Source organism: Vulpes lagopus, chromosome 3 (genome assembly GCF_018345385.1).
Source record: "Vulpes lagopus strain Blue_001 chromosome 3, ASM1834538v1, whole genome shotgun sequence".
Taxonomy (NCBI): Eukaryota; Metazoa; Chordata; class Mammalia; order Carnivora; family Canidae; genus Vulpes; species Vulpes lagopus.
The window spans coordinates 130,505,657-130,789,101 of NC_054826.1; the positions used below are offsets into that span (position 1 = coordinate 130,505,657).

Consider the following 283,445-nt stretch of genomic DNA (forward strand, 5'->3'; position numbering starts at 1 on the left):
CAGGTGTGTTGAGGAACAGGTGTCCAACAGCAAGTCCCAGAGCCACACCACAGAACTGCCTAACAAGGCCGTGTGCCTCCCAAAGCCGAGTCTGCGGCGACCTCCGGGCCCCACGTGCAGCGTCTTTCTTCGAGATGCTTCATTCCGGAGTTGACTGCAGAGCCGGGGCCTTGCCTTGCGCCTCCCGTGAGCACATGGACAGCGGAGTGGCGACTCCTCACTGAAGACACAGAAAGCGTTTAAAGCTCTCAGGCAGCTGTAAGCACGGCCTCCGGCGCCCCGTGTCTCCTCCTGTCTCCTGCTCAGCCAACGGCACCACAGCAGTCAGGGGCCGGGCCCCGGTTTCCTGAAATTCTCTGCTTTTGTTAGTCATTGCATCCTCTCACTTGTGCCACCCTGGAACTCGCACACACACCCCCTTCCATCTCCACCACCACTGTCCTTTCACGTCTTCCAGGGCTGGGCCCCTCCAGGCTGACCCCTCTCCATCTCAGGTTCCCTACAGCCCCGACATCTGCACTGCACCTCTGGGAGATCTTAAGTTCCCCAGGACACTTCACTGACCTCCAGATCAAGCCCAGGGTGGAATGACCCTCCCTGCTCTCACCTTCAGCCTCGCCCCGCCATCCCCACATGCACACACTCACCTTTCCAGCAAAGCAGCTAACTCCTCGGGGCTCTGTGTCATCCCACCACATCTTCCATGTGCCAGTCCCCCGGCCTGGGTGGTGAAGCCCCAGGTCTCCATCATAGTCCAGCCACTTCTTGATGGTGTGAATCCAGAAAGCTACCACACATCTCTGAACCTCAGTGTTCTCTCTTGAAAAATGAGAATTATATCCTCCTGCCAGGCACTTTGTGAAAAGGCACAACATAACTCTGCAGTGTTTAAACATTGCAGTGGGTTCAGAGGTGGCCCCCCAAAAGATTTGCCCCCGTCCCATTCCAACCTGTGAATGTTACCTTTGCAGATATAACTAACTGAAGGATCTGGAGCTCAGCCTGGATTAGCAATGGGAGCTAAACCCAATGGCCAACATCCTTATAAAGAAGAGACCAGAGGGAGGCTGTGGAAGACTGAGAGAGATGGGAGCGATGCCACCACAAGCCCAGGAGTGCCAGCAGCTGCTGGAAGCCGGAGAGGTAAGGAAAGCGTCTCCTCCGAGCCTTTGGGGGAGCACAGCCCTGCCAACACCCTGATTTCTGACTTCCAGCCTCCAGAACTGTGAGAGAATACATTTCCATTGTTTCAAGTCACCAAGTTTGTGGCAGCTTGCCAGAGAGCCACGGGAGTCAGCACAGACACACGAAGGCCATCTCTCCTCCTCCCACTCCGTCCTCATCCATTCCAGCTGGGGCCCCGGGGCCAAGGACGCCAGGCCCTGGCCAGTCAACAGCACGCCAAAACCCCTTTAAAAATGAGCACCATGGGGGCGCCTGGGTGGCACAGTCAGTTAAGTGTCCGACCCTTGATTTTGGCTCAGGTCATGATCTCAGGTCATGGGATCAGGCCCCTGTTGGGCTCCATGCTCAGCAGAGAGTCTGCTTGGGACTCTCTCTCTCCCTCTCCCTCTGCCCTCCCCCCACTAGCACATGAGCACGAGCTCTCTTGTGCCCTCTCTTTCTTTATCAAAAATGAATAAAATCTTTAAAAACAATCACCACAAAGAACACCTCTCAGGAGAGTGAGGCTGGAATAGAGACACTGCACCACCCTCACCCTTGGAGGAGAACAGGTTTCCCCGGTGGTGCAGAGCTAGTAAACCTAGGGGCACCAGCTTCACCACCAAGGGCAGGGCAGGGGGTAGGGACTAGCTCCCACTTATCTTAGCTTCTCGAAAACTCCTCAGAAATTTACAGCTTGGGGGCAGCCCCAGTGGCGCAGCGGTTTGGCGCCGCCTGCAGCCAGGCGTGTGATCCTGGAGACCCAGGATCCAGTCCCACGTCGGGCTCCCTGCGTGGAGCCTGCTTCTCCCTCTGCCTGTGTCTCTCTCTCCTTCTTTCTCTCTCTCTGTCTCTATGAATAAATAAATAAAATCTTAAAAAATAAAAGAAAGAAAGAAAGAGAGAAAGAAAGAAAGAAAGAAAGAAAGAAAGAAAGAAAGAAAGAAAGAAAGAAAGAAAGAAAGAAAGAAATTTACAGCTCAGGACACCTGGTGGCTCAGTGGTTGAGCGTCTGCCTTTGGCTCAGGGCGTGACCCCGGGGTCCCGGGATTGAGTCTGACGTTGGGCTCCCTGTGAGGAGCCTGCTTCTCCCTCTGCCTGCGTCTCTGCCTCTCTCTGTGTGTCTCTCATGAATAAATAAATACAATCTGAAGAAGAAGAAGAAGAAGAAGAAGAAGAAGAAGAAGAAGTTGTTGCTGAGCCCAGAAGGTTATGGAACTGCCTGAAGTCGCACAGCCATATGGGGGGAGCCCCAAGTCTGCCCCGCTGTAGTGGAGGAGGCAGGGAAGGAAGAGGGCTGCTTTTGGATCCCAGCTGCGCCACCTAACTCCATTGGCTTCCCTTACTGCTCCCGTCCCTTGTTTTGGGGAAGACCCAAGGAGAGGTGCTGTGCTGACACCCCTTGTGAGCTGGGATGTCTTTCACAGAAGTGGGACGCAGGTCCTCAGCCCCGCGGGAGCCCTCATGATTTAGCTCTAGAGTTGAAAAAACAAGTAACAGAATCATCTGAGGTCCTGGGAGTGGGACTCTTGCTAAAGGTAATTGTGATGAGCTAGCAGAGCATGGAAAGGAGACATAGCCAGGCAAGACCTCAACAAGAGCCGTGCTTGCAGCACCTCAGCGTCTGGCCCACCCCAGGCCCAGGTTGGGGCTCACTCAGAACCATAGGCAATAAGGATTGGAGGTGGGGCCAAGGGGATGGTAGTAAACTCGTTCCTGCCCCACCATCATCCTCGCCCCACACACCGGGCCAGCTCCCAGCCAGCCCCAAAGCCAGACTAATAATGCTCTCCATCCAGCCCCCGCCCCTGCCCCTGAGTGGGCATCTCCAGAGAGAGAACCTGGGGTACAGGAGGGAAAGGGCGGTCAGGGCCCTGGAGCCCAGAGCCCCACTCCACGGCTTGGACAGGGTGGAGCTTTTCGAAACCGCCCAGTGCAGGAGGAGGCCTGGGCTCCCTTCCCTCTGGGTCTGTGTTCCCGACATGTTGGGGTCAAGCTTGAGTTTGGGGGTTAGTTTGGAAGATTGACAGACCAAGGTCCTGCCCACCTAGCTCACTAGCCCTCAGGCTCTACCCCAAGGGCCAGCCTGCTTATCTACCTTCTTCCCCAGACAGTCCCCAACTGTCCTCTCTCCCATCGGGCTGTCACCCATCAGCTTCAGACCCGCCAGCCTCCTGTGGCAGAGCCCCAAAGCCCCCCCCTCCCATTCCCCTGCCTCACCACAGGCCTGTTTTCAGCAGAGCGCAGGGCAGGGCAGGTCTTGAAAGCTCGGGAAGGAGAGCTGGAGGGGCTCAGCCCGGAGAAGCAGGCATGACGGCAACCTTCCGTTGTGATGATCATCACTCAGCAGTCCCCTGCGTCCCCTGGCTTCATTCTTACAACAGTCCCAGGGGATAGCATCACCCCATTGTGAGGAAAGGGAGGCTCCGTAAGTAACCAGGGCCAAAGATGGGAAGTACGGGGCTAGAATCCGACCCCAAATCTGACTTTAGCGCCTGCTCCCAACCACCACTCTACACCGCCTCTTACACATGAGAAAGGCCGCTGGAAGGAAGGTGGGACACGTTTGTTCCAGGCTGCTTCAGAGACAAAAGCAGGATTAAAGTGTGGGAGGTACAGGGAACGAGATGTTAGCTCAGGCCAAGGAAGACTAACACAGCAGAGGAGGGAAGGGGCTGCCAGGGAGGCAGTGAGCCGCCTGTTGCTCCATGTTTCATGGCTTACCATCTGGCAGCAAGGCCACGGAGGAAATTCTTGTCTTTGGTGGCTTTTAAGATCCTAAGACCCCAAGCATACAAAAGGACAATGACCAGGCCGCATTAAAAATAGAATTATGACCCACAGTCTGCAGTACACAGACCAGGAAACCAGCCCCTTATCTTAGGTCATCGGCTCAGGAAGCCTGGCTGCTAGAATCAGACCTGTAGGAAGTCAGCTTGCTACCTCCAGAAACAATCCAGTAAGCCGAACAATAACCCCTACAAACAATCAGCCCAGATAGCCAGGACTTGCTTAATACCTAACAGTTCCCCTAATGTTTTATCCCTACTTACAACTAGGCTCAACCAGAGAAAGTTAAGGAGGACGCACCCCTCACCAGTCACACAGGATGCCCCACTTCTAGTTAGGCCACCCACAGCTTCCCTACGCAGCAGCCTCTAGCCAGGGCACACAGAAGCCTCCCTTCTTCCCACTAGAGAGCTTGCCCATCTGCCTGTCTTCCAGTCTTTGCCAAAACTGATGGTGGCTGACTCTCCTGCTAGAGCAAACTCTGAAAATAGCCTTTGCTTTTTCTCATTTGGTCTTTATTTCCACAATCCTTTAAAATGCTGAGTAAGGGGATCCCTGGGTGACTCAGTGGTTGAGCGCCACCTTCAGCCCAGGGCGTGACCCCGGGGTCCTAGGATCAAGTCCTGGAGCCTGCCTCTCTGCCTGTGTCTCTGCCTCTCTCTCTCTCTCTCTCTCTCTCTCTCTCTGTGCGTCTCTCATGAATAAATAAATAAAATATTTTTTAAAAAATAAAATGATGAGTAAAATGAAGGGGTGGGTGTATGTGTGTGTGTGTGAGAGAGAGAGAGAATGTGTCTGGGATTTTATGCCTATATTCGGATCATGCACATCCACACAAATGTGTATAACCTCCTCTGTTATTTTTTTTTAAGATTTTATTCATTTATTTATTTGAGACAAAGAGAGCACAGGCACATGTGCACAAACAGGGGAGAGGGGTAGAAGGGGAGGGAGAGAGAGAGAATCTCAAGCAGTACCTTTGCTGAGCTCAGAGCCTGATGGCATGGGACTCAATCCCACGATCCTGAGATCATGACCTGAGCCAAACCAAGAGTTGGACACCCAACCAACTGAGCCACTCAGGTGCCCCTGCTCCTCCTATTTATTCTTGCTTGTAGAGCCCTGGTCTCCTAGGCCCCAGCCCATTATCTTCCTGGACCTCGGATAAGTCCCTTGTAGAAGGCACCACTGGGGCCCCATGATGACATATCCCCTAGACCCATCACAGATTTCAGGAGCAGGTGACATAGAAAGTTCCACATGGGCTCAGGTTTCCCTGTGCTGACAAGGTCTACCTACAGACAACCACTTCTTCCCGCCTGAGGCCCCAGAGTCTTCTCTGCAGAGCAGAAGCTCATCCTGCAAGTACAGAAAGTTGACCCCCACCCCAGCCTGGGAGACCTGTCAACCAGGGGGACCAGAAGCCAGTGGGAAAATGCTCCAACCTGGAAGACCCTAGAAAAATCTAGCCCCCAACCTCAAAAACACACTTTTTATTGGCATTCCCTGTCTCTAGCCTTTCTCTCCCCATCCCTCCCTCTTATTTCCTGATCACCACCCAAATAAAACACTAGCAACCAAGCCTTTGTCTCAGGCTCTGCTTCCTGGGGATCCCAAGCCAAGGTATCACTCGTCATCTTAGGACTGATTTCACTTCCTTTCTCTACAAAATAAGAAGCTTTTAGAAGATGCTGAGCCTTGGGGACTGTCCTGGGAGGAAGGGGACCTCCCACTGCCGGTGAGGTCCATCAAAGAGCCCCCTACTCTAACAGAACAGCTCCATCTCCAGCTGTCTTTTCTATTGGAGCTCCACGTGAGTTCGCGTTTGTTTGTTTGTTTTTTTAAGATTTTATTTATTTTGGCAGCCCAGGTGACTCAGCGGTTTAGCGCCACCTTCAGCCCAGGGCCTGATCTTGGAGACCCGGGGTCGAGTCCCAGATCCAGTCCCGTGTCGGGCTCCCTGCATGGAGCCTGCTTCTCCCTCTAACTGTGTCTCTGCCACTCTCTCTCTCTCTCTCTCTCTCTCTCTCTCTCTCATTAATAAAATCTTAAACAAACAAACAAAAAAAGATCTTATTTATTTATTCATGAGAGACACACAGCGAGAGAGTCAGAAACACAGGCAGAGGGAGAAGCAGGCCCCCTGTGGGGAGCCCCATGTGGGACTCCATCCAGGCTCCAGGATCACGCCTGGAGCCAAAGGCAGACACTTAACACTGGGCCACCCGGGCTTTTTCATAGGCTTGTGCCTGGGCTTGTTAGAAGACACGGGTCTGTCCCCTCCTGGCCCTGGAGGCAGTTCCAGAAAGAGAATTCCCGGCCCTCAGCCCCTCCTGCTGAGGCAGCATTACTCAGGCATCTTCTCCCAGGACAGACACAGAGCCTGTGGCCCGGTCGCACCCTATGAAGCAGGGGGTTAGTATGTGCCCTCAACTGGACATTTCCAATAAATTTCTGGACACTCATATCTGGGATGGATTTCTTCTTTTGGTAAGAAGATCCCTCTGGCACCAGAAAGCTCTCTGGCTCATTAGCTCATTGGTTCCCCTGAAATGTCAGAGCCGCCCTGTCTATGGGAGCACAGCGATGTCTTTGAAGTGGCCGTGGCCCTAACGAGCCCTGGTGCTGCCTCGCTCATGGCAGGGCTGGGAGGCTCAGAGACAGTTGGACAACGTCAGCCTCCCTGCCCACTAATTACTCTTGGCTCAGCAGGAAGATGCCCTGCAGCTGCAGAGCAAAGAGGGCAATTGCTAAAAGACAGAGGTCCAGAAACTGGGAAGCTTGTGGTGGGCAGGACCTTCTTTCCTTTTAGCAGTTGAGGGAGATTTGTACGTCTCTTTGCACGTCAGAGCAGGGTTCTCAAGAAAGGAAAATCCACGGGTCAGTATCCCGGCTAGTTCCCATCGGGTCCAGTCTATACAAGCTTCTTTCTAGGTGTAGTTGGGCCTTGAGCCAAAGAACATTGTATAATGTCATCTCATGCAACTGCCCCAACAGCCATACCAGGCACCCCTTTTATGGATGAGCAAACCGAAGCTCAGAGTTTTAGCCCAAGAACACAAAATTAGGGAGTGGGAGTCAGGGATTCAAACCCAGGTCTGGGTGACTCCAAAGCTCTTGGTCTTCACTGTCACTCAAGATGCTGTTGGAATGTGCCTCCCAACTCAAAAGAAGGGCTTGGCTCGGGCCAATGTCTCCAGAATGACTATTCCAGCCTGACTCCATCAACATCCTGAGATAATGCAAGTGGGAAGATTCTGGAACTTATAAACCTGCCATAAAAATGCAATCTCTGTCATGATGGCCAAAATAATGTTGCTCTAATTTAGACAAATGGGGTGTTAACTCATTACATTGTAAGGGCATCTCCGCAGAAAGCTGAGGCTATGCAACAGCCACGGGGCCATCTGTAGCTCGTACTTCAGATCCATTAGCTCATGGAGTTTTCACAGCAACCTAGTAAGTGAGCAGGATGCATGAGGCCCAATTTATTTATTTGTTTGCTTGTTTATTTTTAGGGTGATCTCCCTATAATCTCTACACTCAGCATGAGCTCGAATTCATGACCTTGATATCAAAAGTCACATGCTCCACTGACCGAGCCAGCCAGGAGCCCCCATGAGGCTCATTTTAGAGATGAGTTAACTGAGGCCTGGGGGTTAACACTATTTGCCTAAGATCAACCAGGCCAAGCTTAAATCCCAAGGCCAGTCTTGATGGCCAGGAGATCGTCAATGCAATATGAATTCTTAGCCAACATTTAAAAATCAAGAGATTTTACAGTAAAATCCTGTTTCTGGCTTCTATGAAAAGTCAGCCAGTCTGGCTTCACTGGGCCTATGTCCCACATGGCCACAGCTGGCTGGAGCTGAATGGTGGCTGTCTCTTCAGGAGAACGTGTGAGCACTGGGGGTAACTTGCTACCAACTTGCATCACACATATGTGGTTCTGTCCTGGCCCCTGCAAGGCTCATGTTTTCCTTCCAGCTCTGTCCCCATCTCTCTGCATGACCTGCAGTAAGTTACTTCTCTTCCCCAGCCCTCTGCTGGCCCTTCCATAAAATGAGGGAGTGGGATCCATGGTTTTGGAGGCCCTTCCAGGGGCCAGACTCCAGGCAGACTCCAGGCGGAGGGGGGAAGCTATGAAAGCACACAGCTCTGCTCCTGGAAAGTGCCTCAGTTGTCTTTTGCTGTATAACCAATCATCCAGGTACGATTTCCAAATAGGAAATAGGTAGGAGTGCAACCAGTACAGCCAGATGAGGCCAGTAGCTAAGTAAGACTGCTGGGGGGACAAGGTCCGTCTTCCTGCCCCTGATGAACAGCAAGCACTTCCTCGGCATGCGGATGCTCTCTCTCTCTCTCTCTCTCTCTCTCTCTCTTTCTCTCCCTCTCTCTCAGCAGAAATGCTGCCCATAACTAGCATTTTAATTTTCCAACCTGACCTGCCAAGCTTCCCGACAGCCCAGCATCCAATCTTTGTTGATGGAGCTTCAACTCTAACTGGATACTCAACAATTTAAACCTCCAGAAATAGGGGATCCCTGGGTGGCTCAGGGGTTTGGCGCCTGCCTTTGGCCCAGGGCGCGATCCTGGAGTCCCGGGATCAAGTCCCGCATCAGGCTTCCTGCATGGAGCCTGCTTCTCCCTCTGCCCGTGTCTCTGCCTCTTTCTCCCTCTATGTATATCATGAATAAATAAATAAAGTCTTAAAATAAATAAATAAATAAATAAATAAATAAATAAATAAGCCTCCAGAAACATACTCTAGAAGAGGGAGACAGAGCATCAGAAAGACTATAAGAGACACAGAAAACAGGAAATGAGGTGGGAGGACTTGCAGCCTGGTTGCTCACCCATAACAGTATTTATTGAGCACCTACTGCATGTCGGGCGCTCTCCTCAATAACTCCGTGAAATTGATGTTCCTTTGGAGAGAAGAGTACAAGGAAGTAGAAGGTCAAAAGCTTAGAAATCAGCTCTTCCATTCGACCCCTGCTCTGCCACATGTCAGCTGGGGAGGAGGGCCCGAGTCCACTGATGAATACTTACGGGGGTCACCATGCGGTGGGCATCGTGCTCAAGACAAGAGGCGCAGTCTCTGTGCTGGGAGTCAGCCACGGGATGAGTGTAACAGCTCCCACCCTACAGCTGTCCACATGGCCTCCGTGAGCACAGTACCATGCCAGTGGGTTGGAGGGTTAGGTAGGCTGAGAGACCAGGGAATTTGAAAAGCATCCTGGAAACAAGCAAAGCCTGATTTTCTTTGGAAGAGGATGTGCAGAGATGAAGCCGGCTCTAGCTTTAGAGCAAACATTTAATGCAAAATGGAGTGAGCAGGTCAGTAAGCAGGCAGGAGCTCGTGGAGGACTTGAGTGCCTAGATTTGGACTTCTAACCAAGACCCAGGTAATGGGGACCACTGAAGCGTTTTTCTTTTTCTCCACGATTTTATTTCTTTATTCATGAGAGACACAGAGAGAGAGGCAGAGACCCAGGCAGAGGGAGAAGCAGGCTCCACGCAGGGAGCCCAACGTGGGACTCGATCCCAGGATACCAGGATCACGCCCTGGGCCAAAGGCAGATGCTCAACCACTGAGCCACCCAGGGGCCCCGGCTGAAGGGTTTAGAGCAGAAGAAGAGCATAGACAGGTGTGCTTTGGACTGGTCTACTACTGAGGAGTGTTAGCGTGCAGTATCAGGATGGGCATTAGGGTAATAATTATCATTACCATTAGGATTGTTAGAATAATTTTGATTATTCTGTGAAAAGCTTCTTTGAGTACAGCTCTTGTAACTTCCAAATGGGAGTAAGGTCCCAGCCCCCCAAGCTATGGGACACAGCCCAGGTCCCTGGTGAGGGGGGTCGCCGTGTGTGCTGATGTCTGAAAAACAGTCCAGCCCCCTTCAGCTCTGGGAAATGCGTGCCCATTGCTCTTCTCTTACTAGGATCTCATCGCCTGGAAAGCTCATGTGAGTGCCCTCCTGCTCCCTGTGTCCTGCTACTACAAACCCCAGGTTAAAAGGGGACCACGGCCGGCCTGCCGTGCTGGGAGAAAGCAACAAAACCACCGAGCTCCGCAATCCCTTAAGGGGGTGAGTGTTGTAAACGCTGGGGGGGATGTACCCCAGGATGGTCTCAGCAGAGCCTTGATGCAGCAGCACAGCAGGGAGCTGTGGGGGCCACCCGCCCCCGTGGACCAGGACCCAAAGCCGGGGGCTCCCCAACGGTGAGGGTGTTATTCCTCACCAGGGTTGATTGAACAGGGCAATAAACAGAAGCTCAAGGGAACAGACAGCCAAGCTTCATCCTGGGGGATAAATCAGAGCCGACCAGTTGCCCATGAGAGGAAGGGCATCCTCCGGGGAGCTGGGAGCCCCTGGCCCAGCGGCGGCCCACAGCACTCTCTTCTCTTTAAGAGGTCATCTGTCAGTTCCTGAAGCTTCAGAGAGAGTATGTGGCTGATTGTTTTAATACCATTCTCAACCTATGTTCCTTTAGGCATTTGAAATATTTCATTAAAATAAATAAAAACAATTAAATTCAAAACAATTCTCTTGGTGGCAGATTGGGGACCTTTGTCAGCAAAGGGACATTTGCTACTTCCTTCTTTTTCTTCCCTACATTAAGATCTAGCAACTTGCGGCAGCCCAGGGGGCTCAGCCACTTAGCCCTGCCTTCAGCCCAGGTCGTGATCCGGGGGATCCAGGATTGAGTCCCACGTCGGCCTCCTGCATGGAGCCTGCTTCTCCCTCGGCCTGGGCCTCTGCCTCTCTCTGTGTGTCTCTCATGAATAAATAAATATAATCTTTTTTAAAAAAATAAGATCTAGCAACTGAACATGCCATTTCTGGAGGAGCAAGAAGAACAGGGTATGGAGAGGCCCAGCTGGTTCTCGGGGAGCCAGGCTCTCAGGAAGCGCGGCCAGCCGGGCCCTGCGCACAGTGGGCCGTGGGCTAGCCCCCACTTCACACTGCCTGCCCCGAGGTGGGAAGAGTCCCAAGAATGGATTAGGAAGAGGCAGGGGCGGGGCTACTTTGTGGACCGTGAGGAGAGGCGCACCTACTCTTACATCAGAAAATGGTAAGGCAGGGACAGCGGTCTCCTCCCCGACCTCCACCCGCTCCCCCGCAGCCAACTCCGCTCCACCCTCGAAGCCACCTCCCACCCTCACTCTTACAGAGAAAACAGAGGAACCTGAGGCTCTTCTGAGTGTTCTGTCCGGTGGGAGCTGGGCACACAGCTCCTGCCTGGGGTAAGGAACTGATTCAAGAACTAACTCTCTGAAAAAAAAAAAAAAAAAAAGAACTAACTCTCTGGCTGCCGAGAGCATCGTCCTGAGGCTGAGCCTGAGCCTGAGGCCATCTCAGGGCTCCACGGGAGAGGGTGCCAGCATTGACTGGTGATGTCTGCCATGGGGACTGGTTGGGAAATACTGGCACTAGTGCCAGGGGACCCTACTCAGAAAGAATCCTTTTATGTCAGAAAATATCCAGAAGGTAACAACCACAGGTTCAGGGGGTTCCAACTCCTGGTTATGCTCTTGCCTCTGATTACAGAAATTAACTCCGGCAATGCTTCAGCCTCTGGCTCAAGTCATCCAGTTGGAATCAGAGTTCTTCCGTTGAGAGCTATGGGTTGTTGGTGCGTTCCCCTTTTCTAGCGGTTCAGGGAGTAAACTAAACTGCTTTATCTTTTTTCTTACCCTTTTAGTAAGGAGACCAGGGCTCACCTCTAGAAACTCTGTCTCCTGGGGTAACAGTCCTTTCTAGGGAGGCCACCCACCCTGGCCATCCTGGGCAGAAACTATGTGAGCCAAACACATGGGCTAAGATGATTTCTAGAGGCTCAGATTTCCCCCAAACAATGAGATACTCTTCATTTTTTCCTCAGTTAATGTTTACCCTCTCAAAATAGTTCTTTTCAGCTCTGAGCATAATAATAAGACCTAGTACCTCCAGGCCTCAAGGTCTCAAGGTCAGTGGTTCAGGTCTCAAGGTCAGGGGCTCCTGCCATGCCCATGCAAGTTCACTTTGAGAATTGTTTTCCAGAGGTTAGTAACTGATTTCCACTGGGAAACAGGGACTGCAGTGGCTGCAAAGGGTTAGCCGTCCTAACAGGGATGTGGCTTATCTTCCACATACAGCCCTCTGGCTCTAAATCAACTGTTGAGGAGGAAGGGGTCACACTGCCTTTGGGAGTGTCCTGGAAGGGCACTATATCATGGATGAGCGGCATCTCTCTCTCCCTCCCTCCCTCTTTCTCTCTCTCTCTCTCTCTCTCTCTCTCAGATGGGCTTTGAGCAAGTTAACAAGCCCACCCTGAGTAGAGTTTGCTAGATTCACAATGCAGGTATGTGCCACTTGCAAAGCAAGTCCCTTGGATACAAACCAGCTCAATATGCTGGAAAGAAGTTTGGTGTCCCCCCACCCCGGCCCCGGGGTACAGCCCGGAAAGGAGAAGTGAGACTGGACACAGAAAACAGAGTTGGGCAGGATATGCCTTGGATAGAAGTTAATGAGCCCAGGGCTGGAGCTCATGATTGATGTGGGGAAATGTTCATATTACATTGCTAAGTGAAAAAAGCTGCAAACAAAAAAGAATGTTCAATGTAATTCCATTTTGCGAGTGTGTGTGTGGGGGGGGTGGCCGTGTGTGCATACACATACACACAAAGAAAAAGAAGGTTGGAAAGAAAGGAGCTAAAATGGGAGCACTTCAACCTGGCAGGAAAGAACTGCTAATGACGTTGAACTTGGTTTTATTTGTTGGTCTTGATGGTTCTTCTGTCTTCATACATTTCCATGCTTTCTAACTTTATGGTTGGAGCATGTACTTTTTGTAATAGAAAATAAAGTAAATGTCTCTTTCAAATAATTATAAAGGGTAGAAAGGGGAAAATATAAAAGAACAGGAGTATTGGGACAATTGAGAATTCCACCCAAATCCTCATTCGGCCCTTATTTACCTGATGGCCTTGGAGAAATTCTTTCTTTTCCCAGGGCCCCTGTTTCCTCTTAACTCACCCACAAGGTACATGCTTGGAGAAGACAGGGCTGTTTTCATGGTGCTTGGTCATGGTTTGCAGAGAAAGGGTGCTTAGCAGCCAGTGGTTATGGTGCTAAGGGACTTTTGGTTTCCTCTACGGAGACCAAGGTCTAGAGAGGGCAGACAAAAGGCAGCCTGGGGGAACCCAGAAAGTGGTCCTGCAGGGAGGTGCCCACACTTGCCATCAAGTGCCCAGCAGCACCTCCAACCCAGACACTGGGAGCACAGAACAGCAGAGACCTTGGGGCCCCAGGGAGTGAGACTCCAACCCCATCTATGGCCATGACTAATGTGAACTGATGGGGAAGAGGCCAGGATGTAGTCTCCAAACAGAACGTTCTTTCTGAAACGGTGTGTGTGTGTGTTTGCAGGTGAAGGGCCAAACTGGATTGGGAGGGGCAGATGGATGAATCCACCCGCAACTTGGTGAGACCCACAGCCAAGAGAAGTGGCTGAGCCACCACGGCAGTGGCATATGGGACACAGAGAGAATGCCAGGAAAGGGCTGAGCATGGCCCCAAAGGCCTGTGGGGACATTGCATACCATGGGAAAAATCGTGGCAACGCCCACTATTTTTCCCACCGTGTGGCCCAGCAGCACCCGCCAAAAGGAGTAATCCCGGCCCCATTCTCCCAAGTAAATGTAACTCCAAAGCACTCAAGTTAACTTCAGCAAGAGGAACCCAGAGCTCCCACCTGGGCACAGCATTTCACCCTCTTAATGGATCACCCAGCATCTTCCTCCTGTCGTAAGAAAAACAAGAAGAGGAACAACCAGAATTTCCCAAGAAATTAATTGAAAACAGCATTAAGCGTCTCATGAATACATAATAAAACAGTAATTTGCTCCTTTCTCAAAAGCAGACGTGGAGGCTGGGTCCTCTCCCCCTAGGGGGCCTGCTTGGCCTGGGGCCCCAGGCTTCTGGGAGGAGGCATTCCTGCCACTAGTGAACAGCAGCTGCTCTCTGTCTAGCGAAACTACAGGACAGCACCTCCTCATCTGCCTCCCAGACGAGGGGCCTGGGCCACAGACCTCACGTGCATCATGGGTGGCTCTTGCAAGAAAAACTAGAAGATGCCTGTGCGTATCACACGCACCCGAAGGAGGCCCTTTCATCTATTCACTATATGTTTCGTCTGCATGTTTGCATCAGTAACTCCTTTCTTGGGTGGATGACAGACCAAGCAAGAATCCAAGCATCTGAGAGGTGGGAGGGAAGCCAGAGAGTAGATGGCATCCCCAGTGCCCAGCACAGCACCCAGTACTTCAGTGCAATCATTTGGTGGGTGAGAACATCAAGACCCCAGGGAAATCACAGGAGCAGTCATAGTCACAGGCACAATGAAAACACAGGTCCTCTGCTCCCAACTCGTCCTACCACGTTGCTTTCCTCAGTTCTGTTCAATAAACCAGAGCAGAGTGAGGAGGCAACAATGAGTAAGACAGAGTCCCTGCCCTCAGGGAGGAGTGGGAAAGACAGGATATAAAAAACTGTGATGTTAAAAAATAATAATAAAAACTATAAATAAGGCCACGAGAGGACACCATGTCCTCCGAACATCATTTGGTCATTGTTACACAAGCCCACCCAAGGATTACTTAATTACCTAGGACGGAGTTCTGTTGGACTTGACTATTTACCATTAAGGGCTCAGATTCTGAAGTTGCATATGAACTTGTAGATGGTGTCTAGTGAAGATGTAAATAATTTCAGGGCTCCTGGCTGGCTCAGTTGGGAGAGCATGCAATGCTTGGTCTCGGGGTAATAAGTTTGAGCCCCATGCTAAGGGTAGAGATTACTAAAAAAATAAATAAATAAACTTTAAAAAATATATATACATGAATAATTTCTATGGAATAGAAAATATAGCACCAAAGATTGATTTTATAATTGTCATCAGTTTTGTTTTATTTTTTAATTGTGGTAAAATATACCTAACAGAATATGTTACCATCTTAACCACGCTAAAGTGTACAGTTCTATGGCATTAAGTACATTTGTATTCTTGTGCAACCATCACCACCATCCATCTCCAGAACTTTCCTTTTTTTAAAAAAAAGGTTTTATTTATTTATTCATGAGAGACGGAGAGAGAGGCAGAGACACAGGCAGAGACAGAAGCAGGCTCCCGTGGGGAGCCTGATGTGAGACTCGATCCCAGGACCCCAGGATCATGCGCTGAGCCAAAGGCAGATGTTCAACCACTGAGCCACCCAGGCGTCCCATCTCCAGAACTTTTCATCCTGCAAAACTCAATGCCCATTAAACAATACTTCCCCAATCCTCCCTCCTCCAGGACCTGGCAATGGCATTCCACCTTGTGTCTCCATGAATTTGACTGCTCTCGCCCTTCATGTGCATGGAATCATATGGATTTGTCTTCTTGTGACTGGTTTATTTTGTCTTCAAGTTTCATCCATATAGTAGCTGTATTGGAACGTCTTTCTTTTTTAAAGCTGAATAATATTCCATTGTGTGTATAGCCCACATTTTGCTTATCTGTCCACCTGTCGACATCTGGGTTGCTTCCACACTTTGGTTACTGTAAATAATGCTATGAACATGAGTGTGCAAATATCTCTTCAAGATCCTGCTTTCAGGGGATCTCTGGGTGGCTAAGCGGTTTAGCGCCTACCTTTGGCCCAGGGCACGATCCTGGAGACCCGGGATCGAATCCCACGTCAGGCTCCCAGCATGGAGCCTGCTTCTCCCTCCTCCTCCTCCTGTGTCTCTGCCTCTCTCTCTCTTTCTCTCTATCACGAATAAATAAATAAATAAATCTTAAAAAAAAAAAAAAAAGATCCTGCTTTCAACGCTTGTAGATATATACCCAGAAGTGGAATTGCTAGATCATGTAATAATTCTATGTTTAATCTTTGAGGAACCACCATACTGTTTTCCACAATGGCTGTACCATATTACAATCCTACCAACAGTGCACGAGGTTCCAATTTCTCCATATCCTTGCCAATAGTTGTTATTTTTCAGTTTTGTATTTTTTAGGCTTTTTTGGTCCTAATCGATATGAGATGGTATCTCATCATGGTTTTGATCTGCATTTCCCTAATGATTAGTGACGTTAAGCATCTTTTTCATGTGCTTGTTGGCCATCGGTACATCCTCTTTGGAGAAATGTCTATTCAAGTTCTTAGCCCATTTTAAAAATCAGGTTATTTGGTTTGCTGTCATTGACTTGTAGGACTTCTTTATGTATTCTGAACATTAACCTTTTATCAGATATATAACTGACAAGTGTTTTCTCCCATCCCATGAGCTGTCTTTTCACTCTGTTGATAGTGTCCTTTAATGCACAAAAGTTTTTGTTTTTGTTTTTGTTTTTTAAGATTGATTCATTTATTTTAGAGAAAGAGAGTGCAAGCCAGGGGAGGAGCAGAGGGAGAGGAAGAGAAAGAATCCTCAAGCAGACTCCCCACTGATCATGGAGCCTGATTTGGAGCTCCAGCCCAAGACCCTGAGATCACGACCTGAGCCAAAATCAAGAGTAGGATGCTCAACCTACTGAGCCACCCACACACCCCACAAAAGTTTTTAATTTTCCTATAATGCAATTTATGTATTTTTCATTTGTTTCCTGTGCTTTTGATGTCATATCCAAGAAATCATTGCCAAATGAAATGTCATGAAGCTTTTCCCATATGTTTCCCTCTAAGAGTTTTTAGTTTTAGCTTTTACATTCAGTTCTTTGACCCATTTGAGTTAATTTTTGTATACTGTGTTAAGTGAGAATACAACTCCATTCTTTTGCACGTGGATATTCAGTTTTCCCAACACCATTTGTTCAAAAGACTGTGGAATGGTTTTGGCCCTCTTGTCAAAAATCATTTGGCAAAATATATATATATATAATTTGGCCACATTATGTGAGGGCAAACCAGCTTTGTTTTTATTTTTTTATTTTTTATTTTTTTTAAGATTTTATTTATTTATTCATGACAGACGCACAGAGAGAGAGACAGAGACAGAGACACAGGCAGAGGGAGAAGCAGGCTCCAGGCAGGGAGCCTGATGTGGGACTCGATCCCAGGTCTCCAGGATCACCCCCTGGGCCGAATGCAGGCGCTAAACCACTGAGCCACCCGGGGATCCCCAGTTTTGTTTTTAACCTGGAAATTTTACTCAAACATTTCCTTTTAAAAAGTGTTTATAAATACCCAGTTCCTCAAAATGCTCTTCAAACCAGCTTTGCCACCTTACTGGTTCCCTCACTCACAAGTTACTAAATGTTTGAAATGTGCTTATTCCGTATTTAATGAGAGCCAGGTTTTTAAACGTTTGAACATTATGCTTTGATGGTAACGTACAAAGTGCTATGCGTGTCTGGGCGAAGATCACTTCTGGTTGGGGGGATTCAAAAACCTTTCCACTTTTGAGATCAGCATTCTGATTAATGGGTGGCTTCTGGTAGGTAGAAATGGAGATCTGTGGCGGACACTTAAGACCCCAGGAACAGCAGGAACGGTGATTTCCTTCCCGTTGGCTTCCTTTCTTGTGTGTCTTAGCCAGCAAAATCTAACAGCCAACACAGATGTGATACTTTCACACAAGAAAACCTAGGAAAAACCCTTGCCTCTCATGTTGTTTCTCCTCACAGCCCTTTCTGGGGGGGTCCCTGTTACAGCTCCAGGATCCAAAAGCACTTCCCAAACCCCCACCTCCACTTCTCCCCCTTTCCCTACTCCACAAGAGGCTAGAAAGGTCCTGGGCCTTTCCATCCACACTTCAGACCATCTTTGATGCTGTCTTAACTGTGGAATCACATTTCCTGGCTGTCTCAATCCAACCACATAGGGCATCTGTGAAATATCTTCCTGACAGACTCTAAATGTTACCAGCATCAATCACGGGGATAAACAGCAAACAAGCCTGAGACAGAGCAGCCATCTCTGTCGGACCCAAAGTGGTATTAATTAGAAAACTTACTTCTGGCCACAGAGCATGAGACCCGCAGCCCTCGAATAACCTTGGCTTTGGCAGCAAGCGTCTCCAGGGAGGGCTGGTGGTGAAGCCCCTCTCTTGGGGCTCCTCACTCTGGAGAGTGCTTCTGCCCCTGGTTGAAGTGAGGGGTCAAAATCTAATGCTGAGACGTGGGTTTTCTGAAGATCTAGGGTATATGTGTTCCTTCTTGGGTTTTTGAAATCACATTGGTGTTGTTCCCAGACCTTCCCTAGCCCCTTGGTCATTGTGTTCTCCTGGGCTCTTGGTGGCCACAGCAGCCCACACTGGCTGGCCATTCTGGACGTTTCAGCTTCTGACTAGCCCAGAGACCATCACTGACCTCACCCCTCCTCTCCTCCGTGGAAATTCATGCACGGCAATAACCAGGAGGAGCTTTAGCAGAGTCTGGGGCCTGGCCTGCCCACCCCTCTACCTATCCCTGGGCCTCAGTTCTCCAGATGCCCAGCCTGAGCCTCCAGATGGTCCAGCCCCTCAGCCCTGGCTCAGCCACTACAACCAGCAAAGGCCATCTCCCCCTCAGGGTGAGCAGGGCTACCAAATGTGCTGACCGAGGAAGGAGTGAGTGGAATGGACTGAAGCACAGCAGTCTCGAAGCCAGCCAGGGCCATCTGGACTACTTTTCAGGATCAGTAACCTGCACACACTGTGTGGGGTTGAGGGCAGGCACAGGGGCAGCCAGGCTGCACCTGATTCACCTTCACTAGCTAAGTAACCTTGAGTGAGTCACTCCACCTTCTGAGCCTCAGTTTCCAAATCTGTAAGATGGTGCTGACGATAACATCTCATACAGCTGCTGGAGAGGAAGAATAAAACATTTAGTACAGCCCCCGGCAATAATCAGTCCCCAGCAAATGTTAACTACTTCTTGGGGGTTAAGGGAGGATCTTGTCCTGTTTGTGCAGTTGTGTGGATACAAGAAACATAAAGTCTTAGGGAAAGGACAAGGAAAAAGGCCAGAGAACTTGCTGCTTGTTTCCCTAGACATCCTCCTTGCTGATGGATGTTTCCACGGACTCTGAAAGGAGGTTAGTCCTAATTTCATATTCGCTTGTCCAGAGAGTGATAAACTGTTATCTCCTTAAAGTAATCCACACTGCTTTCAGATGGGCCCTTCTCCGCCTTGACAGATGGGATTATATTCATCTCTCTTCCCCTTTAGCAATTGGAAAGATCAATGAGACATTAGTCTCCTTGCTTCTAACTTTCTCCTGGGGGAAAATGCTGATGGTCCAGAATTAATGTGGCGATTGATTTCCTGTGTGGTGTCTAAAGGCAAGCGGACAAGCTCTCCCACCAGTGGGAGGGGAGGTGGGGGAAGGCAGCCTTTGGCCACTTTATGGGACTGGCTCAGGGGCCTGTGTTGTCTAAAGTGGTGGAGAAGATAGTTTGTGGAGCGACTGACTGATCCGGGACCTACACCCTGGCGACTGGCTGCCCCTAGACTTGGAGTCTCCAAGGCCATGGACACTTTCAAGTTTCTATATCCTTAGACAGTTTACTGACTGCTCCAGGCCTCAGTTCCTTCATCCACAGAATGGGGATTACAGATCCCCCATCACAGGATGACTGTGGGATCAAAAGGAGGTAATGTTTATGAACAGATGGGCTTTATAAATGTCAGTTTTTCATTTTTCGGAGCAAGAGTAAAGGGAATGCCCTTGAATGAGAAACTGACCAAGTTTTCAGATGTTAAAACCGAGGCCTAGAAAGAGGAAATCTGGGATCCCTGGGTGGCTCAGGAGTTGAGTGTCTGCCTTGGCTTGGGTTGTGACCCTGGGGTCCCAGGATCGAGTCCCACATCAGGCTCCCTGCATGGAGCCTGCTTCTCCTGTCTCTGCCTCTCCCTGTGTCTCTCATGAATAAATAAACAAAATCTTAAAAAAAAAAAAAAAAAAAAAAAAAAGAAAGAAAAGAAAAGAGAGAGAGGAAATCTGTAACAGTAAGTTAGGGAGACCATCCACCATCTTCCCTGCTATTGAGAGCTAAGATCGCCACCGTTTGTACTGGCTCCTTGGGAGCTGGAATACTGCACAGATGAAGGCGTGGAGAGGGTCAGCTTGCTCTGGGGTCTCCCACAGGGTTCCTTCTTTACTATAACAGACTTTACTGAACACCTGGTGTGGGCCAGATGCTTTTCTAGGGACCATGGGGAGTGAGGACCACACACTCCAGTTCTGAAAAGGCCTTAGCTGTGAGAGTTCGGAGTTTCTCTCTTCGTCCTCCTGCTCCCCTCTCTCTCATCTTCTCCTTCCCAGAAGCAGCTCTGTCTGTCCCTGACAGGCCTGGGGAGGGACCGATGCCGCCCCAATGAGTCCTGAGAACCTGGGGTCTGGAAATGGCAGTGCTGGTCTCGGGCTCCAGGCAGGGCCAGACATGCAGGCCATCATGGGCAATGATCATTGGTCTGAAAGCTTTCTCCTACTCAGAATAAAAACCTGGGGCTTTATTTTTCATTATCTGCCCTATTTGCTACATAGAACCCAGGATCCTTTCCTAGGGAAGCTCTGCCTGACTTACCACTCGTGCTCCCCGCTGGGAATCTGGTGAACCAGGACCACAAAATCCCCGAGGAAATGAAGTGTAAACTGACAGTGCAGCCTGGGCGAGCTGGTGCACAGCCTAGCCCAGGCGGCCCTTATGTCTAAGAGCACAAAGCCCAATCACCAATGTTCTGGAATTCCCAGCGATGGGCCTCAGGCAGAAGAAAGGGGGAGAGTGCTCTCCTCCCCCCTGCAGGGAGCAGGAGGTTGCAAAGCAAGAAGCCCTCTGCGGGGGACACTTGAAAGGTCCTGCTGCCCTAGGAATGCCTTTTGGAGGACACCGGGCAGTGTCACCTTGGTGGAGAGCGCAGCGCCTCCACTGCCCTAAAGCCTGGCGTGTGACCACTCCGGGAACACTGCACTTGCTGGCAAGGGAGGCCGTGGAGGGGTGGCCCCAGGACGTCCTGGCCTTGGGCTAGGTCCCCCGCAGAGGTGGCACGGGGCCGTGGGCAGCGGGGCAGGCTGGAGGCGGCCGGTGCAGCCCCTCAGGGACACCAGGCCGACCCCCTGCGGGGACACCCGGGCCAGGTCGGCGCCCCAGTTCCCAGCGGCCGCCACAGCCCCGCAGCCCGGCCGGCTGCTCCACTCGCCTCCGCGGGCTGGCGGGCACCAGGGCGCCCAGAGACTGGGGCAAGGCCTTCCAAGAGGCGAACCAAAGGCCATGACAGCAGCACGGCGCGCCTGAAGTCCATGTGGCAAAATAAAGGTAGAGCGACCCCGCGGGGCTTCTCCACCGGGTTAGGGTCACGGGGCGGACTGTGAGCCCACAGGCCTCCCGAAGGCACCCGGGGAGGCGGTCGGTACCCGCCTGGCGGCCCAGGAAGCCAGAGGCCAAGCGGCATTCAAACCCCAGTACACAAGCCTGCACAGCAAGTACATTTTAACACAGGTCATTTCTTTTCCGTTCGTTGTCAGTATTTATTTCATTTACACAATTCCAAGGCCGATAAATGTTGACATTAAGGCTGATTTGATGTGGGATACAGACAGTCAAGTTAAGGGCAAGATATTGTATCAGTTCCTCTAAATTTTCTTTTCTCTGGTCGACAATTTTTTATACTGGGTTGATGAATTTTTATTCATAAGGGCTTCATTCCCATTTGTCATGGCTGCATTGACTGGGCATCTAATGAAGGCTTGGATATGGAAGTCTGCATCTCATTTATCCTCAATAGCAAAATTACTAAAGCATCAGGAAAACAGCTTCCTAAGCTGGAACTTCTTTAGCCTACCCTGAGTCATCTAAAATATGTTTTGCTTGTGTCCTCCAGGATTGGGACTCAACTGTACACTTTGGGAGACAGTACCCAATTCCGACTTTTTTTTCTAGCTTTTATTTATTTATTTGAGAGACAGAGAGTGAGAGAGACAGAGAGAGAGCAAAAGCTGGGGAAGAGGGGCAGCCCTGGTGGCTCAGCGGTTTAGCACCGCCTTCTGCCCAGGGCCTGATCCTGGGGTCCTGGGATTGAGTCCCATGTCAGCCTCCCTCCATGGGGCCTGCTTCTCCCTCTGTCTGTATCTCTGCTTCTCTCTCTGTGGTGTCTCATGAATAAATAAATAAAATCTTAAAAAAAAAAATATTGTCTCACCGTTCTGGTGGCCAGCTGTCCAAAGCCAAAGTGTCAGTGGGGTTGGTTTCTTTTGATGTCTGTGAGGAAAGAATCTGTTCCAGACCCCTCTTTAGCTTGCAGATGGCAGTCTTCTTCTTGCATCTCCCTGTATCGCTGTCCCCTCCAGGAACGTCTCTGTGTCCAAATTTTCCCTTTGTACAAGAACACCTGTCATATGGAATTAGGGTCCATTGTAATGCCCTGATTTCAAGGATTATCACTGAAAGCCCTATTTCCAAAAAGGTCCCATTCTGAAGTACTGGGAGCTAGGACTTCAACACACGAATGTTAGGGAGACACAATTCAACTTGTAACAATGGAGGTCTCTGACATTGGTTTAACTACAGCTCTAAAACAGCCTCCGGGGACACCTGGGTGGCTCAGTGGTTGGGTGCTTGCCTTCAGTTCAGGTCATGATACCAGGATCCAGGATCGAGTCCCACATCAGGCTCCCTGGGAGGAGCCTGCTTCTCCCTCTGCCTGTGTCTCTGCCTCTCTCTCTGTCTCTCTCATGAATAAATCAATAAATCTTAAAAAAAAAAAAAAAAAAAACAGCCTCAAGTAGCACAATATAGTTAGAGTCCTGGGTAAAAGGTGAAGAGTATGAAGTTCAAGTTCTAAATCAGCCATTTTTCCCTCTCTGAGCCTCGGGTTTCTTCCCCAGAGAGCAGGAGATCTAGATGGGGCCTCCAAAGCCCTCTTACCTTTCCAGGATTGTGTCACCAAAGAAGTGAGAGAAGTTGAGGCCACATAGTAGGGGAGTCCACAGTGAGGCTCCATCATTTAAAAGCAGAGTGATCTTGAGCAAGGACTGACCTTCTGAGCCTTAGGGGGTTTTAAACTGTAAAATGGGGAGAAGTGATAGGAGCTACTTCAAAAAGTTGTGAGCACTGGGCACCTGGGTGGTTCAGTGGTTGAGCGTCTGCCTTCAGCTCAGGTTGTGATCCTAGGGTCCTGGGGTTGGGTCCCACATGGGGTTCCCTGCATGGAGCCTGCTTCTCCCTCTGCCTGTGTCGCTGCCTCTCTCTCTCTCTGCTTCTCCCTCTGCCTGTGTCTCTGCCTCTCTCTCAGTGTCTCTCATGAATAAAGAAATAAAATCTTTAAAAAAAAAAGTTGTGAGGATTATATGATAGAATATTACTCAGCCACAAAAAGAACAAAATCTTGCCATTTGCAAGGACATGGATAGAACCAAAGAGTACTATGCTAAGCAAAATAAGTCAGGGAAGGACAAATACCATATGATCTCACTAATGGAATGAATTTAATAAATATAACAGACAAGCAAAAGGAACAAATAAGAGAGAGAGAGAAACAAACCAAGAAACAGACTCTTGGGCAGCCTGGGTGGCTCAGCAGTTCAGTGCTGCCTTCGGCCCAGGGTGTGCTCCTGGAGTCCCAGGATCAAGTACCACATCAGGCTCCCGGCATGGAGCCTGCTTCTCCCTGTGTCTCTGTCTCTGTCTCTCTGTGTGTGTGTGTGTGTGTGTGTGTGTCTCATGAATAAATAAATAAAAATCTTAAAAAAAAAAAAAAAAGAAACAGACTCTTAACTCTAGAGAACACACTCATGGTTCCTTGAGGGGAGCTGGGTGGGGGGATGGGTGAAACAGGTGACAGGGTTTAAGGAGGGCACTTGTGATGAGCACCAGGTGATGTATAGAAGTTTGGAATCACCGTACTTACACCTGAAACTAATATCACACTTAACAGTTAACTATACTGAATCTTTAAAAGAAACTTTTAGTAAAACATAAATATTCTACTAAAAACAAAACAAAACAAAACAAAAAAGACTGTGAAGACCAGTAAGGCCTATGACATGAGCAGAACCCTGCTGTCCTCACGTACGTGAGCTGTGAATGGTATTACTGCTCTTAGTCAGGCTTTGGGTCTAGGACTCAGGCCTCTGGTGGTGCCCCTGTCAGAAGGCAGGGACCAGCGTCCCACCTGGTGGCTCCCATGGAGTGAGATGTTTTAGCAGCAACACTCTGGCGACCCTTGTGACCCGCCCTTCCCCGGCTCCGCCCTACCCAAATCCTACCCCATTCTGTCACATTCATGTCAGTGGGGTTAAGGCTAGGAATTCAGGGGATTTTTTCCTCTCCCTGTATTTTCTAATTCCTATACCACACAGAAGTGTAATGACGCATATTGAGTTATGGCATTTAGCACAGCTCTGCAGAGCAGCTGTGTGAATCTGGCCCTGTGACCTCGCTGCCCCATGAACTCAGCTGCTCAGGGTATACCTCAGCATTTGGCTCGTACCTTTAGCCAAAGGTACTCTTTGGAACTCTCCCTAGCATCTCATGAGTGTCCTCACCTGGACTGTAAACAATCTGAGGAAACAACAGAGCTTCTTACTCAGATTTAGCAGAGCTCACTTACTGACTCCCACAGTGTGCCAGCTCCTCCTCTGTAAAGTACCTCATAGAATCCTCCCCACCACCGCATGAGGCGCACACTGGTGCTGTCAACCTACAGATGAGCCCCTGAAGCTCAGAGGTCACACAGGGAAGCAGTGGCCAAGCCAGGATGCAGTTCTACCTCTGTCCCTCTGAAGCACAAGGCTCTCCTCATCCAGCGGATACGCTTCCCTTCACCTGGGATCCTCCAGCCTGAGCCGTTTTCCATGGCCGTGGTGCCCCCTAGTGGCACACCAGGGCCCATTCCCCAGCCAGGTTTCCGGCTCATTCCACCGATTCCACCGCAGGCCTGCGATATTAAGCACTGCCAGAGTAACCAAGGGTTAGCCTGGGATAGCAGACCTATAGGACCAAGGGAGAACCAGACCCTCTACCAGAGCTGTGCATCCTCAGTGGAGCCCCCAGGAGGGCTCTGCTCCTGAGAGGTGAAGGAAGAGGGGCCAGGGTCTCTGAGGCCAACAGCAGCAAGAGGACCTAGAAGGTCTGGTTGCCCCAACTGTGCTTCTCACCTCCAACTCGCCAGTCAGGATATGTGGGCATGGCCATTCTCTGCTGGGCCCTCCTGGGACTTTGATTTTAAGAGCTTGTTTTATGGAGGAGAGGAGGAAGATGAGGATAAGTGTGGCAAAAGTTCAAGATTTAAAGGTTTTGCTTTTTTCTTTGTTTTTTTTTTTTTTTAAGTAATCTCTACACCCAACATGGGGCTCGAACTGACAAGTCCTAGATCAAGAGTTGCACACTCCTTCAACTGAGCCAGCCAGGTGCCTCACCACTTACAGTTCCTTTCCCAAAAGACCCATCAGGGGCAGCCTGGGTGGCTCAGCTGTTTAGCACCACCTTCAGCCCAGGGCCTGATCCCGGGGTCCCGGGATTGAGTCCCACAACCGGCTCCCCGCAGAGAGCCTGCTTCTCCCTCTGCCTGTGTCTCTGCCTCTCTCTGTGTGTGTCTCTCATGAATAAAGAAATAAAAATATTTTTTTAAAAAAGGGTGGGGGGGATCCCTGGGTGGCTCAGCGGTTTAGCGCCTGCCTTCAGCCCAGGGTGTGATCCTGGAGACCGGGGATCGAGTCCCATGTCAGGCTCCCTGCATGGAGCCTGCTTCTCCCTCTGCCTGTGTCTCTGCCTCTCTCTCTGTCTCTATGAATAAATAAAATGTTTAAAAATTTAGAAAAAAAATTACAAATATGGCTCAAGTTAGAATTACACAGGAGGTATAATTTGTAACCTCTGCCGGGGAGGTCACAAACCAGGGCGAAGTCCTAGTACCGTAAGCTTTACAGCGCGTTGGGCCATAGGGGGCGCTGTCGCAGAGCCAAGCTTCCGGCCCGCGGGACTTCGGAGGGCAGAGGACAAAGTTTTTTTCTTTTTTTAAAGATTTTATTTATTCATGACACAGAGAGAGAGAGAGAGAGAGAGAGGCAGAGACACAGGCAGAGGGAGAAGCAGGCTCCATGCAGGGAGCCCCATGTGGGACTCGATCCTGGGACTCCAAGATTACACCCTGGGTCGAAGGCAGGCGCTAAACCGCTGAGCCACCCAGGGATCCCCGAGGACAAAGTTTTTAATGCTCTTTCAAAGGTAGTTTTAAGCTGCTTTTCCTAAACTTTAACTTTTTAAAAATTTAAATGGCCCAAACTATGTTAACATAAATAATTTTTCTAGGCAAAAGTCTGAAACTCCTGAATTACAACATTGAAGACTAGAGTTTTAAGGAAGCTGCGAGTCTCACTATCAGCTGGGGATGTAGCCTTCGACCCAGGAATCCCATCCTAGTAATTTATCATAAGGAAAATTTTAACGTGCACAAATATTCAGCTACAAGGATACTTAACGCGGTATGTAGTACCCAGCCCTCCCCCCAAAACTGACAGACTAACTGGACACTAATAAGGGTTCACTTAAATCATTTATGGCACAACTATACTATGGAGTATTTTGTAATTACTACAACAGATGTAAATGGATACTTACTGACATGTAAAGACATTTATGCTAAATTCTGTGAAAAAGGCCAGCTACATAACTGCATGTATTGTGTCAATTTTGCCTAAAAAAAGAAAAAAAAATGAGTAAGAGCATACATTTGCAGGCAATGGGCTGAAAGAATATTCTCCAAGAGGTTTTTTTTTTTTTTTAAGATTGTATTAATCCGGGGCGCCCTGGGGGGCCAAGAGGACTAGGCTCCTGCCCCTGCTCAGGTGCTCAGGTCGGGGCTCAGGTCGCGGCCTGGGCCCGGGGCGGCGCCCGGCAGTGCGTGGCCGCTCCTCTGCCGCTCCCTCTGCTCTGCTCGGGCGCGAGAGGGGGACGGGCGGGGACGGCCCGCGCCTGGGCACCGCGGGCGGAGGGGCGGCGAAGTTTGTCCCTCTGGCGGCGCCGTCCCCGGGGCGCCGGTCGCGTCACGTGGCCCGACGCTCCCGGCCGGGGCTGAGGCGGCGGCGGCGGCGGCATGGAGGCCACCCTGGAGCAGCACCTGGAGGACACGTGAGTCGTGCGGCCCGCGGCCCGTGCCGAGGTCGCGGCGGGGACACCCGGAAGTCCCGCGCGGCCCGCCCCACCCCGAGCGGCCGACCCGCTCCTCTCCGCGGGCGGCGGCCGACAGGCGCCCCTCAGGGCTTCCGGCCGCAGCCCCGCGCCCAGCCCGAGCCCGGGGCACAGCGCCCCCGCCCCCCAGACACGTTGGCTCGGGCGCCGGGCTGACCCCGGGTCACCGCGACGCCCCTGCTCCGGAGGGCGCCGACGCAGACGCACTGGCCGCGCCCGTAGAGCGCGAGCCTGGTCCGCAGGGCCCCCGCAGGCGCGGCGCGGAGCACTTAACCCCGCCTCTGACCCGCTGTGCTTCCCTCCCCCGCGGCCCCCGGAAGCAGCATGAAGAACCCCTCCATCGTGGGCGTCCTGTGCACGGACTCGCAAGGACTGAACCTGGGCTGTAAGTCCCCGCCGTGCGCCCCCCGGGGGAGGGCCGGGAGCCTAGCCCCTCTCCCCTCCCCGCGCACCTCCCGCCGGCCTGCCACCTGAGGGGCACCTCTGTCAGAGGGACTCTGTCTCCAAACGGGATTAGAAAGGGGAGACCTTCCCGGGGCGCCTGGGCGGCTCAGTCAGGCGGCACCTGCCTTCTGCTCTGGTGCTGAGCCGGGGCCCAGGTCCTGGGATTGACCCCAGGTCGGTCTCCCTACTGAGCAGGAACCTCCTCCTCCTCTCTCTGCCCCTCTCCCCTTCTGGTGCTGTCTCTCTAAAAGAATTAAAATCTTTAAAAAAAAAAAAAAAAGAAAAGAAAATTAAAATTTTTCAATTGGGGTATCCCTGAATGGCGCAGCGGTTTGGCGCCTGCCTTTGGCCGGGGGCGCAATCCTGGAGACCCAGTATCGAATCCCACGTCGGGCTCTTGGTGCATGGAGCCTGCTTCTCCCTCTGCCTGTGTCTCTGCCTCTCTCTCTCTCTCTCTCTCTGTGACTATCATAAAATAAAATAATGGGTCTCCAGAATCGCGGCCTGGACCAAAGGCGCCAAACCGCTGCGCCACCCAGGGATCCCCTTGTGCCACCTTCCTATGTGGAAATAATAAACTTAGTCATTACTTTTGGTATCTGGCACCCAAGATTTAGTTATCTACAGGCTAAAACAAACATGAACAAAAAACAGTTATGTTGATATTTGAAAACAGCCAGCTTACTCTAGTAGAAATAATAGAATATTCTCATACACTGTCAAGGTGATCTTAGGGCTGAACTCCTTTGAGGTTGAGCTCACTAAAAGGAAATGAGATGTCACATGAGGAATTAGTTTCAAGAGTCTCTTGCCCTTTCTGACTGCTTTTTGTCAAATTCACCTCTGAGTGTCTTGGTTTCAGAAAGGTTCCTGTAAAATGAGTTTATGGCTTTCAGATGGATTTCAATTACAGCTTCCTTATATGCATGAGGACGTGTTTAGAGATGGTGATGAGAATGATTGAAAATTGAGTGTCTAAAAAAAAAAAAAAAAAGAAAGAAAATTGAGTGTCTCCTGATGCTTTATTGATTTAAGAACTGTCTCTGGCTTCCTTACTTATGTAACCAGCTTAGTATCAAGACAAAATCATTTCATTTCAGTACCTAACCTAAAAGACCGTGAACTGAGCCTTCTTTTTGTGAGTAAGTCAATGAGAGGTACTATTATAGCTCTAGACTCCTTTTTGGACAATTAGTGACCTGGTGACATCTCTGTCTTCCAGGCCGTGGGACCCTGTCCGATGAGCATGCTGGGGTGATATCTGTTCTAGCCCAGCAAGCAGCTAAGCTGACCTCAGACCCCACTGATATTCCTGTGGTGTGTCTAGAGTCAGATAATGGGTAAGTAGTTGTTGGCAGATCCTTTCCTTTTTATAAATGGTGAAAGAGGAATACGGAACTGTGCAGAGTATGATCACAGCTTTGTAGAAAGAGAAAAAAAGTGTGCATGATATACATGTAGGGTAAATGTGTGTATGATATACATGTAGGTAACAACATAGTAGTGGTTGTCTCTGAGCAGTAGGATTATAGATTCGTTTAATTGTTCATATTTTATATTTTTCTCTATTTCACAAATGTTTGTGTTGATATATTGCTTTTGTATATAAAAAAAGATAAATATTTTTTTTAGTTGTGTCCTAAACCAAACAGCATGTTTAATCTTCAACAGTCTCCCACTTACAACATTTTACTGAATATCTTTCGCTTTGTCTTTCAGGAATATTATGATCCAGAAACATGACGGCATCACGGTGGCAGTGCACAAAATGGCCTCTTGACGTCTCATCAGTTCTCCAGCAGCCTGTCGTAGAGGCTCCATCCTACCTACGTTGATTATCTTGTAGAACGACTAAAGTTCCAATAGTTAGGCCATTTATTTAGTGTGCATTAGTATCAAGACAAAATCCATTGGCCATTTTAGAGTAATTTTAGAGTAAACTGCTTTTGGACACCCAATGGACTGACTTATCAGAACATTAGTAAGAAAGGATCATGTTTTGAAGCAGCATGTCCAGGTCACTTTGTACGTAGAGTTTTCTTATGTTCAATAAATCTGGTCAGAGGAAAGCTTGGATCTTTTCTGGATTCTTTAAATTCTTATCAAATGTTCTTTGTTCTTTTTTTTTTTTTTTTTTCAATTTACTCTCTTCTTTTTTTATTCATTTATTCATGAGAGACACAGAGACATAGGCAGAGGGAGAAGCAGGCTCCATGCAAGGAGCCCGATGTGGGACTCGATCCCCAGACTGCAGGATCACGCCCTGGGCTGAAGGCAGGCACCAAACTGCTGAGCCACACAGGGATCCCCTACTCTCTTCTTTTTCAGAAGCTTCGTGAACTACACACATCCTCACACAGTGTCCATAGATATTTAAAACAAATTAAGCCTATAATTAACAAGCCCACCCCATAACAACAATATAGCTAATATCACTAAGTACTTGTACCAGGAACTCATTCTCACTGATGACCCTACGTGGTATGTACTCTTAGCTGTCCCATTTTGCATTTGTGTAACTAAGGGATTTGCAGAAAAACCTTTTGGATTTAAGACTCCCAACTCAGGGGTGCCTGTCTAACTCAGTCAGTCGGTGGAGCTTGTGACTCTTGATCTCAGGGTTGTGTGTTTGAAACTCATGTTGGGTGTAGAGGTTACTTAAAATCTTTAGGGCCTCTGGGTGGCTCAGTCAATTAAGCATCTGACTTCAGCTCAGGTTATGATCTCAGGGTCCTGGAATGAGCCCTACATCAGGCTTCACGCTCAGCAGGGAGTCTGCTTCCCTGATCCCCCCCCCCCCCCCCCGTTTGTGCTCTCTCTGTCAAATAAATAAAATCTTTTTTTTTTTTTTTTTAAGAATCTGTTAAATGAGAAGTCACCATAGGCTTTGACTCCCTTTTAATAAAATTATAAAAATAGGACACCTGGGTGGCTCAGCGGTTGAGTGTCTGCCTTCTGCTCAGGGTGTGATCCCAGGGTCTGGGATCCAGTCCCACATTGGGCTCCCTACATGGAGCCTGCTTCTCCCTCTCCTGTTATGTCCTGCTTTTCTCTGTGACTCATGAATAAATAAATAAATTCTTAAAAAAAAATAAAAAAAGATTCCTGGGCCTTATCTTGTTAGCAGAATGGAATTTGGGATATGTAAGTCAAATAAATTTGAGCCTAAGGATTAATCTGATGAGGTAGACCAAACTATTTTTCAAGCAGAAAAATTTCCTCAGTATGTATTTCCAATTTTTTTTTTTTTAAAGATTGTATTCATTTATTCATGAGAGACAGAGGAAGAGACACAGACTCCATCCCAGATCTGCAGGATCAGGCCCCGGGCTGAAGGCGGCACTAAACCGCTGAGCCACCGTGGCTGCTCTGTATTTCCAATTCTAATCCTGAGTGATAAGAACCAATCTTTTAAGTTTTTGCTACATACTAGACACATGCTAAACAATTTACATGCATTTAGCTCATTTAATCTTACAAGCTATTATCCCCATTTCAGAGAGGAATAGGCTCAGCAAAATAAAGTCTAGCACAGGATCAAATAAAAATACAAAAAATTGGCAGAAAGGGAACAAAAGAATGCAGGGCTAGAGATTACTGGATAATCTAGAGCTAGGAAGAACTGGGTTCTTTGGAAAGAAGCAGTCAACTCAGGAGAATAACAGCAAAAATGGCTGGGTTTGACTTTAGGGATGTTGAATTTCTAACAAGATACGCTGGTGGTCACGCCTCCTAACAGTGTATTAGGGCCTCACTGTAGCAGGCACGGTGCTAAACTTCCCGTTGCTCCTAGAACAAGACCTGAAGTCTGTGTGTCTCCCACAGGGAGATCCAGCCCCTGCCCACGCCTTATGCCGCATCCTCAGCCACCCTGCCTACACCTAGCTGCTCGGTCTGCACAGAGCCTGGCCTTTATTGAATGAAATTCATAAACGAATATACCTTCTCATTCTCCGTGACAACCTTCGAGGTCGGGCACGGTGCGCCCACATTCATGGATGGAAGAAGGGCTGCAGAGAGCTGAGGGTTGGAGATGGCTGATTTCCTAGTCCGTTCAGAGCTGCAACTCAAGTAGGATTGTGTGTGATTATATGCTGCTGGAGTAGGATGGTGTGTGTGTGTGTATGTGCACGCGTATCCAGGTGGATCTATTGGTTCTGTTTCTTCTATCTATATCAGTCCTCACAGAAAACTTGCAAAGTAGTATTAGCTACATTTTACAGGTTTGAAAACAGACTCAAGAGTCTTCATGCTTAAAAAACCACGAAGTTGGGATCCCTTGGCTCAATGGTTCACGGCGTGATCCCGGTCCTGGGATCGAGTCCCACATCCACTCCCTGCAGGGAGCCTGCTTCTCCCTCTGCCTGTGTCTCTGCCTCTCTCTCTCTCTCTCTCTCTCTGTTTTTCATGAATAAATAAAATCTTAAAATAAATAAATGAATAAAATCTTAGGGAAAAAAAAGAATGGTATAATCCTATAAAGAAAAATTTAAGGGATCCCTGGGTGGCGCAGCGGTTTGGCGCCTGCCTTTGGCTCAGGGCGCGATCCTGGAGACCCGGGATCGAATCCCACGTCAGGCTCCCGGTGCATGGAGCCTGCTTCTCCCTCTGCCTGTGTCTCTACCTCTCTCTCTCTCTCTCTGTATGACTACATAAATAAAAAAAAATTTTTTTTTTTTAAAAAAAGAAGAGTTTGAGCAAAGACCGATTTGAATTGGGCAGCACTGAACCAGAAGTAGGAACACTGTGCCAATAGAAATTTGGGGAGAGGCTTTCATAGAGAAAATCCAGAAGCAAGGAAATTATTGATTGGATATATAGCTTAAAGCCCAGTTTGCTGTGTTTGGTTGTCCTTAAGTAACAATCTTGTAACCTTCAGGCATTTATGGGCTTAGAGTGGGGTTTGCTTCTGCAGGCTCCCTGAGCATTTGCACCCCCTTCAGTCTAATGGTGTCCTATTGCTTTAGCGAAGAGGTTCAAAAAATGAACATTTTTTGTATTTGTTACGATACCAGGTGCGTTGATCCAGGTGTTGGGGAACAGACGGCCCACTGAGGACCAAAGCACAAGCTGATATCCCACAAATGACACCCCCCTCAGGTGTCACCCCCCCCCCCAAGTTTCCCAGGGTGGGATATGTGTGACATTCCTCTGGAAGCTTCCCATTGTGTTAATATTAATGCCTTGCTAGAGGGATGAACAGATCTTTAACTTTGCAATGGCGAGACCTCCAGTATCCTGTAGATGCTCCTTAGCATATGAAAATCCTTTTGAAATCTCCCTTTCCTCTTCTGCCCAAATTCTGCAGGTCCTGTCCCGGGGCTTTAATAAAACCACCATTTTGCACCAAAGACTTCTCAAGCATGCTTTCTTGGTCCTCGGCTCCCGGCCTCACGTATATTCCAAAACTTATCACAGGTACAGCAGGAGATACTTGCTAGGTAGAGACTCCTCCTTGTTCAGCCAACAGGTAATCTAAAGCAATTCTATTATCTAAAACCACTCTGGGAAGAAAGCCTAGGGCCTCTGTTACACAGCAATGGCAGTACATTCAGCAATAGTTGCCAGAATTACTGAGTATTGTCTCCCTGTGCATTAACACAGAAAAAAAGGCAGTTGAGGAAAGGCAAGAAGAATAAAGGTTTCATACTGAAGATGAATTTCTTGATCCATGATCTCAGGAGAGCTGTCCACCTAAAGATGCTATCTGCTTCTGGAAGGAACCTCCTTAGCCTATTTTAATTGTAGATCTCCAGCTGGTGTGCAATTCCAAGAGACTGAAGGAGCCCTTTCAAACTGGAGATCTGGACCCACGGTTTTGGTCCTTGAAATTTGGCTGCCATCTGGGTGGTAAGATGGACCTGGTGTCCATGGAAGTTCAAAGTCCTTACTTGTTCTTAGTGATTTAAAATCAAAAGGATGGGGAAAAGGTTGGAAATGTTAATTTGGAGAATTGTAACCAGATCTGTGAGGTAACTAGAATTCAGAATCCAGTCTGGTTTACAAGTAGATAGCAAAACTTCAAAAACTGAACAGCACTAGAATCTGACCTCTGTTGGGGAGGAAGAATTTCCTATGTCCTTCAAGGTCCTTCTAGCTGGACTAAAGATCAACTGATGTAAGATTAACAGAAAAACTTAGTTTCATAAATAATAGAGAATCTACAGACATAAAATTGTAAAGACCGTGAGACAACCTGATGCTCACGCCCTGAGGGATAGGGCTCTGAGGATACAAAGGAAGAAAAGCCATTAGCAATGTGACAGGTGTTTGGAAAACAAAGGTTATACAGATAAGTTTCTTAGGTAAATAGGAACCTGTTAATATCTCTCTTCCTGATACAGGCAGGCAGTTGTAGGGGATGTAAGGAGCCTTTCCTGAATCTTAAGGGTTTTGATTGCTTTTAACTCAAAATAATATCCATGCTCACGTGGCCCATCTTGGGCAGCCTGGGTGGCTCAGCGGTTTAGCGCCGCCTTCAGTCCAGGGCGTGATCCTGGACACCGGGATCGAGTCCCACGTCGGCCTCCCTGCATGGAGCCTGCTTCTCCCTCGGCCTGTGTCTCTGTCTCTCTGTGTCTCTCATGAATAAATAAATAAAACTTTTATTTTATTTTATTTTTTAAATAAAACTTCTAAAAAATAAATAAAGTGGCCTATCTTGTAGTAGCCTGCCCTTGGCCCCTACATGTTCATGGGTCAACTGTAATCTGTTGCAAGTAAGTCTAGTCTCATTAGACTTGCCCTAATTACTTACACAGGTGCAATAATAATAATAATGATTGATCATATAGGCTCTTTTTAAATCTGCTTTGCTGGAAGTTATAATGAGAAATCTTAGATTTGACTTTTAAAGTCTCTCCAGGTCAAAGAAAAGAATCCGCCAAGTCAAGGCCTCATCATCACACTTCACCTAGAAAACCTACAGATTTGGGTTAATGTCTCTGTCTTTGAGGTCCCAAATGATGGGGAGCAGAAGGCTAGCTGAGGACACAGCACAGGCTCACACCCTGCAAACCGCACCCTCCCCTCCAAATCCTGGGTGAGATATTTGTGACATAGCTCCAGGAAGCTCCCAACTATCTTAAAGCCTTGCTAGAGGGAAAAACAACCTCACTTTGACAATGGCAAGGCTTCCAGGATCTTGTAGGTCCTCTTTAGCATATGTAAATCCTTTTATTTTTTTAAGACTTTATTTATTTATTCTTGACAGACAAAGAGAGGCAGATACCTAGGGCGAGGGAGAAGCAGGCTCCCTGCAGGGAGCCCGATGTGGGACTTGATCCCAAAACAGGATCATGACCTGAGCCAAAGGCAGACTCTCTACCACGGAACCACCAGGTGCCCCTATGTAAATCCTCCCTTTTCCTCACCTCCTCCAACTCCCAGGTATATAATCAGCCACCCCTCATTACCCCAGGGCAGCGGCTCTTCCTGCCCTTGGGTCCTGTCCCCGGGCTTTAATAAAACCACCATTTTGCACCAAGATGTCTCAAGAATTCTTTCTTGGTCCTCAGCTCCAGACCTCACCCCACCAAACCTCACCTTGATTCCAAAACTACATCACTAAGATAGCCTGACCTTCCTGGGCCTGCCACAAAGTAACCTTCCTCACTCAGGCTGCTAGGAATGCTGTAAAGAAGGTACTAGGCCAGTTTTTCCAAAGGGCTTTAGTGGCTCCATAAAATCAACTTTAGTTCCTTAAAACTGCCTGGTCAAATGCATATTTTATGCATATTTTACTTACACGTTTTATGCATATTCTCAAATAATGACATTCCAGTCAAAACTTTGATCACTTAACCAATGTCTTTTTTTTTTAAGATTTTATTTATTTATTCATGAGAGACACGCAGAGAGAGAGGCAGAGACACAGGCAGAAGGAGAAGCAGGCACCACGCAGGGAGCCCGACGTGGGACTCAATCCCAGGACCCCGGGATCACATCCTGAGCCAAAGGCAGACGCTCAACCACTGAGCCACCCAGCAGTCCCCATAACCAATGTTTTCTATTATATCCTGTTATAAGGACAGATTGTTACTGAGCTTATGCAAATAACTATATTGTCATGAAATAAGATGATTCAACAAATTTCTGAATTTGGGATGGATCAGATAGGGAGAAAAACTGTTTCAATTCTGTTTACAAAGTTATACTTTACCAAATTGCCTTAAATCATAACTAAAGAGAAAAAGATTTCCTTAAATCTGGAAAACAAAACTCTAAGGAACCAGCAATGTTTCAAAGAAACAGCTGTAAAAAAATTATAATCATCCTTGTAAATTCATTTAATCTCATGTTGTTAATTCTTGTTTTATTTACTTATTTATTTTGTTTTATTTATTTTTTTAAAAAGAGTTTACTTGTTTATTCATGAGAGACACAAAGAGAGAGGCAGAGACCCAGGCACAGGGAGAAGCAGTCTCCATGCAGGGAGCCCGACGGGGGACTCGATCCCAGGACTTAGGATCATGCTCTGAGCGGAAGGCAGACTCTCAACCCCTGAGCCACCCAGGTGTCCCAATTCTTGTTCTGTTTTAATCCAGTTTTTCCATTAGTTTTGGAAATTCTTACCCAGCTCAATGTTATGATCTTCAAGTTACCAGAAACCTATATTCTAGGGAAACCTGGGTGGCTCAGCGGTTTAGCCCCGGCCTTCAGCCCAGGGCGTGATCCTGGAGTCCCAGGATCGAGTCCCACTTCGGGCTCCCTGCATGAGGCCTGCTTCTCCCTCTGCCTGTGTCTCTGCCTCTCTCTGTGTCTCTCATGAATAAACAAGTAAAATCTTAAAAAAAAAGAAAAGAAAAGAAACCTATATTCTAGAGTACTTGTCAGAGTCCTTTCCATGAATCTCCCTAGAAATGAAGCACTTTTGCAAAGGAATCAGAGTAAAACAATAACTGGCAAGAAGACATCGTGGGAAAAAAATGTCCTTTGTGCCTTTTTTTTTTTTTTTTAAGATTTTATTTATTTATTCATGAGAGACAGAGAGAGGCAGAGACACAGGCAGAGGGAGAAGCAGGCTCCCTGCAGGGAGCCCGACGTGGGACTGGATCCTGGAACCCCGGGATCACGCCCTGAACCAAAGGCAGGCGCTCAACCGCTGGGCCTCCCAGGCATCCCAGTTTTGTGACTTTCTTTATCTAAAAAACACATTCTAGGGGTTCCTGGATGGCCCAGTCAGAAAAGCATGCAACTCTCGATCATGGGGTCATAAGTTCGAGCCTCAAGTTGGGTGTAGAGATTATTCAAATAAATCAACTTTACAAAAAACTTAAACATAAATAAAAATAAAAAATACACTCTAGGGGCAGCCCTCCCGGGTGGCCCGCCTGCAGCCCAGGGCGTGATCCTGGAGACCTGGGATCGGAGTCCCAAGTCAGGCTCCCTGCATGCAGCCTGCTTCTCCCTCCTGTGTCTCTGCCTCTCTTTCTGTGTCTTTCATGAATAAATGAATAAAAATCTTAAAAAAAAATACACTCTACTCTCCCCCCCTCCTTTTCATACACAGTTGTTTCCTTTCACCCATACTAAGTTTTAATTATACATTAATTAGAATCCTTAACTCAGAATCCTTAATTTCTTTCTTTCTTTTTTTCTTTTTTTTTTTTTTTTTTTAGAATCCTTAATTTCTTATGAAAATAGAGAAGTAAGCAATTGTGGACTGCTAAACTAGCATTCCATGGACTGGAGAATTTATAAATACGTTTGATAATTTCTAGTAGTGTAGCCTTCCTCATAAATTTTTCAATGTCACATAAAACATACCAATAGACTCACATCTTCAGTTCCTCTGCATAAGGAGCCAAAAGTAAATAAATTTATGTTCAATAATTAATATTCTAGTATTCTATCTTACTTGATAATGTAGATATTCAGTGAATACCATCATTTAACCTAACCTCATATAACTTTCTCCTACTTTCCAAGCAGGGCCCCCCACCGGCAACTCCCATTTTTCTTTTGTCTTTTCTGGTAAGAATTACCTCCCTGAAGTCTGCACTTCCAGGAAATGGCTCTGGGTACCTGGAGAACCGAAGTAGGACATTTACATCTCAAAGGCACAGGGAAAAGATATAAATTCCAGGAAAAAGGACTTTTATTCCCCAAATCCAGTTGTTGTTGTTGTTTTTTCAGTATCTACAAGCTTTTTGAGAGGAACAAGAGAGGTTTGGGGGTGGTAAAATGGATGGCAGACTTTGAACTGTTTCTAGAGCCACATTTTTGTTCTTGTAAAGATGAGATTTGTCAAGACAGTACAGTTGCTTTTGATTCTTCAAAGAACTAGGTTGCACCCTGAACGTCATCAAGAGGCCAGCTGACCCTCCCATCCACTTACATGATCTTCAATTTGCTGCTTTACTTATTATTTATCAGGGGTATTTCAACTAAGATGGAAATTAAAAGATTCTCATATTCTAGGGTAAAGCTGTGTGCCTTTATGATTTAGTAAATCCTCTCACAGTAGCTTGGGAATATTTTTTTTTCCCTTCTGGGTACATACTTTCACTTTAGTTTAGGGAAAACAGCCTTTTTGTTTATTTTTAATTTTTTAAAAAGCTTTTTTTTTATTTGAGAGAGCTAGAGCACAAGAGAGGTAGAGCCAGCGTGAAGTAGGGGGTGCAGGGGGAGAAGGAGCCTGACAGAGGGCTCAGTCCCAGGACTCTGCGATCATGACCTGAGCTTAATAACTGACTGAGCCTCCCAGGCGCCCCAGGAAAAGGGCCTTTTAAAAAGTTCCTCACAGGTTCTGAATATCAGCTTCCAATCTGGCCAACTTCTGACCACAGAACTCACTAAAAACCTTTCAAAAAAAAAAAAAAAAACCTTTCAAATAAAAAAAAAAAACCTTTCAAATATTATATTAACACTTTTTAGCTAGACAAACAGTAAATATTTTTCTTTTTCTTTTAAACCAAAGGTATCCGTATCAGGTGAATTCAAAACCCAAACTAACAAACCTCTTCTGACTTAACTATGGACAGAAGAGGTGCCCCCAAGAAGGTGCAAGAGATATTGCCCCCCAAGACCCAGACTTATTCCCAAAAGGAATTGTACAGAAGACTTCTGGGAATCCCTCTGACAGCCAGCCATGGCCAATAGGACACTAGTGCGTTCGGGGTGCAGCCCTATTGGTGCCCCACCATGATTTTAAGGCCTCCAGCCCTGCAGTTGAGCTCCCTGCTCTCCCAAGGGTCCCAAGGGGCAGAAGAGCCAAACAAGCTCTCAGGACAGAGATGAGACAAAGGGGGGAAAGGTAGCTGTCTCCAGGAAAAGACTGCCAACCACCGCTGTCCAAGTAGAAATTCATGAGCCACAATTCAAAGATGTAAGTCTTACACAAATGTTTTTCTCCGGCAGCCCGGGGGGGGGGGGGGGGGGGGGGGGTGGGGCTCAGCGGTTTAGCACCGCCTTCAGCCCAGGGTGTGACCCTGGAGACCAGGGATCGAGTCCCGAGTCCCGTGTCGAGCTCCCTGCGTGTAGTCTGCTTATCCCTCTGCCTGCGTCTCTGCCTGCCCTTCTCTCTCTCTCTCTCTCTCTCATGAATGAATGAATGAATGAATGAATAAATAAATAAATAAATAAATAAATAAATAAATAAATAAAACTAAAACAAAAATGTTTTTCTTCTGTCAGTCTGACCTCGGAAAGAAGGGACAGCATGAAGTTTACCTTCCTCTCGACCAGGCACCACAGACAGAGGTCCAGGACAGCTCACTTTGGTAGGAATTCTCACCCTTTGCTGGCTTCTAGCAGTTTTTCCAGGATCCCCTCTGCAGGCTCTGGAGTGAGTGGGGTGTCCCAGGAGGTCTCATTCTGGTCACCAGAAATCGTAGAAGAGGAAAAATTGTTTTCCACCTACCTTTTATAGTGAGTGTTTGGCTAAGACTCTTTTATCTCTAGGGAACCACATAAGTGGATACATTCACCTAAATTAAAAGTTCTCCGCTGTGGCCACCATCATCCAAGGTTGATCACCTTTGGTAAGGCCAAGCTGCCTGTTCAGCTTTAACACCATATTTTATTCACCTCAGGCCTCACACAGGACCCAGCCCAGTTTAAGTTGGACCTTGTCTGTCCCCAGAGCCAGGCCAGTTTTTAAGTCGAACCCAGTCCCTAAAAAGAAATGCTTGAATAAAGGCTGACAGTTTGGAATCTGACAGCAGTGGAGCTAGGATCCAAGAGGGCCTTGCCCTTGACCTGAAGAGGCAGCGAGAAAGCCTCAAGCTCTGGGCTTGTGGGGTACCTGCATCCCTTGCTCCTTGTTCCTGGGGTGCACAGGTGTCTCCTTCTTTTGTTCCCTCTTCTGATACTAGAACTGTTTTTTTTTTTGATACTAGAACTGTTAAAAGGTAAACTGAGGCATATTAAGTAAATATGGTTAAGAGTTTATTTGAGCAAAAATCAGTTCAAATCAGGCATTGTTAAATCAGAAGTATTTAGCAGCACTCTATCAACAGGAGCTCAGGGACAGGCTTTTATAAAGAAAAGGTGGATGCAAAGCAAGGAAGTTGTGAGTGTTTTTTTTTTTATGATTTTATTTATTTATTCATGACAGACACACACAGAGAGGCAGAGACACAGGCAGAGGGAGAAGCAGGCTCCACCGCAGGGAGCCCAACGTGGGACTCGATCCGGGGTCTCCAGGGTCACGCCCCGGGCTGAAGGTGGCGCCAAACCACTGAGCTACCCAGCGATGATCCCCTGTCCTTCCCATTTTAATTTGGTGACTTCAAGGCATTTACAGGCTTAGATTTTGGTTTGCCTACATGAACCACCTCGGCATTAGAGCCCCCGCTGTGTAATGGCTTCCTTGTGTGATTAATTTAACACTAGTTACCAAAAAGGATTTTCTACTTGGTTTACTCTGATACTTGCTTCTGAGCCTAGGGTGAAATTCTACTTTCTGAGTCTAGATGGGTGGAGGGAGGGCCTGGAATGATGTCAAATGGCAGTTTCCTCCTCCCCTCGGGAAGTAAAGTCCACTGGCAGGAGTGACCGCATTGGCTCCAGCCTCACAGACTTAGAATGCGCACACGTGTTCACAGCGGAAAGAAAGGCCTTTAAAAAAGAGTAACTTTGTAGGAAATTGTATATTTTTCTTCCCAGATTGCCTCATCGGTGGATTCCTTTGCTGAATACCACATCAAAGGTAAAATAAAAACGGGGCTGTGTGTTGGGGTTGGGTTTCTAGGTATTGAACAACGGGCCTCTGCCCCCAGCCCCCACCCCCTCCCCAGCTTGCTTACCTGCGGCCAGGCACAGGCGCTGCGGCCGCACCTGCCCCATCCCGGAGCTGTTTTTCTTTCTTTCTTTCTATATATACTGAACCACTTGTGAGAAAATAGCAGATTCTATGATACTTCAGTCCTGAGACCAAGAACATGCTCTTAGCAGGAACCACAAGACCACCACCACCCTCAGGAGATTTAACACGGTCTATTAGAAAGTCCACAATTCAGAATTCGCCAACTGACCTCCCAAAGTCCTTTATGACTCGTTTTCTGGTACAGGATTCATTCGAGGACTAGTCATTGCATCTTGTTGTCTCCATGTAGTTAGTCCCTTAGAATATTTTCATTTTAGCCTCTGCTTAGTAAAGGGAATTCCTAAACCCGAGGCTCCTCCTCTCTTCCTTATTTCTCTTAAGTCAGGAGCTCACACAGAGGATCGGAGGATGATGGACAACTTCCCCTAGGATGTGGCTTGTAGACCTAGGGGGAGGACATGGAGGACAGTGCTCAGAGCGGCCACGCCACAGTGGGGTCAGGCTTTGTAACCTCCTTTGCAATTCCTGCCTGAAATTAAACGAGTGGTCCTCTTTCAGATGCCATTCAGATCTCTGTGGTAGCTTTGATGTCCCTCAAATCATGGCCTTTCACTAGCTTTTTCTCATCTGTCCTATGGTTCTGTCTGGATGGTGATTATAGAATAAACAGAGATAGGGAGACATTGTAGTCAGGCAGATTTTACTTGTAACTAAGGACATGCCTCAAGATAACTGTCAGAGTCATCTGGATTGCCAGGTGAAGCTAGGCAGCAGGCCTCCAGAAAACCCCCAAAGATGCCCTGCTTGCATTTTTGAGGTTGAGATCAGAGTCTGTAAACAATTTAGAAATCAGGAAATCATCTATTTTTAAAGGGGTAAGGCTAAAAATAATACACGTGGTTTTATATCACAGACGAAGTTTAAAGGTTTACATCAGTTTCTTGTCAACTGAATCATCTTTCTTGGTCTTGTCACAGGGACCAACCATCATGGTGCAGAGGGCAAGGAAGGCCCGACCTTACACTAAAGCCCTGGATGGAGGTTGGGGATGGATGATTGTATTTCATTTCTTCCTGGTAAGAATTTCCTTTCCCCTTTCCTACTGCCCACAAGAGGATTCCTCTGGAGAAGGGCTCAGAGCAAAGCCAGAACTGCTGAGAGCTGCCAAAGTCCGTGGCCTACACTGAACTTCAGAGAAGGTTGAAAACGTCCTCCTTGAGCGAAAGCCAGTTCCCCTCTGGTCCCCTCCTTGCTACCACCCCGACACCTAGAGGATGCTCTGCCTCCAGCAGCGCCTCTACCCTGGCTGCATGGCGTTAGGATGTGCAGGCGATCATACATGGAAGCACTGGGAGGTGCTGAACGTTGATGTTGGGTGGGTTCCCAGCTCTGCCCGCGCGGCAACCTCCCTCTCTCCTGGGGGATGGAGATGTTTGCAGAGGGAGAAGCAGGCTCCCTGCGGGGAGCTGGATGTGGGACTCGATCCCCAAACCCGGGATCATGCCCTGAGCTGAAGGCAGATGGTCAACCACTGAGCCACCCAGGCATCCCGGGCATACCATTTTCTAATTAATTTCTTTCCCTCCTCCTCCTCCTCTTCCTTCTCCTCCTCCTCCAGAGGCTCTTAAGGTTGTTGTGAGATAGTAGTGATCTGAGTTGTTAACATGGCCATTCTAGAATATTGAGTCCCATTCCAGCTATGTCCCAAACAAGACTGTAACAGTGGCACCAGCTCCACATTCTGTGTTTCCAAATAAGCTCACTTTGAGATGTACCCACAAAGATACCCTATCTGTCCTGTCCTCCTCCTCCCCTGCTCTGCCTTACAGTAAGAACCTCACAAAGACGGGACTGTGGGTCACGGTGACTACTAATTAACGATCCTGCAGTCCACAATGTGATCACTAAGAGCTGATAGGATGATGGGAAATCATGCCTCGCCCTAGTGACAGAGGAGAAAGCAGGGTCACAGGTCCTCAGGCAGGATTTATGTAATACAAATCTCCTAACCAGAGGACTATTTGTTAAACATTAGCTTCATTACCAAAGAATGTGGATTTTTTTTTTTCTCTGAGAAGTGTCACTAATAAGGAAACTAAGGATGCCCTGTCTGAGAGCCTTCCTAGGGGCTCCCACCTCCCCAAATCACAGGCTTTGCAGAACCAGCACTACTGGTGAGGATCTCCAGATCTCCCACCTTTCTTCCCAATAACGAGTCTTACTTTTCCTAATTATCCTCTAGGGATAGAAGTTATTTGACCAGTGTAGTTGGTGATAAGAAAGACTACCTAATAAGCAGATTTTTATTTTTATTTTTATTTTTTTAAATTTTTATTTATTTATGATAGTCACAGAGAGACAGAGAGAGAGGCAGAGACATAGGCAGAGGGAGAAACAGGCTCCATGCACCGGGAGCCTGACGTGGGATTCGATCCCGGGTCTCCAGGATCGCGCCCTGGGCCAAAGGCAAGCGCCAAACCACTGCGCCACCCAGGGATCCCATAAGCAGATTTTTAAAAAGAAAAGATTTTATTTATTTATTCATGAGAGACCCAGAGAGAGAGGCAGAGACACAGGCAGTGGGAGAAGTGGGAGAAGCAGGCTCCATGCAGGGAGCCTGACGTGGGACTCGATCCCAGGACCCCAGCATCATGCCCAGGTGTCTCCTAATAACCAGACCATTAAACAGTAACAATGAGGATGGAGAAAACAGGTCAGTGCAATATGGAGGAGACAGGCCTATAAGATTTGGACAGTTAACAGAGTATACCAGGGAGAAAGGGAATCAAGGAGTCCTGGGTTGTTGGCTTGAGTAACTTAGAGGATGATGCATCATTCACTGAGTTAGAGGACACATGAAGAAGGGAAGAATATTTGAAAATGCTTGGATGGTTTAATCCTGGGCAGGGTCTATGGGACCTGTAATGTCACCAACAATGTGTTCAGCAGCTCACATGCAGGTGGAGCACGGGATCTGCATACTGAAATCTGAGTCATCAGCATACATCAGTCGGCTTGAACCAATAGGCAGGATGGGTAAAATCACCAGGGATGGGGAGAAGAGCAACTCAGCAGAAGCCTGGAGAAAACTGATGTTGTGATGTTCGGGGTTGGTGGAGAGTAGCCCACGGAGGAAACTAAGACGCAGTGGGAGAAGCTACGATGCAGCACCAGAGAAGTAAAGGCAGAAATATCCAGGAGCTAAGATGAATAGATGCCGCTTTGAGGTTGGATGCCACAGAACTGATGACGGGTTTGTTAGTTCAGCAACAAGGAAGCCTCTGGTAGCCTCCCTGTCAGTGGTGGGAGGTGAGGAAGCAGAGATAACCTAAGACTGCTCTCTAGTTTGTGTAGTCCAGGAAGGAAGAGCTGGGGTGATAACAGAAAGGGACCCAGAGTAGAAGGAAGTTGTTAAACAATAATTACCCAATCCTTTCTGACAAAGCCTGATGCTCTCTATTCAAAAGGGGCCACTGTGGCTGATCCAGCCCCCCTTTCTCAAGATAATATTGTCCTGAGAGTTGATCTGAGGGAGCTCTGTGTGTGTATGTGTGTGTGGGGGGATTGCTCTTGAAGATACAATTAAAATGAGGTAGCTGAGTCAGCCATGGGAGAACTTCTAGGGGCTTTTATTTGGGGGTGAGCCCATTTACAATGTCTGAGGTGGACTCCGGAACAGGACTCAAACCCACCTACCTTGGTCGAAAGCCAGGATGAAGTAATGAAGTCCTAGAATATAGACTTACCTAGTCTACTTGGATAACTAAGGGAAAATCCAGATCTTGGGAAAAAAATTTTTGATATCTGAGCCAAGATACAAACAAAGTTGGAAAGTTACAAGTTAAGGGAGGGAGGCAGAGCTGATGCAAAGGCTGTGTCCTTGGCTTTCTTGACACACAGTGGAAGACACAGATCCACTCATCAAAGGCAAGTCCTATCCACTGACTGTTGCTACACCCACCCACCAAGGACAGACCAGAGAGGAAACTGAACTGGGGGGAATAGAACCTAGCCAAATTCAGGTGGCTAAGAAAGGAAAGGTCAGCAATCATCTAGACACCAGCCCAGAACCCATGTCCACAGAAAAAGAGGAAGGGTATTTTACAGAATGATGCTTCACTGTGGCATCCCTAGCTCAGGAAAGGATGCAATAGCCACTGTGCATTCTGAACTGAGTAAACAAGTGGGGGCCGCCTGAGGTTTGCTATGCTCTCTAGCCTCATTTCCAGATAGAAGCAACTTTGAGAAATATGAGGATTACACATTGCCTGAACAAGGACCTGATAAAATGTCTTTTTCACTTGTGAATGTATATTGGCCAGGTGTCCATGGCACTGTTCACTCTGAATAAGGACAATTTTGTTGCTACTATCAAATAAAAATGGGGAAAACATTAAAGGATCCTCTTCTCACCATACCCAACTTTATCATAGTTAATAGCTTGAGTATCATCAAGTGCTATAACTTACCTGAATTTCTCTCAATCTTCAGTTCTATGAGCGTAACATTTTATCTTCACGTTACAAAAGAGAAAGCTTGACTTCTGTGAAGTAGTTTGCCCAAGATCACACCCCTTATAGGAAGTGGAGCCCAGATTCAGGCCAAGGCAGGCTGACTGCAGAACACTACTTGGAACTATGATCTTATGAATATGCTGGTGGGAACTTAAATCTGTACCTGTCTATGGAACAGGTACAGAGTGAGATGAGTGAACGACAGCGGGTAATGCATACTAGGCAGAGAAAATGTAATTAGTGAAAAGGAAGCCCAGGGTCTGTGGCTCATAAGCGATGCAAAGCCATGCTGGAAGCATAGAAAGTGGCCTTGGAAAGCTAAGGCCACTGAAAAAAAGAAAGGGAGGGGGGGACGCCTGGGTGGCTCAGTGGTTGAGCGTCTGCCTTTGGCTCAGGGTGTGATCCCAGAGTCCTGGGATCGAGTCCCACATCGGGCTCCCTGCCTGGAGCCTGCTTCTCCCTCTGCCTGTGTCTCTGCCTCTCTCTCTCTCTCTCTGTTTCTCATGAATAAATAAAATCTTAAAAAAAAAAAAAAAAAGAAAAAAAAAGAAAAAAAAAAAAGGGGAAGTTTGGAAGTCCCTGGAGTACGCGTGGCTCCTGTGCTGAGTGCCTCAAACCCTGGCTGGGTGGCTTCCTGTCCAGTTTCCCCCTCCTGACCTCTGCTCTTCACTGCCCTCAGGATAAGTAGAATTCTAAGAAACAAATGTTAAAAGGCAACAGAAAGAAAACTTGACCTCAAAAGGGATATTCCTCCTCCTGGAAGGGAGAAGGCGGTGCTGGCCAGGGGGATTAGTTGAGACAAAAGAAAAGGAAGGGGTGCATGACCCACCATAAGGTGAGCCTCCAACCTGTTTACTTTTGCTGTTCTGGCATAAAATAATAGTGCTCCTTTCCACTCTCTAAGATTGTATTTATATATTCCTGAGAGACACACAGAGAGAGGCAGAGACACAGGCAGAGGGACAAGCAGGCTCCATGCAGGGAACCCGACGCGGTACTCGATTCTGGACCCAGAATCCCGCCTTGAGCCGAAGGCAGACGCTCAACTGCTGTAAGCACCCCTCATGAGTTTCCATTTGGATGAGACATTATATGGCCATCCTATTGGAGTTAGTCTATCTGGGTTCAAACTCACCCCCATCTTGAGCGAATTTTAATCTCCCTAAACCACACTTTGCAAAAAAAAAAAAAAAAAAAAGACTGACTCCATAACTTTGTAATGAGGATTAAATGAGATGCTTTTGTGTAAAGTACCCAAGAGGCTCCAAGGGCATGGCCGCCTCACAAAATACAAAATGTATAATGTGAAACCAACAAACTGGTTAATACTGATGACCGGGGGTGCCTGGGTGGCTCAGTTTATTAAGCATCTGCCTTGGGCTTAGGTCTTGATCCTGGGGTCCTAGGACTGAGCCCAGCATGGGCTCCCTGATCAGCAGGGAGTCTCTGCTCCTTCCTCTCTCTCTGCCTTTTACCCCTGCTCATGTGCTCTCTCTTTCCCACAAATAAAGTCTTAAAAAAATACTGGCGACCTGGGGCTGGTGGCAGAGTGGTGGAGAGGCGCTGAGAGAGGCAATCTAAGCGCAAGCTGCTGTAACCTCTGTAATGGCTTGCCTCACCACCTGACTTGGACTCTTTGGTCTGCTTTGATTTAGGTAAATGTGTTTGTGATGGGGATGACCAAGACATTTGCAATTTTCTTTGTGGTTTTCCAAGAAGAATTTGAAAGCACCTCAGAGCAAACTGGTTGGATTGGATCCATCATGTCATCCCTTCGTTTTTCTGCAGGTATAAAGCTGGCATTAAGCTTGCTGTCCAAGGAAAAGCACCACAAAGGGCAATCCTGAGAAGATTCATCTGTCAGTCATTTAAGACTGAAGTATTGCTAAAACTCAGATTCATTAATAGATAAAGCTAAGAAAAGTTAGACTTGCAGTGTTTAGACTTTGACAAAATCAGAAGAAATAGGGTTCAATGCTTAAGAATCCAACTATTTAAGTCCATGATTCAATTTTTCATACCTTGTTTCTTTTCAGTGCCTGAATACAGGTTCAGTGAGCCAGTCTATCTCGGAAATCAGACCATGAAGTTCTTCAGCCATCATCTAAGCATATTCAAAACAACATATAGAACCAATTCCTCTTCCTTTGCTTTTATTTGGGGCTTAAACATGGTAGAGTAATGATTCAACCTTGTTCTACTCATAGGTCACTAGGTGCAATCTCATTTGTAGATCTTTTTTGTAGTTTTTTTTTTTTAAGGTTTTACTTATTTAAGTAATCACAACACCCAACATGAGGCTCAAACTCACAACCCTGAGATCAAGAGTCACATGCTCTTCCAAACTAAGCCAGCTAGGTGCCCCTCATTTTGTGGTCTTATAATGCATTTTCAAATCTGCTTATTTATAATCCTCTTTAAAACAGACAGCTCTTTTTCCAAAAAACAAAGTAGTGTGGGACTGGGAATATTATGAAACCTAACACAGACACCTTTCTAAAGGATACACAACTCCGAACACAAGTCCTCTTGTTTTCCTTCAGTTGCTCATTTAAATTGCACATCAAACGCTAAGAAATGCCAGAGCATGTTTAACTTAGTACTTGCCTCTCCCTTTTTCCGAGGTCCCCTGGTTGCCATTATGTGTGACATAACTGGAGAGAAAATTGCCTCCATTCTTGGGGCTTTCCTTGTTACTGGTGGATATCTGATCAGCAGCTGGGCTACTAACATCCCCTTTCTTTGTGTGACTATGGGACTTTTACCTGGTGAGTCCACTATAAAAATAAGACTGTAGAAGATGGAACTAGGAACCTTCTTTTTTACTGTCTCATCCATGGGCCCAAAAGGCCTACTTAAATTATCTCAGGTCCAGGAGAATATCTCATCTGATACCAAGCCACTCTGCGTGATTCCAAGCTATTGTTTTTCTCTTTAGGTTTGGGTTCTGCTTTCCTGTACTACACAGCTGCTATGGTGACTATCAAATACTTCAAAAAACGATTAGCTCTTTCTGCAGCTATTGCCCGTTCTGGGATGGGACTGACATTTCTGTTAGCACCTTTTACAAAAGTCCTGATAGATGTGTATGACTGGACAGGTAAGTCATTCTGTGTCTGAACTACCTATTCCACAAGATAATGTTCTTTTTTTCCTCTTGCACAAATAACACTCCCTCCTTCCAGGCCATCTCCTGGTTGCAGCTTTCTGGTTTTCTATTTTCAAAAGACGCCTTGTCTTCACAAGGATATAGTGGTGTGTAGGGCTAAAAATGAAGTCAACAGATTTAGATACTTCAGTTAAATTTAGGGGACAAAGTAGGGTTTTCAGGAATTACTGCACTATGACTGAATATATTTAGTGGTGGAGCCCCTTCTGTGCCTAAGAACACAGAGTACTGTGAGAGGGGTGGGTGGGTATGTATGTATGTATGTATGTATGTATGTATGTATGTATGTATGAGACAGAGAGGCAGAGACACAGGCAGAGGGAGAAGCAGGTTCAATGCAGGGAGCCCGATGTGGGACTCGATCCCGGAACTCCAGGATCATGCCCTGGGCCAAAGGGAGGCACTAAACTGCTGAGCCACCAAGGGATCCCCCGAGAGGGGTAATTTTTAACCTAACTTCTCACTTTCTCTCCCCCATTTAGGTGCCCTTACATTACTTGGAGGGATCACATTGAATTTGGTGCCTTCTAGTATGCTCCTAAGACCCATTCATATCAAAAGCGAGAACAATTCTGATATTAAAAATAAAGGCAGCAGCTTGTCTCCAAGTAGTCTGGGGGCAGTGTGCACAACAGAAACGTCATCCTGCGATGAAACACAAGAGGCCACCATCAGGGACAGTGCTCTGCAGAAGGCTGGACAACCTGGTACAAGTTTAAGAGTCTCACAAAATAAAAACAAAGAGCTCAACCATGAGCCTAATGGGGACAGTTATGAGAAAGAGGCTACTTCATGGAGCTGTAAACAAAAAGTCTTTGACATGTACCTTTTAAAAAACCCTTTCTTCTACATATTTACCTGGTCTTTCCTCCTCAGTCAGTTGGCATATTTCATCCCTACTTTTCACCTGGTGGCCAGAGCCAGAACATTGGGGATTGACACCATGGATGCCTCCTACCTCGTTTCTGTAGCCGGTAAGCAAGCATACTTTGATCTCAAACTCAAAAGGAAAAATGAACTTAACTTTACCAAAATTTATTTCATTTTATAAAAAACTAAAGAAAAACAGTTTTTTAGAAAGGAATTATGGGAGGGCCAGGAAAGAAATCAGACTGGTGGGAGCACCAGGCATGTCCTCCACAGATCTGTCACTACACCATGCACACAGGTACTCTATATCGGACAGTGGCCCCCTAAGCAAGTCTTGTTTATTTTCATGTCAGTGTCTGTCTGACAAAGTATACATTAAGTATTTGCTGGATAAATATTTGATTTTTAAAAACTGGCAACAGACACTCCAGGAAGCAGGAAAATCACAGATAGCTTAATAAGGCAGAGGTTGAAAGGACTGGTTCTAGAGCTAGACTCCCTGGGTTCAGGTTTTGCTCTGTATTTCCTAGCTGTATTAACGTGGGCAAGTTAGTCACATTCTCTGTGCCTCAATTTCCTCATCTGTATTATAGGGATAATAGTACCTATCCTCATAAGGTTATCAGGATTGAATGAGCAATGCAGGAAGTTTATTTTTATTTTTTTTTCTAGGCATCTTTTATTATTTTTTTAAATTAATTTTTATTGGTGTTCAATTTACCAACATACAGAAAAACACCCAGTGCTCATCCCGTCAAGTGTCCGCCTCAGTGCCCGTCACCCATTCCCCTCCACCCCCCTCCCTCCTCCCCTTCCACCACCCCTAGTTCGTTTCCCAGAGTTAGGAGTCTTTATGTTCTGTCTCCCTTCCTGATATTTCCCAACATTTCTTTTCCCTTCCTTTATATTCCCTTTCACTATTTTTTATATTCCCCAAATGAATGAGAACATACACTGTTTGTCCTTCTCCGATTGACTTATTTCACTCAGCATAATACCCTCCAGTTCCATCCATGTTGAAGCAAATGGTGGGTATTTGTCGTTTCTAATTGCTGAGTAATATCCCATTGTATACATAAACCACATCTTCTTTATCCATTCATCTTTCGATGGACACCGAGGCTCCTTCCACAGTTTGGCTATTGTGGACGCAGGAAGAGTTTAGAATAGTACCTGGCCCATCGTAAGCTTTCAATAATGTTCTATAAGTATGTGTAGCTAAGAACTTTCCCCCTTGCACTCATAGTAAGACAGATAAGTACACCTGTTAAGGCCATTCATTGATGACCGGGCTGATATTTAAAGCAAATTACAATGTTAAGAATGAAAATCATTTTAGTGGAGTATAAAAATGTAAGGAAGTAAAATGCTTAATTTTTTTAAAAAGGGAAGTGGGTTTCTCTCAATACACACAATAGGAATCTTTAAAAAATGAAAAGGGATGACATGGAAGTGAACTGTTCTAAACATCTGAAAATTCTAAGTAGCCTGATGTTAACTTTTCTTTCCCGGATTTCTTCAAGATTGCTTACTCAGTCCTTACAAAACTGACTATACCCCATTCCTGCAACTGCAAAGATACCCCACACTTCAGCTAACTGAGCCTTGTGTACACAAGAAAATGATACGGGGGGGCGGGGCAGGAAAAAAAATTTTTAAAAAATGATACATAGCTAAACTGCTTTTTTCACTAAAATGTCTGGTAGTCATCAATTTAGATCAGATTAGGTGGTCCAACAGGACCACAGAACATAAAGAATATATGAATGTAACAAAGTTTCCATACGTATCCTAGGAAATAACCAAAAATGGAAGTAGACTAGTATGCATTTTCTGTCCCCCAACTCCACCGACCAACTTTTTTTTTGTGGAGCAATTTAGGAAGAATTTAAAGTACAAAGCAACTGTAGCACATGCTACTCCTGGTAAAATGTTTATTTAAATGCTACATTAGTTAATAATCAATAAAAAATAAGAATGTTCTGTTACCATGAAACTGAGTTATGTGATTCTTAAATTTTGTTTACACCATAGCTCCACTGTTCAAAATGATCATGCATTTCCAGATTTCCAAAAAAGCAAAACAAAACAAACAACATATTTTCTGCCTATTTCCAAGTTAAGCATCATACCCTTAAAAGGAGCACTTAATTACCAAAACCTTATGTACAATCATAAGAACGAGTCCCAAATCTATTTTTCTTCAGCATAAGGCTTTATTATTTATGTTTTCCACCATAGTCAGCAACACTGACTACAAGATCTACCAGTCTTTCAGAACTCTCCCTCACCTGAGAGAGGTGGGAGGCTTTTTTTTTTTTTAAATATTTTTAATTTATTTATTCATAGAGACAGAGAGACAGAGAGAGAGAGAGGCAGAGACACAGGCAGGGGGAGAAGCAGGCTCCATGCAGAGTCTGACATGGAACTGGATCCAGGGTCTCCAGGATCACGCCCTAGGCCGCAGGTGGCGCTAAACCGCTGCACCACCGGGGCTGCCCCCCCCCCTTTTTAATGATTTTACTTATCTATTCATGAGAGAGAGAGAGAGAGAGAGAGAGAGAGAGAGAGAGGCAGAGACACAGGCAGAGGGAGAAGCAGGCTCCATGCAGGGAGCCCGGTGTGGGACTCGATCCCGGGTCTCCAGGATCAGGCCCTGGGCTGAAGGTGGTGCTACACTGCTGAGCCACCCGAGATGCCTGAGGAAGACCCTGGGTCCTCTGTAACTAGAGATTCCTAGTTAGGTGGTACAAGCTTTCCAAACATGATGAGAAAAAAAACAAAAAAACCCGAGGGGTCCTCTACCCAACTCTGGAGGAGCCTTTTTGGCATTGTATTTGATGTATTTGGAACAAGTAAATAAATGATAGAATCTACTGAGAGATAAATGAGACCATTTTTCTATGTCCTTGCCTCAGGATAAAAGTCCTATTACTTAGGGAAAAAAGGTCTTATGCAGTTAACACTTTCGAAAGGGGCTAGGGAAAAAGGAATAAGGATTTCATAGGGCCGTTTCAATCTTGTTCCAGGTATCACTGAGACGGTCAGTCAGATAATCGCTGGATGGGTTGCTGATCAAAACTGGATCAAGAAGTATCATTACCACAAGTCTTACCTCATCCTCTGTGGCATCACTAACCTGCTTGCTCCTCTGGCCACTACATTTCCACTACTTATGACCTATACCATCTTCTTTGCCGTTTTCGCTGGTGGTTACCTGGCAATGATACTTCCTGTACTGGTGAGTAGACATACTCATTAACAGTGTTAATTCATTTAGTAAAACCAAGTATTAATAATAACCTCCCCAAAGATAATACATATTTTGTATTAATTTTGTAATTAAAAAAAATCATATGCAAGGCCTCACAAACCTGGTAGCTATATCCTATCCAGTTTTTCGTCTTACCTCTGAGGGGACAAATGATGGGACGACTATCTACATGGGACAAAAAGAAAAAAAAGCAAAAAAGGGATCAGCAGGATTCCACTTTGCTTCAGTCTCCCAAAAGGTTAGGTTTCTGCTTACTTCTTTCAGCTCCAGAAATTTGACTCCTTCTAAGACACCACCTTGAGGGGTTCCTGACCAGTGTGGCTCCTCTCTTGCTGAAGGAAGTTCTATGTACTTTAATAGGGATATTGTTTAATTTCTCTGTTTTGACCCCAAATTGACTTAAGGTCCTGTACCCAAAAGCAATGGAAATACTTAATCAAATACTTCATGGAGTCTTCTTAGAACTTAGGTGCTGAATGTACTGGAACAGAATCCCAGGGAAACTTCTGGCCTGATATTAATATTTGTGTAAGGGCTGTAGTATATGTATATGTATATGTGTATATGTATATGTATATGAGGTATATGTATATGAGGCTTTCGCAAAAACCAAACTTTCTAAAGCTGAAATCAACCTGGGAAGACGGACTTCTTACAGACCAGTGGCTGGTATTTAGCCCTAAGTGGATTTGGGAATACCACTGTTGGCTCAGAATATAAATACCACTTCCTAATAGAGAAAAGCAGTGAGGGTGAGGGGAGAAAAAGTACCCTTGAGACACCTCAAAGATTTAAAATAAACCCCATGTTCCTTACTAATATAATGAAAACACTGCCTGCCTGGCACAATTACTCTTCCCTGTTTGCCTCAGCTCTTTTATAGTATCAAGGCAAAGGGCCATCCAAATCACCTAAGAAGTCAACTGCTCATAGTATTTATCCCTTTGCAAGCATAGGTCTCTACAGAACTTCGCCCTCAATATAGCTAACACTGGATTCTAAATCCCTTTAGGTTGATCTGTCTGGGAATTCTAGAGCACATCAGTTCTTGGGACTTGCCAGTTTCTTTGCTGGGATGGCTGTCCTTTCTGGACCACCGATAGCAGGTAATAGCCTAGCTGTATTCTGAACAAACTTCAACAGGTATGAAAGAAAATGATCCATTATGAATGGTAACATACAGTATCAGGGTAAAAAACTGATGAGATTTCCGCTGTTCCTACATTGACTTTCAACACTCCATCACCAACCCAGGAGAATCTGAGGATTTACACAATAGATAGTAAGAGGTTAACTAAGCACCTTCTTACATTATCTTGGGAGTCTTAGAACTGTGTGTGTCTACTTGCCAGGGGAGACAACCCAGAGTTTTATATGATTCTTAAAGACCTATGATGTCTTCAACCAACCAACCAACCAACCAACCACTAGCATCTTTTATCTGAGCAGGAATCATTAAAGAACATTAAAGCTGCCTGACCCCTTTGCTCTTCAGATGAGCTATACACATAGCTGCCCAGGGCTTCCCAGGATCTTTTATTTTCCAAGAGGGATGATGGAGGCCCTCCATATTCTATCTGTACTGAAGGTGGGAGGACACTTTGCCTACAGGCCAGAATCTCTATGGAAAGGATGTATGGGGCTAGCCACTGGTAAATATTAAATACAAGTACAGGAAAAATATTATATACAAGTGCAGGAGTTCTGATTATTTAAGCTACCATTAAGACTGAAACATTATTTTCTATGCACTTTTAACCTAAATGGACATTTTGTGCATGCTGAACATTTAATCCAAGACTCTTAAGACTACTCACACAGAAATATTTCTAGAGAAGACTTAAACTTTAGTGTTTTACACACTACAGGTTCTCAATGTTTACATGTACAAATTACTACAGAATTTTCAATCATATACAAGAAGGAATTCAGCTTAAAATTTCCTTTTACTACCTTCAATCCTGAAGTGAAACAGAAAAGATACGATTTTGTCTATCATTTTTTTTTTGTTTTTTTTTGTCTATCATTTTTTTAAAACTAAGTTTTATGATGATCCTATTTAGGTGTGCACCTAAATGTAAGGCCTAGAAAAAGGCAAATATCAAAAGGGAAAGTATAAGATTAATAACAAAAATTATTGGAAAGCAAACACCATTAACTCAAGTTCAATCTAGGAAAATTTTTCTAAGCTAAAAGTGTATACAAATATACAACCAACCCCTATTCGTGTTTACAAGCACACCTCAGCTCAAGTGGTCTAGCTTAGCCTATACCTCACACCTGGAAAGCAGGCTTGAAATTTTAAATTCAGATTCAGAACTGTGATTTAGGGACTGGTAACAGGAGACCACACACCAGAGGTGCCTAGCCGAGCAGTGCTATAGCTAGTGCCAGCGAGCTAGAAAAAACAGAGCTCAAATATAGCTTGCCCATGCATTTTCTTGATCTTTTTTTTTTTTTAATCCTTCTTCACTGGCCATCCCAGTGATGCCTTCAAACTTTCCAAGCCTATTAGGTCCAAAGCAGAGGGAGGTAATAAATACCAGGGCACAGAGTATCTTATTCAAATGATAAAGGCAGGTAACATGTTTAGAGATTTCAAGTTTTGTATGTTTTTATACACATCTTAAAATGTTTCAAGAGTTCAATACATGAGAAGTTTGTTTGTTTTTTTTTTAAGATTTTATTTATTTATTCATGAGAGACAGAGAGTGGCAGAGACATAGGAAGGAGAAGCAGGCTCCATGCTGGAAGCCCAATGTGGAATGTGGAACTTGATCCCGGGACTCCAGGATCACGCCAGACGTGTGTTGGGTCTTAAAACCAATTTGTTGGGTCATGATCTTTAAAATTTTTTTAATGAAGAAGAATAGACTAGGGGCACCTGGGTGGTACAGTCAGTTGAGCACCCAACTCTTGGTTTCAGCTCAGGTCATGATCTCAGGGTCCTGGGATGGAGCCCTACGTTAGGCAACATGCTCTGCAGGGACTCTGCTTTTCTCTTTCCCTCTGTCCCTTGCCCCTGCTCTCTCGTTCTCTTATTTAAAAAAAAAGAAAAAGAATAGACTACAACAGAACAGCTTAAATAACAACGCATCACTTTATTTTAAATTTTTAGTTCATACACACACACACACACACACACACACACACCCCTGTGTAATATAAAGTATATGTGATATCAAACACACATTTCTTACAATGAGTCAAAAAAAAATTTACAATCCTTTTATTACCCAATGTCCACAATACCCTAGGCACTGTATAAGGAGAGCTCATGAAAAGAATTTTTAACCACTAATTCTGAGAATATTATCTAGGCATCATAAATTGTATAAGTTCTACAAAATAGTCAAAGGAAATGATAAGGCTGATGCTGATAGCTTATATAAAGATTTTTAGTCTGGGAGTTGCTCACAGTATCTTAAGATTATAATAATTAAATATAAAATTCAGTTAAATTTCCTTCTTTATACCATGATCTCTCACCGACAGCAAGGCTAAGCATCTTGTTAAAGGGAGAAACTTCAGTAAAGTCCTTACTCATGTAAGTCATTCCTCAGTGAAACGACAAAGAGAATTTTACAAAGGCCATTAGACTTGTTCCTAACTTCTGACTCCAGCAGCAAGGACCAAAGAAACATCAGAGATGTTGATTTACAGATTGATTCAGCTCTCGACAGGTATGGGCAGTCACTTTATCGCCTTCAGCTTTAACTAAATCCAAAGTCTTACTGGTTATAAAGTATTAAATTCTCAACCAAATTTAGATTTTCAGAACTGCAGGAGATGCTCATTTTGTACTTACCTAGATCTGTTATTATCAAATTGCAAAACCTGAAATTCCTAGAAAAGATTACAGGCATATTTAAATTAGGAATCTAGCAAACAGTAAGACTTTTCACAATAACCCTCAGTTAAAACACCAGTTAAAAACTGTAAAATCAATTACATGAACAGTATTTTCTCCTTCCTGTATGGAAATGAAAAAAGAAAAACAAGTTAGTCCTACACAGCATATTTTAATAATTCAAGGAAAGAAAAAAAAAAGCATAAGAAACCCATAGGAATCATATGACTGAGTTTTTAAAAAATACTTTTCTTTTAAAAATGTAAATAGAGCATACAGGCAAGACCTTCACAAACCTTGATTAAATACAGTAAGAAACATAGGGGCAACAAAATGTATCAGATCTCAAATGAAAATAACAGACCTGGACTGAAATGGAAAGAAGTAAAAAATTACGCCCCACACCCAGTCTGCTTCTTCTACCCCATAGCCCCTCCTATTCCTAACCCTGTGACAAATTCAGTGTTAGTTTCCTGACCTAGAGTAGTCAACAGACCTAAGTGTAGGTCAAATGTCACTGCTCATCCAACCCCAACTGCTATTTTTTGCTGGTAGATGACATCTAGAGCTACAAGTTGGCCCAGACGGAAGCCCTGGAAGACTGTAGAAAAATAAAAAGTACTAATGTTTTAAAACTTTACTATATTTCTAGTTAATCCCTGTTAACAAAAATGAACCTGCAAAAAGCACTATAAATACAAAAATCATGTCCTGGGCAAACCAAGCATATAATCATATTCCCTGACATATAAGCAGGAATGTGAAAATTCTAGTCTTATATCCAACACATTTGACATGTGAGCTCAAAAACGCTAAAGGCTCAGTTTCACTTAAAAACACCACCATCGGGGATCCCTGGGTGGCTCAGTGGTTTGGCGCCTGCCTCTGGCCCAGGGCACGGTCCTGTAGCCCCGGGATCGAGTCCTGCGTCGGGCTCCCGGCATGAAGCCTGCTTCTCCCTCTGCCTGTGTTTCTGCCTTTCCCTCTATCATGAATAAATAAATAAATTTAAAAAAAAATAAAACAAAACAAAAAAAACCACCACCACCACCACCAAGGGCCCATATTAGCTGCCTATAAAACAAAACTGAATGCAGTTCCCCTCTCTTCCACTGCCAATGGATGAATGCCTATATCATGCTAATATATACATTTTAGATATATTTAAAATCAATCATAAATATAACCTGAAAACACAAACTACCACCAGTTAATTATTTGATTATAATTCAGTATTCATTCAATAATCATCAAGCAATTAGCACAGCACTCTCCTAGCTGCTATAGGGAACACAGAAGACAGAAGTCATTCTGTTAATATTCTTCTACAGTGCCTAGGGTCATGGTGCAGCACTGTCACATAAACTGCCAGAAATTAATACTAAGGACAATGGTTTAGAGCCTCTAAAACTAAGAATTATTAGAATATATATTCTTTCTCGACTTCATTAATTGAAAATCTGGTTAAGTCACTATAATTTAGTTAATATGAAAATGAGTTAACTCTGTTTTACCTTTATTTTTTATTTTTTTGAGATTTTATTTATTCATGAGAGACACAGAGAGGGAGAAGCAGGTTCCCTGGAAAGCCATTTCTTAACACTGAACTATAAGTTGATTCTATTCCAATTAAGTTAAATAGTTCCTAAAGGAGAAGTGCATCTCCCTCGTGCTGTTAACTGTTAACCTCACACCACATCAACAATACCATGAGGGAAACTGGTAATCTTACACTAACTCTTCATCTGTGTTTTACAATGGCTAAAATGGAAGTTCACCCATCTAAGCTGGTTTCTTGTTCCATTAACCCAGATAAGGTCATCTCCTCATGAAATGGTCACTCCTCTCTATTCTATCCTCATTTCAGATACAACATGAAACATATATTCCACCTGTTGCTCAGTCTACCTTCTATCAACCATGTCCACTATAGTTTTATTATTGTGGCCTATCAGCTGAAAATTTCTCTATGACTTGAAATTTTATTTGGAAAAATATAAAACAGCTCAACCTTTTGATCTGCTATAAATCTACTTTGGAGGCTGGGGTAGGTAGAGGTAAGAAGGCAGAGCAGACTTCTCTGTCCTCTAAATCCTGGGGAATATATTATATCCTAAAGAAGCAAAAGAAAATCATACAGATTAGTTATTCTGTGATTATTTTCTCCATAAACAATAATGCCCCCCAAAATTGTAGTTTCAGTATTCCTCAGATTGATGAATTCCTACAGAAACATCAAAAAAAAATTCTAAATAGTGCTCTACTGTGGTTAAAAAGAGGGCAGGGTGGAGTAGCCTTTCCTTCACAAAGCCAAAAAAAATCAAGCTTCAAAATCCCAACACACAGCACGATCCTTTTAATGAAATTCATAGCATAGAGCAAATATTTACAGCACTCTTGGTAAATCTTACTTATGTGTGGACTTTAGAGAGCTACTGTCTTAAAAGGCAGTAAGGTTTGGGACACCTGGGTGGCTCACTTGAGCAGCTGACCCTTGGTTTTGGCTCGGGTCACAGTCTGGGGTCCTGAGATCAAGCACTGCATGGGGCTCTGCACTCAGCACAGACTGCTTGTCCGTCTCCCTTCCTCTCCCCCTGCTCTCTCTCTAATAATTAAAAAAACAAAAAACAAAAAAACCTTCGAAAAAGGCAGTGAGGTTTAAATATGCTAAAACCATGTTTCCCAAGATTTTTCCCATGATGGCCATATAGAAAATGTTTATATAGTATACCCTAAAATGAAAAGGCTGCTAATAGCCAGCCAACAGGTCCAGTGACTCTAGGGATGACTAAAGATCATTTGTATTTGTACACCTTGGAAGTCTGCCACTATGCCCCAGCCCAATGGCTGGAAGTTCTAGTTCAACACTGGCTAGTCACTTATGGAATTCTCAACCACTAAATGGAACTACATTCAAGGAACTTGGGAATTAAAGGGCCTGCTAGGTATATTTCAAGTTTTAACAAGATGACCAATAATAAACTTAAGAGTAGTAATCCTAATAAAAAGGATTCATGGGGCGCCTGGGTGGCTCAGTCAGTTAAGTGTCCAACTCTTGATTTCAGCTCAGGTCATTATTGTGGGGTTATGGGATCAAACCCTGCTTCAGGCTTCATGCTCAGCAGGCAGTCGGCTTGAGTTTCTCTCCCTCTGCCCCTCCCCCTGCTTGAATGTTCTCTCTTTAAAATAAAGTACATCTTTTTTTAAAAGATTTTATTTATTTATTCACGAGAGAGACACACACACGCACACAGAGAGGCAGAGACACAGGCAGAAGGAGAAGAGGCTCCATGCAGGGAGCCCAATGTGGGACTTGATCCCAGATCCCAGGATCAAGGACTTGAGCCACTGCTGAGCCATCCAGACGTCCCAAATAAAGTAAATCTTAAAAAAAAAAAAAAAGCTCAACAATCTAGTTCTGAGATCAGAGGTATTTATTTCTTTCTTAGGATGTTACACTCATTTTTAAATACCCATGGCTTTGCCCATAGAATGACAGAATAATTTAAAAGTGTTGGCTTTAAAAAAAAATAAATTTAGAATCCTATGTTAAATATCGAGTTTGATAGACTATTAAAAAACTCACTTACAAAACTGTTTTAATAGCTGACCCCTATCTTTTTAGCTGTTTTATATTATCACAAGACATATTATTAGACATTTCTGCTTAAAATAGGGTTGTAGCCATAGACATAAAAAAATAATTTGGACTGCAATTTTACTGTACATAAGAACTGACTGGGTCACCCATGAATTATGCTTAAGGGAAGCCAATGAATCTGCTCGATTAACATGCATCTCAGATGAATCTGAGGCAAGTAGTTTGTAAACACTGAGGAAATGCTTACAAGGGCACTTTAGCTTAGGCAGTCTGCACCAGCTGCCAGTGTCCTATTCCTCAGACTGCTGGCTACAGACAGTAATACTCAGCATGCACTGAACACTTAGATGGATGCACACTCTTCTGGATTATGGCTAATTACATTATCTTGGCTTTATCATTCACAGTGCTTTTGCTAGGACCACAAAGAAACCCCGTCCTTTGAATGCCAACTTACGTGTTTACATTTAAAGCAGTTAGAATATGATAGGTTCTCTACCAAACAACGATTTCCTTTAAAAACATACACTCAAGAGCCTTAAACTGTTTAGGGCTGAAAGTGCATTTGTACACAGCTTTTCTATATTGTTACCAAAAAAGCACAGAGATCTAATAAAATCAGACCAATTAGGGTCTCTTTTACTTTCAGTGGTAGAAAAAGGCTGATTATTAACCAAATACAGTAGATGTTTCAATACAAATGAAGCCCTGAACTTAACTTACTTAGTAGTCATGTAAATCTAAGCTTGATTATGACAGCTAATAGTTCATAAAACAATAATATGACATAGCCCTAGATGCTATACTTCATTCATATTTGCTAATTTTATAAATATAAATATAAACTAAATACTCAACTGTATGATTAATCTACTGAATGGCAACTGGATCTTAGAATTCTAAAAATATGCTAATATCTCAGTTATCAAGTATGAATAAGAAAAAGATTTACATTTTTTTTTTTTTAAATTTGAGAGAGAGAGCATGGCAGGGAGCGGCAGAGGGAGAAGTAGACTCCCCCTTGAGTAGGGAGGCCCGACATGAGGTTCAATCCCAGGACCTGGATATCATGACGTGAGTCCAAGGCAGACATCCAACCAACTGAGCCATTCAGGCACTCCAAGAGAAACAGATTTAAAACTAATCATTTCATTAAATTTTGCATGGAAATACGTGGAGAGTTCTAAAATACGCTAAATAATTCCCTGTCCTGGTAAGAAAATATATTAAATATGTTTTTACCAATTTTCTGGGATTTTTAAAGACAACCACTACAACCCATTTCTCCTCCTTTCTAGAAATCTGAGACTGTCATCTTGCCCGTCTCTTTGATATTTGAAGGGCAATACAATCAACATAATACAAAGACTTCTCCTAGCTGATTTCACTCTTTCGCTCAACTCCAAGAAACATTTCACTGAGGTCACTGATCCAACAAGGAGTCAACACATAAAAAGCAAGTTAAATTACCTGAATTTAAGAGGCTAATAAAACATTCCATTCATTCATTACATTAAGAACAGGAAATAAAGCTAATGAAGCGAACAAAAAAATTAAATGTCTATATCAGAACCAAATAAAAAAAAAAAACAAAGGATAGGAGATAAAGACATACACAGTCAGACCAAAAAGAGAAGAGGGTATACTATACACATTCAGTGAGAAATCATGTTCCAAAATATAAATGAAAATGAAAAGATATAGCATAAGCTCCATGAGGGCAGATATTTCTATGTGTTTCATTCACAGATATGCTCCCAGTAGCTAAAACTGTGCTGGCATACAGCACCAAAACTTCTTTGAATAAATGATCAGAGTAACAGCCTTAACTTTAAAAATTTTTTTTAGGATCAAAAGCCAATTTGCGGGCAGCCCCAGTGGCCCAGCGGTTTAGCACCGCCTTCAGCCCAGGGTGTGATGATCCTGGAGACCTGGGATCAGTACTGAGTCCCGCGTTGGGCTCCCTGCATGGAGCCTGCTTCTCCCTCTTCCTGTGTCTCTGCCTCTCTCTCTCTCTCTCTCTCTCTCTGTGTCTCTCATGAATAAATAAATAAAATCTTAAAAAAAAAAAAACAACGCCATTTTGCATCTACAAACATAATAAGCATGCAATACTTTAGAAAAGAGGTTTCTCAGAGTATGGTCAGTGGACATCTGGAGGTCCTGAGAACTTTTTAGGAAGCCTAAAAAGGCAAAACTATCATAATAATACTAGGCTGTTATTTGCCATTTCACAGGGCTGACTTTTACAACAATGTTTAAAGACCAGTGCCTTGCACAAATATTCTTTGCCACCACATACTCATAGTTTTTTAAAGTGTTTCATTTAAAAAAGTTCCGTTAAATACTAAATTAAAAAACAAAAAAAAAGGAAAAATGCTTTCTACACAAGGAAAAAAAAAAAATTTCGTATGTGCCATTAGCCAAATGATTTTGTGGACCGACCCATTCTTGCTTTAAAAGAACATTCTGGGGCAGCCTGGATGGCTCAGCGGTTTAGCGCCGCCTTCAGCCCAGGGTGTGATCCTGGAGACTGGGACCACGTCGGGCTCCCTGCATGGAGCCTGCGTCTCCGCCTCTCTCTGTGTGTGTCTCTCATGAATGAATGGATGAATGAATGAATGAATGAATGAATACATACATACATACATACATACATAAATCTTTAAAAAAATAAAAGAACATTCTGATTTCAGGAGACTTACACTCATCATTTAACACATTTGACTAGTCACTTCCTTTTCACATGTTCTCACAACCTCCTGAACCTACCCTTCTTAGCCCTCGTGATATGTGTAAGTCACGTGTTAGTACCTAACTCCTCACAGAACTGTACAGTCTGTGAGGGCAGGGAGCACATCTGTTTTGGCTCACTACCATTCTCTTCTCCAACAACTAGCACACTATTGGGAACATAATATAAATACTGAAATGTTTGTTCAGTGAGGTAAAAAAGATAACCAATTCTCTCACTTTTTTCTTTGGAAAATAGTAGTAATTCACAATTATTCTCTTTTTAAAAATTTTTTATTTCTTCATGAGAGACAGAGAGAAAGGTTGAGACAGAGGGATTCCAAGATTCCTTGGGAGGCATTCCCCACAATTATTTTCTTTGTAAGAACAGTAGCCTTCTAATAAGATTCATCATAAAATTAGGGGCCTTGGGTGGCTCAGTCAGTTAAGCATCTGCCTTTGGCCCAGGTCATGATCCTGGGGTTCTGGAATTGAGCCCCACATCCAGGCTCCCTGCTCAGTGGGGAGTCTGCTTCTCCCTCTGTGAGCATGCTCTCTCAAATAAAATCTCTTAAAAAAGAAGATTCATAGTAAAATCAGATTGTATGTGTCCCTAACTTTCCCCAACTTCCACTGTAAGACAGGAGATGAGTTCTGGGTCTATGAGGACTTTTTTCCACACAGGGTTAAGTCCCTAACTCAGGTGGAACAGATTTAACTTTATCAATAGAAAATAAGGCAGGCAGCCTAACTCCCTAATATATCACAATACATCCTAGGAATTATAGGAGGCTCCTTCCCTTGACACAGTGGATGGCTAAGAATTACTACCTGAAAGGTCTGCTTCACTAACAGACACCACTCCTTCCTTCCAGGCTGGTTATATGATTACACCCAGACATACACTGGCTCCTTCTACTTCTCTGGTACATGCTATCTCCTCTCTTCAGTTTCCCTGTTCTTTGTACCGTTGGCTGAGAGATGGAAAAACAGTGCCTGACCAGAAAGGAAAAGGACTGCAATCAAGCGAGAGCTTAACAAAACACAATCTAAACTAAGAAGTCACTGGAAACAAAAGCTTGGAAGAAACCAATTTCCTCATTTGTAAAATGAAAAGGCAAACCAGATAGTTTTTAAGGTTTCTTTTTTTTACATTCTGAGGAATGCCTAATTGATAGAAAAGAGCCACTTAAACTAAGCTGTTTGTTAGTATTTAATCAAACAGGCTAAAGTCTTCATCAGTGAAAACAACTACCTTAGGTATTAAAATATAATTCCTAATGTGCTATAATAATAAATTGACAAAACTCTCAACTGTGCCTTGGTAATCCAGCCATTAAAATACATGGAGATGGGGGATCCCCGGGTGGCTCCGCGGTTTAGCATGCCTGCCTTCGGCCCAGGGCATGATCCTGGAGTCCTAGGATTGTGTCCCACATCGGGCTCCCTCCATGGAGCCTGCTTCTCCCTCTGCCTGTATCTCTGCCTGCCTCTCTGTGTCTCTCATGAATAAATAAATAAAATCTTTGGGAAAAAAAAAATACGGAGATGAAAAACTATTCTTGTTAGTGTAAACAATTATTAAATGTAGCCACTGGTTGACTAGGACTCTGAAATCTGAATGAGTATTAAAACCTTGTTGAGTGACAAGAATGGTATACACCCTCCAGAGAGTTTATCTTTCCTTATTAGAAGTAATCTTTGTTTCCATTATTTTGTTTCCTAAATTTTCTATGATAAATGTGTATTGCTGTGTAATAAAAACTAACAAAGCCGAAAAAGAGAGCACTTGGGTTGCACTCGGTTAAGCACCCAACTCTTGGTTTCAGCTCTGGTCATGACCTCAAGGTTATGACATCAAGCCCCGAGTTGGGCTCCATGCTTCCTGCAGAGTCTGCTTGAGTTTCTCTCTACCTTTCCCTCTGCCACTCCTACTCATGCTCTATCTCTAAAATAAATAAATCTTTTAAAACACTTTTTTTTTTAATTACCAAAGGAAACCCCTCCTTTATTTCAAGATCATTTGAATACTATTCCTCCCATTTAAACAATATTACTTTTCACTAAATCTACTTATCTAAAATATTCAAACTAAACGATCTAGATGTGTCTTTAGAACCACAGATTTTAGGGGCACCTGGATGACGCAGTTAGTTGGGCATCTGACTTTTGGTTTCGACTCAGGTTGTGATCTTCGAGTCATGGATTCCAGGCCCATGTCAGACTCCATGCTCAGTAGGGAAACTGCTTAGAGTTCTCTTCCTCTCCATCTGTCCCTCCCCTACAAGTGTGTGAGCCTGCACTCGCACTCTCTCTAATAAAGATATCTTTAAAAAAAATACAAGTTTTATAAGAAGATTGAGTAAGTAGCTTTTAATGGAAGAAATATTTAAACTACTCTTCTTAAATATGGAATAATTATATTAACTAATAATATCATTCAGACTAAGAAATTACATGTAAATAGAGAGCTCTTCATTTCATTATTTGGGTGATTTTAAGAGGAAAGAAAATACCTAGGGTTCTCTGTAATGCCAAGATCCCTTAAAATCTCTTTCAGAAGACTCTTTCAAACTATTGTTATTAAAAATAACAATTAAAATGAAATAATTTAAAAAATTAAATAATTAAAAAATCATTAAAAATTAAGCTAATAATATTATTACTCTATCTTCCCATTCCTTTTTTTTTTTTTTTTTTTAAAGATTTTATTTATTCATGAGAGACAGAGAGAAGCAGGCTCCATGCAGGGAGCCTGATGTGGGACTCGATCCCGGGAGTCCAGGACCATGCCCTGGGCCAAAGGCAGGCACTAAACCGCTGAGCCATCCAGGAATCCCCATCCTCTCTGCTTTAAAATATCTATTGATTCCCTATAGAGAAAAAAGACTAAACTGAAAGCCTGGCTTTAGCTCCAAAATACCGTACCCGCTCACTCCCTGTTTATGCCTCTGTGCAAGCTTTGCTACCACCTACAGTCCCAAAGCTTGCCTTTCTCATTCCTCACAAGCTGACTCACTCAAAGGCCACCTTTTCTGGAAACTTCGCTTAACAGGAAGTCAATCTCTGGTCATGATTTCTGTCCACTTTTCTACATGAGTTTACATTATAATTTTTCCATTAGTTTGCAAGATCAACAAGTTGGATGGTCTTCTACTGATTTTTTTCCCCCAGCATAAACTTTGGAACCTAATTAATCTGGGTTCAACTCTCAATTATCTTAAAAACAGAAGTTGATCCTATTTAAAACAGGTTTTACGTTTAGATATAAATGTCTAACATTTTTATATTTTAGACTTAAGACAATATGAAAGCAAAGCAAAACAAACACCATCCTCTTGGGATCCCTGGGTGGCGCAGCGGTTTGGCGCCTGCCTTTGGCCCAGGGCGCGATCCTGGAGACCCGGGATCGAATCCCACGTCGGGCTCCCGGTGCATGGAGCCTGCTTCTCCCTCTGCCTATGTCTCTGCTCCCCCCCCCCTCTGTGTGACTATCATAAATAAATAAAAATTAAAAAAAAAAAAACATCCTCTTACACAGACAGCAAAAACAGTTAATAATAAATTCAAAAAAAAAAATAAATTCCACTCTGCTGCTTACCATATGACCTCATCAATGTCATTCAACCTGAGCCCCACTTTTCTCCTCTGTACATGCGGATAACAGCACCAGCTCACCTCACAGATACACTGTGAGGATTGAATGAAAATACTCCTGTACTAAGCAAAATAACCCTCAGATACAGCAGCTGCTAATTTCCTTTCTTCTGCTTTCTAAATCCTTTCTATGTCAAAACAGAAGACAAAAGCAATCAACGAAACCACTCTCATCTATCCTCCCTTCTCTTGGAATACTTTTCTTAAAAAAGACTTTACCTAGAACAAAGAGATTCTTTCCTCCTAAGAAAGCAGACTGTACATTTTAAGTAGGACCAACTAAAGAACTCCAAGTTGAATTCTGATTTGGGAAAAGTTTTCAATTAGCAATAATCGCGCCTTGGATAAACCTCATTGGCTATGATACTGCCACTGCGCAAAGCTTCCTATTTGAACAGGCTTTATGAATCTTATGCAACAGAGCAACTCTTCATCTGCTCAATGACAGTAGCCCCTGAACCTGGGTGGTGTGGATTAAGAAAGTCTGATTCCCTAAGCTACAAGATGTTGAAGACAGTTATAACTAATGTATTCCTTGTATTAACAACTTATGATGTTCCTATTCATTTTATTACTTTTATTTGGACAATATTATAAGATGCCATACATTTTTAAGAATCCATAATCCAGAAATACTATCCCAGCTATATATGGAGTTTCAAGAAAATCAAAATAGTTCACTGATTTTCTTTCCCCTTTGCCCTTAATAGATCCCTAGGAGACAAAGAGGAAACAAATATTAGACTCAGGATACACAACCATACGTGTTTGGAGTGGTAGGGTGGTAAACAACTTTTTTTCCACATCCAATATGTACCAGTCACTAAGGGAGGCACATTTTATGTATTACCTTATTTAATCTTCACAACCTTTATTCTTTTTTAAAAGATTTTATTTATTTATTCATGAGAGAGAGAGAGAGGCAGGGACACGGGCAGAGGGGAAAAGCAGGCTCCATGCAGGAAGCCCGACAGACTCCATCCCGGGACTCCAGGATCACACCCTGGGCCAAAGGCAGGCGCCAAACCGCTGAGCCACCCAGGGATCCCTCTTCACAACCTTTAAAAGTAGGTACTATGATACTCAGCTTATAATGAATAAGCTTAAAGTCAAAGAAATTAAACACTCAGTAAATAGTGAAATCACAATTCATACAGATTGGTAAGAAACCCTACACTGTCCCCTCTAGATCACCCTGACTTCTTGGCAGTACCACAAGGTTATGGAGCTGATTTAACTGAAAACAGTTATGATTTGTTCTAACTCAAATTGGCATAAAATTTTGTAATATCTACTCTAAAATGAAATGGAGAATGCAAAGTACCTAAGACAAAGCCACAAAAGACATCTGCTACAGCGCAGTAAAAATGTAGTTGTTACAATAATTAATTTTAGGTCTTTCAATATTCACCAAATCTTACCAAAGAAGGTAGTGCTTGAGTATAGGCCATTTGTAATTAATTCCTCAATACTAAAATATTATTGGAATGTTTATAAATTTTAAGTCTTGAAATATATGTTTATTTAGTAGAGCTATGATAATTTGAACATAAAATTCAGCATACTTTCTTCTCAGCTACTTATTGGCTTCTATTTAAAATTAAGATACCATTTCTTGCAGTTATTACTCTAAGTGCCATACTACCATTGCAGAAGAAATGTTCTATATATGTTGATCATTTAGCACTATTTCTGATAATAAAGCTCTACCTTTACGATACCTTTTTCTTTTTATTTTAAGATTTTATTTGAGGGCAGCCCTGGTGGCTCAGCGGTTTAGCATCACCTTCGGCCCAGGGCGTAATCCTGGAGCCCCGGGATCGAGTCCCACGTTGGGCTCCCTGCATGGAGTCTGCTTCTCCCTCTGCCTGTGTCTCTGCCCCTCTCTCCGTGTGTCTCATGCATAAATAAATTTAAAAAAAAAAAAGATTTTATTTATTTATTTATTTGTTTGTTTTTTAAAGATTTTATTTATTTATGATAGAGAGAGAGAGAGAGAGGCAGAGACACAGGCAGAGGGAGAGGCAGGCTCCATGCTGGGGGCCCAACGTGGAACTTGATCCCTGGGCTCCAGGATCGTGCCCTGGGCCAAAGGCAGGTGCTAAACCGCTGAGCCACCCAGGGATCCCCAAAAAAGATTTTATTTGACAGAGAAAGAGCTGGAGAGAGGGAGGTGGATGGACAGAGGGAGAGACAGGGGGCTGCCTCCTCACTGAGCAGGCAGTCTGACATGGGGGTCGATCCTAGGACCCCGAGATCATGACCTGAGCCAAAGGCAGATGCTCTGCTGACTGAGCCATCCAGGTGCCCCGCCTGTAACTTTTGAAAGCTCTTTCAAAAAGAGCTTTCACCCATTATATCTCATTGTCATCATGTCAAGCCTGTAAAGAAATTGATAGGTATTATTACTCCTATTTTATACTTAAGGAACAAAAGCAAATTAGGACCAAGTTATCTGCCTAAAGTTACAAAGCTAGTCCTTAACACAGCCTAAGTATCAGTGCTGATTAGATCACCACCCCTGGCTTTCCCCTTTTTTTTTGGCTTTCCCCTTTTTAATGATTGTCTAGGAAGTTAAAGTTTAATGAAAGCAAGAACTGCACTTAAACAGAGTAATAATTTTGTGATATTTTCCAAATAATCTAGTTATATTAATATATGTGATGCTATGTTTGTCTGTAAAAAATTAGCTTAGTTTAATAAACTTATCCAACTGCAAAATCAGGCTTTCCCATGAGGAAAAAACTCATCATGTTCTTAGTATTTGATTTTAGTTATTTTTAAGCAAGACAATACAAAACATGAGCAGCGGTTTCTCTGAACACTTCAATACAAAAAAAGCCCAATACTCTTTTTTTAAAAGATTTTATTTATTTGAGAGCGAGCTGAAGCATGAGTTGTGGGGGAGGGGCAAAGGAAGAGGGAGAAGCAGACTCTCTGTTGCTCAAAGAGCCCCACACAGGCTGATTCCAGCACCCTGGGATCATGACCTGAGCCAAAGGCAGATGCTTTACGGACTCAGCCACCCAGGCACCTCAGCCTAATACTTTTTTAAAAACCTTAAGTGTTTCTCCTAACCCAAAACCAACTTGTAGGAGGCTTTATGTCCACATATTTGCCTCATTTGCCTACTCATTTCCCACAAATATCTATCCAGTTGTCTCAGATTTATACACAAGGCATTAACATATACACAAATGAAAAATAACAAAAGTAGCCTGAATCAACTTTTAAAGAAATCAGTTAAAATTCTTGTTTTATTTCTGAGAAGTCAGCTGGTATTATTACCCATGGTCACTGAGCCAAATGATAATCATTTCTAAAAAAAAAAAGAGGTGGGGGCAGCCCCGGTGGTGCAGCGATTTGGCGCCGCCTGCAGCCTGGGGTGTGATCCTGGAGACCTGGGATTGAGTCCCACATCGGGCTCCCTGCATGGAGCCTGCTTCTGCTTCTCCCTCTGCCTGTGTCTCTGCCTCTCTCTCTCTCTGTGTCTATGAATAAATAAATACAAAAAAAAAAAAAAAAAAAAGAGAGAGAGAGAGAGAGAGAGAAAGAGAGGTACCTGGGTGGCTCAGTCTTGGTTAAGTGTCTGCCTTAGGCTTGCTCAGGTCATGATCCCAGTGGCCTGGGATCAAGCCTTGCATGAGGTTCCCTGCTCAGTGGGGAGTCTGCTTCTCCTTCTCCCTCTGCCCCTTCCACTGCTCATGCTGCTGCTCCCTCTTCTCAAATTAACAAAATATTTTAAAAAAAACTAAAAAATTAAAATAAGAAAGGAAAGGAAAGGAATGGGAAAAAGAAAACCTAATCCCTGTTAACATTCCAACAGAAGCTACTATATTGTTAAATCTTCTATACAAAAAATGATCAACGGTAAGCTAGTGAGGCTTTTTTAGGCATACAGAGAATCAACTAAGATAGGGGTAACCAACTGTCTTCGTTTGGCTGGAAACAAAGGAGTTCCTGGGACACAGGACTTTCAGTTTTAGAACCAAGATGAGTCGGCCACCCATACTAACAAGTAAAGAACACATCTGGATGTCTGGATACTTGATAGCACATAGTTAAAAACCTAAAGTTTTCTTCTAGCAATCTTCCCCCCTCCCCAAAAAGAGAAAATCACAAATTCTATTTTTAGCCCATTCAAGCCCCAGTGAGCAAACAGAAATAGGATACACATTAGTAGTTAAGGAAGGGAGGCATACATTTTTAATGAGAATCCACTTTCAGGCATTAACTGACCAGGGACTTGGAAGTAATGGAAGACTTCCAGCTTTCACTTCTACTATTTTTTACAGAAGTGACAATCTGAGCTGAAATAAAGCCAAGATGTCCTACTCTTGGTTCACGTCAACCAACGTTAACATTTTAGCAGGGAAGAGAAGTTTGTCAGGACCAAGGAAATGAGAAAGATAAGTGTGAAAGAGCAAGAGCCAATATTGTCTTCCTTCCAATTTCTCAAAGCTAGTCAGAGTTTAGCATAAATTATTTGTATACACCAACCTGCAGATCGAAGTTTATCACACTTGATTAAACAATTTCAAGCCTAAATGCCCCAGCTGTGTAGCACAGCCCTCTAAAGCCATAGCAGTAAGATGACTCACCAACTGGCAGGTGTCTTAGAGTCTACGAATAATGGATGTCTGCCTGGATGAAAACAAATGTATGTGCCCAACAGACGACCTCATCCTGCTTGGCAAAGAGGAGAGAAACTAAAAAACTGATCAGTAGTACAGTACTTGTTTTATAATGGAAAGAATCGGACTTAGCTCAAAAGAAGAGACTTGTAATTCATGCAGACTTTTAAAATGTCCTCTGTACATATTTTATATTTCAATTTTCACTTACCAGAAAGGTTCAATAGAATAAGATCAAAGAGGATAAAAATAAATTTTATAACCCCCAAATTAGAAATAACTGAAAGTGAGAAGTGTCATACTGAGTTCGTTTCAAGAAATGTGAAGTCAGAGTCACAAGAAAAATAAATCCATATTTAAACCCTCCTATTATATTTAATGACCTGATGTCAGTTTCCACTCAAGTGAAAATTAGTAGCTCATGTTTGAGTATGTATTTTCCTTATTGAAAACTGACACCATGCCACAGTTAATAAGATATGGGTTTATAAATATGGAGTTTTAAAAGAAACTTACCCTTTCCCTTTGTGCAGCTCTGACTTCCAACCCAGTTTCTATAGAAACAGGAGGACAAGTGCCAGTGCCAGAAGTCTGCCAATTAGAACTCATCTTTTAGTTGCTGAATAATAAAGCCATATCCCAAAGTCCGCTATAGGTTTTTGATTGTCAGTAGTTCCTAAAAAGAAACCCAGGAGGAAAAAAAGATGTTTAACCAATTATTGTACTTAGATATGCTCCCTCCTTTAAACTTGGCTATTAAAAAAAGTGGAGGAGGTTTGATCCACTACCATACATATTAAAAACATTTTTTTAGAGCTTCAGTATCTCTAAACTTAAAGGGCAGCAAATTGAAGGAAAAGGTGTCTCTGAAGGTTCAAAATACCTTTACACCCACACATGGAAGGAAGAAAACACTCAGGTATTACAGAAATAAAGTACTGTCAACCACCAAACCTTAAAAGTTCAACAAATTCATTCTTTTTTGTGAAATGTATTTTCAGTAAGTTTCTAACACTGCAGAGAGTAAACTTCACAAATGGAATTTGTCAGGAAAGATAAATGATAATATGGGTAAGTCTCCACTAAAAAAAATCTCTCTGGTCTCAGGAGAAATCTATAAATCAGAAATGAACCCCAGAAAGATTTTCTGGAGAAGTAGACATGTGTACTTGATGAAAAATGCCTCTAAAGCATAAATGCCAATTTAAAAATTAAAACATTGTGCAACGTGAATAATCTTGTTGCAATTCTTCATTTGGTATCATTAAGATTGCTTGGTGACTTTTTAGAATCATTTATCATAAAAATTTACACATTAAAAATCATTCCTGTATCTAAATTGATACACTTCAGTTTAGAGTATTCCCTTTAATACATTATATGAATCTCAATATTTGTCACTACGATTAATATGAATTCAATTTTTGTTGCTATGCAAGGAAAATCAGCTTATTTATGAAGTTACTATAATACAATTAAAAACCAAAGCGATTTGAATCTCTCCTCAATCCTGTCTATATCCATCCCCTTAGAGAGATCTAAACCTACCTCTACCAAATTTTCTAAAGTATGCGGCAGCTATCAGCAAACAGTGTCTCAACTATCCTCACCCTTATCTGTAAAAAACAAGATGTTCTATCTCACAATGAAAAGAGTGGACTAGAACAGAATAGGAAGGAGAGGAAAAAGAAGCATAACAAAATAAGCAAGAACCACCAAGACAGGCAACAGCAACCCCTCTTGAAAGTTTTTGGTTTTGATTTTCAAATAGTGCTTAAGAGGCTAATTGTGTGTTTTATATGTTTAAGGTCGATCTCTCTAGAGCAGTGGTTCTCAATCCTGGCTACACATTAGAATCATCTGGGCACTTAAATAATACTGGGGCCTTGGCAGAGTCCCACTCTGCCTAGATCAATTTAAATGAATCTGAGAGAGTAACTTCCAGGTACTGGTATTAAAAGGTCCTCAAGTGATGCTAATATAGAGCCAGGTTTCAGACCACCACTATAGAATGCAGAAAAATTCCAATTAAGGAGTCTTGTTTACTGAAATATTTCTGTATATAAAGAATATACACAAGCTAGATGCTTATCCTGGAAGCAAGGTAAAACTGCTAATGATGAATTTCTATATGCTAAGATACAATGGAAAACCAATTTTCTTGATATGCTATGCATATTTTAATTAAAATATGTAATTAAAAATATGTATGTATACAGCACTTCAGAGTCTTAATTTTTCCTGTAATGATAGGTCTATTCTGTACATGTATGTAATAATATGCTTATGCATTAAAGTTCTTCATGAAGTCCTTTATTTGGGTAAAAGGAAATCTGCTGGTCATCTGAGAAAGGTCATATACCAAAACAGCACTTAAAAGCTGTATACACACATGTACCTGGTTTGGACAGGGGGACAGCCATTCTACAAAAAGACCCTCTAAATAGATATTTAGTATGGAAGTTTCGTTTGATACCACTAGAAAACTGGCAAGTTATGAAATGTAGAAAGCATGATCAGTGTGTTATAGCAGAAACTATCTATAACTACAGTGGAAGCTTTTCTTGACAGTGGGCTGAAAGCAGAAAGAGTAAGAAACAACATGTTGAGGAAATAATGATTTACTAGGAAGAAGACTGCTTTGAAATCTCAGGATGGCCAGCAATTTTGAGCCTGAAGAAGAAATACAATCTCTGCTATGGTTATTTAAATAAAAGAATACCCCTGATTTCTGAACAAGAACATCTGCAGTCTTACAGTGAATCTGAAATGCTAATATATCTTTGGAGGAAATACTATCTTTGACTTGTCAAGAGCTGAAAGATTTCCTTTTTTTTTTTTTAAGATTTCCTATTTTGAATTACATATTGCATCTGTCTTCAATTAGTGTAGCTAATTAATCCTTCAAATATTTGGGTACCTATTATATACTAGACTTTATTCTAGATTTTAAAATAGTTGAAGTTTGTGTTACTTTCCTGAGACAGGTAGCCAAATCTTTTTTTTTTTTTTTTTAAGATTTTATTTATTCATGAGAGACACGGAGAGAGAGAGGGAGAGAGACAGGCAGAAGGAGAAGCAGGCTCCATGCAGGGAGCCCGACGTGGGGTCTCCAGGATCACCCCAGGCTGAAGGCGGTGCTAAACCGCTGAGCCACCCAGGCTGCCCACAGGTAGCCAAATCTTGATCAAATCACATCACTCCACCTCCTTAAAACTTTCAACAGCTTTCTACTGAGTACAGCATTTGTCCTTGGCAACTGGCCCTTACAGTTCACTATCTCCCTTCTTCCATCAGAATGTCAGCTCCACGAGAAAAGAGAAACTTGTCTGTTTTCTTCACCAATAACACTCCCAAGATCTCAAGTAATTCCCGGCACATAGCAGATACCTAAGTATTTGAAGAATTAACTAATTCCACACTAACTGAAAACAAACCCAGTTTAGATAATCCAAAACAGGAAACCCTTCAACCATTCAGAAGTCAAAGATACACTCAACTTTATAATTCCAATCTGTCTCAATCTTATCAGTAACCTGCTTAGGAGGTAGTAGATATAGGTGCTGGTTCATTCATGGAAAGCAACTTGCACATGTACATACACATATACATAATCCTAGAATCATTTTCAATTTTAACTTAAAATAGACTACAGTCATACTACTTTTAGATTAACATCTGAAACCTCAGGGATATCCCAGTTTCTGGCTGTGTATCACTCAGCCAACTTACAAAACTTTTCTGGTGTCCCTTTAGCATTTTATAAACTGAAGCGTGGCTTACAGACTGTTATAAGGCAAAATTACACACTAAATTAGATGGAATTCCTTGGAGAAATAATTACATGACTATTAAGTGATAGGTTCCATGATATTTGCAGTTTCATTTTGCTTGTCTCTGTAACAGCTCTGAATTTATCTTCTGGAAATTCCTCCTCTCAGCCTCAGAGACAGAACACCACTCTGCCTCTTCTACTTGGGATTCTTTTCCATACCATCTCCCCTTCCCAGGCCTTATATATGATATTACTCCGAGTTTATACTTCAGCACTCTACTCTCTGTGGGCCAGTGATGCTCCACATGTGGCCAATGACCACAGACTACATTAGAATTACTGAGGAAGCTTGTAGAAGAACAAAGACTCCTGAGCCACCTCAGTCCAACAAATCCCAGAATGCCTGGGGATGGAGCCAAAGGCCTGCATGCTTCCCAAGAACCACAAATTTGATACACTCTACAGTTTGAAACCCACTGCCTGGACATTTTCTCAAGTTTGCTACTTTATCCCATCCCAACCTCCAGAAAAAAGTAGTGAGGTATGGCAATACAGCAACCAAGAACCCTAACTGGGAGAAAGACCTGGTTAGAACCCGGATCTATCAATTCCAGCTGTCAGATCATGGTCTCTGGTGAGACTTATCTGATACAATGTGTGCAGAGGCCCCGCAGAATGCTCCTCCTCGCCTAAATGGATATTTAACAAATGATTGCTATTATTAGTACTGTCACTTTCTACCAACCTGCCTCCACTTTCTATCAATTGATTATATACACCCTCACTTCCCACCTCTCTCAAACTACCTTTCAGGATTCCCTATTTTTATTGACCGGACCATTTTACAAGTTTTCCAGGTTTCAGCCTGGTCAGCTTTTCCACTGATCCATAAAGCTGTTATATAATTCATGCCTGCTTGCCTGATATCTCAACCATAATCTCCCTCTTCATTCCACATCTTTCTCCAACTTTACAAATTATTTTGTAAAGTCTTTCTTGACTATCCCAGCTTAAAGTAACAAGTTCATATAGACTCATATCACCTGTAAAAAATTCATTAGCAATTAATCAACAACTGGCCTATGACATCTCTCTTACAATTGTCTTAAACTGTGAACATCCCCCCTGGTATTTAACCATCTACTTGTTTATAACTAGTTTCCCCACCAAACAATGTAAGTTACTGATGTGGGTAGAGACTATTCCATACTTTGATCTACATGCTCTACATCTTATTTAATATACAATCAGCATTCAAATGATTATACAGAAACTCTACCTGAAAGCTTAATATTATAGCATTTTAGTAGAAGCATGTTAAGCAATTTGACCTCAAGGTCAAAATCTCTTCTTGGCTGCTAAGGACAATCTTGTCTGAAGCTTGAAGGAATTTTGTCATTCAATAAATTGCTTAAGGAGAGTAAATTGGAACCGGAGGGAGATGGAAGTGGTGGTCAGATAAGCCATAATCAGATAACACACTGTTAAACAAAAAATAGATGCAGCAACCAGCCATAAGCACTAAATTTACTGCCTCAGATAAAGTTTGTAAACAATAATGTGACTTAAACTACAGAAGTGGCAATTTATAAAATTTAAGTTGTGTTACTAAAGTCAGGGTACTCCCTATTTTCAATTTTAATACCCACAACCAGGCTTTACAAAATGAGCACAAGTCAATTCAGAGGTGTTCAATAATTTCCCCTATAGTAGAATCCTAAATCTAGACCATACGAAAGATACTGAGAAACCACACAAGGGATTCAAAAAGGCAGGTCCCAACTTATAAAACCAGAACTCTAGATCTAACACTCAACCCCATTAATAGTTTTTCCTTCATGGTGTAGCTGGAAATAAAATGATTTCACGAGCTGTTTCAAAAGATTGTCATGCTGTGTACCTTTCCATTTTGCATGATATGGTTTCACATACAAATAAACAACTGTTCTATTCACAACCTTTGCTTCTTGTTGAGATGAAACCTGAGATCTTAGAAAGATACCAAACATGTAGAAATATGCGTAGTGTCCCATAATCTTCCTTAAATCATTATGATTTAAAAAACTTGCTTACTAGTTGGAAAAACTACTTAATGGGCTTTCAGCGGGGACTACCAGAGAAAGAAAATATTATTGGAAATTAACATTTCCAACAGGTATAAAACTTTTGAAGAAATGTTGTGAAATCACCTAGCAAAGTTTTAGAGGACAGCCAACTCGTAAGCAGAGGTTTTAAAAACTTGTAAATGACATACTGAGAAACTGAAAAAAAACAAAACAAAACAAAACAAAAACCAAACACACCAACCACCACTGGACTTCACTTTTCCCCCTCTGGAAAGAGATGAAAAACTAGAATTTTGTGAAGAGAAAAAATTCTATTCAACATTTCAACCTGGTTTAAATAAAGGAAACCTAGTTGTATTATATGCTAAAAAAGTTGTGCTTGTATTTAAGTTGCCAAAGCCTCACACTTGATTAATGGTGGGGGTGGGGGAGTGGACAGAGGGACTGGAAGGGCTCAGAAGCCTAGTAGGATTAAATGGACAATGAAAATGGTAAGAGCAGACAAAAACTAATTTCTCACAACATTGCCTTAAAACTACAGTTGCCTACTTTTACAATTCAATCTCTTTGTAAGCCAAGAAAACTAACCATTTTGGCTAAATTATCATTCCCAGTCTTTCTTTTTTTGCTATATATATATACTAACCCAGAGGTTTAGAATCAATGTTTGTAATGGCAACATTATATATAGCAATAAATCCTTCCAGCACCATTAAATCCCCACAAAGGGTGAAGGCCAAGGCTAATGGAACATGTCAAAACTTTAAAGGACATCTATTGTAAATCCCAAATCCATAACCAGGATTTTAATACTTTTGGCTCCCACAGTAAAAAAAATTTTTTTTTCGCATATTAAAGTTAAACTTAAAAAACACATATAGACACCAAATAGAACAGAAGTTCCGGTCTGGAATTTTAAGAACACAACACTGTAGTGAGGGGTGGAAGCTAGTAATGACAGCAGAGTGCCTCGAAGCTTCCAATCCAAGAAAACAATACCCCAACCAGTAAAAGCCCTCACCCTATTAACCAAATGTATTTTTGACCTCTAAAAACCCTCTTACCTGTTTACAAGGATTTATACAGCTGTTTGCCACTGGAACACCACCTTGCAGCATATAACCGTGGCATCCTTTGTTGATAATCACCTGTTGCCTAAGTAAGCATCATCCCGCCTGGAGACAAACAGCACTAGGGCTCTTCCATCCGAGGTTAAAATTCAAAACAAGCCCAACAAGCCTGCATTTCAAGGTGGTCTTCGTCTGCAACTAGGTAAGTTTAAAACTGGCAAACAACAATGGTGTCTGAAGCCAATGGTGCAGCACTGCTGGCTTCCTCTTGAACTCCAGCGTTGTCACTTGCACCGAAGTCTCCTGCTGCAAACAGGGGGGTTGTTCTCCTGTACTGGGAACAGCTTCCAAAGCTCAGGAGCCCCTGTACAGGATAACGCAGGAACTAAAGGCAAACACTTTTTCCTCCTTAAGGATGCCTCCATTTTTTTTTCCTCACAATCTGTACTACCAACCGAAGTGACTGGGCCTGAGTGTGCGTTCGTACCTATGAAACCGTCACGGTGCATGCACATCCAAGGCATGTGGAACCACAGGTCAAATAAGGCACAGATACCAAGTAACGGTTCTAATTACAAACGCTAGCTCTCAGGAACTCTTCATCCATTCAGAACTAAACCCATCACTGCATAACTCGGGTAAGAAGCCCCTGGAGATGGAGGAGCTCCTCAAATGTGTCAGGAAAGGCTTTATTAACATCATCATTAACATTTAAAAAGCAAACGGAGCATTTCTCCTTCTTTTGGCAATTTGGTGCAAATGTTAAGTGCAAGATAAAGCAATTTCAAACTTTTCTTCAAATTAAAAATGAAACTAAGGCCAAACGTGATGGGTGAACAAAATAAATCAAAACTTAAATTTCAGCAACTCCGGCTCTTCAAACCAGCAAAGCCCCCGACTCGTGCACTGTGGTGAGGCTTAGGGTGCTCGCCCCGGCTTCTTGCGTGCCCGCAAACAGCACCATTTCCTCATCAAGTTGAGGACTGAGAAGCAAATGATCCCCTTCACTGCAAACAAAGGGGGTCACAGTAACACTAGTGATCCTTCAGAATTGACACACCGTGATAGTCAAAATGATGGTCTCCCTGCTTCTTGCTCAAGACATACAAGATCTGAGCAGCAGCAAGTACCCCCTCGGCTGCAAACAAAGGGGTCAAAGGTTTGCCGTCAATTCACTTCCAGGCAGAAAAACATTTTCCTCAAAAGAAACAATTTATTTAGAATAAAACAAAAGCAGCTCAACTGTGAGCGCACGTTTGAGTGACAGCTACTTTTAAGCTGTGTGAGCCATAAAAAGGGTTTTTCTTTACTTTTCCAGAAATCTTGTGTACACAGCACAAAGCAAGAGGTCATTTTTTTTCCACTTAAAACACCGGCATTGGCATCACAATAGCAGATACACAACTTTAAGCTGCCATTTTAGTAAAATGCACAAATACTAAACAGATTAGCTTTCTTCCATCAAGAGGCCCATGTAAACTCCACATAAGCCACAACTTCTCTTCAAAAAGGTCCATTAGAGCTTTGAATTCCATATCTTCAATCCGCAGTTCACCAGTTTTGCTTGCGAGGGGGGGGGAAAAAAAGGTTATTCAGTACAAATGTTTACAATATTAAAAATATATATATTTCCCCTATGCCATTATAGATGAACAGGTTAACAAGACCTTCCTGGATAATCCAGCTTGACTTCAAAAAGCACCAATAATACCCACTGGCACATACCTTGAATGAATTTACTGTATGAACAGACAACAAGTAAAACAACAGGGGTGGATTTTTTTAAGGACTGCAATTAAGCAAAGATTATAGGACTGAAAATACCCTTTATACTCATGTAACTGAGTAAAACATGTCAAAAAATTCAGAAAAAAAGGAAGTTTATAATCAATTTACAATCAATATATTCTAAAAATAACTTAAAATGAAACTAAGAAAGTTGGAGTTTAGTCAAACTTTTACCCCCCCCTTCCTATTTTCATTCCGTAATTTATATGGAACAATCCAGAACTACTCAGTTGCGGAAAGGGGTCAAGATACAAAGCCATTTAAAAATCCACCTTCATCTGTGTTACCAAAGACAGCAGCTGTTCTTCTAAGAAAACTCATACGAACAATTGCTAAACAGCCAAGAACACTTTAGGACTTTTTAACTGTTTAAATCAAACATAGAAACCTTTTTATTTAGCTAGACAGTTCACTGTGGTTACCTGAAATCATTTTCTCCCTTTAGGGATATCATTATAACCAGAATGTTAACAAGGTCAGCTCCACTTCTCTTCTTGTTCTCACACCTAACTGCCATCTCAAAACCACACACTGTGGCAGAGACAGAAAAAAAGAGTCCCAAAATTCTCTCCAAAACTTTTCACATACAAAGGTCATTAAGGCCCTCTTCTCAAGAGGATTTCTGAATTCTGTTACCACAGTTTTTGGTGAATGGTTCCTATATGGACCCAAAACTGCAGTTCAAGCTGTACCTGCATAATGAGCAATTTCATGGTCTAAAGAAAGTGGATTTCAAATTTAAAGAAAAACAAAACAAAACAAAACAAAACAAATATTGTCAGTGAAAACGGGCTCATAAAACTTTTAAATAAACCTAAACAGTGTTTGACTCTGAAAGCAACACACACAGCCCTTACTTTTCCTACTGTATCTCAAATGATAGGGCCAGAGTATGTTACTTTCAAAATGTGACAAAAAGCTTCTATCAGCCGAAGGATGGACATTTTAAGATGTAATCCTTAAAGAGAAAACTCTATCTACAGAGTCCAAGTATACATGTTAAACCAGGAATTTAAATTTCTGTGTGGAAAACCGTTTATAGGAATCCCAGTTACAACCAACAAAATAGTATTAAAAAATTGGCTAGGAGCTGAATGATTGCTTAGTTTTCCATAAACTTTGAAGTTGTGATCTAAAAGTCTTAATTAGCTTGATGTTTTTCACCAGTAATACTTAATAGGTCATTAAATGATATACTTGGAAGAAATTTTCTTTGCATTCATTTGAACCGAGGTCCAGAAAAATCAACTAAACGAGCTTTTAAGTAAAAGAAACAAGTGGTTGTTACAAAGAACATCCAATATTGAGATTATGAAATTCTGGCTAATGAGAATTAGAACCAGAGAGCTTTAGACTCTTACTTTCATTCCGTCCTGAAGGTTTAAAAAGATAAACAGTAATATGAACCTGCACAACAGAATGGGCAACACAAATGAGAGATTCATCTGAATGATGGCACTCTGTAGGTAAGCACCAAACTCAACATAATTAGTTATTTCTAATACATACATTTATAAATGGTATCAAGCCATTGTTTCAAAAACACAGAAGCACAAATTGCCCAGATCTAACAAAAGCCGCCATGTCAGATAGATTCAAATAAACAAACATGGAGCAAAAACCACAGTACTCTTCGGTAAGTTGTCACATCAACTTGAAAGAAAAAAAAAGAAAAGAAAAAAGAAAAAGGGAAACACCACACTTTGGATTAGAGCAAAATTAAATGTTGTGGACTTCACTCTCTAGAAGAGCAAAATCATTTGTCCAGCCTTCTTATCAAAAGATATTCAAAAGTTAATGGTTAGTGAGATTATTTAAACTGGAAAAATGTATCTAGCCAAACTGTACTTTGACCCCAAGTATGCACAGACTGCAAACTCACATTAGTTTCTGAACAGTCTCCTCCATATTAGCGTGCCAAGCACAGCTTTTTAAAAGCAAAAAGCACCAAGTCCTACTTGTAGGATTTCAGGCAGACGGACTTTTGTGCTCATAGCCTAGTACCTTCCTTCTGTCAAAATAGCTAGTTTTTCCAGTTTAAAAACAAAACAAAACGAAACCCCCACAAAAACCTCCCAACTTAAAATTTATAAATGCATAGTGAAAACCAAAAAGGATGATACAGCAGTGATGAAGATTTCATGCTGACATGCATTAGACACCTGTCATAACGGAAAATAAAAAAATTACATGACACTTCCCTGGGTTATTATTGGTGCTATTTCAAAACTACCAGCTTTGATAACAGAAAGAAAACAGTTGAGTTCTGCCAGGCTTTCTATAAGTCACTTTCACAGAATAGAAACATGACCATGATCCAAAAGGTCCTAGAGTTTCTAATCATAATTAAATATCAAGGGCCTTAAAGTCCTCAGCATTTAAATCAAAGGGGGAACTATACTTACTAATGACCTGAGAAACTAGAGGTGAGGACAGAGGGACAGATCAAAGAAATAAGACCAAAAAAAAAAAATAATAAAATAAAATAAAATAAAATAAATAAAAAAAAAATCATCCATTACTGTTCTGCAGCAAAAACCCTTGTTAAGAACCAGAAATCGATATAACCTTTAGCTTTGAAAAAAATTGTGAGGGTGGGCTAAATTATTTTGTATTAACTTCAGGTGTCTGGGAAATAAAACAATAAAAGGGGGTTTTCCTATACTGACATTTCAGTTTGGACATCAGTGAAAATATTAAACACAGAACTTGAGAGATACTCAACATTTTCAATAATGTAATGTCACCGCTGTTTATAAATGAAAATAAAAATACAGGCAAAATTTAAGAAGCATGTCAAAGGCATTTCACGATGACTTTAAAAATTTCTGCAATCCAGATATGGCTGATTAATGCCCACTAAAACAAAAAGCTGACTTATGAGCCTGCAGACAACTCTTCTTTCTATTATTGAAATCAGAAATTTGCATGGATACAAAAAAATTCATCTTTGATGAAAAACACTAAAGTTTTGAAATATGCACAATTAAATTAGAACTGTACCTGCTATACCTCTCTGAAAGTCAGTAAAAACACCACCACACACCAATAACCAAAGAATTCTGATTTTAAAAACACCTACTCACTTCTTGCATACTAGCATAAGACATACATGGTTTGTAACCTACTCCTCGATTTTTACTGAACAGTTACAGCTACAAACCAAAAGTGCATATACGGGATACAGAACTTAAGAACTAATGATAAAAAAGTTTATGTTAAAGCAAACTCTCCGGGAATAAACCATGTATATCAAGAGAAATACTCAAATACCTGATTAAAATAATTAACATTGCTATACAATTTACCAGCTTGTACTTTTAAGATTCCTGATCAAATTTCAGCCACACAAATAATATTTCTGGTACAAGAATTATTTACCTACATACCAATTAAGCCCTTTTTAGATGTATATTATCTTCTTTATATAGTCAGTGGGCTTTTCTCCGAATCCTGACTTTTCGAAATTTTGGGTTTGTAACTCTGAGGATTTTTTTTAAGCTCAAGGTTAAGGGGGGAAAAAAAAAAACAAGAAAAAGAGGGGGAAAAGTTACTAAGAGTAGGAACTCCTAATTAAAATAAATCCATCTGCCTGCTACTTTCAGGGCATCCCTTTCACTTAAAATAATAGCTAAACTGTCCTGTCTTCTATTTCAAAGATTTATAAAAATATAAAAAAAAGAAAAAAGCTACAACTAAACAAACTCAAAAGAAAATTTCATCTGATGCTGTATCCCATTACACATCACAAAACAGGAACCATGTCAAAGTAGTAAATACAAGTTATACATGGACTTTAGGACGCACCACGGACAATGATCATGACCAGGTAATCTTCTTCAGATTTGGCCAGTGCCTTGGCAGGGGAATCCAGGAACTGCTGGGAGAACTCACAGGGTGGGAAAGCATGTAGGACCCCGGTGTTTTCCTTGTCTTTGTTGCCCCCCACGGGAAGGCTTATCACCCCAGCGGCCTGCTTTTGCTTTAAATAGGACACAAGGTTCCTAAGTGGCCTCTGAGTAGAGGTGGCAGTGTCTGATGTGGCTGAGGAAGAGGAGGACCTGCTGTCAGAACTTCCAGGCACAGCCAGGAGAATGGCATAACCATTGGGACCTGCCACTTTGATGCGTCGAGTTACTTCATCCAACTTGGGCTGGTCCAAACGAAGACGCTGGGTGATCTTGAGCTGGGCTACTTTGCCTCCAGTTGAGCCCTCCACAAGAAGACTACTAGCCACTTGGAGGTCACCCTGCAACAGATGCATGTTGGAAGGAAAGTTGCTGTTCTTCAATAGAAGCATGCCCTGCCAGGCCAAACAGAGCTTGGGAGAGGCTGCAGTGGTGGGGGCTGTCCCACCATCCTGTTTCTGGGAAGGGGACTTCAGCTTTGAGGAAGCAGTGCTGGTGCTAGGCGCACTCCCATCAGACCGGTCTTCTTTTTTCAGAGGGCTTTTTCCCTCAGTGGGAGCAGTTGTCCGGTGCTTCCTATCCCGTTCAGCTGATGCAGAGTTTTTACGGTCTCGCTTGTCACCCTGGCTCTTCTCCAAACTTCCTCGCCTGTCTCTGACTGGAGAGGGCCTTTCCAAGATAAGAAGACGAGAAGATCGATCATTGTCACTGTTGTAGCGATCCCGGCTACTGCTCAATTCCGGGCTGCGGTCGGGAGAAGGAGCACAGTGACGTTTTCGGGGACGGTCACTCTCAGGGGACCTATCCAGGTGCCGGCCCCCACTCTCCTCCGGCGGCCTTCGCTTCCTAGGCTGGTCTCTGCTGCTGGGCAGATCTCGCTCACCTCTGTCCCGGTCCAAGGACCAGCCATCTCGCCTGCGATCCAGGCTATCCAGGGGCTCGTAAGCAGGCACAGCAGCAGCTGCAGTCCTAGTGCTGCGTTCACGAACTGGGGGCGGGGGTGGCACCCAGTCAGAGTCAGGATAAAGGTCTCTGTCACGATCTCTGTAGAGTAAGGGTGGTGTCCTATCCCGAGCACCCCTCAAAGGGTCAGGTGCCCGATGTCCAAAAGCATCTGTCACCAACTCGTAATGAGTTAAGGGCAAAGGCTGCAGATACTGCTGCTGGTAACGATGTTCTGTATCTGCAAAGTCTACTCTAAGGCGACGATCTGGGCCACCAAGTGGGAAGCCACGCATATGGGTCCAGGCAGCATGAGCTGCATCCAGGCTTTCATACTGAATATATGCCCAACTATCACCTTTGCGGTAGTCTATAGTGCGGATGGTGCCAAATCGGTCAAACTCTCGTGCCAGGGCAGCAAGAGGCACCCAAGGTCCCAGACCACCTACCCAGAGGCGAGTGGTGGGTGTAGCTTTACCGTAACCAATTTTGATAGGATTCCGAATAATGATCTTGCCAGACATTGCTAGTTTGGCCCGGTGAGACATGTCTAGGTTCTCAAATTTAAGGAAGCCATAGGTACTGGTCTGGCCCCGAGAGGGCCTCTTGATATCTACCTCTGTGATGACTCCAAAGCGGTCAAAAGCCCTTCTTAGGTCACTCTCTGTCACAGTGATGTCTAGGTTGCCCAAGAAAAGCGTCCGGTTAGCTCGCTGATCGTCCTCGGGTGAGATCTCATCCACTTCTCGAAAAGGAGCAGCTCCTGCTCCAGCTCCCACCCTGGGCTCCAGGCTGTACGCCGGGCGCACTCTCTCATAGAACGGATAGTCTCGCTCTCTCTCCAGCTCACGGGGCAACGGTGGCGGAGGCGGGGGGGGCAGGCGGCCAAGAGCCAGCTGCTGCAACCGGTAGTCTCGGTACCCCAAGGCCGCGCCACCAGGGGAAAGCGATCTCTGGCCGCCGCCTCCAGGGGGGTGCCGGTGTCCGCCCACGGAGGCGCCCACCACGCTGGCCGACGGCGGGTAGGGATCCTTGTCTAAGGGGGAGCGGCTGCGGCGGCGGCTCACGTACACCGCCTCGATCTTCAGCGGCCGGTCATAGAGCACCAGGCGGCCTCTGGCATGCTTGGCCGCCCGCGCGTCCTCTGGCCGCCGGAAGTTCACAAAGGCTACTCGCTCATCCCCGCTGCCAGAACCCGAGAGATGACTGATTTTGACACTTACATCACCGAAGCGCTTGAACTCGTGAAACAGTCCGTCCTCCACCGCCTCGTCACTCAGCTGGGACCCCAACTCGCTGATCTTCAGCGTCTTGTATTCCGCGCCGTCCCCGCCGCCGGGAGCTGAGGAGGCGGCCCCCGAGGAACGTGACTCCCCGCCTCCACCCCGGGAGCTGCTGCGCGACTCGCCCCCGCCCGAGGAATTTTTGGTGCTCGGGGAGCTGTAACTGTGCAGGCGGCCACTGGAGCTGCCCCCGCCGGTGTCATACTCGCGGCTGCCGCCTCGGCTGCTGGACTTGTCCAGGTGAAGGCTGCGCCGCGACCCGCCGCCGCTGTCGGTCTTTCCGCTGCTACTCCCATTGCTGCCACCAGAGCCCCCTAACTTCTTGCTCCGCTCCCCGCGGGAAGTCGAGTCCTCACCACCGCGGGAGCGTTTGGGCTTCACCGGAGAGCGCTCCTTCCCCTTCATTGTTGCGGGTCGCCGGAGGTCGTCTCCGCGGAGATGCTGAGCCCGCCGCCCCGCGCTCGTTTCACACAGCGGAACCGCACGCCGCCATCTTGGACTCCGCCGCGGCAGAGGCTCCCGCCCCGCGGTCCTCATTGGTCAGCTGGCTCCTCTCTGCTACAGGCTCATTGGGAAAACGTGCCGTCTGTCTTCACATCTCCCCGCGCTCCGGAAAGGCGCCCGCCCGCCCGCTGTTATTGGGCTCCCAACGCCCGGGTCCGAGTACCTCATTGGTCGTATTTGTTGTCCATCTTAACGGCTCCTCGCGCCAGGCCGCAGCTCCGCCCCTCGCACTCTAGGGTCACCTGACCCAAACTCGGGAGGCGCTGATTGGGCGAAAAGTCTGCCCTGTAACGGTACTTCTAGCGCGGTAAAAGCGGTGATCCCACCTCCTCATTCCTTTCATTGGTTTCCGACCCCGTCCTTTAACTCACTATTTGGGAAGTCGGGCCATCTGTTCTGGCGTTTTTCCTGAGAGGCCCGCTTACAACGTTCTCGCGAGAGACAGAAAGCGCTCCCTTTCTCGACCTCTTCTTCCAACTTCTCGGGCGGCTGTAAGAAGTTTAAATCTGATTGGATGCTGACGAGGAAGTTGATAGGCTGAAATAGCTGTCCGTCATCCGCTTAAAGGGGCAGGCCGTACACGGAGGAGGCTGACTGAAGGTGAAAGAGCGGACCGCGCGCTCGCCGTGCGACGTCACCGGGACGTCGCGAGATGCTGACACGGCGCTGGCTCCGCCCCCGGGCGCTCGCGGCGTTCCGTCCACCGGCATTTACTGGGCACTTACGGGGTCCCGCGGCGTCCGTGGGTGTGCCTGGGCCGCCCGCTCGGGGCCTGTGCGGGGCCCGAGCCCTCGGGGCGCGGTCCCCAGGAGGCCGGCCGCGGCAGCCGGAGAACGCCGCAGGCCGTGGGGCTCGCCCGGGCCGGCCTCCTGGGTGCTCCCCGCCGCCCGGCGACGTCGGTCGGTTCGCTCTTCCTACGTCGCGCCCCGTCACCGGGCGAGGGCCGACCTCCGCGTGCAGCCGTGGGCGTGCCCCCCGCGGCTCCTCGCGCCGCCTCGCCGACCCCCCGGGGCCCGCCCGTTGTGAGGTGAGTCCGGCAGCCAGAGCAGGTGCTCGGGCGTCGGGGGAGGGGGGGAGGGGGGCCAGGAAGCCCGGGCCGGCCCTCCCCGCCGCCTACCCGCCTACCCCGAGGCCCGTGCGCGGGCGACAACGCGGCGGTGGCGGTGACGCGACCCTTCTCGGGGCGACACGGCTGTTGCTCGAACCCGAGCTTGGGAGCCGCGTCAGGGCCGGGGCTGCAGAGTCCGGCTCTGCCTTCGCCCCCCTTCCCCGCATGACGTCGAGGGAAGCGATAGGGATTTCGCTTCTTGCTCGGATGGAGGAAACCTGGTGTGAGGACGTCGCGGCAGCGGGCGCACGCTCCCCCGCGTGCCAGGACCAGCTGCCAAAGCCCGCGAGTGGGCCAGGGTGTGGGACGTACTGCTGCGGGGGCTTCTCCTCGGGACATGGCGGCGGCGCTGCTTGTGTTTTTGTTGATTTTTCCATAGAAACTTCACGGCGGTACTTAGAGAGTGGCCACTAAGATCGCCCTGAGACGGGGCTGGACGGTCTGGCGGGAGACTCAGCTTGTCATTGCATGTCATTCTAGCATTTCTTCTATTAAAAGGAAACTTGTTTTACCACGTGTATGTTATTGCCATCTCGTTTTCTTAAAATAGCAATTATTTTTAGATTCCTTTAAACTATTTTTATAGAAAAAAATACAAAAGTAGAATACTGGGGGATCCCTGGGTAGCGCAGCGGTTTAGCGCCTGCCTTTGGCTCAGGGCGCGATCCTGGAGACTCGGGATCGAATCCCACGTCGGGCCCCGGGTGCGTGGAGCCTGCTTCTCCCTCTGCCTGTGTCTTTGCCTCTCTCACTCTGTGTGTGTGTGTGTGTGACCATCATAAATAAATAAAAATTAAAAAAAAAATAGAATACTGGGCAGCCTGGGGGGGGCTCAGTGGTTGAGCAACTAACTACCCTTCGGCCCAGGGCGTGACCGGGCCCGGGATCGAGTCCCCGTGGGGCTTCCGGCGTGGAGCCTGCTTCTCCCTCTGCCTGGGTCTCTGCCTCCCTCTCTGTGTCTCTCATGAATAAATAACTTTTTAAAAATCTTAAAAAAAAAAAAAAAAGTTGAATACTATAAAGGTCTCCCATGTACCCAACACCCAATTTCAACAATTAGCAACCCCTGTCAATCTTGTTTAGTATACATTCTCTTCCCACTCTTCCCCCTCCTTATTTTGTTCCAGGCTTATCTGGTACATTTCCTGCCCCAGACATGAAATTAGCCATTTCTCCAAGGAGATCTGATTCCTTTTAGGGAGAAATGATATTTAAAGATAAAAATTTATGTGTTAGGGAGTAAAGACAACAACAACCAACATATTATTTGTAAAAGCACAAGACAAAAAGCTTTACATGGTTAGGGGATTTTAATCTCTTTCAAGGTTATATTAAATACAACACAAAATTGAAGTTAAGTCGTTATCTGATTATTTAATATAATAGCCAATCCAAATAAACCAGGCTCCATAGTGACTATTTTTGGCTTAAATTGACCTGCATAGGTGACTGAATGATCAAAGATGCCCAAATCAGTATAGTTTGTCCAACATAACAAGGATTGAAGGAGCATACGAGTTGAGGGAGAGAACTCAAGGAGTTTGTACCAGTATGTGTGGCAGTGCCCGAGGCTCTGCTAGGCTTAGTGGCCTGGCGTTTGCAATACCAGGGAGCTGGATGGAAGCTACAGCAGCTGGCAGCCTCCAGAAAGCTTGCCTAAGGGGGACTGCTGGCCTGTCTGCTGTCCAAAGGACTGGTAAGTTGAATTGGTAGACGAAAAGGCCTGGATTCTGGAACCAAAATATAACTTTGCTGTGTGTATATATGTGTATATGTCCACAACAGAATTAGATAATTAGACATAATATGGCCATGCTGTAGTCAAAATAAGTGTTTTCATTTCCTTTATGTTCTTTAAAGTATGAAGGTGATTAGTGAAGTCCTATCAGCCTATGTTTGTACTTGTGCTTTAGAGCTGAAAGAGGTTAAAAGTGACCCATGTTTAGAGGGCCAGGACCTTAAACCCTTTTTCTGGCGTTAGTGATAGAGTTGTTAAGGTCGGGTTCAAGCTTCCATCTGGCCTCCTTGTGAGTACCTTGTCAAAAACCAAGACATAAAAAAAAAAAAACCAAGACATAGAGCTGAAGAAAAGCCACCATAGCCCATTCTGGCATCAACATCGGTCCCTTGAAGCTGTGCTTGGAAGGCTCTCAGGCACACAGCCCAGCAGGAGAGCTGCCACAACTAGCTTTCTATATGATGAAGTGCCTTTTCCATATCCTTTAAAACCAGTTTTAAATTTAAAAGGAAACAGCAAAATAAAAGTTATGCATATGGAAGAAAACTGCACAATAAAACTATCAGTGTGTTTTCAATCAAATGTCTTCTTTCCACCCTCTTCGTAGGTTTTATTGTCTGTGTACCCTCAGTACACAGACAATTATGATTGCAATATGAAATTTATCTTGGGAGCTGAGAGCTGTTTGATTTCCTGGCAGATGGAAAAAGGCCTGAAGCTGGGAATTGAAATTATTTTCCTACCCACAATAGTGGATTAAAATTTTCGATTTCATCTTCCTTCATAAAAGTGAATGGTCTCCTGATAGGTTTATTTTGTTGGTCTGCAGAAAAAGCATGTATTTTACCTATAGGCATATGTTAAATCCTAAAATAGCAAACAGTCATTTAGGACCCAGATTGCATTATTAAAGTCACTTAGTTATTTGTGGTTTGTGGCCTTTATTTTTAACAGCTTTATTAAAATATTTACATACCATAAATTTCACCCATTCAAAGTGTGGAAGTCAGTGGTTTTCAGTGTATTTACAGAGCTCTATGTGTGGTTCATCCTTTTAACATTGCTACAGAAAGCACTCTGCTATAACTTCTGCTTGACTAAGCCCTAATATAATTATCTCTTTCATTTATTTAGATATCTTATAGGGCATTGACTAAGAGCATGGTTGCTGGAACCAGCCAGTGTGGATTAAATCCCAGCTGTGCTGTGGGCAGAAGAATTACTGTTAATCTCTCTGGGCCTCAATTTTCTCATTGATAAAATGGGAATAATTATAGAATTTCTTCACTGGGAAGACTAAATTTGTTAAAACATATGAAGATCTTAGAATAGTGCCAGGTACATGGTAAGTACTATATACATGTTTGCTATTACGAATATGTTTTCTCTTTGAACTTGGGTACATAGAATTGGATTAATCATATAATCCTTAGTTCATGGCACATAATCATCAATGGCCCAGCCATGGGCCATTAAACTTTTCATTTCCTTATCAACAATATAGTAATACCCATGAAACTACCACTTGATCCAAGAAATAGAATGTAACTGATAATTTACATCTACCTAAATACCTTATCCTTATTCCTTATCCACTGCCCACTCACAGGTAACTACTATCCTGAATCTGGTGTGTGTTTTTTTTTTTTTTTTTTTTAATTTATTTATGATAGTCACACAGAGAGAGAGAGAGAGGCAGAGACATAGGCAGAGGGAGAAGCAGGCTCCATGCACCGGGAGCCCGACGTGGGATTCGATCCCGGGTCTCCAGGATCACGCCGTGGGCCAAAGGCAGGCGCTAAACCGCTGCGCCACCCAGGGATCCCCTGAATCTGGTGTTTAATAATTTCTTGTTTTGGGGCACCTGGGTTGCTCAGCAGTTGCTCATCTGCCTTTTGGCTCAGGGTGTGATCTTGGGGTCCTGGGATCGAGTCCCGAATTGGGCTCCTCACAGAGAGCTTGCTTCTCCCTCTGCCTATGTCTCTGCTTCTTTCTGTGTGTCTCTAATGAATAAATCTTAAATTGTTTTGGTTGGTTTTAAGAACTTTAAAGAATTTTTTATTTTTATTTTTTTAAAGATTTATGAGAGGGAGAGGGCCCACAAGCAGGAGAGGCAGGGGGAGAGAGAATCTCAAGCAGATTCCCTGCCAAGTACAGAGTCTGACATGGAGCTCAATCTCATGACCCTGAGATCAGGATCTTAGCCAAAACCAAGGGTCAGACACTCAGCTGACTGCCACCCAGGTGCCCCAAGAACTTTAAAGAATTTTTTAAAGGAATTTTTAAAAATGTGTGTATGTGTATATGCTGGCATACATGGGTGTGCATGTTCGTGCACCTTAAGAGTATTTTATTTTTCCTTGTGTTTTAACTGTATACAAATTTATATTTGAATAATAATAATTGAATAATACAATATTTGTAATCTTCTGAGACTTGCATTTTTTCATTCCTAATGTTACTAGGATTCTTTCATGTTATCACATATAGCTGTAGTATATTTCCATTACTGTAAAATACTCTTGTATTGAATATACCACCACTTATATATCCATTCTTCCTCTGATGGGCATATGGTCCATTTTCTGTTTCTGTGCTATTATGAGCAGTGCTGCTATGAAGGTTCCTATTCATGTTGTCCCATGAGGCACACAGTGCAAAAATTTCTCTGGGATAGGATTGGGAGGTGATGGGTAGGGAATATCTAGGAAGAGAACTAACAGGTTAAAGGGGGATATTTAAGGTTAGTTTTACAAGAGGATGCCAAATTGTTTCCTAAAGTGTTTTGTTTTTTTTTTTAAATCAATTTATAGACTTGGCAGCAACTTATAAGAGGTCTTATTAATCCATGTCATTGGCATTTTATAACTTTTTTTCCAGACAAATGACTGTCAAATAGTATCCCTCTGTGGTTTTGATGTTTTATTTCTCCAGGTACTAGTGAGTTTGTATATACCATTTTAAGTTTCCATGAAATATCTGTTCGTATCTTTTTGCTCATTTACTGAGTTAGATCTTTCTTACATGTGTAGGAGTTTTTCATATATTCTTGGTTCTAGTAGATATATGGCAAACATCTTTTTCTAGTTTGCAGCTTTTCCTTAATTTGTTAGTACTTTTTGTAACTTGCCTAAGAAATCCTCTTTACTTCCTCCAACCCTGCTGCCAGTGTTTTCACCTGTATTAAAATTTTGTTCAGTCTTACACATTTTAGAGTCAGTTCATCAAGATCATGAACATCTGTCCATGATTGGGTTTTATTAAGTCTAGGATTAAGTTAGGAAAAGGTAACATTGTTATGAAATTAAGTCTTCCTTTCAGTAAACAGGGATATTTTTTCATTTAATCAGATTTATTTTATTTCCATCAGCAAAATTTTTATAGTTTTATAAGTACTCTTACATTTTTTTTATTATGGTTGCTATTGTTAGGATTGTCTTTTTATTTTTTTATTATTTTTAAAAAATTTTTAAAAGATTTTATTTATTTATTCATGAGAGACACACAGAGAGAGAGGCAGAGATACAGGCAGAGGGAGACGGAGGCTCCATGCAGGGAGCCCTACGTGGGACTCAGGCCCTGGGCTGAAGGTGGCGCTAAACCTCTGGGCCACCTGAGCTGCCCAGGCCTGTCTTTTTTTAAAGTTACATTTTCTGTTTGTCGTCCATGACTGGAAATGTAGTCACTTGCTAAGCTGTCCTATTTATACTAATTTTGGGTATAGATCACTTTAAGCTTTCTATGTAGACAATCATATTGTCTGCAGATAATAAGAGTATTTCTTCCTTTCTTTTTTTTTTTTTTTTAATTTTTTTTTTTAAATTTTTATTTATTTATGGTAGTCACAGAGAGAGAGAGAGAGAGAGAGAGAGGCAGAGACACAGGCAGAGGGAGAAGCAGGCTCCATGCACCGGGAGCCCGATGTGGGATTCGATCCCGGGTCTCCAGGATCGCGCCCTGGGCCAAAGGCAGGCGCCAAACCGCTGCGCCACCCAGGGATCCCTATTTCTTCCTTTCTAATGCATTTTTTTTTTTTTTTTTTTTTTTTTTTAAGATTTCATTTATTCACTGGAGAGAAAGAGACAAGGAGAGCACAAGTAGGAGGAGGGGCAGAGGGAGAGGCAGAAGCAGAAGCAGGCTCCCCAGTGAGCAGGGAGCCCTATGCAGGGATGCAAGGCTCAGTCCCAGGACACTGGGATCATGACCTGAGCCAAAGGCAACTGACTGAGCCACCCAGGTGCTCCTCCTTTCTACTCCTCATAATTTTAAGTTGTTCTGGTCTTACTGTGCTAACTAGAATCTTTGACACAGTGTTAAATAGAATGATAGTAGGCACTTCTATGTTATTCCTGATGTTAAAGGGAATGCTTCCAATGTTTCTCCATTTAGGATGATGTTTATTGCATATTATATCTGTTTGCTTTTGTTATCCTAGTTTGCTAAAAGTTTTTAATCATGAATAGATGTTGAATTTCTTCCAAATTAAAGCAAGTTCAAAAATGTGACCACGTATGATGCCACATTATATTCTAGAGAGAGCAGAAGCCGTAATGGAGAATACTATGACAGGTAGTAAAATCTGAATATATAGTGTGAATTAGCTAATAGTAATGTATTGATGTTAATTTCCCCAGTTTGATCATTATACTGTGGTTATCAAGATAATGCCTTTGATCTCAGAAGTACATGCTGAGAAAGTTGTAAAGGGACATGATAATAACTCCAGGTCATTCTAAATGCTTAAGAAAACTTTTAAGAAATGGATCATTTCCTTCTGTTTTATTGCCCTTATATTGCCTCATGATCTGATCTGGTTTTTCAAGTTCCAGCCATCAAATAAACGTTCCAGTCAACCAGCAGGGAAGGAGGGAGGAACAAAAACATGTCCTCTTTGTAAGACACTACCTGGAAATAACTCATGAAAATTCCACTTCTCTCTCATTGGCCAGAACATAGACATATGGCCACACTTGGCAGCAAGGAAGGCTGGGAAGTGTATTCTCTAGTTTAGCCAGGCTAAAAATCAGGGCTCTTATTTCTAAGGAAAAGGGGGAGAGTAGGCATTGGGGTCAACCAGTAGTCTCTTCTCTTACCACCTTGTGAGTGAATTACATGACATGCATGCAAAGCTTGTGGTGCTTAGTAGGATTCAATTAAAACATGTTCTTTCGGGATCCCTGGGTGGCGCAGCGGTTTAGCGCCTGCCTTTGGCTCAGGGCGCGATCCTGGAGACCCGGGATCGAATCCCACGTCGGGCTCCCGGTGCATGGAGCCTGCTTCTCCCTCTGCCTATGTCTCTGCCTCTCTCTTTCTCTCTGTGTAACTATCATAAATAAATAAAAATTGAAAAAAAAAAACATGTTCTTTCATGATTTCACTTGCATTATCCAATTTGATCTTCATAGTAATCATATGAGTTAGGACAAATATGATTGTAATTGCAGATTAGGAAACTAAGGCTCAAGCTAATTATAGTTGCTGCTGGTGGTAGTTTTTGTTTGATTTGTTTTAAAGCAGTCAGTATAATCAAAGCAAAGGGAGCAGTGGCACTGTTCCGGAGTTGTAGCTCCTCTAGACAGATTCTACCTCCCAGAAAGTCCTGCGGTTCTTCGTTCTGTGACGTTCTGGATAGTCTGACAAATAAATTTGCAGACTACGGGACAGAAGCAGGTCCCCTGATGGCCACTGTGGGGCGCTTTCTACTGTATCCCATAGGAACTAGGTTGATGGAAATGACATGGACCTCCAGCAGGTGCCTCTCCTTCCCAAAAGTAGAAATCCAAACAAATAAGTCCTATTACATAACCCATTCACAATAGATAATAAAAATAACAGCCAGCCTATATTGAGTGAATACGACATAATCAGGCACTCTGTTAAAACCTCCCTCTCATTAGCCCTAGAAAGCGGATAGATTTATAATCCTTTCTCAGGTAAGGAAACTGAATTTTAGAGACCCAATATATATTTTAAATGGTTAAGAACAATAATATGTATACACTGGAAGAGTTTGTGGTTTTCCCAGACTGTGAAAAGCATTTGATCTGAAGTCCTGCTTACATATTATAGGTAACACTCCTGGTTGCCTAACCGATATCCGTTTTCCCCTCCTTTGTTGTGAACAGGTAAAGTACTTTGATGGGTAAAACTTTTTTTTTTTTTTTGGATGGGTAAACTTTTGTTACAAGTGATATAGACCATTCCTTTGGTCAGTACTGTAATGGGAAAATATATAGTAACTATATTATTATCTGCCAGCTTTAAGAATGGTGCTTTATTTTTTTTTTAATTTTTTTTTTAAGAATGGTGCTTTATTTATTATTTTTTTTAATTTTTATTTATAATAGTCACATAGAGAGAGAGAGAGAGAGAGGCAGAGACACAGGCAGAGGGAGAAGCAGGCCCCATGCACCGGGAGCCCGACGTGGGATTCGATCCCGGGTCTCCAGGATCGCGCCCTGGGCCAAAGGCAGGCGCTAAACCGCTGCGCCACCCAGGGATCCCCAAGAATGGTGCTTTAAAGTGTAGTTCACAGCTCTGTGGGTTCAGCTGCTTTGTAGAAGGGGGACTTGATCCAGACCTGAGAGAATGAATTCTTTTTAGCATCTCTTCCACCACCATCATCTGGAACTAGTTCAGTAGCCTTCTAAACCATCCACCTAGATCCACTCTGGCCCCCCTGCCAATCAGTTCTCCACTCAGGAGCTTGAATGACATTTCCAAAACACAAATATGATGGCTTCCATTGCTCCTCAGATAAAAAAAAAAAAAAAAATTCCTAACATGGCCTGGAAGACTGCCTTTTAGACTCATCTCCTACTGGCTGCCTTTCTGTCCTACACACTTAATGAATGCTCACCATCCTAGGGCTTGTGTTCTCTCCATTCTCATACTATGTGAACTCCTACTCATACTTCAGGTACCAGTTCCAGATCATCTCCTCAGGGAAACCTTCCCTGACTAAACTGAAGTTCTGTTTTCTAGGCCCTCATTTTGATGCAGGCAGGATGGGTCTGAAGACCAAGAGGGTCCTTGGCTTTGTGCTGGATGGAAATCAAACAGATGAGAGGAGGTAGGAGAGTTGATTGAAGACTGTGTCCGGGAGACTCTGAAAGGAAAAAGAGCAGGAGTCTTGTCTTTGCTTGTGGATCTGGAGTTTTTATTGAGGACAATGATCTGGTGTATGTGTCTCTCAGGCATCCAGGAACTGATCATACAAGGATGAGTGCTCAGGTGTCATCCATAAGTCACTTATGCCTTGGAACCAGGGGTCTTAGCATCAAGGTGTTTGGAGTCAGTGGTCTTGGAGAACGTTCATGAAGATTTCACCTGGTCACTCCTTAGATGCTATCTATTCTAAAAATCTCCAAAGACCTCATTAACTCTTTGACCTTTACAAGGAGGACATTGATTAAGGCATGTGTAAGGTAGGGGTGCAGATTCTAGCAAGAATAGAAGCAGGGAAAGAAGTAAAGGAAGAAACCCAGCTTTTTCTTTCATGGGGTCCCTTCAGTTTCCTCTCCCAATCTGGCCACGTGATGTGCATCTCCTTCATTGCACCTGTCACAGTTAAAATTTTACATCTGTTGTGATTATTTCATTTGCAATTTAGTGCCTTTGATTCATGTCTGTCTCCCCCCCAAGTCTTCATAAGGACAGGCCTGTGTGGTTACTTACCATTTTATATCTAGTTCTCAGCACAGCACTAGGCACATAACTGGCACGCACACACACACACACACACACACACACACAGAGTTTTTGGTTGAGTGAATGAATGAACATAATCTGTGGAAGTTTTGGCCAATATCCCATAAAATAGCCCTAAGGAAAAAAAGTGAAATGAATTTAGTAAACACTGTATACAGTATTATCCAAGCCTCTATCCCTACCCTGTGTATCTTTGCATATAAAAGACTGGGGGGATCCCTGGGTGGGGCAGTGGTTTAGTGCCTGCCTTTGGCCCGGGGCGTGATCCTGAAGACCCAGGATCAAATCCCACGTCAGGCTCCCGGTGCATGGAGCCTGCTTCTCCCTCAGCCTATGTCTCTGCCTCTGTGTGTGTGTGTGTGACTATCATAAAAATAAATAAATAAATAAATAAATTAATTAATTAATTAATTAATAAAAAAGACTTTGGCAGGGGCGCCTGGGTGGCTCAGTCTTAAGTGTGTGCATTCATTTCAGGTCATGATCCCAGGGTCCTGGGATCGAGCCAGGCATAGGGAACTCAAGAGGGAGCCTACTTACTTCTCTGGCTCCCTCTGCTGTTCTCACTTGTGCTCTCTCTGGTACTCTGTCAAATGAATAAATAAAATCTTAAAAAAAAAAAAAAGAGAGAGAGACTCTGGCAAGTTGCAGTCAAGAAGCCCTCAATTTAATTTGACCACAGAATGTAAACCAGGGTCCTCTAGGACATACTCTGGGCTATGTTTCTACTCAAGGGAAAGCCCCTGGATGCCTATGTGAGTGCTGTTTTTGGAACTAGCAAACAGCAGGAAGAGTTCTAAATGGTTCCTAAGAGGAATTTTCCAGGAGTGAAGTTGCCCTGGTAAATCTAGGATTTAAGATTTTAAAAATAAAGCCACAAGCACAAATAATCTCTCTGAATAGAAGCTGCATCATTAGCTGAAGAATGGGCTCTACTCAGCAGAATTTGTACCACAATAAATACTTGTTCAAAGAAAGAATGGAAAGAGAAAGTCTCTGGATTGATCAGAGGTCAGCTAGTGGTCCTATCTTTTAATAGAAAGGAGAATCAGGGACCCCTGGGTGGCTCAGCAGTTGAGCACCTGCCTTCAGCCCAGGGCATGATCCTGGAGTCCCAGGATCGAGTCCCACATTGGGCTCCCACCATGGAGCCTGCTTCTCTCTCTCTGCCTATGTCTCTGTCTCTCTCTGTGTCTCTCATGAATAAATAAATAAAATATTTTTTAAAAAATCATATGGTTAAACTTAAAACTCATGTGCGAATGGAGGGTTTGTAAGCTCTAATAGCTACTTTTGCTTTTTGAAGTATAGTCAACACACAATGTTATGTTTTAGATGTACGTCATAGTGATTCAAAATGCATGGGTATTTTAACGGCTAGTTAGTGAAGACTGAGGCATAATAAACCACAGGGGTCAAAGGAAATTACCAGTAACTGGATTGAAAGAGGTACCACTAACACTCTGAGGGTAAATAAATACTGATCTTCTCTTGTTGGTTTTGTGATAAAACATTTTGTCAACTGCTATTTATTCTAGGATTTAACATTAACTTCCTTTTTGTCAAATGCAATGTTTTTTGTTTTTTCCACCAGTGTTCATCCTCCTCGATCTTTTGGTATCTTTTGGACAGTATTGCACAACGCCCCCTCTTGAAATCCTCTCTGCCCTTGTTTCTGTGGCCTGCACTTCCAATTCAGTTGCATTTAACCAATATTTATTGATCATCTGCGATGTGCCAGACACTGGACTATCACCATTCATTTATTAACTCATTCGTCAACATTCATTGAGATCCTACTCGATACTGGGCCCTGTGCCAGTAACTGAGATACAAAGATGAACAAGATACAATCTTGATATAAAGAGCTGCAAAGTCCAGTGAAGGAGAGGCTGAGGATCATGGAATGACAAGGCTACAATAAAAGTACAAAGTCAGAGGCTGTGGCCCCAGAGAAAGAATCAATTGTGGGAGGGGAATATGGTGCATTACACAGTGCCTGGCACATGGTAAAACTTCAATAGATATTGTCAGAGGAACACAAAACCTTCCAGACAGAGTGACTAGTATGAATAGGGCATCTTCAGGGAGCCCTAATGGCTAAAGTAGTGATTTTCAAATCAGGGGGCCAGAATATCAGGTTCTCTGGGGGTATGGAAGGGATGATAATGGGGATAATGTTTACCTGAAAGAGATCTTTTTTTTTTTTTTTAGATTGTATTTATTCATGAGAGACCCAGAGAGAGAGAGAGAGAGAGAGAGGCAGAGACACAGGCAGAGGGAGAAGCAGACTCCATGCAGGGAGCCCGATGTGGGACTCTATCCCCGGTCTCCACATCAGGCCCCGGGCTGAAGGCGGCGCTAAACTGCTGAGCCACCCTGGCTGCCCTGAAAGAGATCTTTTTTTCCTACTGTTACTAAATAATAACACTGTCATTGCTCCCTGGAGGAGGGTGTCGTGGTGGGCTGAGGGGGCTCTGTGGGGTGCTCCTCCCCCAGCATGCCTGGGGCCCCAGGAGAGGGTCAGGATGAGCCCCCTCCCAACACAAACCAGCCCCCCGAGGCCCTGGGGCTGAGCACCACTCAGGGACACCTGGGGTGGGGGTCTCTTAGGACCTCCCTTCTCCGAGCCCCTCCACACCCCCTGTTCTCCTGGCCCTGGCTTGTTTGCTTCCAAGCCAAGCCCAGCAAGCAGGCTTCTCCCAGGCACAGAGCTGGCCCATGGGGAGCAGAAGAGTCTTTGTGTGGCAATAAAGCTTGAATACACACACACACACACACACAAAAAAAAACTCCTCTGCCCCTCCCCAATCATATGAGCTGTGATCCCTTACTCCTTCCCCCACCTCTGACCCCTCCCCCCTCACTCTAGGTGATGTGGGGTGTATGTGTGCGTTTCTCTGCGTGAATGTGTGAGCAAGTACATGTGGGTGGGGCAGGAGCCAGGGGACTCAGGAGCGCCATGCACCTGCTCTAGAGAGGCAGCTGTCCCAGTCCCTGCTTTGGAAGTGGGGGACAGGGCCCTCTCCTGGGGGCCATTGGTGCTAATGAGGGGGATGGCCTTGATGTGGGTGCTTAGCATGCCTCCCCCAGTATTGGCCCGGGGCACTAGGGCAGGCGGGGCCGGGCAGCAGGTGCAGTATTGGTGGGAGGAGGGACTGCTGGGAATGGGCCAGGCCAGGACAAGGGGGTGCCAGAGCCATGACCACTCCCCCGTGCCCACCACCCGCCTCTCCATCTCAGTATCCCCCCCCCATCACTCAGAACACACATACCTCATCCAGCCTCCTCCCTGCTCAGCCTTGGGGAGGGTGGGGGTGGAGGAGCCCCTACCCCTTCCCCTGGTGGCGGGTCTACAGGGCTGGGAGAGGGCAGGGCGTGTGATACAGACACCGTCCATAGGGGCACAGAAATTCCTGCCCCAGGAACTCCTGGGTGGGGGGAGGAGACACTTCCCTGGAGGCGCTACTGAATGTATGAGAAGCTGGTGCTGGGGTGGGGGGAGGGGGTGTGTGGCCAGAAACAGGGAAGGAGGTAGGTCCCCTTCCCCAGGGAGGGGGGACCGGTAGGGGTGACTTGGGGGGCTCCTACTCCTGCCCCACGTTGACAATCAGTATGTCTGTTACGTGCGATTTTTCACCCCGTTGTGTTTTGGGTCAGGATTTTAAAGAAAGATATTTTTATGGTAATTGTTGCTCGTCTATTTTACTATATATTTATGTAATAAATATATGATGAAAATTAAAAAAAAAATAAAGTACAGGTTTATCAGTAAACTGATAAATTTTATGGGCATGCATATTTAAAACCACATTATATAAATTATTAATTTACATGCTCAGTTTTATACATTTTTATTTTTATTTTTTTTAATTTTTATTTATTTATGATAGTCACACAGAGAGAGACAGCCATAGGCAGAGGGAGAAGCAGGCTCCATGCACCGGGAGCCCGACGTGGGATTCGATCCTGGGTCTCCAGGATCACGCCCTGGGTCAAAGGCAGGCGCTAAACCACTTCACCTCCCACCCAAAAGGCCAGGGACCCCTTTTGCGCCACCCAGGGATCCCAATTTTATACATTTATGTATTAACAGTGAGAATGAAATTACTGTTTTCATAATACAAATTACAAAAATTGAAGCTCAAACTAGCAAAGCTGGTAGAAAAATTTAGAAGATACAAAGGTTCTGCAACAAAGCCACTATCCTCTGAAGGGTACTGGTGAGATTGTTATGTTTAACAAAAGGGGGAGCAGAATATTGGGTTGCCAAGGACTGTATCCGGTAGGTGAGGGTTTGTCAACCAGAATCAGAATCCCTGGGGTGGGGGGTGGGGGGGTGTTTCCATTTTCTTTTTTAAAAGATTTTTAAATTTATTTTGAGAGAGAGAGCATGAGAATGTGTGAATTGGAGTAGCAGAGAGGGACAAGCAGACTCCCCACTGAGCAGAGATCATGACCTGACCTGAAATCAAGAGAGTTGTTGGCCCAACTGACTGAGTCACCCAATACCCCTGGAGGGGGTGGGTCTCACTTTCAAAAGCAAATTCCTGGGCCCTACCTATATTAGTCAGGGTTCTCCAGAGAAACGGAACCACTAGGGTATAGATAGGTTGAGACATAGACAAGTCCCGAGATCTGCACTGGGCAGGTTGGGGACCCAAAGAGGGTCGAATCAGAAGGCAGGAAGAGACCCAACGTTCCAGTTCAATGAGCCAGGCAGGAGTTGCTGCTCTTTACTCAGCCTTTTTGTTCTATTCAGATCTTTGACCAATCGAATAAGGACCCCTCACATGAGGAGGAGGCAGTCAGTCTGCTTTTCTCAGGCTACTCACTCAAATGTTAATCTCCTGAAACACCCAGAATAATGTTTGACAGCAGGTCCTCGGCACCCTATGGTCCTTCCACATCATCAGATAGTGCATACTGAAATTTGAGACCTTTGCAGGTCACTTGGAATCCTGGAAGGTTTTCAAGATGGGAAGCGATTTGATAAGATTATCTGGGAACCATTTACAAAGGGGTCCCTGGCCTTTGGGTGGGAGGTGAAGGGTGGTGGGAGAGGGAAGGTGAGATGGGATACAGTGAGGTAGAACCAGATTGGAGATCAGGACGCAGTGGTGAGAAAGCGGCTTCTCTACAGTGCTGAGGACGCCTGTTCCCCTCCCTGTTGCTACATTACAAATGACCCCAGTGCTTAGCTTAAATAATAGCAGATCAGGAATTTGAGAAGGGCAGCCCTGGGCAGTTGAAGCTTGCAATATCCTCTGTTGTTGCACTTAGATGTTGGGTGAGGCTTTTGTCACCTCCTTAGGACCGGGACCCACAGGAGGTCATTCATATGGGTGGCATTCGACACTACCTCTCTAGCATGGTAGTCTGACTTCTTCCATGGCATCAGGCTTCACTGCAAGAGAAACAGGCAGAAGCTTTTTCTGGACCTAGGCCCAGAAGTCACACAGCATCACATCTACTTTCTTTCTTTGTCAAAGCAGTCCCGAGCCTGCCCAGATTCAAGGGGAGGGCAATTAGTCCCCACCTCTTGATGGGGGCAGCAGCCAGGTCCCAGTGTAGAAGAGCATGTGAGATGGGAATACCGCAGCGATCTCTGGAAGATACGTTCTGACATAGCTCCCAAGCCCACCTCTTTTGTCCTGACCTGCTTACTCCTTTTTTTGTTTGTTTTTTTTTTTAAGATCTAAAAAATGTATTTATTCATGAGAGACATAGGCAGAGGGAGAATCAGGCTCCCTGTGAGGAGCCTAATGAAGGACTCGATCCTAGGACCCCAGGGTCACCACCTGAGCCGAAGGTAGATGCTCAACCTCTGAGCCACCCGGGTGCCCCTACTCCTGTATACAAAACCTCCCACAAGATAACTCCACCTGGATGTCTCGTATTAACTCAAACTCAAGTCTAAAAATTTATCACAAAACTATCTCAATAATCTTTTTATTTTGTTATTGTGATAACCTTAAAAAGCACATAATAGACTACACCTTTTCTCTCTGCCTTTTCTTTCTCTAAAGATAACTTGCTACACACTCCTATCTTTTCTTCCTTCTTCACATTGGCTCTTGAATTCTCTTCATCCCCTGCCATCACCCGGTCCGATCCCTCCTCACCCCTTGGCCTTTGCTGCTCTTCCCACCTCCATCCCTTCCCTTGCTCCTATGCACTTACATATCCCAGCCTGGTTAGTGTTGCCTGAGTCCCACACCGCACTTTCCTCCTCCACATTCTGGAGTGGCCTCTAATGGAAGTCCATTCATCTTGCTTTCTGCCAACGAGTCCCCTGGAAAGTGAACTGTGAAACAGCATAATTGAGCATGCAAGGTGTTTCTCCAGGATTGACTTTGAGATGGACACCTGCCGAAGGGAAGGTGTTGTGCCCAATGTTGCGAATTCGAGAAACCACCAAGGAGCCGACACCGATGCAAGTACACGAAGGTTTATTTACAAGCTTGAGCTTGGGTCCAAGTATACTCCACACAGCAGAGCAGGGGCTTGGACCCTGAAGTGGGTTACAGCTGGTTTTTTATGGGCTCGTCTAGGGGATTTTCAGAAGGGGTGGAGGAAATTTTTTTTTTTCCTTTCCAATATGGGGAAAGGGTGGGGGAGTTTCTTAAGATCTGATATGGGATTCTCTGCCGAGGGCATTCTGAGCTTTATTGTCTTTCCGATATGGGATTCCCTGCCTAGGACATTCTGCAGTTTTTCCTGTAAAGTTCAGCTCTTATTCCCAGGGCCCTAAGATGGCTGTACTTGTGCTAATGCTAAACTTGAGGTGGAATGGCCTTAATTTTTCTCGGCCTCCACAAAGGGAACAAGGATTGGGAAGAAGAAGAGGTGGAGATGGAATCAGACCTGGCAACAGCTGTAGCCAACCCCATGGGGAGCTCTGGAATTAAAAATCACACTAGTTGGTGGCCTTCAGTGTTGTCCCAAGATGGGCTTGGAGGCTAGTCCTTGACATTTCTGCACTGTTCTTTCATTAGGTAGGCCACAGTGGGCAGGAGCATCTCTCAGCACTTGGGGGACCCCCCTGAAGTAGCTGACAACAGCAGGTGTCTTCCCACAGCATTCCTGGGGAAGTCTTTCAGGCCCCAGAGCGCACCCCACCCTCATCCCCCTGCTTCTTCAATCACATCCTCGGTGCCCACCCTCTTGGTATTCTCAGGCTCACCTTCAAGTCCTTATTTCATTTGACCCTCAGCCAATTGCAGTCCAGCTAGGTTATACACTCTGGGGGGTAAAGAGCGCAGGCATGGCTCTCTTCCCAGATTTTCAGCACAGAGATAACTACGTTTCATCCATAGTCCAAGCTCAAGAGATGCTTGGCGACCTGTTAAACCAGAGTCTCTGATTAATGTAGAGATTGCTCAGCATGTACGGATTCCAGTTTCCATTCCCAGGGCAGAAACAAGCCACCGCCTGGTCGTCTTCCTGGGGGAGAGGAAAGGTAAAACCCACGCTGGCCACCCAGAATTTGCTGTGCCAGATCTGGAGGGGGACCCCAGGGCCTAGATACCAACCTCACTTTGCCTTGAGCAAAGCCTGATGTCCTCTCTCCCATCCCTTTCTTCCTCCCCACACAGCAGAGCCAGGGATCTTTCTGGTCTCACAGGGTGCTACATACATTTAACTAATTAATGGCTATAAAGTGTTGCCCAAGTGCCAAGTATAATTATGGTGACCAATTATTTTTGCCTGGAGAGGCAGCATTCCAGCCATTGTTGAGGGACAGAGATAAAAGATAGTGTGTTTTCTGGGGGCCCTGGAGAACCCGGGCTGTTTTCCTGCCCTTGGGCAATCAGGAACCTGGATATGGCTTTCTTCTACTTTGTCATTGTAGCTTCTTTACTGCTACAAGGAGATGGAAGTACTGGGGGCCAGAAACCACCAGCACGACGTGGCTTTGATGTACTTGGGTTCTGAGGACCACACATAGCAACACCTCTCCCCAGACCCCAGAGAGCTTATGGATAAGACTCACTTGGGGTTTTCCCGCCACATCCCAGTGTCTTCAATTTAACAAGAGCCTCCACAACGATAATAATAACTTAAAAATTAAACCACTTTGGGGCCTCCTAAATGGAAGTTTCCCTTTTTTTTTTTTTAATTTTTATTTATTTATGATAGTCAAAGAGAGAGAGAGAGGCAGAGACACAGGCAGAGGGAGAAGCAGGCTCCATGCACCGGGAGCCCGATGTGGGATTCGATCCCGGGTCTCCAGGATCGCGCCCTGAGCCAAAGGCAGGCACCAAACCACTGCGCCACCCAGGGATCCCCTAAATGGAAGTTTCCATGTGACTTCTCTATTTAGAGTTCTGCTTCTCCCTCCGGGTACATTTTATAAATAAGCATTGGGAATGCAGAACAGAATTCAATTTCCATATTGATTCTCTTTCTCTTTTCACATAAGAAACACCAAGTAATTTCCTACCTGTGACCTTTCTCCCTGAAGGTTTGTTGAGTCAGATAGAAAAGTAGAAAACTAAATAGGAAAGAAAGAAAAGGAGGAAACGAAAGTAGGGTAACAACTTAAGCAATGTATTTAGAAAGAAACTCGATTCCGTCTTGGGCCTTGAGATATATAGAGCCATCCTTGTATCCTCACTTTGCGTAGCTGAAGTTCTAGGCTAATGGTAGTTAACACTGGTTGCACACTTGCCTTGTGCCCAGCATGTTCTAAGGTGCTTTATAAGCATCATCTCATTTACTTCTCATGTTAACCCTGGAAGTAGATACTATTTAAAAAAATAATAATAAAAATAAATAAATAAATAAATAAATAAAGATGTAATTTATTTAGTTGAAAGTGAGAGAGTGGGAAAGAATCTCTAAACGGACTTCCTGCTGAGCCTAGAGCCTGACATGAGGCTTGATCCCACCACCCCAAAATCACCTGAACCAAAACCAAGAATTAGATGCCCAGCTGACTAAGGCACCCAGGCGCCCCTGGAAGTAATACTATTCACCCATTTTGCAGAGTAGAAACTGAGGCCTGTAGGAATTAAGTACTCCCAAGTGTCAGTCTGACACCATAGCCTGGACTCCTAACAATGTCACTCTGGGCAACACCATAAATGTGTATGAAAATATCATGTTTATCAAGGAGAGCCAGGGCACGGTAAGGTCCTGGGATGAAGATTCTCTCATGCCGGCTCATTCTGGACACCTAAAAAGCAGCATGTCCTACCCTGTTCACCCACTCAGGGATGACACAGTCTCATATGTTTTCTTGGTCACGTCTAGATCTCTGTTTCTTCTAGGAGGAAGGAAGTAAGTACTGAACCTCTTTTCTCTGAGTGAAATCTGAGTCCATGTCCAGTATTTATACTCACTCAGAAATAATCTTTAAAAGATGTTTTTTCAGGGCACCTGGGTGGTTCAGTGGTTGAGCATCTGCTTTTGGCTCAGGGCGTGATCCTGGAGACCTGGGATCAAGTCCCACGTCCGGCTTCCTGCAAGGAGCCTGTTTCTCCCTCTGCCTGTGTCTCTGCCTCTCTGTCTCTCATGAATAAATAAATAAAATCTTTTAAAAATAAAAAATAAGATGTTTTTTCATATGAAGAACTTTCATGTATGCACCTAAGGGTTGTATACCTTCTCCCCTGCCAGCCTAGGACAGTCCCTGTCCCCATGATGTACTCTCAGAGCATGTTAGACTTTTCCTTCAGAGTGCTTATCATACTATGGAACCGTATACTGGCATGACTATTTGTATCACTCTGCCTCACCAGACTGTAAGCTCCATGGGGGCAGCAACTGGATCTGTGCAGCATCCTGAGGGCCTAGTACAATGCCTGGTACAGAATAGGTATCCAGAGACTTCTGGAGGAATAAAAGATGCTCTCCATGGCACAATTTGTTTCTGAGAAAGTGCTCTGTGGCAAACCTTCTTCTCTGAAACTTTTAAAGATCCAGTGAAATTTGCAGACAAAATCAGAAGTTTTCAACACACGATGATAATCATTTTTGAAATGAGAGTAATGGCCAGCTTTCTGCTATGGTCAGGAATATTGGTTCTGGAAACAGAGGCTCTGGTTCTTGTCCTCTGACTTGGAATACTACTCACAGCATGATGATGGTCCAGTGTTTTAATTTTTCAGTGTGGGGCAGCCCAGGTGGCTCAGCGGTTTCGCGCCACCTTCAGTCCAGGTTGTGATCCTGGGGTCCTGGGATCGAGTACTGTGTCAGGCTCCCTGTATGGAGCCTGCTTCTCCCTCTGCCTGTGTCTCTGCCTCTCTCTCTGTGTCTCTGTCTCTCTGTCTCTCTCTCTCTTTGTGTCTCATGAATAAATAAAATTTAAAAACCTTTAAAAAAATTCTCTGTGTGTCCATTTCCTCCTGGATAGAACGGGGCCAATGCCCACATCAAAGCAACGATGTAGAAGTTAAATGAGTTACAAATGAATGTTCAGAACTGCAACTGCTGCGTGGACATCCATAAATGTTGGCTGTTACTGTCAATGTTGGCCTTACCTTAGAACTCCTATAGATTTTTATGCTGCAGGTATGTGTCATTCTTAAAAATTCACAGGATATGAAAGTAAATTGAGGCCAGTTATAAAGGTATCTGAACCCTAAGTCCCTGCTGTCAAGTTGCCTTATAAGGCCAAAGAGCACGTCTCCCAACCCCAGCCTCCAAGGGTCATTTGTTTTATTGCATTTGTTCCATGGTTGCCAGAAGCAGGGAATTCCTGGTTTTCCAAGGCCTCTGGTTGAGCATAGAAATTCGTGCTTGCCCTACCACCTGGTTGGAGGAGATGCCTTAATTCAGAGAACTTGCTCCGTGAAGGGAGTGGGTCTCACTGAAAGTCATCCAAGTGGGACCATCACCCTCCCCTCCGCAGCCCTGCCCATTCTCTCTTCTGCTCCAGGACTCTCTTTCTAATTGCTTTGCTTTAATTCACCCTTTAGATTTTGGCCCCAGGCACCTCCAATGGCCAAGTTTTCTGACTAACAGAAATTCACTGCTTTGAGCACTTCACAAAAATGTTGACTCAAAAACCCACAAAAACGCAATAGGGTAGGCGCTAGCATTACCTCCATTTTACAGATGATGGCGCGGAGAGGACAAGAGGTTGGCTGACCTCCCCAAGGTCACTCAGCCAGGAGGTGGGAAGCCGGTGCTTGAAGCAGGCTCTGGGCCGTGCCACACCACACTGCCTCTGAAGGAGGGTCTCCCCACCCTGCCCCTGGGGAGCTCTCCTTGAACATTCTCCACCAGGTCTTGGGGCCTGGAAGAGAAACAAAGATGTGAGCTGGATCGTATGGGTTGCCATGCTGGATTTTCGACTTATAGCCCCGGGAAGAAATGGGAATAACAATAGTAATAGTAATACATATATATTTTTTAAAGATTTTATTTATTCATGAGAGACACATGGAGAGAGGTAGAAGGAGAAGCAGGCTCCTCACAGGGAGCCCGATGTGGGACTGGATCTCAGGACTGTGCCAAAGGTAGACAGACGATCAACTACTGAGCCACCACTGGGCTCACCCATATGAGCTCCTTTTATGGTTGTTTTGAGCATTAACTTGCACATTAAGCACTTAGAACAGTGCCTGGCAAATAGCCCTCAATGCTTTTTCCTGCCTTTTTTGGGGAGTCCCATACATTCTCAGGAGACAGAAGCAGCAATGAATGCTTTTTTTTTTTTTTTCCCAATGAATGCTTTTGTAGAAAGAATGGTAAACTTGGAGTCAGGAGATAAGATCTGTGCGAGCCAGCTTTTGCCTACTGTATGGTCACATGTACAGCATTTTTCTTGTCTGAGGCCTCACTTTTCTCATCCCAAAATGGGTATGAAAATAATTTCATTCCGCCCAGACAGTGCCTGTAAAAGAGCATTGCAAATTCTAGATCTAAACACCATGGCAGCAGTGATTAAAGAATTGCCCCATTAAAAAAGAAAAAAAAGAATTGTCCCATTTTGTTACTGTGGCTTCTGCTAGGAGAGGGCAGGCTGTTGCCTTTCAGACAGTCTTCAGACTAAAAGCACCTCTGCTTTTTAGACTTCTACCACTGGAGGTTCATTCTCCCACTGGAGAGTCTCCTGGGCTTTTTGGTTTTCAAGACTCCCTTATTAAGGAAGTCCGAGAAAGTGGAGAGGCCAGTGTGTCTTGGCGGAGAGAAGTCCCAGGAACGTGACTGCTGTCTTGAAGGAACTGACAGGGTCTCATGGTGTGAAGAGATCAGACTTCGAGTCGCTTACCCAAGAGGCAGGAAGTACAAGTGACAAGAGGCAGCTTTGGTGTCAAAAAGAAAGGAAGAGCATTCTTTTTAATATGGCTCCCATGGGACGCCTGGGTGGTTCAGCCGTTGAGCGCCTGCCTTCAGCTCAGGGCGTGATTCCCAGATCCTGAGATCAAGTCCCGTGTCGGGCTCCCTGTGAGGAGCCTGCTTCTCCCTCTGTCTGGGTCTCTGCCTCTCTCTGTGTATCTCTCATGAGTAGATAAATAAAATCATTTTTAAAAAATGAATATAGCTCTCAGAATGTGGAAAAGTCTGCCCCGAGAGTTCCCTGTCAGTAGAGGCATTCAAGCCGACTTGAGACCATTCAGTGGGGAATGGGACAGAGGGCCCTGTGGTGAAGTAGGAGGGGGGAACCTAGTGGAGTGGAGCCTGGGAATTCTAGTTGGTCCTAGGAGGGCTGCTCGCCAGGAGGTCCTGAGGGAGGGCCTGGAGGAAAAGGACTACCAGAGGGGCCGCTGTGGCACCCGGGCTGCAGGAGGCCGGGCCGTAGGAACCCGGGCTGTGGTAGGAGGCCGGGCTGTAGGATCCTGGGCCGAGGAGGCCGGGCCGCAGGAACCCGGGCCGTAGGATCCTGGGCTGTAGGAGCCCGGGCTGTAGGAACCCGGGCTGTGGTAGGAGGCCGGGCTGTAGGAGCCCGGGCTGTAGGAACCCGGGCTGTAGGAGGCCGGGCTGTAGGAACCCGGGCTGTAGGAGCCCGGGCTGTAGGATCCCGGGCCGTAGGAGGCCGGGCTGTAGGAACCCGGGCTGTGGTAGGAGGCCGGGCTGTAGGAGGCCGGGCTGTAGGAACCCGGGCTGTAGGATCCCGGGCTGTAGGAACCCGGGCCGTAGGATCCTGGGCTGTAGGAACCCGGGCCGTAGGAGGCCGGGCTGTAGGAACCCGGGCTGTGGTAGGAACCCGGGCTGTAGGATCCCGGGCCGTAGGAACCCGGGCCGTAGGAGCCCGGGCTGTAGGCGCCCGGCCGGCTCTGCCGAGCTCGCGGTTTTCCCGGGGCAGGCCCAGCCTCCGCCTGGGCTCCAGAGCCCGCAGCTGCTCGCAGTCGTTGGCGAGGGTGGAGCAAAGCCCGGGCCCGGGAGCCGCCCGCCGCGCCCCGCGGAGCCTCTGGCCCGGCGACCGGCAGGGGGCAGGAGAGACCGCGGGTGCCGGGAGCGTCCGCTGGGGGAACCGGGTCACTCGGTCCGCCGGCGGCCGGCGCCCCGGGGTGCGCGGCCTCCGCTTGCGACAGGAGGGCTCGGGGCCTGCACGGGGCGCCCTGGGCCCCCTGGGGCGGGCGAGGCGGCCGGGCCGGGCCGGGGCCGGCGCAGCGAGCAGCCGTGACCCCCTGGGCGTCCAGCCCCGGGGCTGCGTTCGCAGGCGGCGGCCCGAGCTCAGGGCGAGGGTGCTCGGGGCCGGGTGCGCAGTCACACCTGCCTGCGGCCCGCTCGGGCCACGTAGGTGTTGCAGGACCTCGGCCCCCTTCTCCCGAGCTGGCGGCAGCTGGCGGCGGTATTGCGGAGATGCAGTCCGAGTGCTGGGAGCGTGCGGGACCTCTGCCGCGGGGAGGGCATGGCTGGGGGGGGGGGGCTACGGGAGGGCCTGCAGGGGGGCTAGGGCGGGCTGCAGGGGGGCCGCCTCGGGACCCGCCCACCACTTCTCTCACTGTACCTTGCTCGTGGGCGAGTCCAGAGCCTGGGGAAAGCAGGTCTGCGGCCCTGCAGGCTGCCGCCTCTTGAGGCCTTTGAGGGCTGAGAAGCAGGGAGGTTGGAACAGGCCTGGAAGGCCAGGCATCAGGAGGATAGAATGCGGAAGGAGCCCCTCCTGAAACTCCAGCTGCTCCTGGGACCTTGGGAGGCCGTGTGTTTTCTCCACTCGCCTGCAGCAAGGCCCCTTCCTGCCGCCCCTTCCTCTCCAGTACAGGGGGAGGGCGCTGGTGCTTCTGCAGGCCCAAAGCTTGCTGCCTCTTAATGAGGAAGGAATCTTGGAGAACTAATTTGAAACCCCAGCTTTACTGATTAAAAACAAAAGACCAAAACCCTGAGGCTCTGAAAATGGTGGGGCAGGGAAAGGAAAGTTCTTATCCTTGTCAATTGCTTCTAGAATCTTCATCCATCACTGTTTGGAAAAAGTGGCTGGATCGCCATAGTGAGCCGCCCAAATCTAGGAGTCTCTTCCTCTCCCTGAGGATTTCCCTTTGCCCACATCCTCCCTACTTCACCTCTGGCCACTTCTTACATTATCCAGCCTCAGGTGTGAGGCAGAGTGACTCCTCCCAGCCGCAGGGAGATCTTTCTTTCAGATTTTATTTATTTGTTTTAGAGACAGAGAGAGAGAGAGAACAGGGGGAGGGGCAGAGGGAGAAAGGATAATATTAAACAGACTCCTTGTTGAACACAGCCTGACGTGGGGCTTGGTCCCAGGACCCCGACACCATGACCCCAGTCAAAACCAAGTCAGATACTTAACTGCCTGAGCCACCCAGGCGCCCCACAGCCAGTGGTTCTGAGGTTGGGGAGGACTGAGCAGCATAATGTGATAAAACTAACTGATTCTAGTAGGAATCCCAGCACTGCTATGTGCTGGCTGTGAGACCTTGGGCAAAATATTTCCTATCCCAAGCCTCAGTTTTCTCCTCTGTAAAATGGGGACAGTGTAGTATTTTCCTTATAGCTATATTCCTTCCAGTTCCTTCTAATCTGAGCTAGGAAGGGAGAATAAACTCAACAGCCTTCCTTTTCCTTGGGAAAGCCCAACAGCAAGACCCCAAAGGAGAGGGGTTGGAGCCAAAAGCTGGGATCTTCTAGTCCAGCCACTAGGAGCTTTGGGGTGGTTGAAATAGCCTAGGACTGTGGCCCAGCCCATCTCTCCCCGCACAGTGCAGTGTGACTGGATCCTGGTTGCCGTGCCTCTTTGCCCCTTAGTATCCTCCTCCGGGTGATGGCGAGGTTGAGCGCAGTGAGCTCCAGGGTCCCTGCAGCTCTGGGCCCCCTGACACTCGCAGCCGCAGAGCCCGGCCCTCATTCTTTGGGCTGCAGCCCGGGGCTCACACAGCCACTGCAGCTACGGAGGCAGCACTTGGCCACGCTCTGGCCCACTTCCCAGAGGAGGTCACTCGGCCCCAGGAAAGCCCCTGGTTTGCTGGTTTAGATGCTGTGAAGGGCCAGGCAACAGAGACTTTGGCCTATTGGCATCTGGTTCCAGCCAAAGCTTTTCAGGGAAGGAGGAGGAGGAGCTGTGGGGTTGGCAGAAGCCGTGAAAAAAACAGACTGGAGCTCGCAGTCTGCGGCCTTGCTTTGAAACCTACAGCTTCAGGGCGCCCGGGTGGCCCAGTCGGGTAAGCGTAGGCCTTGGCTCAGGTCGTGATCCCGGCGTCCTGGGTGGAGCCCCACGTTGGGCTCCCTGCTTAGCTGGGAGGCTGCTTCTCCCTCTGCCCCCCATCCCCGCTTGTGCTTTCTCTCTCTCTCTCTCAAATAAATGAATACGATCCTGAAATCCACAGCCTCGGCCACCTGGGAAACAGGAAGGCTCAAAAAGAAACAATGGCCAGCGGCCCAGGGTAAGTCTCCCAATTTGAAAAGTCCTGGTTAAGGGATGGATTCCATGTGAGGGGAGGGGTCCTGGCAGGAGGAGGCTCTGCCGAAGCAAACAGGCAGGGGTCAAAGCAGGCACCCCTCACTGACTCAGGCGGTCCGCAAGCAGTGGTCGGGGTGTCCTCTGTGTGAACACGGGCCTGGCTTGCGGGGCTCTGTGATCTACGAAGCATGTATGTGGCATGGACCGAGCCTCGTGGGGGGGCAGGGGGTAGGGGGGGCTCCAAGGGCTCCCAGGAGGCTGCTCAGCGCTTCAGCTTGGACGGGTCAGGTCTGTGCCCTTGGGCGGTGAGTCCTGCTGAACGCCCGCCTCATTCATCCAGGGCTACACGTGCCAGGCACACCGGCCTCCACAAAGTCAGAGTCATGCGGTGACCTGTTGGCTGTTGCGATAGCTGTCTGGGGTCACCGGAGGCCGGGGTGATTGTGGTCATTCTGGTTTGCAGATACGCAAGGACCAGTCAGGAGTGCCTCACCCAGGTTGGCCAACTTCTGAGGCATGTCCAACTACCTTCCAGTCTTGTGTCCGTTCCAGTAAGATCCTGGCTCCCACGGTCCTCCTATTGCCTTGTAGCAAGGATGAGTAACACTCCCCACCCCCATCCTATGCAGACTGGGTAGATTTTGCCAGAAATGTAGGCATTTCCAGGGAAAATCGGCTACTCTCGTTGCCTGTCCTCACAGTAAATGAAGAGGTAGCTTAGCAGTTGCTGGATGGGCAGGAGATGCTCGGTTGCCCTCTCCTTCCATGGACACTTCAGCTTGGGACTGATGCCCTCCAACTCCACAACCCCCACTACGCCACCTTGATGCCTCCACTGACACTTGGCAGCTCCACTCCAGGACTCCTTGGTGACTCGTGTGGAGGAAAACCATGGCCTTGCAGAGCCAGGGAGAGCCCACTGGAGTCCCGGTGAAGGCCTCTCAGTAACCAGATAACCTTGAGCAAATTTTGGAACCCTCTGAATCTGGGCCCCCTCATCTGTTGAAATGATGAAAACCAATCAGGCTAAATCAAATGAACAGCTTGGTTCTGAGAATTGAATGAGTTAGCCTGTGTGAAGCCTCCTAACTCTGAGAAAATATTTAATACTATTCTTCATGGGGTATGGGTGGGGGGGACCTTGTGGCAAGAAGAAAGGTTATGGGAATGACAATCTCTGAGCACTTAAAGATATGCCAGTTGCTATGCTCAATCCTTTTTTTATACTGTGTTATCTCAGTTAAGCTTCCCAACACTGCTATGAGGCAGGTAGTATGAATCTCCCCTTTTTTATTTTTTTTAAAAGATTTTATTTATTTATTCATGAGAGAGAGAGAGAAAGAGAGAGTGAGAGAGAGGCAGAGACACAGGCAGAGGGAGAAGCAGGCTCCATGCAGGGAGCCCAATGTGGGACTTGATCCTGGGACTCCAGGATCACACCCTGGCTGAAGGCGGCGCTAAACCGCTGAGCCCCCCGGGCTGCCCAATCTCCCCCTTTTTTAAAAAAGATTTTATTTATTTATTTATTCCTGAGAGAGGCAGAGACACAGGCAGAGGGAGAAGCAGGCTCCTTGCAGGGAGGCTGATGCAGGACTCAATCCCAGGACCCAGGATCACTACCTGAGCCAAAGGCAGACGCTCAACCACTGAGCCACCCAGGGGCCCCTGAAGCTCCCCATTTTGCAGATAGAGTAACTGAGGCTCTAAGATGTTAGGTTACTAGCCCAAGGTCATAGTGATCAAAAGGCTGACCCAGAGCCTAAGAGCTAAACATCTCAGATTCTCTGCTATAATTTCCACTTTCCGGCAGGGACTTCAGGGTTCTTCCCTGAAATACATTCTCATTCTATCTTTGGGGTTTTGTTTTGATAAGCAAGACCTCCCTGAAAGGGCTTTACGTCCCTCATGCTAATAGTTACTCCTTCTAAGTGTTCAGAGCACTGTGGTTATGTTTATCCCTTACACTTTCTATGTGTTGTGTGTGTGTATTTACACGTCTGTCTCTGGCACTAGGGGGACTCCCTTTGAGGCCACAGAGTCTCATCTTATTTTTCTTTGTTTCTTTGCCAAGTGACTCTTACCCAACGTGCTTTGCCATGCCTCAGGCTTTTGGTAAATGTTTGTTGACTTGAGGTGTGTGTGTGTGTGTGTGTGTGTGTGTTAGGCAGTGTGAGTAGAGAGCATGACAGACCTGGGTCAGAATCCTTACTCCCCCTGACTATGTGACCCTGGGCAAGTCACCCAGCCTCTCTGGGCCTCCCTCAGTGTCCTCCGCTCTAAAATGGGAGTATAGTACCACCCATCACGGTGTATTGTGAGGATGACATGAAAAAAAGGCACACAAAGCATTTGCACAGTGCCTGGCGCATATCCCGCCCTCAGCAAATGATCCATCTTATGACACAAAGGGGTGGAGACTGGACAAGCTGGATGGTGGTGACGCAGAAGATGGAGGTAGCGCTGGGAGATGTGCAGAACCGAGGATGCTGCTAACCACCAAACTTGCTTACTTCTCAGGGCATGATGGAATGGAGATAAAGCAAAAGGAAAGAGATATTTTAAGGAAAGTTCAGTAAATGGAGAGAAGCCAACAAAATGAGTGTAAGGGATGAAGGGGGGAGGAACTGGCTCAAAGCAGGACAAGCCTGCAGCCGCGGCCCAGACACTGTCCAGGGTGGAAGGGCAGGCCTGGGGAAGGGAGAGACGTGCCCCCCCAACCAGAGGAAGAAAAAGGGTGGGGAGGGGGGTTGGTGGCTGGAGGGCGACATCGCACTAGGGTGGCTGTGGAAGGAGCAGTTTCTGTCTCGAGCCAAAAGGAGGATCCGAAAGCCAAAAAGGATGAATAATCCAGGCTTTGGGCTCAAGGCGGGAGGCAGCTGTTCATTTATGGCTTGATGAACACTTAACTAAGCCTCTCCAGCAAGTTTAAGAAATGCCCTCTAACAGTTTGGCCCGAGAGAGACGTCTTTAGCCGGAGCACGTCTTTAGCCGGAGAACGTGCCTCACTGAGGACCCCACCCCCCCAGGTGGGAGCAGAGAGCAAGGGAAGTGAGGTGCCCAGGCCAATCTGGAGACTGTCTGGAGAGGACCACCTGCCAGCCCTGGGGTGAGGCAGAGAAAGTTGCCAGACAGTGTGAGGCAGGCCTTCTGTTGCCAGGCTCTGGGCCTCTTTGTCGACTCAAGCAGGGCCTTTCTAGGCTTCAAATCCAATCTCTGCAACTTAAATTGAAATTTGCTGACACAGGCGGTGTGGTGGGGGTAGGGGCAGTGCGGAGGGGTTCCACCTGCAGGAGGTTAGGGGAGGGAGGAAGGCTGAGGTTAGGGCCTCTTTCCATAACGCATAACCGAGGTACTGCTCTCAGCTGGGGCCCCTGCTCTTTCCTGTGACCGTCACTCAGCTGTTTGTCCGCAGGGAGACAGGAAGAAGCTTGCCAAGTGACGGCAGCCAAGTCATTAACCAGCCTGCAGGGGCAGAAATGGTCTTTCTGGCCTCGGCGACAGAGAGGGAGTGTCCAAAGCAATTTGCGGGCTAACTTGAAAGGTGACGTGGACAGGGAAGTGGCCGGGGCGGCGCGAGTTCCTTCATCCACGGAGCCTTGAGGCGGACGTGCTCTGCCTGTTATCCAGAAGAGCGCCAGGAGCCAGGAGCCCAGAGGAGCCTCTCCGGTCAGGTGTGAGGAGAGCCTGTGGACGGATGTGTGCCCCGTGAATGCACCTGGCCCCCTGGCTTTCCCCACTCCAACGCAGGCCTGGGGTGGGGGTGGGGGGGCTTCTGCTCTAGGCACTCACTCAGGGATGCGGGCGGCCCCCTTTGCCATCTTCAGCACGAGGCTGCCCTGCACTCCGACCTCCAGCCGATGGGGAAAGAACTAGAGCCTGCACCCGGGACATGCTTCTGATCAGGCCCGGAAGCAGAGCACATCACCCCATTGCCACTGGCCAGAGCTCATTCCCAAGGACACGACTACTTTGTGAGGCAGGCTGGGAAATGAAGCCTAGCTCTGTGCCCAGGAGACACAGAATGGATTTGGTGATCTGCCACATGCCCCAAATCACACAGGACATTTGGTGATTGAGGATGGGGAAGAGGCCCCTGAGGAATAAACGGATCAAAGAGCTATGGAGGGCTTTGGGCAGTATCCCACCTTACGGTGGCCTTAACAGATGCCCCCTTCTATAGCCTTAGGAACTGGGGGCTGGAGGGGACGATTTGTTGGGGGAGCCCTGTAAGATGTGGTTTCGAGCACTAGAAGTACTAGGAAGCTCTTGGCCTGGAGCAGTGGGTGCCCTGGGGGCCTAGAGAGTGCTCTGAAGAGAGGGCAAGATGAGGCTCCAGGGAGCCTTAGGTCCTGCCCAGGTCACACACCCTGCACTGCAAGACCTGTGCCCCATCTTTGTGGAAGGGGGAGTCAGGGAGCCAGAGCCCAGGAGGAGAGGCCAAGTTGGAGGTTAGTGGGCAGAAGGGGTGCCACTGCTCTGGAAGGTCAGGCCACAGTGGGAGAGCAGGGGGCCCCCTACATCTGCCGAGGGGGGCCACAGAGAACAGGGCAAGGACAGAGAACGGGACAAGGGGACCAAGGTACTCCCTTTTGTTCGTGGTGTAAGAGGGGTGGCTCTTTAATTCTGATATTGTTACTTTTGGGTGTCACAGAGTTAGCCAATAGAATTTTCTGTGATGATGGCTATTTCCACCTGCACTGTGCAGTGTGGTAACCACTGCCATGTGTGGCTGCTGAGCACATAAGTACTGCTACTGAGGAACAAAGGTTTAAATTGTCTTCATTTTGGGCAGCCCGGGTGGCTCAGCAGTTTAGCGCTGCCTTCAGCCCAGGGCGTGACCCTGGAGACCCTGGGATCGAGTCCCGCACCGGGCTCCCTGCATGGAGCCTGCTTCTCCCTCTGCCTGTCTCTCTCTCTCTCTGTGTCTCTCATGAATAAGTAAAATATATATTTTTAAATTGTCTTCATTTTAATCAATTTTGATTTAAATAGCCACCGGTGGGGCAGCCCCGGTAGCTCAGCAGTTTAGCGCTGCCTTCAGCCCAGGGCCCGATCCTGGAGACCCCGGGATCGAGTCCCGCACTGGGCTCCCTGCATGGAGCCTGCTTCTCCCTCTGCCTGTGTCTCTGCCTCTCTCCCCCCGCCACCCCCCCCCGTGTGTGTGTGTCTCTCATGAGTAAATAAATAAAAAATCTTAAAAAAAAAAAAAAACACCGGTGGCTAGCAGCTACCCTAGTGACACTGCATGCATGGTTGCAGCTTAGAAGTAGGGTGTGGGCCGTCAGTAACTTTTACAGGTTTTCCTCATTCAGCGCCAACCCAGCTTTGCCCCGTAGGTGAGGCATGGGTGGCCGGCAAGTCTAGCTCCACCCTGAGGTGTGGGTGAATTTTGGCCTCTTAGATTCTCATTTGCTTTGACCCCTGAGGGTCTGTGAGGCTGACCTGCATGGCAAGGCCTGGGGAAGAGCGAGGAGTCCGTGCACTGAGCAGCTGGGAAGCATTGCCCAATCTTTATGGTCCTAATTCTGGAGCTCCGGAAGGAGCTTGAACCCTGTGTTCTCCACCCTTGGTTTCAAGGCTTCGGGCTTTGGTCACCATTCCTCCATCTGTATAGGAGGGTCTGAGCTATTGAGGCCTGGCCAGCGTATTCTGGAAGATACTTAGGGGCAGTGTCGCAGCTCGAGGAGGAGATGTATAATTGCATCTGCCACTCACCTGCTCCATGCTCAGACTGTCTAAAAGGGAAATGCTTTGATGCCCACCATTCCCCTGCCCCCAGCTTCATTTTGAGCCATCAGCACTTTGTGCCTTTCAAGCACGTCCCCTCTCCTGGTTCAGCCAGCTGAACCAGCTTTTCTTCGAAGACTGTTGTCAGTGTCCGCCATCCTCTCATTTCAAAATATTAAAGAAATCATTATTAGACACGACTGTCTCTCTCTGTCCCCGAGGGACCCCCAGGCCCAGCGCTGCCTTGCCAGTGCTCAGAGCAACACCCGAGCCCCTGGGATCGGCTCTACGCTCAAGACTGCCCCTGCCCTCCTCTCTTGACATAGTTCTTTCTCCCATTCGTCTCTACTCTCCTCACCTCTGGGGAGAGCTGGTATTCATCCTCTGTGCAGGATACAATTGCCCAAAGACAATATCGGAAGGTGATGAGAGGGAGTTTATGAGAAAAGGTAGAGCACAGTGTGGCTTTAGGGCCTGCTGATTGGGAGTCCAGGTGGGGTCTGGTTGCTTTCTGCCCTTACCCCTGGGGTCCACTTTTCCTTGGGCCCAAGCTTTTCTCCCAGCCTCAAAGGCTGCCCACTCTGTATGTGCCAAGTCCTGGCTCCAGCCCTACCTGAGTCCCCTACCTCTGACCTCACTAGGGCTCCCAGGCCTTCTTAGAACAGGTATAGTTTCAGCTCAGGAGAAGGCTAAGCCATCTTGCCCTGTGTAACCTCTTCTAATGGGCTCTCAGTGGCTCCCCAGTAAAAGCCAGACTCCTCAGCATGACTTAGGAGGTAGGTCATAGCCTGTTCCTCTTCCAGCCCCATACACTAAAGAGGCCAGGGGGCTCCCCTTCTTGATCCCCCCAGCTCGTGCATGAGGTCTGATGGCCTGGTGGAAGGCCTGTCCCTCTGGGCATAGCCAAGATTACTCACAGTTTCCTGTGAGCTATCTAGAAGTCCACTCATTTCTCTTCTCTCAGAATGCCCTCGCTGTATATCACCTTTTGGATCTGCTCCACATACCACCTCTGAAAAATATACCTTATCTCCCTACCACCAAACAGCTGGCAGTGTTCTCTCCTGATTCTGTCAAAGCACCCCTGTGAGGTTTTCTTGTTTTATCCACACGCCAACTCTTAGCATAGCACCAGCACCCACTTGCACTCACTCTTATCACCAGGTTGAATAAAATGAAACCCACCCTGACCACCAGCCTGTGAGGCTTTCTCCCAGCCTGAAGCCAGGTTGTGGTCTGTGGCCCAGAGCTAAGAGATGGGACAATGAACAAGGGCCTACACTTGATATAGTTGAACAAGGGCTCTTGCACAGTCTATACTAAAAGCTGACATTTCTCATGCATGTCCTCTACCCCCAGCCCCCTCCTCTCTGAAGGATGGAGACCCAGGTGGGCTGGCATAGTCTCTTTCACAGCGCAGATGCTCCATAAATATTTATTGGATGATTAACTCCCAGTGCTCAGCTCTCAGGATGAAGCTGAGCACAGATTAAGTTTGGTTGCTGTTGTTGTTTTCTGTATTGTTTTCCAGTCTACAGGGAAGTACAAAGGCTTGTCCTAGGGACAACCAATGTAAGCCACATCTCCCTACCCACTGCCCCCTTATGCATCTAGAGTCACAGATTTCAGAGCTGGGGCCAGCAGGCTCTCCCCCATCTCTGGACTGCTCTCTTGGGACCGGCTTCCCACAGCCTCCCCCGTCCCTGGGTGCAGCCAAGACGTCTTATTCATGGATGCTCCTTCTGTGCAGGGCTTTGGTGGTGGCTGCTCTTCCACCACTCTGCCACTCGCTCAGCCAGGGCCCTGCCAAGTTTCCTCCTCCACACCTGATGGTGCACCTGGCCGGGTTCTCAGCCTCCACTTGAGATTGCTTTCTGTGGTTCCAAGCCGGGCTGCTTTTCCCTCTCCTCTGAAGGAACACTGGTGCCTGGGCCGTCAGCAACTGGCCACTCCTTTTCTTTCCCCTGGCCTCTCCCCAGGTGGATCTCCTGCAGTGATGCTGGGGCTGTCTTTAGCACAACCACACATGGCCTTCTCAAGCCTCCCTCAGGCATGCGGTGGATTCCTTGAGAGCGGGCTCCAGGCCTAAGTATGGTTTTGTAACCTCACACATTCTCCACTTTTGCCCTTAGGACATTGCAGAGGATAAGCTTTAATGCTTCCTTATTGATCACTTAGAAGTGGAGGCTCAATAAGGGGTTTGTGTAACTTGGGACCTCTTCCATTAGCACAATGGGACTTGGGATCTTTTCGATTTGGGCAGCGTTTTCCAAGGTGTGTTCTGTGGACTGCAGGATATTAATAGGTGTTCTAGGATTAGAGGCCCCAAGTTCAGCAAAAACACATTTCTTAGTCCCTTTAATATGTTAATTTGCATTGTTATTTTCCAAGAAAATGAAAAGATGAGAAGCCTAATACACCTATAGATCAGGGCCTGCATGCACAGGACCCTAACACAGGTGCTCAGGATGGTAGAGAGCATCTGCTTATCTCAGGTAAAGTGTAGAAGGTAACTGGTTAGGGTGAAGAGTAGGGTAAGAACAGCAAGCAAAGCCAACCTCACAAAGATGCCCTGTGGATCACAGGCTCACACAGCTAACGCCAGATGGGGGGCTATTAGGTGAGGGGGAGCCTGAGTCTCCTCACTGACATGGTCTTATCTCCTCCCAACCCCAGGGGGAGGTGGGCTGTCATCAATAGCTTACCCAATAAATCTTCACTCAAATCACCATAGCCCTGAACCCCACAGCCAGATTCCAGATACAGAATTTCTAACTAAGTTGCAGATCTTAGAATTTTCTAAGCCAGGGATCCCTGGGTGGCTCAGCGGTTTAGCCCTGCCTTTGGCCCAGGGGCGGTCCTGGAGTCCGGGGATCGAGTCCCATGTCGGGCTCCCTGCATGGAGCCTGCTTCTCCCGCCTCCTGTGTCTCTGCCTCTCTCTCTCTGTCTATGATAAATAAATTACTTAAAAAAAAAAAAAGAATTTTCTAAGCCAGTACTTAAAAGCAACACAGAAGGCTTTCCGTGAGGCTAGACTGGCCTTAGCCAAACACATTTGGCCAAGAAACCCTTTTTTTCCCCTTGAACACCTCCTGGGATTGCTGTGTCTAGGAACACACCTCAGGAAATGCACCTTAGAGGCACCACTAGCCGGTCTTCGCCGTCACGGAGGAGGCGGCATGTGGTCATCACCGGTGTTTTGTGATCCTTTTGTTTACAAAGAGCATCTGGGGGCATCTGTCCCACCGTGTGACTCTCCCAACCTTCCCCTGCACGGTGAGGCTAACCCAGCCACTGTCCCCAATAGTATAGATGAGAGAAGGCTGAGCGAGCACTGGGTGGAGAGCCCCGAGACATGCATTCGACATTCTGCTCTGCCAGCTACAGTTCGTGGGATACGTGTCTCTGACATAAGAACCTCAATCTGATGGGGTTACTGACAGAATGAAATGAAAATGTGGGCTAGAGCACTAAACCCATTAGTGCGATGCATACTGGTGGCACTCGTGCTGCGTGGCTTTTCATGATGAATAGCTACCGTTCACTGGGAGCCAGCTGGGTGCCATACATGGTTCTTGGCACTTTCTGTATGCTATTTAACGTGATCTTTGCAATAACCTTGCGGGTGGCTTATTACAATCCCCATTCTAGATGAGAAAACTGACGTTTAGAGATGTGAAGTTTGCCCAAGTTTACATACCTACAGCGACACTCAGGAAATTTCAACTCAGTCTAATCACAAAAAGCAATCTGTAACGATGTCTGGTGACGGATGTTACTTAGACTTACCGTGATGACCATTTTGCAATATATGCTAATATCAAATCATGTTGCATATGTGAAACTGATACAATGTGTGTCTCAATTGTACCTTAATAAAAAATCCCCCAAAACAGAAAACCTGAACCCAGAGCCAAATCCAAAGCCTCTGTTCCATGCTCTTTAATGTGAGGGGTTGAGATGCTAGCTCTAAAAAAAAATTCTAGGGGCACCTGGCCTGCTCAGTCCGTGGAGCGTGTGATGCTTGGTCTTGGATTGTGAGTTCAAGCCCTGTGTCGGGTGTAGAGAAGCCAATTTACTCCACAAGTTACTGGTGTGACAAGTCTCTTTCCTCTCTCCTTCTGTTTTCCTCCTTTGGAAAGAGGAGGAAATTGCCACTATTTCCCAAGGCTGTTGCAAGAAGTAAATTGACCTAGAATATGCGAAAGCAGCTACCACAGTGTCTGGCACTTGGCAGGCACTCAATAAGTGTAGCTGAATGAGATTCTTTGTAGCTTATAATCTAGCAAGGACACACACGAACATGCTGTAGATATCCTGATTTTTAACACTGAACATAATACCAGTGATGACATCAGTGCTCACTTTTATAATTGTGTTTTTAAAATCAGGTGGTAAGACATGAGGGCAGGGCAGGAGCTAGCAGAATACCTAGAGGTTAAGGGCACCTGCCAGCCTGGTCAAATTTACTTACCAGCTTTGGGCCCTTGGGAAAGTTAGCTTCTCCACAGTCTTTTAAATGACAGGGTGCTTGTGGGGATTAATGAATATATGCAAAGCACTTAGAACATTGACTGGCACAGGGGTAAGTGCTATATAAGCACCACCCCCTCTCCTGCCAGCTGTCTCTCTTTCTGAACCCTTGTAACTCATAAGTGCCCAAGACAAGTTTGGATAATTTTCGTGCTTTGTTTTTTGTTTTGTTTTGTTTTGTTTTGTTTTAGCGTGTACATGTTTTATTGCTCCTACTAGACCTAAGCAATTTGAGGGCAGGATGCTGTTTGATTCAGTCCGCACAGGGCTAACACCTGGGTAAGGCTCTCTGGAAGTGTTTGCAGAATCAGTGAAGAAATCAATGAATTAGGGGCAGCCCCGGTGGCGCAGCAGTTTTGCTGCCGCCTGCAGCCTGGGTTGTGATCTTGGAGACCTGGGATCGAGTCCCTCGTCAGGTAGGCTCCCTGCATGGAGCCTGCTTCTCCTTCTGCCTCTCTCTCTCTCTCTCTGAATAAATAGACTTAAAAAAAAAAAAAAAAGAAGAAAGAAAAAAAATCAATGAATTAGAAACAGCACTGGGGTCCAGTTCTGAGTGGCACCTGGTGCTGTGTGCTTACCCCACCCATCAACCCCACAGCTAGCCGGGCCCCTTTACCACCCGGGTGCCCCTGAGTTTCTCTGCTTCTCTTGTCTTGGCTACAGGGATCCCAAAAGAGCTCCGGTGCTCTGGAGAGGCTGACTGAGGCCACAGGGGTCCAGCTGCCCCTCCCCACAGCCCTTTGGGTAGCCAGGCAGCCAGCACCTGAGGCCACAGATCTGGCTGATGGGCAGGCAGATTAAGTGCTCAAAGGCACCTGCACCTTGTGATATTAAGATGTAAGAAAGTGCTCCTACCCTCAACTGTCTGAGAGCCCACCACTGCTCTCGAGGTGCCCTCTGGGACACATCTCAGAAAGGATTAGCACAGGAAGTCATTAGCTACAAGACTCTCTGCAGCTCAGGGTAGGAAAAAGTAATCAAGGCCCCAAGAGACCAGGATGAGGCGAAGGAAAGAAGGCAGATTTATATAGCCTGGGGAGACAGATTGTTCTTTGTCCTCTCTAGGGCCTGGTAGTTAGGGTCTGGCTCACAGGACACCAGAGAGGAAGGAGCCCCAGAGATCTTCAGTACCCAACCCTTACAGGGAAATGACCAGAGATGGCAAACGGTACTTCCTCACAGCTGTTCTGGGCTCTTCCTCACCTCTGTCTTCCTGTTCTTTTCCCAACCTCCTCTGCTGATGATCAACACATGGGCCATCCTTCCGGGAGGCTACCTGGCGTGGCTGCCCCAGCTTGGGTTTTGGGAACAGTCAGACCTGATTTCAAATGTGGACTCCGCCAATTACTGTCTGTAATGCTGGCCAAGTTCCCTAACCTCTGGACTTCCACTTCCAATATTACAAACTTCACAATATTGTTGGAATTGATGACAGCCAATTATGTTGTCTCCAATGGTGCCTAGCACATAGGAAGTGTTCAGCAAATTATTATTGGAGGGATACAGTTTCAGGTCTAGGCACACTGTATAGTTACCCTTTCCCTCTGTTTTTATCCAACTGAAACCAGCCAGAGTCACAATAAGGCATCAGACCACCCCGGGTAGGGATGAGAAAGCAGGACAGTCCTTTCTGTTGTCTGGGTGGCATGGTGGAGGAGGGCCAGGGAGAGTCACAGGCAGAGTGCTCAATTGAACTTCGTGTCTGTGTGCTTGTGCCGGGCAAGGGAGTTTGCTGGCCACACCGAGCCATCCTCCTGCCCTGGACTCATCCCCTCTAGATTAGCTGTCTCTCCTTCTCCCAGACTCTGCTTGCCTCTCTCCAGTAAAGACCATGGGGTCTGAGTAGCAGGATCGGATGCTTGACTGAAGAAAGAACATTATAATACTGACCTCAGTAATGATCAACAATAATAGCAAACTTTTGAGGGCTCTTTGCCTGGCATATTGTGTGCCCATTGCTTTATGTCATTATCACAACCCTAAGAGAAAGGTGCTTTTATTATTCCCATTTTATAGATGAGGACACTGAGGCTCAGAGAGATCCAGAAAACATTTCCAAGGTCACATGGTTAACAAGTAGGGATATGGGATTTGAATTAGTCTGACTCCAAGGCCCACCTACCATGAACCCAATACATCATTGCATACCTTAACTTAAATAATTTCTAATCCTCATAGCAACCTTATGAGCTGGATATTCCTTTTTTTTACACTTAAGGAAACAAAGTTATGGGGCACCTGGCTGGCTCAGTTGGAGGAATGTGCAATTCTTGGTCTTGACATCCTGAGTTCGAGCCCCACACTGGGTGTAGAGCTTACTTAAATAAATTTTTTAAATATTTTTAAAATATATATATATATTTTTTGCTTCCAACTGTTATTAGTCTCTTTTTATTCTTTTGGCAATTAAATAAATATTTTTTAAAAAAAGAAAGAAAGCAAAGTTAGAAAGGATAAGTGACTTACAAGGTCACATAGCTGGTAGCTGTGCAGCCAGGGTCTGGATCTTAAGCCTGTGTTTTTTCACCATTCCACTCTACCCCAGCACCTCAGATTCATTAGAGCTTGGACAGGGGAACTCTAAAGGGATGGGGAACTGACCTTGATAAACATGTAGTATGTGGGTGGCGCTTCACATGAGGTACTTCATTTAATCCTGACAACCGTTCCATTAAGGGGGTATAATTAGCCTTAAGAAGAAAACCAGGGGGCAGCCTGGGTGGCTCAGTGGTTTAGCCCTGCCTTCAACCCAGGGCAGGATCCTGGAGACCCATGACTGAGTCCCATGTTGGGCTCCCTACGTGGAGTCTGCTCCTCCCTCTGCCTGTGTCTCTGCCTTTCTCTGTGTCTCTCATGAATAAACAAATAATAAATTAAAATCTTAAAAAAAAAAAAAGGAACAAAACTAGGCTCAGAGAGGTCAAGTGACTCACCCAAGGTCCCAGAGCTAGAAGCCATCAACTCAGGATTCATACTGACTACTGGCTCCTGAGGATGGGGTTTTCCTCCTGGGTGCACCAGGCACAGCACTCTCCCTGCTGGCTCTGTGACTTTGCCCGGCTCCCAACCCCAGAAGCATTTTCCACTGTTCCGTGCTTTGGGAGACTGGCTTCTAGAGATGGTACCTCGGGGCTCCCTGCGGTTTGCCTTCCAGTTTGAGTTAGATGGCCTGTTCAAGGAAGCCCCAGCTGGAGATTGGAAGCTGGGAGCAAGGTCAGGGGATTTGAGCTGCTCAACGCTTCCCCGCCCTGCCCTGACTCTCTGGGTGTGGCCCCTTGTGGCCCTGGCAGGGCTCCAACTCCTATGGTCCAGGGAGCACTGTTCCGCCCAGCACCTCTTCAGGCCCAGTGTTGGCCATAGCCTCGTGCCGGGGCTCCATTTCAGCTGCCTCACCACCGCTCCTCGTTGATTCTCTTAATCCCACCCCTGCAGATGGTACAAGTTCTCGTCTCACCCCTGCAATGGTCCCTCCTTTTACTTCACCTTTACAATCCCAGCTGCGTGTCCGGTTTCCTGCTGGGGGCCTGACCAAGCCTCCTAGCACCCAGTGGAGGCTGCCTCCCTTGGGCTTACTTGGGGGAAAGCTCAGTGGCCTCTTGCTGGTGGAACAGGTCCAGGGCTTGCCCAAACCAGTTGGTGGATAGACAGGATAGTGGTCAGGGGCTGGGGGCGGGCTCCTGGTGCTGTCTTTGCCTCCATAGGTCTGGAGCTGCAGGTTGGGGCATCTCAGCCTCTCCAGTTCCTCATCTTTATTATTTATTTTTTAAGATTATATTCATGTATTCACGAGAGACACACAGAGAGAGGCAAAGGCAGAGACACAGGCAGAGAGAGAAGCAGGCTCCACGCAGGGAGCCCAACGTGGGACTCGATCCCAGGACGCCGGGATCACCTCCTGGGCCAAGGCAGACGCTCAACTGCTGAGGCACCTGGGGGCCTCCACGTCCTCATCTGTAACACATGGGACTCAGCTAGAGATTCTCTTTGCTCCCTCCTGGCCTCCGACACCCAGACCTGTAAGCTGCCACCCAGGGGAGGCAAAGGACTTCTGCTCCCACACAGCAAGGCCATCAGGGGTGGGTGTAAGGGTTTGGACTCCTAGATCTTAAATTGGTTGATGATTCTCTGCTTTACTCTGCAGTGTTTTCCTTCCCAGCTCGATAAATATTTCATCAGTGGTGACTCAAAATAATCGCCCCTTCCATGTCATCCAGACAGCTCACACCCTGGAAACTGTCACGGCTTTTTGACACATTCTGCATCTTCACCCCACCCCCAGCCCCAGCCCCCGCCCGGGTCCTCACCTCCCACCAGCCTCCAGCTTTTCACACAGGACGGAGTCGGGGGCAAGCCCTCCTGCCCAGGTATTGGGGAGAGGCCCCAGGGGAAGGAAGAAGACTGGCCTTCAGGTAGAGAAGGGCACAGAGAGCTGGCTGCCCCCTAAATACCAAGAGCAGAGGAGGGGGGTGCTATGGGAGGCCAGCCGTCTTCTGGGGAGAAATGCTTTCGTTGGTGAAGCCCAGCTGGCCCCTGGGCTGTCAGGGCCCTCACGCTGCGGTAAGGGTGCTAAGCTGCCATCCTCCCCTGGGGGTCTGGAGAAGGAGCTGGTGAGGGGCGGGAGCTGGAGGCCCAGTCAGGGAGTTCTGCCCTTGCCACTCTGGGGCGAAGAGAAAGGCTGGGGAGGGGCATGACTGTGCAGGGCCTGAGTGTGGGTGAGCTCCCCCTGGGCCTCTGGCCTCTGAGCTCTCCCTAAAAGCAAATGTGGTCTTGGGTAACATGTTAGGGCACCTCGCGGAGCTGGAGAGTGCCCCCAGCAGCCCCGAGTGCCCCCAGCAGCCCGAGAGCCCCCAGCAGCCCCGAGTGCCCCCCGCAGCCCCGAGCGCCCCCAGCAGCCCCGAGTGCCCTGAGCAGCCCGAGTGCCCAGCAGCAGAGGAGCGGGAGAGGCCCGTGCTTGTGCCCGGGGGCAGAGCTAAGGCCGGGGGAGAAGCCGCTGGCACCCGCAGGTGCAGGCGAGGCCACAGGGGAGGAAGGGCGGGGAGGGCAGGGGAGGCAGCTGCTCCTGCGGTTCCCTCTGGGCTGGGATGTTGAATCTAATGGAGCGCCGCCTGCCCAGGCCACTCAGAGCTTCTCTGCTTGCACTAGCGAGGTCACTTAATTGCCGTTAAGATTCTGCTTGGGGTTTTCTCCTTCTGAATTTCCTCAAATTCTTGGGACACCTGGGTGGCTCAGTGGTTGAGCATCTGCCATCAACTCAGGGTGTGATCCCGGGTCTGGGGATGGGGTCCTAGGATCAAGTTCCGCATCAGGGTCCCCGCAGGGAGCCTGCTTCTCCCTCTGCCTGTGTCTCTGCCTCTCTCTATGTCTTTCATGAATAAATAAAATCTTTTTTAAAAAATCAAATGAAAAAAAAATACAAAATCAAAAAAATCAAATGAATTTCCTCAAATTCTCTACCCAGCTCCACCCTGACCACTGTTTCAGTTCTGGCACCTAGTGTCCCAGACGTCCCCGGCAGTGCACACCTGTCTGAAAGGCCCAGCGCGGGCCCCCTGCTCTTCGAGGCTGGGCCAGGCCTGGAAAGAGCGGCTCCTGGGCTGGGACTGAGCAGCCCGGCCCTCCCCACCCCAGGCCCCTTCCCTAGAACCACAGTCTCTCAGCGTCTGCAATGCCACGGGATGGAGAGAGCTAACAGTAAGTCCTCGGAAGACCTGCGTAGGCTGCTCATTGGGGCTTGGATTTAAACAGCAGACTTGAGAGAGGGTAAATGGCCTTGTGTTTAGGGTGAATTTGTTTTTCGGGGAGCTGTCATCCTCTAAGAGCGAGACAGATCTGACTGTACCTGTAATCACCTGGAACTGCCTCTGAAACCCTCATTCCGAACATGCCTGTCTCTGGCTACGAATATCCCAGCCTTTCAGCTTCTCCCTAAACCTGTCATTCTTCCTCCTCATGTTCAGCCCTAATCCCCTCTGAACCTCTCAGCCTCTCCTGACCTCACTCCTCTCCTGACCCAGTTTCTACTCCTTGACCTACCATGTGACCTAACCTTCCCCCGCCTCTGTGGTCTGGCCAGTGGGAGTTTCCCAGGGCTGCCATCACAAAGTACCATAGGCTGGGAAATTTATTCCCGCACGCTTCTGGAGTCCAGAAGTCCTAAATCCAGGTGTCAGCAGAGCTGCACTAGCTCTAAAGGCCCAAGGGGAGAATCCTTCCTTCCTGTTCCAGCTCCTGGTGGCTCCTGGTGGCTCCTGGTGGCCCTGGGTGTTCTTAGCTTCTGGCACCAACACTCCAGTCTCTGCCTCTGCCTTCACATGGCGTTCTTCCCTGCATGTCTGTGTCCTTTTGTGTCTCTTAGAATGATGCCAGTCATTGGATTTAGGACTCATGCTAATCCAGTATGATCTCCTCTCAGTTTTTACCTGAATTACTTCTGCAAAGACTCTTTCCAAATAAGGTCACATTCTTAGCTTCTAGGTGGGCTCCAATTTTGGGAGGACACCATTTAACTCACTACAGACCCCCTTTCTCCTTCCACTCACCTGCCTTCCAAATCCCCAATTTTGGCTCATGAGTACAGTTAGCATCTCCCTCTTGACCTGGGGGCAGCTGAGCCCCACTCTTAGACCCTCCCATCCTCCCACTGTCACTGGTCTCTCGAGGCTCCTCGGCCAAAAGATGTCCTCTCATAGCTTCTTCCCCGCTTCTCTCAGGATCCAGGCTGACACGGAGATAATGGAGATCAGGGGGCAGGAGCTCTCTCAACTTTCAACCCCACAGATGTACCCATATTTTCACCCTTCCCACCTTCCTTGCAGCCCATGTAAGGCCACAGGTTTCCCTCTACTTCTTGGAGGCTCATTCAAATCCTCACAACACTTGCCTGGACTATAGTAAATTATCCTGTTTTTTTCTGCTGCCAAAATCATCCCACTTCTAAGTATCTCCCCTCACTCCACTCTGCTGCCTAAAAGCCATTCATTCATTCATTCATTCATTCATTCATTCATTCATTCACTGGTCGAGCACCTGCTATGTGCCCGGCATTAGGCTAGCCCTGGGCACCCTCTGGTCTCATTTCCCACAGGCAATGAGATCACTGCGTTCTCAGAGCTGAGAGTGGAGAAAGAGTTCTGTGGATAATATTCGTATTCTACAGGTTGTGGACAGCCCCCTCCATACCTAGCCCTTTGACTTCTGTCTCCCCCAGCCCATATCTCTAGCCAGGCCATGATGCTTCCATGCCAGGGTTCCTTTCCTCTGACTTTGAAATGCCTCTGCCTCTTATCTGCTAAAAATCTCCTTGTCATCCTTAAAAATTCAGTTCTAATGCTACCATGTAGTAGAAGCCTTCCTTGCAATCCTGGACTCCCTGTTTTTTTTTGGGGGGGGGGCACATAACTCCTATTGCATGAATCATACTGCCTCGTGATGATTTGTTCACATGTCTGTCTCTCGTTTTGCCTGAAGTCAAAGACAATATTGTTTTCGTTTTTATATCCTCTGTGTGTGGAATATGTAGACATCTAATAAATATTTAAGTGTTTAAGAAAAGGGGTGGTGTAAGACTCCATTCAGCCGAAAGTGGAACCTGCCCGAAGAGTTGGAGGCCCCCACCTGACTCTCCCCTGCGCCTGACCTCACTGCGCTCTCCTGGGCTACCCCTACCGAAGAGTGTCCAGTGAGTTCATGGAGGTGTTCGGGGTTGAATTGAGTCCCCCCAAAATTCACGTGTTGACGTCCTAACCCCCAGTACCTCAGAATATGACCTCATTTGGAAATGGGGTCATGGCACAGTGATTATGTGATCATACTGGAGTAGGACAGGCTTCCGAGGCTTTTACAAAAAGGAGAATCTTGGACACAGACCCACACACAAGAAGTACGCCTTGTAAGTGAAGGCAGACACCGGGGTGATGCTCCCACACACCATGGAGCACCAGAGCACGCCAGCAGAGCATCAGAAGCCAGAGGAGAGGCCTGGACTTCTTCCTCACAGCCCTCAGGAGGAACTGGCCCTGCTCAGGCCCCCTCCTCGGCCTTCCAGAACAGGGAGACAATACATTTCTGTTGTTGAAGTCATTCAGGTTTGGGCATCTTATTACAACAGCCTGAGGGAACTAACGCAGGAGATAAATGTATTCCCAGGAAACAGTAGCTTTCACTTGCAGAACAAGGCCCTTCATCTCTCCTACCCTCTTGCACTCTGACCCCCACACAGACCTGTGAGGAAGGCTTCTCGGGTGTTCTTATTCCCACCATGTAGATTAAAAAAAAAAACAAACCCTGAAGCTCAAGAGGGGCAAAGTAGTTTGGCTTACAGTTCTCCCCATGTTTTTCATGGGCAGAGGCAGACTGCAGTTTTGCTCTTTTTGCACAACCACAGGAGGCGGCCTTAAGGCAGCTTTGCACAGTCCAACATGTTAGACGGTTTGTCAAGTTCCCAGCTTGAAGACCTACTCTTCTACCTCAGAGTTGTGTCTCCCCAGACGCCCCCCACCATTCACTCAGGTCCGTTGACCCTCCCCCAAAGAAACTGCCTTTTTAACAAAAGATTGATTGATTGATTGATTTGAGAGAGCAAGCCTGCATGAGTGAGCACATGAGCAGGAGGAGAACCAGAGGGAGAGAATGTCAAGCAGACTCTGCCCTGAGGTGGGGTGGGGGTGGGGGACCCCTCGATGCAGGGCTTCATCTCACAAGCCTGAGACCACGACCTGAGCCGAAACCAAGAGTCAGAGGCTTAACTGACTATGCCACCCAGGTGCCCTCAAAGGAACCTCCTTTTTAAAGCTGCCACCACCCACTCTTATGCCCCGAGACTCTTCCCCCCAACCTACTGGCTCTAAAGAGAGACAGCCTTCCCAGTGCCTCCTTTTAAGGATTTGTGGCAGGGAGATGGGGGTAGGCAGGAGGACTGATGGTGGGAAGGGGGTGGTGGAGGGGATAGGTGATAAAAGCAACAACCACAGGGATGTTTCAAAGCCTTGAATAATTTTTCTGACACCTGGGTCCCTAATTTTGTGGCTGGACTGACAAGAGGAATCTCCCCTCTTGGAATTTTGGTTTTATTTCTTAGTGCGGGCCCCACCAAACTGACTTTTTTATGAAGAGAGAATAAAGATGCCATCAGGGCGGATGACTAGATGCCAGCCAGGGCTACTCTGAAGGCCACCCATCTGCGGGAACATGTGATTTCTGGGGCCTTCCAGAATGGGTCACCATCACCTCACCTGTGTCTCTGAAATTCTCCAAACAGCCCCTGGGACGCCCTGTGATTCCCTGCAATCACGCCAGCTTGATGAGATGGAAGAATCCTCCTCAGAATAAAGTTTCTGGGACGTCTGGGTGGCTTAGCGGTTGGGTGGCTGCCTTCAGCTCAGGTCATGATCCTGGGATCCAGGATCAAGTCCCGCATCCGGCTCCTGCGAAGAGCCTGCTTCTCCCTCTGCCTGTGTCTCTGCTTCTCTCTCTCAGTCTGTGTCTTCATGAATAAATATTCTTTTTAAAAAAAATATTTATTTAAAGTTTCTAATGTTTAAAATGAAATACACGGAATTATAAAGGAAATGAATTCCTTTGAAGGAGTTGCCAAAGATATTTTAAGATTTTGTGATATAATAACATATATGCTTCACTATTATTATATTAAAGAGCATGATCTAGCCTCAGAACTAATAACTACTGTAATTTTGAAGTCATGCTGAACTACATGCTATTTTAAGAAGATATCTAAAAAACAACTGTAATGTGTTATGAAAATGCCCATGATTTCTGTTGGTGACAAAGTGACAGACAGGTATGGCTAAAACTTCTGTGACTTGTTGTCTACATCCATGGTTGAAGTATATGCTAAATTTTGGTTAGCGGTTAGTGAAAATCGTGATAAAATATTTTTTCCCTTGTTTTTTCTTAAAGATTTTAGTTTATTTTTATTTATTTATGATAGTCACAGAAAGAGAGAGAGGCAGAGACACAGGCAGAGGGAGAAGCAGGCTCCATGCACCGGGAGCCCGACGTGGGATTCAATCCCGGGGCTCCAGGATCGCGCCCTGGGCCAAAGGCAGGCGCTAAACCACTGCACCACCCAGGGATCCCAAAGATTTTAGTTTTAAGTCATCTCTACACCCAATGTGGGGCTTGAACTCACAACCCCGAGATCAAGAGTCTCATGCTCCACTCACTGGCTGAGCCAGCCAGGTGCCCCTAAAATATTTTATTCCTAGTTTAAATTCATGGGCCCAAGATAAGAGCCTCTGGCCTACATCCTTGCTTCTCAAACTTCCCAGTGTGTAGGAATCACCCAAGGATCTTGTTAGAACACAGATTCTGATTCTGTTGGTTTAGGGGGGGCTTGAGGCTCTGCACTCTTCACAATCGTTCATGATAGTGGGCTGCTGGAGGATATGCACTCCGAACTCTGTGGTGCTAGGTAATGGTTACAACCAGTGCCATTATGGGCATCTGAGAGCAGGGGCATCAACTGGTCTTGTTGGGGGTGGAGGGAGATGTCAGGGCCTCAGAGCAATTGCAAGATCGCTTCTTGGTAGTCCTATGGTGACAAGGCTGTCCCAGCTGCGAATCTCTCAAAGAGAATGCAGAGGACACTCTGCTTGGCAAAGCTTCAGGGAAATTGCAATCCCTTTAACTCTCTAGTTCGAGCCTGAACACGAGACCTTTTGCTTTGCCTGTCAGAAACCAGGCTGGGCCAGTTAGATAAGGCTCAATTAATGGGAAAACAAATATAAAATAAATGGCAGACAGTAAAACTGGACCGTGGAACATGACTTCAAGACATCCTGCCCACTCGGGGATGGGATTCAATGACAAGTCTTGTGCTTTCCCTCAGGCTGACCCTCGGGAAGTGAAATCCCAGAGGACAAGCAGCAGTTTCTACCAGAGTATTCCTGAGAAGGGTATGAATCTCTGAGTTTGACATGGTGAGCCCCGGCTCACTTCCGTGCTCATTTTGGAGGTCTGGGATTTTTCTAAAGGGAGATGCCCAGTTCCCTGCCCCCTTCCTGGTTCCTGGCGACTTCAAAATGTGGGATGCCATCTTCTACCTCCCAGGAGACCACCCCTAGCAGGAGGGAACTCCCTCTTGGCCTCAGCCTTCGGCTGCCTCCTGAGCTCTGGGCTGACAATGCTCTCTGTCCCCATTACAGGTTCTTTTTTAAAAAGATTTTATTTATCTATTCATGAAAGAGACAGAGACACAGGCAGAGGGAGAAGCAGGCTCCCTTCAGGGAGCCCAATGCAGGACTCGATCCCAGGACCCCGGGATCATGCCCTGAGCCAAAGGTAAATGCTCCACCACTGAGCCACCCAGGCGCCCCATTACAGGCTCTCTTAGGACTCTTCACTCTATTGTGGGAAATCCTCACTGAACCCAGCCACCTGGATGCTGTAGCCTAAACCCACAATCATATTTGAACACAATACATGAGACTGAATACCCACTCAAGAGAATCACACACATACACAGTGCAAGGGGGCCTAATCTGTACCAATCTTGATTGCCATCTTGGCTGTCTATACTTCTCTCTGGAGCCTTGGCTAAGAGCATGCATGATCTTTGCAGCCATCAGATCTGGGTCCCAGTACACCACAGACAAGCTGCATGACCTTAAGGAATGTGATCAGTTTCCCTAAGCTTCAGTGTACTAATCTGCCAAGTATGATAACAGATACCTCACTGGACTGTTGGGTGGATTAAATAAGATGACGCTTGCAATTGGTACTCTGTCTGACACACAATAAATTCCTAACATTCGTTATTAAAGTACTAGCATATAGTGAAGTAGTTATCTCAGCATTTAAGAATATTGCTTCTAGGGGCACCTGGGTGGCTCAGTGGTTGAGGGCCTGCCTTTGGCTCAGGTCGTGATCCCGGGGTCCTGGGATAGAGTCCCGCATCAGGCTCCTCATGGGGAGCCTGCTTCCCCCTCTGCCTGCGTCTCTGCCTCTCTCTCTGTGTGTTTCTCATGAACAAATAAATAAATAAAAATCTTTTTAAAAAAGAAGAATATACTATCAAGGGGAGTACCGTGGTTGTCACATAGGTGCTTGACAAATGCTTTTTGAATAAATAAAATTAGCACATCCACAAGACTGTTCCTGTTTGGGAAGGTATTCCTTTAAGCCTCCCTTCAGTCACTGTAAGGAGGACTGTAATATTGTGATTTATTTTATTTTCATTTTTTAAAGTTTATTTATTTTTAGTACTCTCTACATCCGAGGTGGGGCTCAAACTCACGACTCCAAGATCGAATCTCATGCTCCACCGATTGAGCCAGCTAGGCGCCCCTGACACTGTGATTTGTGATGAGAAATATATATTTGGTGTTCCTCAGTTCCTGACACAGAGCTACTAAAAACCTTGGGCTTTCTTGTGACCCGAAGGAGAAAGGTGTCTTTTGTTATGTTAATGAATGACTTTTGGCCTTCGCTGAGGCAGGAGGGCTGTTTGCCAGTGGAATCAACCTTGTGACTCGGGGGTTGGAACTTTCAGTCCCACCCCCACATCCCCACTCCCCTCCACTTCTGGGGAGGAGAGAGGGGCTGGAGTTTTAATTAGCAATGGCCAATGATTCAATCAATCATGACTATGTAATGAATCCTCCATAAAAACCCAAAGGACAGTGTTCAGAGAGCTTCTGGGTTGGTGAACACATGGACATTCCGGGAGAGTGACACTCCTGGGAGAGGACGTTGAAGCTCTGCACTCTTTCCTCATGCCTTGCCCTGCGCATCTCTTCCATCTGGCTGTCCCGGAGTTATATCACTTAGTAATAAACCAGTAATCTCGTAAGTGAAATGTTTATCCAAGTTCTGTGAGCTACTCTAGCAAATTAACTGAACCCAAGGAGGGAGTCCCGGGAACCTCCAGATCTGGAGCCAGTCTGCCAGAAGCCCAGGTGACAACCTAGACTCCTGATCTGTGTCTGAAGGAGGGAGGGGCGACCAGAGCCCTTAACCTGTGGGATCTCCAGGTAAATAGTGTCAGAATGGAGCTGAACTGTAGGACAGCCGGCTGATGTTAGAGAATTGCTTGGTGGTGTGGGAAAACCCCCACACGTCAGTACTGATGTGAATTGTTGGAGTCTGGAGCAAACAGTCAAGAAAGAATTCTTGAGGCGTCTTTGGTACAAAAAGATGGTTTTAATTAAAGCGCAGGGACAGGACCTGTGGGCAGAAAGAGCTGCGCTGGGTTTGTGAGGAGTGACTGATTTATACTTTCAAGCTGGGAGGAACAATGTAAGTCTCGAAGGAATTGGAAGCAAGTTTTCCAGGATCTTGAAGGGTCATGTACTACTGTCTAGTAAACCCTTAGTCATGAGACCCTTCAGATGTTTATCAGTGAGCCATACACTTGGAGGAGGCGGGGTACAGATGAAGCTTCCAAAGGAATTTTTATTTTAGAGGAGACTTACATGACCTCCTGGAGGTCAGGCTAATGTCAAGCTAAGGTTGCCTTTTGCTTCTGGCAAAGTATTAACATTGAGGCAGTTGAGTCCCTGGAGGAAAGTCACTCTGCCTGTCTCAAGTACTTGTAAATGGGCTATAAGTTGTAAGGAAGTTTTTTTTTTCTTTCTATATTTCTTTTGCGTTTGTTCTCCACATCAGGAATTGGTGTCAGAATCATAAGGACACAGTCTACTCTGACACATGATTGAGACACAAGTCTTTACCATCTCCCTTGGTCCTCACACCCTATAAGGTCATCGTGAATGTTTTGTCCGGAGGAAACTACAGCTCATGGAGGCCTAGTGACTTGCCCAAAGTAACACGTAGCAAGTGTCTGAACTAAGCCTCAAACGGAGACCCGGATGTACACTGAAACAGCATAAAATCTTGTCTGAGGTCAGGTGGCCTGACTTATCATAAGGATCCTATGTAGCTAGGGAGCCACAGAAAGATATTCCCAGAACCTGGAGCTTAAGTCATTTTCAAGAGAGTAAAACAGCTAAAAATTAACAAAAATGGATACAATTAGCCATTTATAAAAAGAACCACTCTAAATGATGCTTTGTAAATGTGTAATGAAGAGATCGGGAAATACCCAAGTTCAAAAAAGGTGTCTAAGACCAAAAAGTAGTAAAGAGACTTGCAGCACAATCAATAGTTCTTGAACTGACCTAAGAAAAGGTATGGTCACTGAACTCTGTGGTCTGCCTGGAGCCCAGAAAGAGTGTCTTTAAATGAAAGAGCCAGTCAGCGCGTCTCCGGTTCCACCTGAAGGAGACATCCTGGCTTTGGAGAGAGAGACACTGCCTGGGCCAGGCACAGTTCATTATGATTTCTAAAGACTTGTGAAAGTGTCCGTTTGCTCTGTGCTCACTGAGCACGCTTCTGATTATTAGTTTTCGAGGTTAGCTTGATACCAGAAAGGGCATACCTGGTAGGAACTGTCACCCCGGTCGGTTTACATTTGCCTTGGGTTCCTCAGTCTCTTAGGAGTTTAATGATTGTGAGTCAGTCTTGAGCCCTGTCTCAGTTTTATCCTGGTTTCAGGTTCATCAGTGTCTTATGACACTTATGACATTGAGCCCAAATAATGATGAATGTGCTTATAGCTCTAACATCTGGAACTGCAAAACAGAGCAAGGGCTATCCCCTGGTCCCCAGCAACGCTGAGAAGGTGCCTCTACCCTGGGAGACACCCCCCTTCCCCCAACACGCATGTAGGATGTCTGTAATGAAGTCCCTCAACATTCAGCCTCCAGTCAAACAGCTGAAGAGTCAGGTGAAGATCACAGGTCACTTCACGATGCCCTGCCAGGCGCCTCCACCTATGGAAGCACTGGGCTCCCCCAGTAGGCTCAGGAGCTGAGGGGGTCAGTGCAAAATAACACAGGCTGATTGGACGAAAGTGTCACAGGCACTTGAGCGCCCCAAGGTAGAGGGGGAGAAAAGGGAAGTTTCACTCTTTTCTTCCCGCCCCTGGTCAGACTTGTGTGAGCCCTGCTCGTCCCCCTTAAAAGAGCAGGACGCATGAGGCAACAGGTGATGTCAGCGTCTGGGGGACACAGGAGGATTAGTAAATCCTGGAGGCTGTTTCTCACCAGAGAGAAGCCACACAGGCGGCCAGGCGAGGCACGGGCCTCCCATTCCACTCAAGGGACGACAGTTCCCTTTTATCTCTTTCTCCCCTCTGGGACTCTGGGAGTGATTGAGATAATTTACCATTTAATGTGGGCAGATGGCTTAATTAAACTAAGTCGAAAGACATTCACAATGGTTCTGGGTATGTGAACCACTGGGGGTGGGACCCGGTTCCACCTGCCAGATGTGTCCTCCTCGCCCGCTACTAGGCTTGGTCCTGAGGCGCCACAGTACAGGGTCCCTGCCTGCGGGTGGCTTGCTTGGGAATCTAAGATCCTGGCTTCAGGGCAGCCCCAGTGGTGCAGCGGTTTAGCGCCGCCTGCAGCCCAGGGCGTAATCCTGGAGACCCGGGATAGAGTCCCACATCAGGCTTCCTGCACGGAGCTTGCTTCTCCCTCACCTGTGTCTTTGCCTCTCTGTGTGTGTCTCTAAGAATAAATAAATAAATAAATCTAAAAAAAAAAAAAAAAGATCTCGGCTTCAGAAGCAGGTTCCTCCTGCAAACTCTGCTGGAGCAGCGTGGGCGGGTCCCAGCCCACCCCTTGGGGAAGACCTCTGATTTGGGGGCGGTCTCCAGGTGTAGGGACAGCAGCCGCTGAAGCCCCTGGCCTTGCTGATCCTCCCTGAGGCCGTCTGGGTGCTGGGTGCTGGGCAGTCACCCAGGGGTTGAATCCAGTTCCTTCCCCCAGGGAGTTTATAGCAGGGTGGAGATCCCAAACTCCTGGGTTTTTATAGGCAAGAGGAGAATCTAGTCCTTCTCCTAAATTCTATGGATGAGCACGCTGAGACCCAGACAGGGAAGCCAGTGGGTCAACACGAGCAGAGAAGAGGCGTGAGAACCAACCTGTTGGCCTCTGTGCCACTGTCGCGCGTATGCACAGTGGGGCTCCTGTACATATTGGGGTGGAGGGGAAACGGAAAGTACTGCTGCCCTCATCCCTCCTCCCAGCTCCCTTCCCGTATTCCTCAGTTGTTGGGGTTCCTACCCAAAAGAAGGCTGAGTCCTTCCCCATCTCTATGGTTATGTTTGGAGGGAGGAGAGGGAGCCCCCCAAAAGGCAATGAGCTTCCAGGTCCCACCCACTGCAGCCTCCAGCTCCGAGCTTTACAGTCTTTGGGGCTGGACCCCAAGGGGCGGCCCCGCATCATTTCCTGGGTGAAATCTGCTTCCACGGCTCATTAACCTATCCCATCTGCAGTTGGCAAGTCTGGGGGGAAGAGACCAACAACAAACCGCCGTCCTCTCAATCCCCCTGCCCCCAAACACCTTAAAATGAGTGCTTGGGCCCAGAGCCAGGGAAGTGATGAAGTTTTCTAGACCACAAGGCAACATTTCATGGCTCATTGCCTTCATTACTTTGCGGACCAGAAGCCCCCTCGTCACCCCCCACAGGAAGCCTTGAGTCTGCCACCTGAGCCTAATGCCCCTGGGAAGGATCTGAGTGACTTGGGCAAGGATGCTCGGGACCTGTCCTCAGGACTTGCAGCGGTTTGCTTCCAGGAGGACTCCAGAAGCAGCCTAGCTGAGCAGGGAATGTGACACAGGAACTCAGGGGTCTGAGTGGGGCTAGGAGCCACCACACTGGGGATGACAGGGCAGCGGAGCAGACGGTGGTAGCTCAGGGAACCAGGAGATGATGGATAGAATTGTCACATAAAATACAGGGCCACCAGTTAAATTTGAATTTCAGATAAACAGTGAATAATCTCTTAATTTTTTAAAGTGAGCCTCAGCGTGGGGTTTGAACTCACGACCCCAAGATTAAGAGTTGCATGCTCTACCAACCAAGCCAGCCAGGAGCCTTACAAATAATTTCTTAGTGTAAATATATCTGAAATATTCCATGGAACATGGAATATATATTTATACTGAAAAGCCATTGTTTTTCTGAAATTCAAAGTTAACTGACCATCCTGTATATTTTTTTAAAGATTTTATTTATTTTTTGAAAGAGAAAGAGAGAGGCAGAGGGAGAGAATCTTGGGCAGACTCTGTGCTGAGTGCAGAGCCCAACGTGGGAGATTGATCCCATAACTCTGGGATTGTGACCTGAGCTGAAACCACCCAAGCACCCCAGTCATCCTGTGTTTTATTTGCTAAATCTGGCAGCCCTAACAGCAGGGGACGGACAGCCAGGAGACGGTGGGGCAGTGGACTGCACAACGGTGGAGAGTAGACTAAGGGATGGGGCTGGGAGTAGCAACCAGGGATGCTCCGCCGGTAGACCAGAAATATACCCCACCCGGGACTTAGGTACTGAGAACCTGTTTCCTATCTAAGCCAACTCCCGAGGACCTTTTTCTGCCTTCCCTAAGGTGCCAGGCCCTTAGCTACCCCCCTGCCACTCTCCCTCTTGGGGTTTCTCTCTGCCTCCAAACTCAGAGGGATGGACCGCCGTCTCCTCACCCCTGCAGCCATCAGGCACAAGTTCCTAGACTCTTGCTGTTTGAAGGGTTTGTGAATACCAGCTTTGGAAGCACACTGGGGGTGAGTCTGAGCCGAGCCTCCCACTAGCTGTGCATCTGGACATGTAATTAACTACACTGAGCCTTGGTTTCTGAGAAATGGGGGTAAAAAGAGAGCCGACCTGTTGTGATCACCTAGTGGGTTAATGTCTATAAAGCTGTAAGAACATAGCATTCAGTAAATGATAGTTTAAAATGCCTAAAGCCCTCTAATGACTACAGGGAACCAGGGAAGGGATAATAAAAAATAATAAACACAGGAAAGTTCCGCAAGTACTCACAGCCATTACATGTCTTTTAGAAATAATGGAAACCCTCTCTCCCACAGTCCCCTCTGAGAGCTGAGAGCAGAGTTCACTAGTCCCTTTCCTCCTTCCTCTCCCTCCTTCCCCAGGGCTGCTGTATCCTGCATTAGAACCAAAGAGGAGCGGTGGATTAGGGTCCATTCACCCCTGCAGCCAAGCGGGCAAGGTGCTTCCTGGGGAGACCACAAGTCGGGAGGCTCCTCATTCATTCAACAATTTTTACTGAGCTTGTGTGTAGTGGGTATAGACGAGTGAATGAGACAGACCTTGCCCTTGCCTTCGTGGACCTTACCATCTGGCTGAGGGGTTCCTCTGCTCGCCTCTCCCAACCCCGACCACCTTCCCTCGAATGCTTTGGAGCCTGGCAGAGCAAACTGGCCAGCGTCGGAATGCTGCCTCTGCCCGGTGGGAAGTGGCTGTGCCATGGTTAGCCAGCCTTCAGCTCAACGGGGGAGTTACGGGGTCGATCAGTGGGGTCTGCTGCGGGGGCCGTGGATCTGAACGTTGGACATTTCCCTGCATTCTGTCTGGGGACAGAAGCTTATAGCGTGGATCTTGTTATCTTTGTCAGGACCGTGAGTTCAAGCCTCCAGGGGGAATTAAATTGCTCCAGGCCGCAGCTCAGGGGAAGGTGCGTCTTCAGGGCCAGCAAACCTAAGTCCCGAGGGAGGAAAGAACTGGACAGAGAAGGAAGATGGCACTCCTGGGATGCAGGCATGGCTGACTGATGGGAACAGAGTTCACCAGATGAGAGGGATGTGGCCGTGAGGAAAGGCTGGTGACAAGTGATGACCTAGCTGGCTATGCAAGTGAGGCCATCATGGACTCTGTCCCCACCCCCGGGGAGCTTCTCTAACTTGAAATGGCTTTCTTGATAACCAACGTTCTGCGGGTGCTGGGGATGACAAATAAGGTGGCAGCAGATGGCCCTGGCCTTGGCTTAGAAGATGAGCCCCACGAGGTAGCAACGAAAGCAGATTTCTTCTTGGTACCCAAGACAAGTGCCTTGGGCCTTGCCATCAAAACTTAGGACGTCCCAATTGCATGTGCTTATGTGAGTTATTAATACTCATGCAAAAAGGCAGATATTTTTATAGCTGAAAGGAATTTAGAGATCGTTCATTTCAAGGTTTTTCAATCTAGACCCTATTGACATTTTGAGCTGAATAATTTTTTTGTTCCCAGAGGCTGTCCTGTGTACTGCAGGATGTTTAGCAGCATCTGCACATGCCAGTAGCATGCCCACTCCACCATAGGGTTAAACCAAAAATATCGCCAGATGCTGCCAAATATCCCCTGGAGAGCAGTCGCCCCTGGTCAAAAACCACTGACTCAAGTCATCTCAATTTATGGATAAAGAAACTGAGGTCCAGAGAGGTGACCTTCCCAAGGCAACGTGGGCTTCTTCTTTGATGGTTCTCCCTGGAGAATTTGTCTATAACCCCCTATACACAGAGAAAGGGTCTTGTTCATTTTCACCTAATGTAATCATATAACGTACAGTACAACTATGTAAAAACTTTGATTTTTTAAATAAGATTTTATTTATCTATTCATGAGAGACACAGAGAGAGGCAGAGACACAGGCAGAGGGGGAAGCAGGCTCCATGCAGGGAGCCCGACGCAGGACTCGATCCCGGGTCCCCAGCATCACGCCCTGAGCTGAAGGCAGACGCTCAACCACTGAGCCACCCAGGTGTCCCTATAAAAACTTTTAGAGTTAACTTACATTTAATCAGCAGCCTGCAGTTGCTCCTGTACCATCTCTCAGGGCAGGGTGGGGGTGGGGGTGTTAGGGCTGGGCCTTTCTCAATATTGCTTCACATTCAGACCTTCTTGGAATGCAGTTTAGAACAAAATGTACCAGGCTTTAAAGATGGAAACACTGTCCCTCTCAACCCTCAGGGCAGCACGGCTGTCTTGAATGTCAGACTGCCGGCCTCGGTATCAAGGGCGAAGGCTGGAGCTAGGTTTCATTGGGAAGAAGAAACTCCAAGGTTAGTAGCAGCCGGGTTATTTCAGGGGCGGAGGAGGTGACTGAGTCAGAAACGTGGTGGGCTGTCCATTCACCAATAAATCCTATTTTCCTTCTCCCAAAGAAAAGAACATCCCTCTGTTAATTTGTCAGGGCTCGGAATCGCCCGTGGCATTAAAAGTAGCACGAGGAATAGCATTACATTTCTATTATCTTCCTAATGCAGGCAGCAAGACGTGCTCCCGCTACGTAAGTTCACATTTCCAGCTAAAAAGCAAGCAATTTCAAAGGCATTTTGCTGGCCCTGAACATTTTTAATGATGTGTTTTTTTCTTGACTTCACTTATAATATCAGCCCTATCAAGTGAGTCTAAGCCCCTATGGAAACTATTTCAAGCAAAAAGGGATGGCTAAATTTAGTTTTTGCAGGGTGTTGGCAGGGGCGGGGGGTAGGTAATGCTGAAAGCAGAGGCTTCAGAGGAAAAGGAGAGTTTATAGGTCCTTTGCAGTTTAGTTGGACTTGAGTGTGTAAGTAATTTAAAATGTGTGAGCTATACTGGTAACTACACATGACCCACGTCTCAGCGCTGTTGAGGACTTACTGGGAACAGTAATAGAGTCACTTTTGCCCCCGCCCCCCACAGGTCCGTGTTTGTCAGTCTTTAGCTTGTCTTTGGCTTGATGACACAATGCACTGTTTCTGCATGAGATATTAAGCTGTTGGGCCGTTAGGACACTTGTTTCCACGCTGCATTGAATACAAAGTGTCCTGCTCTCTCCGCCTAAAATGATGCTCTTGCATTTAGATGCGCTACAGGACTGTCTCATGCCAACCAGCCTCCTAAGAGATTGATGGTAAATCAGAACTGTCTTGAGAAATGTCACTCCCAAACAGCCTGGAATCCGGAGTTGCCTGGACAGTATTGAAACAGAATTTGGAGACAGGAGATTGGTTTATGCTCTTAATGGTCAAGATATTGTGTCACAGGAGGCAAGTACCTGCATCTCCTCTCTAGAAGAACTCCTGCCAAGGAGTCTAGGTACCCATGGCGGCTGCTTAGAGCTCCCCAGCCTTTTGACAAAGCTAATGCTCTTTGGCCTTATTTGCTTGAACACCATCAAAACCACCCCAATTTATTTTAACTCATTCTTCATGTGCACAGATCACAAAGCAAACATTCAATTCTTACTGACATTTTAGTGTTAGGATATTCAGGTCTTCTCTACAACTGGTTAGACCCTCAAATTCAGATGACTGTCTCAGAAAACTTAGAGTGTCCAGTGAATTTGGGGATGACTGGTCTTGCTGCTGACTCTACTCCCAGCTGAGTGGCTTTAGCTCTAACTTCTAGGGCACCTCTCTCTAGAGACATCACTCACCCACACCCAGAGTGTGTATGCTTTGAGTTCTTTGCCCAGCATGGATTTCAGTGGTTTTACCCACATTCTTCACCCCTTCTGGGCCTCCTTATGTGACCCAGGAGCTCCAGGAACACATATTTCCCCCAAATGTACTGGTCAGGACCAGGTTGGCTATCAGTAGACAAAGAGGAACAGAATAGTTCAAACCCACAGCCCAGACCCTCTGGCCAATTAATTTTCCAGTTACCTCCTAAGTGCTGAGGTCTTCACGAGTTCCAATGGGAGGTGGGGTGGGGGAACAATATTCCAGGGTTTCTGGTTTTTTTTTTTTACCCTTCTCACAGAAGAAACTGACGTAGAGATAAATAATTCACACAGAAGAGAGACCATAATCAAGGCTGGGTTGCAGTACCAACCAAGTGCTAACATGTTTGTCTCCCTTACTAAAAACTCTGAGAAGAAACTGTGCCTTATTTCTCTGTTTCCTCAGCCCCGAGCTGAGGGTCAGGCTCACATTTGCACACAATCAATGCTTATGGAATGAACGAAGAGGCCAGCTGAGGAAACCCGGAGCACTTACTCTTGAGGGACCAGGCCGAGTACATGAAAGACACTTTCTCTCTCTAACTAGATGCCCTTTTTCAGTGCCTGGGCTCCTTTTCTTCAGAAGACTTTCTGTGCAGTTACAGAAATGGAGCGTTCCCCTTTCCTCTCCTCACTCGGCTCCTTAATGGTCTTTCATTCTAAATCTCCACAGGGAGACTTAGATAGACACCATCACCGGCTCCAAGGCCATCCCCTGGAGATTTGTAAGCAAGCATTTTTATGATACATGAAATCAGATTATATGAAGATAAAGGCATTTTAGGATGGATTTGCTGGATGCTAAGGAAGGAAAGCACTCATGCAAGCCAAAATAAAGGAGGTAATTATTGTACGGTTCTAGTGCAGCTCAGGAAAATAAAGTATAGCTCAATCTCTTGGAAATTGGATCTGGAAAATTGGAACTCTAGGGCTCCAGGCGGACATTCTCTGTGATTCTCTTTCTCTGGGGCCTCTATAGTGTCTCATCTATTTACACTTTTGTGCCATATTCCTCATTCCAGCTTATTCAAAAAGCTTCTCGGCCTCCAGATAACCTTGGCTCTTCATAGCTTTGGTTGGTAGGTGAAGTCCCCAACTCTATAAAACCTTTGAATTCTGATTGAGTTCTGGTTCTCTGGCACTCATTTAAAACTCTCGAGTGGGTGAATCTGATTGGTTACCAACCAGCCAATAGATTGTTCAACACTAAGAGGGCTCTGATTCTGACACAGTCAGCTGTAGCTGGGGATCTCATGGAACAAATATGGCAGCTTGGGCCTGTATGACCAGTAGAGTTGATAGACTAAGACAGATGAGACAGAGACAGAGACACAGATAGATAGATATATCCAGGTACCTCAGAACAAAATTACTATGTCAGGTCAGTTTGGAGGTCATCAAAAGTCCGTAATTTTAGGGAAAATTGTGTCAGGTAATGGGGATCTGTCCTGGTCATGCTGTTGACAAGTCAGAGGAATGTAGGGTAATTATGAGTGATTACGCAGTGTAAGCTTCAGGTCGCTGTTAGCCTTTTATGTGTAAGCAGAGCCTCCTCCTCCACCACTAGCTGCCTCCATCAGCCACTGTACAGCTGTCAGCAAGAGGGAAGATTCCTGAAGCATGTGCTGGGACAGCCTCCTCTCCCACTCCAGAGCCCACCCCCTCCTGCCATACCCTAAACTAGAAACAGCCCCACATGGTTGTGTGCTTCCTGGCAAAACTGGGCCTAGATGTTTCCAGGAGCAGCTAGCCCACTTTTTTTGGAATGGTTTTCTAAAGGAGACAGATGCCCATTTGCACCACACTCACAGGCTGAAACCCATGTAACCAGAGGCAACACCAGTGTAGGCATTTTGGCTAGGAATGCACCAATCCAAACAGATCTGGGCTCATTTTTAGCTTTTTGCTTTTCAAGAGCTTTCTAGACTAGATTTTCCTGATGAGTTGATAGGATTCTGGATTAAAAACTGGTCTTAAAAGAGTCCAGAGGAGAGACACTTGGGTGGCTCAGTGGTTGAACATCTGCCTTCAGCTCAGGGAGTGATCCTGGGGTCCTGGGAATCGAGTCCCACGTTGAGATCCCCGCAGGGAGCCTACTTCTCCCTCTGCCTGTGTCTCTGCCTCTCTCTGTGTCTCTCATCAGTAAATAAAGCAAATCGTTAAAAAATAAATTAAAAAAAAAGGGAGGGGAGGGATCCCTGCTTGCCTCAGTGGTTTAGCGCCGTCTTCAGCCCAGGGCCTGATCCTGGAGACCCGGGATCAAGTCCCATGTCGGGCTCCCTGCATGGAGCCTGCTTCTCCCTCTGCCTGTGTTTCTGCCTCTCTCTCTGCCTCTGTGTCTTTCATGAATAAATAAATAAAATCTTAAAAAAAAAAAAAAGAAAAAAGAGTCCAGAGGAGTGTCTGGGTGAGCTCAGGTCATGATCTCTGGGTCGTGGGAGATGGGGTCAGCTTGGGCTTCACACTCAACCGAGTCTCTTTGTCCTCTGCCCCTCCCGTCATGCCCAATTCCCCCCATCCCTGCTTGTGGGTGTGCATACTCTTTCTCAAATAAGTATTCTTTATTCATGAGAGACACGGAGAGAGAGGCAGAGACCCAGGCAGAGGGAGAAGCAGGCTCCACGCAGGGAGCCCGGTGCAGGACTTGATCCCAAGACCCCAGGATCATGCCCTGAGCCAAAGGCAGTTGCTCAACCACTGAGCCACCCAGGCGTCCCTCAAATAAATAAAATCTTTACAAAGAAAGGAAAAGAAAAGAAAAGAAAAGAAAAGAAAAGAAAAGAAAAGAAAAGAAAAGAAAAGAAAAGAAGAGTCCAGAGACTGGGCTCTGGTTTATTCTTTACTACTTTAGCAGTGTGACCACTAGCAAGCTCCTTCCCCGCCCTGGGCCTCAGAGAGCTCACCTGTGGGGAGGAGGAATTTGGAGCAGATGATCCACCTCTAAGGTTTTTCTTTCTTGACAGCCCCTTACCCAGCCTGTCCCAGGGCCGCACAGCAGCCCCGGGAGCACAGCCTGAAGTCCCAGCCGCGCCCACCTTTGCAGATTTCATTCCTCTCCTCTCTTGGCAAAATGTCCCCGGCTCCAGGGGGTGGGGCCTGGGGCCTGGGGCCTGGCCTGCCTCACGGGAACAGAATACCTTGGACTCCCGGGAGCCCGGGAGCCGGCGCGGATTTGTTCTCCTGCGTGTCTCTACCCTCCTCTGGGACTGCGGCTGCAGCAGCCTTCCACTGCCCCCCATGCCCCGCTGGAGCCCTTCATCCCGCTCAGCACCCCAGCTGTCAGTCCGCGGGGCTGCCCCTGCACCTGCGGAGACCCCGCTGCCCCAGAGCCCGGGCTGTGAGCTGCGGCCAGGGCAGGCCTCGGCAAGGACTGCGGGGGCTCGGGCGGGCCTCCTGCGCTCAGGCCCTTGGGGACCACTCTCCAAGCTCTCCTTGCAGTTCCTGGGCTCCCAGCCCCCGGGGAGCAGCTCCTCCCACCGAAGAATCCCTGCACACCGTGGGGACTGGGGACCACTCACAGGACCTGCAGGGAGGGCGGGGATCCGGGGGACCAGGCGACACTGTCGCCGAGAGAGGGGGTGGGGCAGGCCCAGAGCGGTGGCCGGTAGGCACGGGCTGCGTGTCCAAAGGGGAGCTGCTTGAAGCACATTTGGGGTTTGTTTTTTGTTTTTTTTTGTTTTAATTTTTATTTATTTATGATAGTCAGAGAGAGAGAGAGAGAGAGAGAGAGAGAGGCAGAGACACAGGCAGAGGGAGAAGCAGGCTCCATGCACCGGGAGCCCGACATGGGATTTGATCCCGGGTCTCCAGGATCGCACCCTGGGCCAAAGGCAGGCGGCAAACCGCTGTGCCACCCAGGGATCCCCGGGGTTGGGTTTTTGAATCCCAGGGTTGTCGTCCCAGGTGAGCCGGGCTGGGGCATCGGTAGCTCCGTCCTTTAGACGTGGCCGCCACCTGGAGAGCACTCACGTTCATTCGTTCATTCATTCCCCTACACGAGCAAGGAGCGAGGAGTGACTGAGACCCAGCGAGGCCCTGCCTGCACTCAGGGTAGGTCACAGGAATCAGGGGCCCCCAGGTCCTGCCTCCAGGACTGCCGCTCACTCGAGGGGAAGAAGCACAGACACACATCATCAAAGTAGCAGGCAGCCCGGCCCATGGGGTGGGAGGAGGGAGAGCGGGGTGGGGGGCAGCACCGGGAGCCCTGGGAGCCCCGGGGGGCACCTGGGTCCCTCTCTGGCTGGTAGGGATGCAAAATAATACAGCCACTTTGGAGAACAGTTTGGCAGTTTCTTGAAAGTTAAATATGTACTTACCTTACCGTTCAGAAATCCCCGGCCTGGATGTTTCCCCGAGAGATGAGACACGTGTCCACAGGAACCTCTGCGTGACTCTACAGCAACACTACTCATCGTTGCCTGAAACCGGAAAGAGCCTGAACATCCCTCAGCTGGTGAATGGCAAGCAGACTGTGGTCCGGCCCGACCTTGGAATACTACGTAGCATTAAAAAAGAGGAGACTAGTGACACATGCAACACCAAGGATTTGTCCTTGATAGGATTTGAGTCAGGGAGGCCGGGCTCCAGGTTCCATTCGTGTGACATTCTGGAAAAGGCAAAATTCCAAGGGAGGAAGTGAACCCATCCAGACCGGTGGTGGCAAGAGGCTGGGGTGGGAAGTGGGCCTGACCACAGAGGTGAGTGAAAGAACCTTTGGGGGGTGGACGTGCTCTGCATCCTCATCGTGGTGCTGCTTGTGTGACCACATGTATTCATCAGAAGTCACGGAACCGTGCACTAAAAGGCATATTTTGCTCTGTGTAAATTACGCCTCAATAAAACTGGGGAAAAAATATCATGTGGTTTAGCGACGACATTATAGGAAGGCCTAGGGGGCATTTGCTCCCTCAGGAGGCAGCGCTGACGGCGGAAGGCGCAAGGAGGTTCAAAATGGCAACTGAACACAGAGGGCCACGTCCTGCTGCAGGGAGACGTGAGACAGTGGCTGCGGCCACAGCCTGACCCTGAGGGGCTGAAAGGATGTTTCACTATCCAGGGAAAGAAGCGGGAGCCAGATTCTGAATCTATTTAGGAGTGTGCTTACGTGGGGGCACGGGGGGATGGAGGTGTCTGGAAGGTTCAGATTCACGCAGGACATGGAGGCAGTGACGGAACAAAAGCTGGCCTGTCCAAGCTGAACCCACGCGCGTGAGCGCAGCACTGAGCCGGAAACGTACTTCCACGCCTGGAGCTTACCAGTTTGCTTCAGAGAAACCCCCAGACAGCCACTGCAGTATCGATAGCAGACAAGCAAACACGACGTTGTTCTGCGGCAGAGTGAGCCTGAAGCAGGCCTGATGCGGGGTTGAGCAGCAGCCCCACAGGTCCCCAAGCCCTCGGCTCCCAGGAAGCTGGTGCCCCCGTCCCCGTCCCCAGCAAAGCCGGGCGGCACAGGCGCCCAGGCCTCCGGCAGCCAAACAAGTGACGAGTAGCCGTCCCCAAGGGCGCTGCCTGCAGAGGTTTGCAGGCTGCTTGCGAAGGGGGAGCCCCAGGGACCCGCGGGGCTCCTGCATTTGTTTTCCTGCAGGCCCCTTGGCAGCGGCAGCTGCTGGCTCAGCCCGCCCAGCAAGCCAGCAAGCCAGCAAGCCGAGGAGAGAAAGTCGGGTGCCCCAGGGGAACTAACCGTGAGATGGGGAGGGGGGCCTCAGAAGGAGCAAACATCCCCATGACAACAGTGCATCGAGGCGTGGGGTCCTCGGGGGCCCAGGGAACCTAGGATTTCAGGGATCTCCTGCTATTGGGGTCGTTTGGGGTACAAACGCCAAAGGACACCAGGGAAAGAAATGGGGTCCAGCAGGGCCAGGCTCGCCACACCAGCTGTGGCAGGTACAGAGCTGAGAGCAGAGACCGGATGGGGTTGGACTCCAGGGGTTCAAGCCCAGCCCTGCCACTTAGGGGCTCCTGCCCAGAGGAGAGGTGCAGAGCTACTTCCTCATCGCAGGACGGGGGCAGGGCTGCTGGGGAGGCAAATGAGCTGTCCCAGGGCCACCCGGCTGACCTCAAGGTCTCCGTAAGGGTAGCGGCCACCATGGCTTGTGTTCGTGACCATCTCCAAGGAGTCCAGACTCGTTCCCAGGCGGCACTTCTGTGTGCCACCCGGTTCTTCTGCACTTGGCCTCCACCCTCCTTGCTCAGCCCTCTAGGGTCCTGCCCTGTGCCTACCAAGCTCCCAAGGGCCGTTCAGCCCCACGCAGCCCAGCCCAGAGCTCCCCACCCACGGCCGTGAATCCGGGACACCAAGCCTGGGCTTGCAGCCCTTACCGCACCCTAACTTATGTGCTCTTCCTCATTTCTGCCCCTGTTCCACGGAGCTGCTGGGGGTGGCGGGACTGCACATAAGCATTAGAGTGCTCGCATCCAGCTGGTGCTCGGGAGCGCTCCTTCTGTCCTGCGCAGCGCAGGAGCCAGCCCCATGGCATCCTAGCTAATACCTCGCACTACCAGCCGAGTATCTCTGTTTTCAGGAGGAGAGGGTCTAGTTCTGGGCAGCACCTTAGCTGTCCCGTCCCGACCCAACCTCCAGCCCTGCCCTGGAGCTCTGTCCTGGCTCTGAGTTCTCCGGGGCCCAGAACAGGCTTCCCTGGTGCTAAATGGAAGGTGGTCGACTTGAGCTCTCTCCCCCAGCCCGTGGGGGTGACATGTCTACATTAAGTATTGTTGGGATCCAAGGAACTCAAGCAGCCAGGAGAACAGCGTGTGGGGGATCAGGCCCAGGGCTGCCTGGGGAGAGGGGCCCGCTGATTCAGTTGGGCAGCCCTCTCCGCCCCTCTGGGCTCTGGCTGCAGTCCTCTTCCTGGGGCCTCAGGTTCTGATGGCTACGGGCTGTCCTCTGCTGGAGCGGGGGATGGGGGGCTTTTGTTCGTCTGCTTGCTTCTGTTGCTCTAGACCCAGGAAGCCTGAGCGGTCTACTGGTTACTCATCAGACACTTGGGAACCTGTTTCCCAAGGCTTCCAACCTAGGAAGAGCTTACACACTGTAAGAGAGATTTTTCTAGGGACTTTTAAAGAGTGTGGGGGAAGGGGTTGGGTACAAGAAGCTCTTGTGTAGTGTCAATAAATTATGCTTTGATACTGGAACTGTCTTTGTGCCTTATTTTCTTTCTCTTTTTTTTTTTTTTAACATCAAGTCCCCATTTAGAATTCCGATCTGCCTCAGTTGTACTAAAGGCAACATGAGAAAGAGACGTTCCCCCCCAACTCGTGTGACCAGGGAGAGTGGTGCTCAAAGGAGAGGCAAAACCCACAGGCAAAGAGACGCTTGCAAAGTGCCCTCCTCAAATGAAGATGCCCCCGTTGCCTCCTCACTTGAAGCTCAGAAGAGTCAGGGTTTGTTTTAGGAAGGGAGACTGTTGAGACTCCTGAATGGCTCAGTCAGTTAAGCATCTGACTTTTTTTAAAAGAAGATTTTATTTATTTATTCATGAGAGACATAGAGAGAGGCAGAGACACGAGCAGAGGGAGAAGCAGGTTCCCTGCGGGGAGCCCGATGGGGGACTCCATCCCAGGACCCTGGGGTCACACCCTGAGCTGAGGGCAGATGCTCAACCCTTGAGCCACCCAGGGATCCCAAGCATCTGACCCTTGATTTCAGCTCAGATCATGATGTTAGGGTTGGGAGATCGAGCCCCAAGTCGAGCCTGGCATGGGCTGTGGAGCCTGCTTAAGATTCTCTCTCTCCCTCTCCCCTTCCTCCCCTGCCCCTTTCGGCGGCGGGGGTGGGGGGTGGGGGGGGGGTGGAATGGAAGGGAGACTGTTGCCTTACAGGGCTTCATTTCTTTCCCAAAGTAGTTTCCCCACTGGAAAAGCTGTGTTTCTTAGTCTGTGTGTAACACTGGATTTGGGGACCATTTGTCCCTCATCTGAAATGACCCCCTCTAACTGGACTCCCTTATCTAAAGGCCACCTTAAACCCAGGACAACCCGGCCAGATGATGGCTCTGTTTGGAGTGGCCCACATATTTCTGGGCGTCTGTCTACATGTCTGTGTTGCCTAGACGTGCTCCTTCTTAGCCCCAGTAATCCTTTCTGGACCAAGGGTGCCAAAGTATCACTCTGTCTCCAGGGGCAATTGTAGAGGGCCCAGGAAATGCCAGCCATAGAACGTAAACAGCCCTAATATTAGCCCAGGAGTGTGGATGTGTTCTTCCAGCAGGTGTATGTGGGGGGGAGCTCTTAAATTCTCATGTATTTTTAAAGCGTGCCTCATGCACCCAAATCCCCCAGGGCATCACTAAATGTATTTTGGCCCAGAATAGCAGTTATTACCATAGCTTTTACCCGAGGGATGATACAGCATCCAGCCTGCAGGTCACTGGGCTCGAGATAGCCAGCTGCCCCCAGAACGGAACAAAATGAGCACCCCCATGGCTTCTCACCCCACGAGTCCGCTCTGCCACCAGGCAGGCAGCAATGCTAGGATCACAGCTCGTGGCCCTCCTCCCACTAGAGAAAAATGCGTGTGACAGATGCAGACGGTTCACCTCGCTGACCCCAGATGTCATGCTGTCACCAGTGAGCATTTGCTGTGTACAGCAGCAGCGTTGTACAGTCAGGAGGCCTGCATGCAGCATGTCCCACTGTTTACAAGGCTCTGTTCTAGGCGCTGGGCCTACATGGAGGCCCACAGGCTGGCGGTTCCAGGTGTCACAGTCCAGCTGCAGAAACAGGACATTCTCATCACGATCCGTGCCGACAGTGTCCACCTGTGCACATAAGTCTCTAGAATAGCTCTCAGGGGAGGGGCAGCCTGGAGAGGACTCCCGAGGCCAGGATGGAAGAGGTGCAAGCAGGAAATGGGCTTTGAGTGGGTCTTGGTCCAAACCTAGACCTCAAATAAGTAGGCAGGAAGAAGGCTCCTGGAGAAGAGGTGAGAAAGGTCAGTTTGATGAGGTTGATGGAGGCCAGGTGAGGCAAAAGCACAGTATTTCTTTAAATACTTCTTTTATTCAAAGATTTTATTTCTTTATTGAGAAATGAGAGACACAGAGAGGCAGAGACACAGGCAGAGGGAGAAGCAGGCTCCCTGTGGGGAGCCCGATTCAGGACTCGATCCCTAGACCCAGAATCACGCCCTGAGCCGAAGGCAGACGCTCAACCACTGAGCCCCCCAGGTGTCCCTATTTTTACAATTTTAATAAAAGGGAGTACAAACCTATGGACACTTCTCATATAAAAGATTCTTAAAAAAAAAAAAAAGATTTTATTTATTTATTTATTTGACAGAGACAGAGACAGAGCACAAGCAGGGAGAGCAGAAGAAGCAGACTCCCACTGAGCGGGGAGCCTGATGAAGGGTTCCATCCCAGGACCCTGGGATCACGACCTGAGCCAAAGGGAGACGCTTACTGACTGGGCCACCCAGGTGCCCCTTGTTTAAAAGATTCTAAACCGGGGATCCCTGGTTTGCTCAGTGGTTTAGCGCTGCCTTCAGCCCAGGGTCTGATCCTGGAGATAGAGTCCCACATCGGGCTCCCTGCATGGAGCCTGCATCTCTCTCTGCCTGGGTCTCTGCCTCTCTCTCTCTCTGTCTCTCTGTGTGTACGTCTCTCATGAATAAATAAATAAAATCTTAAAAAAAAAGATTCTAAACCAAGTTAGAAAATTCTGTTGCCAATTCTTTTGCAGTATGCAGATTGGAGAGATTGAAAGGTATCAAGCAGGGTTTGGAACAAAATTGTGTAACAACAGGAACATCCAAACATCTGTTTTCAAGTGCTCTTTCCGTGGCATGAGTTTATTTTTTAAGAGGTGATGAAGCATTACCTTTCTCTGAAAGGGACAGATCGAGAGTGCTTATTAAAAAAAATCTGACAGCCATTTGTCATCACAGAGAAGGGCAATAAAAATGGAACATTTGTCTTCATAAGAAAAGCATGTGATTTATCTCTAAGTTTGGGAACTCTTTTAAGTACGAGCTGAGACAACACTGGGGATCCTCTGTGTGAAATGGGAGAGCTTCCTGGTCACTCTATCACTTTACCAAGTGCTACAAAGATGCCACAGGACTTTAAAGACCTAATTTTTGTAAAATTAAAGACATGAAGGACAACCCTCAGCGTTTATGCACATCTGGCTTTTACCTCTTGGCTGTCAAGTGAATGGATAACAATGTGGTTCTACCTGTATAACCTCGTCCCAGGCTCCCCTTTGTATTTCAGTCAATAGTTTTCCTATAAGGGATTTTTTTTTTCTGAGAAATTACTCATTTACTCTTCTTCCACACATCTTTTCTTGGGTGATTCAAAAACATTTCTTTCTAGTATTTATTTACTTATTTTTAAAGATTTTTTTTATTTTTTTATTTTTAAAGATTTTTAAATTTATTTATTCATGAGAGACACAGAGAGTGAGGCAGACACAGGCAGAGGGAGAAGCAGGCTCCACACAGGAAGCCCAACGTGGGACTCGATCCCAGGAATCCAGGATCCCGCCCTGGGCCAAAGGCAGGTGCCAAACTGCTGAGCCACCCAGGGATCCCCTCTTTCTAGTATTTAAACAAAACCCGGCAATCCCATTAACTGAGGTATTAGAAAGCTTTATGTTTTCAATCAAATATAAAGCAAACTTGCTATAAGGCATAATGTTTCATTTTTATTTTATTTATTTATTTTTAAAAATATTTTATTTATTCATCTGAGAGAGAGAGTGAACAAGAGAGAGAATGAGTTGGGGGTGGTGAGGTGTAGAGGGAGCTGCAGACTCCCCACCGAGCAGGACCGACTGCCATGACCGCTTAACTCACGGAGCCACCCAGGTGCCCTTTTAAAATTTTTTTGTAAGATTTTATTTTTAAGTAATCTCTACACCTAATGTGGGACTTGAACTTAACAACTCCGAGATCAAGAGTCACACGCTTTACCGATTAAGCTAGCCAGGCACCCCAGAGCAGCACATACTCTGCTTTAATAGTCACTTCTTAAAATTTTCAGCAGTGTTTTCTATGAATCTTTCAATAAGATCTGCTGACTAAAGATTACATATTTTGTTGCCATGTTGTTTTTTGTGTATTTTAGTCAATTTTTTTTCATGGTAGAAAAACAATTGTTGGGGATCCCTGGGTGGGTGGCTCAGCAGTTTAGCGCCTGCCTTCAGCTCAGGGCGTGACCCTGGAGTCCTGGGATCGAGTCCCACGTTGGGCTTCCTGTGTGGAGCCTGCTTCTCCCTCTGCCTGTGTCTCTGCCTCTCTCTCTCTCTCTTTCTATGTCTATCATGAATAAATAATAAATAAATAAATAAATAAATAAATAAATAAATCAATCTTAAAAAAAAAAAAAAGAAAAGAAAAGAAAAACAATTGTTTCCCTAAGGGCACATGGCTTTTTGTGTTTTGCAATTACAAAGAAGCACCAAAAGACTCTTGTATACACTTACTACATTTAATGAAATTTTGTTAAATACTGGGGTAAGTATGGTTAATAAGTTTAAGCATCAATGAAATAATTGAAGAAGTTTATATTCATTGTGGGAGTGCCTGATTGCTTTTTTAAGATTTTATTTATTTATTCATAAGAGACACAGAGAGAGTGAGAGAGAGAGAGAGAGAGAGGCAGAGACACAGGCAGAAGGAGAAGCAGGCTCCATGCAGGGAGCCGGATGTGGGATTCCATCCCGGGGTCTCCAGGATCAGGCCCTGGGCTGAAGGCAGGCACTAAACCGCTGAGCCACCCAGGTGCCCCTGGATTCCTAATTTTTAACTATCTTACTAATTGGCAAGCTTTCTACTATCAATAGCTAATATCAGAGGGCAAAAACTGTTAGGGCAATAACCTTCGTTAACAATGATAACTGTCAACCATATTTTAGAATTATCTTGAAAATGCTGGGTTTTTTTGGTCAACATCTTTTTAGATCCAATGAGACTGTCATTGCTTTTGCCAGCTACTAAAGGCACTTATTCAGGAGGAGAAAGATCATTCCAGATTTTTTTTTTTTTTTTACTGTTTCTCATGTTTCCATTATTAATAGGATCTCCAATCCAGTTTTCTTTGCAAGAATCTTTTAAAGCCATTTGTTCATTTTGCGAAGACTATTTAGACACATAGCAAGCACCCAAAAAGATTTGGGGGAACTGAGAAAAATCTGACAGATGATACAATCATGATTTCCTCCTTACAAAGCCTTTAGATCTTATGGCTCTCAAAGGATTGAGACCTGCAATCATAGGAAGCAGTCCTATGGCCTCAATGGTTTGAGATGAGAAGAGAGAAGATTCTCTTCCTGAGTTTGGGAGTACCAAGTTTTTAATTCTCAGGAACTTCTCAGCCAAGAAGCATTTTCCTGGATGCCATATTCTCTCTCGGGAGGAGTAAAAGCAGTCCATGGGACTTAAATCTTCACCTTCCCCCAGAGTGATATATCAAGATGAACAATTGAGATGCAAGCCCAGGCCTGCTGGAAATTCTGCTGGGAGAATCCATCCAGTTTCTTTCCCCGATACATAGGGTGGTCTGCTCCAAGCTGGCCCGGTGAGGAAGTAAAGTGGGCCTGGGGACAGAACCAGGACAGGAACTACAGATGGGTTGGCAAATCTGCAATCACACAAAAAGGCACAGCCCTTTGGCAATCCTTGGGCATCAGTTAGGATCGCTTTTGGCTTCCCTTAAAAGAAACCCACGCTGGCTCACCCAAATGGGGCTTCAATTTTTGCCATGTAACAAGAAGTCAGGAAGTAGGTAGTGCAGGGATGTTGTCAGGAGAACCCTAAAGGACCTCAGATCCTTCTAGCTTCCAGCTCCGCTATCATAGCACAGGGCTCTTCCAACCAGGGTTGCAGGATGGCCCCCTTCACTCCCAAACATCTCCTGCTCACTGCAGGCAGGAAGAAGGGGAGGGTGAGGCCAGTCTTCTCCATGGGGCCTTTGCCTTTCAATAAGGGATGGACAGCCTTCCCAGAGATGTTTTCCTCTACTTTATTGTTCAGCCCTCTGGCCGTTTGCCAGCAAGCCTGAGAGGCCAGATACTGCAACTGAGCCCGTTACTGCTCCCAAATAAAACTGGCGTTCGGTGAGCAAAGATTAAGGGGTGAGCAGGTGTTGCATACACTAGGAGCGTCTGGGCACTGTCATCAGTCAGCCACCCAGTTTCATGTTGAATAGACTGATTCTTGCTTTCTCACTGTCCCCCCCTCAAAAACCTTTCATCGTGCCTGGGGCAAATGTGTTACGTACAAATATCATGGAGAAGCACCACGCTGAGTGGAGCAGCGGGTCCCTGCGGAGGAGCCCCTTTGGCCTGCCCCCTCTTGGAGTGTTCCAACGGGGCGCCGGCAGTCAGGCCTCCAGGCCCAGGCTTCACTTGCCTATGGGTCTCCTCTGCGTCCTGACCTGCCTTATGGCCACCTGAGCTACCTGAAGAGAACAGCCACCTGAAGAGACCGGCTACTTGAAGAGAACGGCCACCTGAGGAGAACGGCCACCTGAGGAGAACGGCCACCTGAGGAGACCAGCTACCTGAGGAGACCAGCTACCTGAAGAAAACAGCCACCTGAGGAGAATGGCCACCTGAGGAGACCAGCTGCCTGAAGAGAACAGCCACCTGAGGAGAACGGTCACCTGAGGAGACCAGCTGCCTGAAGAGAACGGCCACCTGAGGAGACCAGCTACCTGAGGAGAACGGCCACCTGAGGAGACCAGCTACCTGAAGAGAATGGCCATCTGAGGAGACCAGCTACCTGAAGAGAACAGCCACCTGAAGAGACCGGCTACCTGAAGAGAACAGCCACCTGAGGAGAATGGCCACCTGAGGAGAACAGCTACCTGAAGAGAATTGCCACCTGAGGAGAACGGCCACCTGAGGAGAACAGCTACCTGAAGAGAATGGCCACCTGAGGAGAACGGTTACCTGAGGAGACCAGCTACCTGAAGAGAACGGCCACCTGAGGAGAACGGCCACCTGAGGAGAACGGTCACCTGAGGAGACCAGCTACCTGAAGAGAACGGCCACCTGAGGAGAACGGCCACCTGAGGAGACCAGCTACCTAAAGTGAATGGCCACCTGAGGAGACCAGCTACCTGAAGAGAATGGCCATCTGAGGAGACCAGCTACCTGAAGAGAATAGCCACCTGAAGAGACCGGCTCCCTGAAGAGAACGGCCAACTGAGGAGACCAGCTACCTGAAGAGAATGGCCACCTGAGGAGAACGGCCACCTGAGGAGAACGGTCACTTGAGGAGACCAGCTACCTCAAGAGAATGGCTACCTGAGGAGAATGGCCACCTGAGGAGACCAGCTACCTGAGGAGAATGGCCACCTGTGGAGAAAAGCCACCTGAGGAGAACGGTCACCTGAGGAGACCAGCTATCTGAAGAGAATGGCCACCTGAGGAGAACGGCCACCTGAGGAGACCAGCTACCTGAGGAGACTGGCTACCTGAAGAGAACGGCTACCTGAGGAGAACAGCCACCTGAGGAGACCAGCTACCTGAAGAGAACAGCCACCTGAAGAGAACGGCCACCTGAGGAGAAGAGCCGCCTGAGGAGACCAGCTACCTGAGGAGACCAGCCACCTGAAGAGAATGGACACATGAGGAGAACAGCCACCTGAGGAGACCAGCTACCTGAGGAGACCAGCCACCTGAAGAGAACAGCCACCTGAAGAGACCGGCTACCTGAAGAGAATGGCCACCTGAGGAGAACGGTCACCTGAGGAGATCAGCTACCTGAAGAGGCCAACTACCTGAAGAGAACGGCCATCTGAGGAGACCGGCTTCCTGAAGAGAACCGTCACCTGAGGAGAAGAGCTGCCTGAAGAGAATGGACACCTGAGGAGCAACGGCCACCTGAGGAGACCAGCTACCTGAAGAGAATGGCCACCTGTGGAGAAAGGCCACCTGAGGAGAACGGTCACCTGAGGAGACCAGCTATCTGAAGAGAATGGCCACCTGAGGAGAACGGCCACCTGAGGAGACCAGCTACCTGAGGAGACCAGCCACCTGAAGAGACCAACTACCTGAAGAGAACGGCCATCTGAGGAGACCAGCTACCTGAAGAGAACAGCCACCTGAAAAGATGGGCTACCTGAAGAGAATGGCCACCTGAGGAAAAGAGCTGCCTGAGGAGACCAGCTACCTGAGGAGACTGGCTACCTGAAGAGAACAGCCACCTGAGGAGAATGGCCACCTGAGGAGAATGGCCACCTGAGGAGAACGGTCACTTGAGGAGACCAGCTACCTCAAGAGAATGGCCACCTGAGGAGAACGGCCACCTGAGGAGAACGGTCACTTGAGGAGACCAGCTACCTCAAGAGAATGGCTACCTGAGGAGAATGGCCACCTGAGGAGACCAGCTACCTGAGGAGAATGGCCACCTGTGGAGAAAGGCCACCTGAGGAGAACGGTCACCTGAGAGACCAGCTATCTGAAGAGAATGGCCACCTGAGGAGAATGGCCACCTGAGGAGACCAGCTACCTGAGGAGACTGGCTACCTGAAGAGAACGGCTACCTGAGGAGAACAGCCACCTGAGGAGACCAGCTACCTGAAGAGAACAGCCACCTGAAGAGAACAGCCACCTGAGTAGAATGGCCACCTGAGGAGAACGGCCACCTGCGGAGAAAGGCCACCTGAGGAGACCAGCTACCTGAAGAGAATTGCCACCTGAGGAGAACGGCCACCTGAGGAGAACGGTTACCTGAGGAGACCAGCTACCTGAGGAGAACGGCCACCTGAAGAGACCAACTACCTGAAGAGAACGGCCATCTGAGGAGACCAGCTACCTGAAGAGAACAGCCACCTGAAAAGATGGGCTACCTGAAGAGAATGGCCACCTGAGGAAAAGAGCCGCCTGAGGAGACCAGCTACCTGAGGAGACTGGCTACCTGAAGAGAACAGCCACCTGAGGAGAACGGCCACCTGAGGAGAATGGCCACCTGAGGAGACCAGCTACCTGAAGAGAACGGCCACCTGAGGAGAAGAGCCGCCTGAGGAGAACGGCCACCTGAGGAGACCAGCTACCTGAAGAGAATGGCCACCTGCGGAGATGCCACCTGAGGAGAACGGCCACCTCAGGAGAACGGCCTCCTGAGGAGAACGGCCCTCTGAGGAGACCGGCTACCTGAAGAGAATGGCCATCTGAGGAGACTGGCTACCTGAAGAGAACGGCCATCTGAGGAGAGCGGCTCCCATTCATAGGTAACCAGAGCCAGGTGTGAGCTGAGGCTGCACGAAGGCGGAGGCTTCCTGGCGAACGCGGCGCCCAGCTGGTGGCTCAGGGTGACTCCAGTGGGTGGGGGGCCCGGCAGTCCCGAGGGTGCGGGATTCAGGCAAGTGGGAGGCCTTCCCAGGTGGGCTGGGCTGGGGGCTGGCGGCGGGCAGGCTCAGGGCTGGCGGCTGGGTCTGCGTGAGGCCGTGATCTCTACAGCTCCTGGTGGATATGCCACTCCCGCTCCAGGCCTTTTCCAAGGGTGAATCCGCAGGGTCTGGGGATTTTGTTCAAACTGAACTGCAGTGATCTTAAGTTTGTTTAAACCCTGCCTTAAGAATCTTTGTGCCAAAAAAAAAAAAAAAAGAATCTTTGTGCCACCTCATGGAAGTAGCCTATCACTGAGGACCCTGAGCAAGGCTAAACATCACCTGTGTGGATGAACAGGTGGTCGGATGGGTAGTTTTTGGAGTTTGCCCCCTCATTTTCTAATAAATATATACACGCTGCAGAACATTTAGAAGTGTCATTCTCCTGCTCTTCATTCCCACCGCAACCCCAATTGTATTTAGGGTAGCAGTGTGCCCAGGTGAAAGATGACATTTCTCAATATTTCTTGCAATTAGCAGTGCCAATGGGCTCTACATGGACCTTAGATGGGCTTTCAGGAAGACCCCTAAGGAGGCGGGGCAGGGGCAGGCAGAGAAGGCACACAGGCCCTTTTGTTCTGTTCTCTTCCTCCTTTTCTGCCTGGAATGGAGCTGTGATGGCCGGAACCCCAGCAGCCATCCTGGGCAGTTAAAATCAAGCCCCTGTGCTGAAGGCAGGGACTCAGAAAACCAGGGAACCGGCACCACTGACGACTTTGCCCAACTGTCAACAGCCCTGTAATGCTTGCCCCTGGACATCTTTTATGAGAGAATGAGCTCTCCTTGTTCGCTTAAGTCGCTGTGGTCAGGTCTCTGTCAACAACAACTAAAAGGAATTGGTAGCTGATCCAGTCCCCGACATGGAGTGAGCAGCCCGTAAAAGTTCAGGGCGGCACATTTCTCTGGAAGGAGCCCTGGGTGGTGAGAAGTGTGGGCAGAAGAATCCTGATCCTGTTTTGTCACCAACTCCCCGAGTGGCCTGGCTCCTGCTCTTTCTGGGCCTCAATCTATTTTGTCTGAAATGTGAGGCTCAGGCTACGTGCTCTTCAGAGCTTCCTCAGGCTCTCGGCCCTCCGAATCTATGGACCCGACAGACCTGGCTGCTCTTGGGCTTCACACCTTGCAAATTCGGCCGCGGTAGGTGGGGCCTTTAGCCTCGTGGAGCCCCTGGCAGCTCCGCACGCCGGAAATGTTTAGTGAGTGAACGGGGAAGGTGGGGACCAGGCCACCTGTCTGGGCAGCCTCGCAGACAACAGCAAGGACAAAACCCTGCGCAGCGCCATCCCAAGAGTGGGTTCCCGTAAGTCCAATGCCTCCAGGACTGGGCGGACCTGGCCTCCGCCCGCCGCTCACGGAGCTTGGGGTCCAGGTGCGCACCAGGACCGACCTGTACTCAGAATGGGGCTGCCACCTTCCTCCCCAACCAGCTTCCAGGCTGCTTTCTTAGATGGCCGCAGTCCCTGGGCAAGGGGACAGAGGGAGAACCAAACCAGTCCCCGCCACCTGTGAGGAAGAAATAGAATCAGTCCCTCCCTGAATGAAGTTCCAGAAACGGCATCCTCCATCTCCCGACTGACCTCCTTCCCGGGACGCCAGGGACTCCTGCCATCGTCTGCCTTCAGGAGACGTGCCGTGGCCATCCAAGGAGCTCCTGGGCTCCCCCGGGAGCTGTGCCGCCGTCTCCCTCTCCCGACAGGAAGTCAGTTGCCCTGGCACTCCATCTCCATGGCAACCCTTGCTTTGGAGACACTGAGCGGAAACTGCTGGTGTGGGGAGGCCAGCGGCAGAATACTGATTTGCCCGGTATCTGTGACCACGACTGCATCTCAATACCTTTCCAGATACCCAAGGAGCTAAAAATACATCGGGTTCGGTCTAGGGCCCTCCAGCCAGGCCAAGCACGTCGAAGCGCATCTGCGCGGACTCTGGCCGGCTGCTGTTAGCTCTCTTAAGCAACCTGGGCTCAGGGGCCACGGGAACGGGGCACTGAATGCAAAACCGCAGAGTGCAGGTCAGGAGGGGCCTGCAGGAGAGAAGGGAGAGACGTGAGGGGGGTCTCCTGAGAGAAAGCCGAGGGGTTCGGGGGGGGGCAGCCGGCGGGGAGCACGTGTTCCCTGCCGTGCACCAGTGAACCTGCTGGTCAACTCGCCACCCGGGCATTTGTCTACTTGCTCGTTTGACAAACACGTATTAAGCCTCTACTGTGTTCCAGATTGTGTGCCGGGCACTGGGATCACAGGTGTGAGCAAGAGAGTGCACACGTTCCCCACTCTCACCAGAGTTCACAGGATGTTGGAAACAGGATTATACCTGAAAATGCAAACGTGCCACGCGTATTCCTGGATGTCTTCTCTGCTGTGCGGTGAGCTTCCCTGTTCCAATCTTATACTACTTGTAACCTTGCAGTGTCTGCGGCACAAAGTGGGTGGTGAGCTAACATGGGGTTGGCCATGATGGGCTGGAGCTGGGTGGCCTTGCTCTGCAAACCTGCCTCCCCGTGGGCCCCCAGGGGCTTGGCCAGCCCCCCCAAGTGTGCACTCGGACTGCGAGGTGCTGTACTTGGGGTGCAGTGACAGCTCCACTGACACCTGTTGAGGCAGCTCAGCATAAAGTGAGGGGGTGCATCACTTCCTGGTCTCCCGGTGGCACCTGCAGACAGTCCCCCCCCCACCTCCCACTTTCCGTAATTGCTGCACGTGTCCTTCAATTAATCCTGCATTTCCCAGAGCAGGAAGCTGCGCAGTTGGAGCAAACACCGGGAGCCAGGGCCACACAGCCGGGCCCCCCAACCCTGGCCTCATCCCTGAGGCAACGAGCCCCCAGCCAGAGAGGCAGGGCCACGCTGCGGGTGCTGTGCAGACACTGGAGTAGCCACGAAGGAGGTGCCGCCTGCCGGGCTGCCAGGCTGCCGCCCTGACCCTGCCTGCCTTCCTGAGCCTCGGGCCCAGATCCCGTGGCCGGCTGGTCGGCTTGTGGGGGAAGGGGCTGTGCTCCTGGAAGCGCCCCACATCCTGCGGCCCGTCGGGCTGGGTAAGAATGAGGACTGTTCCACACGACCCGCTTCTCCCTTTTGGAAAAGCAGCTGCAGATCTGCCCGATGGGGGCACCCGCTGTCTGAGGGAGGCTGGCCCAATTCTGGTGCCCTCCTGCGCCTGGGGCACAACAGAGCCTGACCCCCTCCGCTGCCCGGATGATGTCCTCCTTCGCCAGAGGCAGCAGCCCGTCTCTAGTGCTCCCCTTCCCCTCGGGCCTGGAGAAAGGAGCCTGTGGCTACCTGGGGACTGGTCTGTACCTGACCACGGCCCCTACTGGTTGGTGGTGCCCTGCAGGGCCTTGGGGTGGAGCAGGCCCTCCGCAGACCTAAAACCCTGCCAGAACCCTTTGGGGGGCACTGGGACGGTCTTCTCTGCCGGGTGCCAGTCTCATTCAGGGCTTCCCCTGAGATGCCTCTTACCACCCCTACCCTCTGCCTCAGGGCTGCCCTCAGAGGCCCTCTGAAGGCCCCTTCAATGGGTCACCTGGGGGGTCAGCGCTTGAGCGTCTGCCTTTGGCTCAGGCCATGACCTAAGGGGTCCTGGGATCGAGTCCTGCATCGGGCTCCCTGCAGGGAGCCTGCTTCTCCCTCTGCCTGGGTCTCTGCCTCTCTCACGAATAAATAAATAAACAAAATCTTAAAAAAAATAAAAGGCCCCTTCAACAAAGGGAACCCCAGCAGGGTCTTTTTCACGGCTCTGTGGAGGAGGAAACAGTGGAGAAAATTAGCGGATCGGGGAAGGGACGCAGTTCCATGAAACAGTCTTTGGCCTGGGTTGAGGAAAGAGCCCTGCCATGGGATCGGAAAACCTGGGTCCTGGTCCCAGTCTTCTTAGCAACCAGCTGGTCACCTTTGCTGTGGTGAGCCCCTCCGAATCTGCATACCCCCCCCACAAGGTTTTCAGGAAGACTCGTCCAAATCATGGGTATTCAAATGCTTTGAACAATGACTTACAAACGTGTGGATTTATTCCACACCGACTTTGTGGTTGGCACTGGGCTAGATGATGCAGCAGATACCGAAACGGTGCCCTCCAGCCTGAGGAAGTTCGGGTAATCTGGAGTTGACGTCTCCGGCCCGGGAAGGATGTGACATCCCAGGCTGCTGGCTGTTGTCCTTTAGGAAAGGGCACGAGGAGGCAGGAACAAAACCGACACATGTGAGACAGGCCAAGAGTACCATCAGTGCTCTTCTGGGTCGTAATGTGCTCGGAGATGGGAAAGGAGTGATGGGGAGCAGGGCCCCAAGGGTCCGGGAGACCTAGTGGAGGAAGCCTATTTCGAGCCAGACGGCACAGATGGACGGTGGAGATACTCAGAGCTGGCTTCCGAGAGCTGGCTGGGTGGGGAAGAAGGGTGCTGACGGGTAGGGGACACTTAGCAGCAGAGGTCTGGAGGCCCAGCGATGGGTGGCAGGAGGGAAGACAACCCACCCAGTAGGGAGAGAAGATTGCAAACACAGGCTGGGCTTCGGGCTCTGATTCCAGAGGCCTCTTAGCAGCTGTTTGCCCCAGATATGCTTAAGTAGCCTTGTGAGTCTCAGTGTCTTCTCCTATGAAAACCTGATAACAGCACTTAACGTGAAATGGCCGGCGTGAGGATTATATTAGATCCAAGCCCGAATTTACAACTGACCCAAACAGGTTAACTTCTCTGAGTCTCAGATTTCTCATCTTTAGCTTGTGGATTATACCTCCTCCACAGGGTGGGGTGGGGGTGGGTGGGCTGAAGGAGCTCGGGTATGCAAACCCTTTGGCCCAAGGTAAGTGCCCAGTGAATGGGAGAATGTGCTAGATCCACTCCAGGGAGGTGGGGCATTGGGAAGTTATTTGAGCAGAGAGGAAGGGTTTGAGCTGAGCCATCAGCCCTCTTCCCTGGAACCGAGGGAGAGCTTGTCTGAGTGTTCCATGCAAGGGAGAGCCGAGCAGAGAGCAAAGCACCCCACCCCGTGCCCCTGCCAGGTCACTAGAGTTAAGCAGGCCAGCCACAGCTCTGTGGGGCAGGCTTTCGGCCCCTGAACTCAAATGAGCAGCTTAACAGCTTTATAGCCAAGACAGGGAAGGAATTCAGAGGGGGCTCTCCTCTGGCAGCCAGGGACTAGCTGTGAACCTCCTTCCTTTGTAGGAAGGAAAAAAATCATTTTAGTGGATTTTTGTTTTCTTGCAGGCACATAGTCACAGACAGAACCTGGTCATCCCCCTCCCCAACCTGCCCGCCCCAGGCGAAGCTTCTGAATTCCCCAAGACATCCCTGACAAGGCCTGGTAAGGAAGGCACTCAGGCTGCCAGGGCCACTGGGGCCTGAGCACTGGGCAGAGTGGCAGGGTACCGAGGAAACGAGGAAACACAGGCTGCACAGGCCTGGGGGGGGGGGGGGAGGCGGAGCTGCCCCCTCCCTCTCTGCCAGGCGCTCCCCAGGCGCTGCTTCCTTGGCCAGTCCTGAGGTCGCTGCCTGGAGCTACCAGACAGCTCCCCATCACAGGCTCCATCTCAGTCCCCCTAATGCGGAACCCCCCTTGGGCCTGTGGAGTCAGGAGAGGCAGCCTGGATGAGCAAGAACCCTGGACCAAGGACAGAAACACTAGTGTTAGATCTCCTTGTGTTCTTTGCCTACACAACATGATGGTGTCCTGCCCTGCTCGTCCCCTGGGTTTGACATGCAGACCATTCGGGTTAATGTGGTCATCCTAATACCTTCCAAATAATTGTGAACAACCAAGTCACTTAAATGCTTCCTTCTCTCTTAGTCAAATAATCTCAAACTCTAGTCTTCCAGTCTAATTCAAGTCCTGTCCCTCTCTCTGCTACACACTTTTATGTTCATGGACTGTAGAGCTTAAAGCCCTCTAAAGAGCCGGCTCCCTGTGCCAAGCTGGTCTAGTATGCAGGGGTGGGGAGTGACCCCACGGTGCCTGATATGGAGGTCCTGTGGGGACTCCGGCCAGGAGCTCCCCGACTTGCTGGCACTCCCCACTACGCTCGGGTATGAGCAGCTGCCACCCTGGGTACCTGGCTGTTTCTTGGTCACCTGTTCCTGCCCCCGCTCCCCTCCCTGCCTCTTGCATGGCACTCATCCACCAGCCCTGACGTCAAAGGCTGGAGAGTTAGCCGAGCCTCCAGGTGAAACCATGCTTCCCAGCAATGCACAGATTTGGCTCCAGAAGCAGCCACCTGCTTCCCACCTGTGGGCTTGGCTGAGCCTCCCAGGGAAGCCCCATCCTCTCCTGGTGGCAGGGCCTCTCCTGGCCCACCAGCTGGGTCTGAGCACACAGCACCGCACTAGCAGATCTTATATATGTGCTGCTGAAGCAAGCACAGCACGAGCAGATCTTATTTGCCTCTTGTCCCTCAGGTGCTGAGGTGGGTGCCTGGCTTAGAGCAAATATGGGTCTAGTCATCGGGCAAGGTTGTGTGAATGAAGGAATGAATGAGTAATCGTGCTAAGATGTCACAAACAGGGCATCCCCTTGGGATTTGGTTTTCCTCAGGACATGAAATCTCTACCAACATTGAAAACTCCTCCTCCCCTGCCTTGGGCCAGCCACACGGGCATATTTCTCCAAGAGGATAATTCCATCTCTTTTCCTGGGAGTTTCCAACCCCAAAATGGCTCAGGCTTGCGCAGTGGTGCCAAATATGGCACACAAATTATTCTGAGCCACTCACAGCCTGGTCTTACACAAATAGTGAAGTAGAAGAGGATAATTCTGGTTTTCTCTCTCTTCATGCCTGTCTTCCCTACCGCCATTGATTGAGTGAGTCACTCATTGATTCAAACCGTTAACAGAGCGCAGGGGGCACCAGTAGGTTCAGGTTATGCAAAAGGACCATGTGCGCTGTGCACTGGAGAGCTTTTGGACGGGAGGGAGTTTGTACATAAATCAGTAACACAAAGGGCAGGGAGCCTAGTTGACAGAAGGGAGTCCGGGGAAGTTAGTAGGAGGGACCCCTTCTGGGGTTGTAGCTGGGAAGATTTCTGGGTGGAGACCAGGCTGGAGCTGAGTCGTGTGGGCCTGAGCCAGTGAATAAAGGAGGCCTGGTGATGTGAGAAGAAGAGGGGTAGGAGGGAGAGAGGAGCTTTGTCTGGGAACCGTCTGGAAGCCAGTGTTTCATTCGACCTGAGGAAAGAGGGAGTGATGACCCATTCTTCTATGAGTCCTGCTACGATGCTGTTATTTAAAGAAAGTGTTAGCTCTCAACAGTTTTAAAGTGCAGCCCCTCCTTTTGACGACTCTATTGGTTTTCTTCGCTGGCCACCTGGGAAGAATGTGGCCTTGGAATTGAGTTGACCTGGGTTCAAGATTTGACTGTCACTATCTATAACTTTGAGTGTCCTTTAGTTTCTGGAATCTTCACGTTTTGTAAACTGGGCACAATAACCTTCACCTTGTAGGGTAGTTGTGTGGATTAAATGAAATGTCATACAGAATAGGTCTAAGGATGTCTGGGTGGCTCAGTTAAGTGTCTGCCTTTGGCTCAGGTCATGATCTCAGGGTCCTGGGATCCAGCCCAGCAGGGAGTCTGCTTCTCCCTCTCTCTGCTCATGCTCCCTCTCTCTGTCTCTGTCAAATAAATTTTAAAAAGGAAAAAAAAAAAAAAAGAAAAGGTCTGGTTCAGAGCTGGTACCACACAGATGCTCAGAAATGTTGCTTTTACCTCAAAAATTTAAGCAAGCAATACCATATGATCTAGCAATTCCACTTCTGGACATATACCCAGAAGAACTGGAAGTAGGATCTCAAAGAAATACCTGTACATCCATTATTCACAATAGGCAAAAGGTGGAAACAACCCAAGTACTCATTAATGGATGAATGGATAAATAAAATGTGATACACACACACACACACACACACACACACACACACACACTGGACATTATGCTAAGCCAATTACAAAAGGACAATTACCGCAGGATTCCACTTATCTGAGGTACGTAGAGTAATCAAATTCATAGAGACAGACAGTAGAATGGTGGTTGTCCGGGGCTGGGAGGAGAAGGAGAATGGGGGGTTGTTTCATGGGCACAGAGTTTCAGTTTGGGATGATGGGAAAGTTCTGGAGATAGATGGTGGTGATGGATGGTTCGACAACATGAATGTACTTAATACCCTCGAACTATACTCTTAAAAAGAGTAAATTTGGTTATGTAGATCCTATTACAAAAAAAAAAAAATGTTGCTTTTGTTTTCTTTCTCCAGCGGCAGAGCCTCTACAAAGTTCTCATTTCTTTGTAAGGGAAGTGGACAACACCAAGCGTGCTGTTGCACAGGTCACCACGCCCTGAGCTTGATGCCTAATTATCAGTGGATCCTGCCCAGACTCCCAGAGGGGAGGATTGACTAATCCATATTCTGTCAAGGCCGAGGCCGAAGGGCTTGTATATCAGACTCACTGGAAGGAAGCTGGCTGCAGGCTGGAGTCAGGCCGAGGGAGGGGAGGTGGTGAGCATTTATCGAATGTCCACCAGGAGCAAGGAAAGTGCTGGGCAGATGCCAGGCCTACAAATGACAAGCTTCTGCCCTCAAGGAATTCACATCACCATCTACCCCTCCTGCCAGCCGGCCACCCCCCCATGGTGGAGATGGTAAGGATGGTAAAGCGGGAAAGCCATGGTTTGCAATTATCTGTCTGGACTCAGGACCGGGGGACTTTGCCAGGGATCCCAGGATACTGGCTCCTGAGGCTAATGCTGCTTACTGACCTCTGACACAAAAGTGCCTCTGTGTCCAAGACCTTAGGGACAGTCAGGGTTGTCTAGTGGGATCTTCACAATGCTGAGGTTGGTAAGAGCCCAGGCCATGGGCAGCAAGGGAAGGGAAACCTATCCAGGTACCCTACTTCCGGCAGCCCTGGTGAGGAGGACCTCCCCATGAGCTGACCAAAGGGATTTGCTTTGGCTACTATCCTCTTGGGACCAAGTGCCCCCCAAATCAGGGGAACTTCATGGGGACCACCCAAATAGTTTAGGGCTCTCATCTTCCCTACATCCCCCACCACCACCCCCAGTTATCTGGCAGATAGGGATCCCACTACAAAGTGTGGTTGGCAGTTCAAACATAAGGTTCCAAACGAGTGCTTTTTACTCATTCAACAAACATTTCTTGAGCTCCTACTAACTATCAGGTATGTTAATAATTGAGCCTATACCTTAAGCTGGACAGGAGATCGAGATCTAAGTATAATTTCTAAAAAATTAAAAGCACGAGTCTCCTACAGGTAGAGAATGAAATTTGTGTCAAAGATTTTGTGGAACTCATTAATTCATGAGGGAACCAATAAGATGCTAATGGTAGTTCAAAGAGCTTTGAATAAACTGCATTTAAAAGGAAGGCACACAAAGATAAATGTCTTTGTAAGTTAGAGACAAATCTGATAAATGTCTTGCAGTGGGATCCCCTGATGGGCCAGGTGGTCTTGGGCATCATACCTTTATCCAACAGGGAACCCTAGAAGGGTTTCCAGAAATGGAGAGACATAGACTTGTCTTGTAGGAAGCAGCTGTGTTCTGGAGCCTTCCAATTCTTTCCCCTCTCCTTACTCCTGTGGTGAATAGGGATGAAGTCTGCGTCAAGGTTGGTAGCTAAAAATATTTCCTAGGCACCAAATTACAGATGCGATGCCCAGATCCAGTGTGAAGAAAGCACTGACAAAGGGGCCAAGGTGGCTTCTGAGGTCAGGACAGAGTTGAGATTCCTTCTGGGATCTGAGAAGGGCTGCAGATGGCTCTTACGGATTGTTGACTTGGTAGCTGATACCCTGGCAGCCTTTGGGGGCCAGGTGAGCACAAAGTAAAAGGAATCTCAGCTTGGCATTAACTCAGCTACTGGCCAAATGAGGCAAGCAAGGGCACAGGCTTGGGCTGCGTTGTTGGGATTTTGTTTTTGTTTTAGATTTATTTATTTGAGAGAGAAAGATAGAGACAGAGAGAGAGCAAAGGCAGGGGCAGAGGAAAAGAATCTCAAGCAGACTCCCTGTTGAGCACAGAGCCGGAAGGGCCGATCCCACGACCCCAAGATCATGAGCTGAGCCAAAATCAAGAGTTGGACACTCAACTCACTGAGCCACCTGGGCACCTCAATCCCCATCATCTGGATGGCTTTGGTTTCTCTTGCCCTTTACGTCTGAGAAGCTCAGGGTGCTCTATGGGCATTCTCAAAGATGCTGGTACAGGGACCAAGAGGAACCCCTGAATTTTCAGAAACACCCTCCTCAGTCCCCCAGCCCATCAATGACAGAGAAGAGAAAAAGCTAACCTGTTTTGCTTCTTGCTCTGCCTGAAATGCACAGACCAAGCCACTTTAGGCCAAGAGCCTATATAGTCCAAAGGAAGGTGAGAGGCAGTGTAGGGAAGGAGAGATTTCAGGATGGCTCTGTAAGAAGTGTCTCTCCTGATCATGTGTGCAGAGGGGGTGGGGTCAAGGGGTCTTCCATCAGCTTCCTCATAGCCGATGTGTTTCTAAGTGTCCAGCCTGGGAAGGCAGTGGACTCTAGGGTCCCATTTCCACGTGGGATTCTATGATCATCATGCCAGGACTAACCACCGAGGCGAAACGGGAAAACACTAGTCTAATCTCCTTGGAGATAAGACTTGCCCTTGCTTTTTGCCATGAACTGATCACCGACAGGGCCTTCGTGTGAATGCCTTCTGATGAAAGCTGAAGCCTCAGAGCAGCAGAGGAAACCGAGTCAGAGCTCGGGGAATGGACCCACGCCTGCTGGCTCCCAGCCTCGTGGTTAGAGACCACCTGTACAAAATGTCGAATACCGGATTAATGCCCAAGTCCAGTCTGCGAGCCAGCTGTGTTTCAGATATCAGGCACGGGTCTGGTTGCCTCGCTGGCACAGTGGAGGCCTTCTGCTTACTGAGACCTCATCTCTTCCACCTCCCACCAGAGCTGAGCCCCAGCCCCGGGGCCTCGTGGAGGGGCCGTAGAATGGCCTGTATTCTTTCTCTCCGATTTAGGTCTCCCCAAAGATCCTTTAGTGAACCTACCTGCTTAATTTAGAAAGGTTCCTTAGTGGTCACCCAGGAAGGAAGAGAGAGGGGAAGGAAGGAGGTTAAGCTTTCTGAAGTGTCAGGTACTAGGCTAAGCAGGAGGGACATGGATCTTATTGGAGCCTTGGGAGAACCTGCTAAGGTGGGCAGTATCATCCTCAGCTTTACAGATGTGCAGCTCAGCAAGCAAGTTGCCAGAGACAGCATAGCCAGAGGTAAATGCAAGGCTAGAGCTCTGGCCCCACTGGTTCCTGTCCACATTCAGTCCCAAGGAGAGCTGGTCTGAATTCTAGAGAAATCCATGAGGGAGCAAAAGCCCCACAGTGAGGTGGATTCCTGAGCCAGGCTAAAAGGAGCCCCCAGGGGCCACCTGGCTCCAGCTATTTTCATAGTCTGTGCCGGCCCCACCTCTAACTTCCAGACCTATGGCTCCTCGTATTGGGGGGGGGGGCTACAAACTCCCTGGGGGATAAGCTTTGAACCCTGCCTGTGGAACATAACACACGAACAACTCTTTGCAACCCAGGAGTCTTCTTAGGAGCCTCAGTGGGAGGAGGAGGAAGGCGGGCCCTGCGCAGGCGGGGGGGGGGGGGGGGGGGCCCAGGCCTGGGCAAGAGTCTTGTGGCAGCGCAGCTCCGGGGCTGGTGTGCTGGCACAGGGTGAGGTCTCGGGCAGGCGGCGCAGCGCCTTGGGGGTGCTGGGCAGGCGGGGCCCCCAGGCCAGTCCCTGGCCATCCGGAGCTGGGTTTTGTCCTAACAAGGGAAGTGGTATTCCTGTGACACAGTTCGCAGTCCTAAACCCCCATTTGGAAAGGGGATTAAGATTTCTCCCCGGAAGCCAGACGAGTCCACCGAGTCCACCGAGTCCATCGTTACAACAGAACCCAGGGTGGTCTTGGTCGCGGAGCAACTTAGACCTTCCACTTGCCAAGGGTGGGTGGCACCAAGCTCACCCAGCCACCCACCCACCGAGGCGGCCTCGTTAAAAATAATGCTTACGTAAAGGAAACACCCTCAGAAAAGGGATCCGAGTAATCTGGGCGGGCTGGGTAAACGCCTCCTGTTCTGACCTACCTCTGAGAGGAAATGATCTATTTCCTCCTCGAACTGCTCCCCCAGTTCTGTTCATTCACGTGCTTGCTCAGCAGACACCCAGGCAGTGTTGTGGGCTTGCCCGGCTGTTCTATTTCCAGCCTGTTGAGTTCATTTTAGGTCCCACAGCCGGGAATCGGTCCCTCCCTCCTCCCCTCCTCCCCTCCTCCCCTCCTCCCCTCCTCCCCTCCTCCCCTCCTCCCCTCCTCCCCTCCTCCCCACCTCCCCTCCTCCCCTCCTTGCAGTTTCTCACCTGCCCACTTCCCCTCCCACTCCTCCACCCTCCAGCGGCCTCCCTCCCACCCCCCCCACCCCACCCACAGCCCCTGCCCCTGGCTCCTGGTCCTGCAGGACCCCGCTCTCTGCCTCCCCTCCAGGGCCCTCCTACCTCCCTTGGGTTCCTATTCCCAGTAGCCAGCAGGTACGTGTAGATAAGACTTGGGGGAAAGCAGGGGGTGCAGGGCACCTGGCGGGCTCCTCTCCGACATCTCACTGCCTTGGGAAGGTAGTACAGGGGCATCACTGCTTCTGAGTCACCAAGAAGGAAGTGGCCATGCCAGCGGGTCACCTCATGAGCATTCCCATCCCAGGGCCCTGCGTCACGCTGGACACTGCCTTCATCCTGTCATCCCACAGTGAATGGCCCTAGCAAGAATTTCTGGAAAAAGCTTCTTAGTGCTTTCTGTTGAGGAAGTCAGGCCTGCCAAGCCCTACTCCCCTCTGGTGTCAGGACTTCCTATAACAGAGAACGAGGGTCTTACTCCGTAAGTTAAGAGGAGGTCTAGCAATCCTGTGTCTTGGGAAATAAACTATGTGTGGACACTAATTTATACTAGAGTGTGGATGGCTGGTACAAGATGCTTTTCTATGCATAGATTAGACCATGAAAAGAGGGTGAAGAGTACAGAAGGACCCTGGAAATGTGTGGATGTTTGGGAGGCAGGAAGGGGGTAGCATTTAGTAAAGGTAGAGAAAAACTCAGGAAGAGATGGATGATTCTAGAAACCAGTTTTCTAGTTCTGCCCAGGGAAATTAGCTTGTCACAGTCCAGCACACTTAAGTCCAGAGGGAGAATGGTACCACTGGAGCCTTCTTACACACACCCCTGCCCTCATCATCCCACCTCCCAGGCTCCCCAGGAGCTGGTTGCCACCTCTAGGGGTGTCCTGAGAGAAATGAGGTCCCTAATCGATCTGCCAGGAGGACAAACAGTGAGTCCCCTCAGGGGAGGAGGCGGTCCTGAGGCATGAGGCTGGATGCAGCTGGAGTATTGGGAAGGCGGCTGGTTCTGATTCCTGTTCCTTGGGGCTGTGCACCCCCCCACCCTGAGTCCACGGAGAGGATGGCACAGACTGGCCCCCACGCTGACCATCTAGTGACCTAGGAGGGTCAGGATCCTGGGGCAGCTTCTCCATGCTGATAGCAGCTTTGGAGGCAGAACTCTGCTCTCCATAGCAACTCGGCAGCCGCCACCCCAGGGAGGGCCACCATGGCAACAGCTAGTCCAGGAACAGCTCCTCTGGGCCTCTGGGCCTCCTGGGCTCAGCCTCAGTCTTACCAAGGGGCACCTGGCCGGGCCTGGCCCAGGCAGGCACCCCGTCTCTGAGCCCCTCTTGGGTAAGGGCTGAGAACACGGAGAAAAGTCTGTTTTTGTGTGTTTCCCTTGTTGGTATGATTTGAACATTTGATCACTGATGCTGAGTTTGAAGCAGTTGTCCTTGGACCTGGGGCCTAAGGGTGAGAAACTCTGGGTGGCGGGGGACAGGTGGCAAGGGGGTCTCTAGGGATATGAGCAGTGGAGTTGCCCCCAGGTTAAGGAATCCCAGGCCCTGGTCCCTGCAGAGGTGCCCTCAGGGGGAGCCACACCGCAGTGCCCCCTCCCGCCGGCCCTGTTTGCTGAGGGCTCAGGATGCAGCTGGAGGACCCCCACTGTCCCACCTGGAGGCCTAGTAGACCTAACAATTATCTCTTAACATTTAGCAGGTGTCTCTTCTATTCTCGGGGCTGGACCAGGAGGCTCAGAGTTCTAGAAAGAGTGCATTCAGGGGAAGAGGACTGGCTTGAGGGCCAGGCAGGGAACTCTGTTCTTTCCCTCTTTCCTGCACCCCACACTGTCTCCGCCAGCCTTGTCCTTCCCCTCTTCAGCACGCCCTCATCCCTCCTGCTCCCATCACTGCCTTCCATCGCTCCAGCGTGTCACGGGGTTGGGGGGAGCACCCACGATGCAGAGCGCAGCCCTAAGGGGAGCCAGGGTGAATCAGCTTCCCTAGGTAGCTCCCAGTGGGGGGGGGGTTACAAGTTCCCCAAACCTCAGGTGGAAGCCAAGTTCCAGAAGGAAGAGCCGAGAGCTCTCAGCCTCCCTCTCTCTCAGCACTCCTCATTATTCTGACAGCTTCTCCGGCAGGAAATGCATAATGTAAAGAGAAGAGCTTTCACGTTCCTCCCCAAGGACTCCCAGGGATGCCCTAGAAGTGAGGTGCAGGAGCCAGCTGAGACAGCGGGGGGTGGGGGGTGGGGGTGTGCAGCTGAGCGGCAGTTTACTGCACAGCATCCGGTGCCCCAGCCCCAGCGGGGCCCCGCACCTCGGGGTGGGCAGGAGACACCTCCAGGGCTCCGAAGCGTGCAATGCACCTGCACCTGGAGCCAGCAACCCGGGGCGCTGGAGGGGCCACCAGGGGAGGGACAGTGAAAGCCAGGGGGCAGAAGAGAAGTCAGCCCGGCAAAGGAGGTGGCACAGGTGGGCGCCTGTGTTCCCCGCCCCCAGCGGGGGGTGACAGGGCAGAGGCAGGGAGGGGCCTGGCAAGCCCAGGCCCTTGAGGGTCCCCCTTACCTTGACGGAGTTTGGATTTTATTCCAAATGCAGTGGGAATCCAGCCTTGGAGGGGTTAAGCCGGGGTGCAGGGTCTGGGGTCGGTTTTAAGAAGGCCAGACTGTGGGGGGCTGGGAGGCCTGGCTTGTGGAAAGGCAGCCGGGTGCCCAGGACGAAGAGGGGGAGATGGAGGTGCACCTGGGAGCTGGGAACAGGGCTGTAATGGGTAGGAATGAGGGGGAGGGATCATTATACACACACACACACACACACACACACACATATATTTTAAAGATTTTATTTATTTATTCATGAGAAACAGAGAGGCAGAGACACAGGCAGAGGGAGAGGCATGAGCCCCCTGTGCCTGGATCCCAGGACCCCGGGATCACGACCTGAGCCGAAGGCAGATGTTCACCACTGAGCTACCCACGTGCCATTACATATATTTTTAACATACTGGTCTTTTGGCCTCTCTCCCCCTTGACATTGGAATGTAAGCTCCCTGAGGGCAGGGGTCTTGCTGGCCTGGTTCACTGCTGGCTCCCCGGGATGCGGTGTGGGCATTTGGTAAAGATTTAATGTGTGGTGAGTGAGTGAGTGAATTAAGGTATGAGAGGGACGGGTTAACCACAACATCCCAGTTTCTGGCTCAGCCTTGGGCTGGATGGGGGTGGAAGAGGGAGGGGAGAGCCATGAAGGGGGGCATGGAGATGCCTGGGAGGGGCCGAGTGGGCAGGGTGAGCAGGTGTGGGGAGCGGGGGCGGGGCTGTACACTCTGCTCACTGATGGACACCCAACACAGAAAGCAGTGCTGGGAGTAGAGAAGAAGCTCACTCTGTTTGTTGAATGAACAAATGATGTTGAGAGCAATGTTCCGGGCTGGACCTACCAACGTGGCTGTTGCTAGGTCCTGGAAGATGTTTAAGACTGTAGGGGTGGGGGACCCGGGTGGCTCAGCGGTTGAGTGTCTGCCTTCGGCCCAGGGCATGATCCAGGAGTCCTGGGATCGAGTCCCCCATTGGGGTCCCCGCAGGGAGCCTGCTTCTCCCTCTGCCTGTGTCTCTGCCTCTCTGTGTATGTCTCTCATGAATAAATAAATAAAATCTTTTTAAAAAAAGACTGTAGGAGTGGATGAGATCACCTAGGAAAGTGTAGAGGGAGAAGGAAGGGACCTCCTCTGGCCACCCCCTCTCCCCACACCAGGAATTGATTTAGGAAGCAGGGGCCCTAACTCAGCAAAGAAAGCAGAGCCCTGCAGTTTGGGGAGACTCTTAGGGAGTAGCTGTAAAGACAGGTAAATATGGTGCCTGGGAGTGAGGGTGGGGATAGGGATACAGGCTGGCCCCTCAGCGCTGTGAGAAAAGGAGAAGCTTCCAGCACCAACAGCAGAAGGCCTCTGACCCCTCTGACCTGGAGCCACACCAACTCTCCTCTGGCTCCCTCTCCTCACCCGTGACGCTAGCTATGACCAGGCCCAAGCTGAGGTTCCCCAGGAGAGAGCAAGTCCCAGGGTCCCTAGCAGCATTTGTGGTCCTGGGAGCGACACATGCTGTCCGGGGCTTAGGTATGGTGACCACAGCCCCAGGTGTCTGGGCCAGCTCGTGTGCCACCTGTTGTGTCAATCCCACAAAGCCCTGGAGCCTGGCAAAGAAGGCAGATGCTCATGGTGATGATGCTGGCAGGGCCCCGGGAGGCTGGAGGGGGGTGCGGTGCTGGCTACACATAGTCAGCCCAAGCACAGGGCATCAACCAAGTTGTCGGACCAGATATACCACAGATGCCAGTCTCTGCTCTGGCGTACACCATGGTTGGCGGGAGAGACGCAGACAGGGAGTCTAGCAGGGAGTTCCGCTCCACAGTAAAGGACTTTGGGGAACATCATGCTGGGAAATGAGTTTATCTGGGTCCTGTTAGGATGACCTGGGTTCCAGGGGGGTCTGCACCTCTAAGTAGCTGCGTGGTGCCATCCCCCACCCAGCCCAAGAACAATGTGTGGGAACTGGAAGAGGTCTTCTAATTCAGCCTTCCACGCCCAGCAGAAATTCTTCCCACAAACCCTGGCACGTGACCACCTGCTGTCTCTCCAGACATGTCCAGGGATGGGAACCTCATACACAGAGGGTGGCCATTCCTATTTAGCCGGTCTGTTAGAAAGCTGCTCCTTCCCAAGGCCTGGAAGGACCCAACACCAGTGTTAACGGTGGCGCCTCCAGGGAGGTGCGTAGCACTAACAGCGTGACAGGGCCTTCCTTCCCTGTTGATTTGGGATGCTTTCCATACCGTGTGTGAAATTCATAATAGTAAGGAAAATAAAAAGTCAGGTTCATCATTATATAACCTGATCTGTCCTAATATTTCCACCTACTGGTCCCAGGTCTGCTCCCTGGGATCAGAAAATAAGCTAAACCCACTTGCCCTGGGATGCACATCAAACACTTTAGATGGAGATCCCGTTTCTTCTCCAGGCTGAGCGGCTCCTGCTCTCTGGCTGTAACTTGGTTTCCAGACCAGACCCCATCTCGGTCACCCACTTCTGAGCCTCAGACAACAAAACTCAGTGGGTTGCAGAGGAAGGAACCAATAATTCTGAGCTGGGTGTTATGCTAATTAATTAACAGGGCCCATCATCCCCATTTGTGTGTGTGTGTGTGTGTGTGTGTGTGTGTGTGTGTGTGTGTGGATCAGGCAGGCACCACCAGATCGCTCACTTCCTCAGTCCTCTCTTCTCTGTGAAAGGGGCAAATGAAACCTTTGCTATCAGAATCAGTGGACATGCATGAAATGAAACACAGCAAAAGCACAAATCCCTATGCTCAGAGCTCTGACTTTGAAGCCCTTTGCCGTTTAAAAAGCAGTGAGGCCTTGGACTCACGGAGCCAGACTGCTTGGGTTTGAGTCCCGGCTCTTCTGCTCCTGGGCTCTGTGACCTTGGAGAAATGAGCCCTCATGGCTGCACTGCGGTTTTCCTGTGAAACAAGGAGGATGATCACACTAATCTTGGAATGCGTTTTTGAGAGCACTGGATGCATCGCCCAGCACTCAATACACGTCAGTCTGCTAAGATGACCGCCACTCTGCCTCCGCACAAGGACAGGAGGGCTGGACAGAATGAAATGAGGCTAATTCGTAGCACTTACTTGGAAGGTGAGGCCCTAAGCCAGACCGGGGTGACTTATGGGGCTGGTTGCTCTACAGCTCTCGGCCTGCCCCCAGGATTTGTAGGCATGATTAAATGCTGGAAGGTGTGCCCAGGGCTCCACAGGCGCAGCTCCCTGAGGTCTGCCAACGGCTCTGTGAGGTGGGCGCTACCCTTACTCCCATTCCACAGAGAAGGAAACCAAGGTCCACGCGGCTTAAGGAACTGGCCTCGGGTCACACAACTAGGAAGCCAGTGTGTCTGGCTGCCAGAGTCGGTCTTGGACACCAGTGTCCTGTCCCCTAATTGGGGCTCAGCCCCTGCTTTCCGAGGAAGCCACAGCCTTTCTTCCCCGACAGCAGCGCCCGCTGTTTCTGTGAGCTGAGGCAGAGGAGAGGCCTGTTCTGTCACCCAACCCTCTGCCCCTGCTTGCCACCCCTGCCCCCTCCAGGAGTCTGTCACCGGAGTGTTGCCAGGGACCCCAGCTGCATCTCCGTGGGTCCCCGAGGGGCTCCTGGCACCTGGTGCCCCTGGGCTGCGGGCTGGTTCCTGGACCCTGACCATGAAATGGTGAAACGGTTCCACACTCAGCTCCAAAAACACAAAACAAAAAAGCAGCCATCTGGGCCGTGGGCCACGCTGCGTACTATGGTTAGGGCGGCAGAGCCTTGTGCCCAGCCACGGCCAGGCCCCTGGGAGGCCTTCCGGCCCGAGCGCAGGAGGCGTGTTTACCCGATGGTGGGGCTGCCGCCCGGCCTCAACCCACAGCTCCAGGGCCTCCAAGCCCCACGGCCCGGGCCGCTGCCCCCCGCCCTCGGTGCCCGTGCCCCGCTCCCGGGGGGGCCGCTGCGAAGCACAGGAGAGCTGGGGGCCCGGCCGGGCCCGTCCCCAACTCGGGCCCTCATGATCCTCTTCTAGGGCAGGGAACCCGAGGCCAGGTGAGCTCCCCTTGGCGCCCCGCTGGCCGATGGCAGACCGACTCAGGCCCGCGCCCAGGGGCCAGGGGAGGGCGCCGCTTGGCGGCCTCGAGGTGGCGGCAGTGGAGCATGGAGCCGGGCGTGGGGCCCGAGGAGCCTGTAGGCTGTATGCCCGCAGCCCGCCCTGCACGTGCCGCCAGGTGAGTGGGAGCCCCAGGGAGGGCCGTGTGTCGCCATCACTCACCCCCCACCCCAGGGGCCCACCGTCCCATCACTGCCCATCCCTGACTGGGCCCGCAGGTGCCACCAGCACCCTGTCGACTCCATCCGTGGCGACCCAGGCATCGCCACTACCCTGGCAGCCCCAGGGCTCGGCCCACACAGAGCCGGCTGGGCCCCCGGGAGGAGCCCCGGCCCTGCACAAACATGCAGCGGTTGCCAGTATGGACGATCCCCAGAGGGGGCAGGGATAGGAGTGTGCTATGAGGCTGGGATAGGAGTGTGCTGCATCTCTCAGGTGTCGGGGTGGCAGCCCGGGGACATCCCCACAGACACAGAGCCTGAAAGGAGAGGCGGAGGCAGTCACTCGCGGCAGGAGCAGCAGGACGCTCCAGATGTCTTTATTGGGGCTCGAGCACAGCGTGACAGGGGAGGCATGCAAACAGGGCACAGGGCCCGGCCTAGGCATGCCCCAGACACACACCAGGGGACGGCTGTGGACAAGGACTGACCAACAGTAGGGAGGGCCGAGGCAGGGCGGGGCAGTAGGGCAGGAGGCCCGAGGGAGGGGCAGAGGCCAAGGTCGAAGGGGTCACCCGGCCTCTGCTATTGCACGCGGCCTCTGGCCACCGGCCAGGAAGGACAGTATTGTAACTGGTCTCCACTCGCCCGAGGCTTCCCCTTCTCAGACCCCTGAGCCGGATGGGCAGACAGGCCCCTTCCCTGCCCGTCTGCCCAGCAGCATCTTTGAAAACAAATGGACGAAGAGGACAGAACAAATACCCCAAAATAAGAAAAGACGAAACACCCCCTCAGTCCAAGACACAGGGAAGGTGGAAGAAGCTGCAGGAGAGGAGCCCCTAGAAGTCCCCCCAGAACTGGGGTGTGGGGTGGGAGGTAGAACCCCAATCTGGGGTGGGGTGGGGCTGGTGGAGCAGTGACCCGGGGCGGGGGTGGGTGGGCAGGCAGGCCTTCCACAGACCACCGGCCACCGGGGAAACAACCCCAAGAGGGCGAGTCCAGGCTGGGAACTGGCAGTCCCCAGAGGCTCTCTCCCTGGGACATTCCACGTGGGCGTTCAGCAGAAACAAGGCGTCAGTGAGCAGAAGGGCGGGGGGCCTGGGGGTGGGGCACGGGCTCGGAGACAGAGCCCCACAGGGAAGACAGACCACCAATAGCACGTGCACTACACATACAAGTATAGCATGTATGAATATAGATATCATATGTGCATATATATCTCTTCAGGGCACAACAGAACAGAACATCGGACCCAGATGGCTCTGGGCCCGGAGGGTCACGTGGGAGGTTTTCCGTCAGTCCTGTGCAAACAAGGATCTCTGAATGATTCTTGCCAGGGTTCCAGAGTTTCCCTAAGCCTTTGGCTTTCTGTCTGTCTGCCTGCCTCTCTCACGTTGGTGCCGCTTAAGAGAGGGTGAGGACTTCAGCCTGGGCATAGCTGGGCGAGAGGGCGTCGTGGCAGGTCTCTGTGTTTAAAGAGCACAGGTGTGAGACACTGGGACGCACGCTTTCAGCTCAACATTGCCTTCTGGGGGGGCAAGGAGTTCAGCAAAAGAAAGGGAGAAACAAAGAATGAGATGTTAGAAGGAAGCTGGCTGCTGACCCACGGGCTGTGGGCTAAGGGCTAGGCCAGGAGCAGAGCTGGAAGGCATGGGGACCCAGGGCTAGGACACCAGGAAGAGCAGGGGTGGGTCAGGGGATGGGGTGAGCCTCTCCTGCAGCCCCTGGCTGCCTACCCAGCGCTGGGCCAAAGTGACTCATAGGTGATGATGCTACAGTGTATCTCCGTACCTGCTCAGGTAATGAGTTCCAGAAATCCCTAGCCCTAGGTCTTCACAACTCCAGTGCAGTAGACAGAGGGACCATAGTCTCACAGCCTGGCCCGGATCCTGGTGTGGCCTGTGGTCCAGTTCGGGCTCCCCATTCCCACACAGCCTCCCGCCCCCCTCACTCCCTGGGGCCAGTCTGCTGTCCTAGGGGGGCTGGGGAAAAAGGTTCCAGAGTGTGCTGCCATGTGGTGCCTAGCCCCCTTCCTCAATCTGGCTGGAGCAGAATTTGAGCAGTTGGAGGGTAGGTCCTGAAGGGGAAGGTCAGGGAGGAGGCATGTGTCCATCTCAGGAGACAAAGCCAGGAAAGAGCATCTTATTGAGAAATCCAGCCACTCAGTGAGCCCTTCTCGGCACCCCATCCTCAGCCTGGAGTGTCAGTGGCTTGGGCTTCCCCTTCTCCTACCTTCCCAGTGGGGGCACAGAAGGCAGGCAAGGGGCTGCCTTAGGGGCAGGGATTTTGGGGTGATGCTCTCTGGCCAGGGCAGAGGAGGCCCTCCTCCCTCAGGAGGCTCTGTGAAAGGGCAGCCCAGGGCCCAAGTGGTGACTCCCGGAGCCCCAGCCCTGGGCTGGCACTCCGTCTCCCCTTTGACTCCCGGGCCTACGGTGAACAGACATCTTCTCCTCTAGGTTCAGCCCACAGCTCCTCCCAAAAGTCTTGGGGGTTGGGAAATGGCCTGTAAGGTTGTCAGTAAGGTTAACAACTCCTATCTGGGCAGCTGCCCTGCTGTGCCGGGAGGGAGCCCCCGCTGTGTGGGAAAGGCTTCTAGAAGACAAAGTAATGAGTACAGGTCTGAGTCTACATGCAACATAAAGCAAACTGTGCCCTCAGACTGTAGTGGAAGAGCCTTCTCCTGAGGAGGGAGTCCCAAGGCCTGGATAAGCTGAAGCCCACGTAGGCAGCTGCCTCCCTAGGCAGGGCCTGGTGTACCGTGGGTCTCTGTTAACCCCAGGACTCACTTTGCCCCTTCCCAGGGCCCCAGGAGGCCCAGAAGCCCAGAGAGGTAGCTGTCCTGTTAGCTAGGGCCCGTGTTTCCCTTACAGGAGCCAGAGAGCCAGTGGGGGACAGGCGGGCGTGGTCTCCCACGGCACTAGGGGCCTCAGCCTAGCACTGCCGAATCATGTCGCCCAGGGACAGCTGCACCCACCAGAGGGGTGCCATGAGCATGCCCATCCCCGTGGGAGGGAAGAGAGGGAAGGAGGAGGTGGGTGCCGTGGAAACTTGGACTCCTGACAACTTGAGGGCCGCCACAGAAATAGCCACCTCAGCTCCCCGAGCCAGGAAGGCAAGCCCAAGGACAGAAGAGCTGTGGGGCCTATGCTCAGCTGGACACCTAGCTCATCACGTCCCCACCAGGGCCAGGACCCTGGTGCCAGGGAGCCCTGCGGGGACAGGACTCAGTCTGTCCCCACCAAGGAGAAGCAGCTAGACTCCCAGGCCCCGCGGTGACAGGGCTCCTAGAGCCTCCATCCTGCTCCACAGAGCTCCCCTGTTCCTGTCACTCAAGGGGGCCTGTCCCCTTCTGAATGCTGGTCACGTGGATGCCCCTGAATTTTCTCATCTCTCAAGGGGACCTTTCATTCTCAGAGCAAGCAGGAGACAGGCCCCATGGACAACAGGGCTGCGGCATCCCAGTACCCACCCTGGACAGGCTTTTCTGGAAGGCACATTCCTGTGTCTGCCCCAGGCCGAAGAAGGCAGTGAAATGGGGGGGCTCCTGGCACAGGCTTTTCACAGCACCCAACCCTCATGGAACGATCTGATCTGACCGCTGTTCATCCTTCGGGCAGCCTCCAGACGCCCCGGCCTCCTGCTGCACCCCTGGGTGCTGTCCTGCCAGTCCTATCTTTGCCCACCCTGGAAGGGACAGATATGGACCTTAGTCATTCCCTCTCCAAAGTTGCATAATCCGGCTCTAAAAACTGCCAGGCGCGCGGCTCCACTGTCAGGTCTAATTCCCATCAGGTGAAACAGGAAATGTCTTGGCTGAGGTCTCCGTGTGCCTGGGGCTGCGGCGAGAGCCTCCTCGTCAGGCTGCTGAGGGGGGGCCCCCCTTCCGCCTACCGCCGCCCCCCCCCCCGCCCGGCCCTCCCAGGAGCTCGGGTGCCAGCTCCAGCTCCAGCTCCAGCTCCGGAGGGGGTGCTGTCCTCACGCTTCCCCTCAGCTACCCCTGCCTGGGTGCACCCTGCTCCCTCAATGACTCACAAACCTGTTGTGCTCCCAGGCTCGTTAGGTAAATGAATACACTTAATTATAGAAATTAGATGAGTCTCGGGTTCTGGCAGCAATCCAGAGCGCAGAGGCTGGGTGGGAGCGCAGGTGACTCAGGCAGGGCTGGGAGTCTGAGGCAGCGGGACAAGGAGGGAAGAAAAACGGTCGTGGAAGCCAAGAAAGCAGCGCGGGAGAGGTGCGGCGGCCAGGGCGCAGATGGGCCGCCCGGGCTCTGCCGTGGGGTGTCACTCCCCGGGGAGGGCATTTCCCTGCCGAGGCAGCCAACCGTGCGCCTGAGGCCACCACCTGCATGCCAAGCCAGAGCTGGAGGACATGGGGCCTCCTCTCCCGGTGGGTGGGGTGGGCACCGCTCCCCCGACCAGCTAGCTCCCTGCACACCAGCAGACATGGGCGTGCCCCACGAACAGCCTTATTCTTTGCTGGTCTGGGTGTGGGATGGACAGACAGACAGACAGAGCTATTCAGTGAGTGACTGAAGGCCTCGAGGAATGGAGATGCATGTGCCGTGATGCAGGTGGGACCCTGAGCAGAGGCAAGGCCGAGGCACTGGTCCTGTGGGGTGCCAGCAGCCCCGGCTCGGGATGGGGACCTGTGGGGGAGCAGCCCTGGGAGTAATCCCCCCGCCTTGCTCTCAGTCTCCAGAGCTGAACGTTCTGGGGAGCCAGGGGCCGCGGAGGAGAGGCTCAGCGGCCTGGGTTCTCCTGCCTCCTGCCCGGGTCCCTCGGACCTCCAGAGGAAGGAGGGCTGGAGGGCATGTGAGCGTGGGGGGTGCCCAGAGGTGGGGAGGGCCGAGGGCACAGCTAAGGGGCCGAGTGTCCAGGTGGAGGGCTGGTGAGAGGGTGGAAGTGGTTGGACAGCAGGAGCTTTCGTGGAGGGTAGGGTGAGCTGTATCTCGATGCCAGTGGAGACAGCCCCAGACTGGTTCCAGCTGCTCCAGCTATGTTGTTTAGACTCCGGGACTTTGCACAGCCTTGGTGAAGAAAAGGCACATGGGTCAGAGGGGCATGGCTCCCTGTCTGAGCAGCTCCGTGGGATCCATGCTCCGGGGACTCTGTGGGGCAGGGAGCCCCCGGCTGGTTGAAGGGTCTGGCCCACCTGGGAAGGCTCCCTAGCTTTCCCTGGCTTCCAGGTCACCTGGGCTCCAGAGTACAGACTCCGGGGCCCCACAGCTGATCTCTGCCCTGTAACTGTCCGGTAAGCTCCCCTCCAGCTACGCGAAGATCCCTCTAGCTCTTCTCAATTCTGAGAAGCCCTGATTGGCACTGGGCACCTTCCTCCCAGAAGTGCACAATGACACTTGGGCAGCTACAGACTAACAATGGGGTCTGTGCCCATGGCTGAGGAAGCCCCGGGCTCCCCACTCCAGGTCCTCTGTGGAGCCTGAGTGCAGAGAAGTGAGACATGGTCTGGCACAGGGAAAGTTGCCGAGTGCTTCCTGGGAGTTTGGCGATGCTAATTGCCACGCTTGCTCAGCAGGGCCTGTTTCCCAGCAACCCACCTGTTCCCTTCGAAGGTCACTCTAATTGGCTGAGCTACATGCTTGTTGCCAAGAAGCAGTGTGGAGGCATCTTGAAAATAGAGCAGCCGGGCCGCACAAGCGCCCAGAGGGATCTGGTGGTATGTGCGCTCCAGACTCTCCGGCCCATGCATGCACACGTGCAACCCCTGCCCTGGGTGCGACCCACTCCCCAGGACCTCACTGTCCCTCCTGGCTTGCACCCTTGTAACCTCTTCCACACTGCTGCTGAGCCCCTCCCGATACCGGTGTGAAAACAGGGGTCTGGACACTCATGGGAGTGCTTAAGTCCTACGGGGAGGTGGTGGCCCCTCTGCCCCACATTCTGGGCCCTCACTTAGCATCCTCCAGCCGAAGCAAATATCTGGGTCTGAACCAGGACACAGTGGAAGCCGCTGTGTGTTTGTGATGGGGAGCAGGAGAGATAGGCACATCCAGAGCCCAAGGACTGAGGGACACAGAGGATGGGGTGACCAGAGGGACACAGGAGAGGGTACCTTCCGTCTGCAGCCCTGTAACTGAGGCCTCTGGGCCATCTCCTTCCAGCTGCCAGACAGCTACTCCTGCTGCTGCCGCCCAATAGGACATACGCCCAGCAGAGCTGGACACACACCTCTCAGGGCCTGGTTAGGGTCAGGGTGCCCTGGGAATCCTGTAGGGGTGAGGGCTGGGAAGGTGCCCTGCAGGCTGCATGGGATGGGCAGGCCAGGGTCATCCTCAGGGGGACAGAGACATCACAGGCTAATCCTACAGCAGCCACTGCCCTGCCTCATTCAACCTACACTTGTTTTGGAGTTTGGGGAAAGCAGGAAGTTTGGCAGGGGGTGGGGGTGGGGTGTGAGGGTGGATCTGGCTAAAAGAAGGCAGTCTAAGAAGTGGTCTGAGAACACAGGGACAAGCTTTGTTTTGGGGGTGTCAAGGTTTATCATGGAACTGTTTAGGCAGGGACAGGGCATGAAAGACAAAATAATGATGGGAACACCTGCTCCTGAGACTCTTGTTCACAGCCACTCCTGGCCCTCAACCAGCTTCGGTCACTTCCGAACGCCTTTTTGCAGACGAGGAACCCCAGCTCCGCTGCCCAGCCTCCACCCCGCTCCCGCCACAGCTTGGGGTGGCTGACAGAGCTTCCACCTGCCCTCACAGGGGAGAACAGGCTGCTCCCTGGAACCCTCCAAATCCTCCGGAGCACACTTCTCTACCCACCGTGCCCCCATCTGCACCTCCTGGTCACCTTCTGGCTCCGCCTCGAGAGCCCACAGAGCTGGGCCAGGCCCCCTGGGCTCCTGGACACCCAGTGCAGGCTGGTGCAGGTGGGGCGTGTGCTAGGCTCTCCGAAGACCTCACACCAGCAGCTCGCTGTCACCCCGACTCCTGAAGGCTGTTGGCATCTCTGGGAGTACTTACTTGGGAAACCTTAGCTGTGTTTAAGGGAGGGCTAGGGAAAGTGTGGCCATGATCCCTCCATGGGGCCAGGCCTCGCGGTGGCAGCCAGAACTAGAGGGCGAGGTGGTGATAAAAGGCAGGGCAACGAACGACAGGGGCCCCTGATTTGCTATCCCCTTACCCTCTGGCCCTTGTCTTCACCGTAGGCATTGGGGGTGGAGGATGGCTAGGCTCTGTGGCGGGGGGCGGGGGGAGGATGCCAGAGGCCTTTCTAATCCAGGGACCAGGCATCAGGCTACCCGTCTTAAAAGCAGGGGCACGTTCAAGGCAGAGGAGATGGTGGCCAAGACCTCAGGGGAGGAGGGGACCTTGCGTCTTGGGGGGGACCCTGGGGAGACTCAGCTCCATGGGGGCTCCCCCCTGCCCGGCCCGGGGAGCCATACCTTTCCGGACACTACCGTCGGCACAGGTATAGTCCCCGGCGCTGAGCAGGAAGCAGGCCGCTGCCTTCTTGTTTTTGTCTCGGGGGCCAGAGCGTCGCAGGGCCCGGCGCTCCTCAGGGGTGGGGGCAGAGGCCAGGGGCTGGGTGAGGCCAGCTCCCTCCTCGTCTGACAGCACCGCGTTGGCATCGCCATTCTGCTTGGAGTCTAAAGGGGGCAGACAGAAAGGAGGCTGGGTGAGGGGCTGCCCGGGGCCTGCCTCATGGGCTTGCCTTGGTCTCTCCGATCCCGGGCCCAGCGTTTCACTTCCCCTACCAAGGGGGGCCTGGCATCTCCCTGGGAGGGCCATGGAGTGGGCCCGCACGGGGGTGGGAGGGGGTATGGGTCAGGAGGCCCCGCTTCCCTCTCAGCCGTGGCCTAGCATCTTTCCTGGGACGTGGGGCCGGAGATGCCGTAAGCAGGGGTTCCTGAATCTGTCGGCTGCAGGCTGGTGGAGCCCAAGGCAGGTGGCGGACTCTGCTTCCTCCTGGGCTCTGGCTCAGGCGGACACCTGGATGAGCTTGCATTCCCTTGGCGAACACCTGTCTCGCTGGGACGGGGCCTGGCACCGCCAGGGGTAAACCAAGAAACTGGCTTCCACGGCTATGTCTCTGGGCCCCCCGAAGGCAGTTACTCTTGTTCACTGGGCATGTAGGGAAGAGTCAGGTGCCTGAAGGATCTGGAGCCCTCTGCTTGGGGCTCACCTGTCTGGGGAAGACCCCGCACGGAAGAGGTTCCAAAGGCTCCCACTGTTGTGGGCGCTCACCCTGCCTCTATCAGGCAGCAGCCTGGGGGCGCCCTTGGCCCTGGAGAGGGGCCTGCTCTGTGTGAAGGCAGGGTGGCCAGGAGTGCCCTGTGCATGGCCAGCCAGTTAGGGTCAGGCTGAGGCATAGCTGACGGGGCATGGCAGGTGAGCACTGGGAGCTGGTGCAGGGGCTCGTCCGTGTTGATACCAGGTTTCCCCTGAGCTCTGAACGGGCCTCAGAGTACAGCTGAAATTCCCTCAGATACTGGCTGAGATTTATACTCAGGGATCGGGGAAGGGGGTACCACTTTGGTGGGTGTGCTGTTCCATCAGCATCTCTGGAAAACCCAGGCCCCCACATGACCCGAGCGAGTGAGTAGCCCCAGCATGTACAATGGGCCCCCCCCAACAGGCCGGTGGGTATCACAAGTCAGGCACCCCCCCCCCAGGGTGCTCCCAGAGCTTGGTCAGAAGCTGCTACCTTTGTCTCCTGGCCCAGCCCCAGTTCCCTGATGGCCTGGCATCCAAGGGCTCCCCAGACTAGGAATCCCAGACTCCCTCGGGAGCCCACCCCATGCCTAACACTTAGGCTCTCACTCTCCAGCCTAACTGCACGTTGTTGTGGGTTAAGCCTATTTCCTTTCCCATCTCTTGACTCGGCCAGAAGCAACCTTCCAGGGGTGGCCTTTCCCATCCTTGAGGAGCAGGATCCTGATCCTCAGGCCCTCCCCATCCTCCAAGATGCAGATGCCATTTCCTCCACCTTCCTTTCCCCCCTGCCCGACTCTGGGCTACTCCCTCCTGGTTCCCTCCCATCCCATGTGAAACCCTGAGCCCAGGACTCGATCCAGCTTGTGCTGAACAGAAGGCAGCCTCCCACTGCTGTTACGTTATTGCATTTATTAGGTCAAGAGATATGAGACTCCAACGTTTGGAAACGAATGATTCATGCATTGATGCACCTTGGAAGAACAGCTGCCCTGCTCTCTACCTAATAATGACAACGCCTGATACTTGTAAAGCGGCTTTTACTTCTCAAAGTCCTCTCGTGTCTGTCATTTGTTTGGGTCTCATCAGAGTCTTGGGAGTAGGAGAGCGTTCCCATTTTACAGGTGAGGATCAGAGAGGGTTAGTGACTGGCCTGAGGTCACACAGCATGGTGGCCAAGGTGGTATCAGAATTTACAGCCCCGTGCACTGCCCTTCACAGCCTAAACTGGGCAGGACACTCACTTCACAGACCCTGATGTCCAGAAAGCTACTGGAAATCCAGAAGCTAGGGGTTTGGCCTCAATACTTTGCACTCTTAAAGGTACATCTTATACTTAGGGAAGCCCAGAGCAGTAAAGCACAATCCCAAATTCCAAGGGCTGAGTTCATCTGGGGACTCCCTCGGCCACTGGAGAAGAGGTGGCTTTCCTTCCCGACCCCCAATCTCACCTGCCCGTTTCCTCTCAACCATACCCTCTTCTGGGGCAGGGGGGCTGGCGTCACTGTAGGTGCTGTCCCGGGGTGAGGTGTCCTCCGACTTGCAGTAAATGGGTGACTCAAGCTGGGGCGGCCGTGGTACGTGCTTCTTTCTTTTCTTAGGCAGCTTCTGCTTGGCCATGGCCAGGGAGTAGTACATGCCGAAGTTGTTGACAATGACTGGCACGGGCATAGCGATGGTGAGCACGCCAGCCAGTGCACACAGCGCCCCAACCAGCATGCCTGACCACGTCTTGGGGTACATGTCCCCATAGCCTAGGGTCGTCATGGTGACCACGGCCCACCAGAAGCCGATGGGGATGTTCTTGAAGTCAGTGTGGTCATTGCCCCGCGGGTCAGAGGGCCTGGCGCCAATGCGCTCAGCATAGTAGATCATGGTGGCGAAGATGAGCACGCCCAGGGCCAGGAAGATGATGAGCAGCAGGAACTCGTTGGTACTGGCACGCAGGGTGTGGCCCAGCACGCGCAGCCCCACAAAGTGGCGCGTGAGCTTGAAGATGCGCAGGATTCGGACGAAGCGCACCACGCGCAGGAAGCCCAGCACGTCTCGGGCCGCCTTGGATGACAGGCCGCTCAGTCCCACCTCCAGGTAGAAGGGCAGGATGGCCACAAAGTCAATGATGTTGAGAAGGTTCTTGACAAAGTCCAGCGTGTCGGGGCAGCACACGATGCGCACCAGGAACTCCAGCGTAAACCACAGCACACACACCCCCTCGATGTAGGTCAGGATGGGCTCTGTCTCCACCTCCCGCCGGAAGTGCACGCTGGTGGTGTTCCCCACCCGGTGGATCTCTGTCACGTTGCGGTCAATGTTGAAGGCCTCATGGGTCTCCAGGCAGAAGGTGGTGATGGAGACCAGGATGAAGAAGAGAGAGGCGAAGGCCACCACCTGTGGGTGAGGAGGACAGTGGGGCACCTGTCAGGGCCGGACGGGCACCCTCCTGTGTGTGGAGGGTCGGGGCACGGGTCATCGGGCAGGACTACGGTATGGGGTCAGGGGCTGGAATTCCCTCTGAGGGCCTTTATCCATCTGCTAGAGTATCTTAAGGCAGTATTTCCCAATCTTTGTCACGGGGCACAGAAGACAGGCTGCTCCTGGCTAGAAGCACCTGGACAGGTAACTCCAGCTGCCTGGCCCCGCTTACTGCCTAGCTCTGCGCACCTGTAGTCCCATTGTGCCTTATAGCTTCTTGAACTGTAACGGGTATGTAAATCATCTAGAATCTTGTCCAAGTGTGGTTCTGATTCAGGAAGTCATAGGCGGGGGCCTAGGAGTCTGCATTTCTAACAAACTCTCAGGGTGAGGCTGCTGGTCCACAGACAATACTTGGGGTAACTAGGCTTTAAGGCAGTGGGTCCTCAAAGTGGGGCCCTGGACCAGCAGGAGCAGCAGCATCACTTGGGGACTAGTTAGAAACACAAATTCTTGGGCCCCACATAAACCTACTGAATGAGGAATACTGGGGGTAGGGCCCAGTAACCTTCCAGGTAATTCTAATGCACGCTGTTTTGAGGTCCACTGCATTATAAAGGATACGCCCAGAGACAGGGGGCTTCTTTCTGCCAGCTGAGTCTTTAGGCTCCAGACATGACCCCCTCCCCCCTCCTGGCCCCGGCCCCAGCCCACCTCCTCTCCCCCACCCCTCGGCTTAGAATATCCCAGCCAACTGCCCAGACAGTGAGAAGCGCCCGAGGGAAGACAGCATGCTCCATGGCAGGAGACAGGAGGAGTCCGCCCAGAATAGCCACCCCTCCCCTTCCCAACAACTGACATTTCCTGGGACACTGAGCTCCAACAAAAAATAAACTGCACCCATTGGGGATCAGAGTGTGGCAGAGGCTGGTCCAGACAGCTGCTGGGATCTCGGCTAGAATGATGACAGCAGCACTCGGCAGAGATTTAAGCGTCCGATCATTATGAATGGAGAGGAAATGCATGTGTAATAACACCAATTACGGAGTCTTCATCTGTTATTCACCACTGTCAGGGTACCTGTTGCTGAGGCCCACGCCCCCTGCTGCTGCCTGTCCTGCCTGGCGGGCGGGGGGGTGGGATGGGCTCCCTCCCTGAGCAGAGGCCCGTGCTTAAAACAGGTTGATGGGGAAGGGCTGTGGCCCCATGACCTCTTAGCACCCCCACCTGCCCCACCCTGATTTCCACCTGACCGTGGCCTTGCCTCTTGTCTAATCGTGCCTCTCAGAGATGCTCTGCTCCCTGAGAGTCTGCCCAGGGAGGCGAGAAGGCACACCTTGCCCTTACTACTGCCAAACACTGACAGAGGCTACAGGGGGAGCTGGGAAAATGAAGCAGCAGCACCTCCAGGGCTTCCGGAGCAGGAGCGAGTCTGGGGCTGCACGTCCCTTAGCGGCCTCCTCTCTCCTGGCACGGCTGGGCACCTGGTACGGGTTACCGCCTTTGTTCTCCCCGGACCCTGTGCCATAAGGCCCACCATCTCGCCGTCCGGGGGAGGAACTGAGCACCAGAGAGGTTCTGTGCTCGCCCAAGGTCACACAGCCCGGAAGGGGCAGAAACCAGACTTGAACTCAGCAGGTTTAACTTCCAGGCTGCACCTGCTCCTTGCCCCACACTGTCGTCACCGCCGCCCAGGCAGGATCATGTCATGGACCCGGGAGAGCCTTCTCTGGACTGTCAGCGCTGCCCGCAGCCAGTGCCGCGATGACTGCTGTTTCACACCCCAGGGATGTGTGCCTTTGGCTTCACACCGACGCCCAGCACACACAGTTTATTCACACTTGAACATGGACGGGTTGATCAGCTCTAGCAAGGAAGGAGAAGGGAAGTAGCAGGCCACAGGCAACACTTTCGCTACTTGGACAACTCTGCCTGGAGCTTCTCTCTGCTGCTTTTCTGAAAAGGTAAATTTCAAGTTCCTTGTCTGACCTCACTTTACTTCCCTGAGAAATGGGCTACGAAGGCAATACAGGCTGACGTGGGCCTGAGGTGAATGGCTCCAGCCTGTGAGCCCTCCGTGGCCATCCAGGGAGGACCTAGTGGAGGCACCTGTCCCGTGGCTGCGGGGATGCCGGGGACCCAGAGTCCTGGGGCTGCCCCACCCCGGTCCCCAGAAGCAGAGGAGGTGGAGACAGCCTCTCCCAGCTCTGCCAGGAAGCATGGGAAGCAGGAGCTCACTTTCTCCGCTCTCTCTGAGGAAAAGTTTAGCCAGGAGAGTTGGTCCACCTGGGAGCCGAGCGTGAAGTTAATTAGCAGCCTGGAAAAACAAGTTCAGGAAGAGCTGCCAAGGGGCTGAGCAGAGGGGCACCGAGGGGAGGCAAGGGAGGGAGGGCCACGTGCCAGCCACTTTCTCACCCACCGGGCCAAGGCACCTTCCTCACTGCCAACCTGGGCTCCTACGAGCCGCCCCTCCCGAGTCAGGGCCCAGCTCCCGGAATTCCTGCAATGTTCGCTCACTTTCGCTGTGTTTTAGAAACATGGAACTGTTGCATCTACGTACTGGTACTGCTCATGTCACTCTCCCAGAAGACGGGGCAGGTAAAGGGTAGCCACATGTACCCGTTTCTCAGGGGTGGCAGAGGCACGAGAGAGGGCAAATGACTCGCTCAGGACCACACTGAGGCCAGGTCCCCCGACTCAGAGTTCTTTCCACTCGGCCCTCTAACCAAACACTCCTCCTTGGTGACCCCTCCTTGGGGCCTCAGTCTCCCCGGTGACCTCTCCAAGGGCTGGCAGCCGGTGCCAGGCAGGCCCCAGAAAGCCCCCCAGCCCCCGCCCTGAGGACACAGACCTGAGGCCAGGCTGGGACAGATGCAGGCATCTGGGCTCTGGCACGTTGCCCCAGGTCAGTGCTGAGGTTACAGTTCCCTCTTCGGGGCCCCAATTATTCCTCTGTCCCCTACGCTGTTCCCAAACCGAGTGATTTGGTAAGTGGTGGTCCTAAGCAAGCACAATCAGAGCACTTCCCCTCTGGCGGCAGGGATGCTGCTTTTTTTTTCTCCCACTCTCTTGACAGAGGGTTGCCAGGGCCAAAGGGGGCCAAGGAGTGAGGCAGTGGCTGCAGAAGCACCCTATTTAGACATCAAGGCCTTGTGCAGAGACTGCTGAGCAGCCCCTTGCCCGGCCATCCTATACAGCTGGCAGTGGGCACGTCCACCTCCTGCCCGCTGGCCCCTGCCGAGCAGAGACCAGGCGCAAAGAGCTGAGGAGCCCTGGGGCCAGATGGCCTAGGTCCCTGGCTCTGGCCCGGCCGCTCACTGGGTGAATGGTGCACTCTGTACCCGCCTCTCACTACAGAATGGGGGCAGCACCCGTGCCTGCTGGGGGTGCTGCGGGACTGTGTGAGCTTCTACAAGGCAAGTATCTAGCACACAGTATGTGCTCAATAAACAGCTGGCAGAGCTGGGGAGGAGTGGGGCCTCCACGGCCTGCCACGCGCAGCTTTTGAGAGCTGAGCTGGATCTGGAGCTGGAAAAAACAGAAGAGCCTTGGTCTTTAGAAGTGAAGGGCCCCGGAAGCTCATCCAGTTTGATGCCCCTTCTGCCATGTTACAGCAGAAGAAACTGAGGCTGGTGTGTGTGTGGGGGGGCGACTTGCCTTGGTCCCCACGGCCACAGCGGTCAGCTCCTTCCAGGCCTGAGGACACGGGGTGTAGATTTGGTGGGAATCACCCAAGTGGAAACCATGCTTGCGTGGACTGGACTGGCCGGCCCTGCTCCCTGATGGACGGCTGCGGCCGGTCTCGCGCCCCAGCAGGATGGGCCCACCTCCGGGCAGGGCAGCGCTGCTCCCTCAAGCTTCCCTCCCCGGGGGGCCCCCACCACTGGCTGTGTCCTCCTGGGGACCCGCCAGTCAGAGACCCAGCTGTTACCAGCCTTGTTACCAGCCTCCTTCACCGAGCTCACCCCAAGACAGTTGTTGGTGGAAATCTAAAGTCCGATGCTTCCGAGTCCACGTTTGGCTCTGCTGCTGACTGCCTGACAGGACTGAGGCAAAGTTCTTAGCCTCTCTGAGCCTCTGGGCCTTTCCATAAAATGGAAATTAAGTGCCCACTATGTGCCACTGTTCTGCGTGCTGGCGAATAGCAGGAAACAGCCCTGCCCCTGAGGCCTTATATTCTAGTAGGAGACTGTCAACCGATAAGTAAAATATATAGTATGTCGATGCTCTAAGTGTCAGGAAGGAAAATCAAGAGAAAAGGGGGTAAGGAGGGTGATGGTGAGGAAACTATTTCAAACAGGGTGATGAGGCAAGGCCTCAGCCAGGGTGACATCTAAGCAGAGCCCAGGAGTGAGGGAGTAAGTTATGTGAAGATCCAGGAGAGTTCAAGAGGCAGAGGGAACAGGCAGTGAGTGCAAAGACCCTGAGGCTACGGTGAGCTTCATATGTTGAGGGGCTGAGAATAGTGCCCACCTGATAGGGTTGTTTCAAGGATGAAAAGAAATGATATTTGTAAAACTCAGCACAGAGCCTAGAGTGTCTCAGGCATCTGGCACAGGCTGGGTCGTTGGGGTGGGGGGGGGGGAGGTGAGAGACACCAGTCATTGGGAACTGAATACAATCAGCGGGGGCAGGGGAGGGGAGTCCAAGGAGAAAGGGCCAAGGAGACAGATGGACAGATAAACATAAGAAGACTCATGCCCAAAACCTATATTAAGGATGAAGTGTAGGAGAGGAGAAATTTGAGAACACAGCCAAAGACACTTGCAGAGAAAGATCTGCGGGGATGGGACGAGGAGCTGAGGCTTCCGGGGAAGTGAGATCCTAGTGCCCAGGCGGTGCTGCAAAGGCAGCAGGGGGCTCAAACGCAGGAAAGGAGAGCCCTCCAGGCAAGCCATCTCCCGCTCTGCCCGGGCTCCTGAGTGATCGCCCAGGCTCTTGAGTGAGTGCCCGGCCCAGCCTGGAGACCCTTGGGCCTCTCCCTCCATGGGCTCCCCCGGGAGCAGACCTGGGCCCAGGGGCCTCCCACCCCGTCCAGGGGCCAGAGCCCGCCTCTCCCTGCACCCACCTCCTGCCAAGCCGGCACATGGGGCTTCCCAGGGCCCCTGGAGTGCGGAGCCGAGGACTCCGGCCCCAGGGGGAATTAGGTCCAGCCCGGATCACTGGCCAAGAGCATATACAGCCAAATGCAATTCCTGGCTATTGCCTACGTCCATGTTCCATGCTGTCCTCTCTCTGCCCAGGCTGGTCCTCCAGCCAGGAAATTCGCCCCTTCCCTAACTCTGCACAGTTAAGCACTACTCACGTCGAAAATTTTATTTATTTATATATTTACTCATAGCCTTCCTCCTTCTAAAAATTACTTAAGGGAGCTAAGTCATTATCCTGCAGGGCCCGTCCAGCGTAACTTCTGTTTTCTCATGGAAGCTTCCCCGCCGTCCAACCCTCTCCCCCACCTCGCCTCACACACGGGTGGGATTTATCGCTTTCTCCTCTCACCTCCTATTGTACTTATTTCCTAAGACTACCGCAGCACCTCTCACGATCTCTCGTGTATGATTATCACTATTCCTTGTCACCTAATCTCCCTCAACTGCCACCTACTCCACCTGACCTAGCTCTCTTCAGGAACAGGACCATGTCTAACTCATCTATATATTTAGAGGGCCTAGCTGGGTGTCTGGCATGTAGTAAGTACTCAATAAATGTTTTCTCAATGACTGGAGCCAAGGTGGCTGCATGCTTCCTCTCCTGGGCCTGGGGAGCCCGTCAAGGAGACGTGGCCAGCCCTGCTAGCTGGTGCTAGAGGGGACATGTATGCCCAGGAATGCCTCCAGGCACGTGGGCTCTCAGACTCTGGCCTTCCAGGGTGGACTAAGCCCCTGCCAGGGGCTGGGTAGCCATCACCCAGCCTGCAAAACAACAACAGTAACAACAGGACCCCTAGGAGGGAGCTGGACCAGAGGTTGTGGTAGGCTGGCTGCCCAGGAACAAGGATGACATGAGCGCCCTGGTGTCCAGCATGCCAAGCCAGCACCATCCAGGGGCAGATGTCAGGGGCCTGGGGACTCCCTGTTCCCAAGGCCCAGCTGCTGGGCTCTGTTCCTGCCTGTTCTTCCCCCATATCCCCAAAATAGGCCAAGTTTATTTTAACCCCTCCCCCACTTTACACCCCACCCCAAATGGTGACAACTAGAAACACCTCATTATCCAGAGACAAGATGTTCAGAGGAAAATGTTGGTCTACTTAGAACAAAAAAACACCTCAAAACAAACCCAGGAGGAGACTAGGAGACTGCCTCGAGGCAGGGTCGGGGAGAGGCCTGCACCCTTGGCCTGACACCCTCCTGCTCCTGGGATGGCACAGGCTGGCTGCCCCTGCCCCGAGCACTGGGGAAGATAGGGCACCTAGCCTCCCGGGTTGGCTTCCTGGCTCTGACGAGCCCAGTGGCCTTGGGACCACAGGATCCTGCCCCGCAGCTGGCTGGCCCAGGCAGAGAAGCTGGGTGCCCTCCGGAGGGATGAGCCAGAAGGCAGCTCTGCCTTTCTTTCCAAGGTCTCCGTTTCCCTCCTCTCTCTGCCTGGGCCTCCTCTTGTAACTAAGTCCTCTTTCTTTCTGTTAAAGTCCCACAGTGAGGAAAAATCAAAGAGAGCCAGTGCAGAGAAGAGCCACTCTAGGGAGCTGGGGGGGGGGGGGTTGAGGAGTTTGGAGGGAGGAGTGACAGGGAGGCTGCGGGGAGGGCCCCTGAGGTTACACACGCCGACGTGGGTTCTGGGATCTGGTTTGGAGCCTAGTTCTACCACCAGCTGTGTGATCTTTTTTTTTTTTTTTTTTTTTTTTTAATATTTTTTTAATTTTTATTTATTTATGATAGAGAGAGAGAGAGAGAGAGAGAGCAGAGACACAGGCAGAGGGAGAAGCAGGCTCCATGCACTGGGAGCCTGACGTGGGATTCGATCCCGGGTCTCCAGGATCGCGCCCTGGGCCAAAGGCAGGCGCCAAACCGCTGCGCCACCCAGGGATCCCCTGGCTGTGTGATCTTGAGCAAGCACCAACCCCCCCGCCCCCCACCCCGGGCCTCAGGACCGCCTCACTGAACACAGGTCAACCGCCCCTGCCTCCCTCGGGCCAGCTGAGAGCCGGGAACACAGCACAGGTGCACAGGTGACAGCACCTAACCCGCAGTGGCTGTCAGCCCATGTGAAAACCCAGCCCCGACTCCTTCCTGGGGCTACCGGGATCTTCAGGTCACATCCTCTTCTCAGAGGGAAACCTTACTGGAAAACTGATCCACGTACTGATTTAGCCAAAGGACAATAACTATCCTTCTCAAGAGGGCTGGTAACCCAGCCTGGGTCCTCGAGAGGCTGGGGGTGAAAGGAATGTCCCGGGGTCCCATTCATCAGGCTGGGAAGCCACCATGGCCACAACTGAGCCTGGGCCTGGGGGTGCTGGGCAGGTGGGGAGGCACCGGCCTGGCCGTCATGTCAGCTCCCAGGCCAGGCCACAGAGACAGGACCACAGCAGTGGCCACCATGGGCCTGGCCACAGTGCGGGGAGCAGGGGTGAGCACCCCACCGGCCTAGAACCCGCGCGTTCAGGGACGGCTCTGTGGGCCGGGTCAGTAGCTACAGGCAACAGGCTCCCTAATCAGCTCAGTTCACTCTCCTGTTTGTATCTGTTTTGCTCCTGTCACAATGCACTATTCGGATGACCAGCTGCTGTGTGCAGAGATGCCTGGGGCCGAGTGCTGCTCCTCTGCCCTGCTGGCCTTCAGTGAACGCCCCAGCCTGTGGCAGATGCTGCCAGGCCCCAGACCCAGGGGATAGTGCTGGAAGGGCAGTGGTACTGGCCTGGGGGAAACAGAGTAGGGAGGGCACAGCCCCAGAACCCCCACACCTCGGGCCCTCGGGCCTGGAAGGGTAACAGAGTCAATGTCCCTTCTGATGTCCCTGTCTGCCCCTGGGTTTTCTGATGTCACCCACAGGAAGTACAGAGCCTCAGAAAACCTTCCAGGCCAGAATAAGAAAAAAGCCACCTCTCCACCTCACAAACAGCCACATTCAGTGGAAAGAACATGTTGCAATCAGAAGAGTAGGGGCTTGGACTCACAGGCTGCCGCGAGCTGGCTGTGTCATCTCCAGCAAGATGCCTAACCTCTCATGGCCTCAATCTAATGAACTGGGAGGAGATCTCCACTCTAAGTTTTTTGGGAGGACTGACCAGGGCTTCATGTAATGTACTCACATGGAATGTTCCACAAATAGCAGTTATTAATTTTTTTTTATTATTATCTTTTCTCACTTGTAAGTCCCAAGAAGAGTTGAATGGAAGGCTGGCCCCTGCCTTGTGCTCCTTCGCAGGAGGCAAGTCCTCTCTGGGGACAAGTGCTGTGAGGCTCCATACAGCTATTCACATCAGTATTCACAACCAGAAAGTTAACACTAGCAAAGAGTCCTGCTCTGTTGTTACTTTATGTGTCTCTGACCACATCTGACACTTCTGATACCTGGTTCTTCATTGCTTCGATACGAAGAATTAACCCTGCCTGGTCCCAGACTCCTCACCTCAACTGGCAATGCCATGGCTGATGTGATTCCCTATCAAAACGGTGAGTATCTCAGGCTCCTGGAGGAATTCAAAGGCTCTGAGCTGACTCAGAGAGACCCCTGGCTGGCCCACCCTGGGGTTTGTTGAACGGAACATAAACTGATTGATGGCACAGTCCTTTGGAATCCGAGAAAGAACCAGAGAAGGTGAAAAGTCAGAAACAGGATCTAGCTCCCCTAACCACCTCATCTCATTCCTGCTTCCCTGGCTTGTCCCCTTTCACCACTGCTATGAGGCCAAATCTACCGCCTTCTCCCCTCACCCCCAACTTGGAAAGAACCTGAATTATTCAGTACTTGTCGCTCTCTCCTAGCACACATTGCCTCCAGAGCTGACAACAGCAGAATAAATGAAGCGCATGAGAAGCCCCCAGAACTCACAGCAGACACAGGCCAGGGCATGATGGGGCCCTCACCTTCTGAGCTGATCTCAGGCCTACAGGAGAAGAAACGGAGGCAGTGGGCCAGGGCTTCATTCTCAGTCCTGGAAAAGATCTCTGCCCTCGAGGGGCTGTCCTGGGGATGCCTGCAGCCCCAGCCTGGTAGGACTCTGCCACTGAGACCTCCGCTCCTTCCAGGTAGGAGCTGCATCTGCCCTAGTCTGGCATTGACACCAGCTCGACCTGCCCTGCAGCCCTGTTTCGGTCTCCCGTTCTCCCCTGGGAGGGAAAGAACTTTTCCTTCCATGACTAGCTGGAGGCCTAGGCTCAAGAGGTGCTGGGGAGGGTGACAGGGCCCTGAGACTCATTAACAGGACAACTTGGGATGCCAGAAGTGAGCACAGCAGGAGGTGGTCCCCAGACACAATGCATGTTGCTCTTTCCTGTCTCCCAGACAGACCCCAGCCAGGCCATGTCAGCCATGAAGCCAGACAGCAGCCCCCAGGGTGCTCTTTCTTCTCCTTCTTCTCCTTCTTCTTCTCCTTCTTCTTCTTCTTCTTTTTTTTTTAGGGATCTAAAGCCATCCTCCAGGGATTTTTTTTTTTAAGCTGTCCAAGCATATCTCGGCCCGTCTACCCCCTTTTACCTAAGGGAGTTGGGAGAAACTGGGTCGACTTGAGCAGGAGGTGGTGTGGTGGGAAAGGACTGGACCTTGCCTAAATTGACCTATACCACCCCCCTCTCCCCCCACATTCTCGTTTCAAGCAGTAACCTGAACCAGGGCTTTCTGGGAAGCCAATCTGCCACAGCAGGAAGGAGAGAAGTGGCAACAAATCTAGGATATTACAGGTAGCCTGTGGCTGGCCACTGACCGCAGGACCCCACAGCGCAGAGAACATTAGGCCCTTCCTGTGTAGCTGAAGCCAGGCCATCCCGGGTGACCAGGGGGCCTCAGGGCTATGGCCCGGGGCAGACACCTTGACTGAGCTCCCTGAAGGAAGGGCCGGCCCTCTGGCAACCTGGATGAGGGGCCTGGGCTCTGGTCCCAGCTCTGTCTGTCATGGGCCGAAGCCGGCGACCCCTCCACTGAGCTCAGACTTCTCAGCACAGGGTGCTGCCTGGAGCACCCGAGGGAGGTGGCACGCGTGGAAGAAGCTAAAGCAGGGGCTCGCCCCCAGCGGGCCCTCCACGCCGGCTTCTGCCCCCGCCCTAGGCAGGAGGCCCGTTCCAGCTTTCCGGGGCGCCGGCCCCAGGGAGGGGGGGCGGCAAGTGGAGAGAGGCGGCCTGCGCGCAAAAAGAGGGAGTGGAGGAGCTCTGGTAAGGGTACCCCAGTCCCCGGGAGGGGATGCGGCAGAGCGGGCAGCTGGGATTCGGTCCAAGTAGTAAGTCGAGCGTGTGCCATCTCCCGGGGAGGCGCGCAGCAGAGAGGGTGGGGGTGGGGGTGGGGATGGGGCCCGGGGGGCCCGGGGAGCCAAGGCGACGGCGGGGAGGCAGGGGTGGGGTCCGTCCGCATCCCCCCGCCCCCGCCGGTCGGTGCGCACGCCGCAGGAGACCCGGGCTCCCGCCACTCACCCTGGCCGCCCGGGAGGAGTAGGGGTCCTCGAAGAGCGCCCACATGCGGGGCTGCCAGCCGCGGCAGCCCCCGGGCCCGGCGCCGGCGCCCCCGTCGTGCGGCCCCCGGCGCTGCAGGGCCAGCTCGCGCTCGTCCTCGCCCGCCTCCTCGCCGGGCCCCGCCGCGCCGCCGCCCCCGTCCGGGCTCTCGAAGATGTCGAGCGCCTCCTCGGCGTCGCGGTGCTGCCGGTAGGTCATCCAGCAGCAGGGCTCCACGTCCGTCTCGTCGATGCCCCAGAAGGTGAGCTCCTCCTCGAAGAGCGGCCCGCACACGTCGGCCGGGCAGTGCAGCTTGCCGGTGCGGTAGTAGTTGAGCACGTAGGCGAACACGCCCGGGTGCCGGTCGAAGAAGAACTCGCGGCCCCCGCCGCCGCCGCCATCGGGCCCGGGCCGCGCCCCGCCGTCGCCGTCGCCGTCGGGATGGGGGTGGGGGTGGGGGTGGGGGTGGGGGTGGGGGTCGGGATGGGGATCGGCCAGCCAGGCGAGGCGGGTGCCCGGGAGGGTGCGCAGGGTGCTGCGGTAGGTCTCATGTCGCGTGCCGCCCACGTTGATGATGATCTTCTCCGACGCCTCGCCCTTGGCCATCTCCTCCTTCAGACATGTTTTGGACGGAGGCTTGTTCCCCGACTTGCGCCCGCGGTAGGAGGAGACGCACACCGAGCTGATCATAAGAGGCGCTCGCGCGGGGCTCCGGCTTGGGGCGGCCGCTGCCCTCCAAACACCCTTCCCGAGGAGGCAGCGTCAGCGGGGGCGGGGAGCGGGCGAGGCGGCGGCGGCGGCGGGCGGGCGGCGGCCCCTCCGCGGCTCGGCCCTGCCCCTGCCTCCCCCCGGGGCGCGGGGCGGGACGACGCGGCTCCGCCGGGCGCACAGGTGGTTGCGGGCCGGGCGGGCGGCCCGGGCGGGCGGGCGGGCGGGCGGGGGCGCAGCGCGGCGGCCCCGGACACGCCCCCCGCGGCCCGCGAGGCGAGGGAGCGCCCAGGGCGGCGCGGGAGGCCGGGGCGCGCAGCTCTCACGGGCCGCCCTCGGCTCCCGGCGGCGGCGGCGGCGGCGGCGGCGGCGGCGGCGCAGCAACAAGTCCCCGGGGCTGCCGCGGGCCCGGGGCGCGGGCGGTCAGCGCGGCGGGGGCCTCCCGCCCCGATTCATAAATCCGGCGCCGGCACGAGGCGGGCGGGGCCGACCGACGCGGCGTCCGGGCGGGCGGGGGCGCGGGGCGCGGCCGGGCGGGGGCCGAGCCGGGGCGGGGGGCTCGGACGCGGCGTCCTGCGCGGCGCGGGGGCCCGGGCCGGGGCTGCCGGGCGGCCAAGGACACCTGCGGGCTCCCCGGGCTGCGCCGCTCCGAGCCTCAGCGCAGCGCCCCGGCGCCGGGCTCCTGCCATCTGGCGGCGCCGGGAGCCACGCCATCCGCGCGTCGGCCCATCTCCGGGCGGGGGAGCCCGGGCGCCGGCGGCCCGCGGCTCGGGGGCTCGGGGGCTCGGGGGCTCGGGGGCTCGCGACCTCCCTCCGGCGGCGGTGGCTCTCCGCGGCGCCCTCTCCTCCGGGGCCCGGCTGGGCCGCGCGCGCTCGGCGGGGCGGGTGGGTGGGCGTGGGTGGGCGGGGCGGGCGCGGGGCCGACGGGCTCAGCCTCCCTCCGCCAGCCGAGACGAGCCGAGCCGCCGCGTAACCCGCTCGCCGCCGGCGCCCAGCCTGGCGCGCCGCCCCCGCCCCGGCCCCAGCCCCGCAGCTCCTCCCGCCGCAGCCTCGGCGACCCCTGACCTCCGACCCGGCCCGCCCCCTCCCCACTCGCGTGGCGGGTTCACTGCGGCGGACCGGAGCACAGGGGAGGCGGGAGTGGAGAGGTGGCCCCAGGAGGCCGCCCCCGCCCGTCCCAGGCACCCTGTGGGGCTGCCTGACTACCCCGCCCCCACCTTTGCGCCTCCGAGGCCCCAGATGGCTGTGGTCTGCATGGTCGGGCCCTGCCACCATCACCGAGGCCCCCGCGTTAGAGAGGGGGACCTGGGAGCCTGTGCAGACAACTGGCTCCCGGTCTGGGTGGAAGAAAACCTGGTTGTGTCTGGCACTATTGTGGATGTGGAGTACGGGGGTCCTGAAGGACCCCCGTTAAAGCCACCCGCGTCCTGCCGGGCGACCCCCTCCTGGTGTCTGCGTCGTTGTGCTCCTGGCAGTTCCTCTCGGCTCCCCCCTCTGGCCCTGAAGCCTTCCAGAGGGCACCGCTTTTCAGCTTGTTAGCCCCCACAGCGCCTGCCTCTGAGAACCTGTTTGCTAAGTGATTGAGAAGCTGCCATACCCAAAACATTCGGCTCCAGCCCCAACTTACTGGCCTCATCCCAAGAGCAATTTCCAGATTTATTTGTTTTTATTTGCTTTTAAGTCCAGAGCCTCTCCTACATCTTTAAATTAATCCTCCTATTTTTACAGCTTCAGGTAGCCTCCCTGTCCATCCGGATGACATAAGGAAGATTTTAAGGCTGAAATGCAAGGCAGTGGGCCTGGTCTGGACACCTGTGCGCAATCCGACTCCCGGATTAGGCAGCAGTACCTGGCTATCCTGGGAAAACAAGACAAGGGCCTGGATGTGCTCCAAGGAAATGTTCAAAGCTCAATGCAAATGCAAAGGCTTGTCAGCAAAGGTCTCATTAATGAGGTCAGAAAGCCAGAGTGACTGTGGTCTGTGGCGATCTGTACTAACATGCAGAGAAGGCGGCTGCCAGCCTGGACTGGAGCCGGAAACATACATTTGCTGTGTCCAGTCCCTAATGTCTGCATTTCAGAGTTTGGCTGGCTTTGAGTTTGCTGCAGCAAAGAAGACATATCTCCAATGTGACTGGGAAGAGAAGACCCGGGACTGGCCAGAAGCTGGAGAGAGAAAGGAAGAGCTGTAGCAAGGATTTTAAAGAACCGACTGCAATGAATAGCTTTAACCTGCTACCTGGCTGTGTCCCGGTGGACTCTCTTGGGGTCTCCTCCATTTTGCATTTTTCAGGCTGGCTGCACTCAGTCATTCTAAAAAGAAGGAGAAATTGATGGGAGTAGGGTGGGAAGAATGAAAAAAAAAATCCTAGCATCCCACAGCTGAGTTGTTTGCTCACCCAATAAATATTTCTTGAGTGCCTACTATGTGCCAGAAGCTGTCCAGGCCCTGGAAATCAATGAATACAGCAGCCTTACCTGCCCCCGCCCATCCCAAGGACCCTTGGTGCTTCCATTCTGTAGTGTTTGTGGATGGTGATAGGCATGTGGGGAGATGGGTAAAGGGAGAAAGCTACCAGGCAAATAGGAGGCCTTGGAGGAGTGTCAAAAAGCTGGGGTGCGGTAGGGGAACCCAGGAAGAGCCAGGAACACCGAAGGCCCAGGCTGGGAGGGGCAGTGAGTTAACGTGCAGGCGGTGCGAGGGTCCCTGACTCCCGGCACTGCCCAGCTCCCTGAGAGGGCAGCTCCGCCTCAGGCCAGAGGCCTCTGGAGAAGTCCTCAACACTTCTGGAAGTTTTATCCTCGAGCTCTGAGCTAACCTGTCACCTGGCCTTGCTGGGACTTTCTGGGGGCTTCAGCACATTGCAGCTGGCATTACAAGGCTTGTCTCAGTTCCAGTGTGTGAGGCCTCCTAGTCCCCCCCAGTAGGGAGCCCAGGACGGGGTAGGAGCCTGGGCCCAGCCCGCCCAGTGACAGCCTGCTCCGGATGAGTGGGTGCTGCCCCCTGGTGGTGCGAGGGATCCCGGCTGGCCACCGCGCCTCTGCTGGGCTGGGGGGAGGAGGACGAAAGGGGGTCCTGGGCTTGGGCTGACAACACATTCTGGGCTTCCTGTCAGCCCCCAGCCGTGGTCTCCCGCCGGCACTCAGCCTGCTCTTGCCTTTTTCCGTTCCTCCAAGGCTCTGATGACCAGCTGGCTTCAGCAAGCCTGTGAAATAGCCACAGCTGGGAATTCCTAATCCACGAGCCTCCTTCCCTGCGTGGTCACCTGGTCTCCCTCTTCCTTCCCTGGGCCCCGTGGTTTCTTCTAGCAGTCAGAAAAGAGCACCTGTCTGGGTGCTAGTTGTCACTACTGTGGCTGCCACGGTGGTTCCCCTCACCAGGAATGAAGTATGGCACAAGTGGAAGGAAAGAGGGTAGTGGGGATGCCCAGGAGGCTCAGTGGTGGAACGTCTGCCTTTGGCTCAGGTCGTGATCCCAGGGTCCCATGATCCCGGGATCGAGTTCCACGTCGGGCTCCCTGCGAGGAGCCTGCTTCTCCCTCTGCCTGTGTCTCTGCCTCTCTCTGTGTGTCTCTCATGAATAAATAAATAAAATCTTTAAAAAAAGAAAAAAGAGGGCAATGTTTGCTCCCAGAGTGACACTAACAGGGGCTGGCAAGTGTCGCCTTTCTATAGCCCCTCAAATAAGGCCCTTGGTCTCTGAGAGCTGAGGCCGGCCCTGCCCTCCCAAAGCTGGAGAGCCTGACATTAAATCCATTTACCCTTCCTCTTTCCCTACTGGGGCTTGGAGTGGGGCTCAGCCGTTTTGGGGCAACAGGAACCATCTAATGTCCTCTCCATCTTCCCAGTTTGGACTCCACTTGCTTTGAGAGGTTCCAGGCCTAAGAGCAGGTCCCACAGCTGTCAGGCAGGTCTCTCTCCGTTGATACTCCCATCTCCCCCTTTTGGCACTCCAGCTCTGGCCAGGGACTTACCCCTCCTCCCTGAGGGCCTGGGTCAAGGAGCCAGCATCCTTTCCCAGCCTGCCCTGCTCTCCAGCCCAGTAAATTGAATTGCTTTATCAGCCATCATCACTGGGGGGAAGGTGACAGAGCCTTTCCCTCCCTCTCTTGGAAGCACTAAAGAAGAGAGCCAGAGGAGGCTAGAAGTCTCCTGTTTGCTTATCATTTCATTTAATCCTGCCTCCCACCCTCACCCACAAGCAGCCTGCAGAGACTAATAGGCTCCAAACCAAATGCTGGGAGCCTTCCTAAGACGGGCCTGGGAAGAGCTCGGCATAGAGGACAGCCCTCAGGGCCTTGTGGAGGTCAGCCATAATGGTTCTGCACAGGGGCAGAAGGCAGGGTTGGGTAGCTGTGTTTGGTATCTGGGGCTCTGGGGAACCCAGAAGATGGACTCTGATGCCCCAGTTCTTAAGGGAAAAGGCCCAGAAGGGTGCAGGCTACAAGCTCAGGCCTGGCCAGGACTTGGAGTCATAGGGCTGGCAGGGACCTGAGTGCCAGCTCACAGGTAAATTCTCCTTGAGAGATTTGAGGCCTAAGGAACAGCAGTGAGCTCTGGGACACTGAGCTGGGCCTATGGTGTGGCCAAGGGTAGAAAATGATATGGGGTCCCATGTGGCCTCTGCCTGTAGAACAGTATTCATGGGAGTCACAGAACCAGGACCAGCTAAGCAGGCCCCTAGAGCCCTCTTCACTCAAGGCTGCTGGGATAGAGACCCAGCCTGCATCCAGAGATAGCATGCATGTACGCGCGCGCGCACACACACACACACACACACACCAGCTCAGGGCCCAGCTGGCAGGACTCCTTGGCACTCAGTATTTCTCCATCTAGAAAAGTACAGATTCCTCCCACCTGGGCTAAATTCCAACAAAACTGGTTCATTCCATTAGAGTGGTTAATTAGTTCTGATGGTCGCAGCCCCCTCCGGCAGTGTCCCGGGGAAAGGGAAAGCCATTGTCAGGAGAGGCAGAGCACACACTGGCTCTTCTTGGATGCTCATGAAGCCCAGGGATCCTTCCCTGCTTGGGCCAGCCCTGGGAAGAACAGAGACGGCCAGGGAGCCACAGGGTGAGCTCCACTGAGTCTTTGTGCTCTGCAGCTGGCACTGTGGCTGGGATGGAGTAATCTTAATAACGGTTTGTTGTTGAGAGACAGACATAGTCTTCTCCCCATTTCCCAGGTCTCCTCCCACATTAAGACAGTGTAACTGAGGAACGCATCTGTGTGCCTGGCACCAGTGGGTGTGACGGAGGCAGGACGCTCCGAGTCAGGTTGTGACTGACGACCTGTACAAGGCAGAGGCCCCTGCCGGAGCCTTGCTGGTCTATTCCCCATGCTTAGCACAGTCCTGGGGCTCAGAAGTCTCAGTTCATGCTTGATGCGCGGAATTAATGAGGAGGGTGAGGTGGGGGGAGGGTGGAAGCCCTCCCTGCTAGAAGTTGCACTATCTAGACCAGGAGTCAAGAAACCCAGGTTTTGGGGACACCTGGATGGCTCAGCAGTTGAGCATCTGCCTTTGGCTCAGGCTGTGATCTTGGGGTCCTGGGATCGAGTCCCCCATCTGGCTCCTCACAGGGAGTCTGCTTCTCCCTCTGCCTGTGTGTCTGCCTCTCTCTGTGTGTCTCTTATGAATAAGTAAATAAAATCTTTAAAAAAGAAAGGAAGAAAATAAAGAGAAAAGAAAGAAAGAAAGAAGAAAGAAAGAGAGAGAGAGAGAGAGAAAGAAAGAAAGAAAGAAAGAAAGAAAGAAAGAAAGAAAGAAAGAAAGAAAGAAAGAAAGAAAGAAAGAAAAACAGGCTTTGGCCCTGCTTTCCCCCCTGTTTGCTTGTGGGAATTCTGGGTAGATCTCTTTCCCTCTCTGGGCCTCAGTTTCTCCATTTGTTCTTTGAGGAAGTTGGGCCAGTTAATCACTAGGGTTCCTGTTGTAGTTACTATCACTTTGAAGCAAATTACTCCAAAATTTAGTGCTGTAAATACAACGAGCATTTCATTTTGCTTAGGATAGTAGGGGTCAGGCAGTTCAGAAGGGCTGTTGGGAGACAACAGCGTTTGTGGGTGGCTCAGCGGTTGAGCCAGGCACTGGTGGCACGACCTGTCCCGAGCCAGCCTCAGAAGCCACATAGCATCACTTTCACTGCACTCTGTTGGTCAAAGGAGACGTTTCCTCACCCAGATTCAAGAGGAGGAGCACAGACTCCGCTGGAAGTTTTAAAGAATTCGGGACCACTTTTTTTAATTCACCACATCCCTGGGGTGCGTAGAATCCTCTGAGCCCGACCTAAGCACTCATGGCTCAGCTGAGGCTGTGCGGCTGGTTGTGGCTCTTTGCTGAGGGCAGCAGGGCAGTGTGCAGGATCGGTGGCACGCCCTTCTCTGGAAACGGCGCCTTCTTTCCTCTCCTCGCTTGGTGTCTTTGGGTCTGGGCTGAAACCGTGTTTTCTGAATGGCTCAGTGAGAATGGTTCATTGCACGGGTGATGGGGCCCCCAGAATGATACAAGCCCCCCGGACTTACTCCAGTTGCAAACAGGAAGAAAGCAGCTATTTAATGAGCACCCATTATATTTCAGCATGGAACAAGTTCTGTGTTGAATTCGAGGAGGGATTCCAGGAGTTCGTTTTGCCCTCACAGCAGTCTCTGTCATCCTCCATTTGCAGACTTGCAGTGGGGGTCCAGAGGCTAGTGACTTGCCCAAGGTGACAAAGCCATGCTTCAGACAGGCATGCCACCTGCCCCAGGCAAACAGGAGGCAGAAGAAGCTGTTCTCATGTCTTTCCGTGTGTCTGCCTCCCTGTCTGCTCCCTCTAACCACAGCCCCAGCTCAGCCTCTCACCTCCCCATCCGAATGAACCTGTTCTGTGCCCCAGTTTTGGGTCTGTAAGTTGATATTCCCCCAGGGAGAAAGTCCCACCCAGATGCCAAGGATTGCAGATCCCTGGCACCCTACAAGAGGCCCGTGACATGGGCCTCCCCAGATTCTTTGGCCTCCTTCCCTTCAGCAACTGGGGTCTGTATGCCCTCCCACTAACTCTGGGCAGGGGCTGTGATCATAGAACACGACAGAAGTGACAAAGTGTCACTTTCCAGGCCCTCACCTTAAGAAATTGACAGCTCCCACTTTTGTCTCTTGAAATGGCCTCTCAGGGCACCCTGAACCATCACTTATGAGGTCTGGCCACTCAGAGATAAACTATGCTGGAGAAGCCGGGTGCTAATCCCAGCTGAGTTGTCAGCCATATTTGGATGGAATGTGAGTGAGGCTGCCTTGGGCCCTCCAGACCAGCAACCCTGCAGTTTGACACCACTGAGCGACCTCAGTTACCACCAGGAGGGTCACTCAGACAACCCCTGCCTGAATTTCCCACCCTGAAAACCATGAGATACAATAAAACTATCATTGTAAGCCATCAGATTTGGGGTAACTTGGTACACAGCAACATGCATTATTTCATCCAATTCATTCATTATATCTACCTTATGGACTGGGACTTTGAAGCTCAGAGGGGTTAAATAACTGGCCCTAGGTCTCCCGGAAGGCAGGACCCCCGCTGGCATTTGAACTTGAACTTGGGAAGTCTGACTCCATAGCTCATTTTTCTTTAAAGATTTTATTTATTCATGAGAGAGAGATAGATAGAGAGAGAGAGAGAGAGAGAGAGAGGCAGAGAGAGAAGCAGGCTCCATGCCAGGAGCCCGACGCGGGACTCAATCTCAGGACCCCAGGATCGGGCCCGGGACAAAGGCAGGCACCAAACTGCTGAGCCACCCGCCATAGCTCTTTCAAACCCACCACTTCTTAGTGGGTCTATGTGTGCCATCTGGCGGGGTGGGGGTGGGGGTTGACATTTCAACCAAAAACACTACCTTCCATCAAACAAAGCACTGAATGAATTTACAAGGAGGGACATTCCCAGCACAGGGACTTTCTCCACTGAGAGGTGGGGGTGGGGGGGATTTGGAGTCTAGGGATGGTGAGGGGTGGGGTTCCCTTCGGAAAACTCAGGACAACAGGGGTTTACTTAGCTTTGTGTATCCATCGCTGGCACAGGACCTGTCACCGTGGATGCTTAAGAAATGTCTGTTCAATCATCAGACTAACCCACAAAGGTAGGAGCACGGAGTCGGAGAGGCTGGTAAGGGCGGGAAGATTTGGGCACAGAGGTTTTCCTGCCATCTGGTGGCTATTTCTGGAATGACACCTTTTTCTTCTAAGGCCATGGAAGAAATGGAGGGTTTGCTTGGGGGATCTGGGCTGTGCAGGTCAGGCAGCAGCAGCACTGCAGACGGTCGGGGGTGCGCTCCAGGGCCCTTGCCCTGCCACAGGGGTCTGCAAAGTATCAGAACTTAGAGCGTGGCTGGCTCCCCGTGGCCCCTGAAGCCCCTAGCCCCACCCTTGCAGAGGGACAGGTACAGGCTGCTCTTGGCACTAAGGCAGGATCTCCCTGCAAGGCCACGGAAGTGACACTGAACACTGTCCTCATGTGAGACGGAGCCTCATTCTCCCCCCACCCAGGAAAACCTGAGCACAGAGCACCTGCCTCCTAGGCTGCTCACGTGAGATTTTGTGTGGGGGGTACTTGGACCCCAGTAAGGCCTGCTACAGGTGTGTGTGTTGTTCAGTTCACCCAGCACAGTTCTTAGGAAAATACGAATTTTTTCTTACTGCATCCCTCCTCATCCTCCCGGAACTCCTCAGCCAGCCAGCACCCACAACCCCACCGCAGTCCTCTCTACCCCATCCTGTCCATGCTTGTCCCCACACCCCTCCCCACCCAGAGCCTCTGCTCAGATCTCTGGCTTCCCCATCCCCTCTTCCTGAGCCTGGAGCAGGTCAGAAAGGCAAGAGAAGTTTGGTAAGAACAGACACTTTATTGCACACCATGAGGGGGGTGGAGGAGAGGAAAGGAGGGGATCTGGGGGGTGATGATGCCTCATCCCCTCCCCTGGGCTGCGTGGTCTGGACCCAGGGCTCTGGTCCGTCACAGGGCACATGGACTTGAATTGTTCTGAACTTGCACCAGAACCAAAAGCGATGCCTGCCATGTGTGCTTGGGACTGTACAAAGCAGCACTTGGGGGTGAGGACAGACCCTGGGCCCTCCTTCTCCCAACCCCAGTCATTAGGCTTCCGGTGAGGGGGGGCAGTAGGCCCCTAGTTTCAAGGCCTCGTGGATGCTCAGAGAGTCAGGTGCGTTCCAACCTGTGGTCTCCGCTCTTTTCCACCACGGGAGTACTCTGGGGGTGCCACTGTGAGGAGGGCCAGAAGGGGGCCCCCCCGCCCATAATACTGCAGGCCTGCTTGGGGCCCAGCGCAACACAGCTTCCAGCCCCAGCCGCAGCCTATGGCCAGAGACCCATGAGGGCTTCTCCTGGCACTAGGAGCTGGATGTCCCCTCGGATGTCCTGCTGGAGGGCAAAGCCAACCGCGCTGGTGTCAATCAACCAGTGTGCCCTCCCCATCCATCCCCAGCTGGATCTCGGGCTTCATGTTGGCTCAGTGGACAAAGGGCATCTGAGCAAGAAGCTGGTTGACAGGGCCTGGAGGACAGGCAGGAGCAGGGACCAGGGGACTCATTCGGACACGCCCCACCCCGAGTCCACCGTCCCCTGTGGGCACTGCGTGGACAGCACCAAATCCAGTAAGGGATGGGGAGCCCATATAAGGATGTGGGGGCTCGCCCCTCTCCGGCCACCCCCGCTTCTCCGGGGGATCTGGGGCTGGATGGTACCTGGTCAGATGCCCCCGTCCTTGGCCCCAGTCCTCCCCCCCACTCCCGGCTCCCCTGAGGCGTGAGGACAGGAGTGTGTGTCAGCAGCGCAGGGGAAAGGAACCGTCTCAAGGACAAAGGGGATGGAGATGCTGTAAGATGCTCTCCTGGGGTCTCACCATCTTAAGAAACCCAGCGCTTTTCCTCAGGATGAAGGGCTTGTGAGTCCAGTGGGAACAGCGAGAGGTTGGCTAGAAAATAAATTTAGGGGCTTCCCCCCATCCCCCGTAAAGCCCCTCCTTCCCTGTTTCCCCGCAAGCCCAGTGGTGTGCAGGCAGTGAGTCACCGGCAAGAAACACCTGCCTTTCCCCACAGCACCCTGCCCCAGGCCTTGCCTCACAGCCAGGAGGAGAAGGAGGCCGGGGGAGGGCGGTGTGGTCTTCAGGAAGGCGGGGAACACTGGGAATCACAAATCACCCTACACACACCCACGCCCACGGATGTGCACACGCCACACACATACACGCGCACACACGCATACACCAAGCTCCAGGCCCCGTGTCTAACGCAGTAGAGACACAGCCGGGACAGGGCCTGGCCTACGGCGAAAGGCTAAAAGGACTACCCAGCCTCTAGGAACCAGCAGACAGCCCAGCTCAGCCACCCTACTGCAGGCTGGCAGGTTGGGGCCTGGCCCAGCCACACGCTACAAAATTAAAAATATATCAAATATACAATGAAAATAGATCTGTACAGCACTGAGGATGAAAATAGTCCACCAGCCACAGTATAATATTGGGTTTGTCAGTTAACAGCATTTACACCCACATGTACAGATTGAATATACAATAGAAATAGAATATGTAGAGAGTATATATAGTAGAGTGTCTCTCCTGGGGCCTTGCTTCTCCTCTTGCTAAATCTGCTGGGATTAGGCATGGGGGCCAGGTAGGAGGTGTGAGGTGAGGGTGGCTAAGGTGGGATGTGGTGCCCCAAGGCTCATGTATCTAGGGAGACATGGGTCTCCTCCCCCGCATCATGCTCAGAAAGGACAGGTGTGGCCAGAGGGCTGGAAATGGGAGCAGATGGGGGAGGGGTGAGTAAAGGAAATGGCAGGGTGGGAGGATGGACCCCCTTCAGGCAAGAGGGGGGAACTGAGAGGCTGAGGGATGAGGGAGGGAACTCTGGACCTAGTCTGTCCCTCCCCTTGCTGAGAACACAAGAGGAACGCACGGCCTTCCGTTGAAGATGCCCAGACCTAGCGCTGTGACCTGCCGCTGCTCTCCCCACGGCAGCCCTCAGAGATGGAGTCCTGGGGTCCCGCCTGCCTGCCCGCCTTCCATTCATCCGCACCCGTGCACCCATGCAATCATCCTGCCACCAGTCCATCCATCCCTTTGCAGGCACTGTGTCCAGCCAGGTTCGGATCCTCCCGGCCTGTACTCTGACAGCAGCCCGCTTCCAGGGGAGGCCTCAGGTCAGGGTGGGTGGGAGGCTGGGGGCGCTGGGCCCCAGGACAGAGACCCGGCCCTTCCTCTCGGCAGGGTCCTGCGTCCACAGCACTGCCCACGGCCTCCCCTCCACGGGGCTGGGCATCTTGGGGAAAGCTCCCGAGGTATTTGCACACGATGTGCACGCCATGCTGACTGTGCTTGCACAAGGAGAGTGAGTGGCAGCCCAACGGGGCAGTGAAATTATCCATCTTTCCCCAGGGGCGAGGTTTCCTGGGTACAAGCCCCTGAACTCCAGGGACTCTCCATTCCAGGAGAGAAGCTGCCACTAGCAAGAAAGTTGGGCCCCAGGTGAGAGAGGGAGTGTGCTTCACAATTGTGCTCCAAACCATCTGAATTGTGCTGTGAACCCTCAAGGGTGCTCTGGAAACCTGTGTACTGCACCCCCACCCCCTCCAGGAAGGAGGCCCAGGCCACTACTGTGGCCTCCAGGGTGGGGACGGAGAGGGCAGGCCAAGCCCTCCTGGAGATGGGGAAGGGCCCCAGGCGATCACCGCCCTCCCAGGCAGGATGCAGGACACACCCTGCCCCAGGTGGGTCAAGGACAGGGGACAGTGCACCCAGAGTCCCAGGCTGAGAGGCCCCCATCCCCACCGCCCTCCTGCTGCCAAGGCTTGAGCTAAAGCCAGAGAGCTCCAGCTGCCTCACCAAACAACCTGGGGCCTTCTACCAGATTCCATGCCAAGTCTGGGCCCTGCGTCCCTGCACAATGGTCGCGTCCCCAACCTTAAATCAGCGCCCTCTGGGACGCCCCACACTGCATCCTGCCCCACCCGGTGCCTCTCACCACCACCGGGCAGCACAGAGGTTGCCCAGGGCCTCGGAACCACAGGTGCCAGGTTACAGGGAGAGAGGGTGGGGGGTGCGCCCCTACAGTGGCCACTCGCTGTCTCCCCGTGCTGGGAATCAGGGCTCTTCCCGTTAGTGGCCTGCAACTCGGTGAGAGGATCCGGAGGTTAGACAGGGTGGGAGCCTGGGCTAGGGACGGTGTCTCCGAGCCCCTGCTCAGGTGTAGGGGAAGCGGGCTGGGAGCAGGGTGGGCGAGGAGGGCAGCCCCCAACCCCTGGGCAGAAGGGGCGGGGCGAGGGCGGGTCCAGGGCGGGCGGGCGGGCGGGGGCGGGCTGTCACAGCTCCGACTCTGGGGTCCCCGCCAGGAGGTAGCTGCTCCCATAGCGTCCGTTGGGGTTGCCGCCGGTCTCCAGGGGGGATGTGCTGCCGGGCCCCAGGTAGGAGCGGTGGGTGGGCATGGGGGAGGGCGCCTCGCTGGGCACCTTGCTGAGGATGAAGCGGGTCTCGTCGTTCTCCTCCAGGTTGGAGATGTCCTTCATCATGCGGCCCTTCTTGTAGGACACGGACAGGGTGTTGGAGCCGTCGGAGAGCAGGTGGCAGTGCCGCAGGAGGAACACCACGGGGATGGGCAGGGCAGCCACGACGATGAGGGTGATGAGCAGGGCCATGGCCCAGGTGGGGAAGTACAGGTAGCGCTCGGCAGCCTAGTGGGGCACGGGGTGAGGGCTGCCACCGCCGCCCGACAGCTCGCCCTCCCGGGACCGCCGGGCCTGCTCTTCCCGCCACCACCCCCACCTGCCGTCCAGGCTGGGCACCAGCTGACACGGAGGCCCTCGGGTGGCTACCTGCGTTAGCCGGTCGCCTTCAGGGAAGGCCTGAGCTCCCCCGGGCCTCAGTTTCTACAGCTGTAAAGTGGATGGGTGATTCAGCCCACAGACGTGGAGAGAGAACATGGGTTAGAAAGACTGGACCAGAGTGTCGACCTCTCTGAGCCTCGGTCTCCCCACGTGTGCTATGGGGATAAAGCCACCTCTCTGTGCTATGGGCCGTGGTAAAGACGGCGGCCCTGGCGCAGCCGGGGACACCCTGGCGGGGACGGCACACGGCAGCTACCCTATAAGGGTTTACGTCTATTGCCTTTTGGGTGGAAGCAACCCTGGGGTTTCAGGTGCCCCCTCACCTCCTCCTTGATCCAGGCGCTGTACCCCGGGGGCGTGACCCCCAGCTGGATGATGCTGGCCGTGGTGAGCACAGCCATACACAGTGGAGACACGAACTTCCACATGTAGAAATAGAAGCGATAGGGCCGGAAGCCCAGCATCTCCGTCAGCTCCTGCATGAACCTGCCAGGGGCACAGAGGGCCCGGAATTGGCATCCCTGCGGAGCCCTCGCATTCCCCCACAACCGCCTCCTCCAGGAAGCCCTCAGGGACCAGTCCCTCCCTCCCAGCCTCTTCCATTCCTCACATTCAGGGCTCCCAGTTTATTATTGGGTAGCCCCGGTTGGGGTCTGGGCAGGCTCTGGTGGTGCCTGCTAGCCTCTGAATACTTCAGGTCACACCCCACCCAGGGATATGTTGGCCTCCCAGGACGTGCCCAGCAGGTGGGCAGGCACTGGGGGAACCCTGCAGCCACCCCGCTCCCAGGCCCACTCCCGCTGGTCTGGCTCTAGACTGCCCCCTGCTGGAAACGAGGTGCAATGCACTTCCCCAGCATCCAGAGGCCCCCACTTGGGGGTTTCTAACCTGGGGGTCTGGGGGTGGGATGATGGTAACTGTAGGCTGTATGTGAATGTCACTATAAAAGAATAATCTCTACTTGAATAACACCTAACTGAAATCTTGCATTTCTTTCTTTTGTACATGCAAGCAACCACAGCATTATTAGCGGGACCTGAGACTGTCACCAGTTGGTTAAATGACAGTATCTTCCTGTCAGGTTACACTTGAAACTACCTACAAACATCATTTACATTTATCACTATTTCACAATTACCATTATGATTACCCTAGCTAGATTTTCTGACTTAATGCAGTAAAAATAAACTACACATACATTACCATTTCAGATTTCAAACTGTATTTTTGTTATTTTTCAACTTAATTCATTTCCTATAGGATCCTATATATTTTTCTCTTATCCACTTAAAAACAACATTCTGAGAAGGCATACAGGGGCTTCACGAGACTGTGGAAGAGTCAGAGGCTCATCTCACAGCATCTTCCACCCCGGGCTCACAGGGCTGCTCCCGTCTTACCACCGCATCCCCGCCGACGTTCTTGGAGGAAGACGATGGCCGTAGCAGGACCGTGAGAGACCCTGATTCTAAGACCCGGTGCAGACATCAGGGGAGCCCTGGCTTTGCAGAGAGTAGGAGGGGCCGGGCCCTGGGGCTTCCCAGGCACACAGACTTACTAAATGAAGAACGAGGCCCGGGGCAGACAGCGAGTGTGGCTCTGCCCTAGGCTCAGGCCAAGACACCCAATCCTTCCTCATGGCTGACTTCCCTTACCCCACCTGACCCCACACTTCAGCCCCAAACCACAGCTCGGCGCACACCCCTACTTAGATCACGGGAAAACTCTCTCGGCTGCCGAAGTTCAAGAGCCCTCTGAGGGCAGGGGCCTCCTATGTCCCCAGTAAGTGTTTAACAAATTTAAAAGAACTCTGAAGAGTTGGTTCTCAGGTAAGGGGCTATGGTAACTTAAGGCAGTTTAGGGTAATGCCAGGACCTGCACCCAGGACACTGGTGTGCTCAGCCTGGCTCTGCCTCTCACCAGCCAAGGGGCCTTGGGTAGTCACGCCCTCTCTCTGAGTCTCAGTTTCCCCAAATGATCTCTAAGGGCATTTTCAGCTGTGACATTCTGACCCTGTGGTCTCCTGTTCCACTCAGAAGCGGCCCTGGGAACCCGGCACTCCCCAGGGGGTCCTGAGAGGGCACACCCCTCCTCCTCTCCCCACCCCTTCCCCCTTGTCCCCCTTACTTCTTAGTTCCATAGATCCAGGCCACGGCAATGTTCTCAAGGATGACGATGACGGTGAGCGGCAGGGTGGCCGAGTAGTCATCAAACATGGTGACAAAGTAGTTCCCGGAGCGCTGGACGAACAACAGCCCCACGAAGAATGCAAAGACACAGCAGCCCACTACAGAGAGCCGGGAGGCCGGTGTGGGGGCAAAGGTGTAGGGTGGGCGGGGCCCGGGGGTCTTGGGGGGCACCCAGGCCCCTCCCTTCCCACCCCTCCCCCCCGAAGGCCTTTAAGGGAGTGGGATCCAGACACTGGGGTTCTAAGCTCCCACGCTTCTAGGACGGGAGCAGCCCAGGGCCAGAGTGACAGAGATGGAGCAGGGTACAGGCCAGCACGGAGGGAGGGCACCCCTGCCCAAGAGGATTTGGCAAATGACCTGAGACAGGCTGCCCCCAGCTCGGGTTTAGCACAGATTCCCAGACAGCCTTCTCCCGGCTCTCGAGTGCTCTTCTCTGGGGGGTGAGCCGGGCTCCGACTGCATCCCAGTGCGGGCAGCAGGGGCCAAGTGTGGAGTCTTAGGTCAGAGGCACGTCCTGACTGTGGTCCTCGAGGGCAGCCCGGCAAGGCCAGCGGGGGAGCGGGGGCGGCCAGGAGGCCTTACCTGTGAACATCTCCTTGGGCACCTTGAAGGTGTCGATGATGGGTGTGGTGATGCCAGCCATGGTCCCAATCATGCTGCCCAGACCCAGGTTGATGAGCATGAGGAAGAACATGACAGACCAGAAGGGGGACGCAGGGAAGTGCGTCATGGCCTCGGTGAAGGCGATGAAAGCCAGCCCTGTGCCCTGCACGGACTGGGGTGGGGGGGTGGAAGACAAGCACTCAGTGATGCCCACATGGCTCCCGGGAGCCCCCTGCCCCCTCATCTCTGGCCCTGGAGCTCTGAGAACAGCTCTTCCCTCTTTCACAGGAACTGGTGCCCTCACCTAAATCCTCCTGCCTTTGGCCAGTCAGTGGGTCTCAAACTTGAGTGAGCATCGGAATCTCCCCTACCCCAAGGAGGAAGACAGCAATTTGAAGTTCACCCGCGGGACCTGGAAGCTACACGTGGTACAGGGACCCCAGGTGATTCAGATGAAGATGCTCACATTTAGAAATACACCCAGCTTGAGACCTTGCTCCTCTAGGCAGTCTTCCCTGATTGCTCCAGCCACCGCTGTGGGAGCTCCCAGCCCTGAACTCCAGACTTGAATGTAATGGGCTCAGCCTCGGCTGCCTGATGGAACCACACTGCAGCCTTTAAAACACCAATGTCTGGGTCTCACCCTGGAGAGGGATTTGCTTTGTTTGGGGGTAGAGCTGGGTAGCTGGGTTTTATTAAGTCCCCAGGTGACTCTGATGGGCAGTCGAGGGAGAGAGCCACTGCATTAATGCTTGGGCCCCTGCTCCTGGGGCAAGTGACCACACACTTTTACGTTTCCTGTAAGGACCAGTGACTCTGAGGGAGCACCTCCCCGCTGTGTGAGTGTGTAGTTCTTGCCATTTGGACGTTATCGAGGTCCTACTGTATAAGAAAAAAAAAAAGCCTGTCATAGTCCTAGTTATATTTAGAGGACTAGGCCATGCCCATGAGAATGGGGCAGGGTCTCATGGAAGGAGGGGTCCTTTATACTGCTGGTCACCTGGGGCAGATACAGGGCAGGGGTCCCCAGCCTGGAGCCTTTGCTCTTGATCACATGGGAAGGGCAAAGGGGACAAGACCCGGCTCCGTCGGCATTGGGGTGGGACCAGTAGTTTGCCGCTGACTGAATGTGGAGCCCCGGCATCAGGACAGGGGAAGCGTCACCTTCCCTAGCTTCATGAAGAAGGGCAGGGTTGGCCTGGGCTGAAGGGAACTGCCTCTGTCCAGAAGCCTTGGCAACCAGTTGGGTCCCAAGACCCCATGGTCCTCTCTCCTGTCACCTCTAATTTGAAAATGTCCAGCTGTGCAGATGGGAATAGAAGCAAGGTGTCCAAAGTTGGGCCCGAGCACTAATGAGGAAGCTGCGGCTCTACCCCAGGGGCTAAGGGTCACTGTGGCAGTGGGAGCTGCTGTGGGGACAGCGGGGGGCCAGGGAGGAAGAGAAGCATCAAGGGCTGCCCCGGAGCTTGGACATTTGAACCCTGGCTCCCCCCACAGCCGTGAGACCGTGAGAACACTCCCAATTCCTAGGCTGCATAGCTGTAAAACGGGACGATACTAACACTGCTTCATAGCACTGTCCCCGGGGCCTAAGGGGATTGACAGCAGGGGACAGACTTTACCACAAATGCTCATTTTCTGTGAGCCACACACAGGAATCCCATTCAATGACTCTGCAAGTCACTCTGTGCAACTCCTGTGATTTCTGTGATGCGTGTCTGCCCCATCCCCGTCGAGGGCCGGGCTTTGGCCGATACCTTTCCTCAGTCCCTCCCCGGACACATAGTAGGTCCTTGCTCCTGAGCCAGCCAGTGAGTCCCTGGCAGCCTTCTGAGGCCAGCGTGCAGGCCCCAGCCGTCCACGGCCTGGCTCTGGGGCCCACACTCCCACATCTGCCTTGCTGCTCAGCCCGGGGAAGGGCAGCCTGTCCCACACCTTGTCCAGCTCGTCCTCCAGAAGGCAGGGGTCAAGGCCCAGGGCTGAGAAACGGTCCTCCTTCACGGCCTTGATGACTCTGTACATGTCCGTGTAGTCCTTGGCAGTCAGGTGCGAGAAGTTGACGTGGGGAGGGATGAGGTCCCGGCTCAGGACATTGGTGTGGAGGTACCCCAGGATTTTCTCGGCATTCCTGCAGCGCAAAGTGGAGGGGTCCAGGTAAAAAGGCAGGGGTGGGCACAGTACCCGGAGGCACCTGCCAGACACCCAGGCAGGACCCTCCCCGCCCCCACGGGCCATGACGGAGACAGCTCTGAACCGGAGCCTGGGACATGCGGCTGGGGACACAGAGAGCTCCTCTGACCTCCACCGTCAGCCCGGGGAGGGGAGACGGGGACTCTGGCTCCGTGGCCCTCCCGCCCCGCCTAGGACTGGTGGACAGGAGAAAGGACAGGACAGGACATGCCACCTACTCGACCACACACTTCTCGTTCATGATGTTGGCCTTGAAGCCCAGCACAGCAAACACCACGAGGGTGGCCAGCACCGAGGTGAAGAAGTTAATGAAGGACACCAGCGCAGCATCAAAGTGGCAGTTGTTGTCTTGCTTGTTGTAGCTGGAGAAGGCGATGACGCCCCCGAAGCCCAGCCCCAGGGCAAAGAAGACCTGGGTGGCTGCCTCCCGCCACACCTGGGGGTCCAGCATCTTGTCCAGCTGTGGGCGTGGGGGACCAGAGACACACAATGATGGTTTCCCGCCACACCCCTTTCCTCAGCCCCACCCCCCCCCAGCTCAGAGGCCACACGGCGGAGTGGGAGACTGGGCTGCATGAACATGGGCGTCCCCCAACCCCTCTGAGCTGCAGTTTCCCCACACACAGGCCACAGGAAACAGGAGCATCGGCTTCAGAGGATGCTTGTGAGGTTTAGGTAAGATCAAAGAAACACTATGTGCTTACTCAGTACTTCTCAGCCGACTTTAACTGCCACCTTTGCTTACCATGGAGCTATCCTACTGAGGAATATCTTCAGGGCCATTAGGTACGATGCGTGCTGCACACACAACTCCAGGGAGTGCCATTCACTTGAATGGTCCCTCCTAGAGTTGTGCAGTGTACAGCCTGCACAACAGTACCAGAGAACTAAGAACACCAGTATTTCACCGATACCTTCTACACTCGAAGCCCTGAGAACAGACACCACCCTCCTGCCCACCTGATCACTCTTTCCCTAGAAAAAAAAAAAAGGACCAACGTTCATTCATACACATGTACGTACTCCAGATCACAGAAGGGCCTCAGTTTTCTCATCTGAAAAACGGGAATAACAACAGTGTCCACCCCATGGCGATGGTGAGGATCGAGTGTGGCAGCCACCGGTAACGGCTGGCAAGCAAGTAGCCAAGGAACCCTGCCGAAGTGCCTCTGACCTAGCGGGGACGGGTTTTCTTGGTGAGGGGCAGGAGTTATTACTCACATTTTGAAAGAGTGAACTGAGACCCGCAAGGTAGAAATTCCTTGCTCAGAGCGATGGAGCTGGTTGTTGGGGCAGAGGAATCACTCAAGCACAGGTGGTCTGAGGGGGCCCATGACGCCCTCTAGCAGCATCTCCTGGAGCCTCTTCTACTCAGACTGTCCCCCCTGCCCCCCACCTCTGCTGTGGAGGCTGACCCAAGTGACAGACCAGGAGACAAGGATGCGCTACAGGCACAAGCCCACCTGGTCCGGCCCTGCCACCATCGCTGCGGGCCTGTGGCTCAGTCCCCCCGTGTGTGCACCGACCCAGCGCTCGCCCGGGACAGAGGCCCACCGGCCCGCTGCCTCAGCAGCTCCCTGGGCATATGTGGCACCTGCAGTCACTGCTCTAGCCGAGAAGGTGTTGGCAAGACTGGATGGCCGGGGGAGGCACCTCAGGCTGAGGCGGGCAAGGAGCACAATGGTAGCAGGGCCTGCAGGGTCAGTACGCAAATGGAGCCTTGGCCGGCAAGTGGGCTCTAGGGGAGATTAAGGTCCCCTACACCCTGCACAATATAAAGTCATCTTTGGTCTGCCAAGAAAGGCCAGAATCCAGACATTAAGGAGCTAATAGCCCCTGACACCCACAAGAAGGTGACACCCTCCTCATGCCCTCCAGCTCTCTGCACCCTCGGTGGTAACATGCCGTGGCCTCCCTGTGACTGTGACATGCAGCCGCTCATCCATCAAACGTGGTCACCTGCTGTGAGCCAGGCCCAGTGCCAGCTGATGGGGAGCCACAGAGAGCGAGAGCAGGCAAGGTCCCAGCTCCCGTGGAGTTGACATTCTAACTGGAGACAAGGCCACTGTCAAATGACCCCACAAAGAGGTGCTGAGTTGAAAGCTGTGGCCTGGACAGGGGCTGTGCAGGCCAGGTACCCCATGCTTGGAGAGCCTGTAACAGGGGGACTTGAGCCAGCCAGGAGCCCAGGGAAGGGATCCTTGAACTGACATCTGAGAGACCCGAAAGCAAGGCTAAGAAGGGAGGGAAGAGCATTCTGGCAGAGGGAACATGTGCAGAGGCCCCCCGAGGCGAGGCAGGACAGAGGGCATGTGGAAGTTAAGGGAAGGACCCAGGTAGCTTGAAGCAGCCAGGACAAGGCAGGAGAGGTCCAGGCGAGACCGGGAGGTGGAGGAGTCAGATCAAAGGTCCTGTAGGGATCCTAAGAAAGCACTTAATCCAGGAAACCGCTAAGGGAAGCGGAGGAGGAGGGAAGCAACCCAGCCGACCCTAGCCTGGGACTGGAGACAGGGAATGCTGGGGAGTCAGATGCCAAGGGGACAGTTATGCTTCTAGCTGGTGAACGCGGCAGGGTGTTGATGGGGTCCGAGGAAAACGGGCAGGTCTTGATAGGGTTGGAACGGGGCAGATCAAGGCATTGGCTGCAGAAGTGCTGAGTTTCAGGTGCTTTTACAGCATCTAAGAGGAGATGTCAAGTGGGCAGGCAGGCAAATGGGTCTGGAGTCCAGAGAAGAGGCTGAGCCGGAGATGTAACTCCAGAGGAGCAGGTGTGCCGGAAAGAACTGAAGCCCTAAGTGTGGAGTCGTGAGAAGAAGCAAGCCAGAGGCCCAGGCAACATCTCCAAATTCAGTGCAGCAAAGAGCCTCACAAGGGAGGGAGAGGAGGTGCGAGAGCTCAGACCGGGTGGGGTGGGGTGGAGGGGAGCAGGAGGGAGCTGGATCCGGATGGGGAGGAGGGGGGCCTGTGCTACCAGGAGAACCGGCTAAGGTGAGCAGGTCCTGGGTGGGCTGGGTCGGAGCTGCTGTGGAGGCGATGGGGCCAGAGTCAGGTAGGAGCCAGGAGAGCTGAGAAGCAGAAGGGAAGAAACGAAGGTAAAGAAGTGGATAATCAACTCCTTGGAGAAGCTCACCTTGGCACGGGAGGAGAGGGGTGGCAGGTCCAGGGAAGATCATGAAATCAACGAGGTGTCGCTTTCGTTATCTTGTCTTTGTCTTTATTTTTTAAAAAGATTTATTTATTTATTTATTTGAGAGAGAGAATGAGAGAGTGCACACAGAGGGAGAGGGAGAAGCAGGCTTCCCGCAGAGCAGGGAGCCTGATGTGGGGCTCCATCCCAGGATCCGCCCCCACTCCCATCATGACCTGAGCCGAAGGCAGACGCTTAGCCAACTGAGCCTCCCAGGTGCCCCTCAGTTTTTGTCTTTAATGCAGTGACTTGATAACAGGTAAAAGCAGATGGAGGGCAGAGGGTCTAGAGGGCCGGGGAGCTGTCTTCCATAGGAGACGCTGGAGCTGCTCACTGGGGGACCAGGACAAGAGAACGGGATGGGGCAGGTGCAGGCGGGTTTCGATATTTTGTGTCTGTGAAGGAGTTTGGGTCTGGGTGGCTCTTGTTCACCCTCTAAAGAAGGAGGCCAAATCATCTGTTAGGGGTGAGGTCAGAGCGTGCAGACATGTGGAAGCAGGTTAAAACCGCCCCAGTGAAGCATGGAGAATGAGACGCCAGAGAGATGGAGTAGGATTAGCCCACACTGTTGAGGGTCCACTGTGATCCAAATGGCATCTTTACCAAAGTAGCACAGGCCCACATTTCCTTACCTAAAAGCCCTGAGGCCAGATGGTTTTGGAATTCCGGCTCTTATTCCTAACTCTGTTTTAGAAAGGTAATATGGTGCATATGCCACATAATTACATAACACCCCCAGCGGGGTCTGGGGCGGCACCCCATAATCAAACACATTAGTATTTCTGCAGCAGCATATGAATATTCACACCAAGTAAATCAATAAAGACTATAAATAGCCTCACATCTGTTCAGGTCATTTTGCCACCAAATGAGTTCCAGGAGAAAGTAAAAACAACTTTTGTTTTTCAGGGCTATTTGGATTTTGGCATCGTAAGGAAACAGAGGCCTATACAGAAATTTGAAGACTATTTTTAAAAGAAGAGCAAAGCCCTGTCCCACTGGGAAACATCGCCTGTCTCCTGGGTGGGTTCTTAAATGATCCTCCCAGAAAATTCTGGAAAATGGGCAGAGGGATTCCTTGTACCTGGAAGGCATGCAAGCATTCACTGATGCTCACAAATGTCAGTTCTACCAAGGAGGGGGAACCCAGGCACTTCCCTCGGGGTAGAAATCTAGACCCAGTGGCTGGTCTGGTGAGTTCCAAGCAAGAAGCAGCACAAGATTTTGTAAGAAACGGTAGATTGAGATGGACACAGCCCTGGTGGTCTCCCTTGCATGTGGAAAAATCCTCGATGGTTCCCCGACTGTCTGAAGGCAAATCTTTTTCCAGTCTTTGTTCCCATTTCCAAATGCAGTGAACTTGCTCTTCAAAAGCGCTGCGGTCTCACACCTCTGTCCTTTGCCCAGGCTGTTCCCTCTGCCTGGAATTCCCTTCCTCCTACTCACATTCTGGCGATACTCCTATTTATTTCTCAAAGCCCAGCACAAATATCACCTCCTCCTTGGGCAGTGATTTCTCCTCTCTCCTCTGGGAGAGCTAGTCATGGTCGCGGGGCTCTCACAGCTCTGGTCAGTACCTGCATGACAGGCTTCTAGGTCTGCCTCCTTTTCGATACTTTGTGTTTCTTGGGGGGAGGGGAGCCCATCTCCTGTGCATCTTCCTGTAAGCAGAGTCTGATGCACGGGAAGACGAGGAAAAGGGTGGGGGGCAAGAGAGTCCGACCAGGCTGCTTCTTCAGGGTGAGCCGAGCAGAAGGACCAGACCTGGAGCTGTGAAACCGTACTGGCCTTTCGGTGCTAGGATCCAGGCTCCTGGGACAAGAAGATCCTTATGGCTTTAAACTTCTACTTTCCAAAACATGGCTATTTTAATGCTGGCTTCCTTTCCTTCTCTCTTGCTTTTCCCTCTCCCTCCTCCCCCCTGCCCTGTCCTCTGCCTCCTCCTCTTCATCTTCTTCTAGTGATTAGTTCATTTTTCATCTATATCAATCATTACTAAAGTTTTTACAAAAGGATCTGGACCATCTATGAGACCCAAACACATCATTGTTAGGATTTTCATCCCTCCCTAAACATAAAAATAAGACATGGGTAAATTCCTAGGCCCAGCCACTGTGTGTGGCCGAGTTCCATAAATGGAGACAGCCACCCTAGGGAGGCTGCCATAATCCCAAACTGCATCATTGGAGCTGAACCTATAACTTGGGGGACAGACTCTCAAAGGACAGGGTAGGAATATCTTAGATGTGATGGTCTGGCATGGGAATAAAAACTATTTGTATGTTAAGACTGTATGTTTGCTCTTCTTTCCTCATTTTTAAAACATATGGAACATTTTTTAAAAGATTTTATTTATTCATGAGACAGAGAGAGAGAGAGAGAGGCAGAGACACAGGCAGAGGGAGAAGCAGGCTCCATGCAGGGAGCCCGATGCAGGACTCGATCCCGGGTCTCCAGGATCAGGCCCTGGACCAAAGGCAGCGCTAAACCGTTGAGCCACCCGGGCTGCCCCATCACTCATTTTCAACAATTACCAACATAGGGCCAATCTGATCTCCCTGTATCCCCCATTCCCCATCCCTAGATTATTTTGAAGAAAATTGGTAGATCCAATTTTAGTGATATTAATGAGGCCCCAGGAAAGAACCTGACAGTGCCAAAGCTTGAGCTTTGAGAAGAACAGTGCCCTATGTGAGCAGCCCCTGGACACTCCTCCGGATGGGGCATGGAGGGACTCTCTTGCTGATGGAGATGACTAGATCTCCACATTCATCTACAGGTAAACTGAGTCAGGCACCTTTAGGATTCAATAACTGTTGTTCCTTGAATTTAAAAGGGCTCTCTCAGGATTTCTGGGGTGCTGGTGCATAATTCCAGCAAGGCCATAGGGGGCACCTTGGGAGGCTCAGTCCATTGGGTGTCTGCCTTTGGCTCAGGTCATGATGCCAGGATCCTGAGACTGAGCCCTACATTGGGCTCCCTGCTTAGTGCTTCCCCTCTCCCTCTGCTCCTCCCTATGTCCCTGTGCGCTCTCATTCTCTATCTCTCTCAAATAAATGAATAAAATCTTTCAAAAAAATTTTAAAAAGACAGAGGAGCTCTATCAGGATTTCTGGGGTCCTGTTTCATAATGCCAGGGTCCTGATCATAGTGTCCGTGGAGGATGAACCCACGGCCAGACCTCAGGAAGCCCAACGTCCTTGCCAAACATCAGGATGTGACTCAAGAGGAGAGGTGGGAGACAGGCTCTCTCCACTGAAGACAAGGCTTGCACCCCACTCAGGAGGCCTGCCCTGAATCATGGCAAGGGCTTCCTGTCATTTCCTTGGCACAAGGGCTGAGTCACTTCCTCAAGCAGAGTACAAGGTGTCTCATGCATTTGAGTCAGCTGCACGAAGATGCTTCTGGAATCCACAAGCAGCTCCTGAGCTCCTGGCCTGAGCTGGTGCGTGACTGGAGCGCCCTTGCTTCTCAGCTCTCAGCACCTGCCGGGCGAGAGCCACTGCGGCCGCAAGACACCAGATGGCACTGGAGCGCCGGGTTCCCTGGAGCGCCCAGGTACAGCGTCCCCTTCGCGACGGAGATAATGACCATGACTAAGGCTTCCCACGCACTCTCCGCAGGCCAGGAGCAGCCTCCGTGCTCCCCTGGCCAGGCTGTCGGGGAGCTCCCAGAGTTCACCCCAACCCGCGGCTGAGGCCGCTGAGCGAGTTCCCCGGGGACCTTGCCCTCCGACCCCGGAATGATGAGCTGGGATCCGAACCACAAACTGTCGGGCTCCAGAGCGCAGCCTCTGGCAGCAGGGCTGGCCTGCCCGGGCATCCTGCCTGAGCCCTGTGCTGCTTGTGGGGGTCGAGGACCTCTGGTGCCCCCTGCCCGGGACCCCTTCCCTCTAAGGGTCAGCACGCGCTCTGGCCCTGGGGCACTCTGGTTCACTGTGGGGGGGGGGGGGGGGACGACCCTTGCGCATCCAGAGCCCGGACATGGCGGGCCGAGAGGCAGATGCCAAAGCTGCACACGTCTCGGGTTGTGCCGGCCTGGCCCCGGAGGACTGCGCAGCTTTCATCTCAATTGATGACACGTGGTTTAAACCTCAAAAAGCACAAAAGGCACAGCAAGGCCTCCTCTGCCCCACACTGTATCCAGACACGCTTCCTCTTCGCCACACGTGACCATGAGAGCTGCTGCTTGCACGCCTGTCCGGGGCAATTTTATGTGTATGTCAGTGACACGCCCCCCAACATACATATTTACGTGTGAGTGTGTGTGTGTGTGTGTGTGTGTGTGTATTCCCCTTTCTCCCCTACCGTCCACACCAGAGGAGTCCACCACCCTATCCAGTCTTGCTATTTCCTCATCATGCAGAGCTGGGAGCCCACAGAGTTCGGGGGCTCCTGGCAGGCTGCCCTTGCGGCCCCTGTGCACTCTCAGCCCCGCTCCCACAGTCTGCTCAAGGGAGTCCCAGGCCTGGTCACTTGCTCCCAGGGCCTGCCGGCATCCTGATGCACCAGCCTGCTGCTCGGAGGCTGCTTGGCCGGGGGGCGGGGGGGGGGGGGGGGCTATGGCCGGGCTACCCCTGGAGCCCTCCGGGCTGTTCTCAGAAAGGCTGCGCTGGGCCTGGAGGCGGACGGGGTGTAAGCTGTTCCTCCAGGTCATTGCTCCTATTCTACGGTATTCTCTCTCCGTCCCTCTACTGCCATCAGAGTTCTTGGTCCCCTCCACTCCTCCCTCCCACTAATCCTGTCCTTCACCCCACTCCTAGGGTTGTGTCAAAACCTCTGTCATATCTGAGAGCTCTGCTCCAATAGGGTCTCAAAGTTAAGGACCCTGCACCCCAAAGCACCCTACCTTTCCAGCTCACTCTTCATATCATGACTCCAAAAATTCTTCAGCCTCCCTGGGACTCACCTACATCTCACTCCCCTACGTTGTCTGTAGCCTAACTTCCTTTCTTCATTGGCTTAGTCAATGGTCCATCACTTGGTTATGCCCTTGTTACCCTCTGAACTCCCCTACCACCTCTCTCCATGTCCCCTGTTGTCAGCGCCTCCTGACTCTGCTCCAGCCCTCCACTGACTCTGGGCCTGCCCCCAGGCAGCTGAGCATAGCTGGAGAAATCACCCAACGCACCTTGGGACCCTGGACGAGCTCTATAACCTCCCTATGTGTCAATTTCCCCACGTGCAAAATGCAAGAATAACCCCTGCCCCGAGGGTCACTGGGACTTTAAATGGGCTGAAGCACCCCCATTATGAAACACGGGGTTGTTCTCAGTACCTACTAACTGGGAAATAGCATGCTTTCTGAGGCGTGAAGCAGGAGGAAGTGTCCCGCTTGGGACCCGCAGGTGGCAGCTGCACCGTGCTGGCCTGGCCGACTGCACCGCACACCGTGGCCCTGAGCGCACATGGGAGGAGAGCTCCCGCGGTGAGGGGCGCCTCACCACCTTCTCTGCTGCCAGCGTGCGCGCCCACGGGCTGGCCCTCGTCTCCCCTCCTCCTCGCTCCTCCGCTTGGACACTGGGTCCCACCTCTCTTGCTCATTCAAGGACTCTGGTCCCCTCCACCAATAGCACTGACTTCCCAGTCTTTGCTGGATTTTTACAAAGCGTATGATTTCACGGTTTTTAGCACATCACACAACTGTGCAGCCATTAGCACAAGCGATTTTAGGACGTCTTCATCACCCCAAAAAGAAAGCCCATACCCCGCATTCATCTCCCAACCTCCCCGCAAACCCAGCCCTAAGCAACCACTAGTCTACTTTCTGTCTCCACAGTTTTTGCCTATTCTGGACATTTCACATTAACAGGATCACACAATGTGTGGTCTTTTGTGACTGGCCTCTTCACTCAGTGTACTGTGCTTGGGGTACATCCACGCTATAGCACGTCTGGACTTCATTCCCATTTATGGCCTAATAATATTCCATCAGATAAACATACTACTCTTGATTTTTCCGTTCAACAGTTCATTTGAGTTGCTTCTACTTTTTGGCCGTTGTCAATAATGCTGCCACAAACGTTTGTGTACAAGTTTTTGTGTGAACGTGTTTTTGGTTCTCTTGGAGATGTGCCTAGGAGTGGAATTGCTGGATTGTACACTAACTCTGTCTGACCTCTCGAGGAGCTGGCGGGCTGTTTTCCAAAGCAGCTGCCCCAGTCCACCTTCCCTCCAGCAGTGTATGATGGATTTTTGTTATCATTGTGCAAAGTTCTGAAATAACACCCTTGATCCCATGTTTCCACCCATTTCTCATTTCTCACTCCCCTTGATAGCAAAACTCCTGAAAACAGGTGGTCTTTACCACTTGTCTCCAATTCCTCATGTCCCATTTTCCCTTGAACCCACCACTCTCAGACTTTGTCCCCAAAACAGCTCTTGTGGAGCTCACCAGGGACCCCTCTGCTGCCAGGTGTACTGCTCATTTCTCAGTGCTCATTGCCTAACCTCTCAGCAGCTTCGGACTTGGCTGGCCACTCCCTCCTTAAAGTAGTTTCTTTGCTTTACCTCTGGGATCAATGTATCCATGTCTCTGTCCTCCTCCTCTTCTTCCTCCTCCTCCTTCTCCCACATTGGCTACTCTTCCCCCAACCTCTAAATGTTGGTTCCTGGTGCTCAGGGCTCAGCTTTCTTCTCCTTCTCACTGTCCACAGCTTTAAATTCTCTGATTCTCAAATTTCTATCTCCACCTGACCTGCAGATTCATCTGTCCAACTGCCTACTCACATCTCCACCTGGATATCTCTCAGACATTTTAGACCTGCCATGGCCCAAACAAGTAGTCTTGAACCTGTTCCTCTTACCATCTGCCCTTGTCTCCATAAATGTCAAGCCCATGCTTCTAGGCACTCAGGCAAAAGACCTTGGAGTCATCCTTTTTTTTTTTTTAATAAATTAATTTTTATTGGTGTTCAATTTACCAACATACAGAAAAACACCCAGTGCTCATCCCGTCAAGTGTCCACCTCAGTGCCTGTCACCCATTCCCCCCCACCCCCCGCCCTCCTCCCCTTCCACCACCCCTAGTTCGTTTCCCAGAGTTAGGAGTCTTTATGTTCTGTCTCCCTTCCTGATATTTCCCACACATTTCTTTTCCCTTCCTTTATATTCCCTTTCACTATTATTTATGTTCCCCAAATGAATGAGAACATACACTGTTTGTCCTTCTCCGATTGACTTACTTCACTCAGCATAATACTTGGAGTCATCCTTGATCGTTCTTTCTCTCTCCCCTCACGTCCAATCCAACAACAAATCTTGTTGACCCTACTTCCTAAATATATCCCCAATCCGACCGCTTCTTATCACTCCCACTGCCATCACCTGGGCTCAAATTGCAGTCACCGCTCACCTGCATGAATTCTAGAACCTGGATGGCTCCAAGGATGGAGCCTTCTGGTATGTCTTCCTGTTCCACCCATGCCCCCTCAGATTCTCTATGGCAGCCAGAGGTATCCTTCAAAGACGGAAGTCAGATCAAGTTGCTTCTCTGCTCAAAACCTGTAATGGCTCCCATATCACCATGAGTAAACACCAAAGTCCTACCTGGCTCACAAGACCCTCATAACCTGGCTCCCACTAGCCCCTTGAACACATGTCCTTATGCCTTTCCCCTCCTGTTCTAGATTCATTAGTCTCCTTGAACTAGATGCCAGACATATCCAAGGCCTTTTTGTTTATTGCCTCCTCCGGAATAGAATGTGCTCCTTCCACATATCCGCACAGCCTGCTCCCCCACTTCCCACGTCTTCACTCAAATGCCACTTTCTCAAGGAGGCCTTCCTTGAACACTATCTGAAGCAATCCCCTCTCTGGTATCCCTAATCCTCCTTTCTCTGCTGTATTTTTTCTTCTTAGCAACACCACCCAAAAACTCCTTAATCTTATATTGTCTGTCTCCCTAAAATATAAGATCCCTGAAGGCCAGGAAGTTTGTCTACTTGGTTCATAGCTGGATCCCAGAACCGGACCCACACCAGAACCCAGAACATAACAGGCATCCAGTGAACCTTTGCTTAATGAAGGGATAAATGAATGATGGTCATTCAAGTTGTTTTCAATCTTTTGCCACCAAAACATACACTGTAATGATCAGTATTGTGCACAGATCAGTTTGTTTTTGAGTGAATATATCTGTAGGACAAATACCTGGAAATGGAATTGCTGGGCCAAAATACATGAACAGTTTTAATTTTGATAAACATTTTCCAAAAGTTTTGGTGATTAGAAGTCTACGACTTTGTGCTGAGCAAGTTACATAGTGAATTCTGTGGCACTCCATGCTGACCCAGGGTTTCACTGGAGGGAAAGTAATCAGGAGAGAAGATGCCTGAGGAACCCAACCAAGAACTTAACTAGCCATCAACATGAATTACTGTCCCATCAAAGATGCTAGCGAGTCATCATGGTATCCTGGCCACACTGCATTTGTCACGGGCACAGTGACTGCTTGAGGGCATGGACTGAAAGGCCAGATATAGTTTATATTATTTCTATGTTGGAAGACTTTATAAGAGGACATTCGGCATATCTATGCAGAGCCTGTGCTTTTTATCAAGCAGATTTGGAGATGCCCTAGCTAAAAATCTCCTTGGACTCTGTCATGGTTGCCAAATGGCATGACCCCTGAGGATTTTATTCACATTGTGGTCAGTATAAATGGAGCAGTGCACAGCCTGGGTAGCTGTGTGCAATGACCTTAGCATTTATATTCCCTCTTAGCATTCTATGGTACTGTTCTGGGTGAAGAACTTGAAATAGTTCCAGGGTTCATCATATCGCGCTAATCCTGTACTGGAACAGTCAGAGCTCTGCAACAGTGGTCTGCCATGTATGGACAGTTGGATGACTGTTTCTGAGAGGGGGCCCACCTTTTCTGTGGATGACTTGGAGGACTTTGTCCTCCTCCAAGGAGCCTCACCCAGCCATCATTACTGGCTTTACCTGCAGCATAGGCCGTGAAAGGGATCCTTGATGGAAGGGTTTGGCCTTGGAGGCCCTTAGGCCTGTCCTTCCCTGCGCATCACATCCATCTAAGGTCAAGGGAGAGAGCTGCCCATAGAACTGCTCAGTAAGCAAGATCTCGAGATGAGCCCACAGGCTTCTATCCAGCCTGAAAGTCATAAGAGCTAGATGGGCCGGAGACCACACTGCTGGGTCTTGATAATCTGGCTCCTCTAGGGCCTTCTGGGTTGGATTTCTTTAAACTTCACCTCAGGGAGGTCCTGGATCCTGCAAATGCTAAAGTGGCATCACACCATCTCCTGAACATCCAGGACAAGATTCTGGACACGAGCGTCCTCTGTTGTTCAAAGTGTACATCAACCATCTCACGTCCATCTGCTCGGCAAAACTGGAAGTCCAACAAACACAGACTGGTGGGAGTGCTGACCATTGCCACCACTTTGAAGAGCAATTTGGCCACCATCTAGTAAAACTGAAGGTATGCATACCCTCTGAGGTAGCAATTCTACTCCTAAGCACAGACACCCTAGAGAAAACTGTGCACATGAAAGCCTGTGTAATAGTGTTTACTGTAGCATTACTGGCAATGGTGAAAGCTGGAAACAACATAAATGATCATTAACTAGACACAAAACAAAGCTTAGTGCTACGGCGGACTACTATACAGCGGGAAGATGGAGCACTAGAGCTACAAACAGTACTATAAATAAATCTCAACAGGGTTGAACAATAATAAAAGCTAAAGCAAGTCACAGAAAGTTGCATATACTACAATGCTACTTACGTAAAGTTTAAGAGTGAGCATAAATGCTATTGGTTGTTTAGGCATACACATATATGGATTACAAGTTCTAAAAAAGGTATTAGGAGGATAAATCCCACATTCAGATTAGTGCTTATCTTTGGAGGAGGAAAGAAACAGGACTGGGGCAAGCTATCAGGGCACTTTCATGCCTCTGTAATTTTTTTACGGCCTCTCAAATATTTATTATAATATAGGTGTGTTTTAAAGAGTGCCTGAATCAAATGGGGGAGTGGTTCTGTGGGTGCTGGCCCCAGAAACCCATCTCATGAATCCATTCCGTACTGGGCTCTCTCGACAGGGATGCCACCAAGGGGCCTGCCCCGTCTGGAGACCTGTGTGAATCTCCCCATTTATGAACATCTCCAGAGTATACAGTTTCCTCACAAAGTCCAGTAAAGTGTAACTGAAAGACTCAAGGGAAAACATGAGATTGATCATCATTCTAGAAATACAGCTGAAGTACTTTATAAAAACCACTGGCTTTCTTCTCATGGCCGTTTTCCCTTAAATGTATGAGGTTTGCATTTTTTCTTCTTTGTCAGACATCACATGTTCACAACCTCCTTATGCCAGCCACGTGGCTTGGGAGGCACACTCATGGCTCAGGAGATCCATGTGCTCTTCCTAGAGTGGACCTCTGTGGTTGTGAACCTCAGATGTTATAGCCAAGAATGCTGGGGGCCAAGGCAATTGCTATCTGATGAATACGAGTGGTGGGTGTCTTACCCATTGCCATCCCCCCATCAGAGGCTGTTCCCAGCTGCAAAGCAGAGCTGGGAAGGAACAGGGATTTCAAACCCCATTAAATCTGGATTCTTCTTCCTGTGTCATCTGTGTGACCCTTCTGGGTGAGCACTGGTGTGGGTGAGCACATGTGGACATGGCACTGTTGAGAGCCAAGGTTGGGGGCCTCAAGATGGTGGAGTTCTGACCCGTGCCCATTGCTGGCTGCTCACTGATGAGCTGGCATTTGGAGGTGGACCTCCCCAGCCTTCCCAGCTGGGGTTACCAAGGTACATTGCTTTGGGATGTACCTTGAAGTGCATCTCCACCTTGAAGAGCACCTTGAAATCCCCTTATTCCTCAGGGGAATGGCTCAGGCAGCCGTAGCCATGGCCAGGGGAGGTAGGGAGGCAAGGCCACATGGTGGCAAAGATCATCATTAAGAATCCTGTCTGTACACCTCAGGATGCCTGCGGCCCTGCCAAAGCCCTGTGAAATGTGCCCAGTGGTCCCTCACGGGGCTCCTAGGGGGATGTAGTGAGAGAAGATGTGGATGGATTTGGTAAGGACAAGGTCACGACCCACCTGGTCTATTATCCTGAATAAAACTGTAACACTCTTCCCTGATTTGGGTACTAGCTGGGATTCCCAGCAGGGAGATGCCTTTTCTTAGGCATCTTCTTGATTCCTGCTGTCACAAATGCACTGATGACACCCACCACTGCTCCCTGCCCCCGTGCCCCAGCCAAACCTGCCTTCCCACTGCAGCCTCAAGTGTGCCCAATGCTTTTCCACACTTGCTCCTTCAATTCCTTTGACTGCAATGTTCAAATGCCATTCATTGAAATAGGATCCACTCCCAGCTCATCCCCTCTCGGAAGCCTTTCCCGATTTCCCCCAAATGGATGCGAGGTCCCTCTCTTTGGAACCTTGAGGGCAGGGCCCACGCTCCCTTCCCCGGTACATGCCTCCAGGGGCCCGTGGCGACTGCCTGACATGTAACAGGCCCTCATGAGCACTAAGCTGCAGGACACTAGCCAGGCCCGGTGGAGCCGTCAGTGCCCCCCAGACACTTACCTTGGGGGTGAACATGTGCAGGATGCCATCAACGGCCCCTCGCAGCAGCAGCCCCCGGACCAGGAAGCAGATGAGCACCACATAGGGGAATAGGGAGCTGAAATACATCACCTACAGAGAGGACAGGAACCCACCGTGGGGCAGAGTGCCTCCTGCGGCTGGCACCCCCCCACAGCTGGGGCATCCCCCTCCCTGCGCACAGCTGGGCAGCCTCCTCTGATGGCAGCAGAAAGAAAAGCCCTGGAACCCCCGGGCACAGGGCCAAACCCACCACACGCCCGGCACTGAGCCAAGGCAGAAGCAGGAGCACAGACGAGCTGGAGTCAGCCTGGCTGTGCCGGGGGCTGGCTTCCTCCTTTCAAGAGCTGGCAAGGCTGGGCCTACAGCCTCCGCACCCCCAACGGCTGCCAAAGGGGGCGAGGAAGCGGCTCCTCTCCCCGCCTCACTTCTTCATGTCTCATGCCTGCTTTCCCATCCCTGACTCCAGTGGGCTCCCCGAGGACTCCCCTGTCCTTAGAGCTCCTCCGACGGAAGGCACCCGGGAGGTTACAGGCATGGCTCCCAAGCCAAAACATCAGAAAAGGTCCTGCCTCTTGTGATTATACACTGTGTGCCGTTTTCTAGCATGTGGATTCCTTGCACATTTCTGTATCCCCATGTGCCTGGTAGAGAGCCACACACGAAGGAGATGCTCACAGAATATTCGCTGTGCCAAAACAAATCAAGAGGGCTGTTTGGACAGGATGGTACTGAAGGTCCACAAGCGTGTGTGTCCAGAGCTGCAGCACTAGAGTTCGATCCTGGCTCTACCATTTAGCCACCACATGACCTTGAGCTATTCACTTAACCTCTGTGTGCCTCCATTTGCTCATCTATAAATAGGTATAAGGCTTCCTAACTCATAAGGCTATTGTAGACCAAAAGCATTCGTACATGTGGCCGTGCCTGGTTAAGTGCCATCAAGTGTCAGCTACTGTTGTGGCCCGTGGAGAGGGAACAGGTGGTGGCCAAGAACACTCTACCTTCCCAACACTTAGCTTCCTTGCTCAAGAAGTCCGTTATGGAGCCTGGAGCCTCAGACAGATCAAGGCTCTAGTTCCAGCTCTGGGATTGATTGGCTGTGTCATGTCAGGTGAGGGGCTTCACTGCTTTGGGCCTCAGTTTCCTCATCTGTAGAATGAGTGAATTGAGCCACAAGGTCTCTCATGTCCTTTCCATCCCTGGTAGCCCATGAGTACTGGTACCTGACAAGGAAGAAAGGGGGTCTGAGCTGCTGGGAGGTGTGTGGAGGTGTGTGGGCTGCGCCCTGAGCGAGCAGTGGAGAGCCAACATCAGACGCCCCAAGGCCCCTTCACTCACAGCACCCATCTGCTCAAGGCACCATTGAGTTTACATGTGGTGAGCTACTGGTTTTCACGAAAAAGTGCCCAGAAGAGACTCTTCTGGGGTGTGTGCTTGGGAACCTAAGGAGCTAGGATCTAGATGAATGTCCCTGGGTCCGCACTCCTAGCTTGCTCTCTCTACAAAGTCTGCAGTGCGGGCCTGAGGTATCGGAGCAGAGGTGACCGGGGGTCAGAGCCCTGATTTTCCACAAGCCCACTCCTAGCCACTCCTGGTGGGCTGTTCACAGGGAACAATAACGCGGCAGTGACACTCCCATCGCCTCCACGGGGGGCCTGCGTCGTCCTCCCGGACCACCCAGAGGCCAAGCCCACTCAACAGACCCTGCCTGGCGTAGCCCAGGGTCCTCAGCCCCCTGCCTCCCACAGGCTCTTGCAGCAACCCGTACGGGTCTGACTCCCTTCCTGACTCACCTTCCCCGAGGACTGGATGCCCTTGACGACGGCCATGCCCACGATGCTCCAGGCCACCAGGAGGCACAGGGTCATCTTCCAGTTGAGGCCCCCACTCTCCGAGATGGAGTTGGAGATGTCCAAGGCCTCTCGGTACCAGAAGTAGGTAGTGGCTGAGCTCTTCTCACACTCTGCCTCCACCACTGGAATAGGAGCAAAGGCCATGGCCTCAGGTGGGGCTGCGGGGCCGTCTCCTCTGTTTGACCCCCATCCAGGGCAGCAGTGGGTGGGCGGCTGGCTGAGTGTGGGTGGCAGGGAGGTACTGTGCTCCTTCTGGGCTAGCCAGCCTCCGGCAGACCCTGAGGACCCCAGATGGGGCTCCAGATGGGCCTGGGAGGCTTCAGGACACATGGATCTGGCTAAATTAACACACATGCATCCCTACCCGCCTCCACGCCTGGAGGACAGCCAGGATAGGCAGCACTGGTCTCAAGCTCCTTGGGACAGGTCCTGACATGGGAGCCAGACATATGGTTTCCCATCCCAGATCCTTGGTTAAATGAGTGGTGCAAACACAGGGACGTCACTTCTGGACCTCAGTTTACCCATCTGTGAGGTGGGATAAGTCACTTAGCCTTTTGTAAGACTGGCATACAAATTAAGGCTGTTTCCAGATAGGATGGTGCTACAGTAACACAGGATCATTGATAATGACTAAACAAGAGTCACAGTTTCCAGAGTTTTCCCTATACTCATTTCATTCGATCCCCCTAAGAACTCTATGGGATCGGTTGGTAAGGGCCATCAGAATGGGAAATGAGGATCAGAGAGGGTAGGTATCTTGTTCAAGGTGACACAGCAAGTCCCAAATCTGTGCTTGAGCCTCTCAGTCTCCTCCAGCCCCTCCTGGGACAGGCTGGCTGGGGTCCCCAGGTGGTCATACTCAGGGGGTCTCATACTTGCCTGCCATAGTCCCATTCCTGATGACAGGACATTCACTCCAGGGCAGCGGGTACTGGAAAGACTTGAAGAAGTAGAAGATGCTCCACCCGATGATCACATTATAATACAGCCCAACAAAGAGGCAGACCTGAGGACAATGGGCCACAGTGGTGGGGGTAGGGGTCACAAGGCCACAGGCAACTCTACCCCACCCCGACTCCCCATCCAAGGCAGAGGCTCAGGCAGACCAGACCGCACAGACTCTTGCAGAAGGCGGATGAGGATGAGGAGGAGGAGGGATGAGGCATGGGCGCTGAGGGTCTCCTCCTAATCCTCTGCTCATCTGGTATTCAGACAATCCACGAAGGAATGTTTCAGATATTAAAGATCCCTCCTTTAAGCAATGAACTCTTAAAATGTTAATCCTTTCCAGTTTGAAATTCTTCTAAGATGCTTAAAGCATCTCCCCATCATTTCCTGATGACTCAGGATTACCATTCCAGAGCTGCCCTCCGGGGCTATAGAGGCCTGCACAGCTTTTGCCCCTGTAGACAACAGGCAGTGCTCCCGGGGTTTTGTCGATGCTTCTTATTGGTTTCTTGTGCCCTCCCTCCTCTCAGGACACCACTCTCTCTTTGGTACCAGCAGCAGCAGCCTGTCGCCCAAAAGATGTCACTTCTTGTGTCTTGGAAACACGATCACCTACCTTGGTAGAATTATATTTGAAATAGGGATGCATAGTTTCGGACTGAGAGTCCAAGAGGTTTCTCAGGAAGCAGTGCTTTTACGCACGGGGATTTCCTACATCCGCTGGGGGCTGGGGATGCTGAGAGGCCCCTCCACCTCCAGGGTCCCAGCTCTGGTATGCTGACCACTAGGCGAGCCGGGCGGGCTTGCTGCCTGGATTTCACCCGAGCCCTGGTGTGCAGGAGCAGACACTCCTCCGGCACACCTTAACGGGAGTACAGAGGGAGAAGGGCGCCCACTTCTTTTACTTGGGTGCGTTCCGGCCGAGTGGAGCCCCTTTCACACTCGTGTACACACACGGCCAGCCCCAGCAGAGGATGCTGCGTCTAGCCGTGGCAACCTGAGCAGAGATGATTACCCAGCAGGACTCCGGGAGCTACACAGACCCTTCCCTGGTCTCTGCCTGAGGCAAGCTTGGCCTGGCCGTGCTGCCAGGCCTAACAGAATCCTTGGTCCCTTCCAGAAGCAGGTGTGAGCAGGGGCGCCCGTGTGCTTTGCCCTTAAGAGAAGCTCAGTTTCCTTCCCTAGAGAGCTAAGCAGAGCCTGACCTCCAGCCCCGTGAACGAGCCTCACAGAGTTCCCCACCCAGCCAGTGGGGTATCCCTGGCTCCCACTGTTCCAAAGCCTCACCCCTTCTGGGTCAGCCCCGCACTCTTGTCCGAAACCTTCTCCAACTCTATTCCTGTGCCTCAGGGCTGCCTTTTCCTGTGCCACACACTTGCCCAATTCAAATACTCTTCAATCAAGGAAAGAGGAAGAACTGCCCTTGCGGGGAGCTGATGGGTCAGTAAGCAGACAGAGCTATCCAGGAGGGTCCACGTGTCCCCAGAGAACTCCGGCTGAGATGTCTCAGCCTTTCCTCCTTGGTAGCAATTCCAAATATCATATCTTGCCTCAGGCAGTGTAGCCAACTTTCAATGGAGGAAATATGCGGCCCTGAGACACCAGCTGGAAGCAATTCTCATGCAGAGGGTCTCCCTCCCTGCTCTTGACCCAAGACTCTGGTCTGCAAACCTCGGACCTGAGAGCAGCCCCTCTGCCTGCTGGTTAGTGCCCAGTGCTGGCCCCCGACTCACTATGCAGCTAGAGAAGCCGATGCCCCCCAGGCGGGGGCACACGTAGTGCCACACACCAATGCTGCCGCGGCGGATCCTCTGGCCCACAGCCAGCTCCAAGAAGAAGAGTGGGATCCCGATGATGATCAACAGCACAAGGTAGGGCACCAGGTAGGCACCTGGGGAGGAGAGAGGATGTCAGAGGAATGCACAGCACCCAGGGTAAGGGAGGACAGCCATGTCCTACAGTCTTGTCCACATCTCTGACCACCCTCAAACTGTGACCAGTCCTTGGGCTCCTCCTCCAGGAAGGCCCCGGCTTATACATGTGACCCACAACGCACTGGCCACCCAGACGTCCCTTGACTCCCCTGATCTGAAATGCTACGGGAGGACTGCTCACAAGATTAGATTCAGAGACAGACAGATGCCATACTGTCTCGGGAATCCACACGTCGAGTCACGCAGACCAGCTCGCCTCCTAACATACTCTGTGGACACCTGTTCACACTCCCTCCAGCCCACAGAGAAGCAACCCCAGATGGAGGTGGAGTGGGCCCTGATCACTCCAGAGGCACAGACCCCAGGCACGGCCTTCCCCGCATCTGAAACCGAAGCCAGCGTGGCAGACCTGGCAGCTCCAGGGAAGCAGAGCTTGGAAGCTCTCCAGGGAGAGGGTCTGACCAGCACCACCATTAATCTACAGCTAATTGGGAGGAACGAGAGAGGAATTAGCAGTTCAGAAAAGCATAGCCAGGAGGATGATAATGGATAGACAGAATGGATCTTGATAAAGATTCTGGATGATAAATTAAGCTCACTGTCCCTGGCCTCACTGCAGACACAATCGCAATTCCAAGTGACAGAGCGTTTAGCAGGAGAATTAAAATGGTGTCTGGACACAGACGAGTGATCTCTGCTGAGAGATGTGCCAGCAACCTAGTCCTGTTAGCAATGCCATCAGACAGCTCCAGACAGTCACCAGTGCCCTGATGGTCACCCAGTATCCCTCAGACCAAACCTTGCCAGCTGGGAGTATCCAGAAGACCCCCAGCCACGCACTGCTCTGCCCCCCCCCCCCCGTAACATGACAGTCCACATGTGTCCAATTTGCCAACAAACTCAGGGGATAGGGCATCTCCCGAGCACAAGACCCGGCACTTGGCAACAGTCAGCTGTTTATTGCAGGTCGACCCTGTGCCAGGCATGTGCAGTGGCGGGGGGCGGATTGGGGAGCAAAAGAAGGCACAATCAGTACAGCACTATCCCAGGAGAGCTCACAGTCTGGAAGGCAGGACCCTCAGCTTCACGTGAGCAATGTCAGCACATGTGTATACACACACACACGGACTCATCACAGAGGGCCGGCTGAGCACCCTGCACGCCAAGGGAGGGGTTGGGGTCCAAAAGCACTGATCAGGAAAGGCTTCCAGGGGCGCTAACCCATCCAGCCGTACACAGCAGCATCCAATTCATCAAGCATGCACATATACATGATCACACATACATATAACATCAACTTGTCACTAACAAGCAGTGCCAATCCTGGCCCCTAAAGGAGGGTGGGCCTGAAGGACTCCTGGTTCTCTCTCTTGGTCTTAAGTTTGGGGAAATGAAAGAGGAGACACATGACCTGCAGAAAGTCAAAGGGACACAGCCTCATCGGTTTTATATTTCAGCCATATACCCTTGGATGGGGCAAAAGGTGCAGGGAGATGGGTTTTGGGGTGTCTGAAGAGTAGGCTGGCATCTTCTGTGAAGGCTTCTCTCCTCTCCCCACAGCACCAGAGACAGCTTCCACCTATGTGCTGTCCAAAGAGTGGCCCTCAGCAAAGACCAGCCACGGGCAACCTGCCACCTGTCACTGGGGCCGGTGGCCTCAGTCAAGCTCAGGGCACGGACTTGGCGCAGCTCCCCTCACAGTGCCACGGCCCAGCCGCACACAGTGCTCAGGGGCTGTGGTCCAGGTGAGGATCTTTGGTTAGGTAGAGAGAGGTACTTTTTTCTTATCAACCCTTGTGTAAATCATTTGGAAATACACTCTCTACTACCTTCGAAAATACAACCTGGAGAAACAACTGGAATCCCTTTGATATTTCAGTGACTTGCGGGAACTTTGGGGTCCTCCGTCTGAACAGCTGGTAGCACTGCTCAGGGTGTCAGGAGGTTTTGCAGAACGTGGCTCTAAGAAGCTTGACTGTGGCATCTCTGAGGCCCCCTGGAGCCCTACAGTCTCCATCTAGGTCTGTACTCTGGGTCTTGCTTCCTGCAAATCCTGAGGTTATTTTTGGGATTTGAAAGACCACCTGGGGCTCAGCCTGTGGAGAAGCATACCGAGTAGGGGCTGAGATCCGGACCCTGGGGCCAAACCTTCTGGGCTTGAACCCTGGCTCTGCCACTTACTAGCTGTGTGACTTTGGGCCATTCCTTGATCTCTCTATGCCACTTTTTTTCATCTATATAAAGATGATGATAACATTCGGCAGAATCACATGAAACTGCTGGTATTGTGACCATTTTTGATTCAGAAAAACAGCCATTTCCCATGGTTCAATGCGACCCACTGCACAGGGCTGTTGTGAGGATTACGTGTTACTTACCCCCAGTCAGCACCTGATTTCATAAGAATCAACAGAAAAAAAAGGAAACTAAGACGATGCAGAATAAACTGTCAGCATTGAGTGGAGCTAAGCAGAGTTCCAGAACGCCCACCCAGATTTGAGCCAAGTTTGACCAGCTCCCCCATGGCTCAAAATCACAGAGCTTCTACTCTCTGTCCAAATAGTTTCCTCCTTCCTGTATATATATATATATATATGAAATAAGATCATTTGCCTCCTTCCAAAAAACTTAAGATGACCTGCCGTAAAACGTGTAGGATACAGGAGGCTAAAGGCAGAGATAAAAAGGGATTCTAGGAATCAGAGAGGATGGAAGAATGAGAGCAGGAATGAGGAATGGAGAGCTCCAAATACTGAGCCGCTAACAATGCTTTCCTGGGGGTTGTCTGGGCGTCTGGCGCCTGGACAATTGGCTGGTGGCACCGTGAACAGGAAAGCTCCGGCAAGACCACTGCCCTGGGAGCGTGTGTGGTGGGGAGAGGGACCCTGATTCAGCACCCAGTGCCCAGGCAGAGCTGATCATCTAAGCCACAGGGGTAAGGTTAGTGGTTCTCGGCTGGAGTCCCCAGATACGACACACCCTCTGAAGTCACTGTGGATGCTGCTTGTCAGCATCTCTCAGCACGTAAGAAAACCACACACTTGGATTTCTATCTCTGCTTTGGGCTGCTCTTCTAGCAACTCAGTGACCTGAGTCTGGCCATGCCATACAGACCGAAAGCTCTAAACGGCAGTTGCTGATTGATTGGGGTGGGGTTGGGGAAGATTTTTCAAAGCATGGAGAGTATATGGTAAATAGACCATGCTCTGGTGGAAGGTTACACCAGCTCAAATGGCATTCTCACTCCTGCCTTTCAACAGAAATGGGAAAGGTGGGGAAGTCTCCAGCCAGACTTGGCCTCTGGGCTGGAGGGAGTGTGTTCTGGAGAGGAGAGAGTGTCCCTGAATGGGGCTGCATCTCTAGGACAGGCTCCCTGGCCAGAGTCCCCTGGAGCAGAGGCAGAAGGAGTCAGGTTAAAATGCTGACAAAGCTGTGGCCACCCATCAGGCTGGAGTGAGGCAGTCCCAGGCCACGGGGACTCAGAGGCACAAGGACCTTCTGCTCCCTCAAATCACTTTCCCAGGACCAGATGTCCAAGCTTGTAAATGCCATTGTATTCAGCCCGCTAGGTTTTTCTGTTTGTTTTTTGTTAGTGTTCCCCTGGTTTCAAAACAAATTACCTTTGGAACTTTCCAGTCTGTCTCAGAGGGGCTGGGGGATAAAGCCCCAGGGGGCTGCTACCTATCCTGATGGCTGGAAGTGGTTAGTAAAAGGGGTTTGATACCGGGAGCAAGATCCCCTAGGTGGACTAAAACTCAAGGGGCAGCGTGAGGCCCCCTCCTCTCTGGGAGGCAGCAGCAGGCGTACTCAGACTCCCTGGCCAAGCTGTCCAGGTGAGAATCCTCACTTTGTCACTAGCAGTGTGACTTGAGCAAGTCATCTAATCTCTCTGTGCCTCAAAACTGACAGTCTCTACCATGAAGATAATAACTCCTTTCTCACATAGGTGTAGAGGGATCCGATGGTTGAACTGTATGAAATTGGTGTTTTGGTTATTACTAGATGCTCAGATACTAGCAGTTTCGTGCATTTCAGCCTAAGAGCCAGCAAGTGTTAAACAGTGCCTGGCACCTGCTAATAAGCATTTCATTACAATGGCCAACCACTGCTCCTCACTATGCGTCAGATACGGTGTGAAGCATTCTACATGTAAAGCTTGTTTAATCCTCCTAACGCTGCTGTGAGGCAGGATCTATCATTCCCATTTTACGGGTGAAGAACAGAGAGGTGCAGAGAGATCAAGCACCTTGCACGGGTTTGCAGGGTTGACTGGCTGCACTGGGGCTTGCCTGCAGGCGGTCCTAGGCCACAGCCCGTGTTCTGGTTATCATCACTCCTGACAGCCTCTTGGTAGCTGTTAACTATTGGCTATTTCTGGGGAGCCTTCCTCTAGAACCCTGAGCTCCACCCTACAAGAGCCTCGACTGCATATGCAAAGGGCTGTTCCTTCTCACCCCTCAGCCCGGCCTGTTTGCAGAGCACCCTGGGGGCAGGCAGGGCCGCCTCTTACCACCTCCATTTTTCTGGCACAGGTAGGGGAACCTCCAGATGTTGCCCAGGCCCACAGAGAACCCGATCTGGGCCAGGATGTACTGCAGTTTGCTGTTCCAGGCCGGCCGGTCCTCCGCATCCAGCTCCTCCTCTGCCGCCTTCTGCTTGCCGCCGGCCTCACCTGCCACATTCAGGATGCTCTGCTTGTAGTCCACCGGCTCCTCAAGGGCCAGCAGGTCGGCCACCGACTCCGTGACATGCTCACCGCTGTGCTCACGCTGGGTCACCTTGCTGTTCTTCGGCATTGGTGCCACTAGGGCCACACAGCCCTGCTTCCCAGCACTCAGAGAAGGTGACACTCTGCTGTTGTCAGCTCCTTCTCATCCAGGCACCTGCAAGAGTGACCAGGTGAACAGGAGAAGCTTAGTTGACCACAACAACTTGCTGACTACACCAGGGAGGTGGGGGGTGGGCAAGTGGATGCAAATCCCCTATCACTCTAGGGCACACACCTGGAGGCTGGGCAGTGGCAGCCTGGAATGTGGAGCTTGTCTTCCTCCCTGCCCCCCAGAGGAAACCCCCCAAGGACCTCAAAGTCTGCAGACTCAGTTCTCCCATAGCTGCTATCTGAGCATCACTGAAGGTAAAACTACTGGGGCAGAAGAGGCCAAACCAGACACCACACCCAAATTAAGGGCCATCTCCCATGGCACTGCCCCTGTCATCACTGCATAGACCAGAGTGCTCAGGACCCTTCCGAGGCCCCCCAGACCTCCCCTCACAGGGGTGCAGGTTGTGGCCAAGCCCAGCCCTCCTGAGCTCTTTGTAGCCAAACCATGGGGGGGGGGGGGGATGGCAGGGAAGCTGGGCTCTGCCTTCACCAGGGTCTTTCTTTTCAAAGTACAGTTCGTGGGGGATCCCTGAGTGGCTCAGCGATTTAGCGCCTGCCTTTGGCCCAGGGTGCGATCCTGGAGTCCCGGGATTAAGTCCCGCATCGGGCTCCCGGCATGGAGCCTGCTTCTCCCTCCTGTGTCTCTGCCTCTCTCTCTCTCTGTGTCTATCATGAATAAATAAATAAATAACTCTTTAAAAAAAAAAAGTACAGTTTGTGGGCCAGCAGCAGCACGGGGAGCTTGCTAGAGACGCAGAAGCCCGGGCCCATCCCCAGACCTACTGAATCAGTCTCTGTATTTTTACAGAACCCTCAGGTGATTCAGGGGACATTAATGCTTGCCAAAAAAAAAAAAGTTAGAGCTCTGACTTCGGGGGACCTGGAACCAGCCCCCGTGTCCCCTTCACTCCCCAGCAGGAGCTCTAACCAGGTCTGCTAAGGGTTCTGGCACCACAGCCCTGGAAGTGTTCGCTTAGTGCCAACAGATGCTGGGTCATCGCTCAGCACCCACATTGAGGGCCACGCTGCCGCCGAGAGAGCCAGTTCTCCATCCCAGCGACAGGACAGGCGACAGTCTTACAGCAGATCTTCTGTCTGCACAATGCAGGCGGGGCCAGCCCCCCCCCCCCCCCCGCACCGCCCCCCCCCCATTCCTCCTGCCAGCTTTCACGCTTTCCCTTAAAGAAATAAAGCACCAAGGAAACGAGTCCTTTGAAATCAAAAAGCTGCTATGTTTCAAAGCACCTCCTCCTTAAGGAGAGGTTGGAGGATTTAAAATTAAACACACACACACACACACACACACACACACATGGCCTGCAGGTGCCCTGCACTTTCTAGGGATGTAAATTACCCAGCTCTGTAATCGCTCACTGGGGGGAGGAGCTGCCTCTGGAAGCCCGCTGCCCGTAGGTGCCATCAAAACAGCATGGGCCAGGGCACTGCACAGAAGTAGCTTAGCCCAGGCCTCCTGGGTGACTCCAGTTACGACCCAAACTTCAAGGGGACCTGGCCAGCCAGATCCTGTTACCTGTGTAGTGATGCTGGGAGACCCGACAGATGCGGATGGCCCATGCTGGTCTGTGCGGTTAGCCAGCCCTCCCTGGGCCAAGCCATGGGCCACAGCAGCAGGTGACACCTCCCTGCCTTTCTCATCCAAGGGAGACAGTGAGTCTTTGGTGACTACCCCTTAGGCCCCAGGAGCAGTAAGGTCTTGGGCTTTGGAGTGACTGAGACAGAACCAGTCTGCCTAAAAGACCTCAGAATTCTCTAAAAGAAATGCAGCTCTCTGTTGGGACTCCACATTGGGTTCAGCTGAACGTTCCACTGTGTCCTGGAGGGAGTGTGTGTCTGCTGACCCTTCAGCCCTCTGCCTCCCTTGGCTGCGGGAGGAGGGGGGGCATGCTACATAAGGGAATGGTGCCCTCAGGGGTCACACAATGGGAGGCCTGTGCTCTTGCTTGGGCTGCCAGCATGAACCCCTCCCCCTTCCCCAGTCATCAGGTCCCTGTGCCCATGGCCCTCAAAGGCAGACAACCCAAGGCACATGCAAGGGCTGTCTGTCTGGCTACCCCATCTCCCCTGCATCTTCAAGAAGAGTTTTTATGAAAGACAGAAGTGGGAAGAAGGGTTGGGGTCCCTCTGGAGGCAGCAATCACCAGGGTTCCAGCTCGGAGCCTGTCTCTAGGTACTCTGCCCGCAGTGGAATCTGATCAGGACAATCTGCAGTGCATTAGGTATGATTTACTGCCCATTATCTCACAACTGAAGAAAACCGAAGGGGATTCCCGCAAGTCTGCAGAATTCATCCTGCTGCTGACCAACTGGAGGACACGCTTTCCCATAAATAGCCTAGAGAGTGGCAGCTCTGGTCACCAGCAGAGAAAGGGCTGCAGAGAGGGGACAAGCATCATTCAAACTAGGAGGACTCAAGGACAAAATTAGCACATTCTGGTAAAGCCAGGGAAGGATGCCCACAGCAGCATCTCAGAAACCACAGGTACCAGCCCAGCAGGGCTTCTTTCTTCCCAAGAGGTGTGTGAGAGCATCCTGCATCACAGGACGGGGGCCGGGGCCTTCTGTGCCATCAGGTTTGCAGGACGAAAAGTGCTGGGGCAAATTTGCAAGCAGGCGCACTGGGCTGGGCTGCAATCATGACTGGAACCTTCTGTGCCCAGGAACACGCTGGGTGACAACAGAGTCTGACACTTAGAATATTAAAGCTTGAGGGGCCCTGGCAATATTCTCATTTTCTAAATGAGAAAATTGAAGCCCGGGGAGAAATGGATTGCAAAAGGAAGAAACAGGAAGAAGATGGTGGTAGTGAGGGCAGGGGCTTTGTGGTCAGAGGGGCCTGAGTTCAAGAGCTCCCATTTCATACATTCATTCATTTACTGGGTGCCTTCCCCAGGCCAGGCTCTGTTCTACATGCCAGGGATGCAACAGCAAACAAAATGAGCAAAGTGTCTCCTCTGGGGGGTTTATATTTCTTGTGGAAGGGTCAGATGCCAATGAAGGAAAGAAACACACAGCGGCCGGTGGGGACGCATGATATAAAGAGAAATGACACAGGGGGGAGGGCAGTGTTGCAAGCAGGAGGGCCACTATTTTATGGTCTAAAAAGGCATTCCTGAGGAGGGGACATCTCTGCAAGATGTTCAGGAAAATGTGTGTCACATGAGTGAGCAATCGGACAAAATGGGAACGCTCAAGCCCTGTCCTGTCTTCAAAGGCCCTGCCCTCCACCTCCACCTCTGGGGCCCTTGCCCAGTGCGCAAGGGGGGCGGGCAGCCACTTCAATTATGCAGGTGTCGGTTCTCTCCAGGGTGAAACAGGGTCTACGTGATGACAGCTCCCCGCTCCCCAAGGGGGGCCACCTGTGGACTCCACGAGCGGACGCCTCCAAAGTGGCCGGCTCGGGGCCTGGCGCCAGGAGGGCCCCCGCTACCGGGAAGCCTTGCACTGTTTGCCTTGATTCACCGAAAAATACCTAAGCCCCCCATTTATATTACATATTAATCACATAAATGCCATTTCTCCTCAAGAAAAGCCAGAGTGAGTGTGCGGTGTAAGTGGGGTAGGGGTGGATGGCAGGTGAAGGTGCAGGGATGGGGTAGCCTTTGCCACCCACATCATCCCAGAAATGTCCGGCTTTTGTCAGCAGGATCTGGCCCCCCCACCCCGAGGCTCCTAGGTGGCACCCCACGACGCCCAGCCCGAGCCCCCCTCACCCGGGCCACAGGGAAGCAGAGGAAGGTCTGCTGAGTGCCAGCTCTTCGGTGTAAAAATGCGAATCTCACTACTCACGGCGCCACAGCCCCATATTAAAGCCTAGCAACCTCTGCAGTGGCCCCCCAGGCCCCTCGTCAGCAGTGGCCCCCCGGCCCATCTCATTGGGAGTGGCACCCTGGCTCCCCTCATCGGGAGTGGCCCCCCTGGCCTCCCTCGTTGGCAGTGGCTCCATGGCCCCCCTCGTCGGCAGTGGCCCCCCTGCCCCTCTGGGATAGCTTGGAGCCATCAGGTCTCTGCTCAGCCTCGGGGTGGTTGGACGTGGGGCGCTGCTCAGAAGCCGGGCCACGCAGCTCCGGGCCCAGCTCTGCGCCCAGTAGCTGCCTAGCCGGCAAGTGGCCTGGGGTCTCAGGGCTCCGTGGCCCAGCTGTCAAAGGAGGACAGCAGTGCCCACCCTACAGAGCTGCGCGGAACAGGGGCAGCGGGTCTCAGGGCACTGCTCACAGCGGCGCCTCTTCTTGGCGCCCCACTGGATCCTCAGCCCCTGGGAGGCGAGGGGGACAGCCGTGCCCCAGGGCAGACATCACCGACTCACATCTCTGAGCTCCTGCGCTGCCTCCCTGTTTGAAAGAGGCTGTGGCACCAGTGACGGGGAGCAGGCCTCCCCCGGCAGCCCAGCTCCCTATGCCCGTGAGACGCAGCTTTCAGACCGGGGCGGGGGTCCAACATGGCCCAGCCCACAGCCCTGAAGCGTTACCCGCGACAAGCACCGGGATCAGAGAAGGCCCAGGTTTCTCTGCCCCCTGACTTTGCAGTCCAGGGAGCCAGCCACGATCCGGGTATCGGGAGGCCAGCCAGGCGCCGGTCCTGACCGACCACCAACCGTGCACGCGGACACCACTGCCCTGCCCTCGGTAGGCCTCAGCTTTCCCGTGTGTAAAATGGGTTGGTGAGCATGGTCTCTGAGGCACCGTTCAGCTCCGTATACATCCAGGGGGTGTCCCTCTGCACACGGGTGTAAGCAAGGCATGACCATGGACACTTGACACTGCAGGCCTGGTGATACTGAGGCAGCCTGCCCAGCCAGACTCGAATTATGCCCCTGGGGCAGCTGGGGCGCCGAAAGCTGCTTTCATGAGCAATAGTCAGACGATGGCGCTCTGGGGTGCACTCCAAGAGGGATGCCTCAGTGACCTAAAGCACAAAGCAGGGGGCTCAAGAGCTGAGGAAGCCCCCGGCCAGGCCAGTCACTTAGCAACAGACGCAGCTCACAGCTCAGAAGAGCATGTGAGAGGAGCATCATCGAGGGAGTGAACTGTGAATCTTCTTGGAAAGAAAAAAAAGGAGTGTGATTAGGAAGCAGACAGGTAAACCTACCGGGTGCCAGAGGGCCGACGCCCGCAGCAGCTCTCCCAGCTTGGCCCTCACCGCCACCTCGGGGGCTGCCGCTCCCCTGGGCGGAGGCCAGACCCAGCCCCTCCAGCCCCAGCAGCCAGGGACAGCCTCCTGGAAGGCAGCATCCAGCGGCTCCCCGAGCACCCCTTCCTGGGCTCAGCGCCTCTCTTGTTCAGCAGGGGTGCACCAGATAATGCAGGGGATGAACTCAGGGGACCCACTCACCCTCCAAGCCGCCTCCCAGGGGACCTGCGCGGCGGGGCCCATCTTCGGTAGAGCCGGAAGCCCCGGGTACTACAGACGCCCAGCACCGCCCCCCCCCCCCACCAGAGTCCCCTGGGATCTTGTTTTGCCACCCTCCGGAATGGTTCTGGGGACAGTGCACCACTTCCCACAGACCTCCTCCGGATGGAGAGCCAGGAGGAGCCTGGGGAGGGGAGGGGAAAAGGAGGGGCGGGGAGGGAGGGGAGGGAGGGGCCCACCTGGCTGCCCCGTGGTGGGAAGGAAGCAAGGTTGGGGTCCCTGTCGGGGTCCCTGTCGCAGGCTCCACAGCCTCCTGATTTCCATGTGACAAGCAGGTGGCAGCCCGAACACTTCTCCTAATTACCTCAGAGCCCCTGGGCTTCGACAGAGCCCAAAACAGGTCGGACTGTTATCAGACACACAAATTGTCCTATAAATAATTTTTACTTGTTTTATCGAAGCTTCTGGCAGTCACCCAGGGCAAACTGCTCCTGACAGGCCCTGGCGGGTCCTGATGGCTGCTCTCCTTGGATTTTCCCCACCAGCTCCGTTCTTGACCCCCCCCCCCCCCCACCCATCCTGAGGGCCCAGAGCCCTGCAGCAGCTTTGGCTCTTTCTCGCTCCCACCACTCAGCTGCAGCTCAGACCCTTTCTCAGCCAGACTCCTGCAGCAGTCGCTCTCCTCTGGGCCTTCAGAGGCAGCTTCCTGAAATGCCGGGTCGCCCCAGCCCACTGCCTCCTGGAGAGAGCCCATGGCCCTCGCCAGATGCACAGCGGCTCCTCCACTGGGTGCCTCCGTTCCCCAGCCTCAGCTGCCAACTCTCCCCTCCCCCTGCATGAAGCCCTCCCCAGCTTCTGCCTACTGAAGCTTCCAGTCTTTGAAGAAGCAGCTCAAGGTCCACTGCCTCGCCTCTGACACATTCCGTGATGTTCTAAGTGGGGATTAGTGCACCTTTCTTTCCCCTACTCGGCACGCAACTGGTAATAAATACTCTTTGACACTTTTACCATTTGGCTTTCTAGTATAGCTACTTGCGTGCATCTCTGATTCCTCTTCTAAACAGGGAGCTCCTGGGGGCGCCTGGGGGGCTTGGTCGGTTAAGTGTCTGCCTTTGGCTCAAGTCATGATCCAGGGTCCTGGGACTGAGCCCTGCACTGGGCTCTCTGCTCTGCAGGGAGCCTGCTTCTCCCTCTCTCTCCCTCTGCCTGCCACTCCCCCTGCTTGTGCTCTCTCTCTCTCTCTCTGTCAAATAAATAAATAAAATCTAAAAAATTAAAACAAACAGGGACCTCCCCAAAGGCAGAAACCAAGGTGCACCCAGCTTTGCATCTACCCGCCACTGCCTCAGCTCAGTCCGTGTCTGCCACACACAGGATAGAACAGGGTCCGCACGGATGTTGCAGGGTCCCTGCCTTCTCACCCTCCAAGAGCAACTTGCTTCCCCTGTTGAAATCCTACCCGCTGCATTCACCTTGAAACAGAGGCAGGGGTGAAAGGCTAACACAATTGACCCAGATACATTTAAACCTACTAGGTGTCTGGCTGCCCCAACCAGGGCCGCTAATCTGGTGCAGCCCTACTTTCCCCATGTGGGAAAGACCCCAGAACTTGGAAGCCAGCTTTCTGTTCTGTAATCATCTGTAAAATAGGAAACAGTGCTTACCCACCAAATGCATCTGGTAACCACATGGGTAGAAAGAGAAAGAAAAAGAAAAGTTTATCGGGAATTCAAATAAACAGAATGGTCATTTCTGACTCCATTTCATAGATTTTTCAGGTTTGTGTTTTGGTCTCCCACTTATATCTCAAATAATACCATTTTTGGCTCTGCAAGACCAAATCCTCATGTATTACTGTTACATGTGCTCAATAAATATATGAAGGAATTGAGTGAGTGGATTAATGAACGGATGCATTTTAAAGTTCCCAAATTTTCCATAGTCTGATAGAATTTCCCAGCTCCAAAATTTTTCTATTTTCTGATGCAATACTCTGATCCCAAGAGGACATGATGCCCCAAAGTTGCCCCAAGTTGCAGTTTATTTTTTAATAAGGTCTTTATTTATTTATTTGACACACAGAGAGAAAGCACCAGCAGGGGCAGAGGGACAAGTAGACTCCATGCTGAGCAGCGAACCTGAGACAAGAAGGGGCTCAATTCCACGACCCTGAGATCATGACCCGAGCTGAAACCAAGAGTTGCACGCCCAGCTCAGTGAGCTACCCAGGCACTCCCCTGAAGTGGCAGTTTCAAGCAAAGGTAAACTAAGAAGCCTGGCCAGCATTCACTGACGGTCTGCCTCTTATAAAGGATCTACTCCTTGTGCCTCACTTTCTCCATTGTGTGGACAGGGTCCATCTTAACCTCAGCGAAATAAACCCTAGACAGGCACGGTCTCAGCACAGAGCATTCTGTGAGGCTGGTGAGACCATTCCAAACAAGAACCTACTGGCAAAAGAGCCAGGAGAACCTTCTGCGTCCTGTGTCACCTTCCTGTTGCATTTGCAGACTTGTTCTCTGCAGTCGGTATTTCTGTTTTCTTAGTCAAGGAGGAAGGGAAGCAGGAAAAGGGGCAGATGGTCCAGAGGGGGAGGAACTGGCATGGGAAGATGTGGGTGGGGCTAGTGCAAACAAAATCTTTTGGTTCAGTTTGACCATTTCATGTGAGGGGGAAAGGCACGCCCAGTGGGTGTGCAAGCAACATGGTGCAAGCAGCACCATGGCCGTCCCACAGATGCATTAACCCTGTGCCAGAATTTAGGTGCTAAGGGAACTTCGGAAGTCAGAGGAGGGTGTAGCAGTAAACAACCACCACAACACACAGGAGATACTTCTTGAGGGCTGGCTCTGTACCAGCCACTGTGGGGAGCAGACATCGTCTCCTTAAATCCTGCCCATAACTGTATGGGGTTGGTTCCACAATTATTCCCATTCAACAGATGAAGCAATAGAGGTTCGAAGGGATTAGTTACCTAATTTCATTGAACTTAAGATCCTTTGATGTTGGCACTTTCTTAAACTTAGCAAACGGGGTTGGTGGAACGTTTTCACCTGACCAACAGCCATTTAGAAACACCACTGATTGTACATTGTGCCCTGAATTTAAGATGTGACAACATACAGAAAAATGCATCTTGGAATTGATGAAGTAGGGAACTGTTGCATAGATATAAGTCAAACACAGGAGTGCACACCAGCACAGTCTGACTCTGGGATCTGAGAACACTAGCGCAGAAAGATGGGTTTTGAAGCTAGGGAAGCCTGGTTTGAGTCCTGCAGCTACTTACTAGCTGTGAGTCCTATACAACCTCTCATGGTCTCAGCTTCTGGATCTGAAAAGATGGAGAAGGCAGCCCTCATCTCACAGAGTCATCATGAGGATAAAATAAGACAATGCAGATGACACATCAAAAACTGGCACCAGGGACGCCTGGATGGCTCAGCAGTTGAGCATCTGCCTTTGCTTCAGGTCATGATCCCAGGGTCTGAGATCGAGTCCCACATTGGGCTCCCTGCATGAAGCCTGCTTCTCCTTCTGCCTGTGTCTCTGCCTCCCTCTCTATCTCTCATGAATAAATAAATACAATCTTAAAAAAAAATGGCATCAGCCACCTCTTCATGTGAGCATGTGGGAGAAATGGGCTTGACCAGGTTTGGAAGCACAGCTGCCCACTGTGCATCGTCAGGGCACCAGAGTGTGACAAGCACGTGAGTGCCCGAGGATGCAGGATGTTGTTGGGGGATGTAGGTCCTGGTGCTCCAACTCACTGCCCACTTCCTTCATCCAATGTTTACTGAACACTATGTGCCATGCCAGAGCAAATAATGCACCTCCCTTGTGTGATTTATATTCTAGTGTAAAGTGAGATATAAAAATCAGACAAATGTATAATTAATACTGTATATATAGACACATACCTATAGTATATATATAGATAGCACATAAATATGTACTGAATGTGAAGGGATGGAGTGAGTGAGACAAAGATGCTATAAAATATAGAGGGAAGAGGAAAGCACACTCTGATTAAGACCTGACAGAGTGAGGGGGTCCCTGGGTGGCTCAGCGGTTTGGTGCCTGCCTTCAGCTCAGGGTGTGATCCCAGAGTCCCGGAATTGAGTCCCACATCGGGCTCACTGCATGGAGCCTGCTTCTCCCTCTGCCTGTGTCTCTGCCTCTCTCTCTCTCTGAATAAATAAATAAATCTTAAAAAAAAAAAAAAAAGACATGATAGAGTGAGAGAATGAACCGTGTAAATATCCTGAGAAACCATTCAGGGCAGAGAGAATAGGAGGTGCAAAGGCCCTGAGGCAGCCTGCTTGGTGAGTACAAGGACCAGAAAGAAGGGCCTGGGCCTAGAGCATCCTAAGCAAGGGAAGAATGGGAACTGCTGGCAGGAAGACAGCTAGACTCCAGAGCAGGCAGGACTTGCAGGCCATGGAAAGGCCTAGGTTTCCTTTCAAGGCTAACAGGAAGTGTTAAGTTTTTGAGCAGGGGAGTCATGTGACCCAACTGTTTTTAAGGAGATCTATAGGACAAATACAGAAACAGGAGGGGTAGGTAAGAGATGATGATGGTGACCTGAGCCAGGTTGGTGGGTAAGGTTTAGGTTTAAAAGAGAGAGGGAAACAGAGGGCCCCAGGATGCTGAAGAGCACGCCAGGCCCCAGGCAGGGAGAAGATCCATGGGACCGTCCCAACTGGAAAAAGATACTAGTTTCTTAAATCAGATGTGAAAATAAAACGTCTAGGAGCAACAAGCAAAAACCTCACTACTTTATTTCCTCATCCACAGGCGGCTCATGGTGGTAACAGATGGGTCCTCACAGTATCTGCCCAAATTCTCTGACCTGGATTTTCTTAAAGCCACTATTTTGTCTTGTTTCATGGAGAGACAGAGGGAACCAAGGGGGTCCAATTACCTGAGTTACCCACCAGACTGCTGAAGAGCACTTGAAGGAATAGTGATCAGAAACCCTTAATTACAGTCCCAACATGATGTCTCTTTGGAGTGATGATGTCCTGGGAGTGAGAAGGGTTTTGCACCCATTTCCTCACCAGCCCTCAGTGCAGTTTTGTGGAGGGGTTGGCAGAGAAGTGCTCCTACTGGGAACAGGTAACAGGACAGCTGAGATCACACTGAAGGGAGCAAGTATTTTTAAAGACTTATTTATTTATTTGTTTGAGAGAGAGAGAGCAGGTGCATGAGCAGGGCGAGGAGCAGAGGCAGAGGGAGAGAGAGAATCCACAAGCAGACTATCTGCTGAGTGTGGGGTTCAATCCCATGACCCCAAGATCATGACCTGAACCAAAACCAAGAGTCAGCCACTCAACTGACTGAGCCATCCAGGCGCCCCAGGAGTATTTTTGAAGACCTGCTATGCTTACATATATTATGTATCCCAAAAAAAACTTGGGATAAAAGAAAGTAATTCTTACTTTACAAACAAAGAAGCCAAGGCTAAGGAAAGAGAACTATCAGGTACAAGATTACCCTGCCATGAAGTGTAAGAGTGGGGATTCAAACTGTGGTCTCCCAAACTCTGAAGGCCATTTTCTTTCTGATACACTGGTGTTTTCCAATCTTTTGTATGTCATAACACACAAAGGAGAGAACACAGGTATGGCACGCTGGGGTAAATGGAGGAGGCCGTACCACTCTAGGCCACTCCAGGCTACTCCACGAGATGAAGGCATCATTATTTCTGGGCCACATGCTACCCACTGTGGCACTGGTGAGGAGATTCTCCAATGTGCTATGCTGCACTGCAAAGTGATACACTTGAATCTCATTCAGCAAGTCAACAGTGAGAAGAGTCCATCTATCACCATTTCTCCCTGAAGTTAGGAGCTTCTTCATTTGGCCAGGTCCTTTCCGAAAGCCAACAACATAATGCAAGCTGGGGAACTTAAGGATATTCCTTCCAGCTGCTCTAAAGGAGTCCCCAAATTCCTAGCAGGCAGGTCATCTCAGTGGTGTGCTAGGACCATGGACAGCGCCCACCAGGCCATTCTGGAAGCTGATGCTGGGTTGCACATGCTCTCCTTCCGTTGCCCCCCACCCCCCACCACCAGGGAAAAGAAGGTCCACATCATCACTGAATACTCACCTGGCAGCACCTGGTGGACACACTCCAGCAGGTAACTGTTCACATTCCTTGAAAGGTAGCTTTATCAAACAACGCTCCTGATACGGAGTCGGATTTAAAACTACAAGAGCCCAGGAGTCTTTAATTAAAGAGAAAATGCAACCAGCAGGAATTTGGGGACATGGACCAACAGATTCTATTTGCGAGTAAAAGAATAGGTGGCAAATTAGTAGTGCACAGAATCCAGAGGAAATTCTAATTAAACCAGTAATAGAAATTATGGAGTACAGTGAGAGGCAACTTGTTATCTACAAATGAACCCTGAGTAGCTTTGGAAGATCAAGCAGCAGCTCAGTGGGACAAATGCAGCAGGTGAGATAACCCCAGGGCCCAGGAGCTGGGGCATTATCCTCCTGCCCATGCCTGCCCCACCTTCATTTCATATGAGGCCCCAGAGTAAAAGCAGGGCTTTAAGTGTCAATTCCCAAGTTGGAGACTCAGGTTGCCCAGGACTTGCCTGGACCCAGAATCATTCTGCAACAAAATATACCTGGTCATGAACATGAGAATAATGCAGGACAGCAATCTATCTTGCATCTGAGCTTATGTTCTTACCTGTAAGTTTTTTGTACTCAGTGAATATCTAGGTTTTTCTTTTTTAAAAATAACTGGATTTATCCATAGTTGAAATTGAACAATGTTTTAATATAAGTAATTACTCATGGGGGTGGGGGATGGGGGAATTTTAATTTTCATTTTTAAATATTTTATTTATTTATTTATTTCTTCATGAGAGACAGAGAGAGAGAGAGAGGCAGAGACACAGGCAGAGGGAGAAGCAGGCTCCACGCAGGGAGCCCGACATGGGACTTGATCCCGGGTCTCCAGGATCCCGCCCTGGGCTGAAGGCAGGCGCTAAACTGCTGAGCTACCCAGGGATGAATTTTCAAAGGAATATGTCTGCACAAAATGGCTGCCTGTGGAACTAGGGCTTCTGGAAGAAGTCTTTGTGTCCTCTGGGGGGGGGGGGGTGGGGGACCATTAATACTCACACTCCAATTATCCACCCGCACCTACAGGAACTTCCCCAAGATCAATGGAGGCTTGGAGATACCAGGCAAGATAGGACAATGCAAGCCTGTTTTTACCAGGGCTGGTGATTTCTCAGAGAGAGAAGAGACGAAGAAGCAGGAAGAATTAGATGCCAAGTTCCCCAGAGCAGCCTTGGATTCCAGTGGCAAAGCCCCAGGGGTGAGGACAGTGGTCTCTCCAAGGGACAAGACTAGGAGGCAAGCAGCATCCCTCTGAGCAGCCCAGGCCAGCAGCTGCTGTAAATAACCTTGGAGGGTTAGCAGTTTTGCTCTGGGGTCTGGGGCCTCACCAGAAACTGCTGCAAATCCCTGGCAAGCACTCTTCCAGCAGAGAAACCTGACACACCAGAGCTCCCACCAGCGCCTGGCTGTCCTTGATTCTGCAGATGCAGAAATCCTCAGGGCATCATCCAACCTGCTCTGACTCTTTCCTCACTGCTTCCAGCACCAACCCCTGACTTGGATGAACTTTAAGGAATGAGGTCAGGAGTGGTAGACATTGGGAAGAAAAAGACAGACAGGACAATAAAGCACCACAGTGGAGCCTGGGACCCACCTGCCATCACAGACCATATTCCCCAAACCTTGGAAGTTTAGGTATGTTCACTGTCTACCAAATTCCCATTAGTGGAGGCTCATTTCCCCCTTCCTTGGGGCACAAGCTTAAAGAACTGGACCCATGCACTTAGATCACCTCGTTTGGATAGATGCCTAGGTAGCCAGCAAATATTTATGAAGGACTTAACGTGAAGACATGTCACTTGAGTGGTTAAGAGCATAAAGTTTGGTTCTGATGGACCTGAGTTCAAATTCTTGGATGCCACTCACTACCTGTGTGACCTTGGGCAAATTATCAAACCTCTCTGAACCTCAAGTCCCACATCTGTCAACTGCAGAGAGCGATATCCATCTCCTGAGATCATAGTGAAGATTAAATGAGATGGTATATGAATAAAGCACTTAGCACAGCACGGGAGCCTCAGTAAGAACCTGGATATTATCACTGTGTGCCCGGCATGGCGTGAGCTGCAGCCACTCCTCCTAAAAGCACACCAAGTAGGCCTTTACGCACAGGTCACTGGCCTGCCTGTCTAGGGTGGCGCACTAATACAGATCCACCTGTGGTATTGTGCTTCTGACCTCTGGAAGTCTGGGACACTAGGTTGGGGAGGGTGATGTGAAAGGACTTTGTGGAGGCTGAGTGACAGTCTTTTCCCAGCCTGGTGCTCCAGATGTTTGGCTGTGAGAACTTCTTGCTGCCCAGCTTAGGAGGGAGCGATAACTCAGATCTGCTTCCAGGAAGAAAGCGCAAATCCATCTTCCCTTGAAACTATTTCTGCTACTTAGCTTAGCAGCCTTAAAGGGATTGCTGACAGAACTGCCCTGCTGCAGCTAACATGGACAGGAAAGGAGCACGAGGGGAGGGGAGGGGAGGGGAGGGGCAGGAGCCTGCTTCTCCAGAATCCCCACATCTCTGAAATTTGCTCCCACCTCCAGTGGGGGAGGGCATTGATCCAGGGTGCGTGTACCCCCCCACCCCCCCGCCAACATACACACTGTCAGCAGTAGACCGGAGTCTCTTTTGCTGCACTGGGGATGCCCTTATTGCCTTCGCTCTTGAGGCACACGCATCTTAGCTCAGCACCAAGTCTAACACGTCACAGAAAGAAAGAGCGAGGGGCCAGGATCCCTCAGGGAAGGCAGGAGACACACTTCTTTCCTCTCCAGGATGGTTGCCATGAGGCTTCCAACTCCATGATGGATAGGACAGGTGTGGGGGAGGATGGCAAGATCTGATCCAAGGGCAGGGGACCCCTGAAGTCCACCCAGCAAATGCCACAACTTGAGAGCAGACCACAGCCAGGCACGATGCTAAGGCATCAAGGTCTGTGTGGGAATCTCCCCCCAGAGCTGTTGCAGACAGCCAAGGGCACCCATCAGGCCCAGCGTAGCTCTGCCCGCCACTACACAGCCTCTACGCAGCCCCCCCATGACCCCGCTCCTACTGAGGAGACCTGAAGGCTGGGCAGAGGTCAGTCTGAGCTGAATTATGGGTCCTTCTCAACCACATGTGAAGCCCTGACACTTTCATTTGTCTCCACACCCTCTCTAACACCAAGGCACAAGGGCAGGGAGAGAGAGAACCACCACTGGTTAAGAGCCATAAAGAAAGGGGTGAGGGATCAACATTTTGGGAGCATCTGCCAGGTGTCCAGCCTGGGCTCAAAATAAGCCTGAGGAAGCACTGTAGGCTATCTTATAACTGAGGGAACCAAGGCTCCAGAGGTAAAGTGACTTGCCCAAGGTCACTGGCACATGGCGGGGCACTGGGCCCACCTCTGACCACAATCGCAGCCTCTCCTCCAATCTCTCCACCCCAACCTGGCTCTGGTTCCCTTTCCTGTGAGGTCAGAGTTCCAGGACTCCTGCCCAGGAACCAGGGAGCCTGTGCTCAGTCTGAACACTTGCCCACTTCTAGTCTGTGACCCCAAAATTCGGGGAGCTCTGGGCATTCCTGCTGGCAAAGAACTCCACTGAACTCACGAATAGCTGATACACAACTCTGTGTGTGACTCAGGCCAAAGGAACTCACTCCAGTCAGAGTTGATGGGCACGATGTGCCTCCTGCACTGAGTCACTCACTCTCCAGGTGGAGCTGCAACTCACCACCTACTTAGAGCTACAGCTGCTTGGTTAGAGAAAAAGGCAGCAGAAGAGCCGAAACCTCTCGTGGTCCCAGGGATTAGGCCACAGCCAAGGACAATCAGGTGTGACCTCAAAGCCCTTCCTGCTTGGGTGATGGGTCCACCCCACTGGACCTGGGATAATGTAAAGCACAGCACGAAATATAAGAATCCTTCACTGTTAACGTCAACACTCTGTGACCTTGTTCTCCAGACATCAATCCGTGTGTCTAGGACAGCCTAATGGGCTCCAACTAAAGTTTTTGTTGAATTTTTTGGGAAAATATTTTGTTGAATATTTAAGGATTTTCTTAGCTCCTGGAAGTTCCTTTTAAGGACAGTGCCCTCACAAGGATCTTCCTTCTCTGTCCCACTGCCCTGTCTCCCCAACCCAACCCGCCTGCCTCACTGTCACAGCTGGACTGCCTCCAAGGTAGCCCTGGTTAGAAATTTCCGAATTCCTAAATATTTTTCAAAGAAGGAAAGGAGAATGGGGTTTTAAAAAAAAAAACATTTTTTTTACTCCACTTGACAGCGACGGGGTCCTGTAAGGTGAGCGGCCTTGGGATTTCTGAACACTAGCAGCCGCGGCAGGCGGGGCCCTTGGAGCTCTACCGCGCCAGGCTCCTTCCCGGCGGCCCGGGGCCGCGGCCCTCCGCAGGCGGCGCACGCGGGGCGCGGGGAGCCGCGAGGCCCAGCCTGGGGGGCGCCCTCCGCCCCGCGCCCCGCGCTCGCCCGTCGGCCGCTTCCCGGCGCGCTTCCCGGGGGAGGGCTCCCCGCCGGCTCCCGCTCAGCGGCGGCCGCCCGGTGCGGCGCTCCCCAAGGTCGCGGGGTCCCCGCGGGCCCCCACGCCGCGCCCCCGCCCCCGCCGGCCTCCTGCGGCTCCGCGCGGTGGCCGGGGCTCCCGGGGCTCCCGGGGCGGGAGGAGCGGGCCGAGCGCGGGCCGGCGCGGCCTCCGGGGGCCCACCTGGCGGCGGGGCCGGCGACTCACCTGGCGGCGGAGCCGGCGACTCACCTGGCGGGCGGGCGCCGTCGCGCGGACTGGCCGCGCTGCAGCCGGGAGGGAGGCCGCGTCCCCGACGGCGGCGGGCGCAGGTCCCTCCCGGGCGGCCCGAGGGCGGCGGCGGCGGCGGCGGCGGCGGCGGCGGCGGCCGGGCTGCGAGGGGACCCCGGGCCGCGCGTCCGCGCACGCGGCTCTGCTCGCTCCTCGCCGCCTCCTCGCCGCGGGGCCCGGATCCGCCCGCCGCGCGCTCGAGCCCCCGGGGGCGCGGGGCGCGGGGCCGCGGAGCGCGTGGGGTGCGGTCGCCCGCGCCGAGGGCCGCCCTCCCTGCGCCCGGGCCGCGCGGGCTCTGCGGAGCGGAACGCACCGAGCGGGGCGGAGCGCGGCGCGCACGGTTCCCTCGCTTCCCGAGAGGCGGCCCTGGCGGCGGGGCGCCGTGACGCAGGCCTGACTCACGCGCGGGCCGCGTCAGTGCGAGGCTCCGGGGCCGCGAGCGAGGCTCTGATGGCCGACGACGCAGGCTGGCGGGGGGGGGGGGGGGGGGCGCAGGGAGGGGGAGAGGGGGCGGGGAGGGGAGAGGGGGGCGGGGAGGAGGGCAGGGGGCAGGGAGAGGGAAGGGGGGGCAGGGAGAGGGGGGTAGGGAGGGGAGAGGGGGGCGGGGAGGGGCGAGGGGGTAGGGAGGGGAGGGGGGGCGGGGAGGGGAGAGGGGGCGGGGAGGGGGAGGGGGCAGGGGGCAGGGAGAGGAAGGGGGGGCAGGGAGAGGGAGAGGCGGGCGGGGAGGGGGGCTAACCCCGAGCGGCCTCCCGAGGCCCCCGCGGGACCCAGACCCTGGGGCAGCACCACCAGGGCTCCCATCCTCAGAGAGGAAGGCGCCCCGAGGGCCAAAGGCCTTATTTCTTGGCGTTTCCAGGAGCAGCTCGTGGCCTTCCTCCGTGAACTCTGCCCCAGCCAAGGCCGTAGGCCCGGTCCTAGACACTTCCCCTCCGGGCCCCTGCAGCGCCTTCACAGCGCGGCCCCCAGCACCACCGTCCTTCCATCCTCCCTCCCTGCAACAGCCTTCCCAGGGCAGATGAACTTCCATACAGTTCCGCTGAGCTCCTCCTGCATGCGGTGGGCAGCGGGGACTGAGAGGATCACGGAACCGTGGCGGAACCTCTGGGACAGGCAGAGGGGGCCTACCTAGATAGTCCCAATACCAGGCGGAAGGACCGGGGAACCATACAAGATGGGAAAATTGGAGGATAACCAAAGGAGAGGACAATTCTGACCAGGCTCTGAGTAGGCCTTGGGGAAGCAAGCTGGGATGCTAGCCTCAAAGGGTGGACAGGACTCCAAGAGACGGAGAGCGGGAAGCCTGGTGCTTGTGGAGGGGAGAGTGTGACAAGGACAAAGTTGCCACAGAGTGGAGAAGGTGTGCAAGGGACCACTGCCTGGGTTGGAGGGGTGGGGCAATAGGGGTGAAGTTAGGGAGGTGAGAGCCATCCTCCCCAGCCGTGGAGGGCTGTATGGGGAGTCTGGGATGAGTCCTCTCTGCTCTAGAGGACCTTGGTGTTAGAGACCAGGGGGAGGGAGAGGCGGTTTCTCAGTTGTCCTACTGACAGGCAATAGGACCATTGCCACAAACTCTGAAGGCCAAGATTTTACCTTTGCAGTCTAAGGACTGAGCCTGCCGCCGTTTCACGGACGCTGGCAGGAGCCGTGAGACTCCAGGACCAGAGACAAAGTGCTTCATCAGCTGTGGTGCAGCAGGCAGCAGGAGCTTCACTTTCAAATCAGCTTCCCTTGACCCCCAACTCCCATGGGAAGGACTGGGTCCTGGTGATCCTGCACACACTGAGGAAGTCTAAGTGTAGAAACCCCAATCCTTTACAGTGGGCTGCAAGCAAACCTGCCAATCTTTGCCCTGGAGAGAGACCTTATCACCCTAGAGAGCAAACAAGCCCATCCTCCCTTCAGAGACACTGTACCTTCCGAAGCTGTTCACTACGCAGATATCCTCCAAAAGATAGTCTGGAGCAAAAAGCCTTCAGTGCCTCTGCCCACGAGACCTACAGAAATGTGAGACTCCCCTGGAGAATTATCTCCCAAAGGACATCTATCTTTTCAACAGCTACTGAGAGTTAGCTGGTGTTTGCCTGGTGCTCTTCTAGGCCTTGAGGATGCAGCACAGAGCAGGACAGATAATGATCCCTTTCCTCAGGGAGCTTACATTCAAGTGCACGCATCCAGCAGCACGGAGTGGGGTGAAGGGGCCTGGCAGGAAGCAGCAAGTGATACAGGAGACATGCGAGGTGAACAAACAGGATGCTACAGCAGACCTGGTGGGGGACGTGAGAAGAGATGGCGTCAGAGACAGGTGGTTTTAGGGCAGGGGAACTCAAGGGCCGGGACTGTGCTAATGGAAAGGATAGGACTTCGGACCTTACGGACCTGTTTCCTTTCATCCTGACTCCCATTTATTACAGACCTTGAGCAAGCAACATCACATCTCTGAGCCTTAGTTTCCACATCCGTAAAATGAATAATACATACCCCGTAAAGCTGTTATGATGCTTAGATGAGATGATTTTTTTTTAAAAGATCTGGTATTACATCTGATCTGTATGCTTAATAAATGATGGTTATTAGTGGTATTATTAGATTATTGTAATATTATTAATCAGGACAGGGAATCTCAGAAGAGGAACAGATTTGAGGAGCAGTAGGGAAGAAGGTAATGAGATCGTGGATTTGGGACATATGGAAAATAAAGTGCCGGTGGGATATCAAGACGATAACTGGAAGAGGTCTTTGCTCCTCTGCCCGTATATCACATCTGCCCAGTAAAGTGCCAACCTTGAACGACCTCGATACTTGGTTTCTCTATGCCAAGTTCTCCAGAGAAAACATACTAAGGGGAACACAGGTGTCCCTCTGCTTTCACGATTGCTAACCTCAAGTGGGCTCTCATGTGGCACAACAGCCTTCCTAGGATTCTCTGGTCAACTCACTTCTCCGCTCTGTTGGAGGCCACTCCAGCCGTCTCCATTCTTACAAGCACCCACACTGCTGTCCCCCACCCCACCCCACTGGTCCCTGCCTTGCTTCGGCCAGAAGCCCCCTTGGTTCTCCACTGCCCCCGTCTGTACCTACATTTGCACCTGCCCTCTCCCCCTCCTTCCTGATCAGCCTCCACCTGCTCACCGGGGGTCCCCTGGCCCCATCCTTCCCGAGGGCCTCAATCACTGCAGGTTATGCCTTCTCTCCTGTCTTATCAACATTTCCCTTTCTGCTGGATCCTTCCTAGCAGCTAGCTTCCTTTTACAAAGTCACTAAAGCTCCCATCCCCACCTTCTCATTTTCTCCCACGCACCCTGCTTCCATTCCCCTCATTCTCCACTTGCTCCTCTACTCACCTGTGCCCATGATGCTGCCAGATGGCTTTCTCTTGCTAAGGTCACAAGGGACCTCTCTGTCGCTAAATCCATGGAAAAATCTCCATGTCCTCATCTCCCTGACCTCTCTGTGATACTTGTCTTAGCTGCCCTCTCCTTCCTTCTAGCACTTGCTTCCCAAGGCCCCGCATTCCCCCATATTCTTCCTACCCTTCTGGCCACCCCTCGGTTTCCCCTGTTGACCTCTTAGCGTTGGACCTCCCAAAGCCCAAGCCTTTTCACCCTCTGTACCCCTCTCCTAGACCATTTCCCAGACCACTGACTCCCACCTTTACACCTCCATTCCAGACATCCTTCTGAATGTCATATACTCAACCTCTTACTCCACCTTTCCACTTGACTCCCTCAGAATCACCGCCAACACAGATGGGCAAGAAATAAATTCAACATTCAAAGTTCTACCCTGTAAATAGCCCATAGTTCACTTCTTGCTCTTCTTCTTCTAGGCCTCCCTGGCTCCATGAATAGTTGAGCCAGTCAGAAACCCAAAAATCATCCTTGGAACCTCCTCTTTCTCACTTCGTTGTGAAATCTGCCACTAATTCCTGGAGATTTCATCTCCTAAGTACCTCTAGAATCTGGCCACTTCTCTCTCATTCTGCTGCCATGACCCTAGTCCAGTCCAGAACAGTCACTCACCTGGACCCTCACCATCATGTCCTGTTTCAAAATCCAGTGTTGCTCCCTTTTTCCACCTGGCAACGGCATGATCTTTTAGAAGTCCAGATATGATCACACTCTCCTCAAGCTTGCAGAGTTTGGCCACATCTTCAACACATCCTTCCAGGCCCTTCTTCAGCCCTAGCCTCATTTCACACCTTCCCCCATGGCCTTCCCCACAGCCCACTGCCTGCTCTGACCTTCTCTTGGCTCTCCTACACACCCACTCCTTCCTGACTTGGTCTGCAGCCATGTCCCCTTTCTGCCAGAGAGCCTCTCAGTCCCCTCCTCCTCTTCCCTCACTCCCTACTTCCCCACCCAGTTCACCTCAAACCCTAATTCTTCACACCTCTCTTGACCATGGAGAAGGATTCGATCAATCTCCCAGGTAGACATTTCTTCTCCTTTGGTAGCCCCTTTCATGATTGTAATTCAATGCTTAATGGTGTGACCTGGCTGCTGAGTGATGGTCTCCCTGGCTGATGGGTAAGCTCCACGAGGGCAAGACCATGTCCATCTTCACCACGGAGTGGACTCTCCATAAGAATTTGCTGAAAGAATAGATAATGCGTGGTTAGAAATATGGGTGTAAAGTCCAGGAGAGAGGGCTGGAGACACAGACTTGGAATCACGAGCAGAAAGCAGGTGCTGAGGGGAACCTGGGTGGCTCAGTGGTTGAGCGTCTGCTTTCAGCTCAGGTCATGATCCCAGGGTCCTGGGATCGAGTCCCACATCGCGGGCCCCGCAGGGAGCCTGCTTCTCCCTTTGCCTGTGTCTCTGCCTCTCTCTGTGTCTCTCATGAATAAATAAATAAAATCTTTTAAAAAAGAGAGAGAGAGAGAAAGTAGGTGCTGAAGTGGAGGGGAAGGACAGCCCTCCAGAGGAAGCATGTAGAAGACAGTCAAGAGGACAGAACATAGGGGGCTGTGTCTGATTCTGCTGGGCAGGAGGAAAGAAGACAGAGAGGAAGAGTCAAGAGGTGAGAAGACAATGTATGTCACAGAAGAAAGCGTTTCCAGAAGGAAAAGGCAGTCCACAGTGTCAACATCTGCAGCGAAGTGAAAGATTACGAAGCCCAGAAGGTATCCTTGATTGAAGGCTCCGACATGGAGAGGGGAAGGATGGCTTCCACCAGGAAGTCTTCCTGAACCCTCCGACTGTCAGTGGCCACCTCCCCTCTGAACATCTGGAAAACGGATTCTTCCTTTCCAGACCTAACAAAAGATATTTAAAGTCTGTAGTATAACATTTTGAGGTAAGATTATTAGTATCCCCTGCTCACTCCTAGAGGAACTCAGGTGTGGTGTCCAAGTCATACAGTGAAGTCCCTCCCAGGTCCAAAGTCCTTGCTCTCAATCTTGACATTAGGGCCTTATAATGTAGGCCTCCTTTCACATGTCTATATCTTGCCTCTCAAATAAGAGTGTAGCTGCACGTAGAGCAGGGACCTACCTCTTCCTATTCCTCTTCATCTCTCCATATCTCGAGTCTCCCTGCCCCAAAGGATTTACACATAATAGGTGTTTGGTCAAACTTTACACACTGCGAAGCCCTGTCAAACAGAGTGGGTCCAACCCAGTGACCTAATCCATTCTTCTCAATACTGGTCCTGCTTGGAAGAGGAGACATATTTACCGGTTCAACTCCCCTCCCCAGCTTTTCCTCTTCCACCCAAGCCTGTCTTCCTAAAAAGAAAGACACTGAAGTAATGCTCCTAATTTTTATTTCTGTCTACGTGAATCCAAGGAAACGCTACACCCAGAATCATTAAGTAGTAAGATGTAGGAGGAGGTGCTGGCCATGGCTTTTTCCAGGACACAGGGAAATGGCCCAGATTGTAATTCACTTAAATTGTTTGTGTTTCGGAGTATCTTAAACACACAGATGCTAAGCTATGATCTCTCCTTCATTCTGAGTGGCACAATTATTAGAGTTTTTCCAGTGTGGATGTTTTTGAAAATGGCCCCAAACATTCTTTGACAGTGCTCTCTTCAAGAAGTGACACCTCTACCTCCTCCCTTTGAACCTGGGATCTGTGACGTCTGAATGTCAGAGAGAAGTAAGTTGTGCATATTTCTGGACCCAGGCCGTAAGAAAATGGTAGCTTCCATTGTCTCTTTCAGGATGCTTGCTCTTAGAACCTGACTTCCATTCTGTGGAGCCTATGGACAGAGGCCCATGTGGAGAAGAGGTCCCCAGCCCTCTGCGTGGGCTGAGCTCCTGATCTACTGCAGGTACCACCTTGCCAGCCACGTGACTGAGTCATCTCGGAAGCAGCTCTTCCAGCCGACTCAAGCACCCCAGCTGACGCTGCATTGAGCAAAGACAAACTGCCCCGCTGAGTCCCTCTTGAATGCATGACCCACAGAAACCATGAGATAGAGAAAAATAATCATTGCTTTAATAAGCCACTACATTTTAGGGTGCTTTGTTACACAGCAATAAATGCCCAGAACAGCCACATACTTGGTGAATAAGTATGGAAGCTGCAAGGTCAGTGACCCCATGCTACATTCACAACTTGGAGACCTCCCTCACCACCGACTTAGCAGCAGTAAATGGGCCTTTTGCCATGGCCATCATAGGATGCCATCCTCCCAGATTCATGGAGTTAGATCAGCAAAGGGGAGGGGCAAACCTCAACTGATGAAGGTTCAAACTGTAAAACATCGCTGATACCAAAGTCCCCACCCACCACTGTTATTGTGTGTGTCTTTTGAATAAATGCTAGGCCTACTGCGGTTCCTTGAGGATGATTATCCTGTTATAGCTTCTGAGGATAAAGCCAATCCCTGTGGATATGTGAAATTTCACTCGAATGAAGAGGCAAATGGCAGCATTAACTCCCTGTGGGAAATGGAAACTGGAACCTAGAACAGGAGCTCATATTTCCTCTTAGGCTACTCCCACCCATATCACTTCTGCTCTCTTACTTCGTTTTCCTGGTGGCCTGTGGCCACCATCCCTATAACCTGTACTTTGCTTTTCCAGTGAGACCCTACGGGCTTCATCGGCTCACCAATCAGTGGGAGTTGGTGGAAGAAATGACACACATGTACCATCCTGAGTTAGAAAATGAGCAAGGAAGTGAGTCTTAGTTTTCAGAGGCAGGGATGTTCGAGCAGTGAGGGGCAGTAGCATTGTGAGCATGTTGGAAACTCGGCTCCTGCAGACTAGGGCTAGAGTTCACAGTCTTACCCCCTGTCATTAGTGTGGGAGCTCTGGGGACCTAGTGTTCCCATTTGTGAAATGGGGATAAGAAGAGTGCCCTTCTCATGGGATGTTGAGCTTTAAAAGGAACACATTTATACCAGCAGCTGGCACAGAGTGAGGACTCTACAAGCTACTCTGCTGCTGTGATAAGATTGACAACACCGACAATGGTGACAGTGACAACGACATAGTGAAGAGCTAGGCCACAAGCTTGGAAGGCCAGAGCCCCCTCTCCTGGGGTGCTGTGTAGATGGAATAGAACTGAGCCCAGGGAGGAAGCTCTGCCAGCAATCCCAGCTGTCTGGGATGTCCCAAGCTTGAGCCACATGTTATGGAGAGAGCAATTGGAATCTGACTGGAGAAGGGACTTCCGTGGCAGAGTCAGCACACAGCAGGCAGCCACTCCCTCACCTGACCCAACTGGAGCAACTGCAGTGACGGGTGCGGGGTGGGGGTGGGGGGGTTGTGGGACCAGCCCTTCCTACTGGGGAAGGGCAGCCCACCTGCTCTTGTCTACATGCAATAGGTCTCTTTGCAAATCCAACTACTTCATATTTGGGGAAAGCTTATCTGTATCTGGCACTGTGCTAAGCTCGGTCGGCTCACGGCCGGATTCGCAGGCAGGGTTTACACCATCAGCCAAAGACAACATGGAAGGTGTTAAGAAGCTAAGCAGGGATCCCTGGGTGGCGCAGCGGTTTGGCGCCTGCCTTTGGCCCAGGGCGCGATCCTGGAGACCCGGGATCGAATCCCACGTCGGGCTCCCGGTGCATGGAGCCTGCTTCTCTCTCTGCCTCTCTCTCTCTTTCTCTCTCTCTGTGATGACTATCATAAATAAATTAAAAAAAATTAAAAAAAAAGAAGCTAAGCAACTTTCCTCTGTATTGGTCCGCACCTAAAAAAGGCTAAATCAGCCCCAGTGGTGAGAAGACAATGATGGACTTCATCCACATATAACAGAAAGCAAATGTGCCTGAAGGACTTTGTTAGCACCTAGGGGTTTGTGTTCAGTTCAGCTTTTGCTCTGAGCATTATGTTTCCTGGAAGGAGGAATAGAATTCTCTTGGGTGTGAATAGTATATATTTATGTATATATAATAATTCAAGTAAGAATCTTTGTAGAAACAACACAGATGAGTTCATTACTTTTTTACATTTGTTTCCTATTTCTCTGAATCCATAATTCTTGGTTCCATCAAGAGTTTATATGAAAAATAACTGGAGGGCAGGCCCGGTGGTGCAGCGGTTTGGCGCCGCCTGCAGCCCAGGGCTTGATCTGGAGACCCTGGATCGAGTCCCACTTCGGGCTCTCTGCATGGAGCCTGCTTGTGTCTCTGCCTCTCTCTCTCCCTGCATCTCTATGAATAAATAAATAAAATCTTAAAATAAAAAGAAAAATAACTGGAGTTTTAGTGTATTTCAAGCTATACATAGGAAGCAAAAATGGGAAATGCCTGCTCAAGCAGCCAATTTACGCTTGAGCTGCATGAATAGAATTATCCTTTTCCGATGAAGGGGTGGATGTCACATGTCCATCTAGCTTCCTCTCTGGAGCTTGAGGACCATGGTGAAGAAATAGTGAGCAAGCAGGGATGAACCCACCATGTCCTCAACCCCACAGACCTAGGTCTGGATCCAGCCAGGTCATTTAGAAGCTGTGGCTTAAAGAACAAGTGAGAGATAAAGCCAGAGGGTGAGGTGGATTTTTGGAAGCCTGATGTGTTAGGCTGGGAACCTCTACTTAGGTTGAAAGGTAATAGGGAGCCATTGAAAGTCCCACACTAATGACAGCTTGGCAGTGACCTTATGGGAATGAATTTCCCAGCTAGACTTCAATGAGAGGTGGCAATCCCGGACCCCTTCAGAAGCATCCTTGCTCACTGAGAGGAGACCCCCATTTCTATTCCCAGGTGCTACTTCACAGCAACGTCTAAAGGGTCTCTTCAGTTCTGACTGGGAAGCCACTCCTCAGTCTGTAAAGTGGAAGCCTCACTTCAGGGTCTGAGAGAACCCCAGCGGTAGGCAGGTTGGAGGATGTGAGCAGAAGTGGGGAGGAACGTGAGGAAGGAGAGAGGCAGGAAGAGAGCAGAGGTCCTGGAAAACCAGGGAGGGCCTCCAAATTCTTTCCTATACCCCAAACTTCACCTTCCTCTTCTGTGACTCAGGCGAGCCCCCAAGTCACTTGGGTCCTCATCTCCTCTGTCAATGTGAGACACTCAAGCCCAGCGATGGAGGAGGAATGGACAGCCCTTCACAGGAGCAAGAAGCACCCCACAAATGCAGGCCAGGCCCCACTGCCCAACCCCAGCACAATGCCAATCTTCTGCTGTTGGAACTACAACACTGTCTCAGAGACTCTGACTCCACAGAGTCCTTATCAGGCAGGATGGGGTGCCCTGACTAGACATACTCCTGCAGGAACATCCAGAGTACGGATCAAAATAGACCTTCAGGATGACTGATCCTAAAGTTCTCTTCGCTTTACAGAAGGACTCGCCTTGTTCTCTTTTTCTGAGTCAGTGTGATGTACACAGACAGATAAACCCAGGTTCTGATCCAGCCTTGCCAGGCGATCTTTGATGATCACTTAGTATCTTTGACTGTCATATTCTTTATCTGTAAAATGGAAGTAATATTCAATTCTCTAATCTCACAAGGTCCCTGCGAAGATTAAAAAGATAAATCAAGGCAGTATTATTGCTGTTGCTATTAGCAGTAGCTCATAAAGCACACTGTAAGCATATTACACTGACTAACTCATTGAATCATTTAGTAGCCATTTATCCTGAGAGTTTAAAAATATAATGTGCATTATCCCTTTCCAGGCTGAAAGTTTCATTTAAAAAAGTAATTTGCAATGAAAAACTTAAACCACAGCATAATTCAGGAATATGACTGGATGCAAAATTAACATGTAAAATATCTATAACATTCAGATACACAACAACCAGTCAGAAGATTAAAGAAAGGCTTCCTTGACAACAACCAAAAAAGAAAAATACTTAGGAATAAGCTTTAAAAGACGTATAGAAAGATCTGCATGAAGAAAGCTCCCAAATGCTACTAAGAGATACAAACAAACAAACATATTTGGATAGAAGAAAAGAAAGGGAAAACAAAACATAATAAACATGTTAATTCTCTCCAAATCTAATCAAACAAAATGGTTGGTTTTTTTTTTTTCTCTTTTTAGCGAGGTGAGCTAATTCGAAGGTTCACATGTAAAAAGAAACCAGCAGGTTAAACAGCTTAACAATAACCCACAACCCTTGGACCAACTTAAGTAGAGTTGGAGAGACCAGGAGAGACTCCTAACTCTGGGAAACAAACAAATGGGTTTCGGTTGCAGAAGGGGAGGTGTGCGGGGGATGGGGTGACTGGGTGACGGGCACTGAGGGGGGCACTTGACAGGATGAGCACTGGGTGTTATACTATATGTTGGCAAATTGAATTTAAATTTAAAAAGTTTTTTTTTTAATGAAGATCCTGGAAAAAAAAAAAACAAAAAAAGAAAGAAAGAAAGAAAGAAAGAAAGAAAGAAAGAAAGAAGAAAGAAAGAAAGAAAGAAAGAGAAAGAAAGAAGAAAGAAAGAAAGAAAGAAAGAAAGAAAGAAAGAAAGAAAGAAAGAAAGTCCAGCAGGAATAGCCAGGGGGATTATGAGAAGGGATTTGTGTGGTGTAGGGCATTAGCCCACTAGGTGATAAGCCATATTATAAAGCACAAGTTTAAATTAGTGTGGTCCTAGTATAAGAAATACATAGGACAGAACAGAGTCCACAGATAAATTTAGACATTTAGATTATGATAAAGATTGCAGTTTTTTCAAGTGACTAAGGGAAAGATGCATTTTTTTTTTAATTTTTATTTGTTTATGATAGTCACAGAGAGAGAGAGAGAGGCAGAGACATAGGCAGAGGGAGAAGCAGGCTCCATGCACCGGGAGCCTGATGTGGGATTCGATCCCGGGTCTCCAGGATCGCGCCCTGGGCCAAAGGCAGGCGCCAAACCACTGCGCCACCCAGGGATCCCGGGAAAGATGCATTTTTAAAGATATTTTATTTATTTATTTTGAGAGACAGCAAGAGCACACAAGTGTGGGGAGGAGGGGCAGAGCGAGAGAGAATCTCAAGCAGACTCCCCACTGACAATGGAGCCTGATTCCAAGATCAATCTCATGACCCTGAGATCATGACCCGAAACCAAGAGTCAGACAACCAACTGAGCCACCCAGGCACCCTGGAGAAAGATGGATTTTTAATAAATGGTATCAGCTTGGCCACTAGAAAACAAGTAAATTTGAATGCCTTCCTTATTTCTTACACCAAATTGTACATGTATCAGGATCGATAAATGTAAAAAGATTTAAAAAAGCCATAGGAATGCATCCAACACAGTATTTAGAGGGATATTCATACCCTTAAGTAGATATATTAGAAAAGAAGAAAGACTGAAAATCAACAAGCCAAGCAATCACCTCAAAGGGAACAGAAGGAAGAAAATGATAAAGACAGGGGCATTAGGGTGGCTTAGATGGTTAAGCGTCTGCCTTCAGCTCAGGTCATGATCTCAGGGTCCTGGAATCGAGCCCCACGTTGGGCTCCCTGCTCAGTGGGTAGCCTGCTTCTCCTTCTCTCACTGCCCCTCCCTCTTCTTATGCACTCATTCTTTCAAATAAATAAATAAAATCTTTTTAAAAAATAAAAGAAATAAAAGAAAGCCCCTGGTTAAAAAGAAAATGTAGAAATTAATAAAATAGGAAAGCAAACAGAGTAGAGAGGTTCACCAAAGTCAGAAGTTTGTCCTTGGCAAAGTCTAACTTTTTTTAACAAAACCATAAAAATACTAAAAGAGAACATGGGAAAGTTATTCTAATGTTGGGTGAGGAAGATCTTTCTAAATATGATATAATCACTGGCTCCCTTTACCTCCTCCTGTTTTATTATTCCCCAAATCACTCATCACCATCTGGCATTTGACTCCGTTTCCTGTTCATTGCTTGTTGTCTGCTCCCCAACTAGATGAACATTGTATTTCCAGCACTTAGACAGTCCTGCCCGATAACAGGTGTTTAGAAATATCTATTAAATGACTGTTTAAAAGGTGAGGGAAGTATTTCTTTGATATACAAAGAATTCCTAAAAATCAGGAGGAAAAGGAAGGATAAGGATATGAATAGAAAGTTTATGGAAAATAAAATACAAGTGGCTTTTACATGTATAAAAAGATGTTCTGTTTTATTCATAATAGGAGAAATGGCAAATTGAAAAGCAATGAGATATGATTATTTACCTATTATGTTGACAAATTTTTTTGCAAATAAATTTTTAAAAAAGATTTTATTTATTTATTCATGAGAGACAGAGAGAGAGAGAGAGGCAGAGACACAGGCAGAGGGAGAAGCAGGCTCCATGCCGGGAGCCCAATGTGGGACTCGATCCCGGGATTCCAGGATCACACCCTGGGCTGAAGATGGCACTAAACCACTGAGCCACCAGGGATTCCCCATTTTTTTTGCAAAGAAATTTTTTAAAAAGATTGATAACAAACAAGTTGCTAATTGGAGATGATTTAAGTTGTACAGTCTCTGAAGAGGATAATGAGACTGTATTTATTACAAAGGCACATACCCATTGCCAACTAAACCACATCTACCAAAACGATGAAGGCAAAAAATAAAAAAATGATGAAGGCACAGGCTCATTCTGAACATGTGTTTGTTTAAAGATATTTGTTTAAAAATACTCCTTGCAGGAATGTTTGTAAAAATAAAAAAATAAAAAATAAAAAAAGGAAACAGTATAGATGCCTATCAACAAGGAAATGTTGAAATAATTTATGGTACCTCTACATATTGAAATTCTTTGCAGCCGTTAAAATGAACAAATCTGCTCTCTATGTTCTGATTTGGAAATGACTCCAAAACGTATTGTTAAATGAAAAAAGATACAGAATAGTGTGAAGAGGGTGGGACCATTTGTGTATGCTGCACGTACTTGGAGAGGCATAAAATATTCCTGGAATGATACATAAGAAACTAATAATGGTGCTTCCTTGCTGCGGGCAAGCAAGGAGGAAAGATTGACTTTTCATCATATACCTTTTGGATTTTAGAGGGTGACAAAGCATGAAAGACCCCTAACTCTGGGAAACGAACAAGGGATAGTGGAAGGGGAGGTGGGCAGGGGGACGGGGTGACTGGGTGGTGGGCACTGAGGGGTCCGTTGGACAGGATGAGCCCTGGGTGCTATGCTCTATGTTGGCAAATCCAACTCCAATTAAAAAAATACATTAAAAAAAGACCTCGTGTCTGTACCATGTATATTTGGCATATTCGTATCTGCTCTGATATGCACATGAGACCTCCAGGAAGTGGTTACCTGAAAGTGGCCACGGTCACTTTCTCTGTGGAGGGGGCTTGGGGGCTGGAGGACCTTGGAAGGGAAACTTGGTATTGGACTTAGCTTGTTTCGATTTTCCTTTGGCCTTGTGCATGTATTATCTGTTCATTAAAATAACAAAAATGCATTTCTCCTTGCTTCTCTAGACTGTCCCTTTCTGCCGCTGTCTCCTGGACCCGCCTCCCCTGAGTTCAGGTGCACGGCTGTGGGAAGAGCATAGGCTGTGGGATCAGATTCAGGTTCTCATTGCGACTCGAAGCTCCTTGTTCTCATCTGTAAGAGGCGGATCATAGCAGTCTGTATATTCTAGGGACTAATTAGGGATTAAATGAGATAGCATACGTCCAGAGACGGAGCAACAAACCATAGTTGTCATTAGCATAAACTTGGCTTTTCTGGAACATGGCTGTAACACCCATGGAGGGCGGGATGGCTGAACATTTGAAGTCATGTGCTTGGAAGTGTACTTCCTCCCCCCCCCCCCACCTTCAAACTTTGAAGGAAGAAAGAAGTGGTAAAGGCTTTGAGGAGTCACAGTATCTTCTAATATTTCCTGAGAGCAGTGAGGACATTCCTCTTGTTTATAAGGGCAGGCGGAGGGACAGTGAAGGAGGATACCCTAAATTGCCCACATGCCCATGTCCTGGGTCCCCAGACTCCCATCTGGGGAAGATGCACTGTTTGGGGGGGCATGGAGAGGGGTTGGGGGAGTCTGCTGTAGTAGGAGCAGCATCTTCTAGGAGTGCAGTGAGGCAGGGATGTGCCAGGAGACCAAGGAAAGGAGGAGGCTGTTTGCCCCACAGGCTTGGGGAGGAAGAAGCAGGTGCAAAACCTGCCTGGCCTCAGGGCAGCATGCAGCATTCAGTACCAGAGCCAAATATAGACCCATTTCCATAAAAGCACCAGCCTGCTTCTATAAATACCTCAGCTAGTTTTCCGGGGTTCTCATGTGACTTTGATGCCTACCGGCTGCGGGGATCCATCGCCATGGTTACGAGGCCACGTGACCAGCCACTCTTCATTCATGGCAGGTTGCCGCATCTCCAGACTGGGGGTGGGGTGGCAAAGGGGGGCTGGAGGGAGGATGAGGAGAGGGAGAGTGAGGATGAACGATGACTAAAGCTGAAGTGTCCAGTCGTGGGGGAGACCTGCAGAGCTCTAGCCTTCCTGCAAGGATGCTCTGACAGAAATATTCATCCCCCAAGGCCGGCTGTCAGGGGAGAAGCATTTTTACTCAAGAAGCAATAGACATCCTTGCCTTTGAGTCTGAGAAGCAAAGGTTCAGAGCTGGAAGTCACCTTAACAAGCCACTAGGCCTCTACCCTCGTTGTCAGATGAAGAAAACCAGGCCCAGAAAGGTGGGGTGACTTGTTCAAGGTCACGCAACGAGTCAGTTGCAAAGTGGGGGCAAGAGCAGGGTGTGTGTCATTAGCAGGCTCCTCGCCACCTGACGGGCTCAGCTGTGGGCCGGGGGCTCCAGTGGGCCACAGAGATAGAAGTGCGCTCTGGTGAGTGGGACTTCAGGTACCTTTACAGGTACCTCCTGTTACCCCGCCTGGCTGGGGTAGGTCCTCCAAGGGAGGTCAAAACAGAGCTCCTTCAGTCTGTGCCAAGACTCAGCCCCAGCCCCCTGGCTGATAAACACAGAGAGAGTGGCTAATAAATCATGAAAAGGCCTGTAGTGTCAAGCAAAGCCAGATGTCATACTCAGGAACCTATGGAAATCTTTTTTTTTTGATGAGCATGTCCCGGATCTGCCCCCACCCAGCTGAATCCTCAGACACCACTATGTCCCGCACCCTTCCTTGCTAGGTTCTAGGGACACGACAGATGAAGAGGCGAAGAGGTGAGAAAAGAACACTCCTTGCCCTACCATGCTTGGGCACATACGGATAAGCCAACAGAAGAGAATCTTGTTAACAAACAGCTGTAATTGGGAACATTCGCAGGTCTGGAAGCAGGACAAGCTGTAGAAGTTAGGGAAGGCTTCCAGGAGGAGGTGGGGAGGAGGAGGTCACCTGGCAGGTGGATGCCAGGAGCATTCTCCAGCGATGCTGGGGGATGGGACAGGACCTGAGTGCGCAGGGTGGGGGACAGTGCTCTGCCTGAGGTTACCTGAGGAGGAATCGCTGGCCAGGTCCTGGGATAGGACACCCAGAGCCGATTCACATGATTCAGTGGAGGGTCCAAGAGGAAATGGATTCAGAGGAAAGAAAGAAACCCTGCACCAAAATACTCCTGAAGGAGACAGAGAATGAAAGCAGACCTTGGCTGTGGGCTGTCACCACGTGGCCTTGGGACAGATGTCCAGCAGGCCTCACAGAGGTTAACATCCACCGTGTTGGAGGCTGGTAGCAGCCCAGTGGCCTCAGGCTGGCTCTCTCTCCCTTCTTCACCTGCGGGGTCTCCGTGCACCACTCCTTGCCTGTTAGCCTGATGGTGGACTGACTGAGCCACCTGTCCCCAACCTCCTCTGAGGAGGCCGTGCTGCCCAGACACAGGCCGCCTCCTCTGTGCTTCACCGCCAGCTGAGCCGTGTGTTTGCTTTACCAGGCCCGCCAGCTGCCAGTCCAGAGACCAGCCAGGTTGCAAAGGCCTCCCCGGCTCACAGCAGGGGGAGCGGGGGGTCAGACGCAAGCTCCCACAAGCTCCCAGCATCTCAGTGCCCCATGGTGTTCAGCAAGTGGTGCGGACCGAGCGGCTCTGCCTATAGACCTGAATGGAGTCCTGGCGCTGTCATTCACTTGTGCACCTTTGGGGGCTAATTCAGGCAGTCTGGGCCTCGGTGGCTTATCTGTGAAAGGGGATAATGACCTTGACTTTGAAGAACAGTTGTGGAAACTAGAGATGGGGAGTACATGGTGCCTGGCATGCGGAAAGTGATTGTGAAAGGCAGTCGCCTCTGCGGCACGCCCCTGAGCAAAGCACTTCTCATGGGTCCTCGGCTCTGTGACCTCTCACCCCAGGGTTCTGCTGAGCCTCCCCCCGGCCAGCACCTTCCTGGGCAGCAGCCCTTCTCCCTGGAAGGTCCTCTCACTTGGCGCCCTCATCAGGAGCCTCTCTGCCCTTCAAAGGCCCACTTCAATGTCATACCTCCCTGCTGGCTTCCCCAGTCAACGCCAGCAGACAGGATGCTTCCTGCGCGGCCTTTCCCAGCACTGCCACCGGCCACAGTCCCCCAGCATCGTCCCTCAACACACAGCACACCCTGCCTCCAGCAGCAGCAGCAAGAGCTACCGCTGCGGAACACCGTACACGGAGAACCTGGCATACTGAGACAGAGGGTGAGGGACTTGGCCATGGCCACATAGCTGATAGGTAGTGAAGATGGAAGATAAACTCAAGTCTGTCTGGCTCCACAGCTTCTGCTTGGAACTTATTCTCACTTGACCATCTCCACACCCTCCGACAGTAATATAAGCCAGCGAGGTGTAACAGAAACAAATAGGTCCCGCAGGCAGCGGAAAATGGGCATAAAGCTCACCTTTGCCCTGGACTAGTTGGGTGACCCCAGGTAAGTCCTTAACCTCTGCACCTGTTTCCTCACCTAGAGTTGTGAGCGCCTCAGCTGGATGATATGACAGGTAGCAATGGGCCCATCCAGTAACAGAGCTTCAGAGCCCTGCTTTCCCCAGGAGGCGGGCTCTGCATGGGCTGAGAGTTGAGGGCGTACCAGCAGCACCGTTCTAAGGGTGCATCTTTTCATTTTCTTCCTTCCTGACACCACCACCACAAAGAAGACACTCCTAGCATCTCCTTTTACACAACCGAAGCTTAAAGAGGGTGAGAAACTTGCCCACTGTGACATAACCAAGCCGCAGAGCTGGGATTTGACCCAGATCCATCCGACCTCAAAGTCCGGGCTCTGAACTATGATTCCATGTAGCCTCTCTGCGAGGTAGGGGATGGATGATTCCTCCTCCATTTCTGCTGTAAGATAGTTTAAGCAGGGATCACGGCTTCCAGTTTGCAGATGGGGAAGTAAAAGCCTGAGGATATTAAGTGACGTGCCCAGGTAGCAAGGCAGTTGATGGCAGGGTCAGTCCTTGAACTCAGGTGCTCCACTTTCTCTCTTGCTTCCTGAAGCCTGTAGCTGAGATTCTTGGGATGGAGACACCAGGACCCTGGGACCTGGGCCAGGAAGTTGGCCACAGGCCTCAGCCTCGGCCCAAGAAGCCTCCAACCATGGAGGAATTTGCTTTGAAGACAAAGGATGACTCTTGGCAAGGAGAGTTGTTCCTATTTTTGTTCCAGACAAATGTGAAGCTGCTGCAGATTCCATGATAAATCTTTTTGCTAAAGATGATGCATCACTTTGGGCTGGTTATATGCACAGAGTCTTTGGACATTATACAAGTCAATTACTGAGACCAGTTCTCAGCACCGAGCAGAGATATTTTCATCAAGTGGCTGTAACGGAGCCAGCACCTCCCTGAGATCTGGCTGGGAAGATGGTCCACTTCGAGGCTGATCCCCGAGGAACTGCAGAGTGGCGAGACTGCCCCATAAGCCCCCGGGGAAAGGTGCCCCCACTGCCATCATAATGGCCACTACCCTGTGCTTGCCCCTGAAGTCACCCCAAGGCTGCTGGGCCAGCCAGGATTATTCTGTCCATGATCCTAATGTGCCTTCACTCCCAGCTGCCTGGAGTTAGGGAAAAAGTGTCCACTTCAGGCCAAACCACAAGTACAGAGCTTCCCAGTCCCGGAACCACTTCCCCCATACCCCGAGGAGCTCCTCACCTGAGCCCAGAACACTTTCAGGTCATCCCGTAGCTCACTGAGGCTGGTCCCTGGGAACTGCTCCGGGCCAGCAGATCCAGCTTTCCTTCACACCCCAAACCTAAGAGAGCACACAGCTGGTCCTCCAACGACGTAAGGAATTTTAAACCTCATGTTTGTTGCTCCAAGAGAGTCTTCTGGCCTGAGTGTGGTGTTGAGTGTTCTAGATCGATGGTTTGAGGTCCTGGCCAGAACACTGGCCTGGGAGGCATGGGCTTCATTTATTGCTGTGTGGCTTTGGGCAGGTCTTTAGCCTCTCTGGGCCCCATCTCCTCATCTAAAAATGTTCCAAATGGTCCTTCCTAGCTCCAAAATGCTGAACTTCCTTCTCTGGGATTCCAAGAAGGCGGATGGAGCCGACTGGAGCATAAGAGGAGGGGGCTGAGGATGGTAACCGATTAAATGGAGAGAGCAGGGGTCTGAGTCACACAGAACTTGAATGTCATGCTAAAAATTTAGGTTTTATTTTAAAGGTAGTGGAGAGCCAGGGGAAATGTTTAAGCATGGGAGTAGAATTGCCAGATTTAGCAAATAAAAATACCAGACATCTAGTTAAATTTGAACTGGGCATCCTGTATTTTCTCTGGCAACCCTGCCTGGGAGTGGCAGAGAATGCTCTTTGGCCACCAAGTGGAGAACGCATTGGAGGAGACAAAACCAGAAGCAGAGAGACCATGTAGGGCACTGTTATTACATTCCAGGCAATAATTACAAAATTTAATATTTGTCAAGCCCCTGGTTTTTTGCTGGCGCTAAGTACTGTGTGTGTGTGTGTGTGAATGCATCTAATTCTCATAACAAAGTGCACCATCGGGACTCCCTGGGGGCTCAGTGTTTGAGCAGTGCCTTTGGCCCAGGGCGTTATCCCTGTCTTGGGATCAAGTCCCGCATCCGGGTCTCCCCACCCCCCTCCCAGGAGCCTACTTCTCCCTCTGCCTGTGTGTCTGCTTCATGCGACTCTCATAAATAAATAAATAAAATCTTGAAAAAAAAAAAAAGTGTGGCTTCTAGTACCATTCCCATCTGACAGGTGAGGAGGCTGCAGCACAGGAGGGCTGATTAACTTGCCCAGGCCACACAGGTAGTGGCAGAGCTGGGGTGGGATGCCAAAGCCACCCCGAGGAGCCATGAAAGCCTGAACCTGGGCTATGCAGTGGGAGCTGGGTGACAGCCCCTGGGTGGGAGTGAGGACACTGTGACCGGCAGAGAAAGAAGGGAGCTTGGGAACTGCAGTGTGTCACAGTGACACGTTGTCAGATCACTCAACATTTTCCAAGCAGGAAGAGGTGCTCCTGAAGGAAAGAACTAGCACTTCTTCAGCATCTACTAAACAAACAGCAGGCAGGGTGTACAGGGAGCCTCCAACTATTTGGGGGGCGTAATGAAGAGGGCATGGTGGTTGACTGGGTGTGGAGTAAGGGCCGGACAGATGGGAAGCCTTCTGGTCGGGGTGGCTGAGGGTGACGTTAACCAGAGAAAACATTTGGGATGATGAGCGGCGTGGGGGGCTGGGCCCCAGTGTGGGGTATGGGAGAGAAGGTGTGGTTCAGTCCAGGACATGTTACCCTTATCAGGTACAAGGCCATGAGGTGATCGAGGCCCACAGACGTTAAGTGACTCTGCTGGAGTCACACAGGCTGCAGGTGTGAGGGCATGAACTGGGAACTGAAGTCTCCTGAACGTATGGGGTGCCAGGCACGGACAGAGCCTTAGTCTAGCTTCAGAAATGGGGTGAAGATGGAGACACCCCAAAATACAAGTCGTGGTCAGTATGTGCAGGCCACTGATGCAGGTTCTGGTGTGTCTAGGAGCTCAGCTCTGACAGCAGCTTCTGCGCTCCTGAACTCTGAAATCAAAGCCAAGGGCAGAGCTGGGCTGAGTTTTAGGCACCAAGAGCCATGTACAGTGTCTCTGCCACGGGTTGTCTCTGCCTGTAAAAAGAGAACAGCATCCCCAGCAGGCTTGCGCTGAGGAGTCAGGGAGGTAAAGACATGGGAAAGCAGGCGCTGTCCCGACGTATTCTGGGAGTGTGCTGTGACTCCATTCTTCTGCCTTTGTCACCACGGTGTGCTCCCCTCTTCCTCCCCCCCCCCCAATCTCCTCAGCTCCCATCCCTTTTAGGCCTTAGGACAAAGCCTATTCTGGGGGTGGATGCCTGCAGGGAAGCCGCCTAGGGACAAACGTGCCACCTCCCATCTCAGCCAGCCTGGCTCCCTCCTCCCCGCTCCCTCCTCCTCCTCCCCCACACACTCACACCCCACACAGGACATCCCAGCGCAGCAGCGGACCTCAGCCCCCTCCCAGCCTGTGTCCTCGGCCTCCCCGGAGCCCCGCACACACGCAGGCACGCACTCCGCGCACACGCGTGCCGCTCACTGTGGCCGGGGGCACCGCCCAGGCGGCAGGAGGGACCCCCGAGAGGCCCTGGGGCCCCGGGGCGGCGCTGGCCTGCTCGGCCTGGAAATGTACAAAACGGATCCCCAGGGACAGAGCGAGAGGCTGACGTCAAACCGAGGCTGAAAATATAGTCTGGAGAGTCACGCGGCAACCGTGAAAAATGAGCCGTCCTCCCCAGCCAGAGACATGCAGAGTGGGGCAGACACATAAATCCCAGCTCTTTAGAGTCTCCAAACGGCAGGGGTGGCAGCTGCTAGCCCCTAGAATGTCCACCGAGAGGTCTCAGGTCCCTAATGCTCCACTTGGGGGCCAGGGCACCCCGCCCCACTCCGGAGAGCAGCCACTGCCTTGGGGACCGAGGGGCACCAAGCAGGAGAAGCGGGGATGCTCCAGCACCCACCCCCACGCCTGGTGTCGCCACAGGCTAAGACACCACATGGGGGACCACGACCTCCCAAAGCACACCCAGACGGCCCCAGAGAGCCCGGCCCAGTGCCTTGATGGTGTGGGGCTTAAAGTCCCTGCCAGCAGTAAGCTCTGACACCATTTGCAGTCCTTGGGCAGCCTATCTTTCCACCTTTTTCTCCACCCACTCACCCCCCGCCCCAAGTACTTATTAGTTGCCCCTTTACAATAGGAGAACCAGAGGCCAAGAGCAGCGGGATGGCCCCAGCCCAGAGCACAGGTAGCCCATGTCAGAGGGCCCCCCAGTCCTTTGGAGCATGGCGTTTTCAGGGACCAGACCTCCTGCCACTCTCAGGTCTCCAGGCCCCTGTGAGTGGAGCAGAGGAGCCCCAGGCCTCAAGGGCAGCCATGGGATTGTGGCTCTTCGGACCAGCCAGCAGAGCAGAGCCTTCAGGACCTGTGACATCAGTGGCAAATGTCCCTGCGCCCACCTTGGCTCTCCACAGGCTCCCAAGAATTAAAGCAGTCCTGGGGAAAGTGGTGGGGGTTTCCCCACCTCCTCGGTCCCAGAGCAACCGAGGTCAAACTGTCACCACTACAATACAGTGGAAAGAGTTTAAGCTATTTTAGAAAATAAAGAAAAGTTGATTAATGTCACTCCTGAGTTGGAGACTTTAGAGTCTAGGAGATTCTACCTTCGACACACTTCTGTATGACTGTCTTGTTGCTGCCCATTCCCTCTTTCTGTCTGGCCCTCCAGCCTCTCTGTTTAACACCCCAGCTCCAGTGTTGCCCACTCTCTGAGGCCCCCCACCTCACCACCCCACCCCCGGCACCTCCGCAAAGCTCTGAACCTCAGAGCTCTGACAGTCCTGGGGTGCAACTGGATGGGAACCAGGGGCAGCTCTGGACAAACCTCCTTGTCCAGAGGGTTAAGTGCAGGGTCAAGCCTCAGGGCAGCAGAGGCATTTGTATGAAAACCTAAGTCAGAGAGTGTCCCTCAAAGTCCAGTCCCAGCTCCTCAACTCACTTGGGGTAAAAATCAAAGTCCTTAGCATGACCCCAAAGTCTTCTGTGATCTAGTTCCCAATATCTCTCTACCTACTCATGCTGTGCTCTGCCCCCTTCTTCCTGTTCCAGCCACAGCAGGCTTCCTTGAACACTGCACCCCAGGACCTTTACACCTGCTCTCTCCCACTCCCCACTGTCACCTCTAGAGAGGCTTTTGCCTACACACGCGGCGCGCACACACACACACACACACACACACACCCTCTACTCTTCCCAGCTTTATTTTTCTTATTCTCATTTATCACCAACTCATACCTATATATTTTATTTATTATTTCTCTCCCTCACAGGAATGTAAGCTCAATCAGAGTAGGAACTTTTATGTTTGATGTTCATTCTTCACCTACTTGATTCACATGCCCCCTTTTATATCCTGTAACTGAAATTCTGAGATATAAAGTCAAGTACTGTTAAGACATCTTACGTGAGGGACATCTGGGTTGAGCCTCTGCCTTCGGCTCAGGGTGTGATCCTGGGGTCCTGGGATCGAGTCCCACATCGGGCTCCCTGCAAGGGGACTGCTTCTCCCTCTGCCTGTGTCTCTGCCTCTCTCTTTCTCTGTCTCTCATGAATAAATAAATAAGATCTTAAAAAAAAAAAGTGAGATGTTAAGGGAATGAAAGCAGGAAAGAGATAAAAAGATTTGCTTAATGGAAATATATACATATAAACACGTCCAAAAGGGATTACAGTCCTTGCTTCTACAACTGGCCATGGAAGTATTTATAATTACCTTCCCCGCACTAGCTGATCCATGTTCCCTTTGCCCCCGGTAAGCATCTCAGTTGG

The 283,445-nt window shown here is 50.4% G+C and overlaps 5 protein-coding genes, 3 long non-coding RNA genes and 1 pseudogene across 16 annotated transcripts; 4 read left to right on the forward strand and 5 right to left on the reverse strand.

The window, feature by feature from the left end:
- Positions 1-26,943: 26,943 nt before the first annotated feature.
- On the forward strand, positions 26,944-29,611 carry LAMTOR5 (late endosomal/lysosomal adaptor, MAPK and MTOR activator 5). Its single transcript, XM_041746959.1, has 4 exons — positions 26,944-27,038; positions 27,422-27,483; positions 28,765-28,882; positions 29,262-29,611. The coding sequence occupies exons 1-4, from the start codon at positions 27,004-27,006 to the stop codon at positions 29,320-29,322; spliced, it is 276 nt and encodes a 91-aa protein (XP_041602893.1). The 5' UTR covers positions 26,944-27,003; the 3' UTR covers positions 29,323-29,611.
- Positions 29,612-40,535: 10,924 nt separating this feature from the next.
- SLC16A4 (solute carrier family 16 member 4) lies at positions 40,536-78,092 on the forward strand. 4 transcript variants are annotated; one of them, XM_041750210.1, is made up of 9 exons: positions 40,536-40,695; positions 41,790-41,888; positions 46,982-47,114; positions 47,951-48,094; positions 48,265-48,426; positions 48,978-49,469; positions 52,395-52,606; positions 53,652-53,745; positions 78,031-78,092. In XM_041750210.1, exons 2-9 carry the CDS (start codon positions 41,802-41,804, stop codon positions 78,075-78,077), a joined length of 1,371 nt encoding a protein of 456 aa, XP_041606144.1. In that variant the 5' UTR covers positions 40,536-40,695; positions 41,790-41,801; the 3' UTR covers positions 78,078-78,092. The 4 variants fall into 4 exon arrangements, with proteins under 4 accessions (XP_041606144.1, XP_041606146.1, XP_041606145.1 ...); XM_041750212.1 differs by lacking the exon at positions 78,031-78,092 and adding an exon at positions 73,686-76,846; XM_041750211.1 differs by lacking the exon at positions 78,031-78,092 and adding an exon at positions 68,222-68,261.
- On the reverse strand, positions 66,740-66,864 carry LOC121488587 (annotated as a pseudogene).
- A 1,126-nt stretch (positions 78,093-79,218) lies between the features above and the next one.
- Positions 79,219-86,505, reverse strand: RBM15 (RNA binding motif protein 15). Its single transcript, XM_041750208.1, has 2 exons — positions 83,621-86,505; positions 79,219-79,588 (listed from the first exon to the last, which is right to left on the reverse strand). The coding sequence occupies exons 1-2, from the start codon at positions 86,481-86,483 to the stop codon at positions 79,542-79,544; spliced, it is 2,910 nt and encodes a 969-aa protein (XP_041606142.1). The 5' UTR covers positions 86,484-86,505; the 3' UTR covers positions 79,219-79,541.
- Positions 86,506-100,571: 14,066 nt separating this feature from the next.
- Positions 100,572-111,205, reverse strand: LOC121488011. 2 transcript variants are annotated; one of them, XR_005986960.1, is made up of 4 exons: positions 110,913-111,205; positions 108,058-108,251; positions 103,190-103,313; positions 100,572-102,413 (listed from the first exon to the last, which is right to left on the reverse strand). It is a non-coding gene; the product is annotated as an uncharacterized LOC121488011 (long non-coding RNA). The 2 variants fall into 2 exon arrangements; XR_005986959.1 differs by having other exon boundaries at positions 100,572-103,313.
- Positions 111,206-112,246: 1,041 nt separating this feature from the next.
- Positions 112,247-151,489, forward strand: LOC121488010. 2 transcript variants are annotated; one of them, XR_005986957.1, is made up of 3 exons: positions 112,247-112,578; positions 112,744-112,800; positions 148,700-151,489. It is a non-coding gene; the product is annotated as an uncharacterized LOC121488010 (long non-coding RNA). The 2 variants fall into 2 exon arrangements; XR_005986958.1 differs by lacking the exon at positions 148,700-151,489 and adding an exon at positions 113,281-113,877.
- Positions 151,490-162,623: 11,134 nt separating this feature from the next.
- LOC121487753 lies at positions 162,624-164,093 on the forward strand. Its single transcript, XR_005986908.1, has 3 exons — positions 162,624-162,725; positions 162,927-163,076; positions 163,446-164,093. It is a non-coding gene; the product is annotated as an uncharacterized LOC121487753 (long non-coding RNA).
- Positions 164,094-180,287: 16,194 nt separating this feature from the next.
- KCNC4 (potassium voltage-gated channel subfamily C member 4) lies at positions 180,288-201,971 on the reverse strand. Of its 4 annotated transcripts, none has more exons than XM_041749046.1 (4): positions 201,089-201,971; positions 189,566-190,502; positions 187,346-187,549; positions 180,288-181,469 (listed from the first exon to the last, which is right to left on the reverse strand). In XM_041749046.1, exons 1-4 carry the CDS (start codon positions 201,794-201,796, stop codon positions 181,414-181,416), a joined length of 1,905 nt encoding a protein of 634 aa, XP_041604980.1. In that variant the 5' UTR covers positions 201,797-201,971; the 3' UTR covers positions 180,288-181,413. The 4 variants fall into 4 exon arrangements, with proteins under 4 accessions (XP_041604980.1, XP_041604977.1, XP_041604979.1 ...); XM_041749043.1 differs by having other exon boundaries at positions 180,288-184,970; XM_041749045.1 differs by having other exon boundaries at positions 180,288-181,407; positions 201,089-201,970.
- An 8,697-nt stretch (positions 201,972-210,668) lies between these two features.
- Positions 210,669-260,556, reverse strand: SLC6A17 (solute carrier family 6 member 17). The gene is made up of 12 exons (XM_041750231.1): positions 260,313-260,556; positions 243,693-244,065; positions 238,982-239,139; positions 237,180-237,306; positions 236,238-236,419; positions 234,424-234,534; positions 219,884-220,125; positions 219,411-219,603; positions 217,455-217,647; positions 216,811-216,970; positions 215,007-215,169; positions 210,669-214,530 (listed from the first exon to the last, which is right to left on the reverse strand). Exons 2-12 carry the CDS (start codon positions 243,976-243,978, stop codon positions 214,162-214,164), a joined length of 2,184 nt encoding a protein of 727 aa, XP_041606165.1. The 5' UTR covers positions 243,979-244,065; positions 260,313-260,556; the 3' UTR covers positions 210,669-214,161.
- Between the last annotated feature and the right edge of the window lie 22,889 nt (positions 260,557-283,445).

Bases quoted from the DNA above. Each gene is read 5' to 3' on its own strand.
- LAMTOR5 (XM_041746959.1), top strand. From the start codon at position 27,004: ATGGAGGCCACCCTGGAGCAGCACCTGGAGGACAC. The intron at 27,039-27,421 runs GTGAGTCGTGCG...CCCCGGAAGCAG, and splicing joins GAGCAGCACCTGGAGGACAC to CATGAAGAACCCCTCCATCG. The intron at 27,484-28,764 runs GTAAGTCCCCGC...TCTGTCTTCCAG, and splicing joins GCAAGGACTGAACCTGGGCT to GCCGTGGGACCCTGTCCGAT.
- SLC16A4 (XM_041750209.1), top strand. From the start codon at position 41,802: ATGGTGCAGAGGGCAAGGAAGGCCCGACCTTACACTAAAGCCCTGGAT. The intron at 48,427-48,977 runs GTAAGTCATTCT...TCCCCCATTTAG, and splicing joins AGATGTGTATGACTGGACAG to GTGCCCTTACATTACTTGGA. The intron at 53,746-63,698 runs GTAATAGCCTAG...CCTTCCTTCCAG, and splicing joins TTCTGGACCACCGATAGCAG to GCTGGTTATATGATTACACC.
- RBM15 (XM_041750208.1), bottom strand. From the start codon at position 86,483: ATGAGGACCGCGGGGCGGGAGCCTCTGCCGCGGCGGAGTCCAAGATGG. The intron at 79,589-83,620 runs GTGCGTCCTAAA...CCCCCTCGCAAG, and splicing joins GGTCATGATCATTGTCCGTG to CAAAACTGGTGAACTGCGGA.
- KCNC4 (XM_041749043.1), bottom strand. From the start codon at position 201,796: ATGATCAGCTCGGTGTGCGTCTCCTCCTACCGCGGGCGCAAGTCGGGG. The intron at 187,550-189,565 runs GTGAGATTGGGG...TGCCCCCTTTAG, and splicing joins GGTTGAGAGGAAACGGGCAG to ACTCCAAGCAGAATGGCGAT. The intron at 184,971-187,345 runs GTATGGCTCCCC...TTCTTCACCAAG, and splicing joins CGACGGTAGTGTCCGGAAAG to GCTGTGCAAAGTCCCGGAGT.
- SLC6A17 (XM_041750231.1), bottom strand. From the start codon at position 243,978: ATGCCGAAGAACAGCAAGGTGACCCAGCGTGAGCACAGCGGTGAGCAT. The intron at 237,307-238,981 runs GTGAGTCGGGGG...CATTGTCCTCAG, and splicing joins TCGGCTTCTCTAGCTGCATA to GTCTGCCTCTTTGTTGGGCT. The intron at 234,535-236,237 runs GTGAGTCAGGAA...TCCTCTCTGTAG, and splicing joins GCATCCAGTCCTCGGGGAAG to GTGATGTATTTCAGCTCCCT.